General features: G+C 41.9%; 3 protein-coding genes across 5 annotated transcripts; 2 read left to right on the forward strand and 1 right to left on the reverse strand.

Moving 5' to 3' along the window:
* Positions 1-77,704: 77,704 nt before the first annotated feature.
* Positions 77,705-122,866, reverse strand: CCDC186 (coiled-coil domain containing 186). Of its 3 annotated transcripts, XM_063132692.1 has the most exons (17): positions 114,934-115,223; positions 114,024-114,201; positions 112,111-112,778; positions 105,237-105,363; positions 102,527-102,655; positions 99,737-99,949; positions 97,224-97,343; positions 95,772-95,876; positions 94,662-94,760; positions 94,400-94,486; positions 93,118-93,260; positions 91,462-91,717; positions 89,304-89,493; positions 89,128-89,208; positions 87,351-87,561; positions 85,891-86,110; positions 77,705-84,335 (listed from the first exon to the last, which is right to left on the reverse strand). In XM_063132692.1, the coding sequence occupies exons 3-17, from the start codon at positions 112,761-112,763 to the stop codon at positions 84,252-84,254; spliced, it is 2,718 nt and encodes a 905-aa protein (XP_062988762.1). In that variant the 5' UTR covers positions 112,764-112,778; positions 114,024-114,201; positions 114,934-115,223; the 3' UTR covers positions 77,705-84,251. The 3 variants fall into 3 exon arrangements, with proteins under 3 accessions (XP_062988762.1, XP_062988761.1, XP_062988763.1); XM_063132691.1 differs by lacking the exons at positions 114,024-114,201; positions 114,934-115,223 and adding an exon at positions 122,690-122,866; XM_063132693.1 differs by lacking the exons at positions 105,237-105,363; positions 114,024-114,201; positions 114,934-115,223 and having other exon boundaries at positions 112,111-112,244.
* A 9,893-nt stretch (positions 122,867-132,759) lies between these two features.
* TDRD1 (tudor domain containing 1) lies at positions 132,760-168,271 on the forward strand. The gene is made up of 24 exons (XM_063131571.1): positions 132,760-133,039; positions 134,529-134,593; positions 134,881-134,989; positions 137,653-137,758; positions 140,076-140,127; positions 142,351-142,476; positions 142,857-143,033; positions 144,868-145,011; positions 145,969-146,140; positions 148,929-149,015; positions 149,643-149,819; positions 150,230-150,337; positions 152,963-153,133; positions 154,457-154,711; positions 155,072-155,194; positions 155,781-155,891; positions 158,195-158,365; positions 160,045-160,299; positions 161,449-161,568; positions 163,807-163,920; positions 165,119-165,286; positions 165,835-166,044; positions 166,181-166,227; positions 167,463-168,271. The coding sequence occupies exons 1-24, from the start codon at positions 132,760-132,762 to the stop codon at positions 167,553-167,555; spliced, it is 3,441 nt and encodes a 1,146-aa protein (XP_062987641.1). The 3' UTR covers positions 167,556-168,271.
* Positions 168,272-168,938: 667 nt separating this feature from the next.
* Positions 168,939-219,682, forward strand: VWA2 (von Willebrand factor A domain containing 2). The gene is made up of 15 exons (XM_063133255.1): positions 168,939-168,956; positions 169,557-169,738; positions 182,611-182,672; positions 186,555-186,629; positions 191,082-191,215; positions 192,599-192,708; positions 204,108-204,302; positions 204,964-205,097; positions 207,215-207,347; positions 210,310-210,365; positions 212,066-212,173; positions 213,170-213,748; positions 214,647-215,198; positions 218,262-218,384; positions 219,549-219,682. Exons 1-15 carry the CDS (start codon positions 168,939-168,941, stop codon positions 219,680-219,682), a joined length of 2,595 nt encoding a protein of 864 aa, XP_062989325.1.
* Positions 219,683-224,714: the final 5,032 nt, after the last annotated feature.

The following is a 224,714-nucleotide window of genomic DNA, read 5'->3' on the forward strand; positions in this document are numbered from 1 at the left end:
ATTACTATTAGGTTGGGCTGAGAGTCTGATACTGGCCCAAAGTCACCCAGTGAGCTTCCATGGCTGCATGAGACTAGAACCCGGATCTGCCGATTCCCAGGCCAACGCTCTAGCCACTGCACCACACTGGCTCTCACCTTAAGACTAAATTTAGATGTGTGAGGCAGCAGGGTGAATATGGTATAGCCCTTAAAGGCCATCACAGAATGCACATGGATAACTATAGTTTGATGGAAGACATTCCTTGCATCAAACGCTTCCTTGGAGAATAGGAACATAAGGAAACTGCCGTATACCATTCCTCTATGGTGAGTGAGCAATTTGTGGCCCTCCAGATGTTTAGCCTACAACTCCCATCAGCCCTAACCAGCATAGCCAATGGTGAAGGACGATGGCAGTTGTAAGCTAAAACGTCTGGAAGGACCACAATTTGCCCTGCCCTAACCTACACTGGCTGGCAGCAGCTCTCCACAATTTGCCCAGCCCAGACCTATATGGAAATGGCAGGAGTTGAGTCTGGGATCTACCACTGAACTACAGTCCCTTCCTGACTTGGCCCTCTTATTTATTATTTATTATTTATTTATTTATTTATTTATTTATTTATTTATTTAGCACCAACAATGTACTTGGTACATTGGCCTTCTCCTTGATGCAAGAGTTTTCCACCTGCAGGGAATTTTTTGGCATGGGAGTGTTTCCAAATAAGCAATTCCCCATGTCCATTTTGGAGGTATTGATGTCCCTTTATGCTTAGGTTGGCTCTTCTCCTATAAACAAGTTGTTAATAGAAATGCTGAACATTGACAGTTATGCCAAAATGGTGAAGAGTTGACCTAAATGCCCTTCATGTTCCCCCTGGCCTTAAATCTCTTATTATTAATTTGTGGGTTTTTCTTTTTCAAAGCATCTCAGAGGTGATGCTTAATGGCAAAATAAGCCTTCAAGGCAGAACTTAAGCTCTTTTCAAAATCCATTTAACATTACAGCCAGCTACCCCCCTGCCCCCGTTGCATAGCTTTTACATCAAATCCGCTTAGCATACATTTGGGCAGAAGGAGGCATAAAACAATGGAGACTAATTTTCATGCAAGACCAGATTACAAACTGCATCAGAGTGTGTGGAAGTTTTGCTACATTTCTTTGAAATTAGGATGACAGTTTGCATCCACCTCCAGATTTATTTGTCTGCAGATCTCCAATATGAGACAATACCAAGGTGAAGCTAGGTCAGTTGTCAATGGAATAAAATATGTGCCTTGTCTTACGCTGTGATTGAGAATTATTTAAATACTGAGGTGCTAATTCTGTCTAAGATTCCCCTAGAGAAAATCTAAAAATTCAGAGAGGATAGAATTTAGCTCCCAAATGACTAATGTCAATATTAGCACTGTCAGTCAATTTCAGTTTGTGAATCATATGGATTTTAATTGGTTGACATATTAATCAATCCACACGGCAATCCTATGCATGTTTATTCAGAAGTAAGTCTCACCTTCAGGGGTTTTTTTCCCAAGTTATTGAGTTTAGGCTTGTATCCAATGTTAGACCGACTTAGAGTAGGGCCATTGAAATGAATGGGTCTACTCTAAATAAGATTTGGATACAATCCACAATCTACATAAATGATAAGACAAGTGTTCTGAAAGAGAGGGGGAAGCTTTTTCCCCGCTGTTTTCCAATTATGGCACCATCTTGGAAGACTCATTCCCTCATGCATTAAAGAGAAGGGGAAATTCTTTTTCCATGAAGGTACCTGCTACACACAGATTTGTCAGTATGTATATTTATTTATTACATTTATATACCGCCACATAGCCGAAGCTCTCTGGGCAGTTTACAAAAGTTTAAAAACCTTATTTCTCACTTAATTTAAATTTGGGGACACTTTTTAAATCAATCAAAATATTTTAATGCATTAATCAAGTAATTGAATAAAAGGTACAGTCTGGTAAAAATATTGCCATTGGCCTAGATATGCACACAGAGAACTGTTGTATACCTGGTAATTGCACAGAGCAGGACCTGCAGGACTTCATCCTAGCGCTGTACCCATGGCTTCTGCTTGTGTGTACAGTTCCCCATCCAGCTAGGGATACATGCATGGAAACCTGCTTCTGTGAATATATGCTGCCTCCCTGGAATGTCACAAATTGCTTTATTTAATAGGCATGAAAGGCTTGTTTGCTACATTGATATTACATTTCTGACTTTATTGGGAAGGATCTGTTCCTCGCAGTGCTTGTGGCCCAATCCTATGAGTCACTGCACTGGCAAGTGTATTCAGGAATGGGTTGAACAAAGCTTTAATAAATTCTATTGATGACATTTAAGAGTGGGTGCAAAGCTATCAGGCAAGCAGAATAGGTGCTGTGTTGGTATTGTGAGTCGAATCAGGACATCATTCCAGCAGAACGGTGAGAAATGGCAGGCGCTGATATTGCGGCAAGCAGGCATAGTGGTTAAAAGAACAAGCGGAGGGTTGGGGTGTCACTGGTTATAGGTTCAGTTTAGTCCTGAAATTAATGGATGGCTTTGGACAAGCTCAGCACTGCCAACTGAAGGATGGGAATAATAATGCTGCCCTTCCTTATAGCGCTGTTGACAGGATTATGGAAAGAATACATCTGTAATATTTTGAGCACTTGTTCATCTTGTTTTCAAATTTCGATTTATATCCATCCCAATCCTGAGGGTCCAGAGTGGATTTATGCCTCTTAAAGGAACAGAATGTACATTGCAATTCACTAGCTGCTCAAGCTGGCAACGTGTGCTCTTAAAACAGTTTTCTGTCCAATCCTATGCATGTTTACTCAGAAGTACACCTCACTGTATTCCCAGGTAAGTGCATGTAGTATTAACAGCCTTAGTCCTGTTATCACCTAAGACACCCTTCCCCAACATGGCGCCCTCCAGATGGTTGAAACAGCCCCAGCCAGCATGGCTAATGGTCAGGAATTCTAGGAGTTCTGGTCCAAAAGATCTGGGGGGGCATGAGGTTGGGGAAAGCTAATCTAAGAGATGATGCTTGCTTAAATCAGAATATGCATTTATATCTTAAACTACTGTGACTTAATAAAGAGAATTCACGGTGTGACATTTACGGCTGATACTGATTTCTTTCAGGGTAGTATTAGAAAAATGAGTGTAGTGATCAATGTATAGATTCCATCAGACATATGGTCTCCATGTGTACAGAAAAACACATTGGCGAGCACTCTATGCTGGATTATTCTCCCAGTACAGTGTGTTCTTCAAGATTGAAAAAGCATACTTAGGGAAGAATTACAGGACAGCTGAAATAGTGTAAGGCAGAGAGTCCAAACATCCGTGATGGATATTTCTTTGAAGCAAACCAGACATGGATTAACAATAGGAGCGGGAGTCAAAAAGAGCACAAATATCACAACATGCTTGTGCTGAAAAGTTTGGGTAACTAGAGGAGTGAAGGAACAAAGAAATGAATCACAGCAGCATAGACATGTTGACCTTAATCGGTCATCCTGCTCATTTCCCTCCGTTTAAAAATGACCAATAAGCAAAGCATCTTTAATAGATGTTTAGCTTTTAAAACAGAAATCCAATGATAGGATTCTGTACTGTGTATTATTACTTTGTTCTACTGTGTTTCTAGTTAGAAATCACCTGCTGGTGCTCAGAGCAATTTCAACCCCATATACACCTTCTGTTCTGTTTGGGCCCATTATCTCTTGGCCTACTCGTTAGCCATTTTATTTATAGCAGTCTTGGGATCTATCTCAAAAACTATTCTCATCTGCCCTCCCTTCTGAGTGCTAACCTTCCTCACAAGAGCCCACATGTCAAAGAAACACAAGCCACATTCAGATATTACTCACATGAATAGGGAAATTATGGTGACAGATAGCCGGTCAACACACTTTGTCCCAACCAGAAAGTCACACCGCACCTTCCATCTGTCACTGTCATCATGTTGACCTGAAGCAGGGAGTCTCCCGTTACTCGTGAAGGCTCTTTCGAGGTTTAGAACCATGATTATGCATAGTGCTAGAGAGAGTATTAACATCTATGGAGAGTATACATTAGTCAAAAATGCCCCCCTCTTGAATCACAAGGCCATTCATCTGTCAGAGAAGTGAAAAATGAGAGGAGGGGGCATTTTCATAAGCTTTTGTAATAGGGGAGAGAAATGTCTTATATTTGGGGGCAGGCACTTGCCTGATAGATATGAGATAGTGGAGGGTTGTCATTAGTTTTTTGTTAACTGCTAAAAGAAAAGAAAAAGGGTTGGCCCTAGTTTCAAGCAGTGATGCAACCCACAGTGAGTTGTCTGCCTTGTTTGTTTCAGGGTGGCTTGTTGTCCAAACCCAGTGCAATTTCCTCATTGCGATTTGTTAGCTAAACACAGGCCATCCTGAGAAGCTATGGCTTGTTGTTTTCAGAGCATGCAAACTTGGTGTGTGGTTTGTTAGACAGGGGCTTTAGCTAGACGGAGCAAAATCCCGGGGTGCACAGGGGATCCCAGGATCAGGGAGGGATGATCCCTCCCTTGCCCCGGGATCTTGCCCTATCCTTTAGGCCCGTTTTTTCCGTGGAGCCCAAGACCACAGAACATGTGTGCGGGCATCATGGTGTGTCCCGGTTGCTCACAAGGAGCCAGGACCTGAGCAGAGCTTCTCAGGAGCACTGCGCCCATTGGGGTGGGGCAGGGGGAGCAAGGAACACCATACCTTTTGCGCACGAGTGCTCGTGCACATCCCCTTTAAGAAAAACAAAGAAAATGGCGGGCACGACGCCTCTCCCCCTGAGGTCATCACATGCTGCATATGAACAGAAGGGGGGGATCTACACTACTGCTTTAAAGTGTTTAAAGCGCTTTATAACAGTTTTGACAACTGTTGGGGCCCAGGACACACTGCATATACAGGTTTCAAAACGTTTTCAAAGTGCTTTAAAGCGCTTTAAAAGCAATAGTGTAGATCCCCCCCAGGGGAGATCTCATGATAAAAGTATTGTGAGATCTTCACCCCTCTGTCTCACTAGACCGGTACATCTAGCTAAGGCCAGGGTTTCAGTGGTAACTGCCAAGAGCAGCAAAAAAAAACACCCAGTCACTCCTCACAATTTCATTAACAATATACTCTTTCTATTACATCTTGAAATGACACTAGTCAATTTATTCCTCTACTTCATTGCCTCCCTAGATAGCAAGACTCAGGAGATTTGCGCATATGTAACATTATTTTTACCCCACCTTCAGAAGGTTTGCACATATGTAATATTAGTTTTTCTCCACTTTCAGGGAAATTTGTGCAAATTAAACTTTTTTAACTTTGGGAGAGATTTGTGCAAATTTGCTAAAACTGCTGTGTTTTAGTAAATGTGTGCAAATCTCCCAGAAAGTTAAAAACAAACAAACATTTGCACAAATCTCCTCAAAGGTAAAAAAAAAAATAGTAGCACTAAATATGCGCAAGTCTCCCTGAAGGTAGAAAAAAGACCCTACAAAATACACTGCTAATGAGAACATTTGTGCTCATTAGCAGAGTTGCGGAAAAGACTGTTAAGCTTGTGCCGCAAAGGCCCTTGGGATACATGCCTGGAGCAGGCAGGAGGACTAAAGGGAAAACAAGCCATGACAAGCCACAGAGTGCCTGATAGTCTTTTGGGAATAACATGAAGCAGCGAGCAAAAAACCAACCCACTGTATCTTATTTTCAGGGTAGCATTTCGCAATGTGCAAACTGGCCCACTGAGTATGGCTCAATGGGAAAAAATGCTATGCCATGTTGTAGCATTGCTCCCAGAGGCATTCTTGGTTAGAAAAAAAGATGGGCAGACTTTTAAAAAAACCAAAAAAACAAACCCACACACACACACACACACACACAAGAATGCCCATGAGAACAATGCTACACAGCATCATTCCTATTGGGCCATTCACAGCGAGGAATGATGGGGGGGGGCTATTACTGCCCCTTATTACAGCTCCACTTCAAGCAGCAACAGCTTTTTTTACAACTTAAAGACTTCCTACAATTTCTGTGTTGTTGTTGTTTGTTTATTTATTATTTATTTAGAATATTTATATACCACTCCCCATTGAAAAATTTTGTTGCTGTTGTCTCTTTCTCACTCATGGCAGTTTTTCTAGACAGACATGACGGGCATTGCCAAGTCATGCTGTCTTTTACAGATTCAGGAATTTCCTGACAATTGAGCATGTTTTAATTATGACTGCTTTCTGTATAGTGGTGTGGATATATTTTGGTAGGCGCAATTTCTGAAGATGTTCAGTATAGTTTTTTGATGTGATGCCGGTGACTGATGTGACTAATGGAATAACAGTGACCTTTTCTTGTTGCCATAGTTTTTTTACTTCCATGGCCAGTGGTGTATACTTTTCTCTCTTTTCCTCTTCCTTTTCAACATTCAGTCATTCAGTATTGCTATGTCGATGAGGTATGTGTGTGTTTTCTTTTTTGTCTATGACTGTTATGTCTGGTTGGTTGCAAGGTATTGTTTTGTCAGTATGAATTGTTCTGCCCCAGTATATTTTCTGATCTGCATTTTCCAAGATTGTTTCGGGTGAGTATGTATAGTATGGTGTAGGTTGTTTGATAAGGTAGAATTTGATGGCCAGTTGTTGGTGAATTATTTTTGCAGCTGTATTGTGTCTGTCCGTATAGTCCATTCCTGCCAGAATGTTACATCCCGGTTACATGGTTTGTTTTTTGGAATTGATGGCATTTCCTGCATAGGTCTGTTGTTACGATGATGATGATGATGATGATGATGATGATGATGATATATTTATTTGTTACCCGCCTCTCCCTCTAGATCAAGGTGGGGTACAACACAATTGCAAACACCATAAAATATATATAACTTTAATATATATATTAAAACATTTAAAACTAATACATTATTAAAAGGCATCTTAAAATTCAACTGGGTAGCATTGTTATCTTTTATGATGTATTTTTGGTAGTTTTTGGTTGCTATAACTTGATCCTTTATAGCTATTAGGAATCCTTCCGTTTCTGGAAATAGCTCACCCTTCCTGAGCCATTCGTGTGATTGTTCTTTGTTTATTTGTGGGTTCTGTATTATGTTGTGGTGCTTCCCATGGAGTGCTTTTTGTGCCCATTTTTCTATTTTCTCTGCGAGTGAGAGTGGTTGTGTTTGATCTTCATTTTGTAGTGCTAGGTTGAATGGGGTGTAGTTTTTATCTGCTCTTACTGTGGCTTTATGGATGGGGGTGTTTTTAGTGTGGAAGAATTCTCTGAGTGATTTTATCTGTTTAGCATGGATTGTGTTAATGTCCAGCAGACCTCTTCCTCCTTCTTTCCTGCTGATTGTTACTTTTTCAATGCATGAGTTGGGATGGCGCATGCGGTGTTTTGTGAGTTGGGTGCGATTGAGTCTGTTTATTTCTTTGAGTTCAGTGTGTGACCAGCGTATGATTCTGAATGAGTTTGTGAGGATGGGTATTGCGTAGGTGTTGATGGCTTTGAAAACGTTTTTAGAGTTGAGTTTGGATTTTAGGAGTTGTGATAGGCGAGTTTTGTATTGCATTCTTCATTGAGTTTTTACTGTGGAGTGATTGATTTTTGTGTTTTGTTGGAATCCTAAGTATTTGTATGTTTTATTTTCTTCCATGTTAATCAGTATTTCGTTTAATGTTTCTTCTGTTTCTGCTTCTTTCCATTTTCCTCTTTCTAGGTGTAGCATCTTGCATTTTCCTATCCCGAATTCCATTTTCATGTCTGCCGTCAGTTCTTCAGTGATTCGCAGGAGGCCTTTTATCTGCAACAATGGACTAGATGAGGGCTAATAAACTGAAACTCAATCCAGACAAGACTGAGATGCTGCTGGTGGGTGGTTCTTCTGAATGGATGGTGTTGCACTCCCCCTGAAGGAGTAGGTTCATAGCTTGGGGGTTCTCCTAGAACCATCTCTGTCACTTGAGGCTCAGGTGGCCTCAGTGGCATGGAGTGCCTTCTACCAACTCCGTTTGGTGGCACAGCTACACCCCTATCTGGACAGGGATAACCTAGCTTCAGTCGTCCATGCTCTAGTAACCTTCAAATTAGATTACTGCAATCCGCTCTATGTGGGGCTGCCTTTGAAGATGGTTCGGAAGCTGCAGCTTGTGCAAAACGCAGTGGCCAAATTGATAACTGGAACCAGAAGGTTTGAACCTATAACACCGATTCTGGCCCGCTTGCATTGGCTGCCTATATGTTTCCGAGTCCAATGCAAGGTGCTGGTTTTAACCTATAAAGCCTTACACGGCTTGGGACCTCAATACCTGACAGAACGCCTCTCCCAACATGAACCTACCCATACACTGTGCTCAGCATCTAAGCTCCTCCTCCACATGCCTACTCCGAGGAAAGCTCGGAGGATGGCAACAAGGGAGAGGGACTTTTCAGTGGTGGCCCCCCAATTATGGAATGATCTCCCTGATGAGGCTTCCCCGGCACCAACATTATTATCTTTTCGGAGCCAGGTCAAGACTTTTCTCTTCTCCCGGGCATTTAACAGCATTTAACGACATATGCTAAGTTTGTTTGTTTTTTAATGGACCCCAGAACTATTGTTGTTTAAATGGATACTTTTGTTTTATACTGTTCTTATATTTTTGATGGTTTTAAATTTTGTATACTTTTTAATGTTCACTGTCTTCAACTTTTGTAAACTGCCCAGAGAGCTTTGGCTATGGGGCGGTATACAAATTTAATGAATGAATGAATAAATCTGTGTCAGAGCTGAGGCATAGATTTTGATGTCACCCATGTACAGGAGGTGATTGATTCTGTGCTTTGCCTTGTTTTTGGTGTTTTATGTCGATGCCGTATGTGGTGTTGTTAAAGGTGTTGGATAGTGGGTTGAGACACAGAGCATTGAAAGCAGCGCCTTGAAATATGCCACGGTTGATATTTATTTTTTCTGCCTTTATATGATCCTTGTCTGTTGTTAGGTGTATTGTTGTTCTCCATGTCTCCATGATTCTTGTCAGAAAGTTTTGGATCAAGGGATGTATTTTGTATATTTCAAGTACATCATCATCATCATCATTATTATTATTATTATTATTATTATTATTAACAGCATTTATACCCTGTATTTTAGCCAGATAGCCACCCAGAGCAGGGGGCAGACATAAGTAGCATGACAAGGTTCACAGTAAGCTTCTCCTGAAAAATGTATAAAGATCTCCTACCCCAAAGTTCACAACATTCTTCAGGGGCTGTTCACACACACACACACACACACACACACACACACACCCCAAAATGCTGGAAAGGGTCTGGCCTGAATACTTTGTCCCAGCACTGCTTATTGGATATGCTGTGCTTGAAGCTTATGAACTTTTGAAATTTGTACGGCTGTCAGAGGGCATCTAGTGCTCTGATCTTCAAGTGGTGGATAGGACCCATGAATGGGTCACAGCTTAACCTAAGGTGGTGGCCACACTAGAGGCACCATTGCCATTTTCCTCTTGCTCTGTTTGCTTAGATTTTACTTTTAAGAAAAGTGAGAAATAGAGAGAGGAGAAAGATAATTGTGGATAATTAGATAGAGGTCTAAAAAGAGACAAATGAGAAAGTTAGAGGTATATGAGAACAAATTAAATGTCAGTCCCATTTTACCAGTTGGGGTCCAGAATTCTGAAAAGTTTGAAGACTACTGTTTTACTCCAAATAAATGCATTGATATAGGATTTACCATATTTGGAAAATATTTCAAATAGATTAATCTATCATTCATCTATTTTAATAGATTGTCTCATCCAAGATGTCTAAGGTTAGGATATTGATGTCAGTGACCACCAGTTTTTCAGCTGCACAGTTTTTCAGATACTTCTATAGGGCTTATTAACAGTAGCAACCATTAGTCACCAATGGAATGGAGCTTTGTGACAGTGGGTTGGGTCATCTTTGTTGAGGTAGTGATGTACTTTTCTCATTTCATGGAAGGAGAAAACTGAGTCACTTAGATAAATAACTTTAAGTTAAATAACTTTTTCAAAGCCACATGGGAAATTGAAAATATTGTTAGGAACAGAACATAATTTGCACATGTTTTGTCCAGCGTACTCTCCTTCTCAATGGGAGCTATAGCTTCTGGGGTTTCCTGAAAGTTACTTGTGTTTAGATAAGAAGCTTTGAAAATCTAGAATTGCTTTATTCCAGATGGTGGCATACAGGGGCCACTTTCCAGAGCATGTCTGGATCAGAGATGAAAAAGCTAGATGAAAAATGTGCCCCTGTATTGGCTTCCATTCATAAACTGTGCGGGGGCAGTACCTGCAAAAGTCATCTGAGAGTGGTAATTGCAACTTGGCCAAGCCACACACATAGATCTAAAAATGTTGGCAATCTGGTCTTTGTGTTGTCCAGAGCATGCAATCCAATCAGTCGTTCATTTCCAGCACTATGTGCTATTTTTGTTGCAGGCTCCCCCTTTGATTGGAAACGGCAGTGTTTTCAAATACAAAGGCTACCTCCTCTCCTCTCCTCTCCTCTCCTCTCCTCTCCCTCTCTCTCTCTCTCTCTCTCTCTCTCTCTCTCTCTCTCTCTCTCTCTCTCTCTCCTTAGCATAAACTGAAGCTCAGATTTTATTAATAACTTCTAAGAAGGGACTGTGCAAACCAGCTTTGTTCTGCACTCTTTCCTAATTTATTGTAATTTCCTATCTGGTTGAATGTGTTGGCTTCCTCTTTCACTCTTGTAATATGTCAAATTGTGCAGACAGGAGCCTTGAGCTAGCTTTACAGACACAAACAAATCCTGTGCTGAGTTTTTACTGTGTAATCATGGTGGAGCCCTAATTTGTCTCTAATATTTCACCAGAGCCACCAAATGGCACTAAATAAGCAAAACTTTCACCAGCAAAGATTCACAAAAGCCATAAGAAAGGAATGCGGGTATCGTTCAAAAGTGTCAAACCCATGATTCTCTTACTTGTTCCTTGAATCCAAGGACTCACCCACTATTTACAACCCCTTGTTCATCTGTAAAGATCTTGAGAGGCAGATTGAAAGGCACTCCATGACTGTCTTGTCTTGGAAAACCAGCTGGCTTTGCCAGATCAGTCCCTGTATGACTGTGGTTGACCATGCTCTCTAGTCATCTCTGTGTGGTTCATACTGCTACAGCTCAATTCAAAACCATTGAAAATGTGAGCTGGTGCGCAATGGTTAAAATAACTTCGCATCTTGTTTGTTGGCTTGTGGTAGGTGATGGGTTGGGATGTAATTATCATTTGACTAGCAGCCAGCTTTGTACTAATCAGAAAGGAGAAGACATGTTCTGCTGGAAGGATTAGACAGCTAAAAATAGTTCAACAGCCACATCAGCAAGTGAGATGAAATTCATTCACAGTCTCTCTCTCTCTCTCTCTCTCTCTCTCTCTCTCTCTCTCTCTCTCTCTCTCTCTCTCTCTCTCTCTCTCACACACACACACACACACACACACACACACACACACACTTCATTTTCACCCAGAAGGAGCCATAGTTTGGTGGAACTCTTCCCATTGAGTGGGTCAAAAAAGACAGTAACGTGAGCTGTCCAAATGGTGTTAAGTACCTCCCCTCCCCAAAGAATTACGGTTAGCATGCCTCACTGCTTTGCATTCACGAGCTGCCAAAATCTCAAAGGGCTAAGGAGGAAGTAAGCACACTTGCCTTTGTGCAAATAATCATGTGGCTCTTTTAAGATCAACGGTGAGATTGTTATGATTGCCTTATACAAGAAATCAATATGGTGTTGTTAAAACACATGACCTCTGTCTATCCCTCCAAAAGAAACAGCCACAGTAACAACAGCAGCGTCGCTTACCTAATGCAATCACCCTCGGTGCCCAACAAAGCCAGAGAGAGTGAACTGAAGAAGGAGAGGGGGAAATATATCACCACTTTGATCACAGCGGCTGCCAAAGCTGGAGGACGTCCCTCCAAGCAAGCAAGAGCAACATCATAAGAACTACAAATGGATCTGCATGATTGCCTGGATATGATTCTTGCCTTCCACCATGCTGGCCCTCCAATCAATGAAATTACCCTGAAGGCTGAAACAGATGATATGTGGGAGACCCAGAGCTCCAAGACTGAATCTCCCAACATTTATCTTTCCTCCCTTAAAAACAGACATGGAAGTCTCTGATTGTGATCAGAACCGTGGCACTGGGGGAAGGGAATTCCCTTTTCATCCTGTGCAGTTTTCTGGCTCCAGTTGTAATCACTCCCAGGGTGGCTCTGTGCCCTACTTTAGAGAGGACAGTCCTCTACTTCAAGGCATCCTCGGTTTCAAGGCTTGTCTGGTTCAAGTCCGGTATAAAGATAAAGAACGATATGAAGCCAGGAGAACAGGTACCTTGGAGTTGGCCATCAACAGTTAACACCTGGAGAGCAGAGTGAGCAGGGAGGGACACAACTCCCCTAGGGACTGTCTATTCACACTCAAAGCCCTGCAGTGGCTGCGAATCTGATCTGCGTCAGTTATTCAACACAGCTGCAGATTCGCAGCCACTATGCGGCTTTTCTGCAAAGCTGCATGGTAAAAAAAAAAAAGTCAGGGACTTACAATGACATTTTTGGTAGGCGCGAGGTCACCCCAGCTCTTCTGCCGTCTGATCTTGCTCCATGGCCGATCCAGAGGGTGGTCCTGGAAGAAGGCAACTGGTGTTTGGTCACCAGAATCTAGGAAGGGGTAGTGGCACCAGTATCTGGATGACTGCCGGAAACCCTGTGCTCCCTCCTTGGTGTGGGGAATACCTGACACCACCCCAGGTAACTGAAACTGCAGGGTTTAGAAGGAACATGGTGCCATGAAGACAGCCCCCCGTCACAGTCTTCCCCATTAGGGTGAAATATATGGTATTTAATATGTTAATCATACTTTATAAATTTGCATCTTTGCATATCAATTAGCATATGTGATTTATTTATTTATTTTTGCAAATTGATGCCTTCTTTTGTCCTCTATTTTGGAGATGGGTAGGTCACCACCCTAATCACTACCCTGAAACTGCTACTTTTTATTACTGGAGGGGGTCATAGAATCATAGAATAGCCCCTTGGAAGGGGCCTATAAGGCCATTGAGTCCAACCCCCCGCTCAATGCAGGAATCCACCCTACAGCATACTTGACAGATGATTGTCCAGCTGCTTCTTGAACGCCTCTAGTGTGGGAGCGCCCACAACCTCCCTAGGTAATTGGTTCCATTGTTGTACTGCTCTAACAGTCAGGAAGTTTTTCCTGATATCCAGCCAGAATCTGGCTTCCTGTAATTTGAGCCATTTATTTATTTATTTATTTTATTTATTTATTTATTTATTTATTTATTTATTTATTTATTTTTGCATTTATATCCCACCTTTTTTCCTCCAAGGAACCCAAGGCGGTGCACATAATCCTCTTCCTCTCCATTTTATCCTCACAACAACAACCCTGTGAAGTAGGTTGGGCTGAGAGTCTGTGACTGGCCCAAAGTCACCCAGTGGGTTTCCATGGCCAAGTGGAGACTAGAACCCAGATTTCCTGACTCCCAGTCCAACACTTTAGCCACTACCCTACTGGCTCATATTATTCCATGTCCTGCATTCTGGGATGATCGAGAAGAGATCCTGGCCCTCCTCTGTGTGACAACCTTTCAAGTATTTAAAGAGCGCTATCATGTGTCCCCTCAATCTTCTCTTCTCCAGGCTTAACATGCCCAGTTCTTTCAGTCTCTCCTCATAGGGTGTTCATAGTGGCTTCATAGGTGAATTTTGATCCAGGAAATAATATAGGGTAATGGTTAATCACTGGCATTCCTGGTGGCTCTCCCTTCCCCATGGGGTGTTGTCAATTGAATTTTTAAAAAATGATGGGGGACTCAATCATCGAGTTACCAGAACACATCTGTTTGGGAAACGTTTGGTAAAAGAAGAGAGTGTTTAGAGAAGGGGCTGTAAACCCCCATGAGGGGGCAGGAAGAAATTGGATATACTTAAGTTTAAGCAGAGATGAAGGAAGGTTCCATGTTGGTGCTTTGTTGCGTTTAGGCATGTCCTGGAAATACACGTAATGACAGACTCTGGCACCACAAATGCATGCCCCAAATTGCCCCACGTCAAGAAAAAGTAACTGCTTTGACATACGCGGAAATTCATTATGCAGAGAATGGAAAGCATTGTTTTCTCTGCTCATGGGACATAAAGCTGCATAAGTGATTTCGCTTACTCAAAATCAGATTTAGAAAATCGGAAAAGATTTTCGAATGTCACTGCACTGTCCTGCACTAAATAAATGGTCAGTGAGAAAAGTTACCGAGGCTTGGGTGAAGCATTAGGCAGGCACAAGTATGCCAGATCCACAGGTGTGGCCATCTTCATCACAAAGCATCTGCGTATCTTCTGTTGGCAGCTTGGGATAGTCTAAATCGCAGCACATGGCAAAAGAGCGAATAAGGAATAAAGACCAAAGAAAATCCTTAGAGTGGGAAATTGCCCGATTTTGTGGAGTTGGATCACTTCCTTCTCCATTACAGCAGCCTCAAGCCAGCTGGGATCTGGTGCCCTTTGGACAACCAGGCCTCAAGCTGTTTAAAACTTTAAAGGTTAGAACCAGCACTTCACATTTATTTATGCATTTATCTAGCATATTTATGAATCACCCTATTGCCCTCAGGGTACTTGTAAAACCATAATAAAAACAACCAAATGAAAATACAATAAAATGATACCTCATAACGTTAAATAAAACAGTAGGAAGGAACTCAATAGAATAAAATCAGAGTGACATTCAAAGCCATTAAAAGCACAACAGAACAAAATAGTCTTAAGTGCCCATGAAAACCCTAATTAAAAAGGAGGGCAATGTAGCCTCCTAAGGGAGAGAGTTCTGTAGTCAGGATGCTGCCTACTTAGGATCTCTAGATGTTGGTACATTTAAAGGACCTCCAATGATGATTGCGAATTACAGACAGGTAGATAGATGAGGGAGGAGGTGGTCTTTCAAATATTCTGGCCCACAAACCTCTAGGGCAGGGCTGTTGAACCCCCAGCCCATGAGCCTAATCTGGCCTGTCTGAGGCCCCAATCTGGCCAATGAAGGTTCCCTTTCCACACCCTCCACAGGAAAGGAACCTGATCAGAGATAACATCAGGGATTCCCGCAAGCGGTGCAAGGAGGAGCCACTTCTCCATGCACTGGCTAAAGGCCAATCTACACTAGTCTTATAACGTTGCTAGTGTCCCTTTCTAACGTGGTTCTCTGTATCGGTTCTCTGAATCACGAGGCATACTAGCGTGACTTACGTTTAGCTGTAACGTTACTGCAGGGCACATGGTTAAATCCTTTCCGTTGTTCTGGGTTGCTCTGAGCTGCTGGGTTTGCTCCGCCCACTGCCTGCCTCATTCCTAGCCAGCAGAGCAGAGCAATAGTCTTAAGCACACACAACCCCCTTCCCAAAACATCTTAATGTAGGTCCCAGGGAATAGCCTGAGTGCATAAGAGCCAGCCACTTTGCTGAAGCTAAGCAGGGTTGGGTCTGGTCAGGGTTGGGATGGGAGACCAAATTGAAAAGTTTTAGCAGCAGCCCTATTTAATAGGCATGTGCTCCGCTCCGATTAGAAGCGTAGAAGCAGGAGCGAATTGGCCTGCTCCGCCTTGCCCAGAGGCGGAGTAGAAGTGGACCGCGGACCCCTAGAAGCAAGGCGAAGAGAAGCAGCCATTTTCGGAGTGCTCCGGTTTCCGCGGTCCACTCCAATCGCCATCTTGAAACATTTCGCCCATAGGATTGCATTGAGGAAAAGAAAGGGGGATAGCTATGTTGTTTTTGATGCTATCTTTCTGAAAATTCTTGTGCTTAGAGAGTCGTGGATGGGGGTCATTTTGAGCCTACTCTCAGCCCTCTGTGTGGTGCGGTTCGCGTGCTATATTTTTTTAAAATCGGGTAAACAAATAGGGACAGCGAGCAAAACGGCGGTTTTTTGTTTTTTTTGAAGCGATGACAGGCACATTCAACTCCCAATCCTGATGAGAATTGATCACCTCATGAAGCATCCTCCAATCCCAGCGTTCGAGGGGGGGACTAAAGCAGAGGCACCCTCAGAGCTTTGAGCTCGTAGCACCTTGTGGGTTTTGGCGTTCGTGGAGAGAGGAGCTACTTTAATTAGTTGCTGCTGCTGTGTTTGGAGATAGATTAGGATTTAGTTTGGCGCATGTGTGTGTGTTTGTTTGCTTCTTTCTGACTTTTAGCTTAGTTTGCTCTGTGTTTTTCCCTTACTTTGATTTAATATAAACTTTATTTTTAAATTTTGGAGTGTGTGTTTGTTTGTTTGTTTGTCTCCCCCTCCACTCTCTTAAAGCCTGACTGTGTTTCATCTTCCTTCTTCCTTCTATATACAAAAAAAAAAAAAACGAAAAAAAATTCTCTATTTCTTCTCTCTGTTACTTGGACTGTGTGTGTGACTGTGTTATTGTGTGAGTGTGCTGTTTGTGAAGTGCAACAGCCACAGACTGAGCATTTCAAATCCTGTTTGGGCAAAGCATACACACACTTCTTGTCCCATTTATATTCTTATACATATTATTATTAGTATTAATAGTATATTCTTATACATATTATTATTAGTATTAGTATATTCTTATACATATTATTATTAGTAGTAGTATAATATCATCATGAGAAGAGGGAGCAGGCGCATGTGCAGAAAGCAGTGGTCAAGGCAAGGCTCAGGCTGGCACCAGTAAGCAGGCTGCCTCTCCTGCTGTGAAAATCAAACGGGCAACTACTTGGCTGGCTGCTCCACAACAGAAGCAGGAGAAGCAGCAGGCAGACACACTTTCTTCTGCAACTTGTGCCCGGCATTCTCTTTTTGAGGGTGGGAATGGGAAAAGTGCTCCTTTGCAAGAGGCACGTGGCAGCAGTGCCATTAGAGGAGGAGTAGGGGTATCCCCAACTCCTTCATTATCGTTTGAGCCCACGAGCCCGCTGATGGACCTGTCTCCAGACCTCCTAGATGAGGTTCTTCTCAGCACAGTGGAGGGGCAGGAGGAGGAGGAGGAGGCGGTGGGTGCTGAGGAGGAGCAGCAGCAGGCCGAGGCTCTCTCCCCAGTCTCATCCCACACCTCTTCCCCTGTTTCTGTGGCAACACCAGAGAGCTCAGGCGGGCAATTGGTGTCACCACGGAAGAGAAAGACAAGTATAGTGTGGGACCACTTTGAGGTGGGAGTGGATCCCCGCTTTGCTGTCTGTCGCCACTGCAAACTCAGCCTAAGCAGGGGTTCAGCGACAGGGCATTATGGAACCAGCAGCATGAAGATGCATCTTCAGAGGCAGCACCAGTCGATCTTGCTGGGGAAAGAGGCGGGCAAGGCGACTGCTTCCAGGGGAAAGCCGAAGGCGGCTGCTGCTGCTGGTGGTGGCACTGCCACTGCCACTCTAAGCTCTCCATCTCCCATCCCCACGAGGGTTAGGCAGGCAACCCTGCAGGACATGGGGTGGGGGAAGTATGGACCCACAAGATGGTGTTTTCCAATGCCCACTCAGATCACCACGTGCATCGGTGAGATGGTGGCGTTGGACGACCAGCCATTCAGCCTCGTCGACAACGCAGGCTTCAAGAGGCTGATGGCGCTTGTGGTGCCATACTATAAGCTGAGCAGGTGGGTGGTGCCTTCCCTGTACCGTTCCTGCAGGGAGTTAGTGCTGGGTCGTCTGTTCCAGCAGAGGCACGGATGGTGCACTTCACCAAGCCAAAGTGTGGTTGATTGCCTGCATCATCTGCCACACTCAAAGTAACTGCTTCAATAAGCTATAACCTACCTGCCCATGCCTGCCTGCCTGGGAGCCGTCCTTGTGAGGTAGCTGGATCTGCTGGGACTCACTCCCCTGCAGATCTATGGCTTACTTGTGCAAGGTACCAGCTTTTCTGGGCCTGCCAACCCATGCCCGCCTGCCTGCCTGCCTGCCTGCTTTCCCCCACCCAGGGTGCTACTGTGGTGTGGCATCTGCCGGGACTGACTCCTCCCCAATACTAGATCTATGACATGTCACTCTGCCTGCCCCTCTGCTAGCCTGTCCTCCTCCTCGGTGACCAACTTGCTGGGATAGTTTGTGTTTGCAATGCGTGACTAACTGCAGTGCTGGCTTAGAAACCAGCCATCCTGGCCTCACTTCTTTGTGCCCCCAGAAATGCCCGCTGCCTGCCTGCCTGTCTGCCCGCCTCCCCCGGGGTGCTGCTGTGGTGGGGCATCTGCCAGGACTGACTCCTCGCCTGCTCTGCCTGCCTCTCTGCCCGCCTGGTGCCTGGGAGATGGGCTTTGCGGTTCGTGCCCAGCACCCTCCGGCACGCTTGCTCCCAGTTGTCCTCCTCTGTGCCCCTCAATGCGTAACTGCTGGCTTAGAAAGAAACAACCAGCCATCTTTGCCTCACTTCCTCCTTGCGCCCGCTTACGGGTTGGTTTGCTATGCGTTAGTGCTCAAGCCATCCTTGCAGCACTACAATGCATGCTGCCTGCCTGCCTGCCTGCCTTCCCTGCCTTCCCCCCTTCCCACCTCGCAGGGATGGTGTATGTGTCTTGCTTTGACTCAGGGGAGAAGTCCTTCCTGCGCTCACTTAGACTTTATCAATTTCAAAAATCCATTTTTCAAGTGTGGAAGAAGATTTAGGGTTATCTCATGGCATGTTGGGATTTCCTTTCAACTGGCTCCATTGAGCTGTCTGCATTGCAACTTTAAATCCCTGACATACTGGAGTGTCCGATTTTCAAAACTTCCCCTAACATCAGGGGATGATGGGATTGGCTTGAAACTTGGCATCCATGTGGACACATGGGTAAGCTGTCATGGGACCAAAGGATAGGTTTCTGACATGCAAATTGACATAGTTGTAGAATGGGACAATTTGGGGTGAGTTAAGCCCCGCCAAAAATCAGGGGATGATGGGATTGCCTTGAGTCTGGGCGTCCATGTGGACACATGGATAAGCTTTCATGGTGCCGAGTTTGAGGTTTCTAACATGCAAATTGACGGAGCTATCGAAAGGGGTGTGAATGGGGTGCCCGATTTTCAAAAATTCCCCCAAAATCAGGGGATGATGGGATTGCCTTGAAACTTGGCGTCCATGTGGACACATGGATAAGCTATCATGGTGGTGAGTTTGAGGTTTCTAACCTGCAAATTGACGGAGCTATCGAAAGGGGTGTGAATTAGGGTTATGGGTGGTGCGTTAGAGGTTAGAGCCCAGCCAAAAATCAGGGGGTGATGGGACTGCCTTGAGTCTGGGCGTGCGTGTGTATCCCTGGATAAGCTATCATGGTGGCGAGTTTGAGGTTTTTAACGTGCAAATTGACGGAGCTATCCCAAGGGGTGTGAATGGGGTGCCCGATTTTCAAAAATTCCCCAAAAATCAGGGGATGGTGGGATTCCCTTGAAACTTGGCGTGCTTGTGTATACGTCCATGAGGTGTCTTGGTACCAAACTTGAGGTTTCTAACTTTAACAAAAAAAAGTTGTATACTTTTTTAGCTTTCAATGCAACCCTAGGGGGGGAAAAACGAAGCTCCGATCCGGATCGAGAGCTCCGCAGCGGAGCAGAGCAAACATAGGCGGAGCAGGGGTGGAGCGAAGCAGCCCTATCCACAAAATGCGGATCTGGAAGAGAAGCGGAGCGGGGGGTCCGTGCACACCCCTACTATTTAAGCCCCGCTGGTCATGAGTTTTGGACTGGGAGCAAGAGACCCTTGTTAATTTTCCTGCACAGAGCTACAGCAATCCTTTGAGCGCTCCTCAGCTCCTTTGCAAAGAGGGGGGAAATGTTAAAAAAAAATCATAAAAAATCAACCAATGACCCAATTTGATTCAAATTTTAAGGAAGGATGCATGGGAGTACTTCACAATAAAAGCCGATTCTAAGGTGGAAAACTTCTGAGTCCTTTGCATGCAATTGTCAGTGATTGCACAGTATAAGGCTGGTGTGATTTATCTGCTGTAGCAGATAAGATAGCAAACGGGGCGAAGGAAGGAGAACAGGAAGTGGGCGGAGCAAATCCAGCAGCTCTGAGAAACGGAGAGGAGAATTACCGGTAGGACGAGGCACATGAATCTGTAGCCACGCTGGAACTAAGAAATAGAACCGGTAAGTAGAACTCATTTACATTACAACGTTGGAGACCCAGGGTCACGTGATGCTGTGAGTCACAGTAACCCATTCAAAACGTTAGAATAACACCAGTGTAGATTTCCACTAAGTGATCCTTTGTTCATGGTGCACAAACAAGGCATCTGACTCAGCTGATGGCCAAAGAACTCACCCACATACACTGCAGAGGTTGAGCACATGAGGATGGTGAACAGCCCACAAAGGAGGCACCAAACTTGGCTCCTCCCCTGTGCACCAGCCGAATCCCTCTGCTTCACCTGTACCACATCCTACCCTGTGTAAGGATAGGCAAATCTGTCCCACCCAAAGTACTGGGTGGATCCTGCACCCTGCACATCTGCCAAGAGAGCTTTGTTCCATGTGAGCCTGCCTTGGTAGAGAAATCCACAATGGAATCAAATATGTTTGAATTTCTATGAATCTGACCCATGGGTCCCACAATGGAGTGGGTTTTTCCAAGCAGCAGCTTGGAAAAATTGCCACAGGCTAACGGGGAAACCCTGGTATGCAATGATTTGGCAGTGCTGTCATCTAGATTCTCCATAGTAACTGAGTGAACAAATTATGCTAATTCCAGAGGAAACCGCAAGTGTGGAAGCAACCATTTCGCATTCAGAGAGTGGAGCAGCTGCTAGATGGGGCTTTATCCCAGGGTGAACCCCGGGATCGTCCCTGTGCGTCCACATGATGCACAGAGGATCCTGGGATAAGGGAGGGATCATCCCTCCCTTTCCCCGGGATATAGCCCTCACCTTTGGCCCCGGGGGTTTTGGGGTTTTTTACCCAGCTCCGCGCATGGGGAGCAGCACTCCTCAGGAGTGCTGCGCCCATCAGGGGTAGGGTAGGGGGAGCGGGGAAAATAAGTGAAATTAAAAAAGAAACACTTAACTTGTGTGCATGAGCATTTGTGCGCTGCTGCCCCTTTAAAAAATTAAAAATGGCGGACGCAGCACCTCTCCTGCTGAGGTCGTCGCGTGTCACATATAGACAGAGGAGGGATCTCATGTTAAACACAACACAAGATCTTCCCTCCTCCATTGCGGGATAGGAGGTAGGTCTATCTAAGGCCTTAGTATTCTATTAAACATTTTGGGAAGATTGAATAAAACCAAGACAGTGCAGTGCTTTAAGAATCCTACTCTTTGCTGTAGCAGAGTGACCAAGACTGGTCAACAAATTTACCATTAGAAGTTCTCACTCTTGGTTTGGTGCTCTAGAAACCAGTTCCCTTAAGGGCCACTTCACGCACAATGATTTTTCCTACATAGATATAACCATGGAAACCTCCAGGAAACCTCCACGGAAAAATATGTACATCGTCATTTGCAAAGTATGATGCAAATGTTTATTTAACCACAAGGACCCGGGACAGGAAACCATTGTGCAAAATCGATTCCCCAAACCATCTACTTGTTGCAAAATCAACATTTGCATCTATGACAATGCCCTTGTTTTTTCTTTACATGGAGATGATCTCGATGTTGTTGTTGTTGTTTAAAATGAAAAACTCCAATAGCATGCGTGAAGCTGCCTAAAGAGTTTGCTGCTCTCTGGGTTAAGTACACCTCAGCAGCTTGCGAAAATGGCCTGCTCTCTGTTAATGAGTGTCTGTCCTGAATCTGCAACTGCAGCTTCCTTTTAACAAGTTCTTTCAGTCTTTAAATGAGCTCACACCATCCTCGCAACCACAACGCTTCACCCCCACGCACTCTCATATGCAACTCTTGAATGAAATATGTAGCAGAGAGTATACAATTCATGGTGAGGAGCGAGCTATAAATAAAGGCTTGAATTTCCAGTGTCCTTTGTTGTCATTCCTCCTAAATGGAGAGCAGGCTGGAAACTATTACCCCAGGAACCCCACATAATCTTTTGAAAGAGTTCGACAGCAGCAGAAGGATGGAATCGTTATCCCAGTCACAAGGCTGCATTTATTATCCTATATGAATAAACTTATGAATACCGGTGGTCTAATATCACATCTTGTTCAGGCACAGAAATCTAAAAGAGTGAAGAATTCTGTGAAGAGTGAAGAGTGGAGAAGAGGGTTATCCACTTTGCATTTGCCATATACATAATGGCCTGAATCATTGAGTTATTCCTTTCCAGACATAATCCCGCTGTGTATAATATCTCTAGTACTGGTGCATTTTAATCCCACTCTTCCTGCTCTCTGCTTATGATATATTAAAAGTGTTGTTGTTTTTTATCACAAGCATGGAGTCATGAATTTGGTTAGTTCTATGATAGCAATCACTTTTCAGAAGTGGACTGCTGTCATAACATCTGGAAGTCATGGCTAAATTCAGCAGTAGGATTCATTTGCTGACTGACATCCAGAACCATCTCATCATCTTTCCAATTTCCCCCTTTGCTTTTGAACATCTTTATGCACTAGTCCTTCTCCCACATTGCCCACCGCAGCTCAAGCTGTGGGCAAGCAATCCCAGATGCCACCAGTGAAGATGCAGCCATGCTAGCCAGAATTATGAAAATGATGTGAATTTTAATAATATGGGGGCTGTCTACACACAGGGAAAGCCCCGTGGTGCCTGTGGATCTGCGTCCCGTCGGTTAGACGATGCATGTGTGGCTTCACAGCCATCATGAGGCTTCCCTGCGATGCTCCAATTTTTTAAAAAAAGGGGGGATTTATCCTGACTTTTTCAAAGGGAGCAACATCGACATGGTGCTTGCACTGTGAACGTCACTCCATGTGCAATCCAGGGCTAACCTGGGGTTGAAGCCTGGAGGAAGGCGACCAGCGATTGGTTGCCTTCCACCAGGAAGAGGGAGCACTGGCTCTGGGACCTGAATGGCTGCCCAGAAACACCACGCTCCCTCCTCAGCATCGGGATCACCTGACACCACCTCAGGAGAGGGAAAGCATGGGTTTGAGGAGGGAGGCAGCACTAACCCAGCACCGTGAAGACAGCCCCATGGTCACTTACATTCTGTTATAAAGTTATGATATTGTCATAGATTTTAGAAATGCAGGGTGCAGAATTTCTAGAGTCCTGCCCCTAGGAACAATAATTAATCACTGCTCTGAAAAATTGTTTTCATCCACTGAGTATATGCCATCCTTAAAGTTATTTTAGTTACATAAACATTCCTAAAGGTTCTGGGTTCATTTTATTTTACTGACAGCTCATTGCATGCATTAACCATGCAAAATATGTTTTCCCCTTACTAGCAGTAAGCAAGCGTAGATTTGCCCCACCAATTTTCCAGTCAAGAAATTTGAAAAATAAATACATTCTTAGTTACGCCTTAAATGCTTTTCTTCTTAGAGTATGTTTTGTTTTCCTTTCAAAACTACAGTGGCGCTTTGATCGCTGTTTCCAGAACTGCAAGGAGAATACTTCATGGAACTGAAAAATAACATTCTGCATTTCAGGAAAAAAAGCAACAGAAGATATAATATAGCTGGGCATGAAGTAATTCTGTTGTCACTCTGATAATTCTGGTTCTATAACACGTTTCTCAAAATGAGAGTGGTACAGTCAGAGGAGCTGGCAGCCATAGATTTTTGAAGTTTTCTATAATAAAATTGCCCTTTTCAAGACAAAAGCAAAGAAATCCATACAAGATAATCTGTGACGGGGTTGAACACAAAACAGAAGTAAAGGGCAGTGTCCTATTTGGCACTAGCCCTGACGTAGTGCTAGCAGCGATGGTGGCCCTAAGCTACCTCTAGTGCCATGCCAATAGTGTTTGCTGCAGCGATGGTTTTTCCGAGGAAAGCTGTCACACCAGCAAACACTGTTGGTTTTGGGCTACAGGCAGCTCACACTAGTGCAATGTCATTTTTGTTAGCGCTAATGCCAAACAGGATACTACCCAATGGCCCCGTTCAGACAACACGCTAAACCATGCTGCTTAACCACAAAATGGTTAATGGAATGTATTTCAGATGAATTAACCTAGAATAAATGTGCACTTACTCCTCTCGTAGGATCTCTACCATGCCTAACAACTATCATTTCAGACGTTAGGCTGTGCCACTGAGACCAGTTAACACAGGTTAGTTAACCCTCCATGTACTTCAGCCACTCCCCTGTTCGTATAACTAGAGTGACCATATGAAAAGGAGGACAGGACTCCTGCATCTTTAACAGTTGCATAGAAAAGGGAACTTCAGCTGGTGTCATTTATTGACCAGATTAAAAAATTGACCCTCTTGACCAGATTAAAAAAGAGGACAGGTCTCCTACAACTTTAACTGTTGTGATGAGGAGGGAATGTCACCAGGTGCTGCATGCAGACAAATGACACCTGCTGATGTTCCCTTTTCTATACAACTATTAAAGATGCAGGAGCCCTGTCCTCCTTTTCATATGGCCACCCTATATACAACCAACCCTATGCTTCTTGGTTATCATACCATGATCATTACATATCTAGCTGGCCACTTCTTAAAACCATCTCCAAATGTTATACAAATCTGAAAGCTGTCTCCAGTCGTGATGTTTTCATAAATTCACTGAACTAAACAAACAAACAAAAAGGTTGGGTGTGGCTGCTTATTTGAACAAGTTAATCCACAGAATTCTTAAATTGCTCATCACACACCAATGGAGCAGTTTTTGAGGTTGTTGTTTTTAAATGAATAAAATAGGAGTGGTCAGATCAGCTGAAAAAATAGGCAGGTGGTATCATTGCAAATGGGATTTCTACAGAGTTCTAGCAGCACCAGGCCCTCCCTGCTATTAGCACTTACTCACAACTGAAGAATTTGGTGATAACAAGCTTGAACAATTTCAGTGATACAGAGTTGTGTAAGCTACAAGTATGCATGTGCACACACAGAATCCAGTTTAGGGCAATGTCTTCAGCATTAAAGATATATATATACATACATGCCCAGTAAGTACTTTGAGCAGCAAACAGAGATGGGGGGAGGGTGGGAGAGTCTGCCCACAATCTAAAAAGAGTTATTACACAAGGCCAGGAACTGGGAAAGGGAACTGGTACTGCAGACAGGTCACATGGGGAAGATATGAGCAAAGAGATGAGTCTTCAGTAAATACGTTTCGGCATTGAATGGAGAAAGTTGGGGAGGGAAGCAGTGATACCCTGCTTGGGACATGGGTCAGGAGAGATCCCCAAACCACAGGGCTGGATCCTGCATACAAGCATCAATGCAAAAGCACAAAAAGAAATAGGGAAAGTCAGCAGTCACAAGTCAGTGAGCGTGTAAGGGAGAGGAAAGAACTGGTGATATGGAAGTGTACAAAGTGTGAAAGAGTAAAGAGCAATAGCAGAACCAAAATTCAGTAACAAATCAGTCAGAATTTTGGGAAGGCCCTTTGATGCCTACGGTTGCCAGCAGAAGAGAAGTTGCAACACTTCCTGGCCAGTCAGTTTGACAGAGGGGCTGTCTATATGCGAGAAAAGTCTCATGTTGGCTGTGGATATGCACTGCATCAGTTATACAAAGCAGACACAGCTTCACAGCCACCGTGGGGCTTTCCTGCAAAGCTGCACTTTGAAAAAGTCATCTCCTATAAGGAAAAAACCAAACAAAATGGCGGGCGCGGCATCCTCTCCCTCTGTGGCTGTCGCGCACCGCGTGTAAACAGAGGGAGAGATTTCATGATAAAAATATTGTGAGATCCTCACCCCTCCATCGTGCTAGACCCGATAGGTCCAGCTGAGGCTGCAGTAGCCAGTATGAGTTGACCAGCAGGCTATTTACCCTCTAGTCAGATGATATCTCTCTGATAAATGTTTTGTCTAACTGTAAGGACCTCTTGACTATGTTAACAGATATGTTGCTAGAGGAGGAGGGAATGTAGTGAGCCAGTAATCAAAAGACCTTGTACAAAAGTTTACACTAGGCTCTGATGAGAACATTGTGAATGAGCCGGTTTCTCAAGTAATATCAAGGGATAGGATTGGCAGAATCAATTTTCCTTTTAAAAAAGAAGTATCTAGCCTAGAGGTAGGAAACCTCTTTCCATCAGAGGGGCGATTATAGTTCAGAAACGCTGTCAGTGAACAGGACAAAAGGCCAAAGGGGTGGAGTAAAAATGTGATAAAAATAATAATAATAAAATACTAGTATAATGTAGCTTGAAGTTTTACTGCCAGTAATTAAGCTTTAGAAAAGGTACTGCAAGCTTTTGGAATGGAGAAAAAATGTCACAAAAGCCAGGAAACCACCAAGTATTTTTCCAGAATAACTTGGCTTCACATGTACAGTCCAAATTGCTGGATCTGGCTGGGAATCTGCACGCTATGCCCATTCCTGTTTGTGCATGCAATCCCACACCTAACTAACCGTATGTGTACAAAAACCTGCTTCCTAGCCAGGTGAGAGCAGGTATTTTTTTATTTTCCTCCCCACCCCGCTTATTTTTATATGTGCTGCCTGTCGCACAAACTGAATTCTCTATATTGGCTATGATATTTGAATACCCACTGCCACACGTTGGATGGTTCCTTTGTCTTCACATTCGGAGGCACCTCATACATAAAGCTTGATGTTGTCATATTTGTGTCATTCACACTTGTCATCAATAATCTTTGCGGTTGCTTCTGAAGAATGCCTGGCTCCATAGATAAAACCTCTGGAAGGAGAACAAGGATGCTCTGAACTTATCATGACCTATTTCCTTCAGTGCTGAGGTTTACGATGGATGGAGGAAGGCACCATTATCTCCAATGCCCCAGCTCTTACCCAATTTCAGACATAGACTATTTTTACTTTATGCAAAGCAAGGCTTTGAAAAGAGTTTCTGTGGAAAGAGAGATTTCTTTCCCCTTTAGTTAAAAAAAAGCAAAATAATAATAATAATAATAATAATGATGATGATAATTCTTACCTGCCTCTCCCTCTGGATCAAGGTGGGGAACAACTTTAAATACAATATAATACATAAAACTAGTTAAAAGAGCATATAAAAGCAATACAATATTAAAATAACAATCACATCATCATAAAATTCTTAGATTTAAAATTCATCTGGGTAGGCCTGCTGGAAGAGAGACAGTAAATAATAACTTGTTTACTGTGTGATCCTCTACTTGGCTTTGGTGGCTTCCAGATAAGGATTTAGTGTGGAATCGCTAGAGCTCGTTGACTCACATTTTAAAAGGGGTCCATATGAGATCATTATCCATCTGTAATCCTTCTGTGTCGTCCTGTCCCCCCCACCCCCGTGCTGGTTATTCTTTTTCTTAACAGAAAATTCCATCTTTTCTGAGAAGGATGAAACAGTAAAACAATTTGCACAGGTTTAGATTTCCTTAGTGCTATTCTTCTGTCTTTTTTAAGAGGTATGATTTTGATGTAGGCAGTGACTTACCGAGCAGATAGACCCATTATTTATTCAGAGCTTCATCCCATGTACCTGTTTCCCTTTAATTATCTGCTACAGCACTAAACTGGCATTGTTGTTGTTGTTGCTAAATCACACCCGGGGCGGCAGCGCTCCTAAGATCCTTTGCAAAGGGTTTAAGGGGGAAGTGTAAAAAAATCATTAAAAATCAACAGATGCCCCAATCCAATTCAAATTTGGTATGCTTAAAGCTCTCCTTAATATCTATTACTGTGCCAATTTTGAAGTCTTTATCTTTAAAGGTTACGCAGATGTAAGCATTTGTTTAATTTTTCTTTAACAATATCAAATCTTGCTCCTGCGCCCCAGTGGCCGCTCGGAAAACACACTCAGAAACTAGTAGCAAAATAGGGTGGGTCTTTTCCCTTTATAGAACAATTAAATCAGGATGCATGGGAGTACTTCACAGTCAAAGCAGATTATAAACTGGAAAACTTCAGAGTACTTCACAATAAAAGCAGATTATAAGATGGAAAACTTCGGAGTCCTTTGCAAGCAATTCGCAGTGATTGCACAGTATAACACTGTTGTGATAAAGCTCTTAGTATGTTATCAATATGTAGTTTTTTTAATAGAGCTTTTAAATAGTGGTAGAATACCACTAAAAAATTAAAATAATAGCCAAATAGCACTTAAATGAAAGTGTGTTATAATTCTGTACCTATATAATGCAATATATACATTTTAAAATGAAGGTGCAGGGCAGGGGGAACCTTTCCAGTCACCAACATTTTAGCAAAGTGTTTAATTGCACTATACCCCTAAAGCACTATAATGCTACTTTAGGTGGGAGGAGTATTATAGCATTATAGAGGCAATTTTTAAAAAACAAACCTTTTCTGGTTACCTCCTCTATCAACCACCTTTCTAAAATGGTGGTGACTCAAAAGGAAGGAGATATATATATATATATATATATATATATATATATATATATATATCACTATATGTATAATGTTGTGAAGTTACTTTGGAAAATAAGTATTATAGTGTTATTAAGGCATAGCACTCTATCACTATAATGCTAATTTAAAGAGCACTTTCTGGTCAGCTCCTGCATCTTGATTTACAGAAGAGCAGTGACTAGAAAAGTGGATTTTTGTCATTATTTGTACATCTATATTACATGATAGAGGTTTAGAACTGCAACTCTCTTTCATTTAAGTGGTCTTTAACTCAGTGGCAGAGCATATGTTTTTTGTAAGCCTATGCGGCAGGGTCTTGCTATTTACTGTGCAATCTGTACAGCACCATGTACATTGATGGTGCTATATAAATAAATAATAATAATAATAATAATACAGAGGGCCCAAAGTTCAATTCTCACAAGTGTAATGTATTAGCAATTAACTGTCCTGCTCCTGTTCCTGTTCAACATCTAATATCTAAACGAAGTCGATGCTACTTTTGCTTTCATGATTTGTTGGGATTTTGTTTCTTATTTTCTAAGCTAGCTTCGAGGCATGATTATTAACTTGTGCCAAATAGGATCTCTGTTTAATTATTATTTAATAAGACACATTTTAAAAGGAGGACTGCTTGTTGATCCAAGAAAAACATTAATCTGAAATAAAGACATTTAAGCTGTTTGGCACAGTAAGTGTATAAATTAATCAATTAAATGTATAGCCAGCCCTTCCTTCTGGAAGGAAGCTGAATCTGCTTCAGCAACAAGCAAACCAACTCTCCCTTGTCCTTTTATTCCCCCAGGCTTAAAAGGTCCTTGGAATAGCACAGAAAGGGAGGGACATGACATCACCTGTCATAAGAAGAGCCATGCTGTTATGGGAAAATAACTGATTTCCCACTACTCCCTTTGCCCATCTCTTCTCTCCCGTCCTTCTTCCAAGATCCCTCATTTCCCTTTCCCAAAATGCCACCCTTGAGTGTTTTCTAAGTGATTTAGATGAGTAGAATAGACCCCCTACTCCCTGGTAGGAGAGAAAAGTCCCATTTACCTATTTGGGTAAGGTCGCTTACTCAGGGGTAAGGACGAGCCCTAGCTGCTGGTTAAATCACCAGGCACTTGACACACACACACACCCCTCTTATTTCCTTTCCCCACAGCTCAGTGGGAAACCAGGGAGAGAAATAAGAGGTGGGAAGCTTGCCCATCAAAAGGAATGTCAGGCACCAAGGGAGGGTGAAGCAGGAAGGTTTCTGCCATGTAGGCAAGGTGGGACAGGAACGTCCCAGGGGACATTGCGAGGGGGGGGAACCAGGGAGGGAGTGGTGGACAGGGATTAGTTAAAGACAATGGACTAAGTGACAGGAAGGTCTCAGGATTCATTACTAAGGGAATCATGTGATAATGGAGTTTGCAAAGTCAATAGGGTCTCTCACCCATCTGGGCATGTCAAGAAAACAGGGAGGAAGATCAGCTGTGACGATCTGAGCAAGCAACCAATTATTTGCATACAATGTTTCCCCCCTGTATAAAATGAAACGTAAACTTCCGTTCCGGGCCTTTTCCCTTACATTGACAAGGGAGAGGGACCTTTGTACAAAGAGATTTTTGGTACCTGAGGTGGAAATAAACTTTCCCTTTGAAACCGCATCCGGATGCCTTTTTATTTGATTAAATTGGGTTGTAATCCACAATTTTTCTAACAATGCTGGATCAAAGCAAGGGTCCATCTACTCCAGGATTCTGTTCACACAGTGGTCAACCAGCTGCCCACGGGAAACTCACAAGTGTGTGTGATAGCACCCTCCCACCCATGTTCCCCAGCAACTGGCGTACATAGGCTTACTGCTCTATGTTACCTCTATGAGGTAACATAGAGCCATCAGGATTAGTAGCCAATGAGAGCCTTCTCCTCCAGGAATTTGCCTAACCCCCTTTTAAAGACATTCAAATTGGTGGCCATCAATATGTCTTGCAGGAACATACCATCCTATCTCCATCCCAACTCACTCTTCTAGAGCCAGCCCATTCCACAAGTGGTCTGGTTGGCCCTACTACACAATAAGTCCTATTTTTGCCTGAGGACAGTATAAACTAGGATGGCAGCATCACACACACAAAAGTTGGGGGGAGGGAGGAAATCATTGCTGAAACAGACGACAAAAGATGAAACTGAATTGCATAAAATTTGCATGGGCAGATGCAAATTTTAAAATAATTTCTATCAATGTAACATGTCTCACCATAGTCTGAATACCATGACTAGATGATCTGTGTGCCTGCTCAGTCTCCCGCTCAGGTGCTAACTGTTGATGGGCAACTCCAAGGTCTCTGGTCTATCTTCTTCATATAGTTATTTATCTTTAAACCAGACTTGGACTGGATAGCCCTTCAAATAAAGGACACATGGCCACCCTTGCTCCAAATTGGGCTAAGACTTTGCCTGGGCAATAAATGTGTCCTGGCCTGTGACCCCCTAGCTTGTTTTAGTGGGTACTTGATATATACAAACTTCCAAATTGAAGGACTTTCTCAAGGATTTAAGTCGATACATCACTTATTTAGATAGAAGACTGTCCACTGACAGCCCTTCACACAGAGGACTGTCCTCTGAAAAGAAGGACACATGTCCCGTCCCCCCCAATAGAAGCTCATTTTGATTCTCTTCTTCTGTCCAGGTGAAATGGCCCTGGAGATGGCTTACAGGGGAAAGCACTTGGCTTTGCCCCACAACCCATCCCATGGCCCTCACCACTTCAAGTTGCCCCAGTAGTGTGGAAGAAGCCTCGTTGCACAGCTCTTGCACGAGTCCCATCTTTGGAGGTAGTATACCCTCATATGGCATGCTAGAACACACATGATTAGAGTCAGTATCTTCACTGTCTCACCAACAGCAATTCTATGGCATAACCACCAATTGCTGTTGTTGTGTAAGGTCACTATGCATTATTTCACATATTTGATTTGAATTGTCTCAGGCTGTAGTTTTTGCATTCTGATGCCATTTTATCCCACTGTCTACAATAGGGGAGGGGAACTTGTGGCTTTCCTACAGCTCCCATCATCCCTCACCATTGGCTATGGTGGCTAAAGCTGGTAGGAGTTGTAGGCCAAAATATCTGGAGGGTCTCAGGTTGCCCACCCCTGGCTTACAACATTTTCTCTTCCCCCCCCTCCACGCCCATGTATCTATACATCTGCACACTAAGGGGGGTTTAAGTGGGTCCATAGCTTAGTAGGAGAACATCTGTTTTGCATGCAGGAAGTTCCATATTCAATCCCTGCCATCTCTGGGTAAAACTGGGAAAGTCTCATGTTTGAAATCCTGGAGAGCCACTCCCAGGCAGCAGAGGCAAAGCTGAGCTAAATAAATGAATGGTCTGACTCAGTGTACGGTATGTTTGTATGTTCAACAATGTATCTGATGAAAGCTTGTGCTATAATAAATTATTTCTTTTAGGGGGTTTCAACATGAGGTCTTCATCAGTGGCCAGTGCGGGCTGCTGTATGCTCCCTGGAGACTTAATTGGGCTGACTTTATAATTCCCACAGTTATGTGGTAGAAGATGTCACTCCCATTTGAAAATAATGCAGGGCCTCAGCCTCTTCAAACCGCCTGGGTCATATTCTTCTAAAGTCTCCAGGGAGCACATACAGCAGCCCTCATTGGCCACTGATGAAGACCTCATGTTGAAACGCGTTTGGCCTTTTTACTTCATGATATTTCTGTTAGATATTTGTTCTTGTGCAATATGAGGTAGCACTTTTAATGCAATACCATTGTTAACCTTTATTTTATTTTTGTACATTAAACATTATTGTTCTATTGTCTATATCCTTAATTTTTTGTTTGGTATTATATGGTTGTTTGTTAAGGACTTCACCTTTTTTTGGTTTTGCACAGTCACCCAGAGACCAGAGGATTGCTCTCTCAAGGTACTTTGTTGTTTTAACCAGGGTTCAAGGCAAGCCTTTTTACACAGGCCATATGCTGGGCTATTGCCTTTGCAAAGAGACTTGCAGACTCGCTTTGCAAGGGTAAAATGTATTAGGGATACCCTCTAATTGCTCGTCTAGACATTGTCTTTGTCCCAATGAAGAAAAGACATGGGACAAGCCTTGCTCTTGCACAAGTTTTCTTACACATTTCCACATCCAAGAGCATCAGTTCAGCAGGAAAGCTTCTAAACTGTGAGTTGCCTCACTAAAGAGGATTTTTTAAAAAAAACATCAAACATTTTTGAAGTTCATCCATCACTCGTCTTATCTCAAGCATGTCACCAAAAGACTCTTTGCCACTGCAGCCTTAATCTATCCCACATGTGACAGTACGTGTGCAGCTGCAACCATCTAAGCAACTAGCGGTCTTCCTCCATCTATCTCACTCTGTCTACTTTCATTAATTCAAGGTCATCTGCTTGTTCTTCTGCCACCTCGGTGACAGCTTCTGAATGTAGGCAGGATTGGAGGGTCTGGCTTGCAACATGATTTACAATGCACACGGAGTCTCTTATCAGGATATTATAGTTGCACAATAGCATTGCTGGCTCCCTTGATTAGGTATGCACAAAATTACAGCCACTGTGGTTAGAAGCTTATGTGTGACAATGCTGCGTCCAGCTGGATTGAAACATGATGCATTTTTCTATTTTTAAGTGAGCAAAAAGGTACGGATAAATATATGAACCTGTACCGTACCACATGGTTCTCTCAGCATGGAGATGGATTGCTGCCACAGCCGGAAGTGTATAACCGGTTGTTTGGGGAAAGTGGGCCGCATTCCTTGTTTACAACTTTTTTAATGGCCTCTGCACTCCCCTTCACTCACCAACGCCCCCGAGGATTTGGGCCAAATGGGCAACCTCAGAACTTAGTACAGTGCATCACCCAGTTAAGGCAATTGTTCCCTCTTAATCTATGACCCCTGGAGCAGAGACATTATTCTGGAGTGAAAGGGTGGGCCACCACGCAACACCTAAGAAGCCTGTTTCTCAATGGTTGCATAATTACTCAAGTGCAGAATTTGTTCAACACTTGTTGAGAGAGTCGTTACATACCGAGCTCTGGACACGTAGGCATATTTCTCGCTTGGAAGCAGAGCTGGCACAACGAACAGCCCATGTGGTAGTCATGTCAGATTCGTTGTCAATAACAAGATGGTGAATATATGCTCTTCCCAGAGGCACACCCGTACATAAAGTCTAGAAGCAGAACCATCAAATAAGGTAGTATATAAGACACAAAAATGGCTTAAAGTAATTATGGCTCTTTGAATCTGTCATATTCTAGTTCTCATTCAAAGAATTGAACTCTCATACAAGTTCTCATTTTGTGAACCGCCCAGAGAGCTCCCGCTGTTGGATGGTATAGAAATGTAATAAATAAATAAATAAATAAATAAAGTAATTATATACAATTATCTGCTGTGTGTCTTGCTGACTTCAGCCTCATCTACACCAAGCAGGATATTGCACTATGAAAGTGGTATAGGAGCCACACTAAGCAGAATATAGCGGTATGAAAGTGGTATATGGTATGTGTCAATGGGCCCCAACAGTTGTCAGTGCGACCTTTTAACCCAATGAGATATTTTATGCTACTCTTTTATTTTATTGTTATTCTGCTCTTTGATTGATTATGGCTTTGATGTGTATACAATATTTTATAGATGAACTGCCCTGAAAATACCTATTGAAGTACAGTGCATAAATTCATTCATTCATTCATTCATTCAATAACATTCTAAACAGTGAAGAAAAAATAATTCAGTCATTCAGCTTCAACCAGTGGCATGTCCTTCAATTAAGATTCTCCAAAGGTGCGACTGTTCCTTTCCCTCAGATCAAAAGAACATGTTGTTTTACCTTGTTTCCTTTTTTTCCAAGAGTAAGCATGGGGACACTAATCCAGATTAGTCCCCTAGCCTGAGGGGGAATAGGGGTCTTTAACAATTTCACCCTGCTGCAGTCACAATCCAGATCCCCCCCCCCGCATCTGCAATTTATATTGCCAAATAATGATCCATTAAAGCAGGGAGTGGGCAACTACAGGCAGTCTGGGGGGCAACTGCCCCCTCCCAGACCCACTGTGGGCTGTACTCTTGCCCCCACTGAAACTGGGGGGGGAGGGGAGAGGTTAAAAAAAACCACAGTGTGCTGCTGAAATTCAGTGGTAAACTACTACAGAGGCTTACAATGGGCAAATTTCACTTTAAAACAAGCTAAATTTGTCCATTCTAAGCCTCCATAGTTGTTTGCCACTGACATTTGGCAGCAAATCACAACTTTCAGAAACATTTTTCTTCTTAAATGGTGGGGGCGATGGGAGGGCAGAAGGGGTCACAAGCTGCTTACCTGTGTATTAAAGCAAACAGAAGGAAGAGTCTGGAAGAATTCTTAGAAGACCAGATTTGAAGGAAACCAATGCATTGTGAGAAAAGTTAAATTATGTTATTATTATTATTATTATTTATTTATATAGCACCATCAATGTACATGGTGCTGTACAGATAACACAGTAAATAGCAAGACCCTGCCACATAGGCTTACAATCTATCATGGTAGAGATATTCCCAATATATATTAATAGGAAAAAAGTCCACAAAGTATTGCAGAATAGTGCACTCTTACGTTTGAGTAAACATGTTTAACTCTATCAGGCTGCTTCTGTCTGTATTCTCTAGCAGGCTTTCCTTTAAGATTTAAATGCTTCAATGGAATCAAATTGATAAATGTTGGCAAACATGGCAAAAATATGTTCTGCTCCAGTAAAATCAAATTCTGCAAATGTTTTAAAAAGAGCAGCTAAAGATCTCCACCATTTATGCTTTTGTTAAAATTCTTATCATTCATATGTTGCTATTTTGTAGTTTAGAGTAATGTTCTGTTACCAAACTGAAATTATATTCAGTAGCTATTACAATGTTCTAACCAGACTTGACTCTAAAAGGATTCAAAATGTAGGAACAATGAAACAGATGAAGTATAGGGTTGGGAGTAAAGAGATGTGCATTTAATCCAAACTCTGCTGAAATCTAACAGGTGATAAAAGATAAAATCCAACCTAAATCCTACTTAGAGTAGACCGATTGGAATGAGTGGGATTAAGTTCCATTCATTTCAATGGGTTTGCTCTAAATTGGATTTATGTTGGAGTTTACTCAGAATCTACCCATAACCCTCAGAACTGCTTTATAAAACATACCCATCCCGGATGCTTAAGAACACCATTTCCAATTTACTTTATTTTTGCTGCAAATACTTATGCTGACTAAATATATGTGAACTGAAGCTTGTAAATTGTTTTCCCCACTGCTGTGGGTTAAGCAATGTATAGCATTATAGAATTATGCTCTGTGTCTATGATTCTTTAAAATATTAGGTCAATTTCCCCCTCCCCCCCCCCCCGAAAAAAAAATGTACATAGATTTTTCACCAGAAATAAACAGTCATTTTTAGTCGTCTTCAGCCTGGCAGAAGCCACCTCATCTTAATATGAATAACGAGGTAGTGGTTAGAGTTTCAGACTCTGAGCTTTTTCACACCAGCATTATACTGTGCAATCACTGCGAATTGCGTGCAAAGTACTCTGAAGTTTTCCAGTTTATAATCTGTTTTGACTGTGAAGTACTCCCATGCACCCTGCTTTAATTGTGCTATAAAGAGAAAAGAATCGAGGTAATTAGCTACTAGTTTCCGAGCATGTTTTCCGAGCGGCCACTGGGGCGCAGGAGCAGGATTTGATATGAATTAAACAAATGCTTACATCTGTGTAAGCTTTAAAGATAAAGACTTCAAAATTGGCACAGTAATAGATATTAAGGAGAGCTTTAAGCATACCAAATTTGAATTGGATTGGGGCATCCGTTGATTATGATTTTTTTTACATTTCCCCCCTTAAACCCTTTGCAAAGGTTCTTAGGAGTGCTACCGCCCAGGGTGTGATTTAGCAACAACAACAATGGCGACAGCTTAGCACTGTAGGGGATAATTCGAGGGAAACAGGTACGTGGGATGAAGCTTTAAAACTGGGAACCCTGGGTTCAACTCAGCCATGAAACTCACTGGGTGATCTTGGGCTGGGGACAAAGTGGTAGCTCCTCCTACTTCCTCCCTACCATCCCACCAACTCTACTTAGGATTGTCCTTCCCATAATTGTTCAGAATGTGAACATTTTTTTTAGTTAGCAGCCCTGGGATGTGATCTTAAACAGCCATCCCATAATACACTTGGTGGGAACAGATACTCTGAGATAATCTTGTTCTGCTTTTCTTGGTCATGGTCCATTTCCATTACTAAAACCGATCAAACAGGTTTATTATTATATCAGCAAACAATTCATATATGTTTTACCAGTAGGTTGGGATATATGGACCTATCTGGCTGGCTGAAAAGGTGATTCCTGCTTTCGTTGACAATCTTTATTTGGTATGACCAAGAGGCAACTTTTTTTCTGAAAATAAATTCTACTGATGGGAGTTATCCATTTTATAGCTACCAAAGTGTGTGTGCATCAGTTAAACATTCATGGATGAGGAAAATAAGGGGGAAATTCTATATGAAATAAATATGCTGTTAACACATAACTGTAAAACTGAAAGGCATTTTTTGCAAATACTTACATCATCTAAATTCAGAAGAGAAGGAGATATAATATTTTGGGGGCTGCTTTAGAAAATCCAGTTTAACATTTCCAAGACTAACAAATTTATTTTGGCATAAGCTTTTGTGGACCAGGGTCCACTTTATCATATGCATGGAGTTCCAGTTTTTTTTAAATACAGTACTTGTGTCAGGATGCTGGAGAGAATTGTAAACAGTGAGGTTAAAAGGAAAGTACTGATGGTGACAATCACGTTATTTACAGTGGTCATTCACAGGGCAACTGTCGCTCATAACAAAAATCCTGGCATTAGGTGAGCCAATTAACACATGTAGTGTGATAAAAATCCATAATCCCGATTCAAGCCTCTGGCAATAGAATTAAACCTGTTGATGAACTGTAACTCAGCAGTCTCTTGGTCTGATCTCCCTTTGAAGTTCCTGTGCTCAGCAATCGTCGCTTTAAGATCAGTGATTCAGTGTCCTGAAAGGTTGAAGGGTTCTTCCATTGGTTTCTGAATATTACCATTTCTGAGGTCAGATTTGTGTCCAAATGACACAAAGGAGACTTTAGCACACAGAATCCGTGGCAGGAAAAGCTCTGACTACACTTGCATCAAAACAGACAACCGAGGAATTTTTTTGGTGGAAAACCTTACAATTTGATCAGTTGGTTTTCGGTATAGGGCCACAATTTCTCTTACATTTGAACTGAGCATGGTGCTGTTTTCCATAGCAAAAGCCTGATTGGCTTGGGCCCAATAGATATAAGAGCCCACCTCCTCTCCCATATCCCAGTTGACAATGCCTTCTTGAGCTATCTTCTGTGGAATCCCAAGTCAAGACAGCTATAGCATTGAAGTGCTATCCTCACATCTCTGGAACTCTGTTCCCTTGGAAATTCCCCAGCATCTGAAACCTTGTATTTGGGCTACCTTTTTGAGATATGGATTTAAGGTGGTAGAACACACACACACACACAGAGAGAGAGAGAGAGAGAGAGAGAGAGAGAACCCAATTACCTCTGCATGAAGGAACTACTATGTGTTTTGGTTCTATCACTGTTTTTAATGTAGCATGTGTTTACCAAGCATTCCTATTGTTGCTGTGCCATTTGCCCCCATGCTGTCCCTTGAGATACCTTTACGAACCGCTTGCAACTTTTTATCAACTAAACCAAGGCAGGATCTGCACTACTGCTTTAAAGCGCTTTATAACAGTATTGACAACTGTTGGGGCCCAGTACGCACTCCATATGCTGTTGTCAACACAGTTATAAAGTGCTTTAAAGCAGTAGCGTAGATCCAGCTCCGCTTTGTCACGCATATGCGGATCAACCAAACTAAATAGGAAGTGGGGACAGGGGAGCATCTTCAAACAATGTTAGAAATTTCAGATCAGCCATATAAAATACCCGCTTTTATTGAAAATAAAGAAGTGTCATCTTGCTTCACTGGCCAGAATATTTACTGGATAAATGAGGTGTAGAATGATTACAGTTCTCCATTCTCCCTAGCTGCCGGAGACAACCAGGAAGTGGCTGGGAGTGGGGGTTATAAGAATGGAACTTCCTGTAGGGGGCTAATTTGTTTTCACAGTTAATTGCAGCCGAGAATGGGAGGGGTGAAGAAAAGTGCATTGTCTTGGAGGACGTGTTCTCTTCCCTTCAAGCTTCTTGTGCACTGGCTGATAAAGCATTTCCTAGAAACCTTCCCAACCCTGAGGCAGCAAAATTGCGTTTTTAGAGGTCAACAACCTGAACGAAACTGGCAGCCTGATCTTGACTTTCTCCCAACAGCACATGCTGTGCTCACTGCAGAGAGGCCTTCGACAGAGGTGTGGTTCATGACCCACTTTGTTCTTGCCCTAAACATGGACTGAGTTTTAAAATCCAAAGTGTAACTGCAAATAGTTTTCATATAAGAAATGTAAAGGCTTTCAGTGGGATTCTGAGAAGTTGGAGTCATTCAGTGGATTTTTTTTAAAACAACAACAACAAACCAAACCTAAACACACCTGTGTTTTTCAAGTATATTTTGTAACTCTGATGAAATTCAATCTAGCGTTTGGAGGAACGCTCTCCTTCATGTGGCTCAGAACTCCTTGTGTTGAGAGTTTTCAGACACGTGACCTGAGAGTACTTGTGGTGGTGCTAATGACTTGGATAAGGTTTGATGAACATAGCATTGAGTCCTTTCACTGCCAGGCTTTTGTTTCAAACTCAATTCATGTTAGGGCAAATTGCTGCAACAGAGTGGGCGCATTCAAGCCACCCACTAAAAGATTCGGAGCGAAGAGCCAAGGGTAGTATTAGGCTCTGTCTTCATTCCGGAACACCACTCCAGCCCCTGCTTTCAGAGCGTGCCCCACCCGTATGTACATTGGGATAGGTCCAGGAGGATTAAGGCTGCAGGAATTCATTCCAAGTGCTCCAGCCTAGTTTGGTCAAGTTGAAGTGAGTTGCAACCTGGCTGTCAGAATTATCTTGACATTCTATGTCTACTGGACTAAAATTCCCTTCATTCTTCAGGTCTCCAAGTGAGATTTTGCTAACACTTCATTTTCTCATAAAACTCCATTTTATTCCCAGTCGATCAATAGCTATAATTTTATAGCAAGGTGTTTGTAACTCTTGCACTGTGCCTATGGCCTTAGTATGCTTTTGTTTAGCTTCATCCCAGCTATGAAGTTATAAGACCATAAAAAGAGCCGTGTTGGATCAGACCAAGGGTCCATCTATTCCAGCACTCTGTTCACACAGTAGCCAACCAGCTGTTACCTGGGGACCCACAAGCAGGGGGCTATCTATTCACACTCAAAACCCTACAGTGTATGTAAATTTCTCACCTGCCCAAGGGTCTCTACTTCCCTTGCTCGGCTTCGTCCATTTTCTCCCGCTGCCCCTTACGCCTGGAACACTCTTCCAGAACATTTGCGAACTACAAGTTCAATCGCAGCTTTTAAAGCTCAGCTAAAAACTTTTCTTTTTTCTAAAGCTTTTAAAACTTGATTTACTCTACCCTGTGCCTATTTGGTGCATTCTCTTCCCCTTCTTATTGTTTTATTATGATTTTATTAGAATGTAAGCCTATGTGGCAGGGTTTTGCTATTTTATTGTTTTACTCTGTAAAGCACCATGTACATTGATGGTGCTATATAAATAAATAATAATAATAAATAATAATAAATCAGCGTTGCATCAGTTACATGATGCAGCCACAGATTCACAGCCACCACAGTGCTTTTCCACGAAGCTGTGGTGGGAGTAAGGTCACCCCATCTCTTCCGCCAAATTACCTCGTTCTGTGGCTGATTTGGAAGCCGGGGAGAGGGTGGGGAGGGTGACTCCATTACCCAAATAACCAATGGAAACCCCGTGCTCCCTCCTTGGCATGTTGATTACCCGATGCCACCCCAGGTAAATGAATCTGTGGTGTTTAGGGGGAACGCAGTGTCAATGTGGTGCCGTGAAGACACCCCCCAGGACACGGTGCAACATCATCACCCCGCCCATGTTCCCCAGCAACTGGTGTATATAGGTTTACTGCCTCTGATACTGGAGGTAGCACAACCAATAATAATAACTATGGAGACCTAATTTTCTGGGAACGCTTCCCAAGAGGAGGCAAAAGCAGCAGACTACCCATTCCTCTTCCTGCAATAGTTTCATTTTAGTAGTTGCTGGTAAGGGCTGCATATTACACACTTAAGAATGCATTTTGGAAGAAAAAGTGTGTGTGTGTGTGTGTGTGTGTGTGTGTGTGTGTACGTGTACTATTAGAGATAACATACTTTTCTGTTTAAAGCTGGCAGGGTGGCCCAAAGACAGAAATTGTTTGCTTCGCTCTTACCAAACTCGTTCTCAAATCCTTGCATTAGAACAAATATACCCTATACTGAACTCAATCTGAAGGTCCTAGGTTCAATTACCTAGGGTATCTAAAACCCTGGTGAGCTGCTGCCAGTCAGTATAGACTGAAGTAGTGTTTTGGACTACAGGTCCCATAATCCCTGACCATTGGGGCTTGTAGGACTTGTATTCCTGAACATCTGGACTGCACCCTTGGTAGGCAGTACTGAGAGAAATGGACAAATGATCTGATTTGTTATAAGGCAGCATCCTATGTTTCTACCCTATTGAGAGCAAACAACCCTCCATTATTGAAATATCTCCCATCCACAATTTATAATTATCAATGTTTAAAAGATCACTTTCTCTATGTAAATATTTCAGTGCTCATAGAATCCATCCTGGTGTTTGTTTGCTTGCACCTAAAGGTCTTCAAGCTGCCCTGTTTATTCAGCAATTCCCGCCTCCTTATTCCCTCTTGTAAGGTCAAGGACTTTTCTAGAGCAGCATCCCATAAAGTGTGATGGGCTGCTATACGAAAGAATCCCCACCCACCCCTGTCACACACATGTAGACTGTTTTCTCCTTTGTACATCATTCTGCAACAGGGAAAAGCATGACCAATTTATATGATGAAAATCAGGGAATTATGGAAATGCGCATAAATTATGTCTCGAAGACATGCCTTTCGCATTAATCTAATCTGGAATTTCCTGAACTGGATAAAAATGGTAGTGGCAATGGAAAGGAGGAATTAATAGGATTAAAACTGGGTTCTAGAGCTTGTCATTTTGTAGCCAGGGGCAAGCATCTATATAAGAATACAGTGGTGTATTATTTGAGATCTACCAGACCAATTTTGCTCATTTTTGTTATAAACTGAAACTTGATCAGTGTAGACATGCAGAAAATTTTAAAAGTTCAAAAAAATTCAAAACTCATGAGCCCCTCTGTGGTGAGGGGACTGAGGGACAAAAAAGTGAGAAAGGAGCAGGACTACTAGGGCCTTCCTAGACGAGGCCTTAGCGCGCCTTCTGTCCTGGCTTCCCTGCTGTGCGTCCAGATGACGCACAGGGGAATCCGGAGACAGGCCGCGCTGAGGCCTCCTCCAACGCGCCATAAGGGAATTCGCTTATGGCGCACCTTTTCCCCAGCTCCGGCCTCAGGCCGGAGCTGGAGAACGTCTAGGGACTTCCGCAGCTTTTCGCGGCTCCTTGCTTACTCGCGAGGAGCCACGAAAAGCCGCGGACCTGGCACAGCGCTCATAGAAGCGCTGTGCCCATCGGCGGGGAGGCCGAAGGCCGGGAGGGTGGGTGCCAGGGTGGGTGGCACGGAGGGAGGGCGGGTGCAATTGCGCCGCGCGCCGCCCGGGCAATGCCTAGCATGGGGCAGCATTGCAATGCCGCCCCATGCCAGGCATTGCCCGGGCTCGGGCGGCGCGCAGTGCAATCGCACCCGCCCTCCCCCCGTGCCACCCACCCTGGCACCCACCCTCCCGGCCTTCGGCCTCCCCTGGTAAAAAAAACCAAAAAAACCCCCACTTACCTCCTTTAAAATTAAAAAAAAATGGCGGACGCTGCAGGGATGCGACGTCCCTGCGCGTCATGCGTGTGGTAGCCTGGGGGAGGCGCGCTAACTTCAGCGCGTCTCGGCCCCGCCTCCCTGCCGGCGTAAGCCGGCAGGTCTAGCAAGGCCCTTAGTGTTCATGCCAACATGGACTTTACAGTAGTTTGGACAGAATAGCCAAATTCTGCAACAACTGCTAAAGTGTTCAAACATCAGAAGATTGCAGGACCCTCAGGTCTCTGGTGCAAATGACTGGAACAATAGTTTCCTGTTAATTAACTCAGTGGTAGGGATTATTATTGTGATTGGGCAAATGATAAGCTGTCTCTAAAAGCTCTTGATGGACCTGTTAACATGTAACAAGAAGCCACCATGGGTGAATTTCCCTTTTGGGCTCCTTGTGGCAGCAGCAGTCATCATTTCGAATATTTGAACTGGGGGGGGGGGCACAGATTGTCATCATGTGTGAACCTGGCAAGGGTGGGCCTTGGGATGTTTGACAAGCCACCCAGACCCAATGAGCTGCTTTAGGGTTGCGGGTGGCTTGTTAACCATCCCAACAATCCACCTTAACCTGGTTACTGCCCCACATCAGCAATTGGATGGAACCCATTCCACTGAGGTGAAAGGGTATTGCAAGCAGGTTTAGCATGCTGTTTCTTGCTTCCTTACAAAGTAGGAATCAGGCCAGCAACAACGGCCTTCAGGACAAGATCAGAAGTTAGGATAGGATGGGAGCTCAGCACCCCTGTAGAGAAAGCTCCCTGCTTTCCATTCCTACATCTAGCCCAGTCAGAGTGAAGAAAGAGAGAGAAGATGGTGGAGCACACACACACACACACACACAGAGAGAGAGAGAGAGAGAGAGAGAGAGAGAGAGAGAGCACATGGGGGCAAGAGCTGTCTGATTTCCATAGCCAATCCTCATTTTAGGTTTATTTATTTTATTTTATTTTATTTATTATTGCATTTATATCCCACTTTCGTTCCTCCTAGAACCCAAGGCAGTGTGTATATAATCATCATCATCCCCATATTGTCCTCAAAACAAAAACCCTGTGAGGTAGGTTTGACTGAGAGTCTGTGACTTGCCCAAAGTCACCCAGTGGGTTTCCATGGCCAAGTGGAGGCTAGAACCCAGATCTCCCGACTCCCAGTCCAACACTTTAGCCAATACACCGGCTCAAATATGGTCTTTATTAACACTTGATCTTTATTAACGTGTATTATTTATATTTTACATGCATATCCAACTTTATCTTTTTGAAATAAACTCCATGGTACTTAAATTAAAAATCATTAAAAACAAAACAAAACAAAACCTAAAACATCAGATGCACTATTTTTAGTAGAAATAAATAATTTAATTAAGAAGTGAGCAATCCTATGGTCTGTAGAGAATGTCCCAGGTTTTATAACTATTGGAGGGGGACTTAAACATCCATTCTCCCCATTCCCTTCGGATGACCACATAGAGGTCAAAACAGGGGTATTCCAATGGGCGAGGAGGGGAGGGGATAGGAGAAACCGGGATATGAAAAATCCTATGGCCTTTCCAGCTCTGCCTGCCCTCCCCCAGTGATGCTTCTCCTCTAGACAGGCTCAAAGGCCCATCCAGAGGGCAAAAAAAGTAATACGAGGACAGAGAGGCAGGAATTGCTTCTGTCACTTTTCCTGTCCTGCCGCCACCAGCCTGACTGGCCATTGGCTATAGATTAGAGGCTTCCTTCCAACCGGTGGCAACACAAAAGAGTTGCAGACCAAATTGAATAAGCAAGATCAAATAGAGCAGATCAAACAATACTGCATAATATGCTCCAGTTGGCCAGCGCCAACCAGCAGCCTCATGGCTTGCACTAGTTGAAGTTTCCAGGAACAAAAACAGCCATACATTTCATGTGTTACAGTAGTCAAGCCTTGAGGCAGAAATAGCTGACTTCACTTGGAAAAGAATTCACTCAGGCCTTAGCTAGACAAGGGGTTATCCCAGGCTGATACCCGAGATCGCCCCTGTGCTTCCAGATGACAGACAGGGGATCCCGAGCTCAGGCAGGGATCAACCTTTCCTTGCCCCGGGATAATGGGCACCACTCTTGGTGCGATTTTTCCCACGGTCTCAGGCTGAGCCCAAGACCACGAGCGTGTAACCCATTCCGCCGGTTTTCCTGGCTATGCGTGATTACTCACGTGTAGCCGGGAGAAGCTGTGCATGGGGCGCATCGGGGCAGGGTGGGGGGAGTGGGGAAAACTTTTTTTAAAAAAAAATCTACTCACCTAAGCGCATGAGCGTTCGTGCACATCTGGCCCCTTTAAAAAAAAAATTAAAAATGGCGGACGCGACGGGTCTTTCCTTTAGCCCTGACGTGTAGACGAGGGTGACAGCCTGCGATAGTTGTATCGCAGGCTCTCCCCTCCTCCATTGCACTTTTTAAGGTAGGTCTAGCTAAGGCCTCAGTGTCTGAACTGTTTACCCAAATGCAACATGGTGACCTCTCCTCTCCATGGAGGAAGAGTTGACAACAACCTAGTACATTCAGCGTCATCAGATGGGTAGATTTTCGCATTTCCCTACCGTCGCTATGGCCTCCTGCTGCTGTCCACAATAGCAACAGTCTCTTTACACGGGGAGAGAAAGAGAGAGCAGCAACGATCACGTGGCCCATTCAGGGGCCATTTATATCATGCCTCTTTTCCTGCATGCAGCAGGAAATGGTGGCACATTCTGGTGGGTTTTTTAAAGGACAGATTAAAAGGGGTCTATTTTGTGACAGAAAAAGGAGCGGGAGGCACATGGGAGGTGGAGGTCATTGTTCAAATGATGCGCAAACATCTGTAAATGGGCAGTAGCGAGCATGGGATAACACTCGTCTGATGATGCTCTCTATCCCCCAATGAGAAACGCTATCAAATTTATTTTTTCCCTAAGTGTGCTCCCTAAGTCAGGTCTCTCTGTTCCAAAGTTCTTCTGCAAGGTAAATTTATGTAAAGAACTGCTTAGCGTTCCCATCATTGTTTAGTGTCAGTCACAGGATATGTAGAGGTTATCCATGTAACAGTAGTTATACAAGTGGGATTTATTTTATTTTTTTATTGCATTTTTATTCTGCCCAATAGCCGAAGCTCTCTGAATACAATAGAGAATTTAGATTGCCAGTGATGTAAGAATCTCTTGTTTTGGAATTTAACTAAACAATACTTTGTTGATAAAACTGTCCATAAGAACTTTTTTTAAAAAATGAATATCGGTATTGACATTACAGCCTTGGAGACTTTTCGAATGCTATCAGGGTCTGTTGTGTCAACTCTTTTTCACCTGCCAGAAGGTTTGAGGAGAAAATGGCATTGTGAAACAAAAACCTAGTCATAAACAAATGGATTATGTGAGATCATACAAATTATGTTCAATGTTTTGGTTCAGTTTCCATCTCTCAGCTGGGCAATATAGCTCTCCAACCCACACTGTGATTGAAATTCTAGATATTGAGGGGGAAATGGCTTTTTTTCTATTTCTATGTATTGTAAGAAAAGAAGTGTTGGCAAATCTAATCAACTAGTAGTAACAGAAGTGTTATAGAGTTTTATCCAACTGTGTTTTTTTCTTAGTGGAAAACACTTCTGCTCACACAACGTGGAGCACTCAGTTCTTATCAATCTCCCAACCCACTTGTACTCCACCCGTTCCCTCTAAACACCTGCTCCTGGGGGTTGGGGGACTTTCCGGTTCAGAATGAGATCTGGCTGGAGGGATCAGCTAAAATGGAGTACCCTGAAGTATGTCAGCAAATGCACCTTCTGCAAATGCAAAGCCACATCTCAGAGTCTATGCACAGGACAGCAAATATTGGGTGATTGTGATCATTCTTTTATTAGACTCTGCAAGCCAGCGCTTTCAGGTAGTTTTGTAAATGTTCCATAAAATACATTATGGTTTACTGAAATAGAGCAAAATGAAGAACCAAACATCTGTGATCGTTACCTAACAAACAAACTGATCAATATGTGGACATCAAAATCAAGTGCTTTTAAATTCCATTGATTTTTAAATGTATGGCATTTAAAAGAACTTAATTTGGATGCCCCAATATTGAGCATTCCATATAGTGCTTTTTTCAGGTTATAATATCAATCAAAACAGAAATGATGGGAATTAATATACCATAGGAGGTAAATAATGAAACAAATTACTATAAAAAGGACAAAAGCATCACTTTAATAACTCCAAGTATGCATAACTCCTCTTAATGAGGTGATTTGTCAAGCACATTATATTTCTGTTTTGAAGAAGCCTTTAAAATGATCCAGGTTGGAAGCAATATGGCTGGGATGATTAGCAATAACATAAATGAATAGAATACCTAGATTTTAATTCCTTTTTGAAAATATACTAATACATGGTGGCATGAATTGTTTTAATATCTTCTTTTATTATGTGGTCTCATGTTTGAAGGTTTAAGGACTAGATCTGGAGACTCATCACACAGGGGGAAATTGTGTTTGCTTACCATTGCTTCTCTGCCCACGTATTTGTCCCTCAGTACTTCCTCTTTTGAAAGAGAAAGTAAACAATGTGGACGTGGCCCATTCAGTGGGCCGTTTTGATCCCACTGTTTCTCCTGCACACAGCAGGAGATAGCGGCAACTTCCGTCATTAAAAATAAGTTGGACTTACTGGAGTGGGGGTTTTTGTCAAGCAAAGAAGGCTAAAAAAGGTGGGAGTCACATGGGAAATAGATGATGACATGAAAGGGGCCTGCAAAAATCCGTGAGTACCCCAGTAATGAACGTGCAATAAAACACTCATCTGATGGAGCTCCTACACGACTGCTTTATAGTAGTATTGAAGTGTACTGATAACTATTGGGGCACAATCTACATTCCATATACCACCTTCATAGTGCTATTTCCTGCTTTTTATTCCACATTTGTAATAAGTTGACACACGGTATAGATTCTGGATGGTGGATGAATTAGACAAATGAATCTGCAACTTATTTATTGGAATTTTTCTAAAATGCCTTGGCAATGTTTTCCTTGGGCTTACAGTGAAATACTATTTTCTACTGAAAATCAAATTCAACTGTAAACAGTAGTTCTTCAAGTTTAAGACAAGTACAGGAACTTATTGGCTTGTGAAATTTTATTGTCACAACCCTTTTCTAAAGAACAACAAATTTCAATGAGCTGGAGTTGTAACAGAATGGACTGGAAAATTGCAACATTTTCTAATGAAATAAAGTGAGGCAAACTATTAACAATAAAATGGGAGCAAGACTCTCTTTCTACCACCAATATTTTTAATGAAGAAGCTTCTATATTAAAAACTTGAGAGAGAAATATAGGACAAGTGTTAAAATTACCCAAAGAAACGATAATAAATAAATAAATAAATTATCTCAAACGTGCCAGGTTTTGGTCACATCCAATGAGAGTAATGGAAATAATTTTAGAAAAAGAAGGCAAAGTCACTTTTTTATTATTATTATTTTTGCCCTCGTTTGACATGGTTAACACCTGGACCTATCTCTCTGCTGCTCAAGTATTTGAGCAGTTGCTTTATAAAGATCTGGATTCTTCATATATGGGAAAAATCTGAAGAGCAATGAATTGACCGTACTTCAGAATCTATCAAAGTATAAGACATTTTAATAAAAGAAACTGATAAAGAAAGTACTGTTGTAATTCTGGATAGACAAACTGATGAACAGGAAATACTGAGGCACAGGATATAGCTTGATACATCGCTTGTCCTAATGATCCTTTGAAAACAATACAATCTGAAATAAAAGATAATTTGGAAGAACTTAGATTAATGGGTCAGAGGAAGAACACATAGGGTGTGTGTATGTATTACTACATAACTTGTTTTCTATTGTCAAGATTACAAAAGAAAACTTTTCGACCTCTTGGAAGGCCTACTGTGTCAACACATAATTTAGTGCCTGAGCTCTAATCACAATTTGTGGGATACTAGCTATGGTCTTTTGTCCCTTAAATGTGGTTTTAAGTTCTAGCCAATACAGACTTTTTAATATATAAAATGCTGAAAACTGATAACATCCAACTAGATGATATATTAGTAAACTTAGGTGGGAGGAATCTCTCTATATTTATCCCATATCCAGAAGCTGTACAGGTAATTTTAAAAATGAGAAAAATTAAGACCTCTGATATATCTCTCAACATAAGTTGGAGCTACTTTTTTAAAAATTAAAAATTTCTCCTTTAACAACCATTTTCTTGGAAAAAGAAAGGTACCACCATAGTTTCTTATATGGCACCCAAAGCGACCACTGTTTACATGATGGAGCATTTTTGAAATGAGTCACATTTATTTATTCATTAATTCCTTCCCCTCTTTTATCCTCCCAAAAACCATGAGAGGTAGGTTAGACTGAGAACTTGTCTAATTTATTTATTTATAAATTATTATTATTATTATTATTATTATTATTATTATTTATTTATTTATATAGCACCATCAGTGTACATGGTGCTGTACAGAGTAAAACAGTAAATAGCAAGACCCTGCCGCATAGGCTTACATTCTAATAAAATCATAATAAAACAATAAGGAGGGAAAGAGAATGCAAACAGGCACAGGGTAGGGTAAACAGGCACTGGGTAGGGTAAAACTAACAAATAAATAACATGTGCCCACTCTCCATCATTGTGTGTGGGATTATAGAACACCTAAAAAGGGCTACAATGCAGTCAGTTATGGTACTGGTAGGTCCAAGGTATGCTAGAATAAAGGGGTTGTAATCTATAACAGAATGTAAAACATCAAAGATGTTTTGAACTATCGTAATGCTTCTTTTACATCAACGCAGTGAAGGACCACAAGTTCTGCCAGCATTGAATCTTCTCCCCACCATCATGTAGTTCTAGCCATGTTTAGACAGAAAAAAAAGTCCCCAGCATGGCTGGCTGAGGAATGCTTGGAATTGTGGGACTTTTTTCTGTCCAAACTTGCATAGGATTGTGCCCTAAGAGTTGCTTGGTTTAGGGTGAAGGGGCACATAGACTTTATAAACAAAAAAACTTGTTTATCAAACTATTCCCTTCAGAGGAGTACTTTGCTACCAATCTCTTTTTCTGGTTTAGAAAGATCCACCTCATAACGGAGAGCAGACACACAGTTTTAGACATCAATGAATTATTTCAAACTATGCTTCATATATTTCTATCCATTTTATAGCAAGGAGCCCAGACTCTAACAAATCCAAGACATGGATAAATCACTTCAAATCTTTATTTTAATAATGTCTATACCAACAAATCCTGGGCTAAATAAATGTTGCTGAATCACTTAACAACAGAATGCAAGGATTTTTCACTTTTATGTTTGCATCTCTTTCCAGAGACACAGGGCTATCTTTTTTACTTTCCATTTCTCCCCCCCCCCCCAGCACCCCTGTTTTGTCTCTGCAAATTTACTTTTGCTCACAGACTATCTTATGTAAGATTATAATGTCTTATACAATGCAATAGCTCAAGTGCAAATAATCTACAGCCCTATTCACACGAATGTATGGAGAACTAACATACTCTATGGGGAGGACAATCACACCCAACGGCCCTGCTCCTGATTTCTGCACAGTTATCTGAATCTCTGGAGAGGCCCTACAAGCTGCATTCTCTCTAATGCTATTGTGTCTAACCAGCTGTAATGGGGGACAACTCAGATAGTTCTGGTTACTTTGTAATGGAATGGAGGTTAGATCAGGCTGAAAAGGAGGTTAGATCAGGCTGCAATCTAGCAAAGCAAATCATGTTTTGTGGTATTAAAGATTCTGTGGAATATACAAACATTGCCTTGTAAAACTAGATGCACAGTGATAGCAAGGAACTCATGTGTAAGGTATGAGAAGGCTTTAGGCAGACTCAGGTTGCATAGTGTTCCCCTTGTCATGCACTTCCAATCGCATGAAAGGCTGCAGGTGCATGGGTGTGCTTATTCACAGTTGCATCCTGTTCATTTCAATGGGCTCGAACCTCCCTCCCCCTTTGGATACTGAGCTGAGGGAAGGCGGGAAGGAAGGGGCCTCCTAGGGAATGAAGGTGAGGAACACCCTCTACGATGTCACCAATGTATCCCCCTCTCACTTTCCCACCCACCCAAAGCAAGTCATGAAGTAAAGGTGGACCAACGAAAGTACAATAGACTGTTCTTTCGTTCAGCCCAGCAGCCAGGAAGCAGCAGGAGGAAAGGATTTGAATTTGAATTTAAAAACACCTGTTGGAGAAAAGACACACCACTCTCTTTCGTCATTAATACTGCCCACAGTATTAATGACTGCCCATTAAAACATGCCCACAGAACATTGGATTGAAAACGATGGATGAAAATACACATTGAAGTTTGAGTGGTGTGTTTTCTCATTACCGGAAGAAATGGACTTTCTGTGTGCCAAAAAACATTGCTAAGGGGGGGGGGGAGAACCGCGATCACAGCAGGATACGGACATCATCTGAGTCCTTTGCATACAACACTGGGTGACAGCGGGCTATAAAGCTGGTGCAATGGAGCCCTAAGTGTGCTTTCCCCATTACTATGTGTGTGTGTGTGTATATATATATATATATATATATATATATATATATATATATATATATATATAAAGAACAGCTACCAATGAAGCCTGGTTCCTATTAAAATTCTATTGGCTTGAGAAATTCTCTTTCCCATAAACAAGGTTATTTTTTTTAGCTTCTGGCAAGCAAGCAATAGGCATCCTATCCAAAACTACGAAACTCGTACAAGTCCTTTTTGGTTTGTTTCTTTATTCCTTCGACTTTAAAAGATGGCAGAACAAGTTGGTTTGTTTTCATTGTTGTGAATCATTTTGAAGCTGAGCCCTTGGTGTGCCAAGTTTTGACCCACAACAAATATTGATGGTTGAACTATAAATCTGCAAAGATAATGGCTTGACTTTAAACTCCAATGAGCTCTGTGCGATGCCTCAGTATCACATCCCACACTATGCAGCTAGTGTCTTCGCCCACCCACCACCACCACCACAGCATGCCCACCAGTGTGTGCACTAGAATGTTAAGAGAGGATAAGCCATTTCCGTAACTTGTAATATGACCCCAACTTTTGAAAGATTTGGTTTTGGAGCGGGGGAGGATCCCACTCATCCCTCCATTTTGAATTACTGGACTGGAAGATTCAGTATCTATTTGTCAGTTAGGATGCAGAATTTCTAACCATGCAAATTCTGTCAGAAACCTGAAAAGTAGGAGGATGAGTTTGGGAAGCCTAAGAAATCCCCCAAAGCTCCCTTCCCTTAACAATGCCAACAAGGGGAAAGCAGAGCAAACGTGGTTGAATACGCATATTCTATTACCTTGCATAAGCACCCAGTAGACTGATCCTCTTTCTCTATCCACACTATATGTGTATGGGTACACAGACATGTAGTCTGTGGGTTATAGCTAAATGTGACACAGGTGAAGGAGGTCTAACAGGGCTAGCGAAGCAGAAGAGAAGAGATGGAGGAATAGAGGAAACAGTATGTAAGGTAGGAAGGATCTCATGTGAAAGGTATGAGGAGACTTTAGGCAGACACAGGCTGCTTTTCCCTTTCGTAAGTGTGCGGAGTAAGTGTACTTTCCCCATTACTATGCTTTATGCATTTACAAGACAGCACTGCAACAAAATGTTGCAGTGTTGAGTGCTTCTATTCAGGATACCAATCAGCCAGCCATGACCCTTTCCAGGATACTCCATTATATTCCCCCTCCTCTTTTTTTTTCCAGTCTCCCTACATCAGTCAGTCAGCATAATGTGCCTAATGAGTTTGCTCAGTTCTCATTGAGATATTGGAGGGATCACACCACTGGGAATTTTTCTTTAAAAAATTGTTCTTCTGCAAACCTTGGCCTTCCCCACATCTTATTGCAACCCCCCTCTTCTGTGTGGCTGGTACCATCTTCACAACATAAGGATCCACACTCAGAGAAGGAATTTGCTGTTAGTATATGGGGATGCAGCCTTCCCTTCAGGATTGCCTCAGGAGAAGCCAACGCTTCTGTCGCTGCAGAAGCCAGTCCTGCAGAGCTGATTGGCTGAGCCCTGTGATGCCACTAGGACATTTTGTTCTCCCTTCCTGGCATTTTTAAGAAACCCTTTTAAAATAGATTTCTTTAATAAAACAAATAAGGTATGGGACAAGTGTTCCAGTCACTGAATATTCAAGGTGTACTCCCAATTTATTTTAAAAAAGGCAGGCAGGCTGCCTGAACGGAGGGGCAGTGACAAGGGGAGATGGAGTACTGTATCGGCATTCGATTTACTGATTAGTACATCTGTCAAATCAATTTCAAAGATGGAAGAAGCTGATTTTGAGCTTTACGAGAGAAAGGGAGCAGTGAGCCTCTCCCCCCCCCCCATGGCAGCTTGCCAGAAGAGTAAACAGGTGTCCATTGCTGTGCTTTGGAAGCCACCAGTGAAGCAGACTAGAGAGCGGGGATGGCAGCTTCTAGTTCAACAGTTGTCAGGTGGCACAGGGAGACCAATAATGCTCTACTTGGTCCTATCAAGCTTCTCACTCTGGCCTGCCCTCTAAATTTGAGCAGCGTGAGACTGACCATGCCTGTTTGTTTGCTCAGTGTTTGCTTTGCCTCCTGACGGCCAACTACTGGCACTGGGTAGGGCTAACAGGAGAAGACTGGACAAATTGGTGGCCACTGTCATGCAGTAAGGGTGCAAACTAGGATGGGGGGTAGATTAAGAGCCTTTCTACGCAAGGCATTTATTGCTCACTCGGGACTCAGCTAGACCTATGGGTCTAGTGCAATGGAGGGGTGAGGATCTCGTGATATTGTTATTGTAAGATCTCCCCCTCTGTTTACACGTGGTGCATGACGACCTCAGAGGAACAGGACGTCGCACCCTCCATTTTGTTTTGTTTTTAAAAACCCAGAAGGAGCTCATGAGCGCTCGTGTGCTAAAAGGTAAGTGTTTTTAAAAATAAATAAAAAATTCCCTACTCACTCCACCCCACCCCCGATGTACGCAGAGCTCCTGAGGAGCTCTGCATCCCATGTGCAGTTCCCAGCTCCTCACGAAGAGCCTGGACAAACCGTTATGGTGGGCCACACTTTCCGCGGTCTCGGGATGATCCCGGGACTGCAGAAAAACCTTAACTAAATGGTAGGGTGATATCCTGGGGGAAAGGAGGAATCATCCCTCCCTGCTCCCAGGATGCCCTGTGCATCATGTGGGTGCACAGGGACGATCCCCAGGATATCACCCCATCTAGCTACGGCCTCAGGGTAGGTTGCAGATGCTTTACATAGTGTCGTCGTCCTCCAGGGCCTCTCCCATTCATTGCAACCATTTTCACAGGTTTTTTTCTCTCTCAATCGGGGAAAATCTGGTATATCTGAGAAGGGCAGAATGAGACCCAACTGTATTTGCACAATTCCACAATAGTGCCACCTTGAGGTTATGTAATGGAATGTACAGAAAGGCAGGGAAGGAAAAAACCCAGGGGAAAAAATGTAGAGGATCTGATTTTAATCACACAAAGAATCTGGAAGCAGATGCCTTGGTAGAGTGGTGGGTTAAACACCTCATAGAGAAAAGCCCTAAGGCAAGAACTGATATGTGGATGGTACAGGAAGGCTTTTCAAAGTGCTGTCCCTAGCAGGGGAAAGGCACCATTTGCTTCAGGCAGCAAATGTCTTGGAACAACGTTGTGAGGGCATATGGGGAAAGAAGATAAGGCAAAGCTAGCAGGGAAATTTGGCACCTATTTTATTTATTTATTTGATTTGTATCTCACCTTTCTACCAAGAAAATGGCTCCCAGGGTGGCTTAAAGTGATAGACAATTTTTTAAAAACCCAATAATGAAACAAATGCATTAAAACACAATTAAAGGCATAACAATAACAGAATAAAAACAGCACCCAACCCGAAAGACCAAGTTATTCATTCTTTCTGCTGTAGCCTATATGTATAGTTATGTTTCTACATACAAAGCACCTTAACAGAAGGTTACTTTGACCAACGCCACATTAAAACTGGCAACCTAGAGATCAAAAGGTTGTATTCAAAAAGAGTTCCTCCAGGAATCTCCCACTTTCTAGCTAATAGATTGGGTGATGAGAGAGAACAGGTCTGCAAGGCACAATGCAGGCGTTAGCATCTGGCAGGAAGATATCGGGCATACTTTTAACAAGTAGATTTCAGTCAATGTCCAAATTGGATGTGAACTTGAGCTGCTGGGACCATCCTTTAGAAATCAAAATATAAATGAAATGAAAGTAAATGGGTGGGTGGGGGGAGACTTCATTCTACAAAACACTGTGAAATAAGTAAAGTTGCTTTGATAGCAAAACTGTGTTCACTACTTAAAATCCCATCTACTGCATGCCGAGAACTAACTAAAAGAAGATGTTGCCTGTCAACTCTCCAAGTTCGACTTGAGAGTTTGGGAATAAGAAAACCAAATCAAACTGGAGAGAGTAATGATGTGTGAAAATCCATTCTAGTTTTTCCACTCGGATTTTTTTATATATATTTTTGGGAGTGGGGCGGGGATGCAGACATTTAGTGCAGTGTATGATACTTTTCGAATACCATATGAGGCAAGTAACTGTTTTTAAAGAGATGGAGAGATTGGTGCCACTGTTTTGCTATTGAATTTAGAGTAAAGTTCTAAGGAATGTAACTGAGCCACTCTTCAAGTGTTACCTATAAATGCGTAGTGGGGAAATGATCTAAAGTAGAGACTGTGGAGGCTGGTGGCTGTAAGTCCGTTCTGCGTTTCAGTCAGAACTCCAAAGGAGGTATCCAAGGTGCTGAACCCAATTTTTGGATAATAGTGAAGACTTTGGATAGCTCCTTTAGAGTTCTGTCTGATTCTGACTGAAACCCAGAACAGCCCCACCGAAATTGGAGGCACCAGGCGCCACTGAGTGGAAAGTATGCTGTAAGCAGCATTTATCTAACGTTTACTGAGAATGTACATCAGGGGTAGGTAACCGGGCGCCCTCTGGATGTTTTGGACTACAATGCCCATAACCCCTAATCATTGGGCATGCTGGCTGGGGTTTATGGGATCTGTAACCCAAAATGCCTGGAGGGCACCAGGTAGACTGCCCCTAAGGGGGCTTATAAGGCTGCAGCTGCAATTTAAATCAAGAATGAGTCAGCAGACAGGTGACTTTTGCAGTCAGCACTGTTAGTGCTGATCAGCAATAGGGAGGTGGAGGTATAGATCCTATTTCCCCTTTCTTCCTCCATTCCCACTCTCAGCACTTGTAAATGCTGACCGTGAGGTTGCTGTATCCATTGGGAAGAGAGGTACACTTGCAAGCAGCAGATTTCTGGATAAGGGCCAGGCTAGCAGCTTCACTTAGCGATGCTAATTTGGTACGAGTAGTCCAAGAAAATGTGTCAGAGCCAGAGGAAATCACATGACTACCCCACACTGAAGAGGATGGGTTGTTGCAAAGGAGGTAAACTATGTAGCTATGTGATGAAGAACTGGATCTGCTAAAATTATTCTTTCTTTTTTTTCTTTCTTTCTTTCTTTCCTATGAGAGATTGAAATCCTGATCACATCCTTCTCCTATTACTCATTGGAAAGCCATTTCTCCTGGCTTCTCCTCTGCTTCTCCCACCATTTGTCTTGGTCCTCAGGCTATTGACCCAAGCTTGTCTCCTGGCTTCACATTTATTTATTTATTTATTTATTACATTTCTATACCGCCCAATAGCCGGAGCTCTCTGGGTGGTTCACAAAAATTAAAAACATTCAAAGTATAAAACAACAATATAAAACCATAATATAAAATACAATATAAAAGCTCAACCAGATAAAAACAGCAGCAATGCAAAATTACAAATTTAAAACCATGTTATTTAAAATTTATAGATTGTTAAAATGTTAGGAGAATAAAAAGGTCTTCACCTGGCGTCTAAAAGCATATAATGTAGGTGCCAAGCGAACCTCCTTAGGGAGCTCATTCCACAGCCGGGGTGCCACAGCAGAGAAGGCCCTCTTCCTGGTAGCCACTTGCCTCACTTCCTTTGGCAGGGGCTCACGGAAAAGGACCCCTGAAGATGACCTTAGGGTCCGGGCAGGTACATATGGGAGGAGGCGTTCCTTCAGATAACCTGGCCCCAAGCCGTTTAGGGCTTTAAATGTTAATACCAGCACTTTGAATCGGGCCCGGACCTGGACTGGCAGCCAATGAAGCTGGAAAAGGACTGGCGTAATGTGGTCTCGTCGGCCAGTCCCTGTTAGTAAGCGTGCTGCCCTGTTTTGTACCAGTTGAAGTTTCTGGACCGTTTTCAAAGGCAGCCCCACGTATAACGCATTGCAGTAATCCAAATGAGAGGTTATCAGAGCATGGATAACTGTAGCTAAGCTATCTCTGTCCAGATAAGGGCGCAGCTGGTATATCAGCCTGAGCTGATAAAAGGTGCTCTTTGCCACTGAGTTCACCTGTGCCTCAAGTGACAGTTCTGGATCCAAGAGCACCCCCAAACTATGGACCCGATCCTTTAGGGGGAGTGCAGAAGAGCGAGTTTCACATCAACCTGTACTACTAAGCCCATATACTAATGGCAGATGGTCATGAGCCATCTGGGTGTGTTTCATTAAACTCGCTCTTCCGCACGAAGCACCCAGGCTGTAATCCTTCCTGCTGTCTGTTTGTGGCACATTGCAAATCACAGAACTTCATCAGCTAACCCGTTTGGAGAGGTTCAAGGTAGAGGAACCACTTACTCTCAGGTATCAGTGGGAGGACAAGCTTGACTGTCAACAAAGCATGTGACACTGCCAACCTCAAATATTCATGAATCACGTATAAGGCAGGCTGAAAGCATGAAATTTGAAACACAATAGAAAGGCCGTAGTCCTTGTTCTCTGAATTGAGGTTGTCTCCTGTAAACCCCTGTGTAAATAGCACTCCTGTTTGTCTGAACTTCTGGTTACTTTATGTAAGAGTCCAGAATGATCTTCAGAGTTTAATCCTATAAAGATTCTGATCAAAGTCTTGTAACTCACAACAATTTACGGTAAATGCTATGATTTGCACTACAATCATTTCCCTTATCCCCCACCTCTGCTACACCTGGAAATTGTCCCTGAGTAAAGCGTGCAATTTGCTGGTGTGCTGGCATCCTAGCAGTGCTGTAGCATGACCTATATTGTAAAGTATGAGTTGTAGATTTCTGTTCCTGAGACCCAGCTGAAGATGAGCTGCCATTTTCTTTATCTATATCTGTTCCTCCATGAGGGAAGGATGTATGCTACCCTCCTAAACAAATTAATTAAATGAACTCTTACTAATGCTACTGAAATGCTACTTACTAATGCTACTGAGCGTGCTTCCAGATGGAGGTGTCCTACCACTAACATTCAGAAGGTTTTGTACAGCTATTCCGTCTTTTCTTACTGAAGAGATTTTCCACAGTAAGAAAAAAGGCCAAAGCAGAGTGAATACACGGGAGGACAACAAGTTGAGATGTTGTCATCTGGACCCCTCATACCACAATAATAATACCGCAATTAAAAGCCTCATCTGGAACCATCCTCAGTCTCCAGGGTTAACAAATTTTCCCCTCACAGTGCTCCTGTGTCTTTAGCAGCCACATAACACAGAAACCTTTTCCTTGCTATTCAGATACAGGCACTGGAGTCCTGCTAGGTGTGGTGGCAGCAGGGTTGGGGGAGGAGTTATCCACCCTATACAAGCCATTAAAGAGTGCAGAAGTCACTCATATTGGTGCAAAAACCTTTCAAGCACATCTACACTATGCACAATGCAAAGGGGAACGGGGGTCCCTGCACCTTTAATAGAGGCAATTTCAGCAGGTGAAGCCTTTCTCCCCACTGCATAACAAGCTGCACTTGCCAAAAAATCCTGTTACACAACCATTAAATGTTCCATTCAGTGGTCTCATCCTCCTTTACATCCTGCTGCCCTAATTTAAACTGCTTTAATTGTCCTGGATTTCCCCTGAAGACTTATAGGTACTGTACTTTTGTGAGAGTCTTGAGACGTCTCTTTTGGAGATTCCTAATCCCTGCACAGAAATAAATTCCCAGAGTTCCTTGGAGACACCCCTGGCCAGTAAAGAGATTTAGGCTTGAGCTGTATGTGTGTTCTCCATCTCCTATTTATGTGGAGGAAGAAGAGGAAATGTGGCTCAACCAGTGCTGTGGCATCCACAAAGCTCTCATGCCCAAACTAGATGTGACACTTTTTTGAAAGCCAAAAGCAGTTGCCGGAGGCTGGAGGAACAGCAGGCAGAGGGACTGCTGCTTGAAACTTTTCACTCCAGGGTTTTATCATTCAACATCTCCCCACCTCACATCCCTACAGGGCTGGAACAAGGCTACAATGGGCTCTGGGAAAAGCAGGATGTGGTGGGGGCCCAACTCTGCCTCTACATCTGAACTCATACACATGACATTTGTACACATGTGCCAACTTTTGTATTTGTGTTTTTAAATTGTTGATTGTTTTATTATGCTCTTCATGGTTTTAAATTTTGTGAACCGCCCAGAGAGCTTCGGCTATTGGGCGGTATAGAAATAAATAAATAAACTATGTTCTGTACAACAATGAGGGGGAAATATTACTACATATCTTAGTGGAACATCATCTTCCATGTTGTCCTAGAGGCAAAAGACGTTAAAGCTTCTCAGACCTCCCTTCACATGTTAATCTTGCGAAGGGGACTCCCTATGGAGCTGTTTGCATGTAAGGACAGCCTATGGATTAGATAAACTATCGGCTTTCAGGACAAGTGGGAGAGAACAAGCGTGCTTCTTACAGTGGGCCTGTCTCTTCTGCTTTTACTCAGCAACCTACAATCAGCACCTTCGTAGGTTAAGGAGAATGACATGTAAACCTGGACCACTGGCTTGTTTCAGGGCTAAACAATCCAGCGGGTAACCAACAGCAAACCATGGGTTAATCACTGGGTTGTTTAGACTCTAAACATCTTATTGGTCTGGGTTCAGACACATGCCACAACCTACAAAGGAGCCATTTGTGGGGTCTGAGTTGAAAACAGAAGTGGTGGTTGTGTGGGAGGCAGTGCACTATCTTCCTCCTGCTCATGCACAACAACCCATGGGTTGCTTAGTTGATGGATTGCTGTTACATACAAACCAGGTCCCTGCTGTCCCTGTCCCTGATCTCATGCATCTTTCCTGGCCCTGCTCCTGATGTCTACACATTCTATGTGAACAGAATGGTGGACTTGATGGACCCTTGGTCTGATCCAGCATGGCTCTTCTTGTGTTCTTATGATCTTACCTGAAATGCACCCACAGCTCAACAAACCTACAGACTTTACTCCAAGACTGTATGGATTAAACTGATGACCCTATTTCAGGTGTGGTTGGACTGCAGCTTCCATCAGTTCTAGCCAGCAAACTAATGGTGGGGGGATGATGGGAAATTGCAGTCCAATATTCGTTATCCCTGATTTATTTAGTTGGGTAGTTATAGACATGCAGAATCTACCTAGTTTGAGATCCTGCTTAGATATATTTTTCTGATATAGCATTGAGTTAAACATATACACATATTTTGTGCTCATCAATCTGTGCTCAAGTACACACATTATACTAAGAAGCATCTATTAGCTTTCATTAGTCCCTAAGACTTTAATAAAACTTGAGATAATGACTTCAGAGCCTACCTGTACAGCAGCTTGTTTCCCCAAATTCATCAAGTTAACACTATACCTAATGTTGTGGGGGGGAGACACCCCCCCCCAACACCCGTAGTTATGATATCATGTGGGAGAAACAGATACCGAGACTTGTAGGTTTACATGGAAATAAGCCTCACTCTGGGTTTATCTACACAAGGCTGTTAATCCTCTATATCTACTTTCAGTTTTGTCACAGAATTGAGATTTGAGCACTATACAAAGAGCATTTCTTTTCCAGTTTTTCCATTACTCTAGGTTTAGCAGAATAGCACAAATACACAAGTAAAAAAGTAGTTTCTTTGGCTTTCACAATCAAATACAACACCTTCCCTGAAGAGCTCACTGAAAGTGCATTATTATTATTATTATTATTATTATTATTATTATTATTATTATTATTATTATTTCTTACCTGCCTCTCCCTCCAGATTGAGGTGGGGAACAACACTGAACACAAAAATATAAAATATATAAAACTGATTAAAAACATAACACCAATACATTACTAAAATCCTAAAATCTATTAAGACATTTTAAAATTCATCTGGGAAGGCTGGCCGGAAGAGATCCATCTTTATAGCTTTTTTAAATTCAGAAAGACTATTAAGCTGGAGGATCTCTCCCAGCAGGCCATTCCAGAAGAGAAGGTCCTCTGGGTAATGGTTGTCAGCCTAGTTTTGGCTGACTGAAGTAAATTCTTCCCAGAGGACCTGAGTGTGTGGGGTGGATTGTATGGGAGAAGGCGATCCCGCAGGTAACCTGGACCCAAACCATGTAGGGCTTTAAAGGTAATAGACACAGAAGCAAATGTGAAGTGTCACAACAAAGAACCTGCAAACAACCATGAGTAGGGAATGATAAGCACACGCTTTTGTTTTAAATGTTTTAATTCTGTATTTTGATTATTTTTCCTTCATTTACTTGTTCACTGCTTGGGAATCGCATTAGCTATCGAGCAGTGTATAATTTTTGTAAATAAAAATAATAAGTAAATATGCATAGCTTTGCAACCATACAACTCTGCAATTCCACAACCACCAGTTGCCCTGCTTTTTTTTCTACTGCCCACCCCCACCCTTACTTGCAGAAATCAGCCAGCTGCCATCTTTGAGGATTCAATCTGTGCTCTAAACCTGGTGACTCTCTGAGTGAGGTGTCCCAAACCTGGCACTTCCCAATCTGATTGGAAAAGTGCCATGTTTTCAGCAAACATATTAGAAACATCACAAAGCTGCTACTTGCCCTGGAAGCCATCCACAGGGGCTGGTGGAGTGGCATTAGCCTAGGCAGCAGGTGGACACAATTCTACTGTCTGTTCTCTTCTGTTTCTATCTGTATGTTATGCTGCTTTCATAATTGCTTTAGAAAAATAGGACCATAGAGACCCTGATGTGTATGTTTTAAGAGCTGAGCTCATTGCAGGAATAATTTGGGAATGTCTTATACTTTTCAGCTCTGTCAGAACATACTCCCGTAAGAACTGGTGGCTTTCTGGAAAGTGGGGAAGGGTTGGGGTGGGAATTTTTCAACACAGAGTTTCCAGAACTAATGAAAGAGGCTGACTGCAGATCCCAAGGTGGTGATCAGTGAGAAATCCCCTTCTTTTCCAGAATGAGGTGGAAAGTCCTGTCCATCTCACGAAGAAAGGAAAAGAAATCCCTGCTTGGCATAACTTTCTCTTGATGGGGAATCCACACTCTCTGATGCTCACCGAGTTGGGCTTTTGTTTGGGAAGTGAACGTTGCTGCTATTGCAGATGTTTTTAAGAGCGTGCCTTGGGTGATCTCACTGTCATCCAGTTCATCTATGAAACTGGGCTAAAGACCTGAGTGCAGGGATGTTTACACATAGCTCAGTATGAGCGATTAAAAAAAAGAAGTTAACTGCATCTTGGCAGTAGCCTGTGTCCTTAGCAGTACAATACCTGTCAACCATCTCAAGGTATGATAAACTGTTTGTTTGATAGAAGTGTTTGATGAGTGAAAGCAGACGGGTTAATTGGCAGAACATTAGCTTTTAAAATAAGCTTTACTTGTTCAAAATGCTTATTGAACTTTCAGCTTTTCCTCATCATACACACACTTGCACAAAAAATACAATTTTTCACTACTTGGGCTTCTTTTTAGTTTGGAGTGTAGTAAATCTGCATTTGATAGAAGTGCCTCGCTCTGACAGCTACCCAGGATGGTCTGTATCCTATATTATTTGCTTCTGCTGACCCCACCACAGCTGCCTGCTTGCTGTGATTCTGCTTGCTGTTGCTGCCATTTTATCTCCCTCTCCAAGTGACAAGAATGAGGACGAGGAGCAGTGATCTCCACTTAATCAAGAATATGGCCCCACTCAGGGAGAGGAGTTCATTGAAAGCCAAGCACCCTTCCCCCGCCTCATCTGGAATTAACACTGCAGGTAACAAAACCGAGTGAATCGGGGGTGGGGTGGGGTTGTCTATTCACCCTGTATACCCCATCGTGGCTGCCGATGGTGCTGCATGGTTTGAATGATGCACCCGCCAACTTGCAACCACTTCGGGCTTTCTCCCCCACCCCACCCCGAAACTGTGCTTTTTCATGGTGTCATTTTACTACAACGTTTTCAATTGCTCCGAAGCATTCTAGGCACCCAGCACACTTTCAGGACCCCAGAGTTGCAGGTGGACTTGGGTCTTGTCCTTGGTGCAGCAGTATTCCCAAGTGTAACACCCCATTTGTGTGAACGTTGCCCCACACAGTATTGTGTTGGGAACAGAATGGTATCTGCTAATCATTGGGCATCTCTCTCAGCTCTTTTAAATTGGCCATTTCTCCTTCGGTCTGCTTATTTATCATGAAAGGGTGATTTTCATGGGTGATTAAATGCTGCAACTCTCAACCTCCCACCACCCCAAATTGCTCCCTTCTACTCTCTGTTCAAAATGGGGCAAAAGCTTCAGGAGCTTCTGTGCTCTCCCCCGCCCCCACCCCCACCCCCACCCCGGCTTAATCTAATTCACTCCCCACTGCTGGTGGGGGGAAATGAGGCTCCAGCTGAAAATGGCTTCTTGCTGCTGCTTTGCAGCAGTTATGCTGCAGGGTTTGGGGGGAATGGGGAGGCAAAGTGGCATCATATAGACATGGCCCAGGGCTAAATCACCTACAGGAAAAGCTGCTATGTAGGCAGAGAAAGCTAGATTTTGTGGTATACAGAGACACCACACTACCTGAAATTGTTGCTGTGAATATTAACTTTAGAAGTCAGCCCGTGACGATGAGTATAACAGTGACATGCTGAATCCAACAGTGACACAGCTAATTTTTCCTGCCTGAAAACAAACTGTGGTGCAGAAGATAAGGCTGCATTTCACTGGTCTATTATCAAACCATTTTTGACAGCTCACAAGGCGTTGTGAGGGTTTCGCACGTAAATACAGTATCTAGTGGAAGGATCTGAAAACACATGATGGAGGAAGGGCATGGGCATGTGCCTGGTGTGGGCTTTATTGTCACTCCCATATGGCCACTTCTGCATAGGAACTGAGCTCCCAACCATTGTTCTCTATCCCTTCCATCTCCCTCATCTAATTCCATTTTACACGGCTTCCAGAAAAAGGAAGTGGTTTGCTTTATGCAACGAAACCGGCCTTTCAGTTACAAGAAATGGAGTTTCCAGCACCATGTGCTGTGGGTGAAGCAGTTGCACTGCTGATGGGTGGAGAAACTGTGACATGCAGTGGGAAGGGGTCTTGTTCTGCTTAAAGATCCATGTAAATGTCTGGACATGCTTGGAATTGCAGGCTGGGTGATGGCAGATGATCCTAATACTATATATAAACTATTATCGCCATTGTTTTGATAAGCTGTCTTTAGGAGGTAACCAGAATAGTTATGTCAACTGCAGTTCTGGATGGATGCTATCACAAGGTGCCATTTGAATGCAGACTATGCATCTGTGGCCAACATCAGGTGGAAGACGTTCACTACATGTTAATTTGCCCGCTGTATAGGGACCCAAGAGAGAGATTCCTGAAACGCTTGTTAAGAGATGGATATAGGAATGCCCTTGCACAAACAATCCATTTTCTTCTTAGTGATACCAACAGTTATGTGACACATACAGTGGCTTTGTTTACTCTGGCAGCAAAAAAAGATTAGGAAGAGGGAACTAGACAAAATTGCCATAAACTGCCATGGAGATTCAGACCTCTGAGTGAAACCAGAACGTTAGTTTTGGTAAATTCTTAGTTATCTGTATAATTTTCTACTGTTTGAAATATTTATATTACTGTATATATATGCAGAAATGTTTTCTTTTGATGTATTTTTCATGGCCTTTGGCTAGTACAATAAACTTTGAACTCAAAATACTAGTAACAATCCTTGGCACACTCATGGCTGGAGATCATCAGGTCTGGGGCGTGCCTGTAATAGACAAATGAATAGAATAAAGGACTCTTGAAGATTTTAATTAATCTAAATTAATCTCAGATCTGGTCATTTGAGTCAATTTCTCTCAAATGACCAGACAAATAAATGTTCCCTGTCAGGTTTTGTCAAGGTTCAGAACCTGGGAGCTGAGGGATGTCAAGTGGAACTGAGCTTGGGGGGGGCACTCTCTCCCTGCCCCGAGCTCTGGCGAAGGGAAGCCTTTTAATAATAGGCCAACACTGTTCTGATAATATTCCTTGAGGAGCTGTAAAGGATAGCAGATGTTCATTCTCTGAACAAGCAGGGGACTCTGTTGTTCCTTCTTTGCCTCATTAAGTTCTCCATCAGATGAGCGTTTTATTGCACGCTTCTTACTGGGCATTCATGGATTTTCGCAGGTCCCTCTCACGACGATGTCTGCCTCCTGCACATCTCCTGCCCCCTTCAAGCCTTCTTCCTGCTACAAAAAAACCCCACCCAGTAAGTCCGACTTAAAATAAAGATGAAGTTGCCGCTATCTCCTGCTGTGTGCAGGAGAAGCAGCGGGATCAAAATGGCCCACTGAATGGGCCACCTGCACGCTATTTACTTCCTCTTTCAAAAGACGAAGTAATGAGGGACAAACATGTGGGCAGAGAAGCGACAGTAAGGAAGCACGATTTTCCTGTGTGATGATGCTGGTACAGTCCAATGTGAACCAATTGTCTATATTTGTGTAGGGTGACCATATGAAAAGGAGGACAGGACTCCTGAATCTTTAACTGTTGCATAGAAAAGGGAACATCAGCAGGTGTCATTTCTATGCATGCAGCATCTGGTGAAATTCCCTCCTCATCACAACAGTTAAAGCTGCAGGAGCCCTGCCCCCTTGACCAGATAAAAAAGAGGGCAGGGCTCCTACAACTTTAACTGTTGTGATGAAGAGGGAATTTCACCAGGTGCTGCATGCATAAAATGACACCTGCTGATGTTCCCTTTTCTATACAACTGTTAAACATACAGGAGCTCTGTCCTCCTGTTCATATGGCCATCCTATATTTTTGATATTTTTATTCCTCCAAAGGGTTCAGGGTGGCATATGTGGTTACCCCCTCTAATTTAAGCCTCACAACAATCCTATAAGGCAGGTTAGGCTTAAAGATAGTGACTGGCCCAACGTCAGCCAGTGAGCTTCATGACAGAGTTGGGCTTTGAACCTAGATCTCACCAGTCTAAATTTGACACTCTAACCACTAGACCATACTAGCTATCTCTCAATTATATAAAGGGGGAGGGGGGAACTCCCTTCTAGTCCCGACCTCCATAGCTTCATCTGAAGCTGTGAGCAGAGCCTACACACATAGGCCTTCTCTGCACACTAAAGTACACATGCATACAGTTTATACGAATATAGGCTCTGTTTGTAGCTTTGGATTAATGGGTGTTGACAGGAAGAAGTGGGCATGATCCCACTCCATCTTATGTATGCATATCCCCAGCTATATCACATGAAGAGAGTTTTGGTGTAATCTTTACCACAAGCTTTGAGGGTAGGTCAGTGCTATCTCTCTATTTCAGACCAGGTTAAAGGGCCTGGGGCAGATCGTGTCTTACCTAAAGCCACCTTGGAAGCTTCCTAGCTCAGACTCTTAACTATTAGATCCTTGTGAACATGGAAAATTCAAGGGAAGTTCACATGACTTCAAATTTGGCTTGGTTTTCCCATTGGCTAACAGTTTATGTTGAGGTTTTCTACACAAGGCTGTTGATCAGCTGTAATCTGCCGTATCTGCTTTTGATTTTGTCACAGGATTGAGATCCAAGCACTAGACAAAGGGCATTTCCTTTCTTGATTTTCTGATAAGCTCTGTGGTATAGCAGAATAATGCAAATACACAAGTGAAAAAGTGGTTAAATACTCAATTTTTCCAGCTCTAGAAAAACTCACCAAAAGTGTTCTTTAGACAGAGAAGCAAAACTGGAGGGGCACGATGTTATCTAAAGAACCCATAACCAACCATGAGTAGGGAATGATGAGTGCACGATGCCTTATATAGAAAAGCTGGTTGCCTCAGAAAAGATGTCAGGTGTGTGATGCATTGTGAGCCCTGCCTTCTTACATACAGCTCCAGATGGGCTCACAATGGATTGTACACTCAGTCCGGGTTGATGCAGAACCTAATGTTACTTCATGTTCATACCGGGCTCCATTTTGCTTGGTACCAAGTAACAGTGGTATTGGATTGCAGCCTAACAAAGCTGGTCACACTCTAGTGCCATTGAAATTACTGAGATTTAAGTTAGTTACAGAGTGTCCCAATGATTTCAGTGGGTCTTGATGGTGGCTAATTTTATTGGGATGGGATGTTTTGATTATGAGCATAATTACCTACTGGTGTTTTACATTCATTATCATACCATTTATTTTCATGGAAACTACTGTAACTGGGATTTAACCAATGTCTTTCCCACCATGAATACGTAGGACTCCATTACACCAGCATTTTATTGCACACTCATCATGCCTGGATTGCAGTTTTGCAGCATGACACTCAGATGATGTTGTGCCAGTCCTGCAGACACCCTGCCTCTTCCCCTCCCTTTCTCGTGCTTTCCTAGAGTGGGGAAAGTCTGAATTATTTCCCCCAAACAGAATTAAAGCATCGTTCAGCCCCTGTGTAGCGTCGTCCTCTCACTATTTCCTTCGTTGGGGGAGTGTGTTTTGAAGGGAGAGCTTGATGACAAAAGTGGAGGGTGGGGCAGTTCTCCTCCAGCACCGTGTTGGTAAATTGCTAGACAACAAAGCCAGAGCGGGGGTGGGGGAGCACACACCCATCACAATGTTACAACCAATGAACTGGAGGTAGGAGGAGAAGGGGTGGGGTGGGGTGGAGTCGGAGGGCAAACAAGTGAAAGGGAGGTTTCATTGGTATAGTGCAATACCACAAACCCACATGAAAGGGACCATTAACTTGATGCGCTAATGAAACAGAGCTAGACATTACGGAGGAAAACCAGGGGGGGAGTAGGTGTGATGGAGCCCATAAGCTCCCAGGAATAGTCTTCCCAAATCTTGGAGCGTATAAGAGACTTAGAGCTTCTCTACACGACTGATTTATTGTATGCTCATGGATGGCCACTCACTGACATTTGGTGGTCCTTTACATGATGCCATCAACTTCCAGGATGCCTCCCCCTGGTAATCACACTTTAGAAAAGACCAGAGATAATGCATTATTTAAAAATATTGTGGGACCACTAGATGGTACTTTATGGACCATTGCCAAGAGGGAAAGTTTTCAATTACGAATCATTTGGTCTCCGTTGGTCACCGTCTATAGGAGCTGTAGTCAACGCATAAAGACCCCAGAAGAAGATGAAAATGGTAGGGGTGCAGGGTTTTTCCTTAATGTAGAGACACTCTTAGCCTGAATGGGATTTCAAGGTATTTGGAATTGTACATTGGAAAGTTAATGAATAATCATACCCCAAATAGACAACATTTTGAACATTTAATATATATTCAATACATCTATTCACTCTGCTGCTGAAATCCAGCAAAAAGTGTGGGGTGGGTGGCTGGGAGATTGCTCTACAGGGAATTCTGCAGTTAGCACATTTAAATAATACCTGCCACCCAGACAAAAGAAGGAAATCTTTATTTTCAGAGCACCCTCAGCCTGACAAGCCAATCCATCTCTCCAAGACAAATTGGACTTCACCCAGAAGGAACAAGCCTAGAGGAAATCACTATGGAGAGCCTAGGAGGGAAGGAGATTGTTTAACCCCATTCTGCTCTGAAAATGTGATTCTGTCAATGTTAGACTTGCTACTGACTTATTGGCATATTCATCACCCGTCACTCCTGTAGGCTCCAAGTGCTCCAGCAGAAGCCGCTTTTGTGCAAGCTGAATGGTAGTGATTGCAAATTTCAAAGCAGCATCTGCATTTGTCAGAAAATCAGGTGGACAGCATTATTTTTATCCACTCCCTCATCATTTCAGGCGGCTGGGAGATGGATATTAATGGGATGCTGCAGGAAAGGCCTGGTGGGATCAGAAATTTTTTTTTAGGGGATTGTACCCCTTCCTCTGAGACATCAGTTAATAGCCAAGCTGGAGGTGGCATTTCAGATTGCCTGAGATGATGGTGCAAATGAATAAAGTACACATTGCCCCCTTCCCCCAAAAGAGGAAATGCACCACCCAAAAGAAAACATGAGGAAACCGTTTTACATACGATAATTTAAATAGAAATACAAGACACCTCACGCTGTGTTCCTGCCTGTTGAGCCTGCTGTTGTGGTGCTAAATTCCTAAAATCAGCACCACGTTTTGCAATATGAAGTTTCTAGCAACTTCATCATCATCCAAATCTTAAAAGTACCAAAATGCATAGTTGGATACCTTTATTAGGACCAACTAAAATACCTAATACAGGTATTGCCGAACTGTGGATTTATGTGTGTGTGTGTGGGGGGGGGTTATTTCTCACAGACAGGTGTGGCTACCTTTTTTTATTGTTTATTTTTTAAATTGCTGAAATTATCAATCCCCAGGTTTTTCTCTAGATCCAGATATTGGAAGTAACTTCAGGGTGGACAAGGCAAGTTGCAGCTCTGAGCACATTTACTAAGGAGTAAGACTCCAACCCTACATGCACTTACCTGAGAGTAAATCCTATTGAATTCATAGAATCATAGAATTGTTGAGTTGGAAGGGACTACAAGGATCATCTAGTCTAACCCTCTGCAATGTACAGGAAAACCAATTAAACCATCGATGAGAGGTGGCTGTCCAGCCTCTTCTTAAAACCCCCCAGAGATGGAGAACCCACAACCTCTGTAGTTAGACTGTTCTACAGTTGTACAGATCTTACAATCAGGAAGTTTTTCCTTATATTTAATCGGAATCTAGGTAACTGTGACTTATACCCATTATTTCGGGTCCTAATTTCTGTGGCCATGGAAAATAGTTCTTTACCATCTTCCCTATGCTATCCTTTTCTGCACCTGAACACTGCTAACATGTCTCCCCTCAGTCTTCTTTTCTCCAGATTGAACATCGCAAGTTTCTTCAGCCTGTCGTAATAGGACATGTCTTCAGATCCCTTTATCATATTTGTTGCCTTCCTCTGAACCTGTTCTAACCTTTCAATGTCGTTCTGGAAATGTGGTGCCCAGAATCGTACACAAAACTCCCGATGTGGTCTCAATAGTGCCAAGTAGACAGGAATAAGGACTTCACATGTCTTCTGAGTAAACGTATTTAGGGTTACACAGTAAGTTTGATGTAATCCTGAACATACCCCACTACCATCCACAGATCTCTCTGTACCCCCAGTTGTTTCCCTACCCCACATAATTTCCTGTACCATCTCAGCTGCCTTTTCCTACCCCACAGCTCTCTGTACCCATGTCCAGGGCTAGCCTGAGGCAAATGGTGTCTTCCATTTGGTGCTCTGTCAAAGTGTGTAGTAGTACTCAAAGCCATTTGAATTGCTTTAGCCCCTCAGGGGGAAAAATCCTACAAGCACCTCTCTCCCCTTCCCTGGCAGTGAAAGTACAACAATTAATTAAATAATTAATAATTTGCTTCTTTTTCATGACATCCTGAATTAGCTGTCTCAGGCTCTAAAGTGTGTGGTGAGCATGTGTGTGCCTATCTTTAAAGAGCCCTTTCTCCTAAGGTCACTTCTATTTGTAAAAGGGATGTATGGATAGGGGGGTGGAGGGCATTTGATTTCAGGGAGTGGGAAACTTCAGGCGGGAAGATTCAAGGGAAGCAGAAGAAGGTGGAGCACATGTGGTCAAAAAGCCAGCTAATCCAAAGGGATCAAATGCAGCAGAGATCATCAGGACCCCTGTATCTTTATTTCAGCAAGAGCCAATTTTTTCTCCAGTTACATGAAAAACAAAATAAGTTTCTGTACAGTGTACTCCTGCCCACTAAAGCTTATTATGCTGCAGAAAATATGTGAGTCTTTAAGGTGCCACAAGGCGTTGCATATTTGAATACAAAACAGCTGGAAGCCTCTATCCCCTCTCACATCTATTCACCTTTCTCTGGCCTAGTGCAACCCCTGTTGCCAAGAAGGCACCAGAATCTGGCCACGTGGATCATGCAAAAAGCAGGTGCACTCCTGAAAGACAATGACTTCAGAGCCAAGGAGCTCCAGGCCAGTTCTACACCAAGCAGGATATAACACTTTGAACGTGGTTTGAAAATGGTATGTGGAATGTGTCCTGGGTCCCAACAGTTGTCAATACCATTATAAACCATTATAAAGCAGTAGTGTAGATCCTGCCCCCAGACACACTCCAGCAAGCCAGGGCAAGCCTTACAGTTCATATACATTACCTTGTCCAAATTCAGACATTGCTCCTCATTCAAACCCTTTTTGCAAGCAACGTATGAGGAAGGCCTCTGGCGCTCCATTTGATATGCAAGCAGCCAATGTGTCTGCTCTTCCTCTGGTCAGGGCATTGCTAGCTACCATGGCCCAGGGCACAGGTGCAATTGCCCAGTAGCAATTGGCTGGGCAGGTCTGTGCAGAGTCAGGCACGCTCTGAGAAAGCTGGGTGACGGTGGTGCAGTTAGGCAATGTTGGACTCTGGACTTAATGAAAATAATGAGCAGACTGTGGAAGGAAAGGAGGCCATCTCACCTCTAGTTTAAAAGGCGAGTCCTTTATGCTACACTCCCTATTAATCTGCTAGGGGAGTGAGTCCTGAGGTTTCCTAGCAACTGCAAGGCTACTGAGTTCAGAGAGAAGAAGCCAGCTTGTATTAAGGCAGATGATGGCAACTGGAGCAACTCTAAAGATCTGGGGGACTGCTGAAAAGGATTTGGGGTGCTTGCCTAGGTGGGCAGTACTAACACCGCCCATGGTAACCCTAGAAAGGGGATACTTTTTTAAAAAAAATACACATACTTGAAGTGCAATCCCAGATTTCATAGTTTAGTTTGGCCCTTTGATCCTTCTCCCTTTTCTGATTCTGATTTCTGCTCTATACTCTTCTCAGTTCTTGCTCCAGAATATTCCATCCTTTTAAAACAATAATTGTTCACTCTACTAAAACTCTTATCCAGACCTTTACTTTATCTTGCATTGACTATTACAATGTTTTATTCATAAGTCTGCCTGTAGCTCCACTTAAATCCATTGCTTCTGTTTCCAGCTCAATCCTATACATGACTATTCAGAAATAAGTTCCACTGACATCAGTGGAACAAACTCCCAGGTAAATTTGGCTAGGACTGCAACATTAATTGTCTTTCTTCTTGATTCAATCATATTAACCTCCTAGAGATTTCCCTTCACTTGTTCAATTTGCATGTAATACTAAGCCAGGATTTGGCACTACATATACAAGAATCTGCAAGACTGGACGAAGTCTTGGACTTGCAGACTGTGAATTCCCATGCAGACTTAAACTGGATGCAATTTCTACTGGGCAGCCCAAGGAGGGGGGTCACCCCTTTATGGGGGGCAGACAACCGCAATGGCCACCCAGTCTGTTGGGCAGAGGAGAGGAGGAAAGGGACAGCACATGTGCTGAACTTGGAAGCCCAGGTTCCGGCAGTGGTGAAGAGAGTGCATTTGCACAACTGAAGCTAGCGTATCAACTGCACCCATTCCTAAAGACATCCGATCCGACTACAGTCACACACGCCTTCGTTATATCCCATTTGGACTAGTGTAACACCTTCTACATGGGGCGGCCCTGGAAAACTGTTCAGAAACTTCCTCTGTTCGAGAATGCTGCAGCTAGATGGTTGACTAGGGCTGGTTATGGGAAGCATGCAACACCCTTGTACAACAGCTTCACTCACTACTGGTCTGTTTCCAGACAGAATTCAAAATTAATGGCCTATAAAGCCCTATGTGGCTTGGGACCAGGCCACCTGAAAGACCACTTTCTTTCATACAAGCCTTCCCAGTTCCTAAGATCTTCTGGAAAGGCCTTTCTTTCGAGATCACCACCTTCAGAGGTGCATTTGGTGGCAACGCGTGAGAGAGGGTCTTTTTGGTGGCTACTCCCAAGCTATGGAACTCCGTTCCAAGTGAGGCGAGGTTTGCTCCCTCTTTGATGTCTTTCCCCCAGCAGGCAAACACTGCTTTATTTAAGAAAACCTTTAACCTGTCCCGTAAGTGGGTTGGGTGCTGTTTTTAATAATATTTTTCTGTAATTGTTATGTTTTTATTGCTTTTGTATGTATTGTTTTAATCAATTTTAATTGGCTCTATAATCTGCCTTAAGTGCCACTTTTTGGTAGAAAGGCAGGGTACAATTAAATAAACAAATACTATCCCTGCCTTTTTTGCTATGTACAAACTGGTAAGTTTGGAGGGCTTTCTCCGCTGTGGCACCCCGGTTGTGGAATGAGCTCCCCAGAGAGGTCCGCCTGGCGCCTACACTGTACTCCTTTCGTCGCCAGCTGAAGACCTTTTTATTCACTCAGTATTTTAACACTTAATTTTAACTTAAATTTAAATTATACTGTTTTAACTCTGTATTTTAACCTTATATCAATTTTGCTGCGTGGTTTTATCCTGGTTGTGCTTTTTATATTGTATTTTGTATTTGTATTTTTAACTTGTTGGTTGTTTTATGATGATTTTAATTTTTGTGAACCGCCCAGAGAGCTTCGGCTATTGGGCGGTATAAAAATGTAATAAATAAATAAATAAATAAATAAAAATAAATAAGTGTGGTTTAAAATGAATTCTAGTTAGTTAAAAAAACCCAGCAAAACAATAATTGGTTTTTAGTTGGCTTGTTAAACAATTGACTAGAGTTTGTTTAAGCCACAGATCCTGGTTGATATATAACCACAAGCCAGGAATTACAGAAACTGAAAATAAATCCTGGTTAAGTCCTTCTCCTGACAGTGTGGGAGGAGGGAAGGAAAGTGTGTGAGGCCAAGGATTTGTTCAGGCTCACAGAGGCTGATCCATGTAGTGCTAGATCCTGGTTTGGTGTTATGTGCAGTCACAGGCTTCACGTTCATCTTCATTATCTATGTATCAGTGTGGAACATGGATTTTTGGTTCACTCCATTTCAGCCCCTAAATATTATCCGACTGAGTTCAGAACAGTCTCAAATCAAAGCTGCCAATGCCTAGATTTGCAGAAAAATAATCACACCCCTGAAAATAATTGGCAGCTTTGCAAGTAATTGTTAAAATTTGTAATAATTTGTATCATGGAGCTGAACAGGAATGCAATATACGATTGCATGCATCCGCTATTGAGGGAGAGTCCAAGGCACTGGGATCTGCATCCCTACATACATTAGGGATGCAGAATCTCAGATCCAGGGTCACAATCCATCCATTCAGGATTCCGCAGATAGGGTGGGAGATGTCAGGACTGAGCTCAGGCCCTCTGTTTTGGTTTCAAACTCTGATTGAAAATGGAGATGGAGTTTGAAAAAGCCCAGCAGAGGCAGTGTGTGTGTGGGGGGAGGAAATTCCCCAAGACTCCCCAGGAGCCAGTGAAGAACCTTCCCAGGAGCTCATTGAGAAGGATGGCCAGGGTCAGAGTCCATCTCCCCCATCCTGATGGGAACCAGGACTCAGAGGGGGAAGGAATTTCGGGATTGACAGATGCCAGACTTCACTGTCAAGTTAAGCAGGTGGAGAAGAGGAGGTGGGAGGTATCACACCAGATTGGCAGCCCGTCAGATGTTTGTTCAGAAGGGACAGGGAGGGCTTAGCATCCCTGACAGGAAACTTTTTTCTTGTTAAGTCCATGTTACCTCAGTCAAAACCTGTCTGGGTTTTCCACCACCACATTGCATCAGTGGGTGGGACCAGAGGAAATATAGTTGGAGCTATAGAATTTTGTTCAGCACACAACAGGGGGAAAAAGACATTTCCATCCAGACATTCTCCTTCCCCAACGTAAGCTCCCCTTTGTAGTTAAGAATCAATAATTGGAATCAATAAGTTATATCATTAACCTCTCTCTCAACTTCATGCTCCCCTACCGTGATGCCTTATTGCTATTTATTCTCAATTTTAGTGGTATCAGAAGGATTTGCTTCTATAGGTGAGTGCTTCTATTTGAATGTTTGTGAGTAGGATAAAGGCCAGCACAGGTGAGTGCTGGCCTATAGAAGCACTCACTCTATAGGAGAGTGCTTCTATTTGAATGTTTGTGAGTAGGATAAAGGCCAGCACAGCTCTATTTGCAGCACGCTGCAAGAGGACTGTGCTTGATTTGAACCTGCAAGCCACCTCTGCTTGCCTGCCTCCCCCTTTTCTGACCCAAGGCTCAGCAACATACCTTGGGAAAGCCAAAGGTGGCATTGGGCTATCCCAGGCCACAGAAACAGGAAGATCCAGGAACTTGGTAGTTGAAGTTCCTTCAACTACAAGTTCCAACTTGTAGTTGAAGTTCCTGGAACTTGTAGTTGAAGTTCCTACAAGTTCTAGGCCCGGTTTGCACATTCCCAACAGAGGAAATAAATAGGCTGGGAATTATGGGAGTTGCATTCCAACACATCTGGAGGCACCAGGTTGGAGAAACTGTGCAAAGCACTAGCAATGGCAACAGAGCCTAGCGAGAGGCAATGTGTTCTTCTTAGCCTATGGAAACTTAGGTTCAAATCCTCACTTAGAGCCAAAACGTTTATGAAATGACCTTTCATAGAATCATAGAATAGCAGAGTTGGAAGGCGCCTACAAGGCCATCGAGTCCAACCCCCTGCTCAATGCAGGAATCCACCCTAAAGCATCCCTAACAGATGGTTGTCCAGCTGCCTCTTGAATGCCTCTAGTGTGGGAGAGCCCACAACCTCCCTAGGTAACTGATTCCATCGTCGCACTGCTCTAACAGTCAGGAAGTTTTTCCTGATGTCCACCTGGAATCTGGCTTCCTTTAACTTGAGCCCATTATTCTGTGTCCTGCACTCTGGGAGGATCGAGAAGAGATCCTGGCCCTCCTCTGTGTGACAACCTTTTAAGTATTTGAAGAGTGCTATCATGTCTCCCCTCAATCTTCTCTTCTCCAGGCTAAACAGGCCCAGTTCTTTCAGTCTCTCTTCATAGGGCTTTGTTTCCAGACCCCTGATCATCCTGGTTGCCCTCCTCTGAACACGCTCCAGCTTGTCTGCGTCCTTCTTGAATTGTGGAGCCCAGAACTGGACACAATACTCTAGATGAGGCCTAACCAGGGCCGAATAGAGAGGAACCAGTACCTCACGAGATTTGGAAGCTATACTTCTATTAATGCAGCCCAAAATAGCATTTGCCTTTCTTGCAGCCATATCGCACTGTTGGCTCATATTCAGCTTGCGATCTACAAGATTCACAAGATTCAGTGAGTCACCATCTCTCTACTTAGCCAACCTTGTAGGATTGTTGTGAGGGTAAAGAAGGGGGACCTTGTTCTCCATATTGAACTTTTGGAACAAAGACAAGATAAATGTGTAAATAAATGATTTGATAAAGCTATTATAGAAGAAATTGCAAGAACAAAAGCCCTGAGTTACCTTATTCCCAGTTCAGCCTGTGGTGACGTCTTTCTACTTGCCAGTATAGGAAATTAAGACTTAAACTGAGCTTCAAGCTTTCCACTATTGGCTGTTGTCTTCAGCTAATTTAATACTGCCCAGTTCCCTGCTTTAGGGCATTGCATGTAGTTATAAATGGCTCATCCTACCCTTACCCGCTCCCGAAACCAAGCTGGTGAGGTATGAATAGAGAGGCTGAGACTGCCAGCTTTAGATAGGAAACAGAAGGCTGGATGGCTCCATTTCTTTCCTGCAACATATAAACACACGCAGAGACCTACAAATCCCCAGAAATCTCTGAGATTTCTTCCCCAGCTGGGCTTCCCAGTATGCTTCAGCCAGGCCAAGTCAGGAACTGGGTTCGTTTGCTCTCTGGCAAACTGTGCATGCTGCATATCCTGTTGAAACTCTCCCTGTGCTGCTTAAGAACTCGATTTAGGCACCTGGCCTATTCAGGCCTCGATAGAAATATGCTGCAATTAACCAAACAAACCAAGACATGTTTACTTTTGCACAGAGGCAAATCCATACTGGGGAAAATGGGGCAGCAGACACAACACTGGGAAGCATAAACTGGTTAAGCTTTCAGCTAGCCTGGGGAATTGTAGAACCTTTTCCAAAACTCAGCGCATTCTAGGCTCCATGTAATGGCAGGGAAGGAGGGTGGGGCTGCCGGCACTGTCCCAATTTTACTCTCCTCCCCATATTTGTGCAGTGAGCGTGGATGTCTGAAAGTGACGGCCGCTTGCGCTTAGGCACCCCACCCGATTGGGTTGCCGGGGTGGGGCAAGCGGCACAGCCCCATTCCCAGGTCATCCATGTGCACGCTCTATGTATGGATAACCTCTGAAGGGGATGAACAGCATGGTGCAGCCAGATGGCCTGGGACAAGTCATGAACTCATTGAAGTGTCTAATTTATCCAGTATACACGTACCAAAGAGGTACAGTGCAATGCCAAGCATGTTTATTCTGAAGTAAGCCCTGCTATGGTTAATAGGACGTACTCTCTGGTGGCTGAGTTTAGGATTATAGTCCTATGTGTGGTGTAATGGTTAGAATGTGGGACAGGGACCTGGGAGATCCAGGTTCTAATACCTACGCACCCATGAAGCTCACTGGGCGACTTTGGCCTAGTCACTAACTCTCAGCCTAACCTACCTCACAGGGTTGTTGTGAGAATAAAATGGAGAAGATGATGATCAAAGCCACCTTGGGTCCTTGCAATAGGAAAAAAGATATAAATATAATAAATAAATAATTGTCAATTCTGGCAATTGGCCCCAGCCAGCACAATGAAAAGCCTTCTTGGAAAAAAATGGCCCTTCAGCATTCATCCCCTCTGTGCCTCCGGATTCAGTTCTGTTTCACTTTGTTGAATGCAACTATTGGGCTAGGATGGAGATGCACATTCCCATCCCCATCAGATCCAGCCGCTTAGTCCAGGGGTGGGCAATTGGTGGTCTTCCAGATGCTGCCACTCTTATCAGCCCAAGGCAGCAGAGCTAAAGGTGAGAGATGATGGAAGTTGCATCCCAACAACATCTGGAGGGCCACAAGTTGCCCACCCCTGATTTTGTTAAAGGGGACAAAGGATACACACTGCAACATGCATCAATATCTGTGTACAGACTTTAACAAGAACCGGTTTCCAGAAATATTGCAACCAAGAATACTAGACAGAAGCACCTGCACATTTGTTCATGTTGTTTATTATTTCAAAGTCCAATATATACATAATGTATAGCCACACATCTTGGAATGGGGAACCTTCATTTATACAGAAATATCTACAGAATATAAATCAACTCAGGCCATTGTTTTATATATTTTTGTCTTAATTCACATACATACAAACGGAAGATTGGACATAATGAAACAGTTAGCACACTAAATCAATAAATAAAATCCTTGTTTTGAGCCCCCCCCCCCCCGATAGCTATGATCCACATAGATCCGGCAATATTTTCCCTTACATGTGGTACCCCCCCTCCCTGCTAGAAGACATGAAGTGTTTTCTAGCACCACCTACTGTTGTCAACAAAATATTAAATCGTCTTGCATGAAAAAGGCTATGAATAATATACAACATAACATTCATAGTGGCTTGTGTATTCTAAAAGTAGTATAGAATAGAAAGAAGTCAGGGCTGAGGTGACGGGTGGGAAACAAACATTTTCCTCTTTGTTTCATGAACTAACAGACACATTTTTGTTAAAAGCAGGACACCCAAGTCTGCTGACTCAGAAGACAGGCAGCTTTGGTGATCATCAATAAGCACTAAGCTGTAATAGTACTTTCCCAAATTTAAAATTTGAGGGGATGAGTTGTCAGCAAATAATGATTAGTGAAAGCTGAGCACTTTGGGGAGGAAGACAATATTATGGGGATAGTGACTTTACAGACGCACACACTCACAGTCTCAAGAGTTTGCCTTCAAATCCTTCCCCATTGGCTCTTGGGTGCCTTGCTAAGGATTGTAGATGTCAGGAAGTGGAGAATAGCTACATCAAGGGATTACTTGCATATGTGATTGAGCCATCACAAAATTCAATATTAAGGCAAAACTATCGCCCAGCCCAACCTGAAACATAATACTTTTTTTAATTCAGCCATTCAGCCACTTAATCAAATGATGAGAAAGCAAGTGATGTATACACTTATGCGAATCAACCCTCCTCTATACAGTCTTTAGAATTCCATGAGCTATGCCCGTACATGCATACACAAGTCAGTGTTTAGACCGGACAGCATTCTTCCCTTTTGCATTACAACCTTGAATGGAGCCCTCAGATTCATCCTCAGATGACAGTAACCTCAGATGACTTGCCTCTAAGCAAGATGGGCATTAATATGGTGACAGAACTGTGCATACTCCACTATTTAGGGCAAACACAGTCAAAGTACAGAATTTGGAACTGGGGCAGAATTCATTACCTCAAGAAACTCTGCTTTCATTAGAACTCGAAAAGCAAGTCTCCAGTACTTATGGTTTCAAGGGCAGGTTTGAAAGGACTGTGAACAATACCTGGTGCTATCTCGGAAGATGGAGGTGGTAGGGGCTGATCAGCCTTTGACCTGTCAAGATCATGGTATTTCAGGACTCTACAAAGCAGATATTTCTATCATAACCTATTACATTTTTGTGAGCCATTGGGATGGACAAAGAGTTATTGCCAACGGCTAACAACAGTGTAGTAAGTCATGTTGGGGGGAAATGGCTTTTGCATCATTTACACAGATTTTCTTAGCACAGAACCTGGATTATCATGGTGAAGAACACTGATTGAGATATATCATAACAGTATTAGTCTATACAGTACACACATATCTGAATTACTGAGGGATGCACATAGCAGTAACACATTTCTGGACTATTGCAAAACTGAGGAAACTATTTCTGTATTTACTGAAAGTGGTTTAGATACCCCTCTTCAGAATACCAATCCCAGGGCAGTTTAACGTGCCCCATGGGTTTGTACACAATCTTGGCCATACTAATAATGGTTGGATCTCCCACTAATTATTTTTTTAATGGCAAATGTGTGTGAGAGAGGGGGTGGGGCGGGAGGAGGAGATTTCAACCCGGAAGATAGCATGGATAAAGACAGCATTGGGTGTGGGGAGGTTAAACCTTGCTCCTACAGCACCCAATCTTAACTGTCCCTTCCTCCCCTGGCTCAGCTGCATCATCATGATGCATGAAAATTAGGGTGCTTCTGGAAGAACGGCTACTAGTCAAAAGGCAATGTACAGCTATTCTGTCTCTCTCTCAATGGATTTTCTTTGGTAAGAAAGCACTGGGTTACACATGGAAGATGACACTGTCTAGACCTTTGGGGAAATTTCATGAATGAGGCAGGGCGATATACCATAAAAGCACCCCTAGTCACATATCTCATATCATCTTGACTAGTTGCCCTCTGAATGTTCAGACTGCATGTATGAAGAAATAATAATAATAATAATAATAATAATAATAATAATAATAATAATCCATTAAATCCAAAGGCTTTCTAATGGCTCACGTTGCAAAGTGATCTAAAGTCAGGGCTGATACAAACAGATACTGTGACATTTCAATGAGAAAATAACCTTGACAGACGTATGACAACAAAACCTTCCCCAAAATGTTATATAGTATAGAAAAAGCCAACACAGAAGAGAGCTCCTAACAGAAACCTGTAAGATTAAAGCTGCTGCAAACGTTTTTTTCAACACACATACTATGCAGTTGAATGTTTTTCCATCTCCACAATGCTTTTTTTCACTCCACTCTGCATCAGAAGAACAATACCAATTATCAGGTTACACTATCATCCATATTTCTATGCTATTATGCAAAGTAAAACTTGTTGCCAGAATAGCATCATTGGAAACACTTACTTTTTCTGCATTTTCGATGCCTAGACCTCTTTTAAGTTATCAGCATACAACAATGACAAATATGCAGACATAGGTAAGTACTACAGTTATGCTTTTTACACGGATCACATGGAAAAAGGCAGCCAATTTAAGGCATTCCTGTAGATGTGGATGACATGCCTTACTTCTATAGTTGTTCATATTCTTTCTCTCTCACACATGCACACACGCACTAACTTGCCAGGTTTGTATGTACAAATCTCAGTTTAATAAACTGAGATATAAACAAGCCTTTCAACCCGCACACTGTCCTTATGCCACCTCTTCCCTTCTTGGCAAACTGAGATTAACCTAGGAAGTCTTCCTTTAAGCTTAGTTTCCTGTTAACATAATTCTGAAACAGGCAACTATGGTTATCAGGTTCAGAACAAACCAGGATCTTAAACCCACCTCAACCAACTTACATTGTAGTTTAAGATCCTGGCTTGTTCTGAACTTGGTAACCATAGATTCCAAGTTGAAATGTAACGGGATACTATAGTTAATGCCACTTCCTAGGTTAATCTCGGTGTGCCAAGAAATGAAAGGTTGGCATGAGGGTGAAGCCCACAAGCACAAAGCTTGTACAAAACTTGGCTTATTAACCTGAGATTTTTATGTCTGTTCCAGGTGATGTACTGGAATACACTTCTAAAAATGAATGACCACAGTCAGACTGAAGATATCCCAGAGCTGTCATTTGTTTTCTAGAGAAACTATTTCCTTTGGATTGACCAATACATCTCAGGGAAGAGACAGCGGAGCCTTACATGATGCAAAACAATTTAGGAGTAAGTTATCTCCAATAAGGAGTACATTCTCCTGCTCCTTCCATATTTAAAACCATTCTCTCAAGAGCAGGAGCACACGGTAGCCACTTTGAAAGCTTGCTACACATGTATCCGGTGTCGAGCTTTTGGAGGTGAGTGCTTCATGCCAAATGCATTTTGCATGCCACTGCAAACAGGCGGCTTTGTGGCAATATGCAAGAATCCAGTTCTGCACATGGCAGCTGCTTCACACAGCTAACTCCCCACAGGCTTTGCATGCTGCTGTCCAAGCTGACGCCATGCCCTCTGGGTTTATTCATATCATCCATCATTAAAAATGGAACAAGAAATAAGGCATATCAAAGTGAACATGGCTTTGACCACATCACTTTTCATTCAGAACTCCTTCTGCCTCATCCCAAAAAATCTAGATGAAAAATGCAAACTCTTATTCATGCTGGATCAATTCTCCAGAAAGGAGAAATGGTAGTTCAAACCCAGGCAGTCCTGAGTACATTTTAAACCAGCTTCAGTGCAATTACGAACGTAACACTTTTCAGTCATGCTTCATAGGATAATTTTGTGGTGCTCTGAACGATACACTGCTCTGAAAATAAATACAATCCTACCATACAACATTAAGAAAGCCTGTTTTTTTGTAAACACTTTGAAATGCAACCACTTCTGAAGACCTGGTCCTTAAAATCAATCTTGTGGGCTGCTCAGTTGAATAAAAACTTGCATGCTTATATAGTTTCAGTTATTTCAGTTCTAATTTATACTCAATGAATTAAAACTAAAGTTGCAGGTGGGGGGGGATGCCTAACAGTGCAATCCTATAGGTGTCTACTCAGGCGCAAGTCCAATTAAGTTCAATTGGGATTACTCCCTCCCAGGTAAGTGGGTATAGGATTGCAGTCTACATCCATTTATGTACAACAGTGAGGAGCATTCTTTGCCCACTGCCCAAAATAGAGAGGTGACATGAGTGTACAATTTAACTTTATGAATTGGAAGGCAAACGTGTTTTGCTTACTGTTATGTTACTACTGTACACCTGTATCACACTTTCAGAAAAATATGAAATGTATGATGGCTTTTAAAAAAATACAAACTCTAGCACTATATACATCTTTATACAAGGAATTTGTTTAGTTTAGTTTCCACCCACCCCGCCCATCCCCCAAAAAACAGTTCTCTCAAAGTGCGACTAAATCCATACACTTCAGAGGGATGGAGCCACACACAACTATGTCAACAATTCAGGTGGAGTTTTTGTATTTTTGAATGAACAATCAAACAGAACACCGCAACCTGAAACTGCGGCTTCGTTCCCTGTTCAAGAGAAGGGTTTTTTGTTGCTGCTGTTGTGTAGGGGTGGGGTGGGGGGAATACAGTAAAAGGAGGAAAGTTAATTAGAATTGAAAAGCATATGGAAAAATGGTGGATAGACTTTTGATTAGTTTATATTTAAAAATAGTCACAAATGATTTCATTCCCCCACCCCCCGCAATGCGCTTCTGGACAGTGTCTATCATTTAAAATCTAGTTAGAATAATGCATTCACTTTAATCCCCAACTTCCAGAAAGGGGAGCGGGAGGGGAGAAAAAGTGGAAGGACAAGCATTTGCCAAACCTTCCTCCTCATACCAGGCAAGTACAAACCTGAACATGCACTGCTCTCTCCAAGAAAAAGAACATGAAGAAAGACATTTAAGCAGAAGAAACTGGAGCCTCCTCCCCCTCTTGCTCTGCTGCTGCTGGGAAACACAGATTCATGCTAGTACTTGTCAAAGCAAGAGAAAGAGGCGAGGCTAAAATCCGCGCCCTGCTTCCCTTCCCTTCCCTTCCCCAACAGGTGAGACCCTCAAGCATTTCTCCCTTAGTTTTACTGACCAAATTGTGTCTACCAACAAGATCCTTTGCGGACGTAATATTTTCTAATGCTTTACTATTTGTATATTTAATAGTTGCTCACATATATGCTACAGGCCGAGAGAGCGCTGTTTATGACTCTCTCTAGGTAGTTAAGAGTGAAATAGTTGGTAGTCGCCCACAATTGCAGTAAGTGGTAGCGGATGGTTTTTCTGTGCACTCTGCAGAAAGCATAGTCATTTGTGCAGCTTGTGAAAATGAGCTCAGTAACCTAACCCCCTTTTTTCGTTGATCCATCCATGTTGGGAGTATGAAGTGTCACTGCTTGCACAGAAATGTGATATGTTACTGTTTTACCACCCATGTTTTTGTTGCAATGAACATAAGCAATTTCCATTTCCATTTACCAAGACTATTCCCAGGCCTCAAAATTATGATTAAGCCTCACAGCACCATATTTTGTTAGCAATCCCCAAATGTACACGTCTGGTTTTCAACAGCTTACATCAATTAACTGCAGTAGAAATTTCTTGATCAATTTATTCGCTTTAATTAAAAAAAAATCCAATTCACATCTGAAGAGTCAACAGGGATTTTTAAAACCTCTCTCTTCTCCAATTGATAAAATATGCATTATCATGTCATAAAGATGGTATATTTAAAGGAAACCATCTACTATGAAGCCCTTTTCCAAAGCATGTTATAAATAAAATCAAACTATTTAAATAAATCCAAGAATATCTGCACGTTTGGGGGAAAACATTTATGCCCTGGAGGGCAATAAATGGAATACAGCCAATCCTTCTTTACCCCTACTCCTGGACAAACAAACAAAAAATTACACCCAGGAGTCTATTCTCTTTTCAAGCTTCTTCATTAACAGGATATTTTCATTGCACAAAGCAGAGATTTTTGCACACTTTCTAAATTTAAGTTGTAAATCTTGATATCTTGTTTCAGTGAAAAGCAATAGGGATGAAAACAGTGTTCAGAAAAGTTCAGCATCTCCGTCACTTCGGGCCAAGCAGGCACTGGGGCCTAGGTCTTGTAACCTTGCCCATGAGCACATGTCAATTTTTTTTCCTTAAAGCTTCAAGGGATTGGCAGAAGACACTGGCGGGCATCTACCTTATATACCCACAGGTTTGGAGCACCTGTGTTTTTTCCTGCCGTCTTGGTCTTGCTCTCAATTATGTTTGCTTCAACCTCTGTTCCAATTCATGTTGCTGCTTAATTAGACGTTCTATTTCTGTTCCTAGGGTTTGCAGGTTTTCCTTTGAAGAAAACAGACGGCAATATTAGTAGACCTTCCAACACTCAAATTAAAATAAAACTACGTATAGTCATCAAAAATGAATTAATTCAAGTCTTTTACAGTGCAAGACCAGCAGACATTTGCAAGCAACAACAATTCAATCAAAATCATTTTATTCCTAAATACATAGCCTATTCTAGAAATTGTAAGTTCACTAAGAATATGTTTAAAAGAAGTTTTTGATAGTAAATAGCAGTCATATACCACCACTTTAAAGAAACTCTCACTGCAGTGATCTGAAATGTTCAATAAGTTTCACAGCAAGAAGATAAAATTCTTTTAATTTTAATTGTTTGTTTTGCTGTGATTCAGGTTTATTTACTATCTTTTAAACAAATGCGGAGGATATTCCAGACCCTAAACAAATAATAATAATCAATTATGACAATTGTGCATATTTCAATGATATCTGAATTTTTGCAGAATATGGAATAGCTTAGTCAGAAAATGGTAGAAGCATATAGGGGGTGGATGGATATCAGTCTACAATGAGAACATTACAATGAGAAATTTGCTTAGGATAGCAACCCTAGTTGTGCATAGGACCTATTATTACATCATTATAATTTTGATTTATACCCCACCTTTCTACCAAGAAAAATGGCACTTAGTCTTAAATAAACCATGATTAAAACAATAAAACAAATGCATTAAAACACACAATTAACAAGAAAAACAACATTGTTTTATGATGGTTTTAATTTTTGTGAACCGCCCAGAGAGCTTCGGCTATTGGGCTGTATAAAAATGTAATAAATAAATAAATAAATAAAATAAATAAACATCCAACCCAACAGATCTGTTTACACGCCAAAGGTCTGCTTGAATAAAAATTTCTTCTCCTGCCAGTGGAAGGACAGCAGAGAGGGAGTGAACCTAACCTCCCTTGGCAGGGAGTTCTACAGTCTGGGGGCAGATACCAAAAAGGCCCTCTTTCACGTCGTCACAAAATGTGCCACTGAAGGCAGTGGTCTTGAAAGAAAGGCCTCTCCACAGGATCTGAAGACTCAGGCAGGCTCATGTGGGGGAAGGTAGTCTTTCCGGTAGCCTGGTCTTTATAGGTCATAACCGGCCCTTCACATTCTTCCTGGAAACCAACTGGTAGCCAGTGAAGTTCTTGTAACAAAGGAGTCATATGCTCCCTTCAACCAGCAATGGTCAACAGTTTGCCCACAGAAATTTAGAGCAGATGACATTTTTGAACAGTTTTGAAAGGCAGCCCCACGTAAAGCATGTTACAGTAGTCCAAACAGGATGTAACTAAGGCATGCTTGACCAGGGCCAGATTTGAGTGCAGTGTAGGGTGTGTTTTTTATTGTATATTGTTATTTATTGATGTGTGTTGTACATTGTGTCAGCTGCTTTAGGTCCCTGGATAGGATAACAAAAGCATTATTTATTTTGATAAATATATATATATATATATATATATATATATATATATATATAATAAAATTTCTACTTCAGGAAATGGGCTTCATACATTTGTTGCACTCATAGGAATAAATAATCACCTTTAGGGTAATATTCTTCAATAAGGTATCCTCCAGCACTGCCTGAAGCTTCCTGTTGATCTCCAGAGAGAGTTCTAAAGTGAGCCCACTGTCGGCTGGGTGTGATGTGTAGAGCGAGGCCATGATCCCACCACGCCTACTTAAATGCACTTTGTTGAAGTCAGAGGCCTCGGAGGACAGCGTGCCTGCTTCTTCCCTCAAAATGTAGCTCTGAATTATTCTGTATGAAGTCAAACAATATGAGATAGTGAGCTTACAAAGGGCGATTTATGAAACGTGGGAAGCTGCTTCATGCTCAGTCAGACCCAGTGGAAGGTAGCGGCTCTTACGTCAGTGGGCCAGCGAATCCGTTCTGGGTTTCAGTCAGAACTCTAGGATTACCCCAAAGTCCTCAACAGATCCGTTGACAAGCATAACAGCTTGGTAGACGCAAAAGCCCCAGAAGCGCAAAAGAAAGCTTCGACAGACATTATAACTAGTCAACAACATATTCAAATCTTTCCTTTCACTTCAAACTCTAAATTGAACAAACATTCCACCCCCACCCTCCACAGTATAAACAATAGAAACTGATAACTTCAGGCCTGCGCATCACATTTTGATGCAGTCAAGTCCACAAGGGGTGATTTCACCACATCCATTTTGCCACTTTGCTGCATGAACTTCCAACTGACAAAAACTGGTTAATTTGTAGGTGGAAATGAAGAAAAAAAATCACCATAAAACTGACTTTGTAAAATTGTGAAGACTTCACTATGCAGAACATTAACATAAGAATCTGGCTATCTAGCAGATGGATTCCAATTTACATCTTATATTGGTAGCTGTCTGTAACAAGGACTTATTCTGAAAATGGACTATTGCAGGCTTAGCTGCAGTGATGTGCAGCTACACAACTACTTCACAACTTTGAACTGAAGCTGCTAATAGAAGTTCACTGTTCTCTGACAGAGATGAAGGGCTTCATGCCTAAAATCTGCTGGCCTAAGAACTGTGAAGGAATACATTCAAGCTTAGTGCCTTCCCAGTAGGCCATTTCTTAAGTTCCAATTTGCATAAAAGGTAGCAATTTGGAGAGCAGCCAATTGCTAAGGAAGTGCTTTCAGAATTAATTTCCAAAGCAGGATATTTTTACCACCCTGACTCCTTTACATACACCAACACACACAATGAGCTTTGAATTGGAACCATTTAATCAACATAACTGCTTTCATTTAATTCTATGTTAAGTTCTGTTTACTGTTAAGAGATTTTACTGAGTTAGCACATATGCCTAGGAAATGGACGATACTTTCCTCCTTGCCATACTAAACGTGGAAATTCCCTGGGGCCATTTTGACACACTCAGCACCACGCATCTAAGAACTGCAAAGAAGTACGCGCTGAGAAGGACACCGAAGGACACAGCAAGGCACCGATGTGACATTTTAATATCGTATTTTGTCACATATTGTACATACTTGGTTTTTTTCCTGATTTCGTCCACCAGCTGCTTGATATGATCCTCCATGAACTCCATCTTTTCATTTTTCCGCGCATGGGCTTTTTGTAGCCTTACTATTCTCTCAATCAAGATGGTCTTGTCCACTTCAGGGAAATGATCGACAGCGACGGAAGAGCCACTGTTTTCAGGGGAGCGGTCTTCATTGCTGCTTCGAGCATTAAGAGAGCCTGTTGAAACCAATTGCATCTTCGTTAAAATGCCTAGAGTGCCATTTTCTTGGTGGAAAGCAGGGTATAAATGGAACAAATAAATAAATAAATACCCAGTTCTAAACCCAAACACGTATTGTTTGTTACCACCTTTCCCCTCGTTCTCAAGTAAGAGCAAAACAAAGTTCAGAGGTGTGAAATCAATTCAGGAAGGCTACATCACTCTGACTAGAAAAATGGAAGTATGATTTGGGGTCCAGAGGATGGGGGAGAGAGAAACAAGCCAAAAGCAAGCCTTTGAACCTCAAGGTCCTTGCAAAACATGAGCTTTGATACCAGTTACAGATCACATAGATTAAATCGCAGGCCTCTATACTGAGCGAGAACTAATGATTTCTCTACAGGCTGAAAGTACTAGAGAAGCAATGAATTTTAAAGCTGCAGGCTCGGTGTTTGTAATGTGCAAATTGATTTTTCATTTGTGTGCTGTCAGTTTTCTAGGAAGCAATACTCAAGGTAACAGATTTTTATTTGCCACCCAAGGCACATTTGAAGATAAAAATCAACAAGCTAGAAATGTTAGGCTCAAAATCCCCAAGAACTATTCTGACATTTCATGTTCACTACTACAACTGCATACAAAATTACAGTTCTCAAAGAAAAACCATCATTTCGAAGGAATTACACTGCTCTTTCTTTTTCCCAGTTGTCTTATAAGTGAACATACACTACCAGCTCCTGTTCCACATGTATTTTTTTTCCTGTAAGAAAGCAAGCATGGCTATCAGCCACAACTATTTATCTATCAACTTTTTATACTCTGTCATCTTTTCAGCACCAGGTAAAGACCATCCTGTACTCCCAGGCATTTAATGGTATATAATGAGGCATCTATGTCTGATGTTTTAGAACTGGTCTATTGGGAAAAACATTGTTGGTTTAGACTGTTTTAATTTTTCTATGTTATTTTTTAGACTATTTTATTATGTTGCATTTTGTCTGTACTGCCAGAGAGCTTCAGCTATCAGGCAGTACAGAAATTAAATAAATAAATAAACATCACAGTTTATCATCTGCAGCTGATCGGAAGCTGGTTTCAGGCAGCCGGCTCGGGTCGACTAGGCCTTCCATCCTCCCAAGGTCGGTAAAATGAGTACCCAGTTAGCTGGGGGAAAGGTAATAATGGCTGGGGAAGGCAACGGCAAACCACCGCGCTATAAGGCCTGCCAAGAAAACGTCAGTGAATTCAGGCGTCCCTCCAAGAGTCAGTAATGACTCAGTGCTTGCACAAGAGGTTCCTTTCCTTTTCCTATCCCTTATATAGGCTATGATGTAATGCACTTTACAATTTTTCACCATGTCAGCAAGTGAAGAAGACAGACAATTATTATTTGCTATGGCTAACCTGGGATTCATTTCATATGCAACCTCAACAAGCCCGATTCAAGAATGACAACTCAAGGGAAATTGTTAATAACTATCAGGAAAAACAAATTATGCCAATAAAAATATGCTAACTACAATATATTTCATTACGATGATTTTGCTTTTTAAACAGCCGGCAAGACCAACAAAAGAATGTACCAGATGAACTAGAACGACTCCCCATACTGCTGACTTCTTTATCATAGTTGCCATTTTCAAGCTGTTCCAATTTTCTGCGTGCTGAGGAAACAAAACATAAGATCTGAGATGCCTCACTGATGTTTGAAACTCCTTGAGAAAACACCAGACAAGCCAAGGTGTGAGAAATGGTTAACCTTGTTGAAGTTGCTTGGTGAGGTCTTTAAGATTGGCTGCATGTTTTCGCTTCTGGGTAACCAACTCATCTTTTAATTCATCTGCCTGGGTGTTCAGGTCTGTGAATGCTTTCTGTTGAGATGCCAATTCTGCCTGCAGCACCTGGACGTTGTTTCTGTGAAGCTCTTCTTCCTTCTGAAATTTACTTGCCTGAATTTATGAAATGAAGGGGGGAAATGTTCATGATGTGTACCTTTGCTTCCCAGCATTGTATATAGATATAGATCTGTTTAAAACACTACAAAAATCGAAATAGAGTGAAATATCAAGTGTCTACATCCCTGTTCACTATATTGTTTGTGTGGGCTTTGAAGGAAGTGGATAAGTCATGGAATACAGAAAACAGACACGGATGTTATGAGGGAAGTAGAAGATCAGAAAATTTATTTTTATATGGTATCTGTAAACTGCCTTTTGGCCCTAATAAGGGCTCCCAAGGCAGCATTTTAAAAAAGGATTAAAAGCAATTTAAACAATAAGTCAAAATAAGTACAGATGCTATTTAGATACCCAAAGGAGTCAAATAAAAAACTATCACCCTCAAACTTAAAAGCCATATGGAATAAAAACATTTCTACTACCCGCATGAGGATCAAACTACACATTCAACTGATTCCATTTGTGCAGTTCAGGCTATCTTTCTTTACTCTTGTGTAAGTTTGTGCAGAGCCAACCGGATCAGGACCACTGCACTCTGGGAGGGGAGGGTTTAGGCTTCAAACCACCACACTCCCTGTTTTTGTCTTGAAATTACAAATACACACACACACGTTGAGAATGCAGTTGGTTAAAGAAAGAAAAAACATCCTCCATTGATTTGATGGAGGATTTCCCACCCTCATTTCATAACCACCACCCACCCACCCCACGTGGGTGGGTGTGGAATTTCAGGACAAAAACAGGTGAGGGAAAATCCCAGAGTCCAGTGGCTTTGATCCAGATCAGGGCCACCTACGCTTACACAGGAGTAAAGCAAAATAAGAGGCTCAACTACACAAACACAATCAGTAGAACATTTAGTTTCATCTTGAAACTAAGCAGAAACAGCGCCAGTCTAACCTTCCTTGAGATGGAATTCCACAGCCATGTTGTGCTGCACTGTTCTCCTACGACTCCTAGAGACAGGAGCCGCGTTTTGCAGTCCAAGCATTCATTCTTTAACAAATGCTGATACCACCCCACAATCATGTAGAAGTTGAAGTGTGCTGTCCATGTTATGCTCTATGTGGTTTCTGTTTTAATTTTTCCAAACACATGAACTGATTCTGATTTCTAATCACCGTGCATTTCTACAATGTATCGCTAAAGCTGGTGTGGACAAGTTCCAGGGATACAGCTTGACGCATGGCTCGAGGCACAAGGGGATCCTGCCCAAGGGAATCCAGGACTTTCCAAACTCCCAATAATCAGGCAGGAAGATTAGGAAAGCCATCATTTCCCTGAAGTGGCACTTCTAAGTCAGGAAGCTCCATTTCCTCTTTGAAGTGAACATAGTCTCATCACCCCACAACAAGAAAAGCAGCTCAGGTCCCCACAATGCCTTAGTTTGCAACGAAGACTGCATATTCCTGAGTAAATATCCCATTCATGGTGTAATGCTTCTCACTTGTCATTCCAAGCTGCTTTCTTAATTCAGGCAGATAAAAGGGCCAAATCATATAACCACCATGCGTGTGTCTTTTTTGTGTCATCGCCCTTTCCCGCCCCGCCCAGCTCAATGTTTTTGCCAAGAGGGACGTCTGAAATTCTTTTGTCGCAAGATGAAACCTCCCGGAGGTGGTTTAGCAGTGGCATTCCAAAGTAGAGTTTCTCCTTCTCACAAACATTCCAGACATCTCAGCCACTGAAAACAGGCATGAAAAGGAAACAAAATGGCTGCCCTCGGGTCAATTCAGACCACCGCTCCACACAAAGATAGAGTCCAATGACATTTTCAAGCTTTTCCTCATGCAGGCAGGAATTCTTGTCACTGTGGTTTGGTCTTAACTATGCCATTTAGACAGCGTCAGAAGCAATAAGCCCTGGGTCTAGAATTACTCCAGGGTCAAGAATTTAATTAAAAATAGTAATTAAAAATATTACATAAACATTGGCCGTTTAATTAACATTTCAATTTACCAGCTCATCTCTTGCTTGCCTGGTGAGTTCCAACTGATCCTGCGACTCTCTCTCACTGTAGGTGAGCTTATCCAGCTGCACCTGTAAGGCATTGGTTTCCGACTGTAGCTGGGCATTCTTAGTGGTCAGTTTTTCAGTGAAGACCAATAGCTCGGATTCTCTTTTCCGGCTACCATCGATGTCCTTCTGGAAGTCAGTAAGCAGCGTGTTGAGACTGTCCACTTCTTCCTTTAGAGAGTTCATCTCTTGTTCGTCTCTGTGAAATCAAAATGTGGATATTTAAGGAGCGAGGAGTTTAAATCCAAGCAACCAAATATCCATTTCCTGGTTTATCAATAGCATGACAGGTGAGCTTAGGGATGTCAGAGAAATCTGTTTTGGGAGGGGTGAAGTTCAATGGGTTTTTCCAGCTTCGTTCCCTCCCCCGGTCTTTGTTCTGGTATCCCCCTGTGGTGCCCAACTTGGTCTGCAGCGAATCAGACCAGCTTATGGGTTTTCTGGGAATTTTGCGCATTTTTCCTGCAGGTTCCGCAATTTGCAGCCAAATTTGTGTTTAAGGAAAAGCCCGCAGCTCGGCTCGCAAATGCAAATCAAGCTGTACACACAATGGAACACCTTCAAGTAAAAGAACTGGATTTCCCGGCAATGGGCATCCCTATGCGAGCTGCCAGTTCACCAGCCACAACAGAAGGTTGCCAGCTGCTCGGGAGCCCCGTCCATCACCACTCTCCCATGCCTGCCCTCACCCACCCATACTTTGCAGTCAAAGAGTAGGTAGCAAAAGCAGGAGGTTGATCAAACTCAGGGAAGGCTTGCTATACATAGCTGATGAGCTCTGTTGGCCTTGGGGCTGTGTAGGCCTGTTCTGCTATATGAGACACATATTGTGGGAAATTGATTGCTCACTTGAGCAAATCACTATTGCAAAGGTGAAATAAAAGCTAGAAAAAAAACCAATATTGTGGTTCACAGTCTTGATGGCATACATTTAAGTCTCAAACTTCAAAATGAAGATGTGTTTCATTACAGGATTCACTTTGATCATTAAGAAGTTACTTGTAAGTTGCAAATTGCGGGCACTGCAATTGCACATTGCCTAAAAAAGTCAATGTTGCGGTGTTAATTGGAACCAAGTGGTATTTAAGGAGATGCAAATGTGGAGTCCTGCAAATCCTAAAGGAGATTGATGATTACTGAAACATTGCTACTTCCGAGATAATTATTGTTCACAAGAGCCATGGGCTGTGGGTGGTTCAAAGTTTTTATGATGCTCGCCTGTATTCAGAATGCAGCCCATTAAACACCAAGGAAGTAGAGAATATACTTTTGCCTGCACCCATATGAAAACGTGATTCTGCTCAGATGTTTTCATTCTGGTGATCCATAAATTAGATTGTTCTCTAATTTACAAGGCTATATTCTAGAAGTAAAACCACTGAAATTAAATGGAGCCTTAAAGCAACTGCACAGTCATTATTATATCAAATCTTAAGGGGAAACGTGACGAACAGAACTCATTCAGTCTATAACACACAGCATCATTTGAATTGTGCACAGGTGCCATTAAACACCCCCCAATAGTTTTCAAGTTAAATTCTCTAGATCCCAAACTAAATGTGCTCTATAAAATACAAATATAAAAATATAACTACCGACCTCTGATGCTGCTCCTTCAGCTGATCTACAATTTTCACTCTGTCCAGCAGATTCTGAATCTCAGCCTTCTGTCGATTAATAATTTCTCTGTATTTTGATAATTCATCTTCGGTTCTCAGTCGTTCATCCTCTAGGCATTTGACCTAACAACAACAGAACTTGTTACAGTAAATGGTACATTCATAATTTTTTTCCAGGTAGGTTACGTAGCATTAGAACTGAGAGCTAGAGACTATACACTGCTACTTATCAGAGCTTGAAAAATCAATCCATTTTCACTTTGCAAAAGTAGTAAGGGTGTTTGGATTTTTTTAACCCTTATATTTACAGAAAGAGAGAGAGAGAGAGAACACAAAAATCTGTCAGAGTGTCCTCTTGCTGAGAAATCAAATGTCACTAATGAAATGCAAATGAAAAATTTAAACTTCTCATCAGTTGGTGGGTCTCTCAGGAACTTCGGGATTTAGTAACAGTCAGGTTTTTCCCACTGCTATCAGCACTGGAGTTTGAAGGAACCGAAAATAAGATTTTATACATTTTGTCAGGACATAAGTTAGAAAACAGGGTTCACTAGAGACCATAATGGAATATATAAAACGGGACCCCAAATGACTGAGTTATATCTGAAACTCCCTATCTTCCATACAAATTAAATTTTGTGGCAGCACTCGAGCTCACAATACATCCCTGCATTTAACCTTCGATTTGTAGTCAAAAGAACCCAACACAGCACTGGTATCCTTACAGGAACTCTTTCATTTGCTTGGGGAAATTAAATCTTCCACAGCTGCGAGTCAACTCCAGTAGGAAAAACTTTGAAGGTCAGGAAAAGGACGGTAACATCAGAGAAAAAGTCAGCTGCAACAGTTATTTGAGAGAGTAAGTCTGGCCCAAACCCTCTGAACACTCTGCCAACTTCAATACTTCTTGTGTTAGAAGAGCACTTGAAAGACCAAATTTACAACCCCTAAAATAAGTAACATAATACAGGAAACAAGACCCTGAGATGAAGTGGTTATGCAGAATTACGGCTTGTCACAGTCCTGGGATTCATGTTTATAGTTACCACAATGCCGTTACATAACTATACTTTCATAAATGCTTCTGGACCCTAACTCTGAAGAAACAGACTTAGCTAATGAGTTTTCAAAGACCAAACAATCAGAGAGCTGCAAGTTAAATTTGCATAATCTATGTGACCAAACTACCGGGGAAAGTATAAAATTAGATGACCTTATGTTCACTCCCATTCTTGCAGCTCCAGGGGATTTTTGTTCCTTACCTTTGTCCTTAGGGTTCGCAGCTCATCCATGCCTTCCTTAAATGTTCGCTTCACATCTTCAAGTTCTTTTATTTTGGCATGATGTACCTTTGAAAGAGAACAGCATAACTCAAATACAATTTGGAGGAAAATGGGATCCTATCACCATCAATCCAGAGAGCAGTTATAATTTGGGTCATACTCTTTTTTTTTTCTCAGAAGGAGCATTGTAATAATATTTAATGCTTTTTGAAATGCGACAACTAAAGCAAACATGTTTTACCTCCAGATGATCTGATCTCTCCTGCAAGTGTTTTTCCAGTTCTCCTTTTGTAAGTCGGAGTTTTACGTCCAATTCATTGGATTTAATTTCTTCAGACTCCTAATATCATTGTAGTTAAAAAATAAGGGTGGGAGGGGAATTAGCAAATTATATACTGAGCTTCTGTAAAACCCCTACATGGTCAGTATCATTTTATATATAACATATTTTATACATCAAAAAAGCTTAGCGTGCCATGGGAACCATGACTTCGTGTGTCGTGAGAACCATTACTAGCCATGGTGCCTACATAACCATGGTTTAAACACACTCACTAACCATTTGCTGTAAAAGGTTTAGTTGCCTAACTATGGCTTAGTATGTTGTCTGAACAGGCCCATTCTGTCATACAGAAGGGTTACTGACACAATGCTCTCCATTAGACTGGGACTGAAACCTGCTTATCTGCAAATGGGCAATTTGACTCCGAGAAAGGCTGAATGAAAGATAGCACATGTCAGAGAGATAATGGGCCTGCTCAGACAACATGCTAAGTCATGGTTACGCCACTAGCTCTTTTGCAGAAATTGTCAGTGGCTATGTTTAAACTATGGTTATGTAGCCACCATGGTTAGGAATGGTTCACACGACACGCTCAGCCATAAAGTTTAGCTCAAAATGCTTAACCACTGTGGCTTAGCATGTTGTGTGAACAGGGTCTAAGAGTTTTGAAAAAAGGGCCTAGGTACAGATTAGTTTACAATCTTGGTCCCTAGCACCATCATACAAAGGCAATGATACCACATTTGTGTATTGTATCATAGATCTTATCACCCTGAGAGCTGCATAGTTTTCACAGAACAAGTGCAATGCATATTCAGTATTTCTGCTGGTGATGGGCGCAGAAGACATGGATCGAGTCAGATGAAATAGTAAGAACAAACCATGATTTGCACATCCAAGAACAATGGCTTGCTTTAAAAACAACAACATCCCAACCAGATAAGTTTGGGAAAAGAATGGTGTCATTTCAGATATATATCTGGCAGGTGAGTGTGGAGCATGCATGGAAATAAAACCTATATGAAAGTTCAACAATATTAAAGTTGTCCCATGCAATATTATACCTACTTGATATGTTTTTATTATTTCTTGACAGTTTTTTCGTATCTGGTCAGCTTCCTCTTTTGCTTGAGTCAACTTTGTTGCTGCCTCTTTAAGCCGATCTTTGGTATCCTGGAAAATAAATAGCCATTTAGCGAGTTAACTCTTCTTTATGTAAATAACAACAACAGTATGTTAAACACAGCACAGAAGTTACAGAATGTTTATCTAATACTTGCAGTAGAGAATGAAATTAAAAATTAAATAGAAAAGACTCCATTCTTTGAGAACTAAGAAGTCTATAGACTTAGGTTGCAATATTATGCACACTTACTTGGGAGTAAATGCCAGTGAACTCAGAGGGACCTACTTCAGAGTAAACAGGATAGGGGCTGTAGTCCCTCATTCCTCTGAAGGCATATACGAGCATTTCTACTCCTTCTCAATAGGTAAGATTGTGACCTGGTTCATACGATCACCACAACCCACTGTGCCTTGTTAGTGGCTTTTGAGGTAGTTGAAGCCACCCTGAATCCATGGGCTGTTTTAGATTTGTAGGTGGCTTTGTCAACCATCCCAACAACCTACCGTCGCCAGGTTCACATGTAACAAGAAGCTATGGCGCTCCCCCACCACAGGTGGAATATTCAAAATGGTGGTGGTTGCTGCAATGAGAAGGCCCCTGGAAAAATTCCCCCATGGTGGCTACTCATTATGTGCGAACCCACAGAGTATCATTGCACATTATCTTTATTAAACAGCAGAAGATTACTGGCAAAACAGACAATTATTCAAGTATACTTAGTGTGTAATTGTTCAGTGTGTTAAATTCTTGGCAATAGTGTTACTTTCATTGTGAATTAACTAAAGGCTGTATCTGATGTTAGTTCTACTTAGAGTAAACCCACTTATAGGACATAAGTTAGACTAACACTGGATACAACCCTAAGAGTGCAATTCTATACAAACCCAGTGTTCTCAATGGAACTTGCTTCTAAGTATATATGCATAAGATTGCATTGTAAAGGTACCTCACTGCACACAATGAAAAACTACTTGCGCATTCCACCAAGTGAAGCTCTTAGTACAACTCAAAGGTTGGCATAATCGTTCACCAATAACAACTCTGATCAAGGAGGAAAATTCTCACAAAAACACCATAGCACTGCACTGCTAAGTACTGCAGGTTTTCATTTTACGCCAACTCTCATCCTTTTCACCTATATCCAACTTCCATGCAACAGACACTGAACAGAGCCATTCAAAAGGTATGAAAGGCTTCTTACTGAGAACACTTTCATCACACCTATATTCCTCTTGTGTTAAATCGACTAGGCCTATATCACAGATCGCTCTGAAATCTTTTTTTTAAAAGCCTGATTTAAGAAGCAGCCAACTGAATTTAACACCATATGCTTAAAAAAAAGAAGAAGAGTCCCTTGGAGTTACACTGAACTCCTATAGTATTAACATACTGACCTTATGTAAATCCATTTCAGCTTTCAACTTGTTTTGAGCCCATTTCACTTTGATTACATGAGAGTTGATTTCTTCTTTTAATTTTTCTATTTCTCTTGACATTCTGGTAGCTTCACCTTCCTTTAAAAGGTCAAATTTTTAATGATATTAGAAGTTAAGTCTTTTACACTAAATAAAAAAAAAATCAGCTCAAGCAGTTGCAATTAAGCACAGGCACACAGCATTAACTGAAGTGGAATATCAAACATTTGAGGGGAGGGTGGAATTATCGTCTTGGCTTTCTAGAACTCTGCCTCCCGGTATCCGTACTATTTTATGACAGCTGGGATAAAACAGTCTTATCTCTGGAAAGCCTTTGAACCTCTTTCTTGCAATCCCATGGGATCATTGACAATGCAATGCTAATACAACGCCTAGTGATGCATATGTTAGGGAAAATATTCAAAATGGCATCCGGACTGAATTCTTAGAGCTATTTGAAGTGGTTCTGCTACCCGAGGCATCTCTGATGACTTACATAAGAGCCATGCTGGATCAGACCAAGGGTCCATCTAGTCCAGCACTCTATTCATACAGTGGCCAACCGGCTGTCAACAAGGAATCCACAAGCAAGACACAGTGCAACAACACCCTCCCACCCATTTCCCCCAGAAACTGGTGTACATAGGCTTGCTGCCTCTGATACTGGAGGTAGCATAGAGTCATCAGGATAAGTAGCCATGGATAGCAACCCTGCCCTCTGCCCGGCTACTTAAGAGCTATCATGGTGCCAAGTTTCATCTCTTTATCTTTAAAAATGTCAGAGCCGTAAGCATTTTTGTTAATTCCCATTGATTACAATGGAGCAGATCAGAGCTCTGATGGAGCAGAGAGACAGAGCTGCTTCCAAAATCAGAGCAGAGCAGCCCCACAACCGAGCTCTGCTTCTAATTTCGAAGTGGAGCAGAGCTGCTCTGCACAGCCCTAGTACCTTATATTGTGTCAGGCCACTGGTCCATCTAGCCCAGTATTGCCGACGCTGACTGGCAGTAGTTCCCTGTGGTTCAGGAAGGATCCTTTCCTAGAGATACCTGGAGATGCCAGGGATCAAACATAGAAACTTCTGCATGCATAGCAGGTGCTCTAGCCCCTTCCCACTGTAGCTTTGTTCTGCATTCTAATATTAACAAAGCCCATATATATATATATATATATATATATATATATATATAAATTCAGAAGAGGAGAAGGAGGGCACAAGGCATTTGGAATGCAAATGAGCATCTGGTAGGTTTTACATTCTTGTTACAAAGCAATTCAAGAAAGAAACACTTTATACCTCCTGTATGAACATGTGGTTTATATGTAATCCGATGTCAAGGAATATACACATATCACCACATGGGGGCAGCAAACCCCTCATAGTACTGAGAAATGTGAAATAAATAATTCTATAAGTGATGGTTCATTGGTGTCTGACGTCTGGCCTAAGTTTCCTTTGAATAAGATTCTTTATTCTACAATTACACACTCAAGAACAGCATTTCTCTGGGGGTCTGTTTTGCACAAGCTCAAAAACCAGTATATGCAAGTCAGTTATTGCTTTAATTATTTGAATAAGGGTTGAATCCTATGCATGTTTATAGACAGAAAAAACTCCTACAACTCCTTATGCTGGGGTTGTTTCTATCTAAACATGCACAGGATTGCACCCTAAACTACTAAAACTTCTAACTGTAAATTATATTAGAGACCCCAAAGTACAACCTTAAACTTTACATCTGACAAAGCTATCAATGGCTACTAGTCCTGATGGCTATGTGCTACCTCCAGTATCAGAGGTGGTAAGGCTATGTAGATCAGTTGTTGGGGAACATGGGTGAGAGAGTGCTGTTGCACCATGTCCTGTTGCCCTGGTCGACAGCAGGTTGGCTACTGTGTGAACAGAGTGCTGGACTAGATGGACCCTTGGTGTGATCCAGCAGGGCTCTTCTTATGTTCTTAAATAACCTTATCCTCCTATTATTATTATTATTATTATTATTATTATTTATTTATATAGCACCATCAATGTACATGGTGCTGTACAGAGTAAAACCCTCCAGATGTTTTTGAGTACAACTCCCATCTTCCTTGAGCATACAGTATGCTGGGTGGGGCTGAGAGGCGTTGTAGTCCAAAACATCTGGAAGGCACCAGTTTGGAGAAGACTGTCTTAGGCAGCTCGAAGTTCCATGGGCAAGTCAATCCTCCATGCCTCTTCCAAACATCAAAACCAGAAACAGCCCAGGTATTATTTGGTCAGGTAGTACACAAGATCTACATTTGGAATTATGGTCTGTCTCCTCATTTTTGTCCATTGTATTGCGCCCCCTCACTACAAGAACTCTCGGCTTCACGTCCTCACCCTCACACGTTCTATTCCACTTCACATTCAGATGAACAGGAAACCAAGTTAATTGAGCATTTCTGGTATTCAAGGGAAGTGGCAGCAATACAAAACTACAGAAAGAGACTCAATACAAGTGGTGTACCTTGGTTTCAAAGAGCTGTTGCAGCCGCGCCTTTTCCTGAGAAAGCTGCTTTATTTTGTTAGTATGCTTTTCGATTTCTTTATTTGCATCCCTCAATTTTCTTTCAAGTACTTCTTTTTCCTTCCGGAGGTCTAAGGACTCCTTTTCTCCTCTAACGTACTTCATTACCATGGCTTCCTTTTCTTGGCGCGCTTCTTCACATTTCTTATTTGCCTTAGAAAATCAGAAGCTAAAGTTTAATTGCAGTAACAAGAGTATATGTGCTACTCCCCCATAATAAGAATACATCATTGTAACTGCATTCATGTCTATACAGAACGTGTTACTTCCTACTGAGAGAATAGGAAAATAAAACTCATTCTAGGGCTTCCACTTCTAATAACCTGGCCCTGAGCAAAGCTGGAACAGATAACACATAACCCTAAACCACCATTTAGTGCTGCAAGAATAAGACACAGCAAGTCTCAGGTCTACATGCTCCTCCCTCTCTAGCACAGCTGCAAGGTGTTCACGAGTGTTCGCTTCCATTTTTGATTAAGGGCATGTCTGCACCAGCCCTATATCCTGGGATTGTCCCGGGATCGTTCCTGTGCATCCAAATGCCACACAGGGGATCCCGGGAGCAGGCAGGGACAACCTTTCCATTTTCCTGGGATAACCCTTAATTGCAGAAAGGGCCTAACTGTAGCCTGTTGGGCCGTTCAACCCTGACAAACTGAGATAATCTTAAATCTGGTATATTGAGACAAGCCAACTTGAAATCACAAGTCGTGAGAAGCTAGCATGTTAATGTCAACTACAGTTTAGGGTTCAGACATCACAAGAGCCTCGTGTGGTGCAGAGTGGTAAGCAGCAGTTACTGAAGCCGAAACTCTCCCCTGAGTTCAATCCCAGCGGAAGCTGTTTCTCAGGCAGCTGGCTCAGGTCGACTCAGGCTTCCATCCTTCGGAAGTCGGTAAAATGAGTTCCGAGCTAGCCTGGGGGAAAGGTAACTGCGACTGGGGAAGGCAATGGCAAACCAACCCGCTACAAAGTCTGCCAAGAAAACATCAGCGAAAGCAGGCGTCCCTCTAGGAATCAGTAATGACTTAAGTGCTTGCACGAGAGGTTCCTTTCCTTTCCTTCAGACATCACACATGGTTTCCCTGATGTTTTGAACTACAGCTCCCGTTAGTGTCAGCCAGCATGAACAGTGGTCAGGGATTATGGAAGATGTAGCCCAAAACATCTGGAGGCACTGGGTTGCCTTCCCCTGAGCTAAGCTGTAGTTAATCTAAAATGGAAAATGAAACTTCTTCTCTTTGGGACTGCAAAGGAGAAGAGGATAGTAGGGAGAGAACAAGCCTGAGGCTGACAGTAACTGATCCTCATAATGCCAAACAGTGCTATGTGTAAACTCTTCCATTGCGTTCCAAAATATTACTTCCTTAGTTATCATATCTGTATCCTGTCCTATTTTAGAAGAGTTCCAGAGCCAGTATACATCAGGTTATGCCTCTTTGCCCCACTTATTGATTTAATTTCTATACTGCCCAATAGCCAAAGCTCTATGGGCAGTTCACAAAAATTAAAACTAGCATATGAAATCTTAAAACCACAATACAAACGTACAACCAGAATAAAACTGAGCAGAAATGCAGACTTAAAATCACACATTTAAAATAGCAGAATTAAAAGACTAGGATAACCAATTGCTAAAATACTGGAGAAATAAAAACACCTTCACCTGGCAATGGAAAAAGTACAATGTAGGTGTCAGGCGAATCTCTCTAGGGAGCTCATTTCACAACCGGGGTGCCACAGCAGAAAAGGCCCTCCTTAATAATACAGGGGTAGGCAACTTGTAGCCTTCCAATTGATTTGGCCTACAACTCCCATCAGCCCTAGCCAGCATAGCCAATGGTGAAGGATGATGGAAATTGTAGGGCAAAACATGTAGAGAGCCACAAGTTGTCCACCCTTGACCTAAAGCAAATGGAGTTTCCGTTCATTTTCCCAATAAAGCTATGTTGTATTGATAATCCTGAAGAACATTTTACCTGTCTGGATAATGGCAATAGAACACTGACTGACTGCAACAAAGGCTTTAATTCCAATTTCATTCCTTAACAGTCCCACTGCTAAATTAATGGTTTTACTTTTCCTGGATAGTAATTTATTTTAAGTACTAGTTAATTCAGGTACATCAATTACTGCAATCGTGGCAGCAGCAACATGCAAAGGCTACCTTTGTGGAGCTACTGACATGTCACGGGTGATCAAAGAAAAGCGGCATTTGCTGTGTTATGACAAGACAGCAGTTTTCTCTCCTTCCCCTATGCAAAAGAATCCACTGCTCTATAGAAGCAGAGATGCTGAAAAGTACATGATTTGTGTGCTAATAAATGTGTCTAACTATGGCATCATTAAAACTTTTAGATCTACAATTGGGAAAACTTTTAGATCTACAATTTTTATCACCTCATGCTTGGGGTGGGGTGGGCAGGGAGGCTGCTTAAGCCAAGAGGGTAGGACTGGCCCAAAGTCACCCAGTGATGTTCGTGGCAGAGCAGGAATTTGAACCTGGGTCCTCCTATCCTAGTTTAACATTTCAACTGCTAACTACAGAGGTTCTCTGCATGAATTCTTGGCATCCATCCACAATCACCTGTCCAAGACAAGAGATGTTTAGCATTCATTTAAAAACTTGTCCGTATTTTATGTATACAGTACCCATATGCTGTTCCACATTTCCACACGTTCTTTGTGACCATCTCTGAAATTTAAGCGTTAAAATCCTTCTGAAGGTACCTGGTCTGTACGAAAAGCCATCTCTTTGTGTAGTTGCTGTATAGCATTCTTTGCAGCAGCATCTTGGGAAAGCAATTTATCTTTAGCAGCTTTAACTTCTTTTTGGAGGTCCTCTATTCTGGCCTCTAACTGTAAAGAGAACAGCAAACCATAACAGAGCAGTGTCAGTGGGTATTTTGTCCATGAGGCAAAAAAATGATGTGTTTATTTGCAACTTGAATAGAGTTTGGCACATTGGATCAGTTCAGACAACATGTTAGTCAATGCAGTGTGAAAACACTCAAAGGTTGAGTTCCTAGTGGGAACTCCCCACACATGTTCTAACTCTACTGTTGTGTGACTGTGGGCTACCGTGGAGTTGAGTAAAATCCATCACAAGATTTGATTGACAGTTCCTCCCTCTCTTCTTCCCCTGTCCTCCCGATGCTATCCCTATGTAAACCGCCCAGAGAGCCTCAGCTATGGGGCGGTATACAAATGTAATAAATCATCATCATCATCACATCAGCCATTGCTGCAAAAAACCAATCCTGTGGGCTCTCCTAGAGCGGCACTTGCTCCTTTTGCTGCTCTTGCCAAGGAACTCTGTAGCCAGTGGGAAAAGTCAGCTCAATGCAATGGAAAACTCCACAGAGCCTGCCACACAACACGCAACACAACAATTGTGAAGGAACTCTCTTCTGCACAGTGTGGATATTCTATGTGTAGTGTTTTCCAAAAACAATCCACCATTGTGTGGAGTTTTCCTGCCAGACAACACTTTTTTCAACAGTGGTATAGAAACTCCACCGTGGAGTTCTAAAACCACCGTTAAGAAACATGTTGTCTGAACTGAGCCATTACATGTTATTGTATTTACACACTTTGGGAGAAAAGGCTGCAGCCCAAGCACCTGTGATTTGCTCAAGCTAGAACAGCAACAAGCAGCTGTGAAAGAACCACATGGTCTTGTTTCTGCTGCAGCAGCAAACCAAAAGCAGTCCATTCTTCTAGCTAGGTTTTAGTGCAGTTCAACAAAGGTTTGGCAACAGGTTCAGCACTTCAGTTCTAGTTCATGTAAGAAGCTTCAAATATCCACATATCAGCATAATGTGATGCTATGTCACAAAGGGAACCAAAATATTTACCTGAGGGACTTCCCTGTATCACTTTTAAAAAGTAGCAATGTATTTCCTCCTGGGAAGCATACTAAAACTAGAGTTTCTTCCAGATGTCATTGCAGACAGCTACGTAGGATGGAAAATTTTGTAACATGGAAAACTATTTTACTTTTCCATGGGAAAAATTCCATTTCATACATTGCAATTACAGTATTAGGCAAGTTTGGTAGTTCCAAAGTGTAGGTGATTGTTTATCAGGATATTGTGCCCCATTCTTTACGTTGCTAAAAATCTCTGCTGAGAGATTTTATTATATTCAGTGGCATATAAATGTTACAAATAAATCAATAAAATAAAAAAAACATTAGTGTTGTCAGTTTTCAGTACCTTCATTTTCCCCCCACTTAAATTTAAAGAATGCCAGTTATTTATTTATTTATTTATTACATTTATATACCTCCCCATAGCCGAAGCTCTCTGGATGGTTTACAAAAATTAAAAACAGTAAACATTAAAAAAAGTATACAAAATTTAAAACCATCAAAAACATAAGAACAACAGTATAAAAACAACAACAACAACATGCTATTGTCTTTAATTTTTCACAAGTATGCCAATGAAACTTTCCACATGTTATAACATTTAAATGACATTAAGTATGCTTTAATTCCCCCTACGTTAACCCCTCAAATATTTCAGGTCTAATACCTGTGGCGTATTGGGACAAAAAATAATAATAACATGGATTACTTTCTCTCTTTTTTAGCTTTGTTTTTTACTAAATTTAATTAAAACAAACATGCTAAATTAGACTGAACTGAACATTTTCTGATGCAGATTACCCTATTAAACTAATCTGAACAGGAAAATTTTCCAACTCAAAGTTTTCCGGAAAACCCACATCACTAATTTCAAGGCTATGAAAACCATTAAGGGCACAACCCTACGGTCTCTGGAAGGGTGTCCCAACAGCCATAGAATATTGTGGGCCACCCTCTCTATGGGTTTCTCTGCCCACAGACTTCCTCATTGTGGCAATGGAAACCTCCGGCATCATTGCTTTGCCACCTTCAGTACTCTGAGGGCAATAGGGATAAAAAAGGGGGGCATGCCAAAGAATAGATAAAGGGGGGGGCGTTGTGTCTGCAAGGACCCAAAGCCCCTTGTTTCCCTGGCCTTCCCCGCAAATGGGGGGAAACTTTGCCAGCCCTGCAGCTGATGCAGTGAATTTCCTACCCGCGGAATCCAGCGAGAGTGAAAAGAAAAGAAAAACAGGTGAGTGACACAGAAACAGAGAGGAAAAACTGTTGTTCCCCCCTCCACCCTGGCTTAAAGTGGCAATTTGTCTACCACAGACTCCGCCTCTGCCAACCTCCGCAGGCTTGCTCTGTAGCTGAAGAAGCCAAAGATAATATTAACAGTCTGCCAACTAACCAACATTCATTGCTATGGAAATTAATTCCTATAGAAAAAACTTCCTTGGTTTTTTGACTGTTACAACAATGGCATGGAAAACAATCCACTGAACCAAAGATCACCTTAGGAGCGTAAAAACAAACATTATGTGAAACATCACAAAGAAGACATTAGTAGACGTGGCATTCCTATACCTGTTTAATAATGATGAGATGCTGTTTTTCAGTTTCTGTTCTTTTCTTCAACTCATCTCTTAAGTTGTCCTTTTCTGAACAAATGTCCAAAATTAGTTCCTGGTGCTTTTTGTTTTCTTTAATCAATCTGTCCATCAAAATAATTAATACAGTAACTCAGAAGGCGAAGCTCAATGTGTAAGATGTAAAAGTTACAAAGACAACTCCCTTGCCAAACTCTAAACTGCCCCAGAACCAAAGTATTCTCAAAGTGGGCTTTCCTAGAGGCAATTGCACGAATTGCTGGGGAACATGGGTGGGAGGGTGCTGTTGCATCATGTCCTGCTTGTAGTCATAGAATCATAGAATCATAGAATAGCAGAGCTGGAAGGGGCCTACAAGGCCATCGAGTCCAACCCCCTGCTCAATGCAGGAATCCACCCTAAAGCATCCCTGACAGATGGTTGTCCAGCTGCCTCTTGAATGCCTCTAGTGTGGGAGAGCCCACAACCTCCCTAGGTAGCTGATTCCACTGTCGCACTGCTCTAACAGTCAGGAAGTTTTTCCTGATGTCCAGCCGGAATCTGGCTTCCTTTAACTTGAGCCCGTTATTCCGTGTCCTGCACTCTGGGAGAATCGAGAAGAGATCCTGACCCTCCTCTGTGTGACAACCTTTTAAGTATTTGAAGAGTGCTATCATGTCTCCCCTCAATCTTCTCTTCTCCAGGCTAAACATGCCCAGTTCTTTCAGTCTCTCTTCATAGGGCTTTGTTTCTAGACCTCTGATCATCCTCGTTGCCCTCTTCTGAACACGCTCCAGCTTGTCTGCGTCCTTCTTGAATTGTGGAGCCCAGAACTGGACGCAATACTCTAGATGAGGCCTAACCAGGGCCGAATAGAGAGGAACCAGTACCTCACGTGATTTGGAAGCTATACTTCTATTAATGCAGCCCAAAATAGCATTTGCCTTTCTTGCAGCCATATCGCACTGTTGGCTCATATTCAGCTTGTGATCTACAACAATTCCAAGATCTTTCTCAACATAGTCCCCTGGTTGACAGCTGGTTGGTCACTGTATAAACAGAGTGCTGGACTAGATGGACAAGAGGCAGCTGGACAGCCATCTGTCAGGTATGTTTTAAGGTAGATTCCTGCAATAAGCAGGGGGTTGGACTCGATGGCCTTATAGGCCCCTTCCAACTCTACTATTCTATGATTCTTGGTCTGATCCATCATGGCTGCTCTTATGTTCTTAGAGAAATACTATTCTCCTTTAGTCAATTTCTCCCCCGCCACCCCCATCAAAACTAATGTTCAGATTCAATCACATTTGTTTCAAAAGCACAAGCATCGTCTTACCAACTTCTTTTAGTGACAGAGTATATGCAGAGGATTCCAGTACGCAAACGCTTGTGCCACTATGTCTATAAACCTACTTAACTATTGGGTCAGATCTACATCAGGCAGGATAAAACACCTTGAAAGCAGTTTGAAAACAGTATATGGAGTGTGTCCTGAGCCCCAACAGTTGTCAATACCTTTATAAAAATTTTAAAGCAGTAGTGTAGATCTTGCCCGGGTTACAATCTCATTATTAACAGTTAATACCACAAATCAGGGATAGAAGGTTATGGAGTTTTTGCTAGCTTTGTGATGGCTAAAGAAACATTAGTAAGTTGCTCCCAGTACTGTCTCAGTCCCATCCCACCACGCTCTGCCTATATTCAATTTCTAGCTGCAGAAACCACTTCTTATATGCATTACATCTGCCAAGAGTGGCTGTTACCCGATTAATAAAGCTAGCCTATTCCACCACACTAACGCAAGATTTCGGATCAGAATGCAAACCCACCATGCAACACCAGTGATAATAACATTCGCAACCGTGTCCATGCAGAGGTTTTGTCACTCAAGCAACACCACACAGCCTTGATAGAATTCAAAGTCTTATGACATTTAGAAAATGAACTAATTCTAGGGAAATTGCAATGCAGACTGGGGGGGAAGGCACTCAAAGGGGCTTACAGAAGTAAGAGATGACTGAGAGAAGGAGAGAGAAGCAACTCAAAGATGAACCGCTACCGCTTTTTCTACCTGTCTCAGGTTGACTGTTGATGATGAGTCATTAGATGTTACAATATAGGCAAATGTTTTTACTGCTGCTTGCCACAGCCTGACCTCTTGCTGCTGGTTTCAGACTGGGAGCCTTCCCTCCAAGCCAGGGGTGGGCAACCTGAAGCTCACCTGTAACCTCTGCTGCCCCCGAATTTAAACCAAAAAATAGCTGCAAAATGGTGCTTCGTAATAGCTAGGGTGTGCTGAAACAGCTACATTTAGTTTGGCAGCAAGCTAAATTTTGCCCTTTTAGTGCTACTGAGCACTAGGCAGCCGTTTGCCATCGGCAAACTAGTGATTTTGGAATGCCAATTGGACAATTACACACACGGTAATCTTAGCCCAAAGAGAAAACCCCATGAACTACAAGCATCTCATTTGTTTAACCAACACCTCACAAAGACTTCTGTGATACTCTGGTTTGAAAGTTTGAATGAAAAAAATGTGAGTGGCATTTCAGGGCAAATTATACATTTAAAGCATACAAAGCATTTCACTGTTGTCTAGTTAATAAACTGTAAAGAGAAAGAATAAGTGTGTGTTTAATTTGCTGGCGCTGTGCCTTTCAATGCTACGGCCAAACGAAAACTTTAAAAAGGTTAACAGCTCAAGCAGTTTAAATAACGCTCTGACCAGAAGTTGCCCAAAATCTCTTCAGCTCTGCTCAGTGTGAAAAAAAGTTTATGAATGGCCAACATCAGTTTCCCTGACAGGACTTCTAACAATGCTGGCCAGTTTTTGGTACCATTGTGGAGGAAGGCCGACATGACTGAATTAAAGAAGTAGTCAGAAGGTCGAAGGCTGCATGGGGAGAAAAGACATGCTGGTGTGCTTGTAGCACGGCATAAAACCAATACTGAACTGGCACAAGAAAATCTGTACTGACTCGGCAAGGACAAGCAAAATACAAAAAGCTCATCCATGTACAGTAGTTTTGAATTATTGCAAACTCCCATCTATTGCAAGACAGAAGTTTTGAGTTGTAGCTAGTTCGTACCCAAAGATTATGTAAATCAGCCTCTGCCAACCCAGTGCCCTCCATATGTTTGAGACCTCAACTCCCAGCAGACTCAACTATCATGGCTAATGGTCAGGAATTCTGGGAATTGTAGCCCAAAACACCTGAGGGGGGAACATTGGAGAAGGCTGGTATGAGTACTTATGTTTGCGCTGATGAGAACTTACTCGCCAGAGCCTCCAGTCAGAATGGTTGCTAGTAAAGTTTCCCCACTGGGCCAGTGGGGATCGAATGGTAGGGGTCCCTTAACTATGGTTTAGGAGCAGACCATGGCTATTGCCTTTCATCATCATTTATCGTTGTGTGCATACCAACATTAATACAATTAGCCTGTCATCTTCAAATGATGGGCAGAAGCAGCCCAAGTTAATGCACTTAATACAATAAGCAGAGGAGCCACAACAATGGAGTTGGAGGGAAGAAATTATACATAAGAGGGGAGTGGAATAACAGAGTTCCGGGTGGACTGTTCCTTCTTAACCATATTTGTTTGTTTTTCAATGAAAACTACTGATATTCCTGCACCACCCCCTGAAAGTAGGAACTGGTTTGTTTCCCAGATAATGGATATCCTCTTTTTGAATATGAATGTTCAAAGTGGACTGAAATAAAAGTGACCTAGAAAAACTGAGACTAACTCAGGCCAACAAAAATGTTTTCTGTTAGATCTAGAGGTTACCGAATCACAGTTTAGCTGTTGTTGTTTTGAAGTTTGACTTACAGCAGAGAACATTTCCTCTAACTGCGGGAACCAGCAATATCTTTATTGTGTTAAATCAATACCTTAAGAACGTAAACAGACGGCTGTCTAGAAATTCTTCACACACCATCCTATCTACGCAATCTGCTGTGGCTGGGCATTCTCTTTGCAATCGCACAGAACCCCCTGGGAAGGCCTTGGCTGATAAGCAAGCCACAAGCTGGAGGAGTCTAGGTCACTCCAGGGCATGACACCCTATCAGAAGAAGCACTTAAAAACAAAACAAAACTGCCCAGGGAGCTTCAGGTATTGGCCGGTATAAAATGCAATAATAATAATAATAATAATAATAATAATAATAATAATAATAATAATAAGATCAAGGAGCTCAGGGCTGTTCTTTCTGCATTGAAACCTTTGATATGAAGGAGGTGAGGCTGCTCCCTGCCCCACACAGATTTTTCACAAACATTTATAAATTAGGAAAAGTGTAATGATGGTTACATCTAGAAACAAGCTGATTTTAGGAAGAGGGTTGGCCAGACTAGATGATCTCCAAGGTTCCTTCCAAATCCATGATTCTAGGAAATGAATATCTGTCTACCTTTAAGTGCTCATAGCACCAATTGCTCGCTATCAGAAGATTCTAGTGACCTGGTTTGCACATCATGCAGGCAATTCCTGGTTACTGGGGATGAGTGAAGCGCCGAACATGCTGCCTCCTCCACACTTTGTTGTTCCTGCTTTCAACTAACAACCCTAGAACAAGCCATTCTTGGGTTGTTTTGTGACATACAAACTTGGAATTCGGGATTGTTTATGGGCTAGCAACTCAGAGGTAACACAATTGTGCCTGGTTTGCTTTCAGGTTCACACATCTCAAAACAACCCAGGAATGGGGAATTCTTGGGTTGTTAATTAAATGCAGAAACAATTAATGTGCACCTTGCATGCCCTGCTCATTCATGCAATTCCTGTGTTTAATCAACCCAGGAATCACCACTCTAATGGATGAACCAGGTCACTGGCTTTTATGTGTGTTTTTGGTTATTTCACATTATTTGATCATCCTGTTAGCTAGCAACACATTCAGTTAATTGTTCTCTCTCTTTCTCTCTCCTCTCCTGTATGATATAAAGCCATTAGCCCAGAAGAGTATCAAAAGGAAGCAGGGTCCTGCATAGCTTTTCAAAGGCTCTTGGTGGGTGTCCCAGATTATGGGCTCTACAGCAGAGAAGGGGTATAGGTGGCTCTCCAGTTGTTGTTAGACTGCAATTCCCATAAACCTTCATCACTGGCTATGCTGCCTAGGGCTAATGGGAGTTGCAGTCCAACAACATATTGAGTATTATGAGTAACTAATGAACTATTAGGTTTAACTGTCGCCTTCTTCTAACATAAATACATGGGGTAGCATCCAACATTGGCATTTGCATTGCATTTTATATTTTTTAACTATTTGCATGTCATTTTAACCTGTTTGTAATCCACCCAGAGAACACTGGCTGTAGGGCAGATTAAAAATGTAATAAATAAATAAACTTTCTTCAATACAAAAGAAAAGAAATTACACTGAATATTTGAGACGAATCCACTTGCTGCATGCAATAAGATAGCACAATGGTCCCTTCCCTGGTGAAAAGCGCTCTGAGAAGGGAATACTTTGCATAGTCTGGGGATGGGGAGGGAGAGAAAAAGGGAGCAGCCTGAAAGATTTCCCCCCCCCCCCGCCCCACCAGTATTCCAGATTGAAAGTTACATTACAAGCATGGGTCTGGATTTCATAGTGGGGAGAAGGAAATGGTTGGCAGGGGAAGGGCTATGTATTCTCTTTCCACACACGACCCACCACAAAATGCCCCCTACTAGGAAGCATTGCAGTGGAAAGGGGTTGTTGGACTAATACATGCAGAGTAACAAGCAGCTCCATGTGGGGCTGCCTTTGAAGACTGTTCAGAATCTTCAGCTGGGTCAAAGAGCTGCAGCTAGATTGTTGACAGGGGCTGGTTACAGGGAGCATACAACTACCCTGTTAAAACAGCTCCACTGACTTCCAGTCTATTTCCAAGCACAATTCAAAGTGCTGGTTAGGACCTAGAAAGCCCTATACGGCTCAGGTTCAGGTCATCTGAAAGATTGTTTTCTCCCTTATGAGCCTGCCCGTGCTTTAAGATCTTCAGGGGAAGCCCTTCTCTCAGTCCTACCACCATCACAGGCACGCCTGGTGGAAACCTGGGAGAGGGCCTTCTTAGTGGCTGCTCCACTGCTCTTGAACTCTCTTCCCAGGAAAGCTAGACTGGCTCCCTCCTTGATGTGTTTTTGAAGGCAAGCAAAAACTTTCTTGTTCTGGCAGGCCTTTAGCAAATAATCTGGACCCCTGTCTATGCCTAGGACTTTTAAAATTATCGTATATTTAAAATGTTTTAATATCGGAACACATTTAATATATTTTTAACTTTTGTATATTTCTATTTATAGGTTTTAACTGGATATGTTTTAATTTTGTAACGCCACCTTGAGGCCCAGCATTGGGCAAAAGGTGGGATACAAACAACAACAACCACAACCACAACAAGAAGATGAAGATGAAGACATTTGTTCGACAAAGACCAAGATCCCCAGAGCTACTTTAGATAAGCATGGGAACTGCACTCACCCAAATGGAGATTATTTACTTTCTGCTTTAAACACAAGACCCACACATCAAATCACAGATTGCTCTTGAAGCTACTCTCAGTTCCAAAAACCATTGACAGAAGACTACCAATTGAGTGACAGGAAGGTGGGGAAGGGGGAGAGAAATCTAAAGCCCCCTTGATGTCCAGATGTGTGGTTCACATGGCCATTTACGCATTTGCAATAGAGTTTGGAGTGACATTACGTGTAAAAGAACCTCTCAGCCTCTTGAAAGCTGGAGAGGCTCCCGAGAGCGATGGTGTTTGTCCAAGCCAACACTGGAGCCACAAATACGTCACTATATTTAGCCAGCACAAAGCCCTATCACAGCAACAGGGAACACTGATGTTTAAAGATCACAGCGCAGATGTTCACCCAGTACTCACTTCTTTATTGTGTGTTCCTGCTGCAGATATTTGTCTTGCATGCATTTTTCAAATATAGCCAATGTAGCCCCGCTCTTGCAAACCCCATTTGAAACTTTATGATCTTTCAATAGATCTGTTGACAGAAGTTCAGACTCGATTTCTTCTAACAAAGCCTCCTGAGAGGAAGCATTCCGTATAGTTGAGATAAGGTTCTTGGTACAATCTGTGTCATATGGGCTTTCTGAACAGGCCCCCAAAGGCCTTTTCATATGATCATGCAATATGTCCGTCAGGGACTGATTTGTGTCATCCGTTTTCAAAACCTGCTGTTCGCTATCATCTCCGCTAGGCAAGCAATCTGCTTTCACAGATCCTTTTGTTTGTATTTCAAATGATTTCACACAACAGTCTCCATCGCCATGAAAATCTGAAGCAAGCTGTCCTTCAGTCAGGTCTACATTCCCACTTGCATCAGTAGCTGGTGAAGAGGGAACCAACTCTTGGCTTTCAGTGCTCAAAGTGTTTTTTTCACCTCCAGTGTATGCCATATGTAGACCATCCTGAATTCCCAGCGTTTTGCCAGCTTCCTCCACAGTTGATGAGCCAAAGGATGCATCCTCAGTCCTTGAAAGCTTAGCTGTACCTTGCTCTTCTGGTGTGCTCTCATCCATCCTTCCACCACAAATCTAGGAAGAAAATGCAAATATAGCTCATGTCATAAAGAGAGAGTGAGACATCTTTTGGAAGTGGATACATTTCAACATGGACTGAGTGAGGAAATCATGAACTAGAGCAGCCTTCCCCAACCTGGGGTCCTCTAGGTGTTTTATACCACAGATATTGCTTTAAAATATAAACTTATCTGATACAATGCAAGAAAAGGTAACTCAAGAGATAACTTTTTATGCTTTTTATGGTTTTAAATTTTGTATGTTCACTGTTTAAATTTTTTGTAAACCGCCCAGCGAGCTTTGGCTATGGGGCGGTATATAAATGTAATAAATTAATAAATAAAATAAACTGGAATACAGAGTACTGCTGATCACAGTAGTAGCATAAAACTTTATTTCTTGTTTTTACCATTGAATGTTGCTGGGACTCTCCCAGCTTTGCATGGAACGCATTAAAGATACAGATGAAACCACAACATTTTAGGTTTATTCACTCTGCAAACAGAAAGTGTTAGGTGTATGATCTATTTTATTAGACAAGTCTCGTATACATCTGCATATTATTGTTAATTGCTACTAGCAGAATAATGTGAAGTACTGTCATTTTCTCATTGTTTTATATGAGTAAAACCCTTCCCTGCACCTCATGTACAAAATCCCTTTGAACATGGAACATTTTAGTGCCAAACACAGAACAAAGGTCTTGAAAAGTCTAAAGAGCAAAGTAATCAAGATGCTTCACAGCCAGCCCTCTATTTCACAGAAGCAAAGAAGGAATCGTTCCCTTCTTGGCTAACAACAAATATTGCTTTGCCTTCATGGAAATAGATAAATCTTACAAATAAAATATCATTTCCCCACCAGGATCTTTTCCCTTCCAGGTAAAGGATTGAGTTTAGTTAAATAGTATTAAAAATGTATCACATGCCAATTAAAGAAATCAAATTAAAACTGCGGTATCAGTATATCCCCAATTGTATTGTAACTTTTGTGTTGACCGTTCCTGCTCTTAACAGATAAGTGGGATAGGTACCCTATTAAAGTGGGACAAAGCTTCTATAGCCTACTACAGAAGTAAAATTCAATAGATTAATTACAAACTGATATAGGGATGTTTTGTAAATTTGTTTAAGCTGTCCCTTTAAAATTTAAAGTTTTAACATTTAAAATGCTGTCCCTTTAATTTATTCCCTTTCAAATTGGACAGTAACACCAAAAGTCTTTGTAGACAATATTCAAAAGTACTCCTGTTAAATATACCTTTTCTTCTCACAAAGGTAGGCTAATTTCTCTCTCTTTTAAATGCAGTGAATGAAGTGGGTGCATTTTCTTGCATATTATGGTAGCATTTTAACAGCACTGATCATCACTCTCTAAACATCTGGTAAGAGACGAATGGAATGGCGGGGGACCCTCAAAACAAAACAACAAATGAGATCTAAAGAAGCAAAGAGAAAAAGATAAACATATTTTATAGAGTGGAGCTGACAAAGTAAGATTTACTAGTAGGCGGGGATGACAAAATAGATTTACTGGTAACAAAAGAAGAAACATGGGAAAGCGTGAAGCTCAGACATTAACACACTCTTTGGCTCAAGGGCCCTGTCTCATCAAATATTAAGTAAGATAAGACTCAGTGGTTGAATAGCTGTGAGATTTGAGAAAATTATCATACAAACTTCTTAACCAAAGAATTTAAATGGATTCTAAGGAATTGTGTATACTGGAGCATATAGATAAAATAGGTAACAATCCCTTTTTAAAAGAATTGGGTTCATGTGCCAGCATCTGAAGAGTAGATATTTTGGTTACTTTCATCAACATCTCTTGGCCCCCAATTTTTTTAAAAAATATCTTACATACTTTAAAGGCGAGAGTCCTTCGGAACCTGAAATGACTAACAAGGCCATCTCAGTAGAAATTGTTATATACTCTGTACATCTTACAGAGCAATCCTAAGTAGGGTTGGGAACAAAGGGCAGATTATCCTCCATTTCCCAAGCATTGCTGCTCATGCTGGCGAAGGCTGGCACTGGGAGGGGGGGTATTGTTTTTGCTTATCACCAGCACTTTTTAATTTGTTGCCCCCTACCATTGAAACCATGGGGCTTCATGCTGGAAAAGGAGGGACTTTGGATGCAGCAGATCCAAGGTTGGTTCTCACTCTCACCTGCCTGTCCCAAGAACACTCTGTTTCTGGGTGTATTGATGGCAGGAACATTGCTGGTGGCAGATTTAACCAGCGGAGATCATAACTGGGGTCTCCAGAGTGGACGTTGCTTCCACCACCAGCAGAGCTCTTCCTCATCATAATCCTATCCAGGCAATGGGACAAACTTCAAATGTAACTAGATGGGGCACTGGAGAACTTAGGAGGGGAACAACAACAACAATTTGGAGTCAAGTTTTGCAAAGGTGCTAATATCCTCCCAAGATGACAGTCAGTCATCATTCTCAGGAACAGTCCACCACGGATACAGGTAACACTAACATAATTTTGAAGAAAAGGTAGGCATGGAAAGTTGTAAACTGGGGATGAGAAGAAGAAGAAACATTAGAAGTAATTATCTCTCAAAAAAAGAGATTTGAACTTTAAAACAGCACAAGCACAACAATTGAGGGGAGAATCTGCAACAGTGCCTTTTCACTGGCTTTTTTTTTTCAAAAGCTTAATAATTGTATATTCTTACAAGGTTGTTATTCAGGTTAATTTGTTGCAGAGATATTCTTTTTTCCAGAATTCAAGCCATGTTCACATGTTCACAGAAGCTGGGTGCCCCCAGTCCCCCTGCTGAGCCTGTGGTTGGCCTTCCGCTCTGCCCTGCAGCTGGCACTATGGGCAGGAGGCTCTCCTCGGGCAGAGTTCTCACACATGTGGCCTGCTCTGCCATTGCCCTCACCCCCCATGGAGGCAATGGAACTACGTTTCTTGGAAACGCACCACTCCACCCTGAAATGTTGGCCTTTAGTTCTGTGAGAGCCCTCAGCCTGGCAATTATTTTTCTTCACTGGATGTGCCTGTTGGGGAAATATGACTGATTCTAAGACTGGGATAACAGAGCAATGGAGGGTGTGGAGAGTTAAGGATATAAGAGCCCTGAGGCTGGATCAGGCCAAGGGTCCATCTAGTCCAGCACAGGGGCCAAGCAGCTGCCAATGAATCATAGAATAGCAGAGTTGGAAGGGGCCTACAAGGCCATTGAGTCACATCAGTCCGCTGGTCTCTGTCCACCACTCTGCCACTAAGATCATCTTCTTGGCCCGCCGCTCTGACCATGTCACTCCACTTCTGAAATCTCTTCATTGGCTTCCAATTCACTCCAGAATCCAATATAAACTTCTCCTGCTGACCTTCAAAGCTTTTCACGGTCTAGCTCCTGTCTATCTCTCCTCTCTCATCTCACACTATTGCCCCGCTCGTGCTCTCCGCTCCTCTGATGCCATGTTTCTCGCCTGCCCAAGGACCTCCACTTCCCTTACTCGGCTTCGTCCTTTTTCTTCTGCTGCCCCTTACGCCTGGAACGCTCTTCCAGAACACTTGAGAACTACCAACTCAATCACAGCTTTTAAAACTCAGCTAAAAACTTTTCTTTTCCCTATAGCTTTTAAATGTTGAGTTTGTTCTGACTCTATACTGTTAGCCTCACCCTACCCGGTGCCTGTTTACACTTCCCTGTGCCTGTTTGCATTCTCTTTCCCTCCTTATTGTTTACTACAACTTTATTAGATTGTAAGCCTATGCGGCAGGGTCTTGCTATTTACTGTGTAATCTGTACAGCACCATGTACATTGATGGTGCTATATAAATAAATAATAATAAATAATAATAATGTTCTACCCACTCAATGTCAAATTATCTCCTGCACTTCCTGGTTGAAGTTAGCCTCAACATGGTTTGAAGTTGCTCTAGAGCCAAACTATGCCCAGTGGTAACCATAGTTTGGCCAGTTCAGACATCACAGTAAAATTATGGTTACCACAAAACTGGAAGTGAAGGCGAGGAGGGGTGCGAAATAGAAAGGATGGTTCCTGATGGCCAAACCACGGTTTTGCTGGATGATGAAATACATTGACAGGAAAGTATACTATTCCCTACTCCGAGAGCAGAACTGCAATCATGTGTGTGTTGATGGATGTGGTTCTTTGAGTGCCATAAGCATCCACTGCTTGCATGCCTGTGTCACCATTAAAGGCATAATTCCCATTCCCAGGCAAGTTGGACTCTGTCTCTTCACTGTTGTAACTACTCCATGCTCTTGCCAAGCCTAAACTGCCATGACTGAAAGAAAGAAAAAAGACTTCTCCGAGTCCAATCCTCCTCCCATGTGCAGCCCAACTAATATCGATGACAGACAAGATGAGAGACCCCAAATTGCCCTAAATTTAGCTAACACAGGGCCTTTTTAAAACACACACACACAATTTTAATTAAAAAATGACATCAAGCGTGCAAACACTTCCTTTTGGTTCCAGGTTGGAACCTTTGGAACTGACTAAAGGCACAATGACTCATATTTTTATAAATCGCCCAAACAGCTTCGGCTATGGGGCGGTATATACAAATCAAATATTAAACCAAATGAATGGAAGCTATGCACTTTCAGCTGACCTGTGAATTTATTTCCATCTGATATTTTCCACAGTATTCCAATATTTAATATTATTCCTTCCAACACTAATTCAAGTATTCCCATGCTTCTGCTTATATATCCAAAACTGCACCACCCATGCACATAACCACACCACCCATGAAGTTTGCAGAAGCTCAAAACAATTCTTAACCCACTCACCCACCCCAAAACAGTGCCATAAAAATTCAATGGTAAGAAAATTGAGAGACTGGAGGGGGGAATCCTGACAACTTAGGGGAGGGGGGAATGACTGGAAATGGAGAATGGTAGAGACACTGATAGATAACGCATAGAAAGAGCCATCGCATCATATGTAAAGGTCACTTTCAGGGTTTTGTTTTATTTATTTATTTTAATTATTACAAGTATATGCCTCTCTTTTTTCTTCCTCTTGCAAGGAATCCGAGTCAGCTCACACAATCCTCCTCCTCTCCATTTTATCCACACAACAATCCTGTGAGGTAGGTTAGGTTGTGAGTTAGTGACTGGCCCAAAGGCACCCAGTGAGCTTCATGAGTGGGTACTAGAACCCGGATTTCCAGAACCCCAGTCCAACATGCTGGTTCACAGTAAGAAGCTATTTTTAAATGTCCTCAGGGGCAGAACTTAGAGCTGCAGACAGAAATCAATGGAGAAATTAAAGATTCCGTAGCTGGGATTGGGCAGAAGTATGTTCGCCTTGCTCAAAAAAACCAACCATGGAGCTTGGAGGTGGGGGACAACGACACACAAAATGGAGGAAGGGATAACCCCCCAAAGCTGAATGAAGACTGAGCATTCCCTATGGGCATGGAATGTCAACCGGTTGTGGGGAAGGGGAATAAAATGGAATTACTGGAACTCTGAAAAGAAACATTCTACATTGCAATAATTTTGTTGCAGGGCCTCACTTGTTCATTCCTTTACAGCACTATCATATACATGTCTAATCAGAAGTAAGTTACTGAAAAATAGACATGTTCAATTCAGCTTTCTCCTAGGTAAGTAGGCACAGGATTGTAGCCTAAATGTCTTTCCACCACCAGTCTTCTCATAAGAATTCTTCTAGTATAATCTGATTTGCACTTTGCCCAGGATTCAATTACAGATGATCTCCAAGGTGAAGTTCACTGTAGTATACTGCTCAGCTACGTGGACTGGATTTTGACCCGCATAAGGTAATGAATAACAAAATGGATTAACACCAGGAACAAGTCAATTGTGTTTTGTATTTTATATCTATATATAGGAGTGTCTTTGATAGTGATTGGATATTATATTTTATATCTGTATATAGTAATGGCTATGACAATGACCAAAAGGGGGCAGGGTTCTTGAAGCTTTAACTGTTGTGATGAAGAGGGATTTTCACCAGGTGCTCCATGCATACAAATGGCACCTGCGGAAATTCTCTTTTCTATACAACTGTATATACAGAAGCCCTGTCCTCCTAGGCTTACTGCCTCAAATATTGGAGGTAGCACATAGCCATCAGGGCTAGTACCCATTGATAGCCTTCTCCTCCAGGAATTGATCTAATCCCCTTTTAAAGCCATCCAAATTGGTGCCCATCACTACATCTTGCGGAAGTTTAACTATGCGCTGTGTGAATAAGTACTTCCTTTTATTTGTCCAGAATCTCCCACCTATCAGCTTCATGGGATGACCCCGGGTCCTAGTATTTTGACAGAGGGAGAAAAGTGTCTCCCTATCCACATTCCCCACACCATGCATAAATTTGTATACTTCTATCATGTCTCCCCTTAGCCTCCTTTTTTCCAAGCTAAACAATCCAAGTTGTTGTAACCTTCCCTCATAGGGGAGATTATTAAGTTCTTAACATCCATGTAACCAAGTATTCATTTCCCTTATTTTATTATTACATTCATATTCTATCTTTTTCCCTACTACAAGAAAGGTTGTTGAAATAAGTGGTATCCATTGCTACACCCCATGTTAGCAGGTAAGCTGTACTGACCGTGGAAAAAGTAATCAATAACTATTGTGTTAACTTTACATTCCCTCCCAGAAGAACAAAGAGAACTATATTCTCCTTTCTCTGCCATTCCTATAAAGCACAAAGTAGCATTGCCATTAGTAGCAATGCTTTGCTACGTTTGATATACATATGGACACCATGGCTGCAGTTCTATATAGCAGGGGTGGACAACTTGTGACCCTCCATATGTTTTGGCCTACAACACTTATCAGCTCTAGCCAACATAGCCAACTGCTATCAGCTCTAGCCACATCATGGAGTCAAAGGCCAAAACATCTGGAGGACCACTTATCTGTTAAGTGTAAACAATGGGCCTCGCCTGACTAATAGTATATCAAGTCAATGTTTTTTCCATAGCTTGCTATAATTCCTTAAGGTTGCCACCGTTTTTGTGTGATCCCAACCATACAACAATAAGTACATTTCTCCAGATCATTCCCCGTCCCTTTAATTTGGTTTTTCATCTGCTTGCAGGGATGAGGAGAAGGGACAGACATGTATGTTTGCATGCATGAAAGACAGAAACATGGGTTGCTAGAGTGTCTGTGCGTGAAAGTGAGAGAGAGATGGAGAGCAAGCATGTCTGTGGGTGGTGAGGCGAGGTGCATGTGTGTGAGTGAGTATGTGTCTGTATGGGTGGAAATCCACAGTGTGAGCAAAAAAGAGATAGGAAAAAATGAGTTGCCTGGCAGAAGGGTGCAGGAGAAAAAAAGAGCTTGCCTTCTGAGAAACAGGGGTCTCTTAGCACTGAGAACTGTGGGCTCAAAGGAATTGTTTAGTGTGTTATTGCTCAGCCCCCACCTCTGCCTTGTACTCAGTCTTTTGGGCACGCTTCCCATGGTAGCCTTTTTGTTGTAGTGCCCAAGACAGTTTTGCAAAATGCCAAAAATGCTCATGAGGTTTGGGGCCCTCAGCTTGTTGAGACTTGCCACCAATACTGGTCCTACATTACCAGCCAGATGTAGCATGACTTATCACACACACACATTCTATAGCAGCTTATTTTGCTCCTGTTGTTTTGGCCAACAACTCTCATAAATCCTAGCCAACATAGCCAACACTGAGGGGTCATGGAAGTTGTAGGCCAAAACATCTGGAGGCCTACAAGCTGCCCATCCCTGTTCTATGCAATTGCATATGCTGTGTAAAGGTAGAACAGGCCTTGGTAGCAACTACTTAAAATCTGTCAACAGGAAGTTCTGTTCCATTATGCTTCAGGTCACTTGTAAACCTATTGAAACCATATTATGGAAATATAGACAGGGAAATAATATAGAAAAAGCAGGTTGTAGTGGCATTAGAGATCACAGATCATGGTACTGAACTAGAACAGCAGGTGTGACACACCTTAAACTTTTATTCCAAATGCTTAAGACCAATTCTACACATTTTTTGCTCTGCTGAGTTTCTGTGGTGAATTGATTGTTGTGCTATCCCAGCAACTAACTGTACCAGTTTATTTCTATTTACGTACCATTTAATATTAGCAAAACAAAACAAAATTCCCACATTTTTTGTAAGCTGCTTTGAGAATTTCTTTTGACCAGAAAGGTGGGATATATGATTTTAAGCAAATAAACAAATTTGTTGAGACCACCTCATACCAGCTGGCCTTAGAATTAGAATCTCATCTCAGCAAGCCTTTCAAAATAACAATTTCTTTGTTCACATGCCTACAACAAGACCATTTGACAACAAACATTAAAAAACACTTTACCTAAACATGCTTACTAATTTCTATTTTATTTCACATAAAATTTTGTTGACAAAAGGACCGTCCTCCAGAATCAGAATAAAAAATGTAAGGTATTATATTAAAACAATAACACCCCTGTATATTTCCTTATCTTTGAATGCAGAAATGGCTACTCAGGCTTGTCAAATTAAACATGTCCAGATTTCACCCTATAACATAGTTTAGAAAGGCCCTTTTAGCAAGGTGAAAAGACACTGTGTAGAATGGCTTTGTGAACAAATTGCTTTCTGAGATCTGGGCCATGATGTAAGTGACTTTATTCATAATGTATGCTTTTACAGGCAATAGGGACTCTATGGAAGTCATAGAGCCCATTGTCTATAGCTAAAAATCTAAGCCAATAACAAAGACTGAAATCCTAGGCACACATACCTGGCGTTAAGTCTCTGTGATTTGTTTCTAAGTGACCATACACAGAAGCAGGCTGTAAATCTTGGGAAGATTACACCCTGCCACCCCCTTTGCTATGCAGTATCTAAGGGCTACCTTCTGATAATGCAGGAACTAAGACCAGAAAGAAAGATAGGGGAAGGCTTTCCTAATCTTTTGCTTGGAGACAGTACAAACAGTCATTAACATTTTCCATTGAAAAAATGCCTGAAATGCAAACATTATACAGAATGGGAGAGGGAGCACAGCAGCTGAGCCAAGGAGTACTACAAAAGCTTCTCAGTTAGGACATTAACCTTAACCAGAATAGAATGTTTTATCTCACCTGCTCTTGTATTGCATTCAATCAAATTCCGTTTTGCTAAATCTCACACGAACCTTACACCAATAATGCTGAAATCAGCCTGTACAATCCTTCTCCACCCCTACGTCCTAAACTGTAGATGGAACGGAACGATCAAAACATTGTTATCAAAGAACTCCTGTAACAATTGTGGCGTCCGTTCATATTTAGAGCCACCCTTAGAGAGAATTCCCGCATTTGGGATCAGAAACGCTAAAGGTTCTGAACAATTTCGCCGGCTGACAACTTTGGACGTAGAACAACAAGGAATCTTACTAGAAATGCAGAGAAGATTTGTATTCACAGGAACACCTACGCACCTGTACAAACGTATCCCTAAAAATGCCAAACAGCAATGGAATTCAGACCGTATTATCCTTTCACATGTGACCTTGAGGGCAAGGCACTCACCTCTATTAATTTACTTCCTGGTAAAACAGGTACGCCAATGTTTATCTAATTTTTAGAGAGAAACTTCAATCAATCTTTTAAGGGAAGGTTTGATTAAAAACAAAGCAACCAGTAACAAAGCCACCAAGGCATATATGATCACACCACAATTTACTGAACTACGAAAATGATCGGCGCGGGTGGGGGGAGGCAAGGGTTCAGTATCTCGATGTCAAACCAATTTCTAGATCTAACGCAGGGGACAGGTAAAGGAATGAAGCCATCGCAATCAAATAGACTAAGCAGGGTCTGTGTGTTTTTTCCTGCCTAGTAACAAGCTCTATGTATGTCTCCTCTCAACCTACATCTATTAATCCACATTCCCTGTGATTAAAATCAGCAGATCTGCACACCCCTGCCCAGCCAGGAAGCTCTTACCGGTTTGCTAGGAAGCTGGAAACCAGAGTATGAGCTGCAATAGTAGCGGATCTCCCATCGCTAATTAATAACGAGGACACCAGAGGGTTGGGGTGGGTTGTTCTCCCTCCTCTTGTTACTGCTGCGGTCCCCTAAGAAGGATCTGAAAGCTGACACATCAACAAAGATGGCTGCCGCAGACACCCGGAGCAGCTTCAGCTGAGAGGAGGAGCAGAGGCGGAGCGAGGCCTGATTATCTGCCTGCAAGGGGGAGGAGAGTATGGACTGGGCGCCTCTTGAACGCCAAGCAAGGCGAGGATGAGGCCAGTGGGAGGTTTTCTGACTTGCTCGCCTCCCTGGGCATTGCTCAACAGCAAGCCCCAAAGCACGATCATCATTCGTCACGGGCGTGCGATTAGGAGTGTGCTAGCAAACCAGACGGAGGGGATGCCTCCTACTGGTACCTGGCAGGGTGTGTCGGTTCAGGGGTTGACCTCACGGGGGTGGTGGGAGGATTAAAGCGGCTGGTTTGGGAGTTAAGAGTAAGGCTGCAAGCTTTCCCCTCGCCGCCGCAAGAAGCGGTTGTTTAGGTCAGGGCAGAAGTGAAACCGGTGACATGGGGTCAGGGGGGATTCCCTCTTGGTGGTCTAGCTCACAAAATCATCAAACTGGCGTATTAGAGTAGGATCCGGAATGGTTACATACGCAGATACCACAACAAGTGGCTGCTTGCTTCTCTGCAATTTAAGCCGTACAAGCCAAGGCATAAGATCCTGGGTCCGGCACGTTCTATTCGGTCAGGCTCGCTTTCCGAGCTTATCTCGCTTGCAGCTGTTTTCCTAGTCCGCTTTACTCGGCGAAACTGTTGGTTTCGATGACATTTACTTACAAGTATGCATGTTTATTAGGACTGGGTTGGAAGAGGAAGTGGGTTTTGGAAGGTGATCTTATAGTGTATCCAACACACGCTAATTGGGACGTATCTGAAATGCCTCCAGGAAGACCGCAAGCAGGACATGAAACCAATGCTCTCACCTGTTGTGGCTCTTTAGCAATCCCATTGTTTGTTATTTATTTATTGCATTTATATCCCGCCTTTTTTCCTCCAAGGAACCCAAGGCTGTGTACATAATCCTCCTCCTCTCCATTTTATCCTTACAACAACAACCCTGTGAGGTGGGTTGGGCTGAGAGTCTGTCACTGTCCCAAAGTCACCCAGCAGATTTCTATGGCCAAGTGAGGACTAGAACCCAGATCTCCTGACTCCCAGTCCAACACTTTAGCCACTACACCACATGGATAACTGCAGTTTAGCTTCTCTCTACTTCTGATTTCCACCCAAGGATTGCATAAGGATGGAGATGGTTCAGAGTTACAGCTGCATTTTATAACTTCAAAAATGGGAGACGATGATCTGTTTGTTTATCCCAGCAGTCCTAAATGCAACCTGAAGCCATCTTATATCACCTGGTAGAGCTTAATTTGAATGTCCGCAACCTCCCCCTTTTAAAACTCTGACCATGCAGACTTTAGCACCAACTTTTTTCCTCCTCCTACACACTCAGATTTTTTTTTTTTTTTTTTTTTTTTTTTGTAATGCCATGATGAAGAAATCTGTAGATCTCAAAAGTCTGCACTTTTGGTGGTGTGGGGCAGGGGGGCGTGACTTTGTGCTGGCCTAATAAAGTGTTAGCCTAATAAGGATTCTGGAATTTTTCTTATGGCCAAGATAATTTTGCCTTTGTTTTTTTAATTCAGTGTGGCATGCTGCCTTGAACACGGAATGCTGGTTCAATACAGCCATGGTGCTTCTCTTCTGTATTAGACAGCAGTCGCTTGTATGGAAATGGGGGAAGGGGCAATCTGCTTGTGAGTCCTGAAAGACTGGAATTCCTTCTTCTCTGTCTTGTCCCTTTCCACCTGGAGGCCAGGGGTGTTGCTTAGGAATTACTGCTGGGAAAAGCATTTAATTTGGATATGACTTATCTTTGGTGCCTTTGAGTTTTGTTTTTGTATTTCAATTGTTAATTCATACTAAGACTTAATTGAAATACAAAAACAAAACAATAATTTATACTAAGACCTATTAGTGGATTGTTTAATCTTGGTGTAATATTGGGTTTAATTATTATTATTATTATTATTATTATTATTATTATTATTTATTTATATAGCACCATCAATGTACATGGTGCTGTACAGAGTAAAACAGTAAATAATGATATGAGTTGCTTTGTCCTATTGAAATGTTTCTATGACTAATATTTGGTTGATTGATTATTTGTTTAGGGTACAATGTTATGCCAGTTTAGGCAGAAAGAAATCTTGTAAGTCCCAGAATTTTCCGGCCAGCCATGGGTTGTTTGTTTGTTTTTGTCTAAATGTGCAGAGGAAGGGAGTTCCACACCGCTGCAACCACCACAGAGAAGGCCCTATCTCTTGTGTACACCAGCCTAACAGATCTTAATGATAATGAGAGGCACTTGAGAAGGATCTTTGAAGCAGAATTTACTGCATGGCAAGATTATATAAGTGATGGCAGTCCTTCAAGCCATATGTGGCTTTAAAGGTTAAGAGTGACCAGCACTTTGAACTGGGACCAGACGCACAATAGCCAATGCATTTGGTGACTTATGTTTGATATGCCTTAGAAAAGGGAAACTGCCTTGAAATGTTGCTTTAGTCTATATTTACTTATTTTGATGTAGTTCTGCTTTAAGCATGGTTTACCATGGTAAAGCAGCATACAAATAAACTGACTCAGAAGGACCACTGTGTCAATTGGAATGTACTCCCCTATATTTGTGCAACTGCATTCCACGTAACAAAGAATCGAATGGTACGGAGATGGAATAATATGATTTTTTCAGCATCCCGCGACACCAGTACCCTTAACAAGCGAAATCACCCGAGTTCACTGTGTGATATGTGGATGTATATACCTTTAAGAGGCCTGTAGCTGCTAGTCTCCAGGTCCTCATGGAAGGCCTGGGCGGGGCCTCTGTTTCAGCCGCTTGGTGGTGTGGGCCTTGCTACAGGGTTTTGGAGTGTCACTGTTCTAGGAGGTTTTAGTAATAAAGGAATCCAGCAAGGAAAAGACTCTGAAGTTATTGCCTGGTAGTCTAGGGGCAAGTGGCAGGCTGAGCAGGTAAGCTCACCCGTATGGTCCCTATGCCTGAGGGATACTACATGGTGTCAGAAGTGGGACTATCCCCTTCAGAAATCCACTTGAAGAAGGGTTTTAGTGCCTGCCGCCATATTGGAATAAAATATGGACCCTATGCCTGAGGGATACTACACACTGAGCCACGCTTTCCTGTATGCGATTTAGTTTTGTAGGACGGAGAAAATTCGTGACTGCCATTGTCCTACCGATCAGGGTCCCAGTCATTTCCCTGTCCAGAAATCGAGACCCCATATAAATCAACTCAAAAAAACATGAACATCCCATACTACTCGTCTTGCAAACTCAATGCAGCCTGTAAAGCACATTGCACCACAGCGCATGGCAAACGGGAAAACGTCAGCATTATGGGGAACCGCGTGTATATCACTGGGGTAGATAGTTGTAGCAAGCGTGATAAAACCAGCAGTGTTCACTATCTGTTGTTGCACACATGTTTCATTTGCAAAGAACTCGTGGGCACGTGCGCAGGCAGTGAAGTTGATTTGAGTCATTCGTACGTGAGGACAGGACTACATCAGGCTACGCGCAGTTGCAACAGCAGAGTGAATGTGAAAAAGCAACCTGCTCGTGCTTGCACTTTGGAATGGATAGAAAAAGGTGCAAAGCGTGTAGGAGGGGTGGAGGCGGAGGCGACCCGCCTTTCAGCTCCTCTCCAATCGCCTAGCACTTTAACGAGGCTTCCCTTTCCTCTCTCTCTCCCTCTCTTCTTCCCGCTCAGTTTCCCCAAACGTCCCGTTGTCGTTCGCGCAGCAGGCGCTCTTGAGGCACTTCCATAAGAGGGGGGCGGTGAGTGTGAGGAAGCGAAGGCTTTGCTACGCATAAGGCTGAAGGGCGGCGCGGCACGAGGAGCTGGGAAGGCTGCCACGGTCCGAGGCCTTTGTGCCTCGAGGCGCCGCCGCGCTGAGACGTGTTTTTAGGTACCCTTCGAAGATTCAACGAGGAAGGAGGTCGTGTTTTTGCGCACCTAGTTTCGGGTTTTTGTTTTGCTTCTTTTATTGTCCTCCAAGCCCCGTTTTTCCTTCCGTAGCTTGTTCAGGGCTTGAGTTCGAGACTGCAGGGACTCATTCTGTCACGCCCATAAACGGCTTTATTCCTCAGAGAGAGGGTAGTATTTAATTTTACACGGAGTAGACCTATTGAAATGAATGGGACCTAAGTTAGTTGTGGCTACAAATCGCTAGGCCTTGGCAGGCCAGTGCCTAGCAGTTTAGTGTTTAAGCGCCTGCGCCTCTATTGTTCGTCTCCCTCCTCACCCCCCCCTTTGTTTATAGGAGTTTACTACGATCTTATTCGTTTGTACTTGGGATAAGACCCATTCGTATCATGGAGGCCGCCTTCTAGGTGAAGGTGCATTGGAGGTGGCCTTTTAATTCGTGTGATATGGGTTTCTATAGGCTGAATCTGCATATGTAGTGAAATGGAAGAGAGCTGAGAAAGCAACCACCTGGAAATAGGCCTATGCCAATGCTTTGCTCTGATGTGTGATTTCTAAACTTTAAAACATAACCATACCCCATGTTTTGCTGCAAGGATGGCCTTCATCTAATGTCAGTTCTGCTGGTTGGGAGAAAAAAAATGTTTGGCTTTCTTTTTTTGGAGGCCTCTTCATTGTATGATCCTGGCAGTTGATCTCTGTAAACCGCCTAGAGAGCTTTGGCTATGGGGCGGTATATAAATTTAATAAATAAATAAAAATAAAACCCCATGGTTAGTCTCCAATAAATCCCTACCTAAACGGAATCTAGGAACAGTTATCAGTGCAGATTGCTAGTTTTGTTGTTTATTCGTTTCCGACTATTCATCTATATTGTTACCACCAAAGGAAGTCTCAATGCAACTGGTGGCTGCCTCTCTCCCAACTCCTAGTTCTCAATCAAAGAGCACCAAGTCATTTCTGAACTTTGATTTGATGCTCTTCAGTGCCCCTCCCCAAATTAGGAATTGATCCATCTCATTCCCACCTGCATTGTAAGCTTTACAACTTCATTCATGATACGTTAAAGCAAAAAGAAAGAAAGGGAAACATTTGCCAGCCCTGATTTAGGCGTGTGTGTGTGTGTGTGTGTGTGTGTGTCAAATACGCTGAGCATGTGCAGTTTCACATTTTAAACTCAATTCAATGAAAGCAAGTGATGCACATGGCGGGGGGATCCCAACTTCAAGTATAATGTGATGGGATCTGAGTTAACAGTGACTGACCAAGTTAGTAGTGACTGGCCAAGAAAAAGATTTTGGGGTTGTGTTCGACAGCTCGATGAAAATGTTTATTATTTATTTATTTATTGCATTTCTATACCACCCAATAGCTAAAGCTCTCTGGGTGGTTTACAAATTTAAGACAATTCAAAACAAAACAATGGTATAAAACCATAATATAAAATACAGTATAAAAGCACAACCAAGATAAAAACAGCAGCAATGCAAAAATACAAATTTAAAATACAAATTTAAAACAGCAAAGTTAAAGTTAATTTATAGACTGTTAAAATGTTGACCTGGTGTGTGGCTGCTGTAAAAAAGGCAAACTCCATGTTAGGCATAAATTGGGAAAGGAATATCATACTGCCCTTACATAAATCTATGGTGTGACCAGGCTTAGAATACTGTATACAGTTCTTGTCACCGTACCTAATATATATATATATATATATATATATATATATATATATGGTAGAGCTGGGAAAAGTGCAGAAAAGGGCAACTAAAATTATCAAGGGGCTGGAGCAACTCCCCTGTGAGGGAAGGTTGCAATAGCTGCAATTATATAGCTTGGAAAATAGGCAAGTAAAGGGAGACCTGATAGAGGTGTGCAAAACTGCATGGTATAGAGAAAGTGGATAGGGTTTCTCCCTTTCTCATAATACTAGAACCCAAGATCATCCCATGAAGCTGATTGGTGGGAGATTCAGGACAGATAAACAGAAGCACTTCTTCACATAGTGCATAGTCAAACAATTGAATTTGTTACTACAAGATATAGTGATGGCCACCAATTTGGATCACTTTAAAAGGGGAGGTGGATAGCCTTCTTCTTGGATGAAAAGGCTATCCATGGTTACTAGTCCTGATAGCTTTACACTGCTTCCAATATCAGAGAAGTAAGCTTCTCTACACTAGTTGCTGAGGAAACTGGGCAGGAGGGTGCTGTTGCACTCAAGTCCTGCTTGTGGGTTTCCTGTCAACAGCTGGTTGGCCACTGTGTAAATGGACTATTGGTCTGATCCAGCATGGCTGCTCTTATGTTCTTAAATCATAACATCCTGACCAAAGGAATGAATTGGAGGCCTTAGCTAGACCTAAGGTTTATCCTGGGATCGTCCCGGGGTCATCCCTGTTCATGTAAACAACACACAGGATATCCCGGGATCAGGCAGGGATGACCCTGGGACGATCCCGGGATAAACCTTAGGTCTAGCTAAGTCCGGAGTTTGCTTCTGCTGCCTTGGTACTAAACAAATGTACTTGGGAGTAAGCATCATTTTATTGTAGAAAATGAGCGTTTGTAACCATGAGCATGCTGGTCTGGGTGCCACAGTTTTTTCAGAAAATAAGAAAGGATGCTGGAGTGACCTATGTCAAACCTGGTGGGGCCCTGCAAGATCATGCTGGCCCAGGTGCTGAAGCTAAGTATGTTTGCTCCTGCTGCCATCGCCTTCTGCTTTCTAGGTGGTTATTTTGGGATCCCCTCAGCTGCGGGACCCTAGACTTTGGCCCCAAGGTCTATCCCTAGCTGCACCACTGGCTTGGTCATGTCAGAGTTCTTATATGTCATTTGTCTTGATGTAATGACCAAACAATTGGTGTATTTATAGGGAGCTCTGGCCCTCTACAGCCATGCTCAGTAGATAAGCTCCAGATAAGATAATGGTGTGTGGTGGTGTTTTTTTTGTTTTAAAGTGTGATTCATTTGCAGTTTCCCAATCTGCAGGTTCTGAATTGTGGTAGCTTTACCTATTGAGTTTCTGTCAATTTACTGGTGGCTTTTGTCAGTACTTGGATAATCTGGATCAGGGTGTCAAGGTTATATAACAGCTATGTTGATCCTTGTGTGTTTCACATGAGAATTGACTTGATTTGAGAGATACAATCCAATTAGAACGTCTGCAGATACCCTAGGTCATGGGAAGGCAACCTAATGCCCACCAGATGTTGACTGCAAGTCCCATTAGCCCCAGCCAATATTCAGGGATTATGAGACATAGTCCAAAACATCTGGAGGGTATTGCGTTGCCAAGCCCTGCCCTAAGTGTTTCCTTTTCAGTTTCTGCTTTTACATGCTTCAATGGGTAAGTCTCTTATGTATGAGGGCATGTCTATGTTAATTTGCATATGTAATTGTTATATTCCTACTGCAGTTCTTTGAAGCTAGTTGGAGTTGCTAACACAGTACCTTCACAAACTTATAAATACCAGAGTTATTTAAAGCAGACATTAGTAGTTAAACTGGTTTAAGCTCGTTCTGTAGAACTAGTTTTTCTTTCCAATTTTATTTTTTTAATAATAATTTTTAAAAACATAGGCTAGTTTGTTTGTGGAATCTTCTAATATGCAAAAGCTCCCAGCGGAGCTTTTCAGAGTTGTCCGGGGGCTATTACTTGCTGACCCCAAGGACAAGGTAGAACCATCTGAGGTCCGCTGTAATGAATGTATTTATTTATTTATTACGTTTTTATATCACCCAGTAGCCGAAGCTCTCTGGGCAGTTCACAAAAATTTGCTAGGCACTTCCAAAATAAGATCTTTTGCGTCCGCCAGGACTTCGACTCCAATGTTATAGCAGGTGAATCTAGTGAGGTATCCAGAGTACAGGCTTGTCCAGTTCTCTTGGATGAGTTTCAGTTAGTACAGCTCAAGGATGTTGACAAGGTGCTTGGACAGATCCGTGCAACCACCTCTGTATTGGATACTTGCCCCTCTTGGCTAATAAAAGCTAACAGGGATGGAACAGCCAGCCAGGCCAAGGAAGTGATTAATGCCTCTCTGTGAGAGGGAGTCGTCCCAGGCCATCTGAAAGAGATGGTAGTGAGACCACTCCTGAAGAAAACTTCATTGGACCCGGAAAATCTTAGTAACTATAGGCTGGTGGCAAGTGTTCCATTCCTGGGCATGGTCCTTGAGCGGGTGGTTGCGGGCCAGTTCCAGACACTCTTGGATGAGACTGATTATCTGGATCCATTTCAGTCGGGTTTCAGGCCTGGTTTTGGCATGGAAACATGACCTATGTCGGGATAAAGACAGGGGGAGTGTGACTCTGTTGATTCTCCTTGATCTCTCAGCAGCTTTCGATACCATCGACCATGGTATCCTTCTGGAGCGTCTGGCTGAGTTGGGAGTGGGGGGCACTGCATTGCAGTGGGTCCACTCCTACTTGGCGGGTCGGCTCCAGAAATTGGTGCTTGGGGAGCATTGCTTGGCCCTGTGGATTCTCCAGTATGGGGTTCCGCGGGGGTCGGTCTTGTCCCCCATGCTGTTTAACATATACATGAAACAGTTGGGTGCGGTCATCCGGAGTTTTGGAGTGCGTTGTCATCAGTACGCTTTTCTGATGAAGATGAAAAGAAGCTCTACTTTTCATCTTCATCAGGTGGGGCTGTGGATGTGCTGAACCGGTGCCTGGCTGCGACAATGGACTGGATGAGGGCTAATAAACTGAAACAATCCAGACAAGACTGAGATGCTGCTGGTGGGTGGTTCCTTTGACCGGATGGGGGGTGTTCAACTGGTTCTGGATGGGGTTGCACTCCCCCTGAAGGAGCAGGTTCATAGCTTGGGGGTTCTCCTAGAACCATCTCTGTCTCTTGAGGCTCAGGTGGCCTCGGTGGCACGGAGTGCTTTCTACCAACTCCGGTTGGTGGCCCAGCTACACCCGTATCTGGACAGGGATAACCTAGCTTTATTTGTCCATATTCTGGTAACCTTGAAATTAGATTACTGCAATGCCCTCTACATGGGGCAGCCTTTGAAGATGGTTCGGAAGCTGCAGCTTGTGCAAAATGCAGCGGCCAGATTGATAGCTGGTGCAGGGAGGTCTGAGCATATAAAACCGATTCTGGGCCGCTTGCATTGGCTGCCTATACGTTTCCGAGCCCAATTCAAGGTGCTGGTTTTAATCTATAAAGCCCTACATGGCTTGGGACCGCAATACCTGATGGAACGCCTCTCCCGACATGAACCTACCATACACTGCGCTCAACATCTAAAGTCCTCCTCCGAGTGCCTACTCCGAGGGAAGCTCGGAGGATGGCAACAAGGGAGAGGGCCTTTTCGGTGGTGGCCCCCCGACTGTGGAATGATCTCCCCGATGAGGCTCGCCTGGCACCAACATTGTTATCTTTCAGGCGCCAGGTCAAGACTTTCCTCTTCTCCTAGGCATTTAACGGCTTTGAACGCTAAGTTTGTTTTTTTAATGGACCCCGGAATTGTTGTTTTAAATGGCTGCTGCTGTTTTTATACTGTTGTTTTTATGTCTCTGATGGTTTTTAATTTTTGTATACTTTTAATGTTTACTGTTTTTAGCTTTTGTGAACCGCCCAGAGAACTTCAGCTGTATAAATAAATATATAAATGTATATAAATGTAAATAAATAAATAAATCCTATTGTAAAAATATTTTGCAAGAATTCTTGTGATTGTCTTCAGTGTCAAGGAATGGAAACCCGTATTGCATAAATTCTGAGGAGCTTGCTGCTTGGTTTGGTTTATAAACTAAAGATGAAATGTTAACTATTAAACAAAGGCTGTGATTAACATAATTTAATTATGTAAACGCACAAACATTTTGGTAAAGTTTAAGATTTGGTAGTCTGATCACATACCTTAATATTTTTAGCTCCTAATTTGTTTTAAATTTCATCTTCCTAGTTGGTAAACAATATTCTTAAAGCTGTCGGGGAATGATTCTCATATGGATGTTTACAAAATGGCACAGAAGCTTCATATAAGGAACAAAGAGACCAAAGTCCCAAATGAATCACTGAGAAGTCCCTACACGGGTCCCAATGTCAGAAGTTCTTTCCTTGAAGAAAAAACATCAGCGTTACCCAACAATTTTTCAATTTCTGACCAGACTAAGTCGTTTGTTTCAAATTGTGACAGTGATTTAACTGAAAGCAGTCATGATGGCTGCCGTGGTGGCTCTAATAAAGAAATAGTTGCCTCAAACTTGAATAAAGAAGAACTGAAAGGTGAGAAATGACACTTCATTTTAAAATAGTTTGAATTTCTTTAATTCTGTGACCTGGTTCACACATAAAGACTACTCATGGGTTGTTCAAACTGTGGGGTAGTTGGACTGCATGAACATGCTTCCTCTCAACCAATTTCCTCTTCTGCTGTGGTAAACAACCCAGGAACGCCCTGTTTCTGGGTTGTGCTCTGTGAAAACTGTACAATGTCTATAAACCAGTTCACACATAATGGCAGCAAATCATGGGTTAGTTTGCACATAATGACTACCCACAGATTGTTTAAATCATGGACCGTTGGAACCACATGGGAGCGAGCAAGTGTCATGCCTCCCAACTGCTAACTCCTACCACTTTGGTAAACAATCCAGGAACCCATGGTTTGTTCTTGGGTTAAAACCCTTGCATTAGTTAACCCAAGATTTGCCACAATACATACTGCTGTCTCTTTAAATATGCAACCTCGAATCGAACCAATCAGAGGTTGCTCTGTGATGTCTGAACATGGGCACTAAGGGTTAATCGTGAGTTAAACAACCCAAAGTTGTCTACAGCTAGGTTAACTTTGAGTTGTTTAATCCACAATTACTCATTGTTGTCAGTATTCGGATGTCACAGAGCAGTTTCCAATTGGGCTGATCGGAGTTTGCATGTTCAAAATGGTGCTGGTACATACCATGGCAAATAATGAGTTAATTAACCCATGATTTACTGTTGTTATATGTGAACTGGAACAATGAATTGTCCTTGCAATTTTATGTTGCATTTTTGTCCAGCCTTAGTAAATGGGAATGACAAGCGTCTATGTATCTCATCACTCTGCAAATTGAGATCTGTTAAGCAGTGTTTTCTTTTAATAAAATATTGTAGCTTTTGTATTATACAGTCCCCTCAGTAAATTTTCAGCTGTTTGCCACTCACTTCTCACCTGACCAATCTCTAGTGTTGATGCTCAGCAGTCCAGAGGGTAAATTTATGTTGATTAGAAAACCAACTAATTGCTATAAAGGAGAAATAAGTAGTTGCTATTCAATTATAATTTTGGACATAATTACTTCCTTGAGTGCTGTTTACTTATGGGCAGGTTTTAGCTTGTGTCATGATAACCTCATTTAGCAAAATTCTACTATTCTTAGCTGGTAGTGAATTGTAACTTCTTGCTGTGCAATCCTATGCACATTTACTTGAAAGAAAGGCCATAGCTAGACCTAAGGTTTATCCCTGGATCATCCAGGGGTCAAACCTGTTCATCTAGGTGACACACAGGGGATCCAGTGCTCAGGCAGGGGCGAACCCTGGATGATCCCAGGATAAACCTTAGGTCTAACTGTGGCCTAAGTCTATCTGAGTTCAGTGCAATTAAGTGTGTATAGAATGCAGCCCTAGTTTGTCATCCCAAAACCAAAGATGATGATATGCTAAGTTAATTATTCAAAATACCACTTTAAAAAAAACCCACATATTTAAATATTGCTATTCTATATTTTAGGGAATTTGGAAACTTTGAATGGTACCAGTAATGTGCTATCGCCATCTGCAAAGGAAATAAATCCTGTGAGTTACCAAGAAAAGAGCTCTTTCTCTCTCTTCCCCTCCATCTATTCTAATGTCAGCATTGTTTACAGCTTCCCTTTTTTTAGCTCTAATATTATGTGTGGTTCCTTGGTAGCTGTCTACTTGTTTATTGGGTAGTGATTATTATGGAGAAGTCGATTGATTTTATATTGAAAGAAATTGGGTGACAGCTATGCATGCTTTTGCTAACATAGCAATACAATAATATCTTATGTATTCTAAGATGTATATGTGTCTAAACTATTATAAATATATGTATATTACAGGTGTCTGGTTTAGCTTTGATACATGGAAAACAGAGACGATTACAGAGCTGTTCTGACATAGGGTATGATCCATTAAATCCACTCACTTGTCATTTTTGTGGCCTCTTTGGTAAGTTTCTGCTACCTGATCTGTGATAGAATAGTGCGAAGTCTGAATAGTAGATTTAAGAATATCTGATCCAAGTAATATTTTTGCTTGTAGCCTTTAACTTGGAAAGGGTGTAAAATGAGTCCAAATGTCATTTGAAGTCCCTGGCTCATAACTTACTTGATGACCTTAGGCAAACCACTATCTCTGTTCTAGACCAGGCAAAACACTATCTCTGTTTCAGACCACATCTGCAACATGAGCACAAAAATGGTGGTGTATATGTTGTATTAAGAGTTACTGTGGTAATGTTTGTAGAGTGCTTTGAATACTTGAAATGAGCAAGGTGAAAACTTGACTATTACTTAATTAGCATACAAAGAAAGCATTATAGGTCATGTAGAATCATAGAATAGCAGAGTTGGAAGGGGCCTACAAGACCATCTAGTCCAACCCCCTGCTCAATGCAGGAATCCACCCTAAAGCATCCCTGACAGATGGTTGTCCAGCTGCCTCTTGAATGCCTCTAGTGTGGGAGAGCCCACAACCTCCCTAGGTAACTGATTCCACCGTCGCACTGCTCTAACAATCAGGAAGTTTTTCCTGATGTCCAGCCAGAATCTGGCTTCCTTTAACTTGAGCCCGTTATTCCGTGTCCTGCACTCTGGGAGGATCGAGAAGAGATCCTGGCCCTCCTCTGTGTGACAACCTTTTAAGTATTTGAAGAGTGCTATCATGTCTCCCCTCAATCTTCTCTTCTCCAGGCTAAAAATGCCCAGTTCTTTCAGTCTCTCTTCATAGGGCTTTGTTTCTAGACCTCTGATTATCCTGGTTGCCCTCCTCTGAACACGCTCCTGCTTGTCTGCATCCTTCTTGAATTGTGGAGCCCAGAACTGGACACAATACTCTAGATGAGGCCTAACCAGGGCCGAATAGAGAGGAACCAGTACCTCACGTGATTTGGAAGCTATACTTCTATTAATGCAGCCCAAAATAGCATTTGCCTTTCTTGCAGCCATATCGCACTGTTGGCTCATATTCAGTTTGCGATCTACAACAATTCCAAGATCTTTCTCGTTTGTAGTATTGCTGAGCCAAGTGTCCCCCATCTTGTAACTGTGCATTTGGTTTCTATTCCCTAAATGTAGAACTTGGCATTTATCCCTATTAAATTTCATTCTGTTGTTTTCAGCCTAGCACTCCAGCCTATCAAGATCACTTTGAAGTTTGTTTCTGTCTTCCAGGGTATTAGCTATCCCACCCTATTTTGTGTCATCTGCAAATTTGATCAGCGTTCCCCGCACCTCCTCATCCAAATCATTAATAAAAATGTTGAAGAGCACTGGGCCCAGGACTGAGCCCTGCGGTACCCCACTCGTTGCCTCTCCCCAGTTTGAGAAGGTTCCATTGATAAGTACTCTTTGAGTCCGATTCTGTAGCCAAGTGTGAATCCACCTAATAGTTGTTCCATCTAGCCCACTTTTAGCTAGTTTGTTAATCAGAATATCATGGGGCACTTTGTCAAAAGCTTTGCTGAAGTCAAGATATATGACGTCCACAGCATTCCCACAGTCCACAAGGGAGGTTATCCTATCAAAAAATGAGATCAAATTAGTCTGACAGGATTTGTTCCTGACAAATCTGTGTTGGCTTCTAGTAATCACTGCATTGATTTCAAGGTGTTTACAGATTGACTTCTTTATAATCTGCTCCAGAATTTTCCCAGGGATGCATGTCAGACTGACTGGTCTGTAGTTCCCAGGTTCCTCCTTTTTGCCCTTTTTGAAGATAGGGACAACGTTAGCCCTCCTGCAGTCGTCCGGCACCTCACCCGTCTTCCATGATTTTGCAAAAATAATAGACAAAGGTTCTGAGAGTTCTTCCGCTAGCTCCTTCATTACTCTAGGATACAGTTCATCGGGCCCTGGAGATTTAAACTCATTCAAGGAAATTAGATGTTCTTTGACCATTTGTTTATCAATCTCAAACTGCAATCCTGCCCCCTCAACTTCTGCTTCACTTTTTCCAGCGGGGTCATAGACCTGCTTTTGGGAGAAGACTGAGGCAAAGTAGGAATTGAGCACTTCAGCCTTTTTTTTGTCGTCTGTTATCAATTTGCCATCCTCATTAAGCAGTTGAACCACCATTTCTTTCCTCTGCATTTTACTACTCACGTATCTGAAGAAAGCCTTTTTATTGCTTTTAGCATCCCTCGCTAATCTCAGCTCATTCACAGCTTTAGCCTTCCTGACGCCATTTCGGCACTTCTGCGCCACTTGTCTGTACTCTTCTTTTGTAGCCTGGCCTTCCTTCCACTTCCTATATGTATCCCTTTTTGTTTTCAGGTCATCTCTAAGCTTTTTGTGGAGCCACATTGGTTTCCTCTGTTGTATAAGTGTATTTCAGTTTTTTAATATATAAAATATATCTAAATGTAAAGCTCCCTGTTTTAATAGCTTGTGTTTTCCTATGTCAAGAAAAACACTATTTTAAATTATGCCAAATTATTAATAAGAGGCTTCAAAAACAAGAGTTTTAGTATTTCAGGACTATTGTTTGAAGCTGACTGAAGTATTATGTTTAATGCAAACACAATAAGAATATAGTTTTAGATACAGAATCGAAAACTTCTGAATACATACTATAGATTAAAATAATTTTTGATTTTTTTTTACCCTCTTTAGGATCCTTGAGGTGCACACGATGTAAGCAGATATATTACTGTTCTCTGGATTGTCAGAGGAAAGACTGGCAAATGCATAGTATTGTCTGTAAGCCAGTTAAACTGAAGTAAGTTCATAGGTTAACACACTGTTAAATTGAATAAGACCTCTCAATTAGCTTGAATTGTAACTGCTTTGCATTTGATGGTTGTTAAATCATGTGGCACTTCCCTGCCAAAGGAAGTGAGGCAGGTGGCTACTAGGAGGAGGGCTTTCTCCGCTGTGGCACCCCGGTTGTGGAACGAGCTCCCCAGAGAGGTCCGCCTGGCGCCTACACTGTACTGCTTTCGTCGCCAGCTGAAGACCTTTTTATTCACTCAGTATTTTAACACTTAATTTTAACTTAAATTTAAATTTTACTGTTTTAATTCTGTATTTTAATCTTATAATCAACTTTGCTGTGTGGTTTTATCCTGGTTGCGCTTTTTATACTGTATTTCGTAATTGTGTTTTTAACCTGTTGGATGTTTTTTGTGGTTTTAATTTTTGTGAACCGCCCAGAGAGCTTCGGCTATTGGGCGGTATAAAAATGTAATAAATAAATAAATAAATAAATAAATGTGTTGGAATACATAGTACAATTACCCTTTTAAACAAAGGGCTCCTGATTCAGAAAAAAGAACCCATTCTTATAGGTGGTCTTATTCACTCATTGTGGATAAATACGTAAGTGTACATCCATAATTATGATTTTTATTTATTTATTTTATTTATTACGTTTATAGACTGCCCCATAGCCAAAGCTCTCTGGGCGGTTTACAAAAGCTAAAAACAATGAACATTCAAAAAAAAAATTTAAAGCATAAAAACAGCAATATCCATTTAAAACAGCTAATCAAACTCTTGATGTGAATTAGCATGCAGATCTAGGGCTGCCAGTTACATATGGCTAGTTGCCAGCAACTGCAGCACAATCTCACAACTCAACCTATCTCACAGGTTTCTTGTGACAAAATGTGAGAACACTATGTTTATTATCCTGACATAAGGTGTGATCCATTAGACCCTTTACATCCACTCACTTGTCATTTTTGTGGACTCTTTGGTAAGTTTCTGCTACCTGATCTGTGATAGAATAGTGCAAAGTATAAATAGTAGATTTAAGAACATCTGATCCAAGTAATATTTTTGCTTGTAACCTTTAACTTGGGAAGGGTGTAAAATGAGCCCAAATGTCATTTGAAGTCCCTGGCTCATAACTTACTAGGTGACCTTAGGCAAACCACTATCTCTGTTCTGGACTGTGTGAACAGAGTGCTGGACTAGATGGACCCTTGGTCTGATCCAGCATGGCTCTTCTTATGTTCTTATGATGTCTTTGTAGGAAAGCCCAGAACCAAATGTGATAAAAAAAAACTCAACCCCTTTAGATATATTGGTGTACAGGGGGATAGAATATATATAAGTGGGACCTCCAGCAAAATGTTGGAAGTTTGGAGTGCTTCCATTCCATTTCCATTCCCATTAGTCAGTTAGCATGCACACTCCTCATTTTTTTGGTTTTTCCCAATTAGGATATTTTGGTAAAGATATTGCACATTTGCAAACCAAGGAGGTAACCTTGTGTCTGCTGATGCCTCCCTCTTCATGAATGGGTGTTGCCTTTTTGGCTACATAAGTAATGACATTCAAAGAATTGAATCAGAATTAGAACATAGGATGATGTCTGATTCTGTAGCTATGTAAGTTTTGATTTTTTTTCTAATTTTAAAATGGCTATTGCTCTTTCATTATATGTGTAGCATTTAGAAATCTGATTTACATTTCTTTGGGGTTCCAGATTGACTTTCAACAAAGACGGGTAGTGACAATTGCTACTATGTGGAGACTCAAATTTATTAAACTGGAAATGAAAGTTAGGATGCTCACTCTGCTCCTGTCTTGCCTCACTCCTTTCAAACACTAGCTTTGGCACTTTACTCCTAGTCTATTTACATATGGTCCTGATGTTCATTCCAGACTTCATTGTTCAAGCAGAAATGTTATTTCCAAAAAGGCCCTCACTATTTCTTGATCAGCTAGCAGGGATTTTGAAGAGTTTAAGTCTCTTCTAAAGTACATACTGTGAAGACCTTTTTATTCTCCCAGTATTTTAACAGTCTAGAAATACATTTTAACTTGGTGTTTTAAATTTGTAATTTTGCATTGCTGCTGTTTTTATCTGGTTGAGCTTTTATATTGTATTTTATATTATGGTTTTATACTGTTGTTTTATACTTTGAATGTTTTTAATTTTTGTGAACCGCCCAGAGAGCTCCGGCTATTGGGCGGTATAGAAATGTAATAAATAAATACTGCTTTAGGTAGATTGACTTTGAGTTTGTGTTTAAGGCTTCTTGCGCTTTACAGAACAATTATGCTAACCAATGCAAATGCTTTTTTAGTACAGATAAAGTAAAAGATATTGAAAAAACATTGGATGAAATCAAGAAAAAGGTACAACTTGAGTTGTTTGCTTTTGTGATTGAGTGTGAAAATCATTACCATATGCAGAATATACTGTAGTATAAATCCATTTTTATTATAATTTGATTTACAGTAGATTTCTAATCTAACTGAATGTTCTGAACGGGTCTTCTGGCTTCTTGCAGAGATAAGCAGGGATCCAGAAAACCACACGAATGCCTCACACCATTCACTTAGCCTATTAAAGGTTACTTTCCACCTTAGTTGCCTCACCATGTGTTGTTGAAAAGCTTCTTATGGGGGCAGTGGCTCTCCAGAGCAATGTTCAAAGAAACACAAAAGCCTGCACCTCAGATCAAAACAATTTAAAGTTCTGTGAGCACAGTAGCATTTTAGATGTACTTACTAGGCCAATGGTGCTTGGTGAATGAGCGAGGCTTATTCTCTGCCCCGTCCATGCTCCCCTGCTCAGGGAAGTGTAATGGAAGTGCTGAATGTACCTTACTTGACACCTCTACCCTCTCATTCACCATTGTGAAAGGTTAAAACTATGCTACATATTGTGAATGAGTAAAGCATGCTACTGCACTACTGTGAATAGAAGAAACAGCCCTACTGCGCTGTTGTGAATGGGAGAAACAGGCTACACTGTGAAAGGTAATTCAGGCTACTGCCCTATTGTGAAAGGGAAAACAGCGCTACTATGAAGTAGTGCTAAGTGGGAAAGGAAGTCTGTATCCAAAAAAGAAGAAATGGGAAGGGGGAATAAAGGGAGGCCATACCCCTTGACCAGGGGTCCGCTGCCAGGTCACAGAAACAAGGCATGCCCAGGATTTAATGTGGTGGTGGTGGGGACGTAGCTCACTGCAGTGGAACTGTGCGGGAGCCGCTTTTAAAGAAAACACTGCACTAAAATGACTTTGTAGAAAAGCACCTTTTCCAAAGGGAAGCTATGAGGTTGCTGTGGATTGGCAACAACATCATCTGTCACTAGCAACCCCAATGTGTTCTCCCTCCGCACTAAATCGGCTGTGTAGATTGGCCCCTAGTTTCTAGCAGAGAGATAACTGTGAGAGATGGGCATCTTATCAATGCAGCAGCTACATCACATTGCTCTACTCTTTCTGAGCAGACTGCAATGGCTGCTGTATACTTTATTGACTCAGTTTGCCAAACAGTGCCTGATTACCAGCATGTTCTCAGTTGCTCTATTTCTATCTGCTGCAGCTTCAAATGCCATTGTCATAGAATTATAGAATAGTAGAGTTAGAAGAGGCCTTTAAAGCCATCGAGTCCAACCCCCTGCTCAATGTCCTATCCCCATCCTTTGAATCTTTTTTTTTTTACTGGACCCCAGAACTGTTGTTGTTTAAATGGCTACTGTTGTTTTATACCGTTGTTTTTATATTTTGATGGTTTTAAATTTTGTATACTTTTTGATGTTCACTGTTTTTAACTTTTGTAAACCGCCCAGAGAGCTTCGGCTAAGGGGCGGTATATAAATTTAATAAATAAATAAATACGATAACTTAATTCCTCCTTTCCCCACTTGATATGTTTTGGACTCCTTAATTAATTGTTATCTGGACACTCTGTGGACTTCTTGTCAAGTCAAAATGTCATGATGAAGACTCAAGTCAAAGTATTATGTCAAAGTATTGTGGTTTTAATTTTTTGAACCGCCCAGAGAGTTTCAGTTATTGGATGGTATAGAAATGTAAAAAATAAATGAAATGTTTCACAACATGCAAATAATACTTCTTTTGTGATAACTCAAAATGCCATTTGCCGGTTCTATAAAAGTACCAGTGTTCCTGATTTTCTGGATTGCAGCTCACTATATTATATAAATGGGGGGGGGGATACCATGACTCTGGAGACTCACGACGGTCGATATTTCTGACATAGTCTTCAACGCTGCCCCTAGTAAACTTGATCCTTCTTAGTTGATCAAAAGAATTACATTATGTGAAACACAGCGTATTTGAATAGTTTAAATACCAGAATGGTGACTAAAACAAACATTTCATAGAAAGTTTTCCTGACCCTGTCCAAATGTTTGGTGACAGGCTGGGCGGCAGTTGCTGCAGGAGAAAGGAACAGGAGCAATTCCTTCTGTGAACTTCCTTCTATTTGCATATCTTGCAATCCAAGCTATAGTTCTTGTCAAAGTCGATCACATGGTTTAAGTACTCTAGATTGTACACTGTATTTGCATATTTTGATTAGTAAACAAATGTAATCTTCTAATAGGAAAACATGCAATCTATGAATATTAACAAAACAGGAGATCAGGATAAGAAAAGAGAAGAGCTAGACAAAAGAATAATGTTTTCTGATCTGAATACATTGGGGCTTCAAAAAAATATGAAAATTGAGGTAAGTTGCTTTCATTTAATTTACGTTTGAAGTTTGAATTTGAGTTTATTGCCAAATTACACTTCTAGACTTGCTTATCTTTTTGGTTTCTGCAGTTTTCTGATTGGTGACAGCTGATGTCTCAGTTTTCTTCCCTCTTTAATCTGAATAATGAGCCCAGCTAAATAGATATTCTATATTACGAGTTCCTTGTTGACATTAATCTTCTATATCTGGTGCTTTGAATAAAGCTGTTAAAAATATTCAGTGCTTATAAGTATACTATTCAATCTCGACTAAATATTTTAAAGCTATGTATTTTAGAGATATGTTACATAAATACATAAATAAGTTTTATTATTGCAGACAAGCTTCTTGCAGCAGCATGTCTTTCTTTCTAGGGCACAATAACAGAGTTCAATAATCCTCGCAAATTCTACATAGTAGTCAATTCCCCAGAAATTCTAAGTAATATTGGCAAACTTACTGTGAGGCTGAAAGATTACAGTGGTGTTAATCAAGATGAATATATTCCTGTCAAAGGAGAAGTCGGTGTTGCAAAATATTCCATTGATCAGGTAACTTAATCTTTCAACGGACATAGTGACCAATTGACTTTTGGTAGACTGTCCAAAGAATATGCTACCAGCAGTTTAATATTGTAGAGTTATAAGAAATATATAATATATATTTTAGCGAATGTATATTTTACTTATGTCTCGTATTTTAGTACGAGGTTGAACAAGGAGAGATATTAACTCACTGTTCTTTTTTGTGACTCCCCCTCTTTTTGTGACTCCTTTTTGCAGCACTTAATCCAGCAGTTATTGCACTTCCCTGACAGTAAAAAAAAAAGAAAGAAAAAGAAACACCTCAGAAGTTTTTGCAAATGTAATGGCTGGTAAGTAAATGGAGGGGAAGTTTGCACACCTGCAGTAATGGAGCAGTTGTAGGTATGCAAATTTCCCCTTCATTTACTTACTAGCCCTTAAATTTGCATAAATTTAGTCTCCATTTACTTACCAGCCATTAAAGTTGAGTACATTTCCTTCTTATTCCCCAAAACAAACAAAAACAGGGTGGCACAACAGGAAGGAGCACTGGGGTCTTAGCACCAGTAGTACTTCCCTCCCCCACCCCATGGGGCCCCCATTAACTCTGTCCAATGAAGCTGCCTTCTCAGGTTTTCTTTTTGAACTGTCAGGGAGCTACAGTAATAGCAGCAGTAAGTGCACCAAGAAGGAACTTCAAAAATTGAGAGCAGTTAATATCTCCACTTTCTGGAGCAGCTGGAGAGTCAGGGAAGTGTTGAAAGGTGGGGGGACACTGAGAGGTGTTAGTCCAACACTAAAAAGTCAGAGGATCACATCAGTAAGGGGGGAGGTATTGGTGCTTCTACTCTTTTGGCATTTCCCTCCCAATTTTGGTGCTTCTGAATTGCTCTGCCTGGTTCCTCCTTTGCCTTAGTATTATTTCTCCCCCAGTCCTTTGCAACTGTGCATAAATTGACCAATATGCAACCTCGTCTTGTCAGTTTCCTCGTATTTTATGTATTTGCCTTCCCTGCTCCCTTTGACAGGTGATACAGACAAGGAAATTGACCAGGCAAGACTCCACATACAGGATAGCTGTAAGAGTGCACTTGCGAAAGACTGACAAAAATATAATAATAAAAGTGTGGCCCAGATGCACATTTTTGAGGCACTGGTTGTTATTGGGGTTTTTTTAAAAAAAAATGCCAGGGAGAAAGTCATGGTCTTCCAAAGCGCTGTTTCGACACTTTGAAAAGAGAGTCACTGGCGAGATTGCAAAAAGCAAGTGGCCTGGGCTTTTTTACTACACTTGCTGCGTGGCTCTGTAGCCAATGATTGCATCGCACGATAAAATCGATCTCCCTGGTTCACGTGATCACATCATGGGTGATTCACATCATGGGTGAAAATGATCAAACAGTGGGTTCCTGGTGTAGCTTTTTCCCGAAAAATAAGCCACCCCACAGAAAGCGCGCTGTGTTGTATGATGCAACAATCAGCCATGACCAGCTGCTCGTAATGGGTTGTTGTATAGTGCAAGCCCAGTCTTTAACTGGTCAGTTGTTGTTTCTTTCATTTATGGTACATTTTTATTGAGATTCTGTTTTAATCTGTATTTTATTATTGTTAGTCACCTTGAGTGCCATTTTTGGTGGAAAGGCAGGATATAAGTTAATAGATAAGATCTTGGTCACATGGTCCTGCCTTTCCCTCAGCAGTGGGGCAATTTAACCTATTGTTTAATGCTTCTGTCTCACCAAACTGGAAAGAACCTTCACGATAAGTAACCAATGTTCCATTTTTCAGCTTTTAGTAAAGGAAAGTATATCTACTAGTTTAATTATAATTTTCTAAACCTAACATAACTTTTCACATTCAGACTTGGTACAGAGTGCTTATAGAAGAGATAGATATCCTTAAGAAGAGTGCTGAGGTACTATATATCGACTATGGAAATGAAGAAAATGTACCACTAAACAAAATCAAACAAATGCACGACGACATTGCTCACTTTCCACCCTGTGTAAGTATAAGTTTTAATATTGAATGAATTCTGAGGGGACATATTTATTATTTATTTATTTATTTATTTATTTATTTATGCATTTTAATCCTGCCCTTTAGCTAAAAAGGCTCTCAAGGCAGCTTACAAAAATATTTCTTAAGACAGTCCCTGCCCACAGGCTTACAATCTAAAAAAAATGACACAAAAGGAAAGGGGATTGGGAGGGAGGAGGGGAAGAAAAGCAAATTCAGGCACTAGATTCTTAGTTGCAAAGTTCAGCAGTGACAGTTGGTAACAGGAGGGAGGGGGCTCTCAGCTGGAGCTGGATCCAGCCAAGATGGAGAGGTACCTGGCTGCTGTTTTCTCCCCCACTGATGGCCTCTGCAGAGAGCAGAATGTCAAATAACCACCTTTCCATATTCAAGTTCTGAAGAATGCAAAATTGAATTCTTTTTTCTCTTGCATTTAGAATGCAAAGTGAAAAGAAATGAATGGACTGTTTTTATGCAGGGCTGCTCCTAAAAATATATATATTCCTAGCCCAGTTCTGTTTTTGTTTTCCTGTGCTTGGGATGGAAGGACCACTTGAGCTGCATTCAAGTTTTTTTCCAGTTACCAATCTTCAAAGTTCTGCATGCTTTCACTTTTAGACAGGATTGTTAGCCTAGCAAGAGGTAGTAATACTAGTCATGGAGTGGGGAATGAAGCTTTCTACCTTTTGTAGCACTGACTCAATGTGAGGTACTCATTAGAACACTTTGTGTTTCCAAACAGCATGTTTAACTAAGTGAATAATTTCTTGGATGCTGTCTTACAGAAACTATAGTAGCCATGTGCTTAAAAGACTCACATGTTGGCCATTTCAGAATTTCATGCTCTAGTTTGTGAGTCTTAATAGTGGTGTAATTTTTTAATAGTCACTAGTAGCTAGTAATTCTAACATTCTAAAAAAATGTATTTTGCTTTTGTTTTCAGGCTATTAAGTGTTGTGTTGCTAATGTCCTTCTAGCTAAAGAAGGATGGAATGCAAACTGCAACAATACTATTGCTCCAATTCTTATAGGAAAGTATTGTTCATTGACCGTTGTTGATGTTTTGATGGATGAGATGCCATACTTGGCTGTAGATGTTGTCTTGCCACATTCTGGTGAGTTGAGTTAACAGTAATAATTATTTTTGCTGTTGAATTTGTCAATTAAGCAGCGACTGTAAAGATCATATTTACTAAACTGACACTGTCAACTGGCAATATGACCTCCATTGCTGTGAGTGTATATAAAAGCGTAGTCAAGAGATGGATGAGTCACTGCTCAATGAGCCACTGCACAACAGGGTTCTGGCCAAGGAATAATTACAGCCATGTATAATATATATGAAAACCAAAGGACAGGAATGAGTATGGCATACGTTAGTAGGCAACGATGAGCCTTGCATTATCTGGAAACAAAACACCACTTTGATTTGTGATCTTGGGTAGCAGAGCTGGGCCAGACCTTGGCTCTTAAAGAGCTGCCGCTGGTCAGTGGAGACAATACTGATTTAGATGAGCTAACAGACTGACTGGGAGGCAGATTCATCTGTTTATATGCATGGAGGTGAGAGTTTTCCTGTTGCCCCAAATGATATAAAATATGTCCATGCTTCCCTGGGTTGTAAATACACTCAGTATTGTGTGCTGATGGTTGCTTGGCTGTCAGCAAGCATGTAGGTGGGGCTAGCTAGTGTAAAGCTCCTAAACTGTGGTTATGTAAGCCACCAGGGTTTAAAACGATTCACACGAGGTGCTAAATCGACACGCTAAGCCATAATATTTAGCTCCAAATGCTTAACGTGTTGACTTAGCATGTTGTCTGAATAGGATCCTTGGCTGCTGCTAATCATCCAATAAAGAACTCAGTTTTAGTGACAAGCTGCATATTTTTATTTATAGGAGATAAACAATTTTAATTTTTGAGATATTTAAGAACTCTAGGGCAGGAGTGGGGAACCTCAGGCCTGGGGATCCAGTCCGACCCTCTGGGGTTCCGCAGATGACCTTTCCTCCAACCACCAGTAATTTGGTGATTTTGTAGCTTTTTTGCAGTTTTCTTCCCATTCTAAAAGGTTGAAATGCATCTCCTAAGGCTTAGTTAGTAGCAGTAAGAGCTTTAAGATACAATGTGCTATTGGTGTTTTTTTTAATTTTTTGTCCCTTTTCCTTTGGCCCCACCCATCACTGGAATGTGGTCCCATGTGAGCTTCTCCAAAATTGAATTTGAACCTCAGGCTGAATAAGGTTCCCCACCCCTTCTCTAGGGTGTATGCTGTCTCTCTTCAGCTCTAGAAGTTCATCCTTGATTTGGACTGAGTTCTTCAGAAAAGATTATGCTGTCCATCATCTTCTACAATGAAGACCAGCATAAAGAATTAATTCAGGTTGCAATCCTAAACACACATAGTGGGATATAAATGCCAGTAAGCTCAATTGGACTTCTGCTTAGGGTTGCCTTGTTAGCTTCGCTGCAATCTCCTAGTCTTCTCATAAGCATTCTTTTCACATCTTTGACATTAACTGTCTGACCACCTCACTGACAGGTTTTTTGATTCCCATATATTTAAATTGTCTATCTTACGTTGCAGTCATAAATGCACTTGCTAAGGAGCAAGTCCCATTGAAAGCAGTGGGATTTACTCCCAAGTAAACAAAAATGCACTGCGCTGTTAATATTCTATCAATACGTTAATCGAATTCAGTTTTGCTTGCTTTGTTGCCAGCTTACTTTTGGGGGTGAGGGCAGAGTGTGTACTCATCTTTCTCATTTGGGCAAGATGTCTTGCCACTTTCACACTGGCATCTTTTTATACTTCTTTGAATACAGCAGTTTAGGAAAAATACATTAGACTCCAAGTGCCCTATAGAAATTTAATCTTCTTGATTCTTTTTCCACTTCCTTCATTTTTAGAGATATTTCTTGTTTTGAAATTAAATATTTTACACCTCCTGCATAATTTTCTGTTGAATTTTGTTATCACTATATTACTCTCCCCTATCTCCTCTGGTTTCCTCCTGGTTTTTCTAACTCCCTAGCTGGCTTACAATTGCTCTACCTAGCCCCCCACAGCTCTCTTAGCCACCCCTTCAGCTTATCAGACTGCAGTGACAGAAGTCACTTTTTCTCCCCCCCCCTTTTTTTTTCTTGATGGGTGGGTGGGCCCACAATCTTCATTTCCTAAGAATGTCTCTGAGGCATTCATAGGAAATGAAGCTGGCAGTAGCTGGGCCCTTCACTTTGCTTTGAAGTGATCCCAACTGCCAGTAAGAAAATTAGGTAAGTTAAAAAAGTGGGAGGGGTAGAGCACATTAGCAGGCAAGAAGAAAAATGTCCAGGCGTTGGTGCCTGCCCCAGGGTAGATTCTTTATTTGTTATTTATTTATTTGTTTGTTATTTACAATATTTATATACCATTCCACAGCCAAAGAATCCAGAGCAGTAAACAATAGATAGGATAAAAGAATTTTTAAAAACCCATATTAAAAATACTATTTTTAAAAGAAATAGAATTCCGATTAAACCCTAGTTCTGGTAAAACTGCAGCCAATCACTCAAGGAAAGCTGCTTGAAACAACGTTTTCAGGAAGTGCCAAAAGTAACATGACATTGATACCTGCTTGGCCTCCAAAGGCAGGGAATTCCATAGGAAGGGGGCCACCACACTGAAGGCTCTTCTCCTGGTGGACTCCAATCAGAGCATATGTCCATGTGGAACTACCAGGAACATACCCTCTGATGACTAGGCAGGTTGGTAAGAGAAAAGGCTCTGTCTTAGATATCTGGGTCCCATGATTACACTATTATTTTACAGATAGGTTTGGTAGGTCAGGTGGCAATGAGTTTGGAGGACTTTAAATAAATTGCAACTATTTTTGAATGGATGATCACACACATGTGTTTTAGGTAAACACTTACACGAAATGCTTATGGAAATGGGACATGGTTGGAATTCAAAGGATATGAATAGCAAGAAAGAAAACTCAGCTACTGGTGAGTCTATAGTTCTTTATATTAGTTTGGTTTTATTCCTATTTGTGAAAACGGCACAGCTAACCTTAGGAATCATTTGAGAGAGCTATAATTGAAAATAGGGGCAGTGATGAAATAATAAAAGGTTGAGGTTGAATGATCGGCTTATTAATTAATAAATCAGGTGGGAGCATCTTCCAAAGGGCCTCTCTTGCTGATCTTAACAAACTCTGCTTAGTTATTAGAATCAGCAGTTGAGACCCTTCTGAAGGCACCCTCACTTGTAGAGGCCCGTATCAGGCACGCAGGAAAGGGTTTTCTCCCATGTTGCCCCCAAACTCTGGAATGCCACACCCTTTGCAGTTGCAACTGATCCCCATTCTTTCTGCATTCAGGAAGTGGGTCAAGACACATCTTTTTAACTTGACTTTTTAAAAACGTGTTCTTTATATTATATTTTCATTTGATTTGGTTTTTATTTCCTGACTTTCTGTAAACTGCCTTGGTTAGCTTCAGAAAGGTGGTATAGAAAATGTAGGTAGAGCTCTGCGTTCTCCTAAGGATGACATTGAGCCTGATAGCAAATTACTACTATTTACAACTAAAACCTACAAATCAAATTTTGATAATGGATTCTATTTTTCTTAGGTTCTACTGTGGAAAAGATTTCCATTCAGAAGAAGAACAATGAGTATGTGGGATTAGATCATAGTAGTTATCTAACTCCAAAGGTTATCTCGCTGTCTATAGGAGATGCTTTTTTGGGTATGGTTGCCCATATAGAAACACCAGGAGATTTTTTTTGTCAGCAGATGGGAAACGGTGGTAAGTCCTCATCCATTTAAGTTGAAATGGAAATATATGTGTAGGAATAAAATGTGAACACGTAACAAAACACTGAAGTTAAATGTTTCTGCACTATTTCCTATGGAGGTGGTTATCATTGAAAGGGATATTAATCAAGAATAAATACGGCTTCTAGTATGTACTTTATTCAAACTATGCGTTTTATAGTCTGTGATATGCCATGTGAGCCAACAGAACGACAAGGCTTTCCTATGTAACCTTAAAGGACTAAAACTGCTTTCAAATGACACCTGAATGTCTCAGGAATCTAATAAACGTGAACATTTGAAGGACAGGGAGCATGTGCACTTTATATTTCCTGCTGTGCTTTTGAGTCAAGTGTTTTGGTTTTACTTTGTAACATAATTTTCACATACTTCTGTTGTCAGGCAAACTTTCTGACCTTCACGTTTCCCTGCGTGAATATTGTGAAAAAATAACTTCTACCCCAGATTTCTGTCCAGCAATAGGAGAGATGTGCTGTGCCCAGTTTACAGGTAGGGGTGAGGGAAAGGAAAAACTGCTTGGATGCCTTGCTTATTGTCATTATAACTATTTATCATTGTTATTAATGTAGCAACTTCAGTGTGCATGGTGTTTTTTTAAAGTGAACAGGTCCTGGCCCTGAGGAGCATACAGTCTAAAGTTCAACATGGGAAACAAAGGAAGGGGGAGTAACAAATAGAAAATATGCATTTTTTTTCAGATACACATACTAGGCTTGGAATAGGACATGGGAACTAATAGTTTGTGCAAAAGACGTCATGGAAAAGGTGAGAACATAGGATGCTTCCTTATGCCAAATCAGATTGTTAGACCATTTAGCTCAGGTTTATCTGCATTAATTGGCAGCAACTTTCTAAGATTTCAGCCTTTCTGACCTAGAGATGCCAGAGACTGAACTTGGGACCTTTTGCATGCTAAGCATGTCTACTATTGAATTATGGCCTTTCCCTTAATTCAGGGGTGGGCAACTGTTTAGGCCCCAGAGGCCAGATTGCATTCTGACTCAGCCCTCTGGAGCTGGATGATTTGAAGTGAACCCCGCATAGAGAAACTCCATGCAGAGAGATGCAGAGAGAGGTGAGAATGATTCTCTGCCTCTCCCCACACAGTCTCCTGCCCCCCCCCCCCCCCCCGAGAGAGCCAAGAGAGATCATTTCCACCTCTCTTTACATGGAGAAACTAAGAGCTGAGAGTAGTGGAGCTAGAGCAGTAATGGCAATAGGTATAGATATATCAGGGATAAAGATCAGAGCAATAATGGGGCAGGGCTATAGAAGGCTTTGAAGGTAAGGATATCTAACTTTTGCTAGATTTGGGAGTTGATGGGAAGTCATTGTAAGGCTCTAAGGAGGGCATCATGTGATGAGAGAGAGGAAAGAGTTTCTCAGCAGTATGCTAGGGAGTGGTGAGGCAACAAAAAACAGAGGAGAAAGTTGTTGCAGTGAAGGAATGAGATGACTAGAGTATGAACTAGAGTTTTGGCCAAAGGAAGAAAAAGGGAAGGCCATATATTTGCAACTTTGCAAAGTGCAATGACAGCAATATACTGAATATGGGATACAAAGGAGGGGGAGAAAGGAGTCAAATAAAGCCAGGACTTCAGCAGGGTGGATGGTAATACTGCCAGTGGACAAGAAGAGTGTATGAGGAAAGGGAGGCTTGGGAGGAAGATGAAAAGTTAAGTTTTGTACATAGCTAAATTTGAGAAAGTGAAGCGTCGATATAGGAATTGCAGGCAGCTGGAGATATGGAATTGGATAAAAGGAGAATATTCTAAAGTAGATACAGGCACAAGTATCTGCTTGTATAGAGAGGTAAACAAAAGCCAAGAACAGATCCCTGAAGGATCCTAACACAGAGATAAAGGAGACAAAGAGCTTCCCCCTGTGGAAACTTCAAATGACCTTGGACATAAAGGGTTGATCAGGCAAAAGAATGATCAGTAGAATTAAACGTATGAAAGAGGTAAAGATGAATGAGGACTAAATAGAGTTTTGAGGGATAGACACTTCATGGATATATTTGTGCCTGTATAAATTTAAGTCTTCCAGAATTGAACTAATTAAAGACCTCATTGGTGTGCACTGTGGATTTATCATGGAGGATGAGATTTCAGTTCATTTTCTCTGTTGATTTACAATTTATGTACCAGGGGCTTCCCAGCATCTTTAGCTATATGCAGAGAATGCAGTCTCAGACCTCCAGAAAATTAATTATTTATTACATTTATATCTTGCTTTTTTCCACCAAGGAACCAAGGTGACATACATAATCCTCCTCCTCTCCCGTTTTATCCTCATAACAACCCTGTGAAGTGGGATGGGTTGAGAGTCTGTGACTGGCCCAAAGTCACCCAGTGAGCTTCCATGGCTGAATGGCAACTAGAACCAGGATCTCCCAGTTCCCAGTCCAACACTCTAGCCACTACACCACACTGGCTTTATATAGTTGCTTTTTATTGGCCCACTGGGATATGTCTGGCATTTATACTACAGCATTTTTCAGCTGATCTTTGGTTTATCATTTGATTTATCTAACCCTTAATTAGGTGGTCATTGGCACATTGAGCTGACATTGTCATTCTAGCCTCTATCTTAGTACAGTTGGCCATCCCAAGGGCAGTTATGCACAGGCTGCAGAGGCAGTTGTATCCCTGTTGGCCCTGAAGAGGCATCCTATGAAACAGAAAAGAGCACTGCATGTCTTTGCCCATGATGTTTTTTTAAAGCAGTGGGCCAATTTGCACAGCCAAAAGAAGTTGCCATGCCTGTTGTTGGGTTATTTTATGGTTGTTTTTCCCTTCCAACAAGCCATGCTGCCCGGGTTTGGATGATGTGACAAGCTGTGCCTGGGCAGTGATTATGGAAATTGCAGCCTGCACATGGCATGATTTAAATAAGCCATTGTGGCTTATTTCGATTGTGCAAACTGGTCACAGTGTATAAAGCTGTGTAGGGAAGAACTAGGCAATTCTGTTCTGCTTGATTAGTATTAGATGTCATTTCTGCTACAGTAATGAAAGTCATTGCTTGCAGAGCTGCAGCAAAAGTAAAACTGTAAGATTGGGCTGTTAGTAAAGATGATTTATATAGGGATAATGTATTTTTCTTTTCCAGAAGATAACCAGTGGTACCGTGCATCAGTTTTGTCCTACGTTTCTGAGAAAACTACCCTAATAGGTTATGTAGACTACGGAAACTTTGAAGTTCTTCAGTTAAGTAAACTTCGACCAATCATTCCAAAATTAGTGGAACTACCAGTGCAAGCTATCAAATGTACCCTAGCAGGTATGAAACCAAGTGAATAAATACCAAAATAGCAGGTTCAATTATGCTTTCTTCCGCATAGTAAGGTATTCTGTAGTTGCTTCTCATCTCATAGGTCTTTGTAGTTTCTCTTTATTTTCTCTTATTCAAGTTTGCATAGGTTTAAGGTTTATTTATTTATTATTACATTTATATCCTGCCTTTTTTCCTCTTGCAAGGAACACAAGGCAACTTGCATGGTCTTCTTCCTCTCCATTTTATCTTCACAACAATCCCGTAAAATAAAATTAGTCTGAGAGTCAGTAACTGGCCCAAAGTCACCAAGTGGAGACGAGTACCTGGATCTCCTGAGTCCCCAGTCGTATCAGTAAATGTAGCCCGTTTCCTCTTGGATCTGATAAGTAAGAATGTAGATAACCAAGGTAGTGGGAATATCTCAGTACAGGGTTTCCTACTCCCTATCCCAGCTATTAAACCAATAGGAAACTTGTGCAGATAAATAACGAAAGAAATAGGAACCATGTCACAGAGTTCTGTGCCAGCTACAACTTTCAGATTTAAATAGAGACCCCAGCCTGAGCATATGCAAGGGTGAAGCAGGCTGCACTGGACATATTTCCCCCTTTCAGGAGTAAAAGGTATTGAGCGTACAATAAAAGGTATTGAGCCTCCCTAAGTCTTCCTAAGCTGTAGTCCTAAAGTGGAATCCACTTAACCTTGGAGTCAGCTCCATTGAACTTGGTGGGCCTTATTTTTGGATATGTGTGGTGCCTTTTAATGTAAACGAAAGAAGAAATCCCCTTCTCAAGAAGTATAGGTTTTACTTCTGAAACCTTACAGTCCCAGTTCCTCTGTCTCTGGCTTATAATACTAAACTATCCTGATTTCCAGAATGTTTTTCTTTCAAGATTTGGCAGACCTATATCACCAAGCTCCAGGTTGTGGGATCTTAGGTGTGCAGATGTCACTGGCTTGGTAACCCTAAACATGCTAGTGGTGGTGCAGAGCAGTACATATCCTGCGTATACTAACCTGGAACCTCGTGCAAACTTGGGGGCAGAGCTGTAGGAAAGTCTAAACATAGGGGAGGAGGATTTGGTGTTTCACTAAAGGCTGCAAAAGATTTTAAGCCAGCACTGCAGTTTTTGACATTAAAGAACACTTTTATCATTTTGTATGTGTGCATATGTGAAATATATGACAGGATGGTGAGAATCCAAATATATCAGAAGATAATGAGAACCTTAAAATGTTGGAAAGATGTTACATTGCTGATTACAAGGATAGTGCATGATATCTACAGCTGTGTAAAAACAAGAGGAAAAAGACACTTTTTTTTTTAAGGTGTGAAGCCAATATCTGGAACCTGGTCTACAGAAGCAACTTCTGTCATGAAACAGCTGATGCAAAATAAAGTGGTCACCATAAAAGTAATGGATAAGAAGGAAAAGACTTTTGTGGTAGAAATTACAGATGAATCAGTGATTCCAGCACCGAATTTGTCTAAATACCTTTTAGAATCAGGTTGTGCAATGGAAGAAGCCACCACTGTTCCGACAATGCTTGAAACAAGCACTGGAACACAGCAAAAAGTGAATGGTAAGTTCACTTGAGAAGCTAGCTTCATACTATTTCTTTAATGTGATTTTTACAGTAAGTAAATGAAGACCGAATTAGGGACAGGGCTACATCGTTTTTTTGGTTTTAATGCAAGTTACTGGTTTTAATAATAAAAAATTACGTATTTCATGTCTTCATTACACCAAAGCTAGAATACTAGTATAACTTCTAACCAAATCTTCCTTTGAAACCTAGTTTATAGGCTGCAGCTAGTAAACAAAGAAAAATAGAGTAATATGTTTGTTCATACTACTAAGTTTATTAATATAACACCAGAGTGATCATTGAACAAACATAACTGTATTGGTTAGTCATGCTTCCTTGTTTTTCCCCCTACAGGTCAAAAACAAGATAGAATTGATTGGTCTTGCGTCACATTAATACCTAAACAGGTGGTAAATGTCATGGTGTGTGTGCTGTACAATCCCAGCAAGTTCTATTGCCAGTTGTTAAACAATGATGGTAAATCTTTTCCCCCCTTCTGAGTGTTCTGTTCCTTCTTGCACATGAGCATTGCATTTTGGACTTCTACAGCTCCATTGCAGGCGTGCTGGACTTGGCCTGTAGCTTTCATACCTACCTGTCACTTTCATATCTACCAAGTTGCTCAAGCAACAGGAGTGGGGAACCTGACTCTTGTCCCGTTACTTGTTTAGTCACCCAGCAGTTTATGAAAGCAATTGGCTTTCTCTTCCATTTTGTGTTGAGGTAGAGATTAAGAGGGTGGGGGGTTCTTGTTAAAATTGAATTCAAGAAAGTAATGAAATGTTAGCTGCCTACTGACTTGTTACTTTGTAGCTGTATAATTAAACTGTTTTCAAAATCAGTACTGTAGCTGTTAACGTCATCAAACCTCATGTCATAAGGCTATGTAGTAATAGCAGTACTGCTTGATAGAATTTTTCCATAACAGCTGTTTAAGAAGTGTGAGATTTTAAGTAACAGATTGGATGAAAGACTACTATATTAATTTGATTAACTTTTGATGAACACTGTAGTATACCTCCAAGGACTGATTAACAGAACTACATCAATCTTACTTTTGCAGATTTGAATGCTCTAAGAGAACTCAACATGTCTTTAGCAGAATTCTGCCAGATAACAACTCCTAGCATTTCCAAAGTAACAAAGGGGGAGCTGTGCTGTGCTTATTTTTCTGGTAAGTAATCTAACTTCCTCTTGCTTATTCTCTTCTATGTTGCAATGATGTATTGTAGAAAATTCAACTAATCCATTTAATTTGTTATATTAGACCAATGAGGGAAGTTTGATGTGCCTATGTGAAGTCTTGAGTATTGGTAAGCTTAAGATACAAACGATCTATGAAATCCTAACTGCATATTTTCAGTTATTGAGGCCCGAGGATGTGGACAAGGTGCTTGGCCAAGTCCGGTCGACCACCTGTGTGCTTGACCCTTGCCCCTCGTGGCTCATTACATCAAATAAGGAGGGGATCGCCGGCTGGGTCCAGGAGGTTGTAAATGCCTCCTTGAGAGAGGGAGTGGTGCCGGCCTCTTTAAAAGAGGCGGTAATTAGACCACTCCTGAAGAAGCCTAATCTGGACCCGGAAGATGTTAACAACTACAGGCCGGTGGCTAATATCCCTTTCCTGGGCAAGGTGCTTGAGCGGGTGGTTGCAGGACAACTCCAGGCACTCTTGAATGAAACGGATTATCTAGATCCATTTCAATCGGGTTTCAGGCCTGGTTTTGGAACGGAAACTGCCTTGGTCGCCCTGTGGGATGACCTCTGTCGGGAGAGAGACAGGGGGAGTGCGACCCTGTTGGTTCTCCTGGACCTCTCAGCGGCCTTCGATACCATCGACCATGGTATCCTTCTGGATAGGTTGTCTGAACTGGGAGTTGGAGGTACTGCGTTGCAGTGGTTCCGCTCCTACTTGGATGGCCGATTCCAGAAGGTGGTGCTGGGGGATTATTGCTCTGTGCCGTGGCTCCTAAGCCATGGGGTTCCGCAGGGCTCTATTTTATCCCCTATGCTGTTTAACATATACATGAAGCCGCTGGGGGAGGTTATCCGGAGATGTGGACTGAGGTGTCATCAATATGCGGATGACACCCAGCTCTACCTTTCCTTTTCATCAAACCCAGGTGAGGCAGTGACTGTTCTGAACCAGTGCCTGGGCACGGTAATGGACTGGATGAGGGCTAACAAACTGAGACTCAATCCAGACAAGACGGAGGTACTGTTAGCGGGTGGTTCATTTGTCCGGCGAGGTGATGTTTGCCCTGTCCTGGACGGGGTTGCACTCTCCCTAAAGGATCGGGTCCGTAGTTTGGGGGTGCTCTTCGATCCAGAACTGTCACTTGAGGCACAGGTGAACTCAGTGGCAAAGAGCACCTTTTATCAGCTTAGGCTGATATACCAACTGCGCCCTTATCTGGACAGTGATAGCCTAGCTACAGTTATCCATGCTCTGATAACCTCTCGTTTGGATTACTGCAATGCGTTATACGTGGGGCTGCCTTTGAAAACGGTCCGGAAGCTTCAGCTGGTACAAAACAGGGCAGCCCGTTTACTAACAGGGACTGGCTGGCGAGATCACATTACGCCAGTCCTTTTACAACTTCATTGGCTGCCAGTCCAGGTCCGGGCCCGATTCAAAGTGCTGGTATTGACATTTAAAGCCCTAAACGGTTTGGGGCCAGGTTATTTGAAGGAACGCCTCCTCCCATATGTACCTACCCGGACCTTAAGATCATCTACAGGGGCCCTTCTCCGTGAGCCCCTGCCAAAGGAAGTGAGGCAGGTGGCTACTAGGAGGAGGGCTTTCTCCGCTGTGGCACCCCGGTTGTGGAATGAGCTCCCCAGAGAGGTCCGCCTGGCGCCTACACTGTACTCCTTTCGTCGCCAGCTGAAGACCTTTTTATTCACTCAGTATTTTGACACTTAATTTTAACTTAAATTTAAATTATACTGTTTTAACTCTGTATTTTAACCTTATATCAATTTTGCTGCGTGGTTTTATCCTGGTTGTGCTTTTTATATTGTATTTTGTATTTGTATTTTTAACTTGTTGGTTGTTTTATGATGATTTTAATTTTTGTGAACCGCCCAGAGAGCTTCGGCTATTGGGCGGTATAAAAATGTAATAAATAAATAAATAAATAAAATAAAATAAATATTTTGAATTCCAGTGTATAGCTGAATGTGCCTAATTTAGGTTAATCAGATAAACAGGAAAATAGATCTACAGGATTTCTTTACATAAGCAGAAGGTTAGTCTTAGTGTGGAGGAGTTTGTGGGGTGGGGTTCTTCATTTTTCTGGATAGGGTGGTGGTAGATGGAGCCAACTACACTGTCTGGCTGAAAATGGCATCGTTGGGAAATAGAAGGAAAGTATGAATCTGCTTTATATTTCTAGACACTGAAATAAGTCGTTTTGTATTTCTGCAGTATACTTACTGGATAGCATAAGATTTTTGTGCTTTTCTTTAATTTAGGTGATGGTAGATGGTATCGTGCCTTGGTAAAAGATGCAACTTCATCTGAGGCCTTTAAAGTTCAGTTTGTGGATTATGGAAACTGTCAAGAGGTTACTCTGGATAAAATCAGACACATTTCATCTGCCTTTACAAAACTCCCATTTCAGGCAATCAGGTGTTGGTTATCAGGTAACAGGTTTTCTTACTTCAATAGTAAGAAAATATCTTGAATGGCAAGTAAAATAAGAAGTTACACAGTACTAATCTTTTACTGAGCTTGAAATTGAACATGATCTAGGGGTGTAGCAACTTGAACTAAGAGCTAACTGATCCTGAATCCCCAACTTCTTAACTTATGCTCTTTTCCTACACGAGGCTGTTAATCTACTGTATTTACTTATAGTTTTGTCACAGAATTGAGATCCGAGCACTACACAAAGAGTGATTTCTTTCCTGCTTTTCCACTACATAACCTCTAGATGGCACTGTAGTACACCAGAATAGTGCAAATACACAAGTGGAAAAAGGATTTTCTTGAAGTAATAATGCCTTTTCCCTGCTCTAAAAACAACAACAACGCACCTCACCCAAAGTTCTGTTTAAAAACAGAAGCGAAACTGAAGGGTCACTACATCTAAAGAACACGTAAACAGCCCTGAGTAGGGAATGATAGGCACACAATAAAGTAGAAAAGCTCTTCGAGAATAAGAGTTGGAAAACATAAAGCCATTCTAAAATGCCATAGTAGTGTAAAATAATTACTGCAGAACCTGGGATAAATACTGAAGCTGTCTTTATTCTTGTCTGCGAATAGTCTTTTAAATGTATAAATCATATCTGTAAAGGCCCAGCCAAGGTCAATTGTGGTTCCTGTGATAAAGATCTGTACTAAAACATCCCCTGCCTCCTTCAAATCAGAGCATGCTGTTTATATGATTCCTGCACTTTTTAATCCAGCCTTCTATGTTGGTTTCCTTGGTTTAAGAAGTTTCTCTGGTTCAGCTCAGTGATTTCCAGGTTTCTGCCCAATTGTGTCCTTTCGCTTTTTGTCAGCACAACACAGTTGTAAAACATGCAACACAAAACACTGTGGTATTCATATAGTTATATGTTTATTTATATATAAAAATACAACGTGTTGGTCTTCTGGCCTAATACAAAATTACATCCTCTCCCAAATATCGAACAAAGCTGAGATATGAAAGCTTTAGTATTCAAAGATTCTTGCTCCTGACAGTTTTCTTTTCTCCTTTTACCTCCTTTGGAACTTCCAATCTTTCAACAACTCCCTCTCCCCCATTCTGGATAACCTTTGGTCCCTCCATAAATTGTCACCATTCTCAGGGTACAGCTTTGCTTGAACTAAGCAGGTGAGCCTATACGTCAGCTTTCCCCAACCTGGTGTCCTTCAAATGCTTTGGACTACAATTCCAACAATTCCTGACCGTTAGCCATGCTGGCTGTGGCTGATGGTAGTTTTGAAGTTGAAAACATCTGGAGGGCACCAGCTTGGGGAAGGCTGCTGTACTGTCATCTGTCAGTGGTCTTGAGAGGGTTTAGACTGTACACTTGTTGCTGTGGGATGAGATATGTTGTGTGTCCTTAAGCATTTTTACTAGTATGTTCAGGAGAAAGAGCTTTGCACATGGATTTATATGCAAGAGCTGTAGGCCAACTCATAAGTCATGGTCTGGATTTTTTTATCACTGCTTCAGTTGTAACAGGAATTTTTATAATGCTTTGAGAAGTGCAGTCCTACTCATGTTCATCAGAAATAGGTCCCACTAAACTCAGAATTACACTCTTAGTGATCTCAGGCGCATTATCCAAAGAGTAACTAAAAGCTACTTAAATATTTTCCCCCTCAGGTGTAAGGCCCATAAATAAAGAATGGACACCAGAAGCTACGGCAGCACTTCAGAGGTACACAGCTGGGAAGAAGCTTCAGGCAAAAGTTGTTTCTTTAACTGCAAATGGTGCTGAAGTGGAGCTTATTGATAATTCCACTAGCAGTCCCATAATGATCAGTGAAATTTTAATTAACGAGCATTTGGCTTTTAAAAAGGAAATATACTCAGTTCAGGATATGCCACCAGGTGAATTGACATCCAGTTACTTACAAGGTAATTAATGTTGTACATTTTTTGAATAGCATAAGAATGCAAATAAGGATTGTCTATTATTTTAAGGTTTGGATACAACTGTTGTGGTATTCAAAATGTTAGCCAGCAAATGTCAAATTATTGGGTCACTAGGCATGTTTGGGGTATTTTATTGGTAAATGTTATATTATGTAACAACTTGGCTTGTTAACCAACCCTAGACAACCCAGCAACAAACCATGGGTTCTAAAAAAGGCTTGTTTGAGGCTTGCTTGCATGGTTAACAAGCTGCCCTGCAAAAAAAGTCCTGGGTTCAAGTAACACGCTAACCCACGGTTCGACAAACAACCCACTGTGCAACAACAACCCACACTCAACCAGTAAGTGTGGGTTAGCTTATTGTGCAAACCCAGTCTGTGAGTGGAATCAGATACATCACAAGTTGCTGCATTTAGTAATAATGGGTGGAATGGGGCCCATTATTGATCAGAGTGCATGCTGCCTGAAAAAACTGGTGTAGAGCCCGGACCTAATAGAATTCTTGACCCAATGTCAGATATTGCATCTTTTATTTGACAATTTGCATCAGTGCTAGTCTTTAACTAACGATACACATAAGTGATTTGACCCAGGGTTCTAGCATTTTAAGTCATGTTGCTTATTGAACTGAAAGTAGCTGCTAGATGTGAAGATCACACATTATGATTGCTCTTAAGGTTTTGTACCTACCTCCAAAGTTAGCTGAAAAATGTTAACTTCCACCGAATATTACTTTTACTATAAATTTATCTTGCCTCTTTAGTTAAGTATTCGGAGGCATTTTAATTCAGAATAAGACAATTGGATAACTAATTGGGGGGGGAATAGGAATGAGAGGGAGATTTAGTAGTGGTTGTATAGCTAGGGCCCATTGGTGCTTTTGTGTCAAGGGACTCCTACAGAGATCAATAGAACACTTCCTCCCTGCAATGACTCCTTGTGCTGTTGTCATGCATGAAGGGGTGGTGGGCTACAGAGACACAGAGTCCTCCGTGGATGCTGTGTCTATGCATTGATAGGAATCAGGTTCCATTTTGCTGTAACACTGAATGAATTATGAAACTAATGGCAGAAGATGTCTCTGAGATCTGCTACATCCTCAGAATGAATTTTCACTTGTGTCTAATATAGAAATGTCTACACACATAGAGTGGACAACAACAGAACTTCCAGTTGATGAAACTGTGCCTGTCCGTGTATTAGATGTGATCCATCCTGGCTTTTTCTATGTTGTACCAACAGAAGTCAAAGGTAAAGATAAAAGTACATAGAGCCAACAAAAGTGTACTTTACATTGGTCCAGTCCAGACATAACAGGAAACCACATTTTCCCACTATGTAAATGAGCTATGGTGTGCACACCCTTCCCTTCCTCCTCGCCTGCCTCCTCCTCTTTTTAACACCTATGAAGAGGAGACTTGAAGCTTCTGCTTTTAATCCTCAGGATTCTGTGCCCCCCCCAGCAGCTGTTTGAAATATTTGTTAAACTTCTATGTTAGCACACCTCAGTGACTTCATATTCCATGTCCTCAGCAGTTGGGTCAGTTGTCCTGAAGTGTTCCATCTTTCCTTCCCCCCCCCCCACTTTCAATTTTTTAAAAAAGCAATTACATTTAACTTACTAAGCTATCAGAGGTCTGATTTATCCCTATTGAAATAAATAGGTAAGGGAATCTACCAAACCCCTAAGCTAACAAGAATCCATTTTGTCCCCAGCAACTCTTCAAAACAGGGCAGGGAAAATCGTAACATTTTTCCTGTAGCATAATTTCAATTTTTTTATGTGGTTATACATTCAAGAGCAAAAGATTGATTTTTTCCTGTTTCTGAAAAGGAAAACAACCCCAAACTGTACATTCATGTGTATACAAATATATAGCAAAAATACTCAGGGGGTCCTTTGCATCTCTAGCAGTAAATTTTACCGTAGGGGTTAATTTTCCTCCAAGTTGATTTTATCTTGACACATTCTTATACTGCAAAATTACAACACTGATTTATTCTTTGTAACATTATTCTAAAAGAAACATATTCAGCTACTTGAGTATATTGGACACTTACCATTTTCTATTATGAGCCCAGTATTTCACCTATGCGTTTTAGGTTTCTGTTTTGCTTTCTCTTCTATCTTTTTCTACAGCAAACCTGATAGCCTAATTCAGGGTCCACAGGCACCAATGCACCTGCAGACTCTGTCCCTGCGCCTGCAAAGTGCTGATGCCTATAATTCTATTTTAAAACTTAAATTGTTTTTCTAGGAAATACTTCAAGGTGAAGATCTGGCCTCCAGCCCCTGCCATTTTTCTAAACCCCAGAGACAGTGTTTCGTGGGGATTAGATGGCAGGAGGCCGGCACTTCACTTTGAAGCAATCCCAGCTGACTGGAAAGAAAAAAAGAAGGAAGGAGTAGACCCTGTCGCCACTGTCTGGTAATGGGGGGAAGCTTGGGAATGGCAGCAAGGTAACTGGGAAATCGGAGGGTTGGGGTGATCCAATGTCATGGGAGGAGGAAGTGGTGTGATTGGGACTGGGAGTGACCTGAAGAGAGAGAGACAGAGATGGAGGGAGGTGGATGTTCTTATCTTGAATATTGAACTTGGCACACGTTGCCAGAAACATGCAGTGATTAGCTGCAGTCCAAGTATTCGCTATTAGGAGGCTGCTTATAGAAGGGTGCAATATTGAAAAGTGTAATCCTTTATTGTTGAAATTAAATTGTTTGAAAATTGTATTTACATTTCATGTTTTGAAAATATGGGGTCCAGTGAACTTCAGTAGTGTTTTTGTTCTAATGTTTAGGCTGGCATTATGGGGTTCAGTGCTTTGGTTAGACTACTTTTTGGAATATAATACCAATAAACATATTTTGTTAAACTGGAGTCATTCTAAAATCAAATCAGATATTTCCAGGTAAAAAGTTAAAGGTATTCATTGGACCCAAATAGCAGGTTGATACTGTCAAAACAAATGGTGAGGGTGAAACTAACCACAGTTCCCGATTATATCCCGACTTGTGGAGCTGTGATTTGTTTAAACTATGGTTAATAAGAACAAGCTATAATCAAACTGGTTTCAGATCCTAGTTCTGAAACAATTGGTTCTTGTTGCATTTGAACCAGCCATTGTTAGTTAAACTTCAATTTGAAGTTAGCAGTAGTTCTGCATCTGTACTGAAAAAGTGCAAAAACAATCTGCATGAAGGACTGCAAAACATTATAGATTTCTAGAATTGAAAGCTTTCTAATCCAGGGACTTGAGTTATTAAAGATAAAAGAAGAAAATGCTGATAAGCATATTTTGTAAAATAAAAGTTCAAGAGGAATTTCTTTGGACTTGCAAATTGGATTCTTTACTATGTGTATTTACTCAAGAAACCATGGTTGTTTTAGCTGCTCCTGAATGCTGTTTTAGTTACTTCTGAATCATAGGAGGTTCTGATGGTTTATGTGTGGGTAGTATGTAGAACATTATATTTCTATTCCATTTTAGTGGATCCACAAAAACTCCATAAGCTAATGACTGAACTTGCAGATTACTGCAACTCTCAGGATTATCACATCTTCAAACCAAGTGTTGGTGAACCCTGTTGTGCCAGGTTCTCAGGTAAGAGAATGAACTTAGAAAACTGAGTATGTGGGGTGGGTGGGTTTGAAGTATCCTGTAGAGGTTGCAGCCTGTGAAAAGGGGAGATATGGGTTAGTGAAAGTTGTGTCATTACAAAATAATTGAGTTTAAAATTTAGTAACCTCCAGTTATTACATGACAGCCCTGTTGGGTGAAAAGATACTGCAGAAAAGAAAACCATATCCTTGGTAGGTTACCAAGATGACATCCAGTTTTTCAAGTGGCAAACATTACTGCATCAGTAGTTGAATGACCAACTGAAGTGATTATACAAATTGACCTTCAGTGATCTGAAGCAGCTGGTCTTTTTCTTAAACCACAGAATGAGATCACTTAACTGCATACATCCTATTTTCACACAGAAGTACCAGCCTAAGTCTCTAAACTTTATTGTATGACTTACTCCTGCAATAGACATGTACTGCAGTAGCGTTTCTGTGTTATGGAGACATTTGCCTGCTCGTGTTTGGAATTAGGTGAGCATGCAACTCACTCACCAGTCTCCTCACTTCTCTTCAGTCCAAGTGGTGTGGTGTTTCTGTGATGTAAATTAGTCACAAATGAGCTGACTTGGGCGGTTGACAAATGATAAGAATCAAATGGCAGGTTTTATTTAATCTAAAGGAAACCTAGTTTTGACTCATGGCTTCCAAAACATACTAAAGTTGTGAAAATCTAACTAGTCAAGAAAACATGAGTTGAGTTCATTGCTTACTAGTTTCAAGTTTAAGAGAATCTTCAAAACTCAGGGATATGCAGTTGGGTGCTTTGTGCATATAATGATTTATTTATTTATTTAAACATTTGTATCCCACCCTATTATCACTAGAATCTCAGGGCGGCGTACAGATAAAATCAGAACAATTTAAACATAGTTAAAAATGTATTAAATCATTAACAAATTAAAACCAGTAGAATTTTTTTAAAAGCAGTAAGACAATTAAAAACAATTAAACAATGTGTAACCATGGAGAAGTTAGCCCTCGAAGGCTTTGATAAAAAGCCATGTTTTAACTTGGCACGGAAATGAAGCCAGTGTCAGTGCCAGTCAGGCCTCCAAGGGGAGGGTATTCCACAAGTGGGGTGCCACAACAGAGAAAACCCTGTCCCACCATAATGTATGTCTCGTGTTGGTGGGACGCAGAGTTTAATTTCTTTTATTGTTACTATTTTTAAGGTGATGACAAATGGTACCGTGCTGTTGTTCTGGGAATTCATAAGTCAGAAGTGAAAGTGGCATATGCAGACTATGGAAATGTGGAGGTGTTGCCATTTTCTAGACTTGTACCTATAACTACTCCCTACTTGGAACTACCGTTTCAGATTCTTAAGTGTTCCCTAGCAGGTAAATGTCTGATTTTAATTTTAGATTGTCAAATTAATATTTCTATATACTTACATATGTTTACAGAAACTTAACTCTCAGTGTTCTAATGAACACTACTAGTGTTCGTTTTGAAATATAATACTGTTGCATGGGCTGTTCAGTTATAGTTGTATTAACTTTTTCTGTGTGCTGCTTTTGGATATTCTTTGTAAAGAAGAGCATTTTATGATGTGAAACGGCATGAAGCGTTCAGTCTCTTACTTGATAAAGTTTTTTGTCCATTTCAAGCATGATTGCAAACTATGCTAAAAATATTCTTGAGGGTGGGGAGCAGTTCACTTGAGGGGTGTGTGCAAAGTACTCAAATCTGAGAGAGGTGCCTTCCATTATTTTAATGGTAGTTAATTTAACAGTAAGAAGGGTATTGTAAACAATTTTTAGATTTTGGAATGGAATCCTATACACATTTAACTGTGAGTAAGCTCCATTGAACTTCTGAGTCACTAATGTATACAATTATGGCTGTCATAATTCAGACTTGAATGTAAAGTTTATCTTTATCCTAGGAATTATGGAACCAGATGGGAAGTGGTCCATATCAGCAACAGAGAAGCTGAAATGTCTCTTACTGAATGAGTGTGTGATGATTACAGTGAAAGGAATTAATGAGAATATTCATGCAGTAACTGCCCAAAAAAAATGTGAAAATAGTATTCTGGATGTAGCTGACCAGTTAGTAATTGAAAACTTGGCAAAATATAGCAACAGTGGGAATCGTAAGTAGCCATTTCCTTGTGGATGTTATCTGTTACCACATGCACAAAAATATGTGCAGTTAGTATTTTAATTTACAAAATTGGAAATGCCTTGGTTACTGATGAAACAAGAAGCTAAATACATTTTTTCTTTTAGAATGTGCAAAGAAGTCTAAGTGCTGCTGTACAGAGTTGAAAAAGCAAGTAAGCTTCAATAAGTTCTGTTTGTTTCTAAATACTAATTGCTTGCAGAGCTGATTCAATACTGCTTTTATGTGTAAGGGTATATCTATCAATAGACAAAAATAGCCAGACTATCCAGTTGTATAACTGTGCAAGACATATAATTGAATAATCTGACAACTTTTTGTAAAATAAGACACTAGCACAAAATGTGAATTTTTAGAGGTCATTGTGTTGATCACCTAAATGTTGATTCTAATTGAAATTTTAGTTGGGAACAAAATTTTCTTCAGAAGTTTAGTGTATTATTTCATCAGCTGATTTTTATGAAGCTGGACCCAAAGGTTCTCTTCCTCCAACAGAAAGTGTCTTTGAATTTAACCAAGTTAATGCAGGAGCCAGGTCTGGCTTCTCCATTAACTTGGTTAGCATTCAGACAATGCTTTAATAATAATAATAACAACAACAACAACAATATATTTAAATAAGTAAATAATATATTTATTTGTTACTTGCCTCTCCCACAAACAAAAATGTGTGTACCTCTTCAATGAGGCATATTATTTGCATAAGAAGTGGAATACAAACAGTAACGACGACGACACTGAATGTAGTATAAACGAGGCCACATAGTGTTACTTTCTTTAGCAGGTTTAATGAAAAACTGCTGCTTTGCGTAGACACTTAAGACAGAAGAACATAACTTCTTTATGTTCTTCTTTATTGATACATTGTAAGCCGCTCCGAGAGCCTTTTGGTTGAGGTGCAGGATAAAAATACTCTAAATAAATAAGTAAATAACTTGTGAACTGCTCCGGATGTGGCTGGCGAAGCCACTGGCACCCACCACTTGCAGCAGCTTAGCTGATCTTTCTACCAGCTTCTTCCCCAGACCCCCACCCCCTTTCTTTGGTTCTTACTTAATTAATAGCTTTACCTGCTGAAGAGACAGGGGTGGGGCCTGGGGAAAAACTGCTGAGTGATTCAGTCCTGTTTACCTCTGAGGCTTGCTTGCTTACTTCTGAGTAGACCTCCAGGGGCTTACTGTTTGAAAGTGCTGTTAAGTGATTCAGTCCTGCTTACTTATGAGTTGAAAAAGGTTCCCCCTTCTGCTAGTGGCAGTGTGTGTGTGAGTGCATGCAAATGTGTGCAGTCCTTGGCTCCCCAGCAGACACTTGAAGAAGCTCTCAGGACTCAAAGGTTGTGCATCCTCTTAAGATAAGACTATTCCATGATTTTTTTCTGTCCTACCACAGGTTGAAAAGCTTGAACGGATTATTTACTCTCTCCTAAAAGACCACTTTGGTGAAGATAAACTTCCTGAAGTTATGAAGTCCTTAGAAGAATAAAGCTATGCTTCTAATATACTGTTAAATGCATACTATCCGTTGTACTTTCCAGAACACTGTCTTAATCCTACAGTCATAAACATTCTTCCTTGGAAAGAAGGTCTGTGGCAGGGATGGGGAATGTGTGGCTCTCCAGATGTTGTTGGTCTGCAGCTTCCATCATCCTCTCTCATTCACTATACTGCCTAGGGCTAATGGGAGTTGCAGTTGGAAGATCACCTGTTCCCCATTCTTGGTTTATGGCAAACAATAAGGCCAATGTATTTAGGATCAGAGTGAAAAAAGAAAAGAAATAAAAATCCAGAATGACATCAAAGTCAATGGGAGTTTTAGCATTACCTTCAGTAGAATATAGATTGCACCCAATATATTTAAAGCTGTTAAACTGTGGTTTGTTAAGAAGATGTTAGGATGTAACTACGTCATGCAGTCAGTGATAAACCTAAGGTCACAATGCTAGCCTTCAGAGGAGGGTGTCGGCAATATTTGGTTCTTCACCATCTCTTATCAGTGAAACCAATTACCTTTTACTAGTGTTTTATGTTACAGAGATTAGCGTTCACAGTGTTCATATGAGGTATCATGCCCCCTGAGTAGAAGGAATTGTGCTTCATATTGTAAGAAATAACCCAAGCCAAGAAGGAAATTCATCTAAAGCATGTTTTATTTCATTAAAAAAGAAACAGCCCAAGAAGGGTGTGATAATTAGGTTTAAATTCTGTGTTTAAGTTTTTGATGTGTTTAATCTAATTTGAAAATCTAATTTGATTTTTCAAAAATAATTAAAACCTTTCACAAGAAAAGATTGAAATTTATTTAGCTACAATAGTTAATAAAACTATTTTTTATTTTCTGAATTGTTTGCCATTTTTTGAAATCCAGTTGATTCGCTTTGTGCTTATTCTTCTAGGGCAGCAATCCTAAAAGTAGGGATTAAGTGCCATCAGGTCAAATAGTGTCTCTCTCACACACACACAACCATGAGCGACTTTGTGCACCTTGCTTAAATATAGGAGTGGTTATGGATCATATGCTCTGAATCAGCCCCATGGACAAGGCTACTCTCATGTCCACTACAATGGATCCTTCTCCATTTGCAGATCGTTCTTGTGAAAGACACAAATTTGTATCAGTTCTTCTGGTGGTGGAGTTCTTGTAAAAGAGAATGCTAGTAAGGGAGCATCACTGCATCTAGGTCAGTGGATGCAAGCCTGGCAATAATAGGCCCTTCCATGAGCCTCATAATCCACAGTAGGGGATGGCAAGCTGGCTAAAACTTTCATACCTCACCATGTCTCAGGGGCTACAAAAGCTCATATGACCATGATGAGGAAGAGGAACTTCTAAATCATTGTGTGAGGAGTCTGCAGCACAAAAGCCCCAATGGCTGAGCCACCAAGAGTGAGTGAACCAGAAGGTGAGTGGGTTTTTCCACCAGTTTTGTTGGATGCAGATAAGAACAGCTCTACGCTTTGCACAGCCATCATGCCTGTTGAACTTTGGTGTTTCCAACTGGAAGTGTGGAAATGACTAATGAGCACCCTTTAAAGATTCATTCATACACACACCCCAGAAAGCTGTGGATTGGTACACAAGTGTTTAAAGGTGGCATCTGGTGGTCAGATGACACTAGCGTATCTGCAGCAAACATGATTAATGTGTCGAACTGTTCTACGTTCGACATGGAAGGGGATACATCCATTATCCCAGAGGAGTCCAGGAACAAAAGACAAGAGGGCCACATGCAATCGAGAAGTTTTAAATACAGGTGATCGATACATAGGGAGCAGTGTGAGGACATTCTTCCTGGAAATACCCAACTGGCTGCACAGAAGAAAAGCAAGGATGGGTTTGTCACACAAGCCGCCTCCTCTGCCCTTCCCTCTGACCCCAGTGTGTAATTGCTTGTTGACATTCCTGCTCTGCATTCCTCACCTTAAAGGTGCATACCTCTGGATCGGAAAGCCCCCTCTGCTGCTGTGAGCGTCTCCTGATTTCCAGGGGAACTTTTCGCACTTCCAAAGAGGCTGGCAGCGCCTTGAGTTGCACCTCGCAGCTCCAGGAGGCTCGTCCACCGTGATCAAAGACGTTTGGCGGACTTGGAGCGAGAGGAGCAAAGCACGTCCTCCACCCCCAACTCCACTGGCACGTTGTCAAGAGTTTGCATCGTGCGAGAGGTGGAGGTTTGTGAGGCTGGGAAGGGGTTTCTTTGTGGACTTCTTGCTGCACCTTCCTCGTCCAGGATCGGTGGATACCCAGCGACCAGAAGGGTTAAAAGCACTGCGGGGAGGATGGCAGTAGCTCTCTGCAGGTCCCGCTGGAGGGGGTAAACTGCCCCCCATACAGCTACTTTCCTGGGGCAACCAACCAGTGCAAGATCTGCCTGTGCTGCAGCGCCCTCTGCGCCCTAGAGAGGAAAAGGGATCGGTGAAAGGAGCGCCCGGCAGAAAACGGTTGTCATCACTTTCCTGTCTCCCTCCCTTTCTTCCTCCTCCTGGAAAAAATTGCTGCACAGTTCAATTGCTCTCTATCCTTTTAGCTGAGCAAGAATCTGCAAAGGAAACGGACTTGCGGGTAAGTCACAAGCGCTTCGTTCGTGATTTGCTCTCTTTCCAGCAAAGGCAGCTCATCGCAGAGTTGGGCTCAAAGAGCAGGGAAGTGGATACGGCTGCGCTCTGAAGGATCTGGAAACCCCGGGTGCTCGCGAAAGAGGAGCTGGGCGTAGGACCGTAGCGTGTATCGCTGCCACCATCATTACCCTGGCGCAGTTTTGATCACGCTGCAGCCTGCAGATCCCATGTAGAGTTCAGCCGAACTGGTGGGTGGGTGTGTTTGCTAGGAATACGGCAGACAGGGTTTCGTTTGCCCCAGAAACTGCGACGTGCCTGGGCTAAGTCGTGCAATATGAAGAGTAATCGAGAAAAGAGACTGCTTTTTTAAATCACTAAGTAACAGCACTCACAACCCTCCACACGCTTCGGGGATTCGGGAAGTCGCCTCCTGAGCGCAGAGGATGTAACTTGTGCAGGCACGCTTGAGTTTCAGCCAACGGAGGCTGATGGCTCTGATTCCGGTGGAGGCATGAATCTACTTCGGTTTTCAGTCAGAACCAGCCAGAACTCCAAAGGAGCTATCCAAGATGCTGAACCTATATTTTGGGCTTTGATACAGCACCTTGGACACTTCCTTTGGAGTTCTGACTGAAACCCAGAATGGATTTACAGCCCCACCAAAATTGGAGTTGCCAGCCTCCCCTGGTTTCAGCACCCTTTCCTTTTAATTTGTGGTCATATATATGGGGCTGTGACACTTAAGAACAGCCTTCCCCCAAGCTGGAGATGTGTTGTACTATAGCTCCCATCATTCCCAGCCAGGCTGCTGTAGAACCAGGCATGCCTTTCTGAAATGATGGTGAATCTAGTGTGTCTGCGGGTGCATAATGAGCTGAGTGCTAGCAGTTCCAGGTTTGGTAACTTTTGGAAAGAATGTTGAGGATTCAGGTTGCTATATGTCCAGTTCTGACCATTTCTTTCTTTGGCTCAAAGGTTCAATTGATGACTAGTCTATTCTGTCCCTCTAATTCCATGAAAGGTTGAATCTTGTATACCTTCTCCTACCCAACGCATATAGCGTTTGTAGTTTTCCATGGAACTAAGAAAAAAGTCGCAGAGCAGTGAGCAAGTTTTTCAGATCCCCAGAACTCTTTAAGCTAGATGTTAAGCAAGACAGGGAGAGGGGACGGGAGGGAGAAAAACCTGGGTATGATGCCAGAATACAAACATCTGCCATCTTTGAGACTCCTCCATCATTGTGCTCACTCCCCTTTTGCTTAACACCCAGCCTGAAAAGAGTTCTGGAGGAGCTGAATGATTGCTCGCTGTTCTGAGAGATTTGGTTAGTTCCAATAAAGATATTACCCTACTGTGAGTTTTGGATTATTATTTTTCTAGTGGGCAAACATGTCACCTTTCCATGGAACTATTTCTGCTTTACAATGGTACCTATGAGTTCTAATGACCACAGGCAATTTCGAAATTACCCTCTGGTGCAGTTACCAAAAGAGGGCAGCTGCTGCTTGCAGTTCAAAAATCAAAGGGATTTATTTGTACCTTCAGCAGCAGCTGAAAACAGAGTCCTGTTTCCACTCAGTGCAGCAAAATGGGCAGATAGCTATCTCCTGTGTCTGTCACCGTGCCTTAGGAACCATGCCAGTTTCCTGGAGGCATACCTGTACACTTAAGATCTTAAATAAAATGGATACTTTTTCCGTAAATGCCACTCGCTGATCTTATCGCTGATGCAAGTTCATCTGCTTTGCTGAGAGACTCAGAGAGATAGGTTTCCTGGAGCAGCTGAGAAGAAAGTAGCTACTTTTCTGAGTCAGACCAATGTGACAGTCCCGTGAGATGAGACAAAACTTTAGCCCCTGCAAAGACAAGATGACTGTAGTGAGGAAATACATGCATTGGACACGTGAGGTCCCACATGCAGTGCCAGTATCTCCAGTTAATGGATAGTGAGTAGCAGGAATGGGAAAACCCTCAAGCCTGACAAATTGGACTGGCATGAGGCGTTATAGGAAAAAGCCAGTGTGGTATAGTGGTGAAAGTGTTGAAACTCATTGGGTAACTACTGGCCAGTCACTGACTCTCAGGCCTTAGCTAGACCTAAGGTTTATCTCGGGATCGTCCTGGGGCCATCCCTGTTCATGTAAATGACACACAGGGGATCCCGCGAGCAGGCAGGGACAACCCCGGGATAAACCTTAGGTTTAGCTAAGGCCTCAGTCTAAACTACCTCACAGGGTGGTTGTGAGGATAAAATGAAGAGGAGGAAGAGGACCATGTAAATCACTTCAGGTTCCTTGCAAGAAGGAAAAAAGAGGGATATAAATGTAATTATTGTTGGTTATTGTAAGGCACTCTGGGAGCCTTTTGACTGCAGAGCAGAACATTAATGCTTTTTAATAAATACAGCCTATGTGCCAATCCCACAAAATGTCCATATGGAAAATATGCAGAGGTAAAACAAAATTTATTCCTCCCCTTTATATAAATCTAACCAATTCTCTTTTGCTTTTATCATTTAAATAGATATCTAGCCTCTTATATTCATAACAAGCTTCTTTTTCTTCTTCTTATTCTCTATTTAACTTTTACTACTTTTCTTTATCAGTTTAAAAAATCACAGATGAATTAAGGATAATAGTACATATATACATAGTTTTGCTGGAGTGAATATACTGCAGAATGTGTTGGGGAATGAGTTGCCCATTATAGCAGTTTGAAGTTGTGCCCACATTGACTTACTAGCCACAAATAATTAATCATCTGTGTGCACGACATTGGGATTTTAACAATGGTCCACTTCAGTATCATGGCAGACTAGTAGAGGACAAGATGTGCAGTGAATTAGTGAGGATGTGCAGTGAATTAGTCCACTGGGGTATGATCTCATGTATTTTTTTCCAGACAAAAATCAGCCCAGAATTGTACAAACCTAAGGGCTTCCAGGCCTCATATTGTGATTCAAAAGTGAGCAAATGTAGAACAGATCGCTTGAAAGTGATGGACACTCATACAAATCAACAAATATAATGAGTGATGCACTATCTTGCTCTTTGCTGGCTTTTCCATTAACCTTAGATGCCTCAAATTTCATAATGTCTGTAAATACCTGAAGCAACACACTGTGCTTGTGTGTTATCCATGCTAGCTAATAATTGTTATTATGGATCCATTTTGCTACCCCGATGGTTGTTGTTGTTTTTAAAGCCAACACTTATAATAAATATTAGCCCTTTCAATATTCCAGTAGTCTACATGCATGAATTTCGTATCATCTCAGCCAATTCTTCTATGACAAGAGAAATTAGCAGTACAACCCTATGCATGTTTTCCCAGTTTTACTGTGTTCTATGGGCTTTATTCCCAGGTGAGTGTCCATATAATTTCAGACTATAATTTTGCTATATGTTTCCTGGCTGAGTGCTTGATATCAGTCATCTCCCATACCCCATTTTGATTGCTTCTTTGGTTACTTATGTATTTTTAAAAATCAAGAATGTTTGGACCACTTCTTTCCCATCCCACGACAGGAAACATAAGTTTACCACCACTTGTACATGAAGTAGAAAGTTGCAGAAATCATTATATGATAAAATCATAGAATTGGAAGAGACCTTAGAGATCATCTAGTTCAACTTTCCCCAACCTGGTGCCCTCCAGATGTTTTGGACTTCAAGTCCATTCAGCCCTAGCCAGCATGACCCATGTCCAGGAATACTGGGAGCTATAGTCCAAATCCCTATCTCTTCTCTCTCATCTCACACTATTGCCCCGCTCGTGCTCTTCGCTCCTCTGATGCCATGTTTCTCACCTGCCCAAGGGTCTCTACTTCCCTTGCTCGGCTTCGTCCATTTTCTTCCGCTGCCCCTTATGCCTGGAACGCTCTTCCAGAACATTTATTAGAATGTAAGCCTATGCGGCAGGGTCCTGCTATTTACTGTTTTACTCTTTACAGCACCATGTACATTGATGGTGCTATATAAATAATAATAATAATAATAATAATAATAATAATAATAATAATAATAATAATAATAATTTGAGAACTACAAGTTCAATTGCAGCTTTTAAAGCTCAGCTAAAAACCTTTCTCTTTCCTGAAGTTTTTAAAACTTGATTTTGCTCTGACTTTATACTGTTAGTTTTACCCTACCCTGTGCCTGTTTGGTGCATTCTCTTCTCCTCCTTTTGTTTTATTATGATTTTATTAGAATGTAAGCCTATGCGGCAGGGTCTTGCTATTTACTGTTTTACTCTGTACAGCACCATGTACATTGATGGTGCTATATAAATAATAATAATAATAATAATAATAATAATAATAATAACAACAACAACAACAACATCTGGAGGGCAACACATTGGGAAGGCTAAGCTAGTCCAACCCCCTGCTTAATGTAGGCTCTGCAATGCAGGATGCTGCTACAGCCACTCTGACAGTTTGCTGTCCAGCCTCTGCATAACATCTCTAGTCAAGAAGAAGCCACCACCTCCTGAGGCAGTCTATTCAGCTGCCAAATGGCTCTCACTATTAGCCCATTTCCCTAATGTTTAGCTGAAATCTGCTTCTCTGCATTTTCCACCCATTAGCTCTAGCCCTGTCCTCTGGATCAACAGAGAACATGTCTGTTCCATCTTCTGCATTGCAGCTTTTCAGCCTGTTATCATGTTTCCCCTTAATCTTCTCTAGGCTAAACGTATTCAGTTCTATCAACTGGTCCCCATAGTAGCTGATTTCCAGACATCTCGCCATCCTGGTCATTCTTCCCTGGATGATCTTCAGTTCATTACTCTCCTTAAAATGTGGTGCCCAAGACTGCACACAGACTAAATCCTACTTAGAGTAGACATATTGAAATAAATGGAACTGAAGCTAGTCCCATTCATTTCAATGAGTTTACTCTAAGGACTTATTGTGGATTTTGACCAGTGCTGCAAATGCGACCTAACACAAAATGGAGCTATTACTTCCCATGACCTGGACACCATGCTTGTGTTAATGCAGCTTAAGATTGCAATAGATTTTTTTAGCATGCAGTAAAATACTTTGTGTGTATGTGTGAGAAACACAGTGTAAAGCTGCCATACAAGAGCAGAATATTGTTAGACAAAGCAGCGCAGAGTGGCAATATGATCCTCATGATTTGATTACTTCACGACCTTGAGCATTTTTATCTCTAGAAAAAAAATGATTTCCCGATATTGGATTAGTCTCAAAACTGGGTCACATTCAAATTGTTATTCTTAGAGAACACAGTAAAAAAACTCCAACTTTGGGTCACATTCAAATTGTGATTAATAGGGAATGTAGTAATAAAACCCCAAGTTGGAGCATGTTAAGAAGCACTGGGATAACGTATATATGGGCAAAAGTAGACCAAAAGGCCTGGGAAGAAGGTAGATCAGGATTTTTCTCAGTAATTTGCAGTAGATTGGTAAGCGTTTTTGACTGTTTTAACAATAGCAACTGTTTTAACAATGGGCCCATTCAGAACACAGCTGAAACCATGGCTTAACCATGGTGGTTAAGCCAGGAAGCCAGGCTGTATTCAGAAGACACCTTAAACCACAGTGAATAAGGCTTTTTGATTTATTCACCATGGTTAAAGCTGTGGTTTAAGGTGTCTTCGGAACACGGCCGGGCTTTCTGGGTTAACCACTGTGGTTAAAGCCATGGTTTAAGGTGTTTTCTGAACGCGCCCAATAGCAATTTTCCCCACCTAAATTAGGCCACTGAAATGAAGAAATCTTGGAGTAACCAGGAGTGGCCTTTTGTGTGAGCTCATTTCAGTTCTGCCCTTAAAAATGAATTCCTACAGACAGCATGTGCTCAATAGCCTTTTCTTCTCTATATAAATTCAATAAACAAAAAACCTACAGTTTACAAAACAACGTTAAAGGCTCTACAGTTTTCAACCAAACTCCAAAAAGCAGGGAAATTGGGAGTTAAGGCTCACAGGCCTATAACGCCACATCCTCCCTAAGGAGGCAGAAAGTGCCAGTGAAATTCTCATTCTCTCAAAGCATATATAAACCATGAGGACAGGATGGAGAATAGGATATGCAGAGGTGACTGTGGGGTTGTGGAAAACTGATGACGAACAACTTAGGGCCACCTACTTCTCTTTTTTTGTTTAGAGCAGCCCTTCCCCAACCTGGTTCCCTCCAAAGGTGTTGGACTACAACTCCCATCATTGCAAGTCAGTATGTCCCATGGACAGGAAAGCTGGAACAGCAAGATAGGGAACGCTGTTCTATATCCTTACCAAATACAGGGGCTGCGCAATTTTTTTTTCTCACACACATCTCGCATAGAGCAGCACGATTGATAACAGAAGGGGCACTATTTGTTGGAGATGTAGAACCAGAGCAAGGGCTGGCACTTTCAGCTTTTGGTAAATACCCTGCCCTTCAAAGAACCAATGTTTTTTCTTAAAATGTGTTCATACAAAATATACTGTTCACTCCCCACAATACATCATCTCATTAGAGTGACAGAGGAGCAGAAAAGGATTAGTTTGGGTGTCTTGAACTCCTTTCAGATGAGATTAGTTTGCAATCCTATACCACTTGGGGGGGAGCCCTAGTAAACTCAGTGGCACTGGCTTCTGAGAAGACATGTATAGGATCCAAGTATAAACCATCCTTCTCCGGCCTAGTACTCTCCAGTTGTGCTGCGCTGCAACTCCCATGTTATGGTGAGGACAAAAATCATTTTCACCAATAGTTTTTAAAATAATCCTTCCTTACACATGAATCTATTAGGTGGTAGCTCTGCCTTTGATCTCACACTGCTGAACACTAAGAAAAACCCTCTGCGGTCACAGCATTTGCAGCATCCTTGATCACTGTCCATGCTGACAGAGACTTTTATGAGTTGAATGCCAAACATCTAGAGATCTACATTTTGCCTGCCCTTGCTCTAGAACAGCATTCCCCGATCAGTTTTCCAGAACACCACAGTCACCTCTCCACATGTTTGAGAGTACAAGTCACAGCATTCCTGTCCATGGGACATACTGACTTGCAATGATGGGAGTTGTAGTCCAACACCTTTGGAGGGCACCAGGTTGGGGAACATGGGATTCCTGACCGCAGATTTGAATCCCCACGTAAGTTTGGGTTGCAAAAGCATTTGACACCAAAGACCCCAGCCAGCGTAAAGGGCCGCCTCTTTAGTAGTTCTGTCTGAACCGGAGGAACTTTTCTTCACGCTAGAGATTTAGAACTTCTAAGTCAAAGCAAACATAAGCCTCTCTGACTCACCCCCTCCCCCTCAGATCTCATGATTTGTAAGAGCAGATGTGTTGTAGTTGCATTGCAAGGCTTAAAATAAGTAGGTCTCTGGCTTCAGCCAAAATAGTCCTAATAAATAGGAATCCGCATTTGGTTTGCCTTTTTACAATGAAATCTGCATTGGCAAATGATGGTGAAAGCCTGTACTACTCGTTGCACCAGCTCTTTATAACAGCTGACATTACATTCCTGTTAAAAAAATATATCTGTTTTCTTATGAAGATTATGGTTATTATCCATGTGCGCTAGTCTTTTATTAGAAATAGAATTAGAGAGCTTTGCAGCTCAAGCCTAATGGTCTAAGGTTTTTTGTTAGTTGGCTCTCCATCAAAAAGGAGGCAGCAGTTGATTAAAGCTCTACCTATTGCTTGACATTTCCAAATGAATTGTCCTCCCCCACCCGTTTTTTAGCAGCATTTGTTCAAGGGCATCTTGTTCTAGATTTGAATACACTTCAACTATTTAGATGAGGATGATGAAGATGATGATGTGTGTGCTGATAATAAGGGCAAAATCCCTATCTGGATCATACTCTACAACAGGCCTGGAGAATCAGTTGGAGTCCATCTCCCATCAGTCCTAGTCAGCATGGTCAAAGATGATGGGAGTTGTAGTCCAGCAAAGTCTGGAGGGCCGCAGGTTCTGCACCTGTGCCCTTGGTTGAACTCAGACAAATGTGGAATGTTGCAGTATTGTATAAATCATGGGTTTTCAGATTTTTTAAAAAGTGTTGACATTTTTAACATCTTTTTTTAAAAAAAATAAGTTTAAACAAACACGCACACACACACACACACACACACACACACACAATGAAAGCCACAGAAAATATTAACTAAAAGAGCCATTTTTAGAATCTAAAATCCCATTCAAAGGACTTTGAATCTGGCCACTTAGTCTGAGCTTGGACATGGAATGGAGGAATCAGAAGTGTGGGGCCATTGTGGGTCTCATCCATCATCCAGAGAAGGAGCTGCTGCTGCAACTCCTTCCTCTTCCCCTTTCTCCTCTGTATCATTGTAATTAGATTGTCAGCCTGTGAGTCATCTTTCAATATCTGTACAGAGCTTAGAAAAGTTTAGGCACTTTATAAGGTGACTATCTTCATCATCTTCATCATTGTCAGCGTCTTAAGCAGTGGTGAAGTTGGGTCTATTAGCCATACAAAAAGGAGCATGTAAGGGAGGGGAGCACGCCCTGCCCCGCGCCCCCCCCCCCCTTGCCTTGCTGAAGTCCACAGCTTAGCAGCTTCCTGCCTGCTCTGCTTATTTCTGGAGCTAGGCTGGGTGTGTGTATGGAAGGGGGACGGCTTAAATGGAGAACACAGCAAGTTAAGGTGGGCTTGGGCTGGGATTTCATTCTTCCCTATGTGTCTCTTTTGGAGTGTGTGTGTAAGAATTAGAATGCCACTCTCACTTATTGGGGGAGCAAACACATACTTAAGAAAACACAGTTGTCCCACTGTGTGTGTTTGGCCATGTGTGTGTAAATGCATTTCTGATCCCTTTCAAACCTTCATATGGTTGAAGTCCCATTCACAACTCTGCATATTTAAACCCCTTTCTTGATACTGATCTAAGAACCAATATTAACAAGCACTGACTGATGGTTTGCTGATGAGTCCATAGGCTGTTTTCAGTGTTCACTTTCCCCCTGAAAGTCTAAAGCAGAGATCTATAGTTGAGATAAGAGTGTCATGAAAACATCTTTATCCCCCCCCCAAACATTGTACTAGATCATCAAGAGTGAATTCCCTTGCTCACCTGTAAAACCTGAGAGCAAGTGAGGGCCTGTTTAGATGTGTCTGGAAATTTGCTATCGAGTAAGAACAATAAGGATCAGCCCTGCTGAATCAGACCAACGGCCCATCTAGTTCAGCATTCTGCTCCTACAGTGGCCAGCAAAGATTCCTGTAGGAACCCCCAAATAGGACAAGAGTGGAACAGCACCTTCTTACACATGTTGCCCAGCAGCTGGTACACAGACTCTGATACTGGAGCTAGCATATCATTATCATGACTAGCAGCCATTGACACTCTTATCCTCCACGAATTTGTCTAACACCCCTTTTAAATCCATCCAAGTTCTTGGCCATCACTACATCATCTTGTGGTTCCATAGTTTAACTATGCACTATGTGAAGAAGTACTTCCTTGTATCTGTTTTTAATCTCCCACCATTTCGTTTCATGGGATGGTCCTAGATTCTAGAATTAGGAGAGAGAGATCTCCCTATCCACTTTCTCCACACTACGCGTGATTTTGCATACCATTATCCTGTCTCCCTGCATTTGCCCTTCTTCTAAACAGTCCCAGTGTTGTAACCTTACCTCATAAGGAAGTTGCTTCAGCCTCTTGATCATTTTGATTGTCCTTATCTGCACATTTTCCAACTCTACAATGTCCTTCTTTTCGGTGTGGTGACCAAAATGTGCACAATATTCTAAACGTATTTGCACCATTGTTTTGTATGAGGGCAGTATGCTATTGAAGCAATTCTTGAATTAACTGAATGTGTGCCTTTGGAGAATGGGGAAAACATAACCCAATCTTCTTGGCATGTACTGGGACTTGGAGTGGAGAAAGAGGAAATCAAAGCAATTGCAGAACTCCTTGGTTTTGTTAGACACCAAGTGACCTGGTTGACAGGGCTTTAAGGTGGGGAGCACACTATATCTCATTGATCCAGCACATGCATGGCATGCAGGAAGTCCCTGATTTAGTCCCCCACTTTTCTAGGAAGGGCTAGGAAAGAATTCTGCATGAAACCCTGGAGAGCCAGTCCCAGTCAGTGTTGACAGTACTGGGCTAGATAGACTAATGGTCTGACTCAGAATAAGGCAGCTTTCTATGTTCCTAATGCTTTGATCATTAATGATGTTACTAAAATATAAGAAACTAAGCATACAGTTGTCAGATGAATGTCCGGTGTTCAACTTTTAGAATAAGATGTGATGGTACTTGAGCCTTCCTAGAAGCCATGCCCTGTGACCTGGAATCTCTGTTACTGGAGTGAGTGGGTGGGAGGGAGGGATAGGGTGGAAAGACAGATTGTATTTGCTAAGGAGAAGAGATCATGTGCCTTCTCAAAGGCATACTTCCCTAACAACCGAGCTATAGATGCAAAGAACAAGCATCTTAGCTCATTCATGATATGGGAGAATGAGGTTGTAGGACATTCCAATGACTTCTGGAACAGACTTGAAGGCCAAATACAAACAGTCCCTGGCTGAAATATAGCTCTGTAGTGACTTGTCCCACTCTTATTACTCTGAAATTATCCTGGACAAATATCCGATGTATTTTTCACATTTATATGCCAGCCTTTCTCTAAGGAGCTCAAAACAACATTTATTGTGTTCTCAGTTGCTCTTCTCTCTAGGTACCAGTTCAGCTTACCTCCATGGAGAGACATACATCATGTAGCAACTGATCTGACTTCAGTAAGAGAAACCTATCCATAGACAATTGTATACCCCCTTTCCAGGATTCTAGGCTAAGGCTTGCTACAAGCTGCCACACTTGAGGCCTGGTATGCCCAAATGAAGCTTTCTACATTGGTGATGAAGGAGTATAGCATAGTGCATGACTTACAAACGATAGATCAAGATTAACTGATAATTCATGGCAGCCTTGTGTGTAGGTCACTATGGTTTCCATGCGCAGTCTAAATGGAAAGTTTTTGCTAGAGTAAACTTGGGTACTAGCCAGCTACATAGAGGCCAGATCTATGTTTATTCGAAAATGTCATTGCTATTTAGAGCAGCATAAGGAGGTTTATAAGTAGTTCATTAATTTAAAAGGTAGTGATGTGTGACCTACAATATGAAACAGATCTGCACATGTACAGTGTAGCATTACTACTTTCCTTTGGCAGTCTGGATCTTAAAAGCCAATATATATGTACTGTAGCATATATATACTGTTGTTGTACCTATTCTTTTCTGAGGCTGGAGGATTGTAACGGAAATGCTTGCTACATCTTTGAAATACCTTTATCTACTTTGCTTGACCAGGGTATCAGCTTAAATTTTATAGTGATAATATTCCTTGCAAGTTTATTTAAATTTTCCAACTTGATGGGGGGTTTTTTTCAGAATGCACTGGGCAGCTGTTGGATTGAGGGAAGGGGAGAAGTGTATGATCATTTTGGAATCAGCACCATGTACATTGATGGTGCTATATAAATAATAATAATAATAATAATAATAATAATAATAATAATAATAATAGGCAAGAAATAAAATCTAGATAGGAGTGCAAAAGGGAAATTTCAATATAGACACTACAACAATCCTAACATAAACAAAACAAAAATAGAATCTCATTGTCAACAATGTTCACATTATGTTGTGAATAAGAATCACACACTAATGATTCTTTAGCTTTCTTCTCAGATTTATGAGAATTAACTGTAAACAGTCATGTGTGAAATTACATCTTTACCATCAACCAAATTAATCTTAATGAGTATTTTATTTAACATTTGATCCCAATGTCTACTGAAAGTGTTGTTGCTTCATCACTAATTCTTTGAAAGGTGGGAAATGCTCTCATCCCCTTCAGAGACAAAAGTTTTTCCCCTCCTGTATGTTAAATTGGGTTATGCTCTCCATTTTCAAAGACCCTTATCTTACAAGTCATTGTCAAGTATCAAATTGTCAGTTCTGGTGAAACCAGCAACTTTTCTCTTTCTACTCTGGGATCTCTGGGTACTTCCTTTTTTTCTATGTTACTTTCTACACTTTGCAGCATCAGCATTTTCTGTGATGCCAGAAGTTTAGCCACTTCCATAATTGGCACTAATGTTTTGTTGACTTTCATCACCACTGTAACTGGTAGAATGTTCATGACATTCTCCCTTAGTCAATCTCCATATTTTGTAATTAACACCATTTCTCTCCCTGTACCAAACTAGGTACTGAACCCCTTCTCCCCCCACATTTTATACTGAGTTTTAAATGTACTTTTATGATTCATCCCATTTTAACCATTCACTAGTTTTTTCTTCAGTTCCTGTTTCTATTGCAGGTTTGATGAAACAGAACCAAAATCTGACTTTGAATTCAAAATACACATTGTTCATTGAACCGATGGTATCAGACTACGGTAAATAAAAATGATAAATGCCTTTGTCAAAAGTAATGTGTTGAGTACTTTTTCTAGAAATAACATTTCCCTTCTTTCTTCCAGTTCTGTCATCATGAGGTTTGTGCTGTTGTTCAATTCAATTTGCATTTTCCTGTTTTCCCAAGGTAAACTTTTATTTAAACATTTAACTAGCAGTGGATAGAATTATTGTGTGCTGCAGAATGTGCAATAATAATCCGTTATCATGCTGCATTTGGTGAAGTTGTTCAGACAAGGAATAAAGCTGCAATCTACATGGACATAAATCTGGATACACAAATTTCTCACAAATGTGTGGCCAAGCCATGCACTGTGTTATGCTGGCCGTGATGAACCAGGTGCAACCAAGAAATGGGATTAGGACAGCAAATGAGCAGTATCATTATTCTCTCTCTCTCTCTCTCTCTCTCTCTCTCTCTCTCTCTCTCTCTCTCTCACACACACACACACACACACACACACACACACACACAGCCCCTGTATGGTGTCCAGAGTGGTATATGGAAGGACGTCACTCTCTTTCTGTTTTGAGTTACACCATACCACACAGAAATCCTTCTTTCTGCTTCTTTCTTTCTTTCAATATTGTGTTACAGCAGTGGAATATAAGAAAAATATTTTTTGTGATCCAAGCAACATCTACCTTAGAACCACTACTAATGCTTTGAAAATTGTCTAACAAAAAATCTCTTTCAATTGTCAGTTCTATTAACTTCTTTATTCCTGTAAAAGTTCTTTTAATTTCTAGTTCTTTCATAACCCCCTTTCTAGCTATTTGTTTCCTGGATCCCTTTACTTCTCATTTTTTCTTATGGAGACTTCTGGGCACTGTAGTACTTAAGAAGTATCTATAAAGAGACTACATTACAAGCCTTTAAATGCTTACAAAGGAAGTTGTAGTGGTTAGGAAAGGACCCATGTGAGAACTAATACAATGATGCAATCTAGTTCATCCATTCACATTGCTAACACAACATACTTTTAATGTTGGAGCTATGCAAGAGCCTGCATTCTTTTGTGTCTTGTATATCTATATTTAAAGATGCAAAGCCGTGCATCCTTAGTTAAGGTTTAACAGGGGAGGGGGGAGCATTCTACCATAATGAAGGAGTAATTGGGGGGTTGGTCATTTTAACATTCATGAAATCAAAAATGTTTCACCAATCTTCCTGAAATTTACATGTGCCAGAAATAAATGTTGGTTTTATATATCCTGAAAATTTCAACAAGATTGGTGAAAGATTGAAGGAAAGAAGGCAGTTTAAAGTAGGAAAAAAACGACTCCTTCGGCCAAAGTGTTTGTTAAAAAACCTTGGCAATTTTTTTTGTCCACCCTTTGTGATCATATGAGGGCTTACCAAATTAAAATCCTGATGATTTCCTTTTGCTTTGATCTCATATTTAATGGAATAAATTGTCTTTTTTAAAAATTCATTTTTTAAAAAAATATTTTTTATTGCTACTGAAAGCCTATGGAAGCTCAAAACGTGGCACTTGCAATGTTGAGGGGGAGGGGAGGGGAGGGGGAGAGGGAATAATTCTCATCTGGAGTAAAAGAAGCAGCAGCAGCTATGAATTTCTGTGACGTGTGTGTGTGTGTGTGTGTGTGTGTGTGTGTGTACATGGACAAGCAATACCTTCAGCATGACCAGAACCTACCACAAGGAAGCTATGAAATTGAATGGGAGTGAAACTTTAGTTCATAAGCATGCTTGGCTTTCCTTGAGAGCAAGAGAGTTTTGCTACCTGAAGTCTGAGAAGCAGACTCAGCCTGGTTCTTGCCTCCCTTTTGAGAGAAGAAGCGTCCTGTTTTCTCTTTTGGAACATGATTTCCCGTGGCTTTGAGACTATTTTGGGCTATCTTTCCCTAAGGTTAAAAGAGGCATTCACTGTTTTCCTGCTTATGTTTTAAATTTTATTTTCAACAGGCCTAGTAACTTCAAGAGTTACAGAGTTGGGGGAAATCCTCAGTCTCTTTGTGATCAGAAGCACTGAGTAAGGGACCCCTGGACATAATTTAGACTGACACCAACCACATAACACTGACTACTGAAGGGGTCTGGACCACTGACTACTAAAGACAAACAAAGTGGCAGACCATAATAACAGTTCTCATGTGCTCATTTGCTTTATGAGGCAGGTGCTCCTGCAGGTTACCAAACAGATGAACTAACAGGCCATAAAGTTGCCTGGTCAGGTCTGCTAGAAACCCAGCCTCACCACTCCTGGCAGGTCTATGTTCTACTGCAACTGCTCTCAGCTGAACTTCATGGAATCCCACCCTCCACCCCTGGGTTTAATTTACTGACCTCCCCTTGCTGGGCCTTGCAGAAAACTATAGGGACAGACAGAGCAGGCATAATAACACACATAGAGTGCTGAGATTGGCAAATCTAAAACCATTATGTTGCTTTTCAAGAACCAAGGAAATTCAATGGATCTTACTTTTGAGTAAATATCTAGGGATGGAAATGTAGCCTGTGCAGGCTTGAAACTTGACCACAAACTTCATCACAATCTGCTACTTTGAGATCCAAACAGGAAGAAAAAGCATATAGCATAAATGAACTATAATAATTAACATAGTAAACTGTAACTTATTCTAATATAGAGTATCTTTCTATATCATCTTGTGTGCTTCCAGAATTAATCAGGGATTTTTTAATTCCAGTAGAACAATTTTTCAGATTGTCTCCAAATACAGATCCAAAACATGAAATGCTTCCTTTTCATGAAGCAGTGAAAAAAAGCTTTTATCCCTGGGCACTGGCTATTGAAAAGTTCAAATGAGTATCATCATCTGTAATGAATAGCCCTTTTGTCATCAATTGCGCTGGTATATGGGAAATGTGTGAGAGAGAAACGTATTGGGCAGACCTTGTATTTGGTAAGAATATAGAACAGCGTTCCCCAACCTGCTGCCCTCCCGATGTTCACAAGTCCCAGCATTCCTGACCATGGGACATCCTGACTTTCAATGATGGGTGTTGTAGTTCAACATCTTTGGATTGCACCAGGTTGGTGAAGGGCAGCTCTAAACAAAAAAAGAGAAGTAAGTGGTCCTAAGTGGTTCGTCATCAGTTTTCCACAACCCCACAGTTGTGGAATATCATATTCTCCATCGGCATATCATATTCTCCATCCAGTCCTCTCTGCTTTGGGAGAATGAGAATTTCACTGGCAGTTTCTGCCTCCTTAGGGAGGATGTGGCATTATGAGCATTTCCCTGCTTTTTGGTGCTTGGGCAAAAGCTGTAGAGCCTTAACATTGTTTTCTGAACTGTAGGCTTTCTGTTTAATGAATAGAATTAAATGTGAGCCTCTAATCCAGGGGTAGGCAAAAGGGGCAGGGCAGCAAATGCAAAAAAGAATAATTCTATCATAGTTTAGCTCAGTGGTCTTCAACCAGTGGGTCAGAACCCAAAACTGGGTCGCGAGAGCAGTCCAGATGGGTTGCAGCAATGCTGTTGCCACCACATTGGGCAATTATGGAAGGGGTTCCCATGTTGCAGGTTGGGAGTTTGAATTGGGTTTTGGGTCAGGACGAGTTGAAGACCACTGGTTTAGCTTAATGCTTGTATAAGCCTTGGGAGAAGCAGTTCAACCTTTTAGGATGGGGGAGAAACTGCACAAAAGCCAGGAGCCCCAACCCAAGCAATTAGTGATTGGGGGAAATTGGGAGGGGGCACGGCCATTTGGGAACCCCAGAGAGATGGATTTAACCCCCAGGGAGACCAGATTTGGCCCATGGTCCTGACGTTCTGCACCTCTGCTCTATAAATTGGAAAAGTTCGATTATGATACTGTTAATATGGCCATTTGGTACTTCAGTGGATACCCCCCTTTTTTAAAACAAACAATCATATGTCAAAGCAGGACACCTCTCAGTTTGATGTGGTGTTTTCTGGAAATATCTGAAAGTAATGCTTTGAAGAGGTGCTCTTCAAATAATGTAATAATTTGGTAATAATTCACTGACACCATGTTGACAACTATTTGATCCTGCAGCATTAGTATCATGGAGCATACAAGAGCTACATGTCAGCAAAGAAACCATTGAGAAAATTTCCGCCGCTGGCCAGTGTAAGTCTTTTTATTTCTTCTACAAAAAAGTTATTTGAATGCCTATTGCCCTCACCCCTGCAGATTTGTACATATCTGCTTCTTTCCCTTTGTTCTCAGTTACTGCTTCCCCTTTGCAACCTCTTCTTAAATTTCCCACTGTTGATTCTATACCCATATGGCTTTTACATAAAACCTGATGACACTAAGTGTCTTCCAAAACTCAGGGCCACTTCTATATAATAGAACTGCAAGATGAGAAGGACTCAAGTGTGGCTCCACATGAGTGAGACATGGGTACCCCAAGCCTCCTCTGCATTTATGGGTGAGACGTTGGGATGCCAAGCATGATCCACATTTTATGCAGTATGTAGACATGTGGGCATCTTCAAGTTGTGATTTGGCTCTCCAGAGTTACTTTGAGTGATGTGAAAAGTGGCTCTAAGGAGAATAGAGGGTGAAAATTGAATCTTGGATTGCCGGTAAAAGGGGGGGGGAGCTCTGTAGAATGTCCCCACCCTCAGCTTCTTCTTGCTGTGGGTTTTATGGGACTGCTACATCCTCTTCTTTGCTTCCTGGGAAGCCAGACTGCTCTGATTCTGGTTCTGGCTCTAGAATCTTGAACATAGTTCAACACAGAGAGGTTCATGCCCTGGGTAAATTTGAAAGGCATCTGGCTAAATAAACAAGATGTATGTGCGAAGATGGGACTGTTGGATTCACCCCCTCAACTGTATCTACTGATGTTGCTCTGTTAATAGCAGCATATGAAATGTCCTGCTTGACTCCTTTGGTTGTGAAGGCTCATAGATTCTGCCTCTAATAGATTTTATGAATTTCCTCTGTAGTAATATCCACTGTTGTTGAAACATCTCAGTGTTTCAGCCACAGTTGAATTAGGAATGTAACGGACCATCAATAGACAAGAATGAACAAGGTTACTGTATAACTCGACTCAGTGGCCTTCAGTGGAATGCTTTCAAAGTTTCAATCCCTTTTAATCTGTTATAGGGCGGGGCGGGGGTGAGATCTGTTTTTAAATCCCACTAACTAGACAGAAATCCACACCAAAAGGGATAATGATGTGCTGTCCTGGAGGAAAAGGTGAAGGAAGGAGGGAGAATCAAAATATAGAAATCCCCTATATAACTGCATTATTATTATTATTATTATTATTATTATTATTATTATTATTATTATTTTATTTTACAAAACACCTTTCTTGTTCCCTTCTGTACAAGATAATTAAAGGGTTTTTTTTTAGCATTTGTATCTCTGCACTTACTTTAATTTCTATCCTAGCCCCTCCAAAGGAAATGAGATAGATAACAACTCTTTAAGAAATGGGGGGGGGGCAATTAAACAGAGTGCACAATACTGCATATGTTATATAAGTTAAAGCAAACCAATCTGACTATTAAATGCCCATATTCACCTTCCCCAACCAGATGCGCTCCAGCTTTGACTACAACTCCTATAATCGTTTGGTCACGTTGGCTAGGGCTCATGGTTTCTCCCCCACCTGTCAAACTAGCCATGCAGTCCCATCTTGTCAGTTACCTTGCATGTTTCTTAGTACACTTTGTTCCCTTTGACAGATGAAACATACAAGGCAATATGCAATGCTATATATAGTTTAAACTGAAGTACTTTGGCCACATAATGAGAAGACAGGATACCCTGGAGAAGAGGCTGATGCTAGGGAAAGTGGAAGGCAAAAGGAAGAGGGGCCGACCAAGGGCAAGATGGAGGGATGATATTCTGGAGGTGACAGACTTGACCTTGGGGGAGCTAGGGGTGGCAACGGCCGACAGAAAGCTCTGGCGTGGGCTGGTCCATGAAGTCACAAAGAGTCGGAAACGACTGAACGAATCAACAACAACAACAACATATATAGTTTGGCAGCCCTAAGTGTGCACTTTTGCAACTGTGAAAAACTCGGTGTGGGGAATAGAATAAAAGAATGAAGACATTTGCACAAATTCTTAGGGCTGGGGCGGGGGGGGGGGGGAGTAAAAAAAAAAAACACCAAAAAATCTGGGGAATGCAACCAGGATCATGATTGGAGCTGGGAAGGGATTTGGCAACAGACAAAATGGGTTCTGCCATCAAGTCCCCTGGGATACATGCTGGAGCTGGCTGGTGGACCAAAGACAAAGGAGGGGAGAACAACCCACGGTAAGCCTTGTCATCTGTTGGACTCACCATGGGTTGCTCCACAGAAAACCCACACTGTGTGGCTTATATGCTGGAGTGGTTTGTCATGTGATGTGAACTCATCCGTAGACTGCTGGCTGGGAGTGATGGGGGTTGTGTTCCAACACCTCTGGAGGGCACTCTGACTTTGCTTGTTGACTTCGCTGTATGAACTTAGAAGCAGCTGGGTTTGGGCTTGCAATAATTAGGACTCTGTCCAATCAACAGCATCATTCTGTTCCTTTTGGGTTGCTGTGGTGCAGAAGTAGCCCTCTGTAGTTTTCTTGTTCCCTCCCCATTTGTGTAGCTGTGTTGTTGTTTTTTGTACTTCAAGGACACAAGCTTTTTCCAGTGACTGAAACTAATTTCTCCAGATTCCCAAGGGCGTGTTTGTGCTTTGCACATTTTCACAAGCCACACCCTATAAGGAGAAAGACAACCTTAACTTAATCCGACCCTCTGAAAACATGACTCTTCTTCTACTTTGGCACATAAACACTCGCAGCAGCTTCTAATTACTTTGCAAGCAAGTTGGTGCGTGCTCAGGTAACACAAGGACATGGGCCTGAGAAAACACGGTGCTAGTATGAAGCTGACTCGGTGCAACTCCTTTCAGTCAAACCAGATGAATCTGATCTGATGAGAATCTTCTTGCTGCAAGGGACCTTATGGGTCATTATCTCTAGGTCCCTCAGGCAGGGCACGAGGTATGGAAAGATATCCCTGAGAACGTCCCAAAGTCAAAAGAGGTTCTGCAAAATCCTGCGGTTTAGTCTTTCAAATACAGTGGGTGTTAGCTGGAGAACAGGTGATTCCTTTTGGTGCCTGGGGAGTAATGATTAATCAGCAATTTATGACTGCTATTGAAGGTTAACGTCCACTCCTTTCAGAATGTGAGGATTACTATGGTACTTTGACTTTTTCTTGCCATGAAAATGCACATAGTGGAAACATTAGTTGAACTTACAGGGATGCATAACTTGGGGGGTGGGGCTGGGCATGGAACCTCCCTGCGCAGCTCCGTACCTGGTCCCGCTACTCGCGGGGAGGAAAGGAGAATTTGGGAGCAGGTGCCACACTACCCGCAGTCCTCGGTATGGTCCCAGGACCATGGGCAAAATTGAGGTCTCGGTTATGATGGGAAAATGAAGGGATGATCCCTGCTTGCCCCCAGGATCCCCTGTGCATCATTTAGATGCACAGGGATGACCCCAGGAAAAAATGCTGGTGTAGACATGCCCTTAGGAGAGGGATTTCTACTTTTTAGAATGAAGGGAGAAAGGCCCCAAAGCTGGGAAGCCACCAAATGATCAGTGGTTGGAGGAAAGGCAGTTGGACCCTGGAGAAGGGGGCGTGGCCACCTGTGCAAACTTCTAGGGCTGGTTTTGTCCCCAGACCTGAGGTTCTGCACCCCTACTTTAGGGCTTGATCCTGAAAGATGCTAGCTACACTAGAACCATGTTCAGGAGCTGCTCAAAGGCTTAACCTGGGCTGGCATTTGGAATTACATGGAAAGATAATTGCTTTTGGCATCTAACCACATGGTTAAGCCCAGGATTAGCGTCCCTCCAGTTCCTTGGATTTCTGAGTGGCTGGAGTGATAGTACTAATACTAGCCCAAAACACATGGACAAAAGCCTACACATGGTTGCTTCCTTCATGTGGTTGCAGTCATCAGGCAGCAATCGTACCAACTCAATCACAGCTTTTAAAACTCAGCTAAAAACTTTTCTTTTCCCTATAGCTTTTAAACTTTGAGTTTGTTCTGACTCTATACTGTTAGCTTCACTCTACCCGGTGCCTGTTTACACTTCCCTGTGCCTGTTTGCATTCTCTTTCCCTCCTTATTGTTTACTACAACTTTATTAGATTGTAAGCCTATGCGGCAGGGTCTTGCTATTTACTGTGTAATCTGTACAGCACCATGTACATCGATGGTGCTATATAAATAAATAAATAATAATAATAATAATAATAATAATAATAATAATAATAATACCCACTGTGAATATTAATTTGATGTTGTAATTCGATGTTGTAAATGGAGAACAAAAAACAAAAATGTTTAATGATTAGAATTTTTGTTTTGTTTAATAATTGGAGATACGACTTCGAAGTCTTACGCCGTTGTGGACTTTCACTTGCTAATTTACCAAAAAGGTTTACCAGTATTAGCCTTTGTGTACAGCATGCATGCTTCCCCCTGTACTCCACCAATCCTCCCTGTCTCCTGGAACAACGTGGCTTCTTAATATTACTGTCTCTCTCTTCTTCCAGTGATGAATTGCTCAGCCCCTGCCGACATCTTGTTTCTGTTAGACGGATCTTACAGCATTGGCAAAGGCAACTTTGAAAGGGCAAAATATTTAGCAATCAAGCTTTGTGAGGCCTTGGACATCAGTCCGGAAAAGGTAAGTACACTGGGACTTGTTTATATGCCCTGTATACCCTGTGTGGCTGAGCAACGGTGCTGCGTTGTTTATACGATGCGGCCACCACGTGTTTTCTCCCCGAAACTGGGCTTTTGAAAGCTGTGATTTTTTCCTTTACTCTGAGGTCACCACCTTCTTTGGTCTGCCTGTCAGTGGTGACCTCGCTTTCGATTGAGGCTGGAGGCATTCCAGGGGCAGATTGAGGCCCAGGGTAGGTCGGGGGATGCACACGAAGGCCGGGCAGAGGGCAGGGATTGGGCTCAATGAGCTGAATGGCTGCTCACACTGCAGCTCTTTTGGCCGGAAAGCCAGCCCTCCTTCCAGCCATGGAGATTTGCCGTTCCCGTCCCGCGGGGTTTGAAGTAATGAATGGCAAAGCTTTGTCATCAAGACATCCCCCTGGTGTATTCCATACAATGGATCCCAAGCCTGGATCTGAAGAAATCCACATTGTGGATACTTAAAGTATCCAAGAAGTTGCAGCAGATAGGCAACTATCTTTGAAAACAACAACAAGGCCATATATCTGGAACAGGGAAGAAAATTAAGCATGCTTAATTATTATTATTTTTTAAAATGTGCCATGGCTTGAGCCTATCTTCTCAGAAAATTCTGCTCACTTAACCTTAGAGACACATGGTTATTTATTACTGTATAGTGAGGCTACACTATTTAGTAACATTTTAAATCAATTAATCTAACCAACCGAACAACCAAATTTTGTAAAGATCAGCAACAACGGTGGTTAATCAGGAAACATTTTCTTCTTTTTTCTTTTTGAAAACTAGTAAGTGCTTTAGAAGGGGCATTTACCCTTCTCTCTCTTTTTACTGTTTTATTATTATTATTTGTTTTGTTATTTTGTTCTGTTCTTCTACTTTTTGCCATCTTGAGCATCTACATTTCAACAGGAAGGAGGGAAATAAATATTTATAATTAATTAAAGGTGCAAATCTGTGCATGTTTAGAAAGAAATGATTGTTTTTAGATTGCTGCTGCTCGTTCTGTTTGTATTGGGTGGCACGTTTTGTGGTTTTTATAATGATTTTATGTTTTATAATGATATGGTTTTATTATAATTATGTTGTGTGAACTGTTTTGAAAATACTGTGTTGCCCTTAAAGGCAGTATATAAGTATTTTAAATAATAAATACATCTTAAAAGAATAATCTATAAACAAAAAATATAATATCTAGTATTGATGTTTTCTACAGATGTAGGGAAATATTGGCCACTTGGCTGGTCCAAGGGGATCTAACTGGTGCATTTCCCATTTGTCTTGATTAAACATACTACTTCCTAGACCTTGTAATAACAGCATAAAGCACATCAACTTTATGGGTCCTATCCTATCCTTTCAGGTCAGAGTGGGAGCAATACAGTTCAGCAACACTCCTCACTTGGAATTCTCCCTTGACGCATATTTCACCAAAAGGGAGATAAAAGACAAACTCAAGAAGATTGTGTTCAAGTAAGATTGATATATATGCAGATTTCTCCCCACCCCCATGGTGTTCATTTCCTTGCTTGTTAATGAAGTGATAAGAAATAGTTGTCAAGGAATATTTGCATTCTGACAGTTTCATAGAATCATAGGGCACTATCCCAGCGTGTCATTCCATTAGCACAAATGACGTTGCGCTCGTGGAAACTAGGTTATGAACTACGCACCAAAGAATAATCCAACTAAAGTTACGTTTACGCAAGTGTGGTTGCACACACAGTTTTGCGTTATGCTTGTGCAAGCCATTGTGCAACCGGTTGCGCATTCTGCTTGGGTTATGCACCTGCTTGCACCTTATTATTATTATTATTATTATTATTATTATTATTATTATTATATTTATTTATTTATTTATATAGCACCATCAATGTACATGGTGCTGTACAGAGTAAAACAGTAAATAGCAAGACCCTGCCGCATAGGCTTACAATCTAATAAAATCATAGTAAAACAATAAGGAGGGGAAGAGAATGCCAACAGGTACAGGGAAGGGTAAGCAGGCACAGGGTAGGGAAAAACTAACAGTAGAAAGTAACAGTAGAAGTCTGCACAACATCAAGTTTTAAAAGCTTTAGGAAAAAGAAAAGTTTTTAGTTGAGCTTTAAAAGCTGTGGTTGAACTTGTAGTTCTCAAATGTTCTGGAAGAGCGTTCCAGGCGTAAGGGGCAGCAGACGAAAATGGACGAAGCCGAGCAAGGGAAGTAGAGGCCCTTGGGCAGGCGAGAAACATGGCATCAGAGGAGCGAAGAGCACGAGCGGGGCAATAGTGTGAGATGAGAGAGGAGAGATAGGAAGGAGCTAGACCGTGAAAAGCTTTGAAGGTTAACAGGAGAAGTTTATATTGGATTCTGAAGTGAATTGGAAGCCAATGAAGAGATTTCAGAAGCGGAGTAACATGGTCGGAGCGGCGTGCTAAGAAGATGAACTTTGCGGCAGAGTGGTGAACAGAAACCAACGGGCTGATGTGAGAAGAAGGAAGGCCAGAGAGAAGAAGGTTGCAGTAGTCCAACCGTGAAATAACCAGTGCATGAACAAGCATCTTGGCAGAAGAGACAGACAAAAATGATCGAATCCTGGCAATATTATACAGGAAAAATCGACAAGATTTAGCTACTGCCTCAATATGAGGAATAAAGGAGAGCGAGGAGTCGAAGATAAAGCCAAGGCTACGAGCTTCCTTGACCGGAGTAAGCGTAACATCATTGACAGTAAGAGAGAATGAGAGATGAGGAGAAGGTTTAGGAGGAAAAACAAGCAATTCAGTCTTTGCCATGTTTTTTTTTTTTTTTTTTTAATTTTTTTTGAATATTTTTATTATTAAAACAACAAACACAAATCAAAATCACTTAATACAAAATATTATCATACCTTACTATCATATATTCAATATTAACCTATTAAACATAATATAATAAACATAACAGTGCTCCCCCCACCTCGGGATCTCATTCTTGTTTCCAAAAACTCATAGTTTCATCTGTTGGTGGAACCCCCCTTCCTTTAGAAAATACAAACTCCAGGAACTTTTTCCATATACTCTCAAAATCATTCGTTTTTACTATGCCTCTTTGCATTTTTATATTACATGTCAATTTATCGTTTATAGCAATGTCCCACACTTCTTTATACCATTCTTCAATACAATAATCTCCTGTTATTTTCCAATTCCTAGTTACTATCAACCTCGCAGCTGTCAGTAGGTTCGTTATCAATTCTTTCATTTCTTTATTACATTTAGGATCATCATGCAGTGAGAGTAATGCAATCCTTGGTGTAACTTCTACTTTAAATCCCACAATCTGTTCAATCTCATAAAACACCATCTTCCATAACTTTTGCACATGTATACAATCCCACCACATATGTAAATACGTTCCCTTTTCTCCACAACCCCTCCAACAATCTGCTGAAAACTGTTTATTAATCTTATTTAATCTAACCGGAGTTAAGTACCACCTCCATACAAGTTTATAATAATTCTCCTTTATTCTTACTGACATATTTCTCAACACTCTCTGTCTCCATAGTCCATCCCACCTCTGTTGTCCTATTTGTATCTTCAGATCAGTCTCCCAAACCATTTTCCCAGCACTATCCAGCCCTCCTTTCTCAACTAATATATTATATATTTGACTCACTAACCCCTTTATCCCTATGTTTTGTCCCTTATCTATTTCTTTTTGTTCAATTAATTCCTCAAATTTCGTCCTCTCTTTACATTCTCCATTTTCTCTTAGCCAATTTTTAGTCCATTGTTCTAATTGAAAATAATTTAACCACGTTAATTCCAAATCTCTCAAAACTTCTTCCAACCTCTCTCTTGTATTCATCCCCCTTAACCACTCTCCTAATTTCATTTTATTTCTTTCTTTTAAAACTTTGCTTAACCTCATCTTTAAATTTTCAGGAAATTTCTTTAACATTATCACCGGTGTTAAGGGGGAATTACTTGAAAACAATTCCTTTTTATAATTATCCCAAAGTTCCCAATGGAACTTCAGAAATTGGTTATCTAAATCATTAAGCCATTTACCCTTCCCTTTTTGCTTAAAAAACACATTTTGCAATTTCAACTCAATATTCCCTAGCGTATTTTCCTCCATCCATTTCAAATCCCCTACCCCTATAATTGCTTCAACAACATGTCTTAACCTATTAGCTAGATAGTAGTACTCAAGGTTTGGGAGACCCAGTCCGCCTCTCTTTTGGCTTAAATACCATTTACTTTTATTAATCCTTGATCTCTTCCCTTCATTGCAGTAATTATTTATAAGATTCTGCCATCTTTTTAATTCTATCACTGAAATTCTTATCGGTAACATTCTAAAGAAAAAATTAATCTTAGGTAAAATTTTCATCTTTATTAAAGCTATTCTCCCAAACCAGGAAAGATTCAGTTTCTTATACCTCTTTAACTCTTCCTCCAATTCTTTTTTCAATCCATTTAAATTCTCACTTCCCAAATCTTCTAAATTTTTTGTAATCTTAACACCCAAATATTTAATTTTCTCCTTGCTTTTCAAAACTGAAGCCTTCCCTTCCCACTCCCTTTCTTCCTTTTTAGTATAGTTGAATAACATCAAATCCGATTTTGCCCAGTTTATCCTTAACCCCGTAACTTCCTCAAAATCATTCAACTGCTGTTTAATTCTTTCCATTTTACCTAAAGGATCTCTGATAGTCATCAATGTATCATCTGCAAACATGTTCAGTCTTTGCCATGTTAAGCTTCAAGCGACGATGAAGCAGCCAAGCTGAGATATCTGAAAGACATGCCGAGATACGATCGTGAACATCAGGAGAAAGTTCCGGAGATGACAGATATAGTTGTGTATCATCGGCGTACAGATGATATTGGAGACCATGAGATTGAATAAGCTTGCCCAAGGGCAACATGTATAAGGAAAACAACAACGGGCCAAGCACCGAGCCTTGCGGAACCCCTACTGAAAGGGGAAAGGAGGAAGACGAGCTGCCATTAGTCAACACGCTGAAAGAGCGACCCGCTAGATAGGAGGCAAACCAGTTATAGACAGAGCCACAAAATCCAAGGTCATGAAGGGAATCTAAGAGAAGATCATGATCAACCGTGTCAAAGGCTGCAGTTAGATCAAGGAGAATAAGAACGGAATAATGGCCTTTAGACTTGGCAGTAAGGAGATCATTGGTGATCTTAGTAAGGGCTGTTTCGGTGGAATGCAGAGGACGGAATCCAGATTGAAATGGATCCAAAGCAGAGTTACTAGAAAGAAAGTCAAGACAGCGAGAGTAGACCGCACGCTCCAGGATCTTTGAAACAAACGGCAACAAAGAGACAGGTCGGTAGTTAGACAGAGATAGCCTATCAAGAGTAGGTTTCTTGAGAATGGGAGAGACTGTAGCATGTTTAAAAGCAGAAGGAAATGAACCAGAGGACAGAGAAAGATTAATAATATGTAGCAAGGAAGGGAGGATAGCAGGAATAAGATTAATAAAGACGCGAGAAGGAATCGGATCACGAGAACAAGTGGAAGGCTTCGAAGAGCGCAGTATTGTAGACAGTTCATCCGCAGAGACCGAAGGAAACGCAGAGAAATTTGCAGGAGGAGCTGACAGATGAGGAACAGGGACTGGAAGAGGAGCAGAGCTGGCCAGATCAGAGCGGATAGTTTGGATTTTAGCATTGAAAAAAGAGGCAAAGTTATTAGCAGACAGAGAGGCGGGGAGAGATGGCGGATTAGGCTTCAGAAGAGAATTGAAGGACGCAAAGAGCCGCTGAGGATGCCTAGCATTTGACTGGATCAGCGTTGAGTAGTACTGCTGTTTGGCCAGTGAGATGGCAGAAGAGAAAGAGGAGAGTACAAATTTGTAATGGACAAAGTCTGCCCGGTCCCTGGTCTTACGCCAAAGGCGTTCAGCTGCCCGGGAACAAGAGCGAAGGTAGCGGAGGGAAGAGGTGAGCCACGGTTGGGGTTGAGAAGGGCGAACTATCCGAGTTGTAGATGGAGCAAGATTATCAAGAGTTGAAGATAAGGAGGAATTAAAGAAGGAGACAGCTGAGTCCAAGGAGACAGCCGAACAGACAGAAGGAAGGGAGGAGGCTAGAGACTGGGAAAAAGCCTCGTAATTGATAGATTGCAAGTCACGACAAGAGCGAGAAGCGGGACGTGAAGGAGGAGGATTATGAGTAATATTGAAAGAAACTAGGTGATGATCTGACAGCGGAAAGTGAGCAGTAGAAAAGTCCAACACAGAGCAATTCCGAGTGAGAACAAGATCCAGACAGTGTCCAAGGGAATGTGTGGGTGCATCAGACCAAAGCTTAAGATCATAAGAGGAATTGCACCTGCTGTGCAATGCATTGTGAAACTGTTTGCACCAATGCTTTGCACCTGTTGCACTATCCGTTGTGCTACTAGCTGTGTAACAGCCGATTGCACAAGAATAACGGGCAACCGCTTGTACAACGGAAAGATTCAGCACAGTTCCTCTAACACTATGTGAGTTTGCAGGATGACATTGTTGGACACTGCCCATAGATTTGGAAGGTCCATCAAAGGTTATCTAGTCTCAAGTCCTGCCAATGCAGAAAATCCATAACTGGTAAGTCTCCCTGGTAGGTCTCCATCTGGCTGCTTAAAAACCTTTAACAAAAGAGAGTCCACCCCTCTAAGAGGCCCATAACATCTGGAAATTCTTTCTAAGGTTGATTCCAAATTTTCTTCTTTGTAATATGAACCCAAACCAGTATACTTGCATTTCAGCTACTTTTCCTTGATATCTTCAGTGATATTCAGTGGCATGCAAACTGTTTATCTTTAAATGTTTGTGGATTGCAATGCCAGTTTCTGACACCCCAGTCTTAAAAATGCTGACATGAGAGTAAGTTTGATCAATACTGAGAGGTCTTGTTTCTAGTGGATGTGTTTAGGATCAGAGTTTGAGAAAGAAAATGATTTTAACTAATTAGTATCTCACACCCAACAGTTGCCAACTTTACACTCAAAGGTCAAAACACCTAGGAGGGCAGCAACCACTTCAATAAAAGCCAGACTGCAGAATAAGGCCTGTGCTCCTGACTGCCCTGTTCTTTGTTTCTGCCTCTCCTTTATCCATGGCCGCTATCTCTACATTTACCCTCCTTATCTATGGCAACACTTTGCCTGTGGCAAAAAGTTGCTTGATTCTTGCCAGGAACAGAAGGCATAGGACCAACTCCAAGATTTTGTGGGTGTTTGGACAAGACACCCTCAATGGGCCGAATCCCTCAGTGACTCTACCTTCTCACCACCATTGTTGTCTGCTGCTCCTCGTCTTCCTCAACATTGCTACCACTTGTTTGCTTGCCAGGCAGCCGGCCAGCGAGGATGTCACATCACCACTGATTTATTTATTAATTTGATTTATAGCCCACCTTTCTACAAAAAAATAAAAATAAAAATGGTACTCAACACAGCTTTAAAAAAATAATTTAAAATAGATTAAAACAATAAAGCACATTAAAATACAATTTAAAAAACATAACAACTATGGACTAAAAACATCATTAGCACCAGCAGATCCACTTACAGGCCAAAGGCCTTCTTGAATAAGGCGATCTTTACTTCCTGGTAGAAGGATACAAGACAGTGAAATGTAGACGAGTGAAATGCGGCGTGCATACTAAGGGGACCTTAGGGTTGTGTGCCTTGAGGTTATTTTGTTTTTAAAATGCATTCATTAATTTTAATGTGACCATATGGTGGAAGCCTGCAGTAACATCTTCCATCCACTAGGAGCACACTTCCCTAATCAGCACGTCGCTTTGCGGCCCATACCGTTCGAAGACAGGTCAAGGGACAGAATTATATGGCTTTGCCCTTCCTGCCCTGTTTGTGGGGCTGCCCCCTTCAGGGGAATGGAGTGCACAAATCCCTCCTGCAGGGGGCTACAGGGGCACATGATGGCAGGGGCTGTGCCTAGGAGTGGCAGCAGTTGTGGCTTCACTCAGGTGGCACAGCATGTCCATCTTTGACAGCTGTGTCACTTTGCTTGAAGGCTTCACTGTGTCAAACTCAGGGCCAGTCCAATCCAAGCGAAGCCAGGTCTGTTCACTAGTGAGCATAAAATGCAGCACTTAAAAACAAAGTTGTGAAGCGTTTGGAGGCGTTTGTGGCTGGAAAGAAAACCCAATGACAAAACGCAGCTGGCCAGGAAAGATACTACTGTGACTGCAACACTGTTGATGCATTCCTGACATGTGGCCTGAGAGAGAGAGAACGCTGGAGGGAGGGAGCCCAGGAGGAACTTTAAAAAGATCAAAGCCACCTCTGGCAGGAGTTTAGAGCACTGAGAATTACAGGCTGGTACAAAGGGAAGTGTGGAGATTAAAGAAATAGGCACCACAAAGCAGGAGTCTGATCAAATACCAAATACACCAGGAAATAAAGAAATCACAATATGGTTTATTTTATTTTATTTTAAAAAATGAATAAACATGGCCCAGAAACAGCAGTGTATGCCTGTGACAGTGGGGAAGAAAGCTGTGCTCTGAAGAGAATTTTACTTTGCGATTCTGGTTTTGCCCTATTTGTTTTGTCTTGAAATAAAAGCCGGGCTAAGAGACAATAACTGGAAATGGCTTCTCTTCAGAACTCCCAGAACAGGCTTAGAAAACAGATGGCGATAACAGAGGTTTTATTACAAAATTGGTTGGAATGGTGACTGGAAATAGCCTATTTCCTTTGCTCCTCAATGCTCTGCAATCAAATATAATACAAAAGGATGACTGTTCTAGAACTGCTCCTGTATGTAGTCTGCAAGTGTACAGTTGGGTATGATGTGGAGCCAACTTTATAACCAAAGATCTAAGCAAAAAGCCTGGAGATACAGATCTTTGGGGCCATCTGCTCACATTCAGCATGAATTAGAATGCAACTTGATGCAGAATTGTGTGTGCTTTCCCTTTACCAAGGAAATAAAAATGTCTGTCTGACTGTCCATCCATCCATCCATCCATCAGTACCATAGTGTCAAGACCATGAAACCTAGATGCCTAAAACATGGCATGTGTACTAAGAGAGTTGTGCACCTTGGGTTTTTTTTTAAATGCATTAATTCATTGTAATTAATTTAAATGTGTCCATGTGGTTGCAACCTACAGTAACACTTTCAGCCATTAGGGGTAGATTTCCCTAACCAGCACATAGAATATAGGAACATAAGAAAAACCGTGCTGGATCAAACCAAGGGTCCATCTAGTCCAGTGTTCTGTTCACACAGTAGCCAACCAGTTATGTCAACTGGTTGGCCACTGTGTGGACATGAGTGCAATAGTGCCCTCCAACATGTGTTCCCCAGCAACTGGTATACATAGGCATGCTGCCTATGATACTGGAGGTAATATATAGCCATCATGACTTGTAGCTATTGATAGTGTCATTTGCCATGGTTTTGTTTAATCCCCTTTTAAAGCCATCCAAGTTAGTGGCCAACACTATGTCTTATCATAGCAAATTTCATAGTTGAACTATGTACTGTGCGAAGAAATACTTCCTTTTACCTGTTCTGAATTTCCCAATAAACAGGTCCATGGGCTGACCCTGGGTTCTTGTATTTTGAGAGAGGGAGAAAAATGTCTCCCTATCCACTTTCTCCACTGCATGAATAACTTTGTACACTTCTATCATGTCTCCCCTCGCTTGCCATTTTTCCAAGTTAAACATTCCCAAACGTTGTACCCTTTCCTCATAGGCGTGTTGCTCCAGCCACTTGAACATTTTGATTGCCCCTTTCGGCACTTTTCCATCCTTTTTGAGGCGCAGTGTCCAGAACTGTACATATTATTCCCAGTGTGGTTGCATGATGGAGTTGTACAAAGGGCCATATGATCTTGGCAGCTTTATTTTCAGTTCCTTTCCTAATAATGCCTCACATGGAATTTGCCTTTTCCACACTAGCGCGACGTTTTCATTGAGCTGACCACCACAGCCCCAAGACCTCTTTTTGGGTTAGTTATTGCAAGCTTAGTTCTCTTCCGCATACATGTGAAGTTGTGTTTTGTTGTTGTTTTGCCCCAACATGCATCACTTCACGCTTGCTTGTATAACTTCTACTTGTGTGGGTTCTATGGGGCTTAATTAGAATATATATATATATATATATATATATCTTGAACAAAATATGTCTTTAATAAACATCCAACTACAGGAATATGCCACAATTTGTTCTTCTATGTGCAAACAACAACAAAAATATGGATCTCTCGCTTGTAGCCCAGTCCCACGTGGCTCTGTACCTCCAAGCACTGAGCACTTTGGAAGTCGCTTTTGTAGATTTTTTTCTTGACTTTTATTTCACAGGGCAATCCCCAATCAGTAACACAACAGTTCAGAGTATTAGCCCTGCAATAATATAATTAGGACAAATATCAAGGATGCAAAAAAATGATTCCCCATTCCCCTTGAGATTCAAATTAACAATTAAATTTACCTTATACAAGGCGATAAGAGCCCTTAATTAAAGAGCAATTCTTCTAACATTCAGCTTTCAGCAGAACAACTGGTTCGCCCTTTTTTTAAAGCTGTTCCTTCTCTAGCCCTCCCTCTGAGTGAGAGCCCCGCCCAAGGGACTAAACCATCTATTCCATAGGGGTTACATTTGCATTGAACCGCATTTGACATTTTGATGCCCATTCTCCCAAAGAACTCTAATCTTTATTGGTATTCTTGAGCTAATGTTGCCACTGTGTCCCAGCACTATGTATAACCTGCCATGTGTTTGCACTACATCTCTACCAAAGATCTCAATGTTTTGTTTTATTCACGTACACATGTTCAGATATGAGTTTGCATGCAGGTGTGAATGAAGGCACAGAGCAATTGCGGTAACAGTAAAGGGTTCTTAATTTGGTCCCACTGCTGGCATGTTTGTTTTACCACACTGTAGCATTTTCAGTCTTTCTTTATCTTTCTTGAAGTCTAAATTCCTAGTATGAGCACAAGTGTTCCCCACAGCAAAACAAACAAACAAAACTCTGTGATGGCCAAATATTTTGCTAATAGACCCAGTGGTCAGTTAATAAAATCCAAGTGGCTTTCCCAGAACTGCACTTAATTTCTGGGATTCACAAACTTTTAACAGCTGTTGGAGTGGAAGTGTGGGGGCAGAGATGAAGCTGCACCTGCAATGGTTGCTAGATCTTTAAAAAACTTTGCAACACAGCAGCTGCCACAAAGAGCTTTTCTAGATGAGGCTGTTAACCTACAGTATTTACTTCCAGTTTTGCCGCAGAATTGAGATCAGATCGCTACACAAGGAGCTTTTCCTTTCCTATCCTTCCATACTTTTTGCTGTATAACCTCTAGGTGGCACTGTGGTATAGCAGGATAATGCAATTGCACTAGTGGGGACTTACTTTGGGATTAAAAAAAAATACTGTGTTTTTTTCTTCTTGATCAACCCCCCCCCCCCCGAGAAAGTGGTATTTAAAAACAGAAGCAAAACTGGAAGGTCACGTTGTCATTTAAAGCACCCATATAGAACTGTGAGTGAGGATTGACGGGGACACAATACAAACCTTGTGTAGAAAAGCCCAAAGAGGGCAGAATGTATCATGGCACATATACAACTTAGAACCCAGTGACTCTCAGCTGTAAGCATTGTGTTTGCAGTGATAAGGAAGCCCTTGGGTATTCCATTTATGGCAGTTCCTCCCCACATACAAGTCAACATTTGGCCAAGGGATGAGCATGCATTATATGTGTGCTCACCCTGAGAGCCAAATCAGTTATATGAGAAGTAGCTTTCTGTGTTAAAACAAATGAACAAGAGGCTTGAGATTTCCCTTGAACCTTTCAAGTGACCATTGTTTTGGAAGTCAAGGTGACTGCAGCTGTTCCTGTCTTTCTTCCTTTGACCCTTTTATTCATTATCACTTCCCTCTACTTGCAGAACTCTTGGCACCTTAAGTACATTACAATAGCCAGAAAAGCAAGTGAGGGGCAGACAAAAGGGCTGGAAGAAACTGGGCAGAAGAGCTATTGCTCCTTCCTCTATTCAGATACCAAAGGATGTCTGGAACTCTGCAGGGGGGGAGTTTGAGTGGGTGGGGGCAGTTTGGAGCAGAGGCATTGAATGGGTGGGGGCAGTTTGGAGCAGAGAAGTGATGAGCGGAGAGAGTTGATGCCCCTGTCCATAAGATTGTGGGTTTTCCTTATGTGAGCGTGGGAAGACTGTAGGATTTAATTATACATATCTAGGGTAGCCATGTGCCCTCTTTCGTAAAAGACGGTTCTCTATTTGAAGGACTCCCTGCTCCAAGAACCCTAAGAAAGGAGAACAGGAGCCTTGAAGCTTCCCATCAACACTTAGTGCCTGGAAGGCAGACTGAACAGGAAGGCACACATGTCACTTAGGCTTAAATGAGGGCAATGGCTGTTTGGATAAGATTTCTGATCTGCTTTTATATCATTACAAACAAACAAAATACCATATAGGTCTGTTGCTCTCAGTTAGTGGACAAAGGGGAAGATAAAACAGAAACGATGTTAAAGAGATATATGCACCACGCCAAATTATTTATGTTCCTCTTTTGTTGTCCCGCAAACTGGCAAGGTAGAATATCTCTTTATTTTGCTGCTAAAGAATTAGCAGTAATATTTAGCAGTAGTGTGTGTGTGTGTGTGAAGTTGCACTTACACTACAAGGAATATTATTTAATTATTTGATAAAGTATACAAAATGAAAACCTTCCTTATTCCAGTAATGGTCTTCATTATCTCTTTACTTTCCAAATAAATTATATTCTAGCATTATACCATGAGAAGGACGCTTATTCTGTTAGAAACTTAGACTTTCCTTTTCCCAGTTCCTTTTTTTTTTTCTTCCCTTTTTCCTTTCTTTGCACAGAGGTGGAAGAACAGAAACAGGCCTTGCTCTGAAATACGTTCTTCGGAAAGGATTCCGTGGGGGAAGGAATTCGTCGGTCCCCCAAATCCTTATCATCCTAACGGATGGCAGATCTCAGGGCAATGTGGTGATACCAGCCAAGCAGTTAAAAGAAAGGCGGATTGCAGTGTTTGCTGTGGGAGTCAGCTTCCCAAGGTAAGCTGCCTTTGACCCCATTTTAAAAGGATGAAATGCCTCTTCTGAGCTAGGGGTGGCAACGGCCGACAGAAAGCTCTGGCGTGGGCTGGTCCCTGAAGTCCCGAAGAGTCGGAAGCGACTGAACGAATAAACAACAACAAACAAGCATAGGTGTGCGCAAGGTGTGTGCTGGGTGTGCTTCCTGCCCTTCTGAATAGCTCCCAGCTCATGACTGTGAACTATGGAATCTGTGAGCGTTAAATTCCTGCCATGCAACAATGCTTTGAGCATCATCAGACGAGTGTTTTATAGCACGCTCATTACTGGCCACTTATAGGTGTTTGCAGGTCCTTTTGACAATGATGTCCGACTCCTATGTGTTTCCCACTCCTTCTGAACCTTTTTCCATTAAAAAAAAAAAAAGACCCAGAAAACCTGTCTTTTTTTTTATTTGAAGAGAAATGTGCCACCATTTCCTGCTGTGTGCAGGAAAGCAGTGCGGAAAAAACACCCACTGAATGGGGCCACATCTGAAGAAAAAGGAAGCTGCTCGCCCCTATTGTGGGACAGAAGCACGACTGAAAGCGACGGGAGGGAAACGCAATACCCTCCCCTGCCGCCCGCCCCCCCTCATCTGAAGAAGCTCTTTATTTGCTGTGCTGAATGTATTTTTCTGCAGATGGGAAGAACTGCACACACTAGCCAGCGAGCCAACTGAATGGCACATGCTCTTTGCAGAAGACCCCGAGGATGCCTCCAACGGCTTCTATACCACCCTTACTGGTTCTGCGATCTGTAAAGCTGCATTTCCAGGTAATGGAGGTTGTGTTTATGCCTGCTGCTGATTAAGCAACCCCTTGCTTCTGTCTTGTTTTGGGCACCAGCTGTCATCTTGGCATGTTTTGCATGGAGATCCTCATCCCTCCTTTCTCTTTGGAACCTGTGTTTCTAATCTGGCACATTCTCTCTCTCTCTCTCTCTCTCTCTCTCTCTGGGCATGTCTACACCATTCCTTATCCAAGGATCATCCCTGTGCATCCACATGACACACAGGGTATCCCAGGGGCAGGGAGGGAAGATCCCTCCATTTCCCCGGGATAACCAGGACGGCTTTTAGCCCAATTCTTCCTACAGTCTTGGGATCGTCCTGAGACCGTGGGAGTGTGCACGGCCATCCCAGTTTTGTCCTGGCTCCTCGCAAGTAAACACAAGGAAATGGGCACAGGGCACAGAGCTCTTCAGGGCTCAGTGCCCATCAGGGGAGCTTAGCTTTTTTTTTTTAACCTTTTAATTTTCGCTGGAGCACGAGTGCACTCCAGCTCTTCTCACCGGGGGTGGGGGGTGGGGAAGGCTGCCATGATGGGCGTGATTTATTTATTTATTTATTTATTACATTTTTATACCGCCCAATAGCCGAAGCTCTCTGGGCGGTTCACAAAAATTAAAACCACAGTAAAACACCCAACAGTTTAAAACACAATTACGGGACGTAGCACAGCCCATGTAGACTGAGGGGGAGGATCTCATAATCAGCATATTGCAAGATCCTCCCCCTCCCCTCCCCTGGTGTAGACATGTCCCCCTTCTCTCTCTCGATGAAAGAATCCCAAGAGAAAAGCTTAAAAGTTTTGGGTATTAAGAGCCATGTTTTCATAGAGCCGTATTCTTATGAGGCTGCCAGTTGTGTGTAAAGCCATATGTTTCTAGGGCTGTTTGTTTCTATGCCTGCTTGTCTCCAAGAGCTTGTAGGCAGCCTGGAAGTGTGTCGGTTGTGTCTCAAACACTGCTGCTTGAGCAGTCTCTTCGCCCACTTAGCAAGATTCTGATTGTAGTTGCTTATCTGAAGTGTTTTTATCCTGCCCCTCAGCCAGAAATTCTGTCCAAGCGGCTTACTTGCAGCCAGTAAAACAAGTCAGTTACAATCTAAAGAGACACAACACGCGAGGAAGAAGGGAGGGGAGGGGAAGAGGAAAAAATGAATAAGCCTTTCAGTAGTGCTGGTAGAATTGCCCATTCTCCCCAATGCTTTTACTGCGCTGCTTCACAGAAAAGCCCTGCAATGGCTGTGAGTCTGCAGCTGCGTCATATAACTGAAACAGCGCTGATTCTTAGGCATCACGGGGCTTTGAGCGCATATAGACAGCCCACCAGTGGCATCTACCACTCCTCCTTCTCAACACCACAAGTGTCTGGGCTAGAGTGAGAGGGAGGTGAACAAGAAAGTTGTAATGGTGAAGAGGAGGAGCAAGTCCAGGGGGCTTTTGTCAATGGGGCACTGCTGGTTCTTTGGTTCCTCGGCAAGTGCCCAATCAAGGCTACCCTTGATGCCTGTTCATAGCCAGTATCGAAAGAATGGTGATCTTGCAGAAAGGGATTAGCTTAGGGATTTTCTGAGTTTTTGCCCAGGTGTGCATTGTATCACCAAAAGTTGTTTGAGAATGGGATTTGCTAAGGATATTCCAAGGCAGTCTCCTCCAACCTGGTGTCCTCCAAAGGTGTTGGAGTATAACTCCAATCATCCCCCAGCCATCACGGCAATGCAACTTGATGCTCTCCAGGTGTGCTGGACTACAACTCTCATCATCCCCAGTCCAACACATCTGAAGGGCACCAAGTTAGGGAAGGCTGTTCTCAGGAATGTGATCCCACCTATGTGGCTTATCGCTAAGCAGCCTGTTCGTTCTTTCCCTTCCATGGCTTCCTTTGATGGGTTAAAAAGATGGCAAAGCAGGTAAATCGTATTGAAAAGGGAAGAGATCCCATCCCCTTCTACCTGATCCTTTGAACTGCAGGTGCCTGGGATTAAGCCTCAAGCCTTCTGCATGCACGCCATGCACTCTCCCATGTTGCTGTGGTCCCTTTAGGCTTGGTTAAGCTTCCGGTCTTGGGCAACGGATGCCAGTTCTGAGATTATTCTCTTCTTGCCCCAGGTTGCAAGGCGGAATCTCACCCTTGTGAACACAAAACGCTCGAGAGGGTAAAAGAGCTGGTTGGAAACTATTTCTGTTGGAAGGGATCAAAGAGCAATCATGTTGTGCACACATCGCTCTGCCCTTTTTACAAGTGAGTCACTAACCACGCTTCTTCCTTTAAAAAGCAAATAAACAAATACAGTCTAGATTTATCCCTTAAAGCTTCAGTGGGGATCAATGGGAGTTGAATTAGAGAGCATATTCTCCATTCATTTGATGCCATTTTTTTAAGGAAAAGAACTCCAAACACATATATAAAAACATCAAGCTGACAGGTTTAAATAAAATGGATTTTCGCGATTACCAAAAATGCACCACCCATGGCTCCTTGCCAATAAAGATCTCTATCCCAGGATGGTGCAGGAAACATGCATAAAATGATCAAACCAGTTCTGAGAATAGCCTTGGCAGGTGAGCAATGAACAAAGAAGTCTGCACCACCAAAGAATCAATCAGGATAAACATCTCAGAAGATAAAGTCAATTGACCCCCAATGTTTCAACACCATCTTACCCCACTGCCTCCCCCAAGCTGTTGCAGAGCACCCTGAACAGGAATTGAAGTGATGAGGAAGTGTCCATAAACTGGAACCATAGCTGTGAGTGTAAGAAATGTGTAGAGATGCTTCACGCATATTCTTGAACCCCCGGAGAAGAGCTTGAATAGTCTGATTGTGTTTGCTTTCAGTCTGTTGTAAGCCATTCTGTGCATGTAGCAATTGAGAGTACATTGCTTAGTTTGCTCAAGCCCAGGAAAAGCTTTCAAGTGAAATAGAGGCGTAACGAAAGAAGTGAGATGGGTAGAGAGAGATACAGAGGCAAAGATATTCACCCAAGTTCATGATATAGGACAGCTGAGGGGATCTACACAGCGTCGTGAAGGCGCTTGCGTGCGCCTGCAGTGCGCCCCAAAAATCATTGTGCAGATCCTGCCCTGGTCTCGGCCTCCCCGAGCCTTTGTTGGAGCGTCCGATCCCTGGGAAAGGGAACCGTTTCCCCACCCCGCTCGCCCGCTCGCTCTTTGCTGCTCCGCTCCCCCGTTATTTCTTTCTGAGCTGCCCTTCCTCCAAGAAGCTCAAGGCCACCGGGTGGTTCTCCTCGCGCCCTCCCACCCGTTTGCTCACAACAGCCCGGCGAGGTAGGTTTGGCAGAGAAAGGAGGGCTGACGAGCCCAAGGTCACCCGGTGGCTCCGCCACTGCTAAGCCCTCTCGCCCCTCGCTTATCGAGCGCTCCCTCCCTCCCTCCCTCTGTGGACGTGGCTCAGGCAGCTTCCTCCTGCGGGGCCCCCTTGCCTCGCCGTCCCGCCCAGCAGATGGCTGAGTGCAAGCTGGCCGGCCGGCCGTCCTCATTGGGTTTCGGCGGCGGCAGCGGCATCAGCTCCTCGCCCTGCTGCAGCGCGCAGAGACGGAGCGCAGCGCGCCAGGGCAGGATCTACACAATGATTTTCGGGGCGCACTGCAGGCGCACACAAGTGCCTTCACGACGCTGTGTAGATCTCCTCCTGCAAAGTCAGAAAATCAATTGAGTTTCTTTCTGGCTGATTCTGATGCAGGACTCATCTTTGCCATTCTGCATTTCATAAAACACCACAGTGGATTAGTTTTCAAGCGGTAGAAAAATCGCCAGGCCCAGGACTCACAGCTTGGCCTCCTACGTAATCAAGGCCTCTCCGGATATTTTTCTTGCCTCTTGGTTGGGAGAAACACTTCTTCCCTGTCTTGCTCCTTTGACAGCACTATGAGATTGTCACTGATATAGAGTAAGGGCTCAATCACTGGCAGGAAATAGTCCCTGCTCATATTGCAGCCAATGTTAAGCCTGAAGACGGAAAACACAGAAGCTATATTGTCAGCTCAGTAGGTTGAGTAACAGAATTGTCCTTGTGCCTTGATGAGGATATATCTTCTCAATATGCAAGATAAGTAATGTCTAATGTTTGGTTTGGTTTCTGCATCTAAAGAAGGCTTGAAAAGATGCCGTATTTCCTTTCAGCTTTTCTGCTCATATCCTCTTATTGAAAGTCAGGTCTTGTGGCTGCTGGAATGAGCAGGCATATGACAGTTTGCACACATCCCCAAAACAAAATGGAAAATGTATGTTAGGCATAGCATAAGAAGAATTTGGATGGCCTTGAAAAGAGAGAGAAAGAGAGGGAGGACTTTCTGACCATGCAAATAGAATCCCCGAGTTAGAATAAACTAGGTAATAGAAGGATTGAAAATGTAATCCTATACATCTCTGCTCAGAAGTAAATCCTATTGTGCTAAAATGGGTAGTGGGGTGGAATTTAGAGACATCAGTGGTGGAACAAATTGGAAAGTTGTGGAAGGTAATTATAATCTCTGCCATTTTGCTCTTTCTGATTTTCCAAGATTTTTCTCAGAAAGTATTCAAATCTCTTAAAATCTAGATTCTCTTTGATAGATAGATTACAGCATCCATCCATGCAGATACTAAAAATAAACACATTTCTACATACCAACCGTTTGCTGGATTTTAATTTTTTTTAAAAAAATCTAATTATTTCACTTTCCTTATTTATGCCTTTGCACTCAGTCATTTGGAACTCTGATGGGGGGAGTGAGGGTGGGGGGAGGCGCATAGACAGGGTTAAGCACACCTCCCCCTGTGCTTCTCAGTTCCAAATCATCCCCTCACCCCAAATCTCTTTGCCCTCTTGCAAAAGCAGTTGTTGCGGTTTGATTACACATATTGCATGTGACATTTCGCTAGGTCCTAACTTAATGCATGCCTAAGAGTACAATCTTATACATGTCTACTCAGAAGTAAGCCTCATTGTTTTCAGTTGGGCTTACTCTCAGGTAAAGGTGTATAGGAATGCTACCTAAGGCTTAGCTTTAGGCCACAATCCTATGCACACTTGCCTGGGAGTAAACACCATTAAATGCAGCAGGATTTAATTCTGAGTAGACATGTAGAGTTTTGCACTGTTAACGTTTTAAGTGAATTGAAAGTCCATGCTTCTCTTTTATAGCTTTTAAATGTCTGCTTATCCAAATCTCATGTTTTCTATACTGGCTTTTCTAATTAAGCTGGAGGAACATTTTCATCAAGTATCCATCTAGATGTTACAGAACCATGTGTCCAGGTAAGAAATTTTGAGTACAGTTCCTTCAAAATGAAAATAAAGGGGTAAATTAAGGCAATGTATCAATTGCCTTAACATCAATGAATAGATGTTGAGTTGTATCCAGAGTGTTCTTCCATTGGCTGTAGCATCCCGGAGCAGAGTTCTACTCAGAACACGCCCACCAGTGGAAGGTAGGTGTGTGTGTGTGTGTGTGTGTGTGTGTGTGTGATCTTTACCAATTTCATTGTTCTCCAACCCCACTCCAATCCCACCCTGGAGTAGATTTGGGGGGGGGGGGCGGGGGGGCACATAGGGAGCTACAGGGGAGAGAGAATCACCAAAACGTATCTTCTCCCCCTGTCTACTAGGGGGAGAACCTCGACTGGGTTGGAATTAACCATTTTGTCTACAGGAAGCATATTCTGCACCCAGCCCATTTGTTAGCAAAGAGGACCAAGAAAACCTAGTTTATAGGATGAGTTCTTTCACTACTTTTTCATAAACCTTGAAAGAAACCCCTGGATTATCTTTGTAGAATAAATTTTCCTAAAACTAAAATGGCGAGTATCTTTCTGTATTAAAATAATGCAGAACAGAGACAACGTTCATTTTAGCCACAAAGATCAATTCAGCAACTTTCTCACATTAACCTGCATTAAAGACAAAAGCACCAGATCATCAACCTACATCTTTTTCTTTTATACTTAAGATTGTATATGTACGTATATGTGAGTGCAGGCATATAAATGTGTGTGTGTGAGATTCTGTGACAAAGTAGTTCCATTACCAAAGAACAAAATATTTTTTAATTTGTTAAAATATTTGAAATCTAGTTCAAAAATGCAAGATTGGAATTTTTCAAGTTTATAAAAAACACTTTAATTATAAAACCCATTAGCTGTTTCCAATTCAGCTATTTATGTAGTGAGCCAAGTAATTACTTTTATCTGACCGATAAGTGGCATTCCCTAAACTGACATAATATTACTAGGTTTTTATATTAGGGTTTTACTACATAGGTTTTTTTGCTATTAGGATTTCTTATTATGGGTGTAGGGTGGGGAGGTTACAAGTGGGAGATCCCCCTTTAAGCTTACTTAATCAATCTACAAAACATTAATATTGAAGAAACTAATCAACTTTGCTCTTTGTATCTAGTCAAGAGGACAGGGCGCCTGCAGCTTTAACCGTTGTGATGAACAGGAAATTTCACCTGGTGCTGCGTGCACACAAATGACACCTGCTGAAATTCCCTTTTCTATACAACTGTTAAAGACGTAGGAGCCCTGTCCTCCTTTCCATATGGTCACTCTATCATGGCCATGATATAAAAGTCCATCATACCCTGCCTCGCTCAACACTAGAAGTCTGAAAACACAATCTGTGCTGAAAGCAAGTAAGATTCAAGAAAAATATTCCTTGATTATTACATTTCTATTCCACCAAACTCCTCAGGGTAGTGTACATAGTTCTTACCATTTATCTTCGCAAACAGTTCTGCCTTCCAGAATTTATTTTGTTGATACAGATGACAAGTTGCACTCTTGCTGGACACAAAACAGAAATATGGGGTAATTAGATTAGAATTGTACTGTGAAGTGTGGCCAGCTTTTCTTTTTGCTTGCAGCTAAAACTGAATATCCATTGTTACAAAATTAAATAGCTCCCCAGCACTCCCAGCACTCTCTCTCTCTCTCTCGCTCTTTCCTGGTTTTTAGATCCTTGTGGTTCTCAGCCTTGCCAGAATGGAGGCACATGCATTCAACAGGGATTAGAAGGGTACCACTGTGTCTGCCCAGTTGGATTTGGTGGAGATGCTAATTGCGGTATGTGGTTTCACTTTTGGTTTTTAATATGTTGGGAACATCAGTCGGTTTCCTGCAATGCTTCTGGTTATTATTATTATGTTTGTTCTATAATGGGGAAGAGCAGGAAAGGCTGATGTTAGAAGGCTTAATTAAAAACAAACAAAGCATCATATTTAATGTTTTGGATGAGGGCTATTTGTTTTTACTTCTTGTTTTTGGTAATGGATACTCAGATACTCAGCCTAAGGTTGTGATCCTAATCACATTGACTGGGAGGAAGGTCTCACGAGTCAGTGGGACTTCAAAGTCAATATATTTAGGATCAAGATCTCAAGGTTCCTGAAGATATTATGATTTTAGGGCAGTTAGGCTGCAATCCTATGCCCACTTACCTGGAAGTAAGCCCAACTGAACTCAGCGGGACTTACTTCTGAGTAGATATGTAAAGGATTGAGCTGTTAGCCTTGTTTTCTGTATTCACTGAACTTTTCATGTGTGTGTCAAATAATTTTGGAAGGTGTTACAGAAAGTACCCAAATTACAGGATCCAGAATCACAAGTCTCTACTCATAGGTCGTATGTATAAAGAGATTGCTACAAAGACCAAGGGTTGTTTCTGCTAGGAATTTCTGTGAAGCCATGGATCAATTCATTTCTGGTTGTATAACTTAGTGCCTGTCTAGTCACCTATTATTTGTCCCAAAGTGAATCTGCTCATGATGAGATTTGTATGAGGCCTCAGGCTTTTGCACTTCCTGCCGTGCTCCCCTCACTATAGGTAAAAGTGAACAACTGAACCAGGGAAATCCCATATTTTGCTTGAACTAGTATAATGATCACTACAAATTTCAGTTCCATCCGTGTCCCCACCCTGGAGATGAAAATATTTGTAATCATATTGATCATAGCTTGGCAAAGTCCATAGGCTTCTCTGAACTCTGTTAGAAGCTACTTGTTCTGCTTTTATTTGGGCTTCATATTGTTGTTTTGAGCTACTTTTTCATCATTTTCCAGCACCCAAGTTGAGTCTAGAATGCAGCGTGGACCTTCTTTTTCTGGTGGACAGTTCATCCAGCACCACCTTGGAAGGATTCTTGCGCTATAAAGCTTTCCTGAAAAGGTTTCTGCAAGCAGTGTGGAGTAGAGAGACCCCAGGGGATGTGGGTGTGGCCCAATATAGCAATGACGTCAAGGTGATTGTGGGCATGGGGGACCTCAGAGACGTGCTCAGCTTGGTGAAGGCCATCGATGCCATGCAATTCAGTGGAGGGAGCACCTTGACTGGAAAAGCTTTACGGTACATTACACAACATGGCTTTAAGAGTGCGCCAGTCTTCGCTGATGTCCCTAACGACCTGCCCCATGTGGTCATCTTGCTCACGGATTCAAATGCTCAAGATTCAGTGGTGGAAGCAGCTAAGTACAGCAGGGACCAAGACGTCTTTCTCATTGGAATTGGCAGTGAATTTCTGAGAGCAGAACTAAATGATATTACAGGGAATCCAAAGAGGACCATTGTGTACTCCACCCCACAAGATCTATTCAACAAGATCACGGAACTGCAGAGAAAAATCTGCAGTGTAGAGACCCAAGGTAAGAGGTCTAGGTAAGGCTACAGTACCAATTGGAATCTATTGGTGTCTACTATTGGCTGGCAGTACACCTTAAACACGCTCTTGTAATATACGTGTGCTGATACTTACTTGAAGATGTGTTATAGAACATGGGAACAAAAGCATCACCTTTCAGCAAAGTTTATCACATCTAAGTCGACTGAAATGAAAGAAAGGACTTGGTATTTGCTAAGTAATCTCATGTATGTTTCTCTGACCTGCTCTTCAAAAACACCTAAGAAAGCGATGCTACTACTTGCTTTGTCAATGTATTGCTGGTCAGGAGTCAGAGGGAATTGTTTTAGATAATAAACTCTACTTACATTATAATATTCTTGACATTTCATCTTGAAGATTGCTTTCTATGGAGCCACATATTTAGAAACGAATAGAATAATGTTTTCATCTATTTCATTTCATTTGTTACGTTTTTATTCCACCCTTCTTCCAAAGAGTCAGGATGGTATACATTTTCTCTCTCCCCGTCCCCCATTTTATTCTAACAACAACCTTTTAAAGATAGGTTAGGCTGAGAGGTGGTGACTGGCCCAAGATCACCCTGTGAAATGTCATTAATTGAGTGAGGATTTGAACTCAGGCCTTCCTTATCTAACTTTTTAGTTATTACACCACACTAGGTTTGCCTTAATTTATTACTTGTTTAGTGTCTATGTATAGTACAACCTCTATAATTGAAATATTTGCTATTCCAAGACATCTAGATCCCTAAATTTACTATCTCTGGCCCAACGTAATGTCAGTAATAACCCTAGGTAATCATAAGTCCCTATCCTTTCAAAATTTCTAGATGCCCTCCAGCTATTCAAATAAACATGCCATATTCTTGATAGCTCTAACCTCTGTTCCTTCCTTCTTAGGCTGCCCATCTCAGCCCTTAGATTTGGTGTTTGCTTTGGATTCCTCAGCTTCGGTTGGAAGGAAGAACTTTGTGCAGCTAAAAACCTTTGTCAGAAGCCTCTCGTTCCAGTTTGACATCAATCGGGACGTGACCCAGATAGGCCTCGTGGTCTTTGGCAAAAGGCCCCAAACTGTTTTTGGGCTGGACACACATGTAAGCAGTTCAGCTCTCCATGAAGCCATCAATCAAGCTCCCTTTGTGGGTGGCTCCGGTTCAGTCGGCAGTTCCTTGCTGCACATTTATGATGATGTCATGACAGTCCAAAAAGGAGCCAGGCCAGGCGTGAAGAAGGTCGTGGCAGTGATCACAGGTGGGACTGGAGTGGAGGATGCTGTCGTCCCTGCTCAGCAACTGCGTAATAACGGTGTATCACTGCTTGTCATTGGCATGGAACATGACCCGACGGGCTCATTACTGAGGATTGCAGGTTCTCACAAGAACCTGCTGAGGATGTCCTCTTATGAAGATCTCCAAAATCACGAAGGCCTTATCATTGAAAGACTTTGTGATGGTAAGATGGTCATCTTGAGTTTCTGGTTATATTTTGTATACAACAATTTAAGAACTTATGTATTAATAAATGCATATCCTGCCTTTCAATCAAATTTATCAGGGCAGCTTACAAATTTCAAGTTAAAAGAACATCATAAAATACATAATTGCCATAAGAAACACTGTAGAAACAGATCAAATTCAGAGCTAGACTTCTTTGCTGCTCAAAACGCTTGAGAAACTAAGAAGATGGCAACTCTTGTGACACCCAGTGATCCTCCCTGGGGAAAGCATGTCACAGATGGGGTGCCACCACTGAGGAGGCTCTCTCTCAGGTCTCACCTTATTCAGTGGGGGCAGCAAGCAAATGCTATAGGTGGTTAGCATTCAGTTACACTAATCCCATGTCCTGCCTTAGCTCTGTGATTTATTTTTAGCTTGTTTAATAGCCAAGCTGTGTGGTACTGTTAGTAATCAAACTGCAGTTTGTAAACCCTTTTGTGTGATGTAATATTCTTTATACCAGGGGTGGACAACTTGTGGTCCTCCATATATTTACAACTCCCATCATCCCTCACCATTGGCTCTGCTGGCTAGGATTGATGGGAGTTGTGAGCCAAAACATATGGAGGGCTGTAAGTCACCAACCCCTGCTTTATGCTGTTTGAACTTTCATGTAGAAAACCATGTACTCATGGCTCCATTGGAGTCAATGGAGGCTTTTTCCCTTTTTTAAAACTCTCCCCCCACCCCCATTGCCTCACAGGAGAGGTAAAGTGACAAAAATGAGAAGGCAATTTACCCAGAGTGTCATGGTCCTGATCTGAATTAGGACAGTGTCTGCTTACTCGAGAGTAAGTAAAACTACCATGCATAGCTACACTAGGCGCGATTAGACAAATGATTGTTCTGACTCACTGCTGATGCCTGCTCTGAACTCCACTTAAAATTAAAATGAAATACACTGGGTACTCTGGGTAATGGTTAAATATCCCACAATGCCCTGTAGTAGCACTACATCAGAAGCACTGTGGGAAATTTAAATGGTGTCTAGATAAGACTTCGTGTTAGGGTGCACCACTGATGCTGTGAGGTAAGCCTACCAGGCCCTACTGAGAAAGGAGGGGCACACCAGAGAGCCCTTTGTCTCCCCACCCCTGCCCAGCCTGCTTTGTCAAACCTAGACTTGGCCCTGTTTTCCATGCTCCTGTAAATTAATCGAGGGATGTTGTTCTTTAAAAAGTTCCCATTTATTTATTGGCCTAGCCAATATCATGTAGCCAAAGTAAAAGCTTCCTTCTTTCTTCATACAAAATGAACTTATGCTTCACCTAAAACACAGTAGATATGGAACTTCTTCTTTTTCTGAAGTTGAGAAGAGCCAAATTAAACTCTTGCCCCTCCCCCGTTGATCTCCAGCATCAACCAACTTCAAATTGTGACTCAAATCTTTTTAATGTGTCTGAGATCAAAGGCGTAGCAAATGATCCGTACTTCAACATTTAATATCTCGTCCATCCAAGATTAGCAACACATTCCTAACACATCAAACAGGGATTGTTTGAGATAACAGGCCGAATGACAAACTGCTCTTCCAAGGGTCAGCATGCTCTGTTTACAAAGCAGAACCCATGATGGGAATGAACTTGTGGCTGCAAGATATCCGTTTTTTTAATGGTTAGGGAGGGAATACGCTGTCAGATCCTGTGTGGGAAGGAAGGGAATGTGATGACATAAGTGGCAAACCTGAAAATAGGACCAATAATTGTGAGCCAGGAGCTGTGCTATAAATAAGGCCTGGGGAAGCATGCAGAAAGTGTCTTCAATTCAACAATGGAAAACTTGCGTTGAGGTGCGATGTTGTGCTGTGTTAAATTGCCTCATGGCTCAGTCTGCGGAGAAAGACCCTATTACACCAACTTTAAAATCACTCCACTGGCTGCCAGTTAGTTTCTGGGCGAAGTACAAAGTGTTGGTCATTACCTTTAAAGCCCTACATGGTTTGGGTCCAGGTTACCTGCTGGATCGCCTTCTCCCATACAATCCGCCCCACACACTCAGGTCCTCTAGGAAGAATTTACTCCAGTCAGCCAAAACTAGGCTGACAACTGTTACCCAGAGGACCTTCTCTTCTGCCACCCACAGACTGTGGAATGGCCTGCCGGAGGAGCTTCGTCGATTTAATAGGCTCGCCCAGTTTACGAAAGCCATAAAGACTGATCTCTTCCGGCAGTCTTTCCCAGATGGGTTTTTTTTTTAACATGTCCAGTTGTTATTTTAATATTGTATCAGTTTTATATGTTTTTAAGCAGTTTTATGCATTTTATTGTGATTTTGTATTTAATGTTGTTCCCTGCCTCGATCCAGAGGGAGAGGCGGGTAAGAAATATTCTATTCTAAGATCTATAGAGGCCATAGCTCAGTGGTGAAGCACATGCTTTGCACGCAGGAGGTCCCAAGTTCAATCCCCAGGATTCTCAAGAAGGGCGGATAGAACGCCTGCCTGAAACCCTGGAGAGCCATTGCCAGACAGTGTGGACAATACTGGGCATGAGAAACCCAATGGTCTGTCTCAGGTCCCAGATTTGTCATAGGAGCACGGTGTTCCTTCTTCTACAGCAGAGCAGGGTGTGTGCGTGGGTGGGTGTGAAACCTCTTTCAGCCCAAGGTCTGCATTCCACTTTGGAGCGCTCTCCTGGGGCCACGTTCCAGTGGTGGGTGGGGCCAAAGGCAAAAGGTTAGGGGCAAAAAATACCAACCTTCTGGAATGGGGAAAATGCATAAAACCCAAGAAACCACTCAAGGATCAGTAGTTGTGTAAATGAGGATCGGGCAGGGCCTTTTGGGGAAATGCAGAGAGCAGGATTGGGACTCCAGGTGGGCCGGATTGGGACCCCAGGCCTGTGGTTCTGCACTTCTGTATAAGGCATTCCTGTGATCCAAGGAGATGTCTTCATTGATTTCCTCTTCTCTCCACAAAACAAAAATGGCAAGTCTTCCTGCTGCATTAAGAAGTGTGAGATGTCTTTCTTCTTGTGCCCTGACAGCCAAGATGATCTGCTATCTTCTCTGTCTATTCCAGAGGCTCAGAAGCCAGTGAACCTCTGCGTACCCAACCCCTGCATGAATGATGGAGCTTGTGTTCCTGGGAATGGCAGCTACTGGTGTCGGTGCCAAGGCTGGGAAGGACCTCACTGTGAAAATAGTAAGGCTCATTGGAGAGGAACCAAAAGGCATTTCTGTTAGATGTTAAATTTTCTTCAGCACTGGTGATGGGACAGCAGCCTCTACTACACCTGAGGGCAGCGGGAAAGCTCAGGGGATTCAGGACAGGCTCTGTGGCATGCAGTTCTCTCCTTCAGCATCTTGCTATTTCCTCTCAGCATCTGCTATCTATGGCAACTACCTCAGTCTGCCTAATCATAGAATAGTAGAGTTGGAAGGGGCCTATAAGGCCATCAAGTCCAATCTCCTGCTCAATGCAGGAATCCACCTTAAAGCATCTCTGACAGATGGTTGTCCAGCTGCAACTTGAAGGCTTCTAGTGAGGGAGAGCCCATGACCTCCCTAGGTAACTGGCTCCATTGTCATACTGCTGTAAGGGACATTCCTGTATGATTAGTGCTATGCATGCAGCACCAATCTAGCAAGAGGATCTTGTGCACACCTCAAGTTGCAGCTTCTACAACTTTTAGTATCCATCTGTCAGTAGACAGTCTCATTCTTACACATGTTTAGACAGAAAAAAGTCCTACAACTCCCAGCATGTTCCGGCATTCCAGTCCTGACAGGGGCATGCTGGGAGCTGTAGGATATTTTTCTGTGTAAACATGCATAGGTTTGCATCCTAAGAAATTAAAATGTTAGTAGCAGAAGTAATCAAATATTGTGCTGTTCTATTGTACTATTTTTGTCAAATAACTATGATTTATTTATTTATTCATTCATTCATTAAATTTATATACCGCCCCATAGCCGAAGCTCTCTGGGCGGTTAACAAAAGTTAAAAACAGTGAACATTAAAAAAGTATACAAAATTTAGAACCATCAAAAATATAAAAACAACAGTATAAAACAGTATCCATTTTAAACAAAAACAAACAAACTTAGCATACGTTGTTAACTGCTTTGCTCTTGAAAAGTGGCAAGAAATGTATTAAATAAATTAAAAATCAATAAATAAAATACATCAAATTCATTCTCGACCTGTGTACCAGTTAGTGTAATGACATGTGCAACGTGTTGGAAAAGTAACGATTCTTCACGGGAAATCAATATTTACACACATTTCCTTTTTCTACATGGAAGACTCAGCACTTTGCCTTGAGAGATAACTATCATCTTTTTTTATAAAAAATTTTTATCATAGGAATTCATAGGGGTGACACTTCACACTCACGGATGCCCCCGGCAATGGTCTCTGCTCAACGGAACCGACGCGGTTGGCGGCAGCTGTATGGAAATCGCCAGCATTCCAAAAGGCGCAGGCAACAGTCTCCGTGAGCAGGTCAGAAGCACTCCAGCCTACAGCTACTGGAGACGTTCTTGCAAAGGAACTGAAGCACAGGCTACGAAGCACAGCAATAATGTTGTTTTAAAGCACGAGGGTTTTGCACAGAATCACTTCCTGGTAAACCAAAGGACATTGCCAATATCTAGCGTATTTGATATGAAATATTTATTATTGATATATCCTCATTGCCCTCCTCTGAGCACGCTCCAGCTTGTTTGCATCCTTCTTGAAGTGTGGTGCCCAGAACTGGACGCAATATTCAAGATGAGGCCTAACCAGGGCCAAATAGAGGGGAACCAGTACCTCACGCGGTTTGGAAACTATACTTCTATTATTAATGCAGCTCAGAATAGCATTTGCTTTTTGCAGCCAATCATGAGCATGCAATAAATCACACATTTAGAGGAGCCCACAGAGAGCCATAGGGCCTACCCCAGTGAGCCATAGGGCCCATGCCCTAGGCAGTTTGTCAGGACATAGCGGAAGAGACTCAAAAAGCCATAGGAATACAGCAGGCGGCTTTTGAGGAGCTGCTTTTCTCTGGAGATCTGATATGGGGTAACAAATCTGGAAGTCTATTGAATGTTTAAACTGTGCCTGTAGCTGTGGTCATTCTGTATATTTGTAAACACAAATATAATAAAATATGCCTCCAGTGACTAAAACCGAGTAAGCATTGCACTCCTGCAACGTCTCACCACTCAGGGAAGTTGGGGTGAGCCTAACAATATAAAACCATCCTTAGTTATTTTACTAGTTTGATCTACATGAGACATTTATTGCACACTTGTGATTTCTCAATCACAGTACTTTACAAAAGTACTTTACATGAAATTTAAAGAACTTTACATGAAATTGTCATCTTCCAGGGCCTCTCCCATGCTTTGCAGCCATTTTAGTCCTGTCCCCTCCCCCCCAAATGAGGAAATGAGGAAAATCTGGTATATTTGTGAATGGTGCTGAAGACCTAGTGTATTTGCGCAATTCTGCTATGCCACAGTGCCATCTAGTGGTTGTGTAATGGCTCATATAAAAAGGCAGAGAAAGAAAAAATATGTAAAGGAGCCGATCTTTATGCCACAACAAATCTGTAAAAAGACAGTAAAGTGATGGGTTAAACGCCTTATGTAAAAAAGCGATCGCTTAGAGATGAAGGGGTTCCATTACACATGGAGCTCCAGGTGCAGAGAAGTGGTTCTCCTTACACTGGAAAGGAAGAGGCACCCTGCACTGTGATTTCCTCTCCCACCTCCTGATTGAAGCAAATGAAGCAAACCCTGCTTGTGTAACACTTCTGTGTGCATGCTGAAGCTCCCATGGAGTTCTAGGAGCCAACTGTGTGAACTCACCTCTGAATCAGTGGGTCGAGCTGGGTGTGTGTTTTCCTAACATGTGCCCTGCTTTAAGGTGGATTCCTGTGTTGAGCAGGGGGTTGGACTCGATAGCCTTATAGGCCCCTTCCAACTCTACAATTCTATGATTCTGTGAAGTCTGTCCACTAGTAGATTTCTCTTTCCAATGATCAAACATCTACTACCTAAAATTATGGGATGGAGACCTCTGCTCCAGTTCTGCCCATCGTGGAAGTGGTACAAAATTCTAACAGGGCCAGATCTACACCAAGCAGGATAAAACACTTTGAAAATGGTTTGAAAACTGTATGTGCCATTTTAAAGCAGTACTGTAAATCCTGCCCCGGGCTCTTCTTCAGCCTCTACTTGGAATATTTCCCCTTTCTTTTATGAAATGGAACATTTTATTTCTCCTACGCACCACTGAATATTAAAGTTTGCTTCTTGGCTGCAGTTTTGTAGCCAGGAGGATTTTGAGATTGTGCAATTTTCTCTTGGTCTGCAGTGAGCCGCTCTCTCTTTCGAGACTGCTTACACAAATATTTAATGCAAGCTGCATAGAAGTGTTTTTATCATCTGAGAATTTTTGTGGAAGATAAGACTCATGTGGGAAGGCCAAACACAGCAGCAGCTTCGACGTACTTTCCATAAATAATACAGACCGCAGACTCTTTTCCTTGTCTAGCAGGTCAAAGGAATGATTCTTTAGCATCAGCAATGAGGCCTTTTCCCCAGAAAGCAATGGGGGAAAGTCCATACGGAGCGATACTCCACACCTTTACTCAGAAACAAGTCCCACTGAGTTAAATGGGACATAGTCCCAGGTAAGTATGTAGAGAAAAAGTGCATACAAGCAGCCCTACTAGATCAGACCAAGGGTGACCCATTCAGTGACTTTCCATGCTGAACGCTGAAAAGGGTCTTTCCTTTCTCATCCCACAGCCCAGAAATGCAGTGAGCTGCCCTTGGAGGAAGGGCATGTTCTCTTTCTCCATGGGCAAAAAGGCAGTGACACTTCTCGGCTGCTACCTCTCTTTCCTGTCTCTCATCCATTTCCAACAAGGCAGCAGGGAGGAGAGGTTGAGCTGTTACTCACCTCCCGATCTCCCCCCTCCCAACGATGGCTTAGTGAATAGGAGAAACCACAAATCAGTGGGAGGACGTGAGACTGCAGAGCTAGCAGGAGGCGAGAGTGGGCGGGACTCAGGAGGAGAGAAACGGTAAGCCGCATCTGGCCTGCCGGCCACTGCTTCCCCAACCACGATCCAGTCCAGCATCCTGTTCCCCGCTGTGGCCAGCCAGCTGCCCCTGGGAAGCCCACCAGCAGCTCATGAAGGCCGTCTGCTGCTGTTGCTCTCCTACCTGTATGAGAAGCCCTGAGCGTGTTCCAGGTCGCACTCTCCATTCAGATGGGGTGACTGTGAGGCTCAACGTTTGGGCCACTTCCTAGCACTAATCATGTACACTCTACAACAAACTTCCCCCAACCTGGTGCCTTCCAGATGTGTTGGATTGCAACTCCCAACATCCCTAACCAGCATGGCAGCCGATTGGGGAGGGCTGCCTTAAATATATCCCAGTCTTCAATTTTTTAAAAATTGAATATCAATATAAAATTGAATATCCCAATGCTTCAATTTTTTAAAATGTGCTAGTGCTTTCTTTTTTTTTAGATCGTTGCACTGCTACTGCGTTATGCTTTTTGTTTCTGGACTTTGTTTTTGTTCTTTTTTAAATGTAAAGTTTTTTGTATTATGTTTTAATACATTGTATTTTATGGTTTTTAAGGTTTGGGGTTTTATTTTAGAAGATCGGTGATTGCACTGCATTGTGTAGGATGTGGACCTGCTTTCTTCATTAAAGTGAACAGGGCAGCCTCTTGTGAATGGGGAAACTCTGTGTGCAGTGTGCGTGCATTGGAGCTCCTGTGCCCATCAGAAATCACTGGATTGTGGTATACATCTTTAATGCTGGGTTTAAATTAGCATGTTAGCTTTCTCTAGAATCACATGGGATTCTAACTGTCACTAGGATTCATTTATAATTTGAATGTTGCTCTGGTTGAAGACACATGCATAGATAGCTACATTGGTCAACCTATGCTAAAAGACTACAGTAAATGCAGATTAGTAGATTATTGCAAATATATGTGATATGTTGCAAGAATGCCCCCTAGTGGACAGAGGAGAGTTATTCTTTATTCACCTATGACTGCAAAGATAATATTTCGTGCCAAATAAGAGAATGGGACTCCCTTGCAGAGTTTTGGATTGTGCCAATACTCCCCCGGTTTATGAACTTGAAAAGTTTAGCTTTTTCTGGACTTGCAAAGTCAAAGTCACTGAATAGACACTGCTTAGGTTGTTTTGGACTATGTAATGATTACAAAAACACACACATTTAAAATAGAGCCAACTTTTTTATTTTATGTTTTTAAAAACTCTTCTAAAATAGCAACTGATTGAAAATACACATGTACAACAAGGGGAAATTATTTTTAGCTACTAATACAATAATAACATAGTTCTATGGTTATTTACATGAACACTTTGGATCTGAACTTGCCCGTTTGTCAATCGAATTTCTGTGTCTTGGCTGACACCGTCTGCTACAGTGGCGACAGAGTGGTGTGTCTGGAAGAGACTTGGCTGCACAGGTGCTGGGGGGAAAGAGTCAATTGCTACACCTCTGGTACCTTTACCATGGATGCTTCCCATCATCAGGGCATCAGAGTACCACAGCTTCATTTGACCCCCTTCCATCCTTCCTTCCACAGTGCCCCCATCTTAGTATTTACACAGCTCCATCAAAAGACACAGTGGAATACAGACATCAAAAAACACATAACAATGACACTGAAGACATATACACTGGCACAATTTTTATTTTATTTAGGGTAGAGGTGTTTCCCAGTTGGAATCAATACTTCAGGAACAAGGGTGGATGAGACATTGTCAACCTCTTCACACCAGTTGTGATCTGCCTGCTCCCCTTGTAACAGCAGTGCCTCTTTCAAATGGGCATGTAACCTGTGGACTCTGTGTGTGTGTGTTCTTTACAAGTTTGCTCTATAGAAAAAGCCTGTTTAATACATGAATACATAATGTAGTTGGTGTTCAGCTTAGGTGACTTTTGCACCTGCAAACTTAACAAAATTCTCTCCTGATATATGAGCAGACCTCCAGAGGACAGCAGAGTGCATACAAATCTGGGGGTTACCATCCTGCATCATTCTAATGTGGCCTTTCCTAACCTGGCACTTTCCAGCCATTTTGGGCTACAACTCCCATCAGTCCCAGACAGCATGGCCAATGGTCTGCAATGCTGGGAGCTGTAGTCCAAAACATCTGGAGGGCACCTTCTAAGGCTGCAACCCTATGTGTTCTTACCTGGATACAAACCGACCAGATGCAACCCAAGTAAGCAAGCGTATGGTTAAGATGCAAATCCTGTTGACTGGCAGGGGAGCTATTTAAGCACACACACGGCTGACTTCAGAGTTAGGAACTTTGGATCATAGTGCTAATACAAAAAAAAAAGTTTACAAAGTGGCAGAAGATTGTGGTTGGTGCCCTTTTCAAGGCTACAAGAGAACACTTGCTGGAGTAGTACAGCAGGAGGTGATCTACTTCTAGATGTCAAAACAGTTGTTATAAATAGTAGTAATAAT

Source organism: Elgaria multicarinata, chromosome 8, assembly GCF_023053635.1.
Source record: "Elgaria multicarinata webbii isolate HBS135686 ecotype San Diego chromosome 8, rElgMul1.1.pri, whole genome shotgun sequence".
NCBI classification, from domain to species: Eukaryota; Metazoa; Chordata; class Lepidosauria; order Squamata; family Anguidae; genus Elgaria; species Elgaria multicarinata.

Bases quoted from the DNA above. Each gene is read 5' to 3' on its own strand.
- TDRD1 (XM_063131571.1), top strand. From the start codon at position 132,760: ATGGATGTTTACAAAATGGCACAGAAGCTTCATATAAGGAACAAAGAG. The intron at 137,759-140,075 runs GTAAGTTCATAG...ATGCTTTTTTAG, and splicing joins TGTAAGCCAGTTAAACTGAA to TACAGATAAAGTAAAAGATA. The intron at 166,045-166,180 runs GTAAGTAGCCAT...TTTTTCTTTTAG, and splicing joins ATATAGCAACAGTGGGAATC to AATGTGCAAAGAAGTCTAAG.
- CCDC186 (XM_063132691.1), bottom strand. From the start codon at position 112,763: ATGGATGAGAGCACACCAGAAGAGCAAGGTACAGCTAAGCTTTCAAGG. The intron at 93,261-94,399 runs GTAAGGAACAAA...TGTTGTTGTTAG, and splicing joins TGCGAACCCTAAGGACAAAG to GTCAAATGCCTAGAGGATGA. The intron at 87,562-89,127 runs GTACATTCTTTT...TGGTTTCAACAG, and splicing joins GAGTCGTTCTAGTTCATCTG to GCTCTCTTAATGCTCGAAGC.
- VWA2 (XM_063133255.1), top strand. The intron at 213,749-214,646 runs GTAAGAGGTCTA...CTTCCTTCTTAG, and splicing joins CTGCAGTGTAGAGACCCAAG to GCTGCCCATCTCAGCCCTTA. The intron at 215,199-218,261 runs GTAAGATGGTCA...TGTCTATTCCAG, and splicing joins CATTGAAAGACTTTGTGATG to AGGCTCAGAAGCCAGTGAAC.